The sequence below is a fragment of the Bos indicus x Bos taurus genome, chromosome 28, assembly GCF_003369695.1.
Source record: "Bos indicus x Bos taurus breed Angus x Brahman F1 hybrid chromosome 28, Bos_hybrid_MaternalHap_v2.0, whole genome shotgun sequence".
Lineage (NCBI taxonomy): Eukaryota > Metazoa > Chordata > Mammalia > Artiodactyla > Bovidae > Bos > Bos indicus x Bos taurus.
Genome location: NC_040103.1, coordinates 3567079 through 3855436, shown reverse-complemented (window position 1 = coordinate 3855436; position 288358 = coordinate 3567079). Strand labels below are relative to the sequence as shown.

Sequence of the window (288358 nt, the reverse complement as noted above, 5' to 3'; positions counted from 1 at the left end):
ATTCCTGTGTTCATGAGGTTGGATATTTTTATTCATATGCTTTTTCTATTTGAATGAAATTGTTAGTTCATTCTCTTTTCTGTATGAGATGACATTCATGGGATTTACTTGCTATTCAGGGATGGTGGAGAGAGCAGGAAAAGGATCTTTTTGTTTAAAGTGCTTTGCTAAATGCACAAGAACTTCATGCAAACACCATTACCCTCAATATACCCTAATGCCTATTTTCAGTGCTGGTTTTTTAGGTTATATTGCAGCAGCTGTTTTCCCCCCCAGAAATGACCATAAATAATTGTATTATGTTTTACTGAAATCATTACAAAAATAAAACCAATAAGAAAAACAAAATCTTTTATCAAGAAGTAGCTAGACCTTTATACTAAATGTTAAGAGAAAAAAGTAGAACACATGCTGTGTAAGTAATCAGGCCCACATTTCTGAAGCCCTGGTATCCAGGACCTATGGACGTGCCAGCAAATCCCTCACTGGCAGAATTAATCTTTCATGAAAGAGTGTTTTTCAGTTTGGGGGGAAAAAAAAATCTTTACTAGGCCTTTCAATTCTACAAACAGTGTTATTAAATCTGAGGGTAATTCGGAATTTTTTGAAAGAAAAAAAATGTACATACCCTTCCCCACTCCCCAGAGCTGATGTAAAGTATTTTTTTTTTCAGTACTATAAAAGGATATATTTAAAACAAGTTTTAAAATCTTGATCTTTGTGGCTGTTGTATAAGTGCAAAGCCAAAACAAGTTGTGATGTTTAATTTCATTTGTCAACTTGGTGAGGCTACAATGTCTACATATTTAGTCAAATTCCAGGCTTCATGTCCTGTGAAAGAATTTTTAGATGAGATTAGTACTTAGATCAGTAAGCTCTGAATACAGTAGATTACACTCCATAATCTGGGTGGGCCTCATCTAATCAATTGAAGGCCTTAGAAGACTGAGGTACCCTGAGGAAAAGGGAATTCTGCCTGCAGATAATCTCTGGGCTCAAACTGCAGCATCAACTCTTCCCTGAGTCTCCAGCATTCCAGCCCATCCTGCAGATTTTAGATGCCAGCTCCTATAACCTCATGAATTTATTACAATTTTCTCTCTGTTTCTATCTGTATTCTCCTCTCTCTCTCTCTTACTCTCTACATACACACACATACACATGTCCTGTTGGTTCTGTTTCTCTGGAGAACTTTAATACACAGATCCACAAATTAAGTAACTATAAAGCATTAAACCAATAAAAGTTGAAATTAACAACTCTAATATAATGTGACAGATATTGTCAGTTTACTAGTGTCTAATGTTGAATTTCATGGTGGAAATACAGTTTCTTGGAATTATTTCAATTTTTTCATCTGTTTCTATTTTGACTTTAAAAATATTAATGCCAAGAAACATTGTTTAAATAAATGCATTGTAGAAAATAACATAAATAACTTTGCTCAGTAGCTTCAGTCATGTCTGACTCTCTGCAACCCTATGAATCTTAGCCCATTTTAGCCTGCCAGGCTCCTCTGTCCATGGAACTTTCTCGGAAACAATACTGGAATGGGTTGCCTTCCTCCAGGGGGTCTTCCCAACCCAGGGAACAAACCTGCATCTCCTGCATTGCAGGCGGATTCTTTACCCCTGAACCACCAGGTTTTAAGATTTTATTTTTGCAAGTCCTGGAAAATTAGACCTTACATTTAATTAAAATTTTAACAATAATTTAACAATAACAATAACAATCTACAACTAATTCTATAAAGTTGCTTAATTCACTGGCATGCATGCATGCTCAGTCACTTCCAACTCTTTGCAATCCATGGACTGTAGCCCATCAGACTCCTCTGTCCATGAAATTTTCCAGGCAAGAATACTGGAGCAAGTTGCCATTTCCTATTCTAAGGTATCTTCCCAACCCAGGGATCAAACTTGTGTCTCTTGAATCTCTTGAATTGGCAGGTGAATTCTGTCCCACTGTACCACCTGGAAAGCCCTTAATTCATTGGAGGGTAACATAAAAACCCTCCTGAAAGTGGGCGTAGAGGGAACATAATAAAGGCCATATATGACAAACCCACAGATAACATCATATTCAACAATGCATAGCTGAAAGCATTTCCTCTGAGATCAGGAACACACAAGGATGTCCTCTCTTACCACTTTTATTCAACACAGCTTTGGAAGTCCTAGCCACAACAATCAAAGAAGAAGAAGAAATAAAAGGAATCTGAATTAGAAAATAACAAGTAAAACTGTGATGGTCTGCAGATGACAAGATATTACACATAGAAAACCCTTAAGATACTACCAGATGTCTACTAAATCTCAAATAAATAAATAAAAATAAAAAGCCAAATAAATAAAAATTTTAAAAATTGCCAAGAGGAATATCAACAACCTCAAATATACAGATGGTACTACTCTAATGGTAGAAAGTGAAGAGGAACTAAAGAGCCTCTTGATGAGGGTAGAAGAGGGGAGTGAAAAAGCTGACTTGAAACTCAACATTAGGGGCGCGACGGCGTCCTGCGTTGTTCCTTTTGAAACGAGTGGCGGGGAACTGCTCCGGAAGCCCCTGGCTTCGCTAATAAAAAAAAAAAAAAAGAAACTCAACATTAAAAAATTAAATAAAAAACTAAGATCATGGGATGGGAGCATCTGGTCCTATCACTTCGGCAAATAGAAGGGGAAAAAGTGGACACCGTGACAGATTTTACTTTCTTGGGTTCTAAAATCACTGTGGACAGTGAGTGCAGCCATGCAATTAAAGGACTCTTGTGTCTTGGAAGGAAAGCTATGACAAACCTAGAGAGAATATTAAAAAATAGAGACATTACTGACAAAGGTATGATTTTTCCAATAGTCATGTATGGATGTGAGAGTTGGACCATAAAGAAGGCTGAATGCCGAGGAAGTGATGCTTTTGAACCATGGTGTTGGAGAAGACTCTTGAGAGTCCCTTGGACAGCAAGGAGATCAAACCAGTCAATCCTAAAGGAAATCAACCCAGAATATTCATTGGAAGAACTTTGCTAAAACTCCAATACTTTGACCACCTGATGCAAAGAGCCAACTCATTGGAAAAGACCCTGATGCTGGGAAAGATCAAAGGCAAAAAGATAAGGGGTCAGCAGAGGATGAAATGGTTAGATAGTATCACCAACTCAATGAACTTGAATTTGAGCAACTCCAGGAGATAGTGAAGGACAGAAGAGCCTGACGTGCTGCAGTCCATGGGGTTGCAAAGAGGCAGATAGGACTGAATAACAACTATAAAAATTTCTTAAGTACAGTATTATCTAACTCAATGATTGATGGAACTGGGAAGAAAAAAAATTCTTCTTTGTAAATAAACTGCTTCTGTTGATGCATATAAATACTGGGCACCCAATGCAACTGCTTTTAAATATGAATGTGGAAGCAGGATCTTTGTAAGCAGCATGCTCGCATCATCATATGTACAAGCTGATTCTATTCTTCTAGCAATCTCTTCAAGCTGTTACAAAAATCCTTCATGGTACAGTGTGCCATGATAGCATGTGGGCTTCAGCTCACAAACTTCTCTAGTGCAAATGCAAGCACTAAACATTCTTGCCAGTCCTCATTTACAATCTAGTTCACCAGATAATCCAGAATATACTTTTATTATTTAGGTTATCATTGAGAGAAAGGTAAAATGTGTCTAAAATAATCATATCTCTTTATATGAAGAGCTCTGAAATATTAGCGAAGAAAGGTAAGTAATCTTATTGACAAATAGAGGGAGCATATGAATAACAGCAATGAAATTAAAATGGCATGTAACGAATGGAAAGACTTCTGCTTAAGCATGGCAAATTAAACATACGTATTTCCCCTTGCTTCCTTCTATACTCTGTTAAAATTGCAAAAAGTAATGAAAAAGCACAACTCACAGGGAAAGGCATGAAAGCAGATGAGTCACATGGATGTCATTTCGAAAACTGGGAAGCAGGTGGACGAGCAACACTTACTTAGCAGCCAGAATGGAACCTGAGACCACAAGAGTGGGGAGTAACGACAGCACAGGAGCAAGAAGAAGGAAGTCAGTGTACACTGCAATCCTCTGAGGGCACAGGGGTTGCTTATTAAAGCTTGGTTATAATGTTGTAGTTTTTAAGCCATACATGTGTGTGTTATTGATCCTTGCCCCTTGGTTTCATGGCCTTGTGTAGTCTCCCACACTAAATGAGGTGGAGAAGTAATAGGACATTGTGGAAAGGACAAAGTGTGACCTCAGAGGCTAGGTCACAAAGCTTCTGTCGTTCTGCTCTCCTTTCTGTCATGGAGAGCTGCTCTCGAATAACTCACATTATCAGGACATGGGAGTGGCCCTATGGAGAGGTCTGTGCGTGCTGACAGTCAGCCTTGCTAACCGTGAGAGCAAATGAGCCGTTTGGAAGCAGCTCCCCCAGCACAGGTCAAGCCTTCAGATGACTGCAGCCCCTGCCAACACCCTGGCTTCAATCTCACGAGAGACACTAAGCCAGAAACACCCACATAAGCTGCTCCAGAATGCCTGAAGCATAGAAACTGAAATGGTAAAATTTTTCTAGCCACTAAGTTTTGGTGAAATTTTGTTACACAGAACAGACAGCTACGGTAAGCAACCACAGACTAGAAACGCTGAAGAAGAAGGGGCAGGAGGTGACTGGAGAGCCTGGAGTCGCCGTAGGTCAGACTGAATGCGACTGGCCACCAGGACAGAAGACCCCAGCATGGGCATGTGAGACATAGACATCTCTTGGAAACTCCCAGAATTTTATGGAGTAAAGGCACCGTGAGACTAGTAGTGGGAAGGCTGTTTACTCCGTTACTCAGTCGTGTCTGATTATCTGTGATCCCATGGACTCTAGCCCAAAAGCTTCTCTGTCCATGGGATTCTCCAGGTAAGAATACTGGAGTGGGTTGCTGTGTCCTCTTCCAGGGAATCTTGCCGACCCAGGGATAAAATCTGTGTCTCTTGCATCTCCTGCATTGGCAGGTGGGTTCTTTACCACTGGGAAGCCCCATGGGAAGCCCAGTCTCCTGTTAATGGGGAATGGGAAGTTCAGGTTGTTCAGCAGTCTGGTAGCACTGCCCCAGGGCACGGTTGACTCTCTAAGCCAGCAGTGATGTACATATGTTGTTATGCAGTTACTAAGTCGTGTCCAACTCCTTGTGACCCCATGGACCGCAGCACACCAGGCTTCTCTGTCCTTCACTATCTCTCAGAGTTGGTTCAGATTCTTGTCCATTGAACAGATGATACTATCTAACCATCTCATCCTCTGCCAGGTTATGTATAAAATAGCTGGAAGGAAATTTCAATAATGAAGGTATCTGGATGGTGAGACTGTAAGTAAACATTTACCTGTTTCCTTAGTCTGTTTTAAACCTTCCACATTTTCTGCAGTGAGCATGTGTTGGGTTAAAATTTGTTTTAATTGTGGTAAAATACACATAACATAAATTTTATAATTTAAGTGTACAGTTCAGTAGTATCAACTCCATTCACATTGTTGTACAACCATCACTGCTATCCATCTCCAGAATTTCTTTTCATCTTGCAAAACTGAAACTCTGAACCCATGAAACAACTCTCCATTCCTGCCTCCCCAAACCCCTGTTAACCATGACTCTACTTTCTATCTCTATGGAGTTGACTATCCTGGGGATCTGTGTAACTATTGCATGGGATTCATGCAATAGTCCTTTAATGTCTGGTTTATTTCACTTAGCATAATGCCCTCAAGTTTCAACCATATTATATACCATATTATAGCATATGTCAAATTTTCCTCCTTTTTAGAGGCTGAATAATATTCCATTGCATGTACATACCACATTTCATTTATCCATTTATCTGTTGATGGGTGCTTGGGCTGTGCATTAGTCTGCTCAGGCAGCTAGAACAAAATACTCAGACTGGGTGGCTAAAACAACAAAAATTTGTTTCCTCACAGTTCTTCAGGCTGAAAGTCCTACATCAAAGTTTGGACTGATTCAGTTTCTGGTGAGGGCTCTCTTCCCAACTTGCAGGTGACTGCTTCCTTCCTGGGTCCTCATATGACCTCTCCTGTGTGTGTACACACGGGAGAGAGGGTGCTTTCTCTACTAGCTCTTCTTTTTTGTTGTTGTTTAGCCGCTCAGTTGTGTCTGACTCTTTGCGACCTCATGGATGGCAGCATGCCAGGCTTCCCTGTCCTTCAGTATCTCTCAGAGTTTGCTCAAACTCATGTCCATTGAGGCGATGATAATATCCAACTATCTCGTCGTCTCTTGGACCATAAATAAGGCTGAGCGCCAAAGAATTGATGCTTTTGAACTGTGGTGCTGGAGAAGACTTGAGAGTCCCTTAGACTGCAAGGAGATCAAACCGGTCCATCCTAAAGGAAATCAGTCCTGAATATTTGTTGGAAGGACTGATGCTGAAGCTCCAGTACTTTGGCTACCTGATGCAAAGAGCTGACTCAGTGGAAAATATTCTGATGCTGGGAAAGATTGAGGGCAGGAGGAGAAGAGGGCAACAGAGGATCTCTTCTTATAAGGGAACTAATCCTATTGGTTCCCTGGTGGCTCAGACGGTAAAGCATCTGTCTACAATGCAAGAGACCCAGGTTCGATCCCTGAGTTGGGAAGATCTCCTGGAGAAGGAAATGGCAATCCACTCCAGGACTATTGCCTGGAAAATCCCATGGACAGAGGATCCTGGTAGGCTACAGCCCATGGGGGTCACAAAGAGTCAGACACGACTGAGCGACTTCACTTTCACCTCTGGAATTAGGATGCCCTCCCCTGCAGGAGATCAGAAAACCTGCACTCTGACATTTTTCCTCCCCAGTTTCTCAGAGTCCGTGTGAAGATCACTTCTTGTGTTAACAGGTCTTGTGGTCAAATATGGGAAAAACAGAGATGTTAAGGGCACAGGTTAGAAGTCACTCCAGTCCTGAGGACGTGAGCTGCTCACCCTCTTGGTGGGGTGCATTTCAGTAATGCAGAAAACTTCTTCCAGAGTTTTGCATTGATGGGTTAGTTATCCACTCATTTCTCTCTCAAAAGAAACTTCGTCTAAGCCCCAAGAGTTGCTCCTTATGAGGTCAGCACCTGTGAGATCTGGTGCTAGGTAGGGCTGTGCAGAGCATGGCATCCTCAGTGGAGGAGAGTGCAAAGCATGGACATTAATAACATGGAACTCACAGCAGCCAGAAAGGTGTATGGGCTGGGGAAAGCCTGCCGCATGTCCTCACATCTTTCTTTTTTTAAATCTTTGTTTTATTTATGCTTTATTTATTTGGCTGTGCCAGGCCTCACCTGAGGCATGCATGATCTTTTAGTTGCATCATGTGGGATCTAGTTCCCTGACTAGGGATTGAACCCAGACCCCCTGTATTGGGAACCCAGAGTTCCAGCCACCGCATCACCAGGGAAGTCCCCCTCACGTCTTTCTTATTCCAAAAGAAACGCCAAAGTCCGATGTGAAAGGATATGATTAGACTACTCAGAACCATGTGCCTTTATAAGATAGAGTTTTATCTTTTATGAGTTTTAAAATTATGTAATCACCCCTGAAATACATTGGCTACACATTTTAAGACTGCATAAATTAGTAAGTTTGGTTAAATATTGTTTTACAATTACAAAGCTATGTATAGAATGGGAGTGGAGGTAGCATACTTGTGAATTGTGTAAAAATGTGTCCATAAACTTAAAGTACATTTCAAAGGTGATGTACTAAATATCTTATGTATGGTGAATTTTTTCTAGGTAAGAAGAATTGGATTTAACTAACAGCATTCTCTTTGTGATGTGCAAGATAGTTAGACATTTATAACTTTATGGGGCATTGTTTAGATACTGTGAAGACTTGAGGTGAACTTATGTCTTGTAAAAGCTTTGTGTAACCAGAATATCTTGGGAGTTATAGATGCACATTTAAGTCTATTAGTAATTACTCTAGAGAAATCTTAATTTTACCAGTAGAAAAAAAAATGACTATGTCTTTTTTTTTTTTTAAGTCCACAGGTCTAGCCTTTAACCATCCATTTAATAGAAAAGGGATAACTTTTGCATTAAGCTTTAAAACATTAAGGAAAATTTAAGTCAGCATCTTAGATATTTTTCTTTTCCATGTCACTGCAGTAACAAAAAGAAAGCTATAAAAAGTCAAAACATTGATAAATTTTAAAAATAGGCTGCTTTAGCATTACATTAGAACTGATATCAAGATTAGATATTGGAGCCAGGCCTGAGTCCCCATGTGAAAGCATGGGAACCTAGCGTTAAAGCTGTTCACTTAGCTCCAATCATAGCAGTCCTGTGGTTCCTTCACATTTACTTTGTGTCATTGTCCACAAATGAAATATTTGTAACTTCAGTGTTAGTTTCATGAAAAGATAGATAAATTTGCTCATTATTTGAAATAAGAAACATTTAAAATGAGTGTCACATATAAGTAGGTTATTGAATGTGAATGGCGATTTTTTCTCTTTAATTTAAAAAAGTAATATTTATTAAGAGGAGCCTTGGTAGAATGTTGTTTGTGGTATGTTCTTTAGTAAACCTTGCAAATATGTGTAGTAATAACTGAGATATTAAAATATGGTAGTATTCCCCATTTCTGTTTAGATTCTTGTGAGGTGTAGGGTAATTAAGGTGGGAGGTTTACCTCCATGTGTTCGTCCCACAAGTAGAATCAGTTTCACATGCTGTGTCATCTATTTTTTGAGAAAAAAGGACCTTTTTTTGCTGCACGAAATTTAAGGTTACTTTGGGGGAGAGGGTGGTGCTACTTCAACTAACTTTTTTTTTTAAATTATGATTGTAGCTTTAGTTTGTTGTGTTTCTTTTTCATCTTTTAATAACATTTTTCCCTTAACTGTTATCATAAGGAAAGTCCCTCCCTTTCCTGCAGGGCTGTAAATTAAAGGATGGGTAGAGTTTACATTTAAGTACGTCAGTGTCTGCCCAGTTTATTAATGTATGCATCTGTGTTCCTTTTTAGTTACTCTTTGATATAAATGCTAGACTAAAACATAGATCTTCCTAGTGCCTTTGAACTTCTACTGTAGTCTAATTTAAATCATCAGTAACTTCAATAGCATTACTACAATACTGTATACTGGCCAGAATTACAAATTGTATGATGAGTTTGTTGCATTAATTTCAAAAGCCACACTTTCACTGTATTTTATGTATAAATTGTATTTGTTCAAGTTGTATATATTAATATTGTATGTATACATACAGCACACTTAAGTAAGAAATAAAAATCTTTAGCCTAAAAAAAAAAAAAAAAAAAAACTCGCCTGGAGGTGAGTGAGCTTCTGAAGTTGGAAACACTCTGCGGCATCATAAAATTTTGCTAAACGTGCTTATTTTGAAACAGTATTTGATTCCCTGTAAAATTAAGAGTACCTTTAGCAAGTACTTTTGCCTAGAAAATCCCATGGATGGAGGAGCCTGGTAGGCTGCAGTCCATGGGGTTGCTAGAGTCAGATACGACTGAGCAACTTCACTTTCACTTTTCACTTTCATGCACTGGAGAAAGAAATGGCAACCCACTTCAGTGTTCTTGCCTGGAGAACCCCAGGGACAGGGAAGCCGTCTATGGGGTCGCACAGAGTCGGACACGACTGAAGCGACTTAGCAGCAGCAGCAAGCTTTAGGATGGAAAGACCTGGATCACCCCTCCATTAAAAGTCCAGAGAGGTGGAGTTTTCTTCTTTTCCTTTTAAGATTCCCAAAATGAATTCAGACTCAGTTCAGTTCAGTTCAGTCACTCAGTCATGTCCGACTCTTTGCGACCCCATGAATCGCAGCACGCCAGGCCTCCCTGTCCATCACCAACTCCCGGAGTTCACTCAGACTCCGTCCATCGAGTCAGTGATGCCATCCAGCCATCTCATCCTCTGTCGTCCCCTTCTCCTCCTTCGAATTCAATTAAATTCAATGGATATTGTACTTGGAGACTAATTTTTTTTAAAGAAACAGTACGATACTAGTGATGATACATGTATATACATACACATATGCACATACATGAGAAAAAGAATCTGGATAGATACACAGAATCAAACTCAATTCTTTTTTTAAAAAATAATTTTATTTTTGGCTGCACTGGATCTTCATCGCTGGGAAGATCTCTACTTGGGGCGAGCAGGAGCTACTGTTGAGTTGAGGCATGTGGGCTTCTCATTGCAGTGGCCTCTCTTGTCGTGGAGCACAGGCTTAGCTGCCCCACAGCATGTGGGATCTTCCCGGACCAGGGATCGAACCCGTGTTCCCTGCACTGGCAGGTGGATTCTTAACCACTAGACCACCAAGGAAGTTACCCACATGAACACATACACACAGCCAATGTGATTTTCCAAACTGCATTTCCAAAGGAAATCGAGTTTTAAAGGCTCTCATTCAGACTCACATTAATCAAAATGCCACAGAGCAACTGGGCCAGTTCAGCTGAGCACAACACTTCCCATGAGGTCCTATCTTCCGCTGGAGTCTATTGGGCATTTCTGCCTGAATGGGAGCCTGGGACAGGCAGCGTGAGGTCACCAGTCGCCTGGAGCAGCCCAGGAATACATGGAGCAGGCTCCATCTTCAGGAAGCCAGCAGACTCCTGGCGTAAAAAGGGCCAGAGAGAAGGGTGGGGGTTTGTAAAGCCAGGAGGCCCAGGAGAGTTCCTTGGGTTTTTTTCCTTCTAGAATGAAGTGCATTCCCTGTGTCTTCTTTATGACAGACCTAGAAGGCTGGTGGTGAAATCTGGGCTCCACGGTGAAACGCCCACCAGCATTGCTTTCCTGGGTGCCTTTTCCCCTGCTCTGGGGGTGAGAGCACCCAGTTAGGAGGTTTTCCGGGGAGAGAAGTAAAGGAAACCATGTGACGCTGTTAGTGGTTTTATTTCTGCAGCACTTGCCCCCAGGACGAGGCAACAGAGGTGAGGGACTGACCCCCTAGGGACTTGGGAGCAGAGCGCCTGCATGAATGGCAGTGTCCAGAACTTAACCTGTCAGGGGGTGCTTAGCTGCCTTTGTGTGGGCACTTCAGCTTCCGTCCTTTGGTAATATTCAGCTATTAATTCACACACTGTGATCAAATCAGCCTTTTTCGTTTTCTCTTCTTCTTGAGGAAACATGGGTAAGAGACAAAATGAGACTTCCCTAGTGGCACGGTGGTTAAGAATCTGCCTGCCAATACAGGGGACATGGGTTTGATCCCCGGTCCAGGAAGATTCCACATGCCTCAGGGAAGCCCATGTGCCGCACCTAGTGAGCCCCCGTGCCTACAGCCCGTGCTAGAAAAGTCACTGCAGCGAGACGCCCGCACACCGCAATGAAGAGGAGTCCCCAGGCTCCGCAGCTAGAACGCCCGAGTGCAGCAGTGAAGACCCAGCGCAGCCAAAAAGAAAGAAAGAAACTTTTTTAAAAGATTGAATAAACCCACACTGAAAAGGAAGGAAAGACAAAATGATTTCTGCCAAGCATCTTCTTTCCTTCATTTTGGCAGCTAAACTGGTTTTTAAACAATACGTACCTACGTTTCTGTCTCTAAAACCATATTTTGATGTTACAACTGTTCTGATAGTGATAACTATCGCTAATGGAGAGACTGCTGACCAACTGTGGCTGCATCCTCTCATGTAATTTCCACACCACAAATGACGCATTACTAGTTCCATTTTATATATGGTGATTTTATAGATGGCATTTTATAGAAAAGCAAGGTAATGAATGGGGAAATTCATTAATGAATGAAAGAATTATGAATTAATGAATGGAACAATTAACCAAGGAGCAATTAAATAACTTCCAGTTTATATAGCTAGTAACTGAGGAAGCCAGAGTTTGACCTCAGCAAATCCTCCTCCACCCACCATGCACCTTCCTTTTGGCCCACCATCTCCACAAAATCTGCAAGATTTATTTTCTGTATAACTGACTTCACTCATACCTGCACTCTGTTGCGTTTTGAATAAGATCCCTTCAAGATCCCAAATAGTCTGGGAAATATGTCCGTTGTAGGTTCAGCTCTCCAGCAAGTCCAAAGCAGTGTGGTACCTGTCGTTGAGGAAGGGGGATTTGTGCAAAATTTGGTTTTATGACCATAAGCTGGCTGTAGGGCTGACACGCCACCTTTCCAGGCCCCATGAAACTGCAGCAGAGGATGCTGACAAGCTTCTCCCTGTGCTTTGAGTCAGGATTTCACAGACAACGAACACAAAGACCTGTTACCCCTGCAGAAGGAAGAGCAATGCTCTCCTTCATCCTGGTTCATGCCAGCCAGGCCCCAGGCAGGCCCAGAGTGGGCCCTGTAGGGTAGTGGGCTGCCCACTGCCTGGACCACCCTCCTGGCCCCTCAGGTCACAAGGAGGCTGACGCTCAGACGACGCACTTCTGAGTCAGATCTTTCTCACGGAGTGGAATTTAAGCATGTTTTCCAATATTTCACACCCCCTGCCTCCCCCACGCTGCCTGCCTCATGGAGCTGACATGGCAGCTGCAGCAGTTAATGGGGTGTTAGTGCCTGGAAATCGGTAAGTACCCCACACCAAGAAACTGTTGTCATTGTTGTTTAGTTGCTAGATCGTGTCCAGTTCTTTGTGATTCCATGGACTATAACCCACTAGGCTCCTCTGTCCATGGGAGTTCCCAGGTAAGAATATTGGAGTGGGTTGCCATTTCCTTCTCCAGGGGATCTTCTTGACTCAGGGATTAAACCTGAATCTCCTGCATTGGCAGGTGATTTCTTTACCACTGAGCCACCAGGGAAGCCCAGACCAGCGAATAGCATTTTCAAAAATAAACATACAAAATCCTAAAGCGAGAAAGAAATGGATGATAAGCACAGGCTCACTGTATGTGCAGGTGATATTGGGTGAAATGTGGCTTAGAAAACAGTCCTCATCCCCAACCCCACTTCCCAAGCTCCACATCACTGTCCCAGCGATCCATGACCAATTCCAGGGTAACTGTGCCCATCTGAAGATGGCCTGAGAAGAGGCCTTTCTAACCTTCTAAATGATGTCACCTGTGTGTGAGATATAAATCATATACACATAAATCCCTCTGTTTCACAGGGGAGTGTTAAACACACTGCCCATACATAATAATGTCTGTCATTATTCAAGAAGCAGTTGTTGAGGATCTACTATTAATATGTGCCAGGCATTGGAAGAGACCAATATCTCAAAAAATGTAAGTGCTGTTTCTCATGGGGTATTGAAATTAGAAGATAATAGTGGATTATATACAAAGTAATACAGGATCCCATAAAGGAAGCAGATAAATCTGTCTGGGAGAGCTGAGGAACATGTCACAGAAGTTGAACTACGAGCTTTGTTTTAAAGGCACATAGGAATTCACAGGTAGAGAATTCGTAGGTTACGTTAGGCAAATATTGTTGTTGTTGTTTAGTCCCTAAGTCACATCCAACTCTTTTGTGACCCAATGAACTGTAGCCGCCAGGCTCCTCTGGCCATGGGATTCTCCAGGCAAGAATACAGGAGTGGGTTTCCATTTCCTCTTCCAGGAGATCTTCCTGGCCCAGAGATCAAACCCGTGTCTCCTGCATTGCAGGAGATTTCTTTACCCACTGAGCCATCGGAGAAATCCTTAAATATTCATTAATTGGGCTTCCCTGGTGACTCAGATGATAAAGAACTTGCCTGCAATGCAGGAGACCTGGATTCCATCCCTGGCTCGGGAAGACCCCCTGAAGAAGGGAAAGGCTACCAACTCTAGTATTCTGGTCTGGAGGATTCCATGGACTGTATACTCCATGGGGTCGCAAAGAGTCGGACACAACTGAGCGGCTTTCACTTTCCCTTTTTAGCTTTGCTAAGCAGCATGATGGGTTTGTGATTGCAAATTTGAGAGTGAAAAGCCAGAGAGAACTGAATTTGTATGATTTAGCATAACTTCTGGAGAAGGCAATGGCACCCCACTCCAGTACTCTTGCCTGGAAAATCCCATGGATGGAGGAGCCTGGTAGGCTACAGTCCATGGGGTCGCTAAGAGTCAGACACGACTGAGCGACTTCACTTTCACGCACTGGAGAAGGAAATGGCAACCCACTCCAGTGTTCTTGCCTGGAGAATCCCAGGGACAGGGGAGCCTAGTGGGCTGCCGTCTATAGGGTCACACAGAGTCGGACGCGACTGAAGCAACTTAGCAGCAGCAGCAGCAGCATAACTTTGAGAGCTAAGGTGGAATGTTGGTAGGAGAAAGAAAAGTCTAGGGCCTAGTTTGGGGGAGGATCACAAAGAACAAACATTATTTATTAATTCATTTATTCTGAAAATATATATTGAGCTCTTGTCATATCCAGAAATTGGAGCTAATAGTAGTGAATCTCAACAGGACTTAAGAACAGAAATATCTACTACCATGCAGATTTCTAATCCCTGTCATCCATCTCTCCTTCTAAATTTTCAGGAAAGTTTGTGTTCTTGTTAGTCTTTTTGTCTAGGGCAGGAAACTGGAGGCTGTATTTTCTAGTCCAAGGATGCAATGAATCATGGAGACCACTTCAGAGATGAAGATGCCAGGTGTCAAATGCAGCCAGAAGAGAATTAGTTCTTGGAATTTGCAGAATTTGTACAGGATGCAGGAATTTGGAGGTCCAAAGCAATTCTGTCTAGATCTCTAAGGCCAGGGAGTCTCAACCCCAAATCTGGTTTTTTCTTTGTTGCATCATCTTTTCCCACCACATCCTAAATACTGGTATTTAACAATGTTCTCATCTTACTCCCCTCTTTTCTCAGTCTGTATGTTTTTCCAAGGAATTGTCATCCAGGTCTGTAGCATCAGCAACCACTTCTATAATTATGACTCATAAATCTCTCTGGTTCCTGCCTCTCTTCTGAGCTCCAATCCCCTATTTTTTAGTTTGATACTGGACATCTCTTTTTGAACATCTCCATGTAGTCAAAAATGAAAAACCAAAAGCATCATCTTCATCTTTAGTTGTGTTTGCCTATGTTCCCTGTGTTGGTTAATGTCTCCACAAACTGCTGAGGATGTCTTTTAATACTTCTCCTTCCAGTCAGGCTCTGAGTCCCATTAATTCCTAAGCATTCCCTAAATTCATCTTGTTCTCTCTACCTGCTCTGTGATCGCTGTTGGAATTCATCATCTCTTACCCTGTCAGTTACAAAAGAGCCCTATTGGCCTCCCCTGTCTCCCTGATTGAATCCATCTTTCATACTTATAACAGAATGGAAAATACAATTACTGGTTTTCTACCCAAGATCTATTAGCTTATTTTTCCTTCCCGATGACTTAACTCACTTTTTCCTTCTTAACGGAACCTCAGTTTTGTTCGGGCATCCTCCCCTCCCCATATAACCTCTGTGCCTTGGGGGACGCTGACCCCAGTCCTAGTTCTAGGAATTAGTCCAGTTATATAGGAGGTATCCCCCTCATTGTCAGCAATGAGTTAAAAATTAGTATGAAATCAATTCTGCCAAATGAGACAGGAAGAGAGATTTGTTGGAAGCCACTAGGAAATTGCTTCTTAGTCTTCTTAGAGGGCGGAAGCCACTCAGCAGACGTGAACAAGGAAACATTTAGTCTCAGTTGCTACTGGCAGCTGTTCTCCAACCAGTGGAAGAGCCAGCTTTAAAATGACGCCAGCACTGTGGACAGCAGAATGGAGAGACAGATGGGCATCACCAGCTTCTGTAGTAACAGACCTCTATCACCTCGAGACTGATTAGGTGAGGCAATTGCCATTATGTCAGTTAATTTAGGGGCTTCCCCAGTGGCTCAGCACTAAAGAACCACCTGCAATGCAGGAGATGTGGGTTCGATCACTGGGTTGGGAAGATCCTCTGGAGGAGGAAATGGCAACCCACTCCAGTATTCTTGCTTGGGAACTCCCATAGACAGAGGAGCCTTGTGGGCTTCAGTCCATGGGGTCACAAAGAGTTAGACATGACTGAGTGACTAAGCATGTATGCAGTTAGTTTAAGCCTATTTTACTTGGCTCTTCTGTTCAGTTCAGTTCAGTTCAGTCGCTCAGTCATGTCCGACTCTTTGCGACCCCATGAATCACAGCATGCCAGGCCTCCCTGTCCATCACTAACTCCCGGAGTTCACTCAGACTCACGTCCATCGAGTCAGTGATGCCATCCAGTCATCTCATCCTCTGTCGTCCCCTTCTCCTCCTGCCCCCAATCCCTCCCAGCATCACAGTCTTTTCCAATGAGTCAACTCTTCACATGAGGTGGCCAAAGTACTGGAGTTTCAGCTTTAGCATCATTCCCTCCAAAGAAATCCCAGGGCTGATCTCCTTCAGAATGGACTGGTTGGATCTCCTTGCAGTCCAAGGGACTCTCAAGAGTCTTCTCCAACACCACAGTTCAAAAGCATCAATTCTTCGGCGCTCAGCCTTCTTCACAGTCCAACTCTCACATCCATACGTGACCACAGGAAAAACCATAGCCTTGACCAGACGAACCTTTGCTGGCAAAGTAATGTCTCTGCTTTTGAATATGCTATCCAGGTTGGTCATAACTTTCCTTCCAGGGAGTAAGCATCTTTTAATTTCATGGCTGCAGTCACCATCTGCAGTGATTTTGGAGCCCCCCCAAAAAAGTCTGACACTGTTTCCACTGTTTCCCTATCTATTTCCCATGAAGTGATGGAACCAGATGCCATGATCTTCGTTTTCTGAATGTTGAGTTTTAAGTCAACTTTTTCACTCTCCTCTTTCACCTTCATGAAGGGGCTTTTTAGTTCTTCTTCACTTTCTGCCATAAGGGTGGTGTCATCTGCATATCTGAGGTTATTGATATTTCTCCCGACAATCTTGATTCCAGCTTGTGATTCTTCCAGCCCAGTGTTTCTCATGATGTACACTGCATATGAGTTAAATAAGCAGGGTGACAATATACAGCCTTGACGTACTCCTTTTCCTATTTGGAACCCGTCTGTTGTTCCATGTCCAGTTCTAACTGTTGCTTCCTGACCTGCATACAAATTTCTCAAGAGGCAGGTCAGGTGGTCTGGTATTCCCATCTCTTTCAGAATTTTCCACAGTTTATTGTGATCCACACAGTCAAAGGCTTTGGCATAGTCACTAAAGCAGAAATAGATGTTTTTCTGGAACTCTTTTGCTTTTTCAATGATCCAGCGGATGTTGGCAATTTGGTCTCTGGTTCCTCTGCCTTTTCTAAAACCAGCTTGAACATCAGGAAGTTCACAGTTCACGTATTGCCGAAGCCTGGATTGGAGAATTTTGAGCATTACTTTACTAGCGTGTGAGATGAGTGCAATTGTGTGGTAGTTTGAGCATTCTTTGGCATTGCCTTTCTTTGGGATTGGAATGAAAACTGACCTTTTCCAGTCCTGGGGCCACTGCTGAGTTTTCCAAATTTGCTGGCATATTGAGTGCAGCACTTTCACAGCATCATCTTTCAGGATTTGGAATAGCTCAACTGGAATTCCATCACCTCCACTAGCTTTGTTTGTAGTGATGCTTTCTAAGGCCCACTTGACTTCACATTCCAGGATGTCTGGCTCTAGGTGAGTGATCACAGCATCGTGATTATCTGGGTTGTGAAGATCTTTTTTGTACAGTTCTTCTGTGTATTCTTGCCACCTCTTCTTAATGTCTTCTGCTTCTGTTAGGTCCATGCCATTTCTGTCCTTTATCGAGCCCATCTTTGCATGAAATGTTCCCTTGGTATCTCTAATTTTCTTACTTACAGCCAAATGTATTCTATCAGAGAACACAGAATGATTCTCAGAATCACAGAGTGATTTAACATAAAGATCATGTTATATAAATCTACTTGAAGGCTCTCCACTCCTAGAGACAAAATCCCTTCTCACTGCTTCAGGGCAGAATGCACTGGAGGCCGCCTGCATGACTTGCAAGAGCTGATGGCAAATATCCCTTCTCAGATCTGCATTTGGTGATGCCATGGTACACCTTGAAGTTGGCCACTGTAGGAGTATTTATACTCAGGAAGTTGGAAAATACTGCAAATCAGGGCTTTTTCTCCAGAGAGCTGGTTGTTAAGCATTTGCCAGCACAACACTGCCTTGGTATAACATTCCAGACCTTTCTTAGTTGGCTCAGGTCTGCCTCTTCAGCTTCTTCTCCTTCCCTTAGTGTCCCTGTAGCTCTAGCCGGATTGAACTTGTCATTTTGAGTTCTTACTTAGAATGCCTTTTCCTTCATCCTCAGGGCTGACTTCCCCACCAGGCACATGAGTTACTGTGCATGGAGTCCATGGAACTTTCAGGGACCCATAAAAATGTCTTAGCTTTTTTTAAAATCAAAAGAGAAAAATGAACTTTAGATAAAAGTGCTTTACAGAGGAGAAATATCATATGACAACCCTTATATGTGGAATTTAAAAAGAAATGATACAAATAAGCTTACTTGTAAAACAGAAACTCACAGACTTAGAAAATGAACCTATGGTTGCCTGAACTTAAAATGCGTAACCAAAAAGACTTACTGTGTAGCAGAGGGAACTCTGCTCAGTGTATGTGGCAGCCTGGATGGAAGGGGAGTTTGCAGGAGAATGGATACATGTGTATGTGTGGCTGAGTCCGCTGGCTACCTGAAACTGTCACAACATTGTTATTTATACCCCAATACAAAATAAAAAGTTTAAAACATGGAATTAAAAAAAGAAAGTGCTTTAATATGTAATATTATATATTTGTCTTCCACCTGTTCCATCAGTAAAATGTAATTTTAAGTTATTTCTTAGGAGGAGAAAGCTCGCAAGAGCAAGTGTCCAGATCTCATGAAAGTTACAGTGTGGCCCTAGCTCATCTATCTATCAAATTCATCCCAGTGAAGTTTTTCTTAACTCCTCCAAATTAATTATCCTACCCATCACAATACTGTTTATACTTTTGAAATAATTCTCAGAATAAGGTGTGATGTAAATATATAAAATTTCTGTATAATAACATATTATAATAACACTCATAGGTATGTAAATATCTACCCTCTTCACAAACCTACGAGTGTTTTTGAAAACAGCCATTCTATTTTATTCTACTCTGTAGCTTCAGGATCTTGAATAGGGCTTTCACAACAGGTGCTATACATCTTTTTTTTGAATGAATGAATGAGTGGATGAAAACCTATGTGTATTAGTTTGCTTAGTTCAGTTCAGTTCAGTTCAGTTGCTCAGTCGTGTCCGACTCTTTGCGACCCCATGAATCCCAGCATGCCAGGCCTCCCTGTCCATCACCAACTCCCGGAGTTCACTCAGACTCACGTCCATGGAGTCGGTGATGCCATCCAGTCATCTCATCCTCTGTCGTCCCCTTCTCCTCCTGCCCCCAATCCCTCCCAGCATCACAGTCTTTTCCAATGAGTCAACTCTTCGCATGAGGTGGCCAAAGTACTGGAGTTTCAGCTTTAGCATCATTCCTTCCAAAGAAATCCCAGGGTTGATCTCCTTCAGAATAGACTGCTTGGGTCTCCTTGCAGTCCAAGGGACTCTCAAGAGTCTTCCAACACCACAGTTCAAAAGCATCAATTCTTCAGCGCTCAGCCTTCTTCACAGTCCAACTCTCACATCCATACATGACCACAGGAAAAGGTGGTCTTGACTAGATGGACCTTTGTTGGCAAAGTAATGTCTCTGCTTTTGAATATGCTATCTAGGTTGGTCATAACTTTTCTTCCAAGGAGTAAGCGTCTTTTAATTTTGTAGCTTCGGTCACCATCTGCAGTGATTTTGGAGCCCAAAAAAATAAAGTCTGACACTGCTTCCACTGTTTCCCCATCTATTTCCCATGAAGTGATGGGACTGGAAAAAGTTAAGCCAACTTTTTCACTCTCCTCTTTCACTTTCATCAAGAGGCTTTTGAGTTCCTCTTCACTTTCTGCCATAAGGGTGGTGTCATCTGCATATCTGAGGTTATTGATATTTCTCCCAGCAATCTTGATTCCAGCTTGTGTTTCTTCCAGTCCAGCGTTTCTCATGACATACTCTGCATATAAGTTAAATAATATAATTAGTATAATAATAATATAATTGTGCCAAAGTACCACCCACCAGGGGCTTCAATAACAATTTATTTTTTACAGTTTTGGAGGCTGGAAATCCCAGACCAAGATGTTAGGGCATCCCTGGTGGCTCAGTGGTAAAGAATCTGGCTGCCAATGCAGGAGACACAGGTTTGATCCCCAATCTGGGAAGGTCCCACTTGCCGTGAAGTAACTAACCCCGTGTGCTACAGCCATGAGCCTCAGCTCTAGAGCCCAGGAACTGCAACTCTGGAGGCCATTGCCGAACCTGCTGAAACCCATGCACCCTAAAGCCCGTGCTCTGCAACCAGAGGAGCCACAGGAATGAGCAGTCCCCACACTGCAACTAGAGTAGCCCCCACTCTCCACAACTAGAGAAAAGCCCTCAGAGAAACGAAGACCCAGCACAGCCAAAGGTAAATAAAAAATTTGAAAAAATCACACTGGTTTAAAAAACATTACATGTCAGCAGGGTCGATTCTCCTGAGGCCTCGCTCCTTGACTGGCGGATGGCCACCTTCTCCCTGTGTCTCCACAGGGTCTTTCCTCTGTGTGTGTCTGCGGGGAGCGAGCTCCGTCCCTGGCAAAGGTCATGAGGAAGGAGGCTTGGCATACGCAAAGGCGGGATCAAGCCTCAGGAGTCTCCCTGGAAATTCTTGAGCAATCTACCCCCAAAACCAGAGTCTGCCTACTTTCTGCTTTGTGCTTTCACCTACACCTCTGACTTTACGGGGGGCTGTCCCCCACTACCTCTCTGAAAAAAGAGTTAGCTTACAGCTCCAGTTAATAATTCCTGGGTGTGACAGTGTTTCAACCTACAAACTCCTTTGGAAATCCTCTAGCCTGCCTGAATAGGTTTTTCCGGCCACATGTGATTGTTCAGAGCCTCCCAACTGTGAGAGGCAGGAGATGTTCTAAACTGTCTAAACACAGATTCTTTTGAGTAGTTAAAAGTTTGATTAGAAATTGTATTGGTGAAGGGATTTTCACTTGTTGGGCCAATGTTTGCTGCTAAGTTTCCATATCCCTTACCTGCTGTGTCCCTGGCAGTGTATTGATTAATATAATTGGTGTAAGTAGTAGCTTTAATGTTTGTAACCTGGGACCCTTGAGTTAATTCTTTTTCTTGTTATAGCCCACCACACCTTTGCTCTGTAGGAATGCAACTTTATCTAATGCTTTTGGAGGGTGGCTCCTGACCAATCACCTTTAGAGAAAAATAAGTTTTCTGAAGAGAAGGTCTTAAAGTGTTAACAGGCCTCCAGGCCAGAAGATGATGCAAATCACCTAAACTTTTGCATATGATAAGTTTTCAGGAAGAAAGCCTGGCTTGCTGCAAGACTCTACCCCTTCCCTCATTATCCTCTATGCATAACTTAAGGTATAAAAACTACTTTGAAAAATAAAGTGCGGGCCTTGTTCACCGAAACTTGGTCTCACCATGTCGTTCTTTCTCTTACCTTCTGGCTGAATTATTCAGCCTCTTTTCTCCACTGAATTTCCTCACTGAGCTATCCTTATTTCAGCCTCTTTCCTCCACTGAATTTCTTCACTGAGCTATCCTCATTCTATTACTCTTTATATCCTTAATTAACATTTAATTAAGCAGTTGTTTCCTGATCCTCGCCGACGCCGTCCCCGCTTCGAATACCCTGGATCAGCCGGGGCTGGTCCCCGGCATGTGTCTATGCCCTAATCTCTTCTTTTTAACTCGATTACTCCTTTAGACACTTTCCCCCAATACAGTCATGTTCTGAGCTACTAACAGGACTTTAGCATAGGAATTTGGGGAGACACAGTAGAGCCTGTAGCACTATGCTATAACATCTTATATTATTTGTTTTCATTTTGGCTTCCTCACTGGGCTAGACTGTGAAGTCATGAAGGGCAGAAACTCCTGAGTGCTTCCTGTCTCCGTTACCTAGTGGAGCGGTGCAGCCTCACCTGAGTGCATGGGTGGAAAGTATCAGGGGAATGTTGCGCGCGGCCAGGAAGGAGGCACACATCATGAGGCAAACCCTTTGGTCACAGGAGACTGCAGCGGCTTCTGGGAGCCAACAGCACTGGGAGAGTACTGAGAGCGGGAGCTTGACCATTCTGCCTTGAGCTGGAGTAGCTTGTGTTGCACTGCTTTACACTTGACTTTGATGGATGCTCTAGAGACAGGCCTTAAAAAGCAAACACAGACTTCCCTGGTGATCTAGCAGCTAAGAATCTGCCTGCCAGTGCAAGGGACACAAGTTCAATCCCTGGTCTGGGACGATCCCACATGCCAAGGGGCAACTAAGCCCATGTGCCACAAATTCTAAGCTGATGCTCTGCGACAAGAGAAGCCACCGCAATGAGACACCCCAGCATCCCAAGTAGAGAGCAGCCTTTTCTCCTGACTGGCGAAAGCCCCAGTGCGACAAAGAGGACCCAGTGCATCCAAAAAGAAAAAAGTGCTTCTGGGTTTTTATTTTTTGTTGTTCTTTTTTTTAATTTTATTTTTAAACTTTACAATATTGTATTGGTTTTGCCAAATATCGAAATGAGTCCGCCACAGGTATACATGTGTTCCCCATCCTGAACCCTCCTCCCTCCTCCCTCCCCATACCATCCCTCTGGGTCGTCCCAGTGCACCAGCCCCAAGCATCCAGTATCGTGCATCGAACCTGGACTGGCGACTCGTTTCATACATGATATTATACTTGTTTCAATGCCATTCTCCCAAATCTTCCCACCCTCTCCCTCTCCCACAGAGTCCATAAGACTGTTCTATACATCAGTGTCTCTTTTGCTGTCTTGTATACAGGGTTATTGTTACCATCTTTCTAGATTCCATATATATGCGTTAGTATACTGTATTGGTGTTTTGCTTCTGGGTTTTTAAAAGCTTATTTATTCACAGTGATTTGCATAAAATAGTTTTGTAAAACGGGGCGCTGTTTTCTTTTTTCCAACAGGTTTATTAGGACATCATGAATCACAGGAATACTCTCTGATTGTACCATCCCCCAAAGATGATGTATATACTGCTACTACTGCTAAGTCGCTTCAGTCGTGTCCGACTCTGTGTGACCCCAGAGACGGCAGCCCACCTGTCCCTGTGATTCTCCAGGCAAGAACACTGGAGTGGGTTGCCATTTCCTTCTCCAATGCATGAAAGTGAAAAATGAAAGTGAAGTCGCGCAGTCGTGTCCGACTCTTAGCGACCCCATGGACTGCAGCCTACCAGGCTCCTCGGTCCATGGGATTTTCCAGGCAGGAGTACTGGAGTGGGGTGCCAAGGTGAGGGTAATAAGAATGTTTTTGATGGGACGATGGGTTAAAGTCCCAAGCCATATCTTTCCACTCAAGCCATATCTTTCTACTGCATTTCTATCCTTCAGAAAACTGGAACCTATTCTAAGCTTCTAAGATGCCAAAAGGCCCTGCCATGTGATACATGTTCCTCGGGTTATGTCCCATTTTTCATTCTGGTCATTTTGGCTTCTCATCTCAGATCACTGAATGTTGGAGCTGAAAATCCATTTCCTTGTGTTCCAGCTGAGGAAACAGAAGGTCACGGAGTGGGTGAGGGGTTGAATGTGATCTGAGTTTCTACCTCACAGCCTAGGATTATTTCCACATGCTCTGTGTTGTCTACCACCCAGTTCTCAGGCTTTGCTTTCAATCCCTTCTGAAACAGAAGTGGACTTGGAGTATGTGAGTAAGAGGTCAAGTATCCAGTAGATGGATAAATGGTTGTGCATGCGTGTGAAGTGCTTCAGTCACGTCCAACTCTTTGTGACCTCATGGACTGTAGCCTGCCAGGCTGTTCTGTGCATGGGATTTCCCAGGCAAGAATACTGGAGTGGGTTGCCATTTCCTCCTCCAGGGGATCTTCTCAACCCAGGGATCAAACCCCAGTCTCTTGTGTCTCCTGCACTGGCAGGTAGATTCTTTACCACTGTGCCACCTGGGAAGCCTGAGGCCTGAGGGTTAGAAACAAACCTGGGGGACCTTCCCTGGTGGTCGAGTGATTAAGAATCCACCTGCCTAATGCAAGGGATGTGGGTTCAATCCCTGGTCAGGAAGCTAAGATCCCACGTGCCTTGGGGCCAAAAATCAAAACATAAAACAGAAGCAATGTTGTAACAAATTCAATAAAGAGTTTAACAATGGTCCACATCCAAAAAATCTTTAAAAAAGCAAACACAAACCAAACCTGGGTGGAGACAATCATGCGTGGAAAACAACATTGCTGTTCCACTGTTCACTCCTCAACACGCCACGAGCTCCTCCTGCATGCAGATGCTGCTGGGAGCAGCAGGCACACGTCCGCAAGTCACCCAGGATCCACAGCAATGGCTTGCAGAGACACTGCCACTGTTTGAATCATACTCTGTGTCAGTTTCTAGGTGTGCTGTGGAAAGTCACTTAGGGACCAGACTGTGGTTTTTCCGTCCCCGGTTCAGCGTGAGTTGTCATGCATTTGCACATCAGACTGTCTGCCACAACTGCCAGGCTTCCTAATATGTGCTCAAGAAGATTTTAACAATCACTGCAATTGAGGTTCCTAGACAAACCTGAATGGACCAGCAATGAATACTAAATGAGCCTAGAAATCAGGGAGTTCTCTAAGTGGAATTACAGCAGTTCCTCTCACTTCCAGAGAGATACAGAAGCACCATCCCCAGTTCCTGCCCAATGACAGGGTGCCTGGAGAGGCGTTTAATTGTTGTTGTTCAGTCATTCAGTCACGTCCTACTCTTTGTGACCCCATGCAGTGCAGCATGCTAGTCTTCCCTGTCCATCACTATCTCCCAGAGTGTTCAAACTCACATCCATTGAGCCATTGATGCCATTCAACCATCTCATCCTTTTTCATCCCCTTTTCCTTATTCCCTTATCTTTCCCAGCATCAGGATCTTTTCCGGTGAGTTGGCTCTTCGCATCAGGTGGCCAAAGCAGTGGAGCTTCAGCTTCAGCATCAGTCCTTTCAATGAATATTCAGGGTTGATTTTCTTTAGGAGGGACTGATTTGATCTCCTCGCTGTCCAAGGGACTCTCAAATCTTCTCCAGCACCACAGTTCCAAAGCATCAGTTCAGTGTTCAGGCTTCCTCATGGTCCAACTCTCACAACTGTACGTAACTACTGGGAAAACCATAGCTTTGACTATATTAATCTTTGCTGGCCAAATGATGTCTCTGCTTTTTAATATGCTCTCTAGGTTTGTCATAGTTTTCCTTCCAAAGAGCAAGCTCTTGGTAAAGTTTGGTTAAATGAGGGAACTTCCTGGCGGTCCAGCGGTTAAAATTCCACATTTCCTCTGCAGGGGGCTTGGATTTGATCCTTGGTGCTGCAGGTGTGACCATAAAAAGGAGGATTATTTCATTAAAATGAGGCAGATTCTGCTGAGAGCCTTGCAATCTTGTCTCTGGCCAGAGCTTACCCCGAGCCCACAGAATGCAGGCTGTGAAGCTTGCCTGGACACACCCCCTCCACTCTCCAGGTGTTTTAGCCACAGTTGGCTTCATCTTCACAGTGTTCTGGGTCTTTCCTGACTCTGTAGGGTGTCCATACACCTTCAGGGAAGCCAGAGTCATGCTTCAGCATTTGTCATGACACTTTCCGCAGTCGGTAATGACTCTGAAACAGGAGGGAAGGGGCAAAGGGGCAGGGCACAACCTTTGAAAGAATGACATAGCCTGAGGACACAACAAAAACAGATTAGAGTCAAATGGGTCCGAGATGGCAGACAAGTCCACTTCAACTAGACCTTGATCCTCATTATATGCTCCTTGTATCATATCCGCAAGCTGAATCACACACCCAAAGGATCCATAACAGTTCCAAAGCCGACCATCAAAGACCAAAAGGTGGTTGTTGTTATTGTTCAGTCATAAAGTTATGTCTGACTCTCTGCAACCCCATGGACAACAGCATGCCAGGCTCCTTTGACCCCCACTATTTCCTGGAGTTGCTCAAATTTATGCCCGTTGAGTTGGTGATGATACCTAACTATCTCATCTTCTGCCACTCCTTCTCGGTGGCCCTATTCCTGGAAATCTCTGCTCTTTCCCCCAAATAGTTGGAATAATCCTCCCACTCACTAGCCTATGAAATTACCCAGCCCATGAAAGCTAACCACACCACATTTTGAGGCTGCACTTGCCCTCTGTGATGGCTCAAGCACTTGTATATGGAGTGTGTTTCTCCCAAAGCCTCTATTGCCTTCTGAGATAGCCCACACTCTGTGTGTGGAGTGAGTTTCTTCTAAAAAAAATCCATTTCTTACCTACCATTTTGAATCTCACTGAATTCTTTCTGCAATGAGACATCAAGAACCTGAGCTTTATAGGTCCTGAAACCAGGTGTGTGATCTCAGCTAGAGTTTTAAAGAATAGTAAGGAGAGATAAGAAAGCCTTCTTAAGTGAACAATGCAAAGAAATAGAGGAAAACAATAGAATGGGAAAGACTAGAGATCTCTTCAAGAAAATTAGAGGTACCAAGGGAACATTTCATACAAAGATGGGCATGAAACAGAAAGATATTATGCTCTAACAGAAGCAGAAGATATTATGAAGAGGTGGCAAGAATACACAGAAGAGCTGTACAAAAAAGGCCTTAATGACCTGGAAAACCACAATGGTGTGATCTCTTGCCTAAAGCCAGATATCCTGGAGAGTGAAGTCAATGGACCTTAGGAAGCATTACTGTGAACAAAGCTAATGGATGTGATGGAATTCCAGCTGGGCTATTTCAAATCCTAAAAGACGATGTTGTTAAAGTGCTGCACTCAAGGAGGCATGCCTGGGGGAATGCCGGGAGGAATGCCTGGGGGCTTCCCTGGTGGTGGAGCTCCTCCCTCAGGTGGTGCCTCCTCTGGGCCCACCATTGAAGAGGTTGATTAAGCCAGCCTAGCATAGATTTAGCATTGTTCCACACAAAACATGGAAGGACCCAAATTGTAGCAAATCCCGTGGCAGTTACGAAGTTGAGCTGCTATAGTAAATAAACTGGGCATTCTTGATACTTGAACATGGAATGTGTGTGCACATGGAAAAACATTGCACTTTACAAGCACTGTATTGTAAGTGGAAAAATGCAATGTCTTAAATAAAATTGTATTTAAAATTGGCACCAAAAAAATAAAAAATAAAAAAATAAAGTGCTGCACTCAATATATCAACAAATTTGAAAAACTCAGCAGTGGCCACAGGACTGGAAAAGGGCAGTTTTTTCCCCAATCCCAAAGAAGGGCAATGCCAAAGAATGTTCAAACTACTGCACAATTGCACTCAATTCACATGCTAGCAAGATAATGCTCAAAATCCTTCAAGCTAGGCTTCAACAGTACAAGAACTAAGAAATTCCAGATGTACAAGCTGGATTTAGAAAAGGCAGAGGAGCCAGAGATCAAATTGCTAACATCCATTGGATCATAGAAAAAGCAAGAGAATTCCAGAAAAACATCTACTTCTGTTTCATTGACTATGCTAAAGCCTTTGACTGTGTGGATCACAACAAACTGTGGAAAATTCTTTAAGAGATAAGAATACCAGACCACCTTACCTGCCTCCTAAGAAATCTGTATGCAGGTCAAGAAGCAACAGTTAGAACCGGACACAGAAAAGCGAGCTGGTTCAAAATTGGGAAAGGAATACATCAAGGTTGTATATTGTCACCCTGCTTATTTAACTTATATGCAGAGTACATCATGCAAAATGCCGGGCTAGATGAGACACAAGCTGGAATCAAGATTGCTGGGAGAAATATTGATAACCTCAGATATGCAGATGACACCACCCTAATGGCAGAAAGCAAAGAGGAACTAAAGAGCCTCTTGATGAAGGTGTAAGAGGACAGTGAAAAAGTTGGCTAAAACTCAACATTCAGAAAACTAAGATATGGCATCTGGTCCCATCACTTCATGCCAACTAGATGTGGAAAGATTAGAAACAGTGACAGACTTTATTTTCTTGGGCTCCAAAACCACTGGAGATGGTGACTGCAGCCATGAAATCAAAAGATGCTTGCTCTGTGGAAGAAAAGCTATGACAAACCCAGTGTATGTGTGCATGCTAAGTCACTTCATTCATTTCTGACTCTTTGTGACCCTATGGACTGTAGCCCACCAGGCTCCTCTGTCTATGGAATTCTCCAGCCAAGAATACTGGAGTGGGTTGCCATTTCCTACTCCAGGGGATCTTCCTGACCCAGGGATTGAACCCACATGTGTTACGTCTCCTGCATTGGCAGGCTGTTTATTTACCACTAGTGCCACCTGGGAAGCCCCAACAAAACTAGACAGCATATTAAAAAGCAGAGCCATCACTTTGCTGACAAAAGTCCATATAGTCAAAGCTATGGTTTTTCCAGCAGTCATGTACAGATGTGCAAGTTGGACCATAAAGAAGGTTGAGCACCAAAGAATTGATGTTTTTGAACTGTGATGTTGGAGAAGACTCTTCAGAGTCCCTTGGACAGCAAGGAAATCAAACCAGTCAATCCTAAAGGAAATGAACCCTGTATATGCACTGGAAGGACTGATGCTGAAACTGAAGCTCCAACACTTTGGCCATCTGATACAAAGAACTGACTCATTGGAAAAGACCTTGATGATGGGAAAGATTGAAGGCAGGAGGAGAAGGGGACGACAGAGGATGAGATGGTTGGATGGCATCACCAACTCAATGGACACGAGTTTGAGCAAGCTCTGGGAGTTGGTGATGGACAGGGAAGCCTGACATTGTGGCAGTCCATGGGGTTGCAAAGAGTTGGACACGACTGAGCGACTGAACAACAACCTGCTACTCACAAGCATGTAGTCTGCAGATTTGTTGGATCCAGAAGTTCGGTGGTGTTGACTCCCAATTACCTCACTACCAACCAATAAGAAGAATGTCAATGAGCTGATCACACACCCCACAACTCCATTTCCTTACCATGTCCTTCCCTGAAAACCATTAGGGAGTTTGGGCCTTTTGAGCACCAGCTACTTGGACTCCTTGCTTGATGCCTGCAACAAATGCAGCATTTTTGTTTACCACTGTGGTAGGAAAAGACTCCTCCATCAAGGGGACTTGGGGTCCTAATCACTGAGGTCCTCCTAGCCTCTAAGGCCCAGAAATCAGACATGAAGCTACAAGTAAGGGCTATAACATCAGCTTCACTACAAGGGCAAAGAGAAGGTCTTTCTGTGGCTTTCAAATCTCATCATGCCCCTACCAGCCCACTCTGTGAAGAAGGATCCTAGGCCTGAAACCTCTGGTTTGGTTCAACAGCAAATAAGCTGAACAAGACCCCAAACTATGTTCTCTGTCTGTTGGGGAAGCCTTGATGGTGAGGAACTTGCTGCCACTGATGCCACACAAGGTCCTGTGTGCTCCTGGGCATGGAGGCTTTTTGTCTCCCATTTCTTATAGGCAAGACTCCAGCCTCTATGGCCTTCTCTGAATCCCAAAGGGCAGAACAGTTACTAATCAAAGGAAAAGGAGCCATGAAACCACCTGAGGTGAGATTTAAGGGATGAGAAATGTTCATCAAGATTAGAAGAGGACCACATGAGACCCTGCACATACCCATATCTTGTCAGCAACCCCACCCTTTTGAAACTTTGAAGAAGAAAGAATACAAGACTGTTACTGCCTTGATCCTTATCATCTCTCCCTACTCACCAGAGAGGGGCACAGTTCTTGAGGCACAACCCTAATGTGTTCCCCCTTCACCTGGCAAAGTTATAAAGCCACACTTTCCTTCTCCTCCATAACTCTGATCCGATATTTATGTCTGGCATTGGTGCACAGAAAGCCAAGATTTTGGCAACACCATCAGGGGTTCCAGCTTCTGTGCTGGGAGGTGGGCATCCTATTCAGCTCCAGCCTCTTCCTAACTCACCTGGGCAACTACCTTAGACATCCTGGTGTCCTCCCCTGCAAGCAGACCCGCCACTGCTCCTAGCTCTGTGTGCACACACGGCTGTACATGCTGCCACGCATGTCAGACAACCTGCCCTTGACAGCCCGGTGGAGAGAGGAGGCTCCTCTGTCCATGGGATTTCCCCAGCAAGAACACTGAAGTGGGCTGCCATTTCTTTCTCCAGAGGATCTTCCTGACCCGGGGATTGAACCGAAGTCTCCTGCAGTAGGAAATGGATTCTTTGCCATTGAGCCACCACTAAAGGCTGCTTTTGAAGCCCAGTTCCTCCAGGAAAACAGACCATAGCCCCTGAGAACTGCAACCCGCTCCCTCCCTCCCTCAGGAGCTGTTTTCTTTGTTCTCAGGCACAATGGGTGACCAACACCCTTTCCTCCGAGGTCCCCTCCCCACGTCTCCAGAGATTTTCTTTTATAACAAGGTTCACTTGTGTGTGCTTCAGGGAGCTTGGGGCGGGTGGTCCCTAGGGCTTTTTCTCTGCAACTGGCCCCTTGTCTTGTTAAAGGAATAGGGACTTCCCAACAATCTCTGGTGGTACTTCAGGGGAGCCTAGGATAGGCTGACATGCCTGGGTCCAAACAGAAGAATAGGTTGGTCTCAGAAATCATTTAAGAGCATTAGCCCAGATTAGCACAGAATACCACCTAGGACAGTAGCTGGTAAAGGATGTGAAGACACAGTAGTCAGAGCAGGAGAAAGGGGACCCTTGATAAATATTCCTTAGCAGCCGCCCTCTCCAGCTCCCTTGCTCCTTTACCAATCCATGGGTACATGATTTCTGTGACTTTGGCGGTGGGGGGGGGGGGGAACGGGACGGTGGCGGGGGGTGCCAGGACAACATCTTCCCTGGTGGTTCAGATGGTAAAGAATCTGTCTGCAATGCAGGAGACCTGGGTTCAATCCCTGGGTTGGGAAGATCCCCTGGAGAAGGGAATGGCTACCCATGCCAATATTCTTGCCTGGAGAATTCCATGGACAGAGGCGCCTGGTGGGCTACAGTCCATGGGATTGCAAAGAATCAGATACGACTGAGTAAGTGACTTTCACTTTACTTCACAGGATAACATCAGAGACCCCCACCTCCAGACAGAGTCTATGGGCAAAACTGGGATTAGCAGATGATGTGGCAAGATGCTGAGGGAGGTAGTATATCTTGTGTCTGTTGATAGGCATGTTAAAAAGAGCTCTGGCTTAAAGAGAAAGGAAGGAAGGGAAAGGGAGTAGGGGGGAGGGAGGAAGGAAGGGGAAAAACAAGAAAAAGGAAAAAAGAACTCAGTCCAAAATTACACACCGTGAAGAGGAGAAAATATATTACAATCCAGAGAACCACAATTGCATATGTCTTTTTTAAAAATCAGCTCACCAGATTTTTCTGTAAAAAAATTTTAAAAAAAGAGCAAGCAAATTAAAATTCCTTCCTGCTTACTTCTGAAAGAGTCTTAATCTCACAAGGGCAGACCATAAACAGAGCTCTCTTTCAGCAAACACTGATCCATTGATACAGAAATTGTCTCCTTTTCAAACAAAGGCAGATAGACAGGCCAGCAGTGATCCCTTATGTACCATCCTGTATGCCCCCTGCACCCGCCTGCCTTGGATACCTGCCTTGACCTGTTGCCAGCAATTGCTTACAAATGGCATAATGGGATTGTGCCAAGTTACTGAGCTTTGACCAAAGAAAATTCAGGCAGAAGGCAGGGTATGTTGTAGACACATCTGCTTTTATTTGTGGCCCTCGTACAGATGGAGTTTCAGGTTCCCATTCCTTGCCTTTCTCTGAAAGCAGCTTTGTCTTTTTCCTGGACTGAAGCATTGTATTTGCTGTAATCACTCCAACATGTAAAGCAGCCATTTCTAAGGTGGCATCCGCTTTTACGGCTCACACCATGAAAGCGTTGCAGGTCGGAACTCCCCACCCATATCTAGCTATGTGTTCGTTTATAGTCATGGGGAGAGAGAATGCTGGTTATTTGGTGTATTAGTATGCCAGCCCTACCAGAACCAAGTGTTGCAGACTGGTGGCTTAAACAACATTTATTTCTCCCAGTTCTAGAGGCTAAAAGTCTGAGATCAAGGGGTCAGGAGGTTTGGTTGCTCCTGAGGCCTCTTTTCTTGGCTTGCAGATAGCCACCTTCTCTCTGTGTTTTCATTAGGTCTTCTCCGTGTGTGTGTGGCAACGGTGGGGAGGGCGGGGCGGGGTGGGGTGTACTCAAATTTGCTCTTCTTATTGGATTTGGGCCCATCCCAATGACCTCATTTTACCTTAATTACCTATTTAAAAACCAATCTCCAACTACAGTTACATTCTGGGTTCCTTGGGGGTTCAGTCTTCCATATATGAATTTTAGTTTACACAATCCAGCCCATTCAGTTCAAATCAGTTCAGTGGCTCAGTCAAGTCTGACTCTTTGCAACCCCATGGACTGCCCTATGCCAGGCTTCCCTGTCCATCACCAACTTCCGGAGCTTGCTCAAACTCATGTCCATCAAGTCGATGATGGCATCAAACCATCTCATCCTCTATCGTCCCCTTCTCCTCCTGCCTTCAATATTTCCCAGCATCAAGGACTTTTCCAATGAGTCAGTTCTTCATATCAGGTGTTTGAAGTATTGGAGCATCAGCTTCAGCATCAGTCCTTCCAATGAATATTCAGGATTGATTTCCTTTAGGACTTCCTTTGATCTCCTTGCAGTCCAGGGAACTCTCAAGAGTCTTCTCCAATACCACAGTTCAAAAGCATCAATTCTTCAGCACTCAGCTTTCTTTATAGTCCAACTCTCACATCCATACATGACTACTGGAAAAACCATATCTTTGACTAGACAGACCTTTGTCGGCAAAGTAATGTCTCTGCTTTTTTAATATGTTGTCTAGGTTGGTCATAGCTTTTCTTCCAAGGAGCAAGAATCTTGTAATTTCATTGCTGTAGTCACCATCTGCAGTGATTTTGGAGCCCAAGAAAATAAAGTCTGTCACTGTTTCCATTGTTTCTCCATCTATTTGCCAAGGAGTGGTGGGACCAGACGCCATGATCTTAGTTTTCTGAATGTTGAGCTTTAAGCCAAACTTTTCACTCTGCTCTTTCACTTTCATCAAGAAGCTCTTTAGTTCTTGTTCGCTTTCTGCCATAAGGGTGGTGTCATCTGCATATCTGAGGTTATTGATATTTCTCCTGGCAATCTTAATTCCAGCTTGTGCTTCATCCAGCCCGGCATTTCACATATGTACTCTGCATATAAGTTAAATAAGCAGAGTGACAATATACAGCCTTGATGTACTCCTTTCCCAATTTGAAACCAGTCTGTTGTTCCATGTCCAGTTCTAACTGTTGCCTCTTGACCTGCATATAGATTTCTCAGGAGTCAGATTGAAATTGAAGACTTAAATTTAGACTTAAATTGAAGAAAGTAGAGAAAACCACTAGATCATTCAGGTATGACCTAAATAAAATCCCTTACAATTATATAGTGGAAGTGAGAAATAGATTCAAGGGATTAGATCTGATAGACAGAGTGCCTGAAGAACTATGCACAGAGGTTCGTGACATTGTACAGGAGGCAGGGATCAAAACCATCCCTAAGAAAAAGAAATGCAAAAAGGCAAATTGGTTGTCTGAGGAGTACTTACCAGTAGCTGTGAAAAGAAGAGAAGCAAAAGGCAAAGGAGAACAGGAAAGATATGCTTCTTTGAATGCAGAGTTCCAAAGAACAATAAGGAGAGATAAGAAAGCCTTCCTCAGTGATCAATGCAAAGAAACAGAGGAAAACAATAGAATAGGAAAGACTAGAGATCTCTTCAAGAGAATTAGAGATACATTTCATGCAAAGGGAACATTTCATGCAAAGATGGGCACAATAAAGGACGGAAATGGTATGGACCTAACAGAAGCAGAAGATATTATGAAGAGATGAGAAGAATACACAGAAGAACCATACAGAAAAGATCTTCATGACACAGATAACCACAATGGTGTGATCACCCACCTAGAGCCAGACATCCTGGAACGCAAGGTCAAGTGGGCCTTAGGAAGCATCACTACGAACAAAGTTAGTGGAGATGATGGAATTCCAGTTAAGCTATTTCAAATCCTGAAAGATGATGCTGTGAAAGTGCTGCACTCAACATGAAAGCAATTTGGAAACCTCAGCAGTGGCCACAGGACTGGAAAAGGTCACTTCTCATTCCAATCCCAAAGAAAGGCAATGCCAAAGAATGCTCAAACTACCACACGATTGCTAGCATCATCTCACATGCTAGCAAAGTAATGCTCAAAATTCTCCAAGCCAGGTTTCAATAGTACCTGAACCGTGAACTTCCAGATGTTCAAGCTGGATTTCGAAAAAGCAGAGGAACCAGAGATCAAATTGCCAACATCTGTTGGATCATACAAAAAGGAAGAGAGTTCCAGAAAAACATCTATTTCTGCTTTATTGATTATGCCAAAGCCTTTGTGTAGATCACAACAAACTGTGGAAAATTCTTCAAGAGATGGGAATCCAGCCCATAACATTTGGTAAAAATTATACTGTTATTTTGACTTTAACCCTTTCTCATATAGAGAACAGCCTAGAAACAAAAACAAAATAAAACAAAACTGCTGTTTGACCACATCTGCAGATGCCAGTTGAGGACTCTGGCCTATTCAAAGGGAACTTGCCATTTTAAGTATCATGTTGTGGGAAACTCTGTCTATGGTAAATCATGAGATGAGTTTTTTCATCTGATACTTATTTGGTGACCTCAGAGGACTTGATCAATTAATACACCAAAGTGATGCATAAATAGATCCCTTAAGCACGCAAGACTTCCATTAAGAGAAATGTATGGAGCAGACCATTTAATGGGCTTTTGGGCTCAGAACTTGCCACTTGTGAGTCTAAATCGAATGCCTGTCTTTGATCACCACATTTTCCCTTGTTGGGGGCTGTTAATTTTTTTTTTTTCTTTCTAGATGATATTGTTCCATTTAGGTTTATTAGGCCTTTCAAACAAAGGCTTTAAATCAGTCACATCATGTAATATTATGACATAAGAATTTCTTGTGTGATCAATCCTAGGAAAAAAGAAATTCTTAATTTTATTGAAGAAAAGACATGTGACTCACCTCTGCACATGCTAGATCAATTCCTTAGACTAGTGTCTAGGAAATCAATAACCCAAAACACTTCTGCTGCAATGACAGAGCCCATGTCATCATCAGCTTTCTCGTCTCAGTCTATCCTCCCACTTTCAAGCTTACATCTTCCACACCTAACTAATTCTCAGCTGGTATTGCTCTTGTGAACTTAGATCCCAGAGACTTCTGAGTACTGCACTTGCCCCCTTAATTCTCCCACAGACAATTTGAACTCAACATGATCCAAAGAGACACCATTATTTTACTCCCAAACCTGCTCCTCCTCCTGTATCATCCCTGTTTGGTCAAATGACACCACCATCCATCTGGCCTCCCCACTAGTCGGCTTGCCAATCCTGAAGACTCTACTTCGAAAGACCTCTTGGATGCACAATGTCTCTCTTTCCCTATTGCTGCTGTCCTAGACTCTGCCCTCAAGTGTTCTCCCACAGAGCACTGAAAATCTAACTGGTACAAGGCATATCACGGCTAACATCATGGTTAAGAGCTTTCCAACATCATGATTTGGACTCTGGCAGGTCTGGATTCAAATTCCAGTTCTACCGCTTAATAACTGTGTGACTTTGGGCAAGGTACTTCATCTCCACAAGCCTTGACTTCCTCATCTGTAAAATACAGAACATGTCTAATTTCACATGAGATATCATATGCAAAGTACTTATTACAGTGCCTGAAATATAGTTCTTGGATCTGATCATCAAATTCCTTTGGTTGTGATGTTCCAGGGACCTCAGATTTCCTGGGAAAGGCACACAAGGCCAGACCCATCACCTGTTTCTGTCTCTTGAACCCTTTTACCAACCTGCTGCATCGCTACCATGCTGAACTCTCTGAAGTTTCCAGAATGAGCCAGGTTTTCTCTACTGGCTGTAACTTTATGTAAGCCAGATGCTCCCATGACCTGACCACATGCCTTCTTTTTCCTACCTTCTCTATCTTCAAAATCCAGCTCAGGACTCACCCTTCTAGGAAACCTGCTCTGGTCCCTTCAGGTTGAGCCTCATACCTCTCCTCCTCATTCTAGTAGCTTCCTCCTATCATAGCACTGGTCACACTCAATTCTATTCCTATATGTGCTTATATCCCTCCCTTTTCTTACTAGACATTGCCTTATGCCTTGTATGGGTAATTCCTGTTACTGAGGCTCATATATTGAAGGAATGGTAATAGCCAACATTTATTTAGCACTTAGCATGTGTCAGGGTAATATGACCCTAATTTCTTTTTGTTGAGCCCCACCAATGTTGAGTTTGTTTTGTTTCCTAGGGGTGGGGGGAGTGGGGAACAAAACCCTTTTTAAAAGTGTTTTGGTTATCTGATCATATCTGGAAAACTTTAAGCTTGGCAGAAATCTGGTTTATCAACTAATAATGCTACTGTATGTCTCCATCTTCATGGGCTTCCCAGATGGTGCAGTGGTAAAGAATCTGCCTGCCAATGCAGGAAATACAGAAGACATAGCTTAAAACCAGGGTTCAATCCCTGGATCAGGAAGATCCTCTGGAGAAGGAAATGGCAACCTACTCCAGTGTTTTTGCCTAGGAAATCCCATGGACAGAGGAGCCTGGCAGGCTATAGTCCATGGTATCGCCAACGAGTCAGACATGACTGAACATGCACACACTACTCTCATATGTCTCTGTATTCATATTTGTTGCATATCTGTAAGAAGAAAGTTCATAGGGAGGAGGCTAAGCCAGGTCCCCAAAAATATGTTCCTCAAGCAGCCCTGAGTACTGAGAAGTCAGACGTTTTCTTCTTAGACCAGTGTCCTTTGGACTGTATTTGTCTTGGTTGTTGTCGCTTAGTCGCTAAGTCATGTCCGACTCTTTTGTGACCCCATGGACTGTAGCCCTCCAGTCTCCTCTGTCCATGGGATTTCTCAGGCCAAAATACTGAACTGAGTTGCCATTTCCTTCTCCAGGGGATCTTCCAAACCCAAGGATTGAACCTGCGTCTCTGGCATTGCAGGTGGATTCTTTACCACTGAGCCACCTGGGAAGCCCCTCTTTGATCCTGGGTCACTCAACAAAACCTTATGAAATAAAACTCAAGAACACAGTGCTAAACAGAAGAAGTCAGACACAGAAGATCGTACATTGTATGATCCATCTATATGGAGAGTCCACAATTGTCAAAGCCACAGAGACAGAAAGTAAATTGGTGGTAGCCTAGAGGTGAGAGTGGGAACAGAAACTGACTGAAAAGGGACAAGAAGTTGTTTTTTGGAGTGATGAAATGAACTAAGATTGGATTATGTTGCATAACCAATATAATCCTTGGTTGCACAACTGTGTAAATTTTCTAAAAAGAACTATCTAACTGTACATTTAAAATGGATTAACTTTATAATATATAATCTATACCTCAATAAAGTTATTTTTGTATTAGTTTCTTCTGAGAACTTTCCTTAGTCCTACCTTGACTCCATGAGAGTCTGCTTCTGGGGAGCTGTTTTTTTAATTCAGTCCCTAAGTCCTATCCAACTCTTTGCGACCCCATAAACTGCAGCATGTCGGGCTCCCCTGTCCTTCACTATCTCCCAGAGTTTGCTCAAACTCATGTCCACTGAGTCAGTGATGCCATCCAACCAGCTCATCCTTTGTTGCCCCCTGCTCCTCCCGCCTTTAATCATTCCCCACATCAGGGTTTTTTCCAATAAGTCAGCTCTTGGTATCAGGTGGCCAAAGTATTGGAGCTTCAACTTCAGCATCAGTCCTTCCAATGAAGAGATCTCTCCAAACATTCCACCCTCTGGGAACTGCAAGTAGGTTTGGTTTGTGGTTTTACAGCTCAGCCACTATCTTGGGGAAACTTACACAAAAGTGTAAGTGATACTTTAAACCAATTATTCCAAGACGTTATCTCAGTTTGTGAACACATACCCTCCAGGGCATAATCCCACCTCTCACCTATATTTATGCTGAAACTCAGATTCATGTACTTACCTTCCTAAATGGCATAATCTCACCAAAGATAATTTGGCTTTATTGTAGTCACCCTGCAGGAAATTTTGATAGAAATAAAATTATTTATTTAAGAGATATCTTAGAACAAAAAGGAAGCATTTCCAAATACCCAATGTTCTACATTTTTTGAATTGGTATGAGAAAGTGGGGAAATTCTAAATTCTAAAATTTGGCCTTAAGAGATTCTTTGGCCAAGGCAAATAAAAATGTGAGCAACATATAACTGTTTCTCCATTTTAATCCCTTGCTGTGCTGTGCGACTCTTGAGACACTACAGACTGGAGCCCACCAGGCTTCTCTGTCCATGGAGATTCTCTAGGCAAGAATACTGGAATGGATTGCCATGCCCTCCTTCAGGGGATCTTCCCAACCTAGGGATCAAACCCAGGTCTCCTGCATTGCAGGTGGAATCTTTACTGTCTGAGCCACCAGGGAAGCCCAAGAATACTAGAGTGGGTAGCCTGTCCCTTCTCCTGGGGATCTTCCTGACCCAGGAATCGAATTGGGGTCTCCAGCATTGCAAGCAGATTCTTTACCAGCTGAGCTACCAGGGAACCCCTTTAATCCCTTAAGCACAACTAAAATATGACAGCCTTCCTTCTCACTACTCCTCTTTCTCCACTCTGGGCTCCTCTATCTTTTCTGCCCCTGCCCTACCTCAATGGGCCCCTTTCCCTCCTGAAGAGCCAGAAACTTCAAAGTTCAATTATTTTTTCAATTTAAATCCTCCTCAGAACAGAGACAACCCTTTACAATTGATATTAAGCCCTCTTCTTGCTCTGAGCTGAGGGCCATTGTCAAAGTTTTTCCAAAGTCTTTGGAGAAATTTACAGAGGAGTTTACAATAGTTTTAGGGAGTCTTCCCTGGTGGTGCAGTGGTTCAGACTCTGCACTCCCAATACAGGTGGCCAGGTTCAATTCCTTGTCAGGGAACTAGATCCTACATGCTGCAACTAAGACCCAATACAACCAAATAAGTAAATGTTTTTTTTTTAATAAAATAGTCTTAGAACATGTAATCCAAAACTCACAGATCTATACCAGTTAGTTCATGCATTAGTAGGAACCTCAGATGCAAAATAAATAAATAAAGGTTGAAAAAGCAGAATGGGAAAATCTAAGGATGACTTAAAATGGCAGAGGAAGTCAGAGGAATTTAGAAAAGCTGCAGGTGTTGAACAAGATTTTTTGAAAGCTCCTCCCAGCTCTTCCCTATGAAAACAGATTGAGCTCTGATTCAGTCCTGCTGCTGCTGCTGCTGCTAAGTCGCTTCAGTCGTGTCCGACTCTGTGTGACCCCATAGATGGCAGCCCACCAGGCTCCCCCGTCCCTGGGATTCTCCAGGCAAGAACACTAGAGTGGGTTGCCATTTCCTTCTCCAATGCATGAAAGTGAAAAGTGAAAGTGAAGTCGCCTAGTCGAGTCCGACTCTAAGCGACCCCATGGACTGCAGCCCACCAGGCTCCTCCGTCCATAGGATTTTCCAGGCAAGAGTACTGGAGTGGGGTGCCACTGCCTTCTCCTACAAGCAAAAAAAAAAAAAAAAAAAAATCCATTGGAGAAACTAGAAACAGGCTCTTTCCCACCTATAGACAGCATTCCAAAGTAGATCCTTAAGCGATCGTGACCTCACTTTTTATAAATGGCTTTAATCCAGAAATAAGGGATTTAATATACAAGCAATAGCTAGAAAGGGAAAGAGCCCCACTGCCAGACCTGCAGCCCCGTGCTGAGCAATCCAAAAGGAAAAATAAGGCTCAGAATAAACTCATGATCTTAGAAAAGTTTCAGTAAACTACAGTCCATGGGCCAAGACCCTGACCTTCTGCCTGTTTTGCAAATAAAATTTTGATGGAACACAGTCACCCTGTGTTTACACAGTGTTTCTGGCTGCTTTCACAACCACAGAGTTAAAGACCGCAGCAGAGCTGTATGGCTTGCATAGTCCAGAATGTCACTATCTGCCTCTGGCAGGAAAAGGTGGCCAGTCCTTGGTATCACAAATAAAATAGTCATTAATCCCCAAAGGAGGGAATTTCTAGGCAAAGGCGCTTCTAGAAAGAACGAGATAAAAACAGCTGTTCTGCCTTAGCTGAGAAACTAAAGGGGGAAAAACTGAAGTGATTGACCCACTAAAACGCTCCAGTGGGAAAGTAAGCACTTAATTTTATATTTTATCCTTAAATCAGAAGGAGAAACCTCTTTAAATATTAACAGACAACACTGCCAAATTTTAATTAATTCATATGCTGTAGAATAAAAATAATAATGACATAATATATAAACTTTAAACCTGCCACTGTCTTAGAGTCAACAACAAGTCAGTTGGTGGGTATCTCTAATAACCTTCAAATGTTCCCAATGCCAAAACAGTCTCCCTCCAGACCTGTAACCAAGGTACAATCTTTCTTCCTCCTGAGTCATCAGCTTCAGATGTAACTTAACAGGTAGGGGTTACTGTGCAAATAAAATGCCGGATTAAATGTTCTCCAGGGGGCGTCTTCCTTGAAATCCCCCCAAACTCCCCTATCATATGAGATCATAGCTAATCTGGATGTTGATTTACTGTTACTCTAGTATCAGAATTAAGCCCAGATTGAAGATATCGAGAAGGTCCAACCATTTTTAGGAATAGGCAGGATTTAGGAGCTACAATGAAGTTTCAGATTGATTCCTCTAAATCTCTGTCCAAACTGTGCCATGGTAGGGGCCGTGCAAGCCAGTTGTGTCCGACATGTTGCAACCTTCTAGACTGTGGCAGGCTCCTGCCGGCTCCTCTGTCCATGGGATTTTTCAGGCAAGAATACTGGAGCGGGTTGCCGTTTCCTGCTCCAAGGAATCTTCTCAACCCAGAGACTGAACCCGTGTCTCCTGTGTCTCCTGCACTGGCAGGTGGATTCTTTACCACTGGGAAGCCAAACTACATAGCATCCTGTTAAACAAGAAGCTAAAGAAGGACTTTGGAAAAGATCCTGATTCTGGGAATGATTGCGGGCAGGAAGAGAAGGGGGTGACAGAGGATGAGATGGATGGATGGATGGATGGATGGCATCACTCACTCAATGGACGTGAGTTTGAGCAAACTCCAGGAGATAGTGAAGGACAGGGAAGCCTGGTGTGCCATAGTCCACGGGGTTGCAAAGAATCGGACACGACTTAGCGACTGAACGACAACAACAAAGAAGGACTAAAACCAATTATTCAAAGTCTTAAATAGGGCTTCCCTGGTGGTCCAGTGGTTAAAATCTGCCTGCCAGTGCAGGGAACATGGGTTCAGTCTCTGGGCTGGGAAGATCCCACCTGCCAAGGAGCACCTAAGCCCATGTGCCACCACTACTGAAGCCTGGGCACCTAGAGCCCATGCCTCACAACAAGAGAAGCCGCCACAAGAAGCCCTTGGACCTCAGCGAGGAGTGGCCCCCAGTCACTGCAACTGGAGAAAGCTCATGTGCTGCAACGAAGACGTAGTGCAGCCCCCAAAAATTAATATTGAAAAAAAAAGCATAACAGAGAAAAAGATTGTACCAATCCACACTCAGGGTTGTAAATAAAACAGACATTCCTTGCTTCCCTGTAGTACCAAACCCACATCTAATTTCATATTAGTGCCTCCTGAGGCTGCATATTTAACAGTTTGTAGATTTGCCTTCCAGAGAAGGCAATGGCACCCCACTCCAGTACTCTTGCCTGGAAAATCCCATGGACGGAGGAGCCTGGAAGGCTGCAGTCCATGGGGTGGCTAAGAGTCGGACACGACTGAGCGATGTCACTTTCACTTTTCACTTTCATGCATTGGAGGAGGAAATGGCAACCCACTCCAGTGTTCTTGCCTGGAGAATCCCAGGGACGGTGGGGCCTGGTGGGCTGCCGTCTATGGGGTCGCCCAGAGTCGGACACGACTGAAGCGACTTAGCAGCAGCAGCAGCAGATTTGCCTTCTGCTTACCTCAGCGTCAGGGCTTCCCTGGTGGCTCAGATGGTAAAGAATCTACCCACAATGTGGGAGACCTGGGCCCGATCCCTGGATTGGAAAGATTCCCTGAAGGAGGGCATGACAACCCACTCCAGTGTTCTTGCCTGGAGAATTCCCATGAACAGAGGAGTCTGGCAGGCTACAGTCCATGGGGCTGCAAAGAGTCAGACACAACTGAATGACTAAGTATAGCGTGTACCTCAGCATCACTATCGATTTATTGTTCATTGCCCAGGGGCAATGAGCAATATGCCAGGCCCACTGTACCCCAGGGGTTTAGAATCTCCCTCCTACTTTTCACAAGTCTTCAGCCATGGTCTCAAGGACCTTCATTTCCCTAGGACTCACTCTTTCCTAGGCTTCCTAGGTGGCACAGTGGTAAAGAATCTGCCTGCCAGCGCAGGAGGTGCAAGAGACTCAGGTCCTGACCCCTGGGTCGGGAAGATCTCCTGGAGTAGGAAATGGCAATGGGCTCCGGTATTCTTGCCTGGAAAATCCCATGGACTCAAGAGCCTGGTGGGCTACAGTCCATGGGGTTACTGTGAGAGGCACACAACTGAGCAAGTATGCACACACTACTTTTAACCACTATATAATGACTTTTGTGTTCTGTGTTCTGAAGAGGAGGGGAGCTCTGAGACTGTTTCCATCGATTTCAATGTTTTAGCTCAGAAAGGGGGAAGGTTTCCAAAGTTATAGTTTTGTCAAAGTAAAGTTCATTTCCTAGGACATATTTCATCCCAAGATATCCTGCAGGGGCCTGTAGCACAAGGCCTCTGTGCCCCCATCTCTTTGACCTCAGGAAACAGTATTCATTCAGCCTCCATGACCTTCCCTGAACTCCAATGGGCAGATTCAAGCAGTTAATTGAGGAAGGGAGGGATGTGAGACTAGGGAGAAACAAACAGTCAAGTAGGCTTCAGGCAAGGTCCTGCTTCCCCATCAAGGGATACACACAACATCTTTGAGCTATCTTGCAGACACTTAACCCCCTCTTCAGGTGGGGAAGTTAATAACTAATGACGGTATGCTGCCCACAAGCATGCAGGCCCCGGACCAGCTGGACTTGAAGGTTGATGATGCTGACTCCTACTTATCTCACCACCAACCCATCGGAAGAATGTCCACGAGCTGATCACACCCTCTTTGGAGAATTAATATGAAACTTCTCCCGATCTTCCCCAAATTTGGACACTTGGTTTGAGGGCATGAGCCCACTGGGTCCCCCTTTGCCTGGCAAAGCAATAAAGCTATTCTTTTCTGCTTCACCCAAAACTCTGTCTCTGAGATTTGATTTGGCACTGGTTCACAGAGAAGCTGAGCTTTCAGCATCACCAAGGAGGTGACCTTACCAAGTCCTTGGTAAGCAAATATCTTCCCTGGGACTCTAAGCATGAATGGGGCTTTAATGGGTTAAAATTAGCTCTTAACAGTCTCCCTCTCTGGCCTTCCTAGTTACCATAAGCCTTTCTACATATTTGTACATGAGACTCACCTTCATGAGGATCATCAGAGGCCAATAATCTACTACACTCTGTCTTGGCCCAGTGGCAAAGCTAAGCCACGTAAGTGCACTAACCACAGCAGCCCAACTAGCCAAACTTGGTTTGTCTGTGTGCATTATTTTTTAATTTTAATTAGCTTATTTATTCATTACTGCAAATGAGTCTTCTCTAGTTGGAGCAAGCAGGGACTATCCTCTAGCTGCAGAGCTTGGGCTGAGCATTGCGTTAATATCTCTTGTTGCAGAGCATGGGCTTGAGGGCAGGGGCTTTGGTAGTTACTGCTGCCTGTGGGCTCAGTAGCTGGGGCTCACAGGTTTAGTTGCTCTAGGCCATGTGGGATCTTCCCAGAACAGGGATCGAACTTATGTTTCCTGCATTGGCAGGCAGATTCTTCACCAGTGGACAACCAGGGAAGTCTGGTGTGTATGTTTTTAATTGTGTAAAATAAATGCATATAACCTGAAGTTTTCCATTTTAATTATTTTTAAATTCATTGGTATTAATTACAGTGGCTATGCTGTGCAACCATCACCACTATTTATTTCCAAGTGGAAAGGCAACCCACTCCAGCGTTCTTGCCTGGAGAATCCCAGGGACGAGGAGCCTGGTAGGCTGCCATCTACGGGGTCGCACAGAGTCAGACACGACTGAAGCGACTCAGCAGCAGCAGCAGCTCTTTCATCAACCTTTCATCTTTCCAAACAGAAACTGTAGCCATTAAGCAACAACTCACCATTCCTCTCCCCACATTCCCTGGCAACTTCTAATCTGCTTTCTGTCTCTATGATTTGGATAGTTTATGTAAGTGGAATCATACAACATTTGTCCTTTTGTGTTAGGCTTATTATACCTAGTATAATTTTTTCATGGTTCATCTCTGTTGTGGAATACATTAGAATCTCATTTCTTTTCATGACTGAATAATATACTGTTGCAAATACCACACTTTGTTTATTTATTCATCTACTGATAGATACATGTGTTGTTTCTATTTTTGGCTATTGTGAATAATGCTGCTATGAACTTTGATGTACAAGCTTGTGTACCGCTTAGGTCCCTGATTTCAATTCTTTGGGGTGTATACCTAGGAGTGGAATTGCTGGCTCATATGGTAATTCTATTTAACTTTCTGAGGAACTGCCGAACTTTTTTTCACAGAAGCTGCACAATTTTACCTTGCCTGGAAAATCCCATGGATGGAGGAGCCTGGTGGGCTGCAGTCCATGGGGTCGCTAAGAGTCGGACACGACTGAGTGACTTCACTTTCACTTTTCACTTTCATGCCTTGGAGAAGGAAATGGCAACCCACTCCAGTGTTCCTCCCTGGAGAATCCCAGGGACGGGGGAGCCTGGTGGGCTGCCGTCTATGGGGTCGCACAGAGTCGGACACGACTGAAGCGACTTAGCAGCGGCAGCAGCAGCACAATTTTACAACCTGATAGGCTTGTTCCAATTTCACCGCATCCTTGCTAACCCTTGCTATGTCTGTTTTTTAAATTATCACCGTCATAATTAGTGTGACATGGTAGCTCATTGTGGTTTAGATTTGCATTTCCCTTCATTCTCTGGGTCAGGAAGAGCGAAGAAGGAAATTGCAACCCACTCCAGTATTCTTGTCTGGGAATCTTCAGGACTGAGAAGTTTGGTGGGCTACAGACCATAGGATCGCAAAACAGTCAGACACGATTTCCTGACAAAACAACAACAGATTGACTAATGGTATCTAGCTTCTTTTCATCAGTTAATTTTTGACTTGTATAACTTCTTTGGAGAAAAGTTTACTGAAGTCCTTTGCCCATTTTAAAATTGAAATGTCTTCTTGTTGAAATGTAGCTCTTTAGATATTCTGAGTATTAAACCTTTTCATATATATGATTTGCAAATATTTTCTTCCATTCTTCAGGTTGTCTTTTAACTTTCTTGAGTGTCCTTTGGTGCACAAATGTTTTGGTTTTTTTTCTTTTTTAAAAATTTATTTATTTTTAATTGAAAGATAATTGCTTTATAATATTGTATTTTCATATATATGATTTGCAAATATTTTCTTCCATTCTTCAGGTTGTCTTTTAACTTTCTTGAGTGTCCTTTGGTGCACAAATGTTTTGGTTTTTTTTCTTTTTTAAAAATTTATTTATTTTTAATTGAAAGATAATTGCTTTATAATATTGTGTTGGTTTCTGCCAAACATCAACGTTGATTAGCCACAGGAATACATTTGTCCCCTCCCTCTTAAACCTCCTGCCCAAGTTTTAGTTTTGATGACGTCCAATTGATTTTTTTCTTTCATTGCTTGTGTTTTTGGCGTCAAACTTAAGAACACATCGCCAAATCCAAGGTCATGAAGATCTTCCCTGGAGCTTCCCTGGCAGTCCAGAGGTTAAGACTCTGCACTTCCAGTGCAGGGGGCTCAGGGTTAGTCCCTGGTTAGGAAAGTAAGATCCCACATGCCACTTGGCACAGAAAACAACAATTTTGCTCTTAAAGTCTGACCCATTTGTTATTTCCTTTGATCCATGTTGAGTTAATTTTTGTGACTGGTGTGAGGTAGGAGTCCAATTTCACTGTTTTATGTGAGGGTGTCCAGTTTTCTCAGTACCATTTGTTAAAGAGACTGTTCTGTCTTCATTGAATGGTCTTGGCACTCTTGTGGAAAATCAATTGACCGTGGATGTGACAGTCTATTTCTGGGCTCTCAAGTCTATCTAGTTCATTGGTCTGTGTGTCTGTCCTTCTGCCACTTCCACGGTGTTTTGATTACTGGAGCTTTGTAGATTTTAAAATTGGAAAGTGTGAGCCTTCCATGTTTGATCTATTTTAGGATCTCCTTTAAATCTGATGGTCCTTTCTGCTGAACAATCTTTGTTATTCATTGAAAATACACATTTCTCAGTATGTAGGTTTATCTCCTATGAAATCCTGTTTCTTCTCCCTTACTTATTTCCATTCATCATTACAATTCCTTGACCCTGGTATTCTTCTATTACTTAATGGGAAAACTCATAACCATCTAACTTCTGTACATGAATGAATAGATATATTGGAAATTTTAGCAAAATGCAGACTTAATCGTGTTGGTTGTTGGGCCATATCATTGGACTGAACCAAAAAAATACCCTGTAACACATTCACTTTATCTCTAAAACCTGGTCTTTTGGCAGTTGCAAAATCTGCCCAGATGGCAGAATTCACTGTGCTCACCAGGGCTTGCCAGATAGCTCCAGATAAGAAGGTTTAATATATGCACAGAGGTTGTCCGTGGTTTTGGAACGCTTTCGAAACAAAAAGGACTCTTACCCTCAGCAGAAAACCCAATTAGGAATGGGAGCATATCCAAGAAGACTAGAGTAAGGTGTGGGGCCCCTGAGCCAGAGTGGAGACCACCCCTCGTCCAGGTGTTTGTGATCCATCCCGTGTTCTTTTTCTAGATGTAAACACTGAACCTAGTGTAAAGCTGCTGGCGTATTATTTGTTTGCTTGTGTGTGTGTGTGTGTGTGTGTGTGTGTGTTTTAATTTAAGCAGAAAATTTCTCTTAAAATAGAGTTGGCAAAGGGGGTAAGAATGAGGCTGGAGACAAACCTTGCTGTCTCCTGTGCCTGGGACTTACTCTGCTCCTAACTCACTCTGGCTGTCAGGGCACTCTTACAATCCAAGAGAGGGTTTTGGACTCTAAGTACCTGAAAGGACAAGCCAAAGTCTGGGAAGCAGTTAGGCCGCCTGGAATCCCCCATGCTGCTTTCAAGGGCAAAAAAGACTGAAATACAACTGGAGGAAGGATTTTAAGAAGGATAGACTCACTGAGGAATCAGTTATTTTAAAATAGCAGATTTGAGAAAAGGGACAATTCTGTATTCAACTTTGATTTACAATATAACAATTTAAATTTCAGATGTTCCCCCCTCTTAGCTGCATCCTCAAATTATCTCAGTGTAATTCTTGATCTGGGTTACCTTGCTCTCTCATCTAGCCTGTGATGTATAAAACTAGGATGTCCTCTTCTCTCTCTTAAAATCTACTACCCCAAAGTAAAATGAAACCCACCCTCTTTCTTTGACTCAGGGGAAGATAGCTACTTCTAAATACATTTCTCTTTACTTTCCTAAAAGGTTTCCCTTAACTATTTAAGCTTAAAAAGTTTATTTTCTAGTTCAGTTCAGTTCAGGCACTCAGTCGTGTCCGACTCTTTGCGACCCCATGAATTGCAGCACGCCAGGCCTCCCTGTCCATCACCAACTCCCGGAGTTCACTCAAACTCACGTCCATTGAGTCAGTGATGCCATCCAGCCATCTCATCCTCTGTTGTCCCCTTCTCCTCCTGCCCACAATCCCTCCCAGCATCAGAGTCTTTTCCAATGAGTCAACTCTTCGCATGAGGTGGCCAAAGTATTGGAGTTTCAGCTTTAGCATCAGTCCTTCCAATGAACACCCAGGACTGATCTCCTTTAGGATGGACTGGTTGGATCTCCTTGCAGTCCAAGGTACTCTCAAGAGTCTTCTCCAACACCACAGTTCAAAAGCATCAATTCTTCGGTGCTCAGATGAACTATTTTCTTGGCCTCTTTTCTACCTTAATGGAAAAGCTAACTGAAGACTGGGGGACAGTTCCTTGGGAACCTCAGCTCCCAGAGACTGGAAACACCTACAGTCAGGCTATCTGAGCTCAGGTCTGATTTCCTGGTCTTTACACCAGTTGTTCTCAGGTAAGCCACTTAAATTTATCCATAAAATGTGGATAATAATATGCATTCCATCTGCTTAATCAGCTGTTGTGATGACCAAATGAGATAATGTCTGAGAATGTGCTCTTTAAAAGGGACACAGTACAAAACGTGGTTATCTGTTAGTGGTGGGATTATAGGCCATCTGATTTTCTTTGTGTTGTCTATAACTTATACTTTAAAATACAACATTTAATTGTACTAAATGTTCTATATTTTTAAAAGAAAGCATACGGTGCTATGCAAGTAAAAGTTATTAAAATCAATCTTCTTAGTGGTGTCAGGGTGTCTCTGTGGAATCTGGGAATACAGAAAATAGTTAAGCTATGTATATAAACATTAGATAGGGAAAAAGTGGAAACAATGACAGGTTTTCTTTTCTTGGGCTCCAAAATCACCATAGACAGTGACTACAGCAATGAAATTAAAAGACACTTGCTCCTTGGAAGAAAAGCTGTGACAAACCAGACAGCATATTAAAAAGGAGAGACATTGCTTTGCTGACAAAGATCCATCTGGTCAAAGCTATACTTTGTCCAGTAGTTATGTAGAGATGTGAGAGTTGGACCATAAAGAAAGCTGAGCACGGAAGAATTGATGCTTTCAAACTGGGGTGCTGGAGAAGACTGTTGAGAGTCCCTTGGATTGCAAGGAGATCAAACCGGTCAGTCCTAAAGGAAATCAACCCTGAATGTTCATTGGAAGGACTGATGCAGAAGCTGAAGCTCCAATACTTTGGCTACCTAATGTGAAGAGCTGAGTCAATGGAAAAGACTTTGATGCTGGGAAAGATTGAGGGCAGGAGGAAAAGGGGGCGACAGAGGATGAAATAGTTGGATGGCATCATCAACTCAATGGACATGAGTTTGAACAGACTCCAGGAGATAGTGAAAGACAGGGAAGCCTGGTGTGCTGCAGTTCATGGGTTTGCAAAGGGTTGGACACGATTTAGTGACTGAACAGCCACATAAACATTAAGCAAAATAGAAATAGGACTTCTGATAGTTCTAAGAAGTAAACCAATTCTTAGAAAATTGGTTTGTTTAGATACAACAAATGGCTTTACCTAGAGGTAGTAGAGTCCTATTACTGAGAAGTCAACCTCTAGTTTCTCCAATGCCTGCCAACACTGAGTGTTTACCTAGTATCTCTCCTCGGGTTGTCAGATCTCAGGATCTCCCAGCTCTGTGAGAGGTCTGACTTTTTTTTTTTTTGGTTGTACTGGATCTTCATTGCTGCTCATGAGCTTTCTCTAGTTCCAGCAAGCAGAAGCTACCCTTCATTGTGGGGCACAGGGCTCTCATTGCAGGGGCTCCTCTTGATGCAGAGCACAGGCTCTCAGCCCACAGGATTTAGTACTTGCAGCAGGTGGGTTCAGGAGTAGTGGTGCATGTGCTTAGTTGCTCTGAGGCATGTGGAATCTTCCCAGACCAGGGACTGAACCGTGTCCCCTGTACTGGCAGGGAGATTCCTATCCACTGTGCCACCAGGGAAGTCCTGACAACTGTTCTTTGTCATCACACCTCATGCCTGGGCAGCCAGGTGTTCATCAACAGCTTCAGGATGGCACCACACAAAATCCTGGACCGCTCTGCATAGCTCTCTCCTCTCCATGTTCTGCCTGATGAGTTTCAGCTGCCTCTGTTTCTCCATGGTTCCAGAATTGAACTCTCCCCACTCTGCTGGAATTCTGGAAGTGCCTCTGGATGGCAAGTCAGGGCAATCATATTTGTGACCGTCTTATTTGTGATCACTCTCTCAGGGACCATAGTCCCTTGTTGCCTGTTATCTAGTAAGCAAAAGCAGCTGTTTCCTAGGTTTTGTTCATTTTTCTAGTTGATTTGGGTGGGAGAGCAACATTGGTACCAGTGACCCCATATAGACAGAGTCAAAAGTCCTCAAACAAATTTTTGAAGTTAGGGCCTTCATCTCGTAAAGGAGATTGCTCGTATTCTGGATTAGAAACTTGATGAGTGCAGAACTTTACTGGGCCCAAAGAAGCAAGAAAAGAGCCTTCATGTGGGTAGGTTGGGCATCTAATATAGGCCAATGGCCTGAGGATCATGATAAATAGTAGCAGATTACCCAGAGGGCAGGCTCCAAGAATAAGGGAAGCACTGAGTGGTCTTCTTCTACTTCACACTTTGGCCTGGAGCCCACCTTGGGAAGGACAAGGGGCAATGACGGCTTTCCTGATCTCTAGGTCCATACATTTACCTGCCACTGGTCTTCCAAATGGAAGCTCCCCATATGCCTCAAAACTACGTGGACTTGTCTGGTAGTCCAGTGATTAAGAATCTGCCTGCCAGTGCAGGGGACATGGGTTCAGTCCCTGGTCCAGGAAGATCCCACATGCAGGGGGCAACTAAGCCTGTGTATCACCACCACTGAGCCCACAGTCTAGAGCCCATGCTCTGCAACCAGGGAAGCCAGCGCAATGAGAAGATCACTCTCTGAAGCCAGAGAAAGCCATGCACAGTAGAATCCAGTGCAGCCAAAGATAAAATAAATAACAAAAATTTAAAATATATGTATCCAACCAACTTCTTCATTGTTTCCTCCAAAGACTGCTCCTCCTCCTTACGTTCCTTCTTTTGGGAGAATCAGCAGCATTCACCTGCTGTCCTCCCTGAAATAGAAAGCTAGGCCACCCCTTGCCTTCTCTTTCCTCCCTCAGTCACTGATACCTGTCAGTCTGATGGCCTCCGTTTTGCCCACGATGAAGGCACCTTGTCCACCTGTGTTCTCCTATATGCCCCATATAATGGGTTTTCAAGAGACAGTTACTGATGGACTTCCCTGGTGGTACAGTGGGTAAGAATCCGCCTGCCAGTGCAGGGGACATGGGTTCGATCCCTGGTCCCAGAAGATTCCATATGCTGCGGAGCAACTAAAGCCCATGTGCCACAACTACTGAGTCTGTGTGCTGCAACCACTGAAGCCCGTGTGCCTAGAGCCTGTGCTCTGCAACAAGAGAAGCCACTGCCGTGAGAAGCCTGCACACCACAACAAAGAGTAGCGCCCACTCTCCACCGCTAGAGAAAGCCTGCTTGCAGCAACGAAGACCCAGTGCAAGCAGAAAGAAATAATAAATAAATAAGCAAATTATTGTTTAAAGAACGAGAGAGATAGTTACTGAGTGAAAGAATAAATAGACCCTCACTGAGGGCTAAGGCCTTCTTCTTTTCAGATGAACAGCTATGATAGTGTAAAAAGGACAGCAGGCAAGAAACCCTCCAATTCATTGACCACAACTCCGCCAAAGGGATTGTTCTAAAGTGTTCTCAGTTCTTGTTATTCACTGGAGTTATGTTCTATGAAGTTGCCACAAATACTGAATTAGCAAATACCGAACCATTGCTCCTAAGGAAAAATATAGGATTAGGTTCCTGAAAGCCTCTGGTCATAACATTTTCATCAGCTAATTAGTATATAATCTCGTCTTATGTGCATTTCTGTTCAAGGACACCTTACTTAATCTATCTCGCTGATTCATTAATATCGAAGTCACAGCCACAGCATGCCAAGGCACGCCTGGACAGTTTTATCTAACGCACAGTGTTTTCTCTATAACACACATTAGCGTGTTCATGCCCAGAGGAGCATGACAGCACTTCAGCATTTTAAAAAACAAAATTGCCAACAAAAAGTGTGAAAGTGCCCCCCCAAAAGAGGGGACACTAAATAGACTATAAACAGTCTATAAATAGTCTTTTAGGGTAGGAGTTGATGCAGGAAGGCAGAGATCCCCATGCTCCACCTCAGCTGGGGATGAGAGCTGGGAGATTCAGATTTTTCACTTCTCGGTCCAGGCCCATAGATGATCACAAAGTACTGCAAGTGTTAATTTTGAGCTTACAAATAAATTTCACCAAGTAGACAAATTGGCAAATCGAGAACCTGCAAATATAGAGCCTGTAAATGATGAAGATGGATCACAGAACTCCATCATGTCACTCCCTGCCTGAGCCCTCAGTGCCTTATTCTTGCCACCAAGAAACTGAGCTTTGTCCACCCCACCTCAATAATAGAACCAGGTCTGCATATTTAACTTCTGAGCTTACATGCTGATCTCCTGTGCTTATTGAAGGGAGAAACTGTGTTCCTATCACATAATGCAGTGGCTAGCACGTAGAAGTTATTTAATACATAGTAATTTTTAAAAAACAAGTTAATAAACCAATAAAGTGAAAAAAATAATGGTAGATCTCAGGGTATCTAGGATAGATGACAGAGAAGCAAATACTTTAAAACTGATTTCCAGTTTATTGTTAATAAATTGCCCGGGGTGAGTGCATAAATCTATTTAACTGATTAATTAAACTTTAGTACCAAACTTGCCACCAAAAAATTTGAAAAGGTAGTAATCTGTTGACCAGATCACACCACTCTTTGCCATACAGTTGGATTAGCTGGTCGAGCTGAATAAAGCACAATTCACTTTTACTCTGCTGTGTGGAACACTGATGACTTTGTCTAGATTAATTCTGTCTGATGCTCCTGATTCTATTTACATTCCAGTTTCCCTTTGCTGTTTGTGTGGATTCCTGGCCAATATGTGCTGAGAGCTTTTGGTCTTCTTCCACTTTCTGTCCCGTCAGTTTTAACCCCATTGTTTGATATTCATTTAAATAGTGAGTAGTGCCAAATGGGGAAACTCCATGATTTTCAGTTTCAGTTCAGCTGTTATCTAAATGGGATTTGCAAATAATTTTCCAACCAAAGGATTCTTGGAAATGCTGGCCATTATATAGAGGGCTTTTGAATGGTTTGTTTCAACTTGATTCACGTCAAATGAATGGCTTTTACTGTGTGTGACAGTCCCAGTGATCAGTGTAGTCATTCTCTCAACTCTCATTTTATTCAGGATAAAAAGGAAAGCATGTGTAGATATATAGTCTCTGAGGGTAATTCTCAAATCTCTATATACCACCAGTCATAAAATACTAGAGGCTTCCCTGGTGCCTCAGCGGTAAAGAATCCACCTGCAATGGAGATTTGGGTTCGATCCCTAAGTTGGATGCCCTGGAAGAGGGCATGGCAACCCACTCCAGTATTCTTGCCTGGTGAATCCCATGGACAGAAGAGCTTGGCAGCCTATATATAGTCCTAGGGTCACAAAGAGTCAGACCCTCTCTGAAGTGACTGCGCACCCACACGTCAAATACTACGTTGCTTTGTTAAAGGTATCTCTTGTACCTCTCCTCTCCATCCTTAGAGCCAAGTCCTCAGTCTGGGGCCTAGCTTTGACTCCCACATGGATAGAGGAAGACATTCACTTCTTAATTGTTCTTTCCTTCTTTCAGTGTGTCCACTTCTTCCCCTCCCCTACCACATCTGCCTTGAGCCCTGCCACGTTAATGCTCTAAAACGGATTTTGCTCTCTCTTTTGAGAGAGAGAGCTCTCACCAATGTGGTGTGTGTGGTTGACTCTGTTCTCATAGGTTACCTCTGGAGAGTTTCAGGATTAAATGATTCCTGGCCAAGAAACAAAAGCATAATCATCTCATTCCCCAGATGGATTTGGATGAACAGTGGTAAGAAAATCAGGTCTAACTCCAAGAGGAGACAGTAGAGAAGAGCCAGGCTGGGTCTTTAAGGAATCCCACATGAGATGACACCATACGTTAATGCTGTATCAAGGTCTCGGGCTACTTATCTCATCACCGCTATCTGGACAGTTGGACAGGTTCTATTGGGAAATTGAATTTTTTTTTCTTTGTTTCTATGCTTCTGCACTAGTAGGTTCAGTATTAAACATATGAGGCGTTTTGTTTGAAAAAATCAAGATGCAGATTTCATCATTCCTGCACTAAAAATATCTGTGCTCCCTCTCTGCTGAAGAGCAAACTCCCTGAGCTCTACCTGAACTTTATGGCTAATGAGCCCACCTGGTCTCTGTGGTGTTCCTCAGCCTCAATTACCTGCTTCATTCAGATTACCATCCTCATTCTTGCTCACAGCCCCCCTGTCCATCTCCATGCTGTGGAGCTCATGTGGGCCCCTGTCCTGGAAAGTGAAAGTGTTGGTCGCTCAGTCGTGTCCAACTCTTTGCGACCCTATGGACTGTAGCCCTCCAGGCTCCTCTGTCCTTTGAATTCTCCAGGCAAGAATACTGGAATGGGTTGCCATGCCCTCCTCCAGGGGATCTCCCCAACTCAGGGATTGAACCCGGGTCTCCTGCATCTCAAGTAGATTCTTTACCATCTGAGATACCAGGGAAGCCCTCCTATCCTGGGAGCCTCCCTAACTCCTTAAAGGCCCAGAGAAGTCCAGCCCCACTTCCAAGGCCTTTCTCTGTTGCTGGTCCCTATCTGTGAACTCCTGTAGTCTGTAGCATTCTATTTTGACGCTTATATTATTCAATAATACTTTTTATGTTCTTAACTCTTTCATAAATTTTTATCTGAACTGTAAGCTCCTGGGGATTCAGGACTTATTTTAAGCCAGGACTGTCTGATAGAAATACACAATGTGAGCCACAAATGCAAGCCTCAAATGTAATTACAAGTGTTCTAGAAGCCACATAAAAAAATAAACAGGTGAAATTAATTTTAATAGTATATTTATTTAACCAAATACATCCAAAATATTATTTTAAATGCAATCAATTATTAATATGATACCTTACCTTCTGTATTTCATACTAAGCCTTGGGAATCCAGTGCACAGCACATCTCAGTTTGGAGTGGCCACATTTTGGGTGCTCAGTGACTCTTTGGGGCTAGTGGGTACCATACTGAACAGCTTAGCCCTTGATAGCCCACATGGGTGGGTGATGGCATAACATACACAGAGAATGTGAGTAAACACCCTACTGTCACACTGGAGGAATGTCTCCGGCACAAGTTTCAGTCCTTGACCCTGCTCTGTTTATTGTTTTTACTGTTGGCTTGGGTTGTGCAGTGGTTAAGAACATTCACTCTGCTGCAATGTATATATAGTTAACAATACTTTAACATTTGAAAAGCAGGTAGACTTCATGTTATGTATTTATTACCACAATTTAAAAAAAAAAAAAGACAGAACATCTGCTCTGAGTCAAAGTGGCCTTAATTTCAAATCTCAGTACTACCAAACTACATATGTGAATGTGGGCAAGTTAATTTTCTTCTCTTATCTCTGGTTTCATCATCCATAAGTGGGGATAATTACACTAACCTCAAAGGAGTGTTGTGAAGACTCAGTGAGATACTGTCTGTAAAATGCCTTACCCCAGTACACAGAACACATCAAGCCCTTAAAAATACAGGGTTTTACCACTATCATTATCACCATAAATGGTGTATCTATTAATATGGCAGATGAGATAATTCTGGGAAAGACAGGTTAAGTTAAAGAATCAAAAAGCTTTTCCCAGATTGGATGTACTGGGTTGAATAAAGCAAGCTGAAATTTCTGTAGATAAGTGAAAGTGCTGCATTTAGGTTAAAAAAATCCAACTACACAAAAATAAGCTTGCAGCTGAATTGTAGTTCATGTGAAAAGAAACAATTATTTTATAAGTTGAAATTTAAGTTAATTCTATAAATTAAAATTTGTATTTGACTAAATATAGTTGGGATAAAATTATGCCTTTTTATTCCATTACATATTTAATGTAAAATGCAAATAGTAAAAAAGGGTATAAAGAAAAAGGTTAAAAAAAAATCTCCCTCTGAGAACTTCCCTTTCCTACTCCTTAGAAGTAAGGAGCCACCTTCTTACATGTCCTTCCAGGAATGCCTGATGCCTAAACAAACATATATCTGTTTACCCTTTAGAAGTTTTAACACTTATGGGGACAGACTGTTATTCTCTTGTGCAACTTACTTGAAAAGGGGTTAAAACTAAAGCCGGATTAAAGGTTAATATTATTCATAAATGGGATGTGTCAACTCCAAACTTTAATTTGATTTTAAGCTTCAAAAGAAGTAGGCTAATGGTAAAATGAAGTAAATAGTCCAGTGCTATTTAGAACTTGTCAAACACATCTGGGATTTTTCACTTTCATATGGACACTATCTTTTAAGAAAAACACTGACAAACTGTATGTGTCTGGTGGAGACTGATTAAGGGGACAAAGAATTCAAAACCACTGGTGAGCTGCAGGACGGCAGGATGTTTAACCGGAAGTAGGAAAATCCCAGAGGAATGTGCCAGCTGTTGCGGGGGGAGGAAAAGCAGTCCTAACCACCGCACAATTGCACTCATCTCACATGCTAGTAAAGTAATGCTCAAAATTCTCCAAGCCAGGCTTCAGCAATATGTGAACCATGAACTTCCTGATGTTCAAGCTGGTTTTAGAAAAGGCAGAGGAACCAGACATCAAATTGCCAACATCCCCTGGACCATGGAAAAAGCAAGAGAGTTCCAGAAAAACATCTATTTCTGCTTTATTGACTATGCCAAAGCCTTTGACTGTGTGGATCACAATAAACTGTGGAAAATTCTGAAAAAGATGGGAATACCAGACCACCTGACCTGTCTCTTGAGAAATCTGTATGCAGGTCAGGAAGCAACAGTTAGAACTGGACATGGAACAACAGACTGGTTCCAAATAGGAAAAGGAGTACGTCAAAGCTGTATATTGTCACCCTGCTTATTTAACTTATATGCAGAGTACATCATGAAAAACGCTGGACTGGAAGAAACACAAGCTGGAATCAAGATTGCCGGGAGAAATATCAGTAACCTCAGATACGCAGATGATACGCAGATGACACCACCCTTATAGCAGAAAGTGAAGAGGAACTCAAAAGCCTCTTGATGAAGGTGAAAGAGGAGAGTGAAAAAGTTGGCTTAAAGCTCAACATTCAGAAAACGAAGATCATGGCATCTGGTCCCATCACTTTACGGGAAATAGATGGGGAAACAGTGGAAACAGTGTCAGACTTTATTTTTTTGGGCTCCAAAATCTCTGCAGATGGTGACTGCAGCCATGAAATTAAAAGACGCTTCCTCCTTGGAAGGAAAGTTATGACCAACCTAGATAGCATATTCAAAAGCAGAGATATTACTTTGCCAACAAAGGTCCGTCTAGTCAAGACCACCTTTTCCTGTGGTCATGTATGGATGTGAGAGTTGGACTGTGAAGAAAGCTGAGCGCCGAAGAATTGATGCTTTTGAACTGTGGTGTTGGAGAAGACTCTTGAGAGTCCCTTGGGCTGCAAGGAGATCCAACCAGTCCATTCTGAAGGAGATCAGCCCTGGGATTTCTTTGGAAGGAATGATGCTAAAGCTGAAACTCCAGTACTTTGGCCACCTCATGCGAAGAGTTGACTCATTGGAAAAGACTGTGATGCTGGGAGGGATTGGGGGCAGGAGGAGAAGGGGACGACAGAGGATGAGATGGCTGGATGGCATCACTGACTCGATGGATGTGAGTCTGAGTGAACTCCGGGAGTTGGTGATGTGACAGGGAGGCCTGGCGTGCTGCGATTCATGGGGTCGCAAAGAGTCGGACATGACTGAGCGACTGAACTGAACTGAACCACCTCAAGGAGCACTGTTGGGACTCCCTGGGGCTTCAGTGGCTGAGACTCTGAAATCCCAGTGCAGACGGCCTAGATTCGATCCCTGATCAAAGAGCTAGATTCCACATGCCACAACTAAGACCCAGTGCAGACAAATAAATAAATTAAAAAAAAATTTTTTTTAAGGAGCAGTATTGGAGCAGAACCAAGTTTCTAATCCTAGTATTAGTTATTCAGTCATGTCTGACTCTTTGTGACACCATGGACTAAAGCCCACCAGGTTCCTCTGTCCATGGAATTCTCCAGGCAAGAATGCTGGAGTGGGTAGCCATTCCCTTCTCCAGGAGATCTTCCCAACCCAGGGATTGAACTTGGGTCTCCTGCATTGCAGGCAGATTCTTAACCATCTGAGCCACCAGGGAAGCCCCAAGTTTCTAATAGTTGAGGGCATATTTTTGAGTAAGTAAAGACTCTTGTGGAGATAAATGAGATAATGCATGTAAATGAGCTTTTAAAGTTGCCACCACTGAGGACAATTATTTCTAAAAATTCAAAAAGTCTGAAATCTGAATGGACAAATTTCACCCAGTTTGACCCCTGATTATTTCAGATGTTTACAGAGAGGGTGGTACCTCATTAGCAAAAAGAATTGCCATGTTCTTCAAAGCATTTCATTCCTTATCTCAGCAAGACTTATTTTTGCTTGGCACAAAGTAGATCAAAGTGCAAAGAAGAAAGGAAGGAAGAGGTGAGGGAGGTAGGAAGGAAGGGAGAAATGAATAAATGATATTAATGCAAGTATTATTCACTTTATGATTTTTTCCCTCCCACTCCCTTGCCCATCTATTTTTCATTCTCCTCCTGCCTGGATTCCTCACACACACTCCTCTAGTTCTCTACCCGCATCTCCCTCTTCTCTCCCACTAGATTTAAAGACGGTTCCTCTTCATCTCTGAAGGGCATGTTCTTGTCTGGTTAAACTCCTCAGCTAGGGCCTTCATCTTGCCCTTCAGAAAATCAAAGTGCAAGTGGTGGATTTTTCCCAAACATTCTAATTCATTTACTGCATTTTCTAGGTTTGTGTACTCTCTTTGGCTTTTTTTTTTTTTTTAAACTTCAAAGGCCTAGTGAATGAAGGTGTTTCCAAATACTGGTTGAAAGGCACTCTCACCGTGATCTCTTCCATTTCAAGTGTTTTAACCATCACCTCTAAGTGTCCACTCTGGTCCAGTCTTTCACAAGCAAACAGCTCCCCGGATTCTGTCTCTGGCATCTCCCCAGTAAAAAAAACAGTGGCCTTTGTCAAGATCCCATCGTTTACAAGATAAGCAAACCTAAGCAAACCAGCTACCTTATTCATCGGATGGAACTCTAATGCTCACCTCCCAGAAGTTGTGCAGGCTAAAGGAGAAAAATCTATGAGAAATCTATCAAGTGTTAGTTTTTTGTTTCCTATCCTTTGCTTCAGGCCTTCATTTCCTCTCAGTTCAAATATGCTTTAGCAAGGACTTCCCTGGCAGTTCAGGGGATAAGACAATGCAGGGAGGGTAGGTTCTATCTCTGGTCTGGGAGCTAAGATCCCACACGTCTGGAGGCCAAAAAACCAAAATACAAAACAGAAGCAATATGTAACAAATTCAATAAAAACTTTCAAAACAGTCCATATCAAAACAAACAAACAAAAATCTTTAAAAAATATAAGATCCATTTGCTGCTCAACTATTCTCCCTGGCTCTAATCTCTGCCTCTACCTGCAACCTACTGAATATGCAAGTGCCAGAATGATCTTCTAAGTCTCAGGCTATGTTGCTTTAAGGGGCTTCTCTGGTGGCTCAGACAGTAAAGAATCTGCCTGCAATGCAGGAGACCACGGTTCAATCCCTGGGTCAGGAAGATCCCTTTGAGAAGGGAATGGCTACCCACTCCAGTATTCTTGCCTGAAGAATTCCATGGACAGAGGAGCCTGGTGGGCTATACAGTCGGTGGACTCAAAAAGAGTTGGACACAACTGAATGACTAACACTTTCACTTTCATGTTGCATTTAAAATGCTTAATAGCTACCCCTGGCTAAGAAATAGAATCTAAACTTCCAAGCACTCATTCTGAAACCTTCCCTGGTCTGAGGTTAAGAGCTGTGACACCCTTTGTCTCCCAAATGTAACCCTCCTTCCAAACAACCAGGACTCTTCCTATCCCTCCCTGGTCTGGCTTCACTTACTGAAAGCCTACTTACCTTCGAGCCCAGTTTAAATGAACACGCTCCTAGCATACCTTTTCTAAACCCCTCGAAGAATCTTTCCCTGCTGGAACTGCCAGTGTTTGCTTTCTACTTCTATTACAAGGTCATCTCTCCTGATAGACTGTACATGACTTGAACTCATGGATTGAACCCCAGCCATCTTTATGTTCATCATAGAGCTTAGCACTGGGGTTTACATATAGTAGATACTCAATGTTACATCTAATGATACATTCTTGAATTTTCTGAAATATCACTAGGTGCCTAGCATCGTGTCAGTTGCTATGGCAGCTACAAAAAGCCTTGACCTTTTCCCTGACTAAATAAACAAAATATTGTTGAGCTCACAAAGCAACCATGTACGAGCAATGTGTAAGAATCTAGGAGACACTGCTTTGGGAAAGAATTGCAGTGTGCTTCCTTCATTCCTTCTCCTGGAAAGAAAAAAAAAGAAGAAAGGAATAAGAATCTATGATTACATGCTAAGTTCTTAGTTCACTTAGTGTCTACACAGTTGTATATAAAGTTCTTTGAAAGGCTTTGTGTATATTTTAAAATTTAAAATGCTTTAGAAATGACAGAAACATAAGAAATTTTATCTTGGAATAAATACATTTGCTAAAATTGAGGCCAAATACATTGCACAACTGATCTCAAAGTATTCTAATTTTAGGTCTGGCCACAAGAGAAAAATGTTTACCATGGACAAGAAAACATGGTTTTCTCTCTGGTTAGCAGAATTTAGGGCATCAACTCTAAAAAGACAGCTCAATCAACTTACAATGTATTTTTCAGGTTATTTCTATACTATCCACAACCTAAGTTATTAAACGTTTAGAATTACAAAAAAGCACAAAAGGACTCTGTGATGTTCCAGAAAGCACATGGGTAGGGATTAGAGATGGAATGAAGAAGTGGCTGGATTGGTGGAAGGAGAGGACAGAGGGAGATGAGGATGCACTCAGTGAGTCTTTGAAAGTTCACCCTGAGATCAAGTGCACAGCTGGCTGAAAAGGCTGGGAAACGAAGCTGAGATCCACTGAGTGTCATCAGATGTGAAGTCAGAGCTCTCAGGCCCAGGACCTAGACACTGATCTACAAACAAGTCTAAGAAGAGGTATGGGTTAATGACTACAGCACTGAAATAAAAGTCTGTATTTTCTGACTTCCAAGGGCTTGAGAACAACAAACAAAAGAGGGAAAAGACTGATTTAGCTGCATAGGAGATGGCTAGGGTTCACTCTGATTTGAGATCAGAAGGCTGGCATTTCAGACTTAGAGCAAAAACACATATTTTCAGAAGTTTTAAAAAATTACTTCATTCCTGACATAAGCATGAACCTTAAAGGGTACTTATATTTGCCTTGAAATAGATGGGGAAACAGTGGAAACAGTGTCAGACTTTATTTTTCTGGGCTCCAAAATCACTACAGATGGTGACTGCAGCCATGAAATTAAAAGACGCTTACTCCTTGGAAGGAAAGTTATGACCAACCTAGATAGCATATTCAAAAGCAGAGACATTACTTTGCCAACAAAGGTTCGTCTAGTCAAGGCTATGGTTTTTCCTGTGGTCATGTATGGATGTGAGAGTTGGACTGTGAAGAAAGCTGAGCGCCGAAGAATTGATGCTTTTGAACTGTGGTGTTGGAGAAGACTCTTGAGAGTCCCTTGGGCTGCAAGGACATCCAACCAGTCCATTCTGAAGGAGATCAGCCCTGGGATTTCTTTGGAAGGAATGATGCTAAAGCTGAAACTCCAGTCCTTTGGCCACCTCATACGAAGAGTTGACCCATTGGAAAAGACTGTGATGCTGGGAGGGATTGGGGGCAGGAGGAGAAGGGGACGACAGAGGATGAGATGGCTGGATGGCATCACTGACTCGATGGACGTGAGTCTGAGTGAACTCCGGGAGTTGGTGATGGACAGCGAGGCCTGGCGTGCTGCGATTCATGGGGTCGCAAAGAGTCGGACACAACTGAGCGACTGATCTGACCTGATCTGATCTGATATTTGCCTTTAAATAAGCACAAACTATTGAAGAAGGAAATGGCAACCCACTCCAGTATTGTTGCCTGAGAAATTCCATGGGCAGAGGAGCCTGGTAGGCTATGTACTCCAAGGGGTCACAGAGTCGGACACAGCTTAACTACTAAACAACAATAAAGCAGTACTCACATGCCCCATGGGTGCTAAAATATTTAATGGGCTCTTGCATAATTATCTTTTGAGTTTATACAAATAAAATCTTAATCAGTATCACAGACATTCTGCAGAAATTTCTCTTCACACTGGATGTTATTGTTTGTTAATATAAATGATTTCCCCTCATTGAGCATATACCTGAACACAGAACCTGCCTTGAAAATTGTAGGTTTTGCATCATGTAAACTGTCTCTCTTGTCCTGGCACCAGGGACCTCATTCTGCTATCCCACTGGCTCCAACCCTCTTTCCTTCTGGTCGTGTGTAATCCTTTCAAGTATATGCTTTCAGTGATTTAAGTGCCCACATACTTTGAAATTATTTCTTTTCTTATTGCGCCATCACATAACCTGCTACCACCTTACGTCAATGATTTCTGCTAATTATTGTAGGACAGACAGCAACTTGACACAGCAAATTAAAACAATCCATGCCAAGGTGTGAAGGAAAGATCAAATGTCCCATCCCTTCCTCTCCCCCGTCCCTTACTCTCTCACACAAGCAAATCTGTAACTCTCCCAGACACCCACTGTTTAAATAAGCAAATGAATGAATATCTGAAATCAGGAAATGTAACTAGGCAATTAGTGGAAGGTGAGGCGCAGAGATGAGGATGAAAATTCTGGGCATTGGGTGGGGTGAGAAGCCTTCATGACACCCTTGCATCACACTGCTTACACTGGGGCTTCTCCATGTTCCTCTCACCAGGTTGCAAGGGTGTATCAAGAACATCTGCCAATGTTGCAGATGGATGCTGGAGAGGAGTCTATGGGGAATGGTAGATAAAGGGGGGAAAATCCCCAAAAGTGCAGGGCTCTTTAATGTCTGAGAGTGTTCAGAACACTTTATACTTGTGATCCCATCGAATGCATTTAGAACAATTAAGTCCCTTTTATAACGAAAGCCAACAGTAGACATTATAATGTATCCATTCTCTATATACGCATTCGTTTTTAATCTGCAGTGAGGCTGTCTCTGCAAATCGGTCTTAACTTCTTATCTTTACTGTCTCTAATCTGGTTGTAACATCTGTCATTTTTATTCTTCCTCCAAAAGATAGAGCCTTCTTTCTTTTCTCTCCCTCTCTGAGATGTGAATGGTATTTGTTTTTGCCTCAGAGTTGAAGAATAGTTTCTGAGATATAATCCTTTTCTTCACTCTCCTAACATTTCCATTGAGAACTACTCTTGTGTTCAGAGTAGTTGTGTTCAGAGTAGCCAGGTTGAAGGACACGTTTGGTCGCATTTTGAGGTTTCCAAAGATGACTCTTGGCTCCTCTTGGCCAAGCTCTTCTTGACTCAGCGCTCCTTTTGGCTGCTGTCGGTACGGACAATGGTATGGACGTTGCCATTTACAGAGAAGGCCTGTGGGCCCTCGAGTGAACTAGTGACTAGCCCGAGCCTGGGGGCCCCAGATCTCCCGGCAGGAAGTCCCTCGCGGACAGGCGGGAGCGGGGGTGGGGTGCGGTAGGTTCTCGTGGCCAGAGCCCCGCCTCCTTCCCCGCGGTCTCCGCGGACCCCGTCGGCTGCGACCACGCCGCCTCTAAGGACCGTAACCGCGGGCGCGATCCCAGCACTACCAAACCTCCCCGACGTCCTGCCTGCCCCGAGGGGGAGCCTTTATACCCCGATTCGCCGCACCAACTGGCCTTGTCAGATCGCATCCGAGGTGACCCTCGCCTATCAGTAATTAGAAGCAGCTTTGGGGTCTGGTGGCGGAGCCCACCTTGCCGGGAGTGGGACAGCCAGGGCAGGGCTCGACTCCACGAGGAGGGCCGGCAGGCGAGAGTCCCAGGGGGTGCTAAAGGTGAGCCAGGGACCGGCCCGGGGATGGGCGCAGGGGTGGAGGGTGAGTGGGCGGAGCCGCAGGAAAGCCGGGGAGGTGGGGCGCCAAGAGGGCGCGGGCGCGGGACGGGGACGCAGGGACGGGGCACGGGGAGGGGGCGGGGCAGGGACGCAGGGAGGGGGGCCCGGGAGGGGACGGGGCGGGGCGCGGATGGGGGCGGGGCGCGGGGAGGGGACGCAGGGAGGGGGCGCTGAGAGGGGGCGGGGGCACGGAGAGGGGCGGGGCGGGGCCGCAGGGAGAGGCGTGGGGAGGGGCGGGGCTCGGGGCGGGGCAGCGAGGTGGGGAGGGGAAGTGGGCGGAGCGCCCCCGGGAATGGGGCGGGCTGGGGAGCAAGGGCCCCAGGCGGCGGTGGCGGCGGCTGCGGGCCGGAGAGCGTGCGGTCAGGCCGGACGGGATGAGCGGAGCCGGGGCTGCCGGCTCCGTGCGCGGGCTGCGGGTGGACGGGCTGCCTCCGCTGCCCAAGAGCCTGAGCGGGCTGCTGCACTCGGCGTCGGGCGGCGGCGCGTCGGGGGGTTGGAGGCACCTGGAGAGGTTGTACGCGCAGAAGTCGCGCATCCAGGACGAGCTGAGCCGCGGGAGCGCGGGAGGCGGCGGGGCTAGGGCGGCGGCGCTGCCCGCCAAGCCCCCCAACCTGGACGCCGCGCTGGCCCTGTTGCGCAAGGAGATGGTAAGGGAGGTCCGCGGGCCGGAGCGGGGGTCCTTTCCAGCCGGGCTCGCCGTTCTGGGAAAGTTCGCCGGAAGTCCCCGCGCCACCCGCCCGTCTCAGGCTCTTTGGCCCCAGGCGCCGACGCGTAAAGAGGGACACTGCCCTCTCAACTACCCCGTTTTGCTTGTCCTCTCTGTGCCCACTACTGGACCCTCGCCCAGGGAGGTACCCCCTTTCAAAAGGCAGTTTCTGGAGACCCGGCGCTCTTCGTCCGGCCCCAGCTGGCTCAGAGACCCATAAGGGGCTGCGTGGGGCTAGCGCTTGGCCTCGGGCCGGGGGCGGCTGATCACCCCTCCCCAGGGGGCAGTTCATCTCCCGGGGTCGGGGGGCGGCCTTCACTGCGCCCGCGGGCTTAAGAGCTGTGTGCAATTGTGTTTTCCTGCCCTGAAGAGAACAGCTTTTTGTCCTCGCGAGTGTAGACTGCGGATTGGAACAGCCCTCGCCCCCTCCCCCCCGCCCAGGGCGCGTGCAGAATCGGATTACAGCGGAGCGGCTCCTGCCCGCAGATGCCGGTGGCCGCTCACCCTGATAGTCTCCGCGTGGTGGCCGGTTCCCCAAGCCCGCTAGAGAGGATTGGGGCGGTGGAGTCCTCGCCGTGTGGGTGAAGTCCATGTGGGTTCTTCAGGTTGTGCCTGGGCTGCAAACAATGGGGCTTAGTTTTTCTCGGTCGTTGGGAAGTATGTTAGGTGTTCGTGGAGTAGGACTAATGAGTTAAAGTGAAGCCGAAAGCAGCTCAAGGGTCTCCAGCTTTCTCCAGGGTTAGGCCAGCTCAGAAGACAACAAAAACCGTCTAACGCTCCTGCAGGCCTCTGAACACCTTTCTTGGCCACTCTCTCTGTTTAGAATTTGCCCTTTCCTTTTACCTAATGCAGATTCCCCCCTACAGATAAGTACTTTATTAAGGAAATCTAATATATGAAAAAAATTTTTTGTCCCCCCAAATAAGTTGGCACCTAAATTTATAATAGGAATCCTTTAAATATGCTTTTAGTATATTACTATATTATTTAGAAAAATTCAATTTTGCATTTCTTTCGGGAAAATATCTGTCCAGAAAAGTAAGAATTAAATCTAGAAACAGCGTTAACACCTTTTAAGCAATTCAGTATTGTCTTCCCACTCTGTGGCTGCCACTGAAGTGATTTCCAGTTCTCCCTGAGAAGATTTTCTAAGCTTCTTACAGAATGACTTAAATTTCAAGCCAACTGTTTTTATTTATTAATCAGCATTAATCAACACCAGGATTGCACAGCTGGTAAGCTGTAATTTCATTAGATAAGCCTACACCCAGTATGTTTAGAGTCTGAACTTGGATGCAGCATAAATAAAGAGGGTGAAATAGGAAGACTCATCCTGGTTAATTTAAGAGACCAGAGACAGGAAAACCTCAGGCCACTCCCCCCTGTGAAGCTCTCTCTGGTTTATAAACATGCTCTAGAGTCTTGCACACTCCTCAGTGGTAACTTGGGAGTAACCATGCTGTTCCCAAAAGTGTTTTTCCAGGTCCCTCCTGGTGCAACTAAAGTACAGTCACGGCCTTCTAATTATGCCCTGGACCAGAGCTCTCTCTCAGCCTATCGGAAACACAAGAAAAAAACAGCCGTCTGATATTTAGCTGAGATAAAGACAAAACATGGCTACAGGCCTTGACAAGTCCCTTTCAAGGAATGTCACAAAGTCTTTAGGAGTACTCTGGGGTTTTTTGCCTTTTTGAGATTTACTAACTTAGGGCAGTGGGGTCTGAGTGGTCGCTGCAAACTGAGGCTCCCACAGGAGTGGGGGTGGGGGCTTGCAAGATTAGAATTGAGAGTTTGTGCTTGAATTATCTGCCCAGTAGTCTGTGTTGATCTATTTAATTTGAAGGCCTTAGGTCAAATCTATGCCCAGGGAACTAACAAGAAGTCCTGGCAGAATGTAGTTAGTTCCTTTTTAAAAATTATACGAGCACACAGGAGCAGTAGTGTGGAAGCCCTCTGAATGCGACTGCATTTTAAGAAGAGAATGGGTGGTAGAAAATGCAGACTGACGTGCACTCCCATTGGAATAGGGCAGGTGTGGACATTCCACCTGAGAGGACGGGTTGGGGCCAAGTGGGCTGAGGAAGGCCTCAAGAGTAGCAAAGGAACAGGTAAAGCGGGAGAACTGGCTTCGAAGAGTTAATGTGAAAGCAGGGTGCTTAGAGGGGTGAGCTGGCTGAGCTTGGGAGGTACTGGAGATGTGCTTGGAGAGATGAGAGCCTGCAGCAGCCTGGGGATCCCGGAATGTGAAACGAGAATCACGTGGGAGACACTTCATTGAAATAGAATCCACAGGCCTTGCTGGGTAAATATCAGAGTCAGGATGGTGATGATAAAGAGCCAGAGATGACTTTTTTTTTTAAATAATTTTATTTATGTTATTTATTTTTGACTGTGCTGGCTTTTCTCTAGTTGTGGTGAGCGTAGGCTACTGTCTAGCTGCAGTGAGAGGGCTTCTTACTATGGTGGCTTCTCTTGTAGAGCACAGGCTCTGAGGTGCTCAGGCTTCAGTAGTTGTGGCACGTGGGCTCAGTAGTTGCCGCTCCTGGGATCTAGAGCACAGGCTCAGTAGTTGTGGTGCACGGATTTAGTTGCTCTGTGGCATGTGGGATCTTCCTGGACCAGGGATTGAACCCGAGTCTCCTGCATTGGCAGGCAGATTCTTTACCACTGAGCCACCAGGGAAGCCCCCAGAAATAAGTTTTTTAAAGGAAAGTGCCCCTAAGCAAAACAATTAATAATTACAGTCGAGCTTCCCTGATGGCTCAGTTCAGTTCAGATAAGTCGTTCAATCAAGTCCAACTCTTTGCGACCCCATGGACTGCCTGCCCCATGCCGGGCTTCCCTATCCTTCATCAACTCCTGGAGCTTACTCAAACTCATGTCCATCGAGTTGGTGGTGCCATCCAGCCATCTCATCCTCTGTCATCCCCTTTTCCTCCTGCCTTCAATCTTTCCCAGCATCAGGGTCTTTTCCAATGAGTCAGTTCTTCACATCAGGTGGTCAAAGTATTGGAGTTTCAGCTTCAACATCAGTCCTTCCAATGAATGAATATTCAGTGATTTCCTTTAGGATTGACTGGTTGGATCTCCTTGCAGTCCAAGGGACTCTCAAGAATCTTCTCCAACACGCTTCTTCAAAAGCATCAGTTCTTCTGTGCTCAGCTTTCTTTATAGTCCAATCCTCATATCCAAACATAACTACTGGAAAAATCATAGCTTTGACCAGACAGACCTTTGTTGGCAAAGCGCTGTCTCTGCTTTTTAATATGCCGTCTAGGTTGGTCATAGCTTTTCTTCCAAGGAGCAAGCGTCTTGTAATTTCATGGCTGCAGTCACCATCTGCAGTGATTGTGGAGCCCAAAAAACGAAGTCTGTCTCTGTTTCTGTTGTTTCCCCATCTATTTGCCATGAAGTGATGGGACTGGATGCCATGATCTTAGTTTTATGAATGTTGATTTTTAAGCCAACTTTTTCACTCTTCTCTTTCATCAAGAGGCTCTTTAGTTCTTCTTCCCTTTCTGCTATAAGGGTGGTGTCATCTGCATATCTGAAGTTGTTGATATTTCTCCCAGCAATCTTGACCCAGCTTGTGCTTCATTCAGCCTAGCATTTCACATGATGTACTCTGAGTATAAGTTAAATAAGCACGGTGAAAATATGTAGCCTTGACGTACTCCTTTCCCAACTTGCAACCAGTCTGTTATTCCATGTCTAGTTCTAACTGTTACTTCTTGACCTGCATACAAATTTCTCAGGAGACAGGTAAGGTGGTCTGGTATTCCCATTTTTTTCAGAATTTTCCACAGTTTATTGTGATCCACACAGTCAAAGGCTTTGGCATAGTCAATAAAGCAGAAGTAGATGTTTTTCTGTAATTCTCTTGCTTTTTCAATGATCCAACGGATGTTGGCAATTTGATCTCTAGTTCCTCTGCCTTTTCTAAATCCAACTTGAACATTTGGAAGTTCACGATTCACATACTGTTGAAGCCAGGCTTGGAGAATTTTGAGCATTACTTTGCTAGCATGTGAGATGAGTGTAATTGTGCAGTAGTTTGAACATTCTTTGGCATTGCCTTTCTTTGGGATTGGAGTGAAAACTGAACTTTTCCAGTCCTGTGACCCAAATTTGCTGGCATATTGACTGCAGCACTTTTACAGCATCATCTTTTAGGATTTGAAATAGCTCAACTGGAGTTCCATCACCTCCACTAGCTTTGTTCGTAGTGATGCTTCCTAATGCCCCCTTGACTTCGAATTCCAGGATGTCTGGCTCTAGGTGAGTGATCACACCATCGTGGTTATCTGGGTCATTAAGATCTTTTTTGTATAATTCTTCTGTATATTGTTGCCACCTCTTCTTAATATCTTCTGCTTCTGTCTCCTAATGGCTCAGTAGTAAAAAATCTGCCTGCCAGTGCAGGAGACATAGGTTCAATCCCTGATCTGGGAAGATCCCACATGCTGTAGAGCAACTAAGCCCATGTGCCATGACTATTAAGCCTGTGCTCTAGACCCCGGGGGGCTGCACCTGCTGAGCCCACATGTCACAATTCCTGAAGCCCATATATGCTAGAGCCCGTGCCCAGCAACTAGAGCAGCCACTGCAGCGAGAAGCCCAAGCACCACAACTAGAGAGAAGTCCTCAAGGCAAACAAGATGTGTCACAGCCATAAATAAATAATATTTTAAAAATTACAGTCCTAGCACCTGATCACTTTACTATTTGGGGATATCTCCTGGTAGGCACAGGGTAAAGTTTTCCTTACATCATCTTATTTGATTTTTATAACTTCTCCATGAGATAGCTACTGAAAGCCTACATTTTAAAAAATAGGATTCAGAATTTAAGTAGCTCACCTAATGTGACAATCTCAGCCAGACGTGTCTGGCTCCAAGACCCTGTTAAATCATAGGGTTTTACTGCTATGGCGGGGGCGGGGGGCGGGGGGCATATGTTGCAAGTATTTTCTAGGTCAGTGTATATTAAAATGTCGAACTTCATGGAGTGCCATTAATGTGGCAGTAATAACTTTAGTCATTCATCATTGGGAAAGTGGGGGTCATCACAGCAATAAGGGAGTCAGGAGAAGTGGCTGCTTATGGGGGAAGGTGGTTTGCCGTCGCATCAGTGGAAGGGTATGTTAAACATTTCAGAACGTGGAGCTGGAGGCTGGCAGAGCCTGGCCTGCAGATAACTGATTGCCGGATGATCAGGGCATACACAGGGAGCTGGTGTTGAGGGGCGCCTGTGTGGGTGACGCCCTGCTCTGCTTTGAGAGTCCTGATGTCCGCTGGAGTTTCAGCACTTCCTGTGCTAGTAATGGGCTTACTCTGAAGTTCTGTGCCATTGTGAGCTTCCTTCCCCTCCCCAAGTGAGCCCATTTGGAGAGCTGTGAGGGTCAGACAGATGCTTTTTGCTCTTTAGACCTGAAAGCATCCTTTAAAACAAGAAGTTCAGATTGTTTCCCCCCACCCTCCCCAACATCAGAGAGTATATTTGGATTGTATCAGACAGATGTTTGCCATATGTCTGGTGGTTATAAAGTGCTGTAGAGGATACAGGGCTGAACTAGGATATAGGGCTGAACTCTCCAGGTGTTAAGGAGCTTATAACATCTAGCAGAGGTGGGCATCTTTACAGGAGTACGCTTGCTGTAGTTTAGACCATGTGCCACTTTTCATGTCTGAAGACTTTATTAATAATAGAGACTCAGTTTGAACAAGCTCTTGCAAAAGGAGAGCCTTGTAGGGCTGGATGTGTACAGAGGCAGACTAGAACCAGGGTTGGTGGGGAACCCAGGAAGGCTACTGTAATCTTCTTTACCCTCCTTTTCACCGCCCCCCCCCCCTACATTTTGGAATGTGACTGTCTACAGTGTCCACACTCCCAGTTTCAGCCATGCTTCTTACTGCCACTTTGGAAATACTGTGTGGAAGAATACCAGTGGGCCCAGCTTGGGGCGTCTGGACAGCTATTGGTGACTGAGGCCAAGATGGTGTTTTATTTACTAAGGTGGTGTGACTGTGCAGATGGGGTACAGGGCTGGGCATCCCTAAAAGAAAGATGAGTTTGCAGAAATGGAGCAGGGGGCTACTGCTGGACAGCCAAAATATAAGATATCTAGTATTTTTAAATATTTTTTCTTTTTTAACTTTTTATTTTATATTGGGGTATAGCCGATTAACAAAACAGTGTTGTGATAGTTTCAACTGAACAGTGAAGGGACTCAGCCATACATACACATGTATCCATCTCCCCCAAATTCCCCTCGCATCCAGGCTCCCACATAACGTTGACAGAGCTCCATCTGCCATACAGTAGGTCCTTGTTGGTTATCCATTTTAAATATAGCAGTGTACATGTCCATTCCAAACTCCCTCACTGTCCCTTCCCCTCATCCTCCCCACACCCCCACCCCACAGCCATAAGTTGGTTCTTTAAGGCTGTGAGTTTTTTTTTTCTGTTTTGTAAATAAGTTCATTTGTATCATGTTATATTTCACATAGAAGGGATGTTGGGTTTCCCTGGTGGCTCAGACAGTAAACAATCTGCCTGCAAAGCAGGAGACCTGGGTTCAGTCCTGGGTTGGGAAGATACCCTGGGAGAGGGTGTGGCAATCCACTCCAGTATTATTGCCTGGGAAGTCTCATGGACAGAGGAGCCTGGAGGGCTACAGTCCATAGGGTCACAAAGAGTCAGATATGACTGAGTGACCAACACTTCCACTTTCTTATAAGGGATGTCATACAATATTTGTCCTCTGTCTGCCTTCCTTCACTCAGTGTGACAATCCCTAGGTCTATCCATGTTGCTGAAAATGGCATTATTTTGTTCTTTTTAATGGCTGAGTAATATTCCATTGTGTATGTTCCATATTTTCTTAATCCATTCCTCTGTTGATGGACATCTAGGTTGCTTCCATGTCTTGACTATTGTAAACAGTGCTGCAGTGAACATTGGAGTGCATGTATCCTTTCAGATCATGTTTTTCTCCGGATATATGCCCAGGAGTGGGACTGCAGGGTGCTATGGTAGCTCTCTATTTAGCTTTTTAAGGAACCTCCATACTGTTCTGCATAGTGGCTATACCAATTTTATTCCCTGCAGACCTCTTTCTGGATAAATATACTATGGCCTCAAGGGCCCCACAATTTGAAAGATTTTTATCTGGTATGCTGACAGGCTAGCTTGGCTCAGAGGATCTTTGTTGGCATTTCAAATCCTTGCATGTGGTTGAAGCACACACGTGACTCTCAGAGTCCACAGGGATCCTGGCACACATCTTTCCTTGCAGGGTTCTTCAGAGACCACTGCCCAGCAGCCCTGTAAGTTTAGCTCATCAAGCTTATTAGGTCCTCAGAAGCGTCATATGAAAGTGTAGAGACAGAAGGAGAGCCTCAGACATGGAGACGGGAGATGGTAGATCTCTGAGGATTCTTGAGTTCCACTTCTCAAACCATCAGCAACACCTTTCTAAATAGTAACTTTGAAAACTCTCTGCCTCATATTTTCTTTTTTTCAAACTATCCAATAGTTGCTTTGGTCACCCACCTGTGAGTGGGAAGTTGTCCACACAGAACTTTTGAATTCCTGAACTGCAGTGGTTTGGGTGAAGAATTGAATCTGAGAAAAACGGTTTGATTCCTGAGAGCAGCAACACAACTTTCCCGCATTTTAGTTGTTTTTCAGTCGCTAAGTTGTATCCAACTTTTTGCCACCCCGTGGACTGCAGCTCGCCAGGCTTCCTTAGCCTTCACCATCTCCTGGGCCTCACTCAAACTCATGTCCATCTAGTCGGTGCTGCCATCCTGTTATCTCATATTCTGTTGCCCCCTTATCCTCCCGCCTTCAATCTTTCCCAGCACCAGGGTCTTTTCCAGTGAGTTGGCTCTTCCCATCAGGTAGCCAAAGTATTGGAGCTTCAACTTCAGCATCAGTCCTTCCAATGAAAATTCAGAGTAGATTTCCTTTAGGATTGACTGGTTTGATCTCCTTGCGGTCCAAGGGACTCTGAATAGTCTTCTGCAGAACCACAATTTGAAAGCATCAGTTCTTCAGCATTCAGCCTTCTTTATGGTCTAACTCTCATATCCGTACATGACTACTAGAAAAACCATAGTTTTGACTGTATGGACCTTTGTTTGTTGGCAAAGGGATGTCTCTGCTCTTTAATATACTGTCTAGGTTCGTCATAGCTTTTCTTCCTAGGAGTAAGGGTCTTTTAATTTTAGTTGAGACAACACCTAAATGCCTGACAGCCTTGTGTGGTGAACTAGAAACTAGGAGATGGCCATGAACTTGAATAGCCCAGATCCCCGCAGAGTTCAGTCTTCACCCTATACAAGACAACAGGGTCTCAGAGAGGGGGTTTGAGTCTTTAAATGGGCTTATGGTTGGAGGCCAGTCTCAAGTCAAGCCCATGCAGTGCCATCTGGAATAAGAGTGTTAGCTCTTAATGTAGGATTCTTGGTTGGCCTTGGTCAAAGGAGACTGGGGATGGCCACTGGCCTTTAATATCGTGTGGACACCAACCCTTTCTCTTGCTTTTTATGTCAGTTGTCTAAAAACACTAGACACTGACATAAAGTTTTCTGTTTATTGTCCAAGAACTTGGTTTCCTGATTTTTAGCTTCAGATTTTCTTCCTTTACTGAATCTACTCTCACAGAGAGGCAATTTCAATTAGTTATCATTCAAGAAAATGACAAAATGCAAACTAACCTTCAAATGGGTGTTGAATTCCCATGTGTCATTAGTTAAGTCATGCTTTTTCCTCTAGTCCCACTTGATTTTTAGAATCAACTGCATTCATGTGTGCATTCATCATCTTAAGTAATGAACTTTCAGGCCTTTGACACATCCTTGATGAATAGTCCACTGTTTGTGATCCCAGAATTGAGGGAGTGGAAGGAAAGTATCCCATTTCCCTTCTCTGCCTTCTCCCCTGCAATTTCATTTTCATAATTTTAAAAACTTTTCTTACAGAAATAGTCACCCAAGGGAATAACAGTACTTATGTAGGAATATCTTTTGCAGTGATATATAGTAGTATTCTATAATAATAATATATAACAGTGATAGAATATTATACAATTGTTGAAAAGAATGTGGTAACTATGTAAATGAACATAGGTGTTCAAGGTTTGGAAAAGTAAATTACAAAACAGTATATATATACATTTGTATGTGCATTGTGTCTTGAGGGAGGTATGCTAAACAGCTAAAAGTGGATGTGTTTGGAATAGTAGTTCTTAAATTATGGTCTGAGGACACCTATGGGTTCCCAAATCCTTTTGTGGGAGTGTCCATAATTAGGTGGTGATCGTATGGGCAAATATGACTTTCCAAAATAGTACCTAAGGAAATATATCAATATTTGGAAGGTCTACATTGAGTGAATCAATTTTCCACATTTTTCATATAACTAATGCTTGGTGCATGGTTAAAAGATCCATTCAAAATGCAAGACTGGTGGATTTTAATGAAACAGTGTTAAAAGCTCATTGGCATAGTTTCAAATTCCACACTGGAGCCAGCTTAAGGATGGTGCCAAACAATAATATCCACTGTTAACTTGAAAGGTGGTTTAAATACTCCTTTTTCCAAAGTACATATCTATGTGAGGCCAGGTTTATTTAAACCAAAAGAGCATGTTATGAGAGATCAAGTACAGAAGAAGATAAGCCAGACATTAAAAAGATTTCTTACACAATCTCATTTATAAAAATGTGATATATGTTAGCAGTGGGTGTCGTGTTTTTGAATGGCTTTATATGACAGTTTCTCAATTTTCATTTCTAATAAGGTAACTATTGATAGGTATAATTTACATAAATAGGAGCTCTTTGGGACCTTTAGTAATTTTAAGAGTCTCAAGGGGTCCCAACCAAGACCAAAACACTTTAAGACTGCTGCATTAGGATGTGAAATTAGGGAAGACTGTATAATTATGAGCCATTGAATTTTTAATACAGTTAGAATATTTTATTTTTGTAATTGGGAAAGAAAGTAAAGGAATGTGCAAAGACATGTCTTAGACAGTGGTCAATTGCTTTTTTTCTTTTTCCTTCTCTGCGTAGGGCAGAATGAGAGGAAATGGGCTTCATTGGTACATCCATTGTTGTAGGTTAGAGATGGACAAGGATGTCTTCACTTGCACTGCTGAGCTGCAGAATGGGCTCCATCCATCGGCGTGGGCGCCTTCAGGTGTAGGTCTGGTCTGCTTGCTCTCTCTGAATCACCAGGGCTCTTTTGAGGCAGTCCTCAGCTCGGTGGGGCTGCAGCGTTAACAGGAGATGAGGTTGACACACGCATACCCCCTGGGGAGGAGCCGAGTGACTGATGGAAGCCTGCTTAGGGAGCCCAGAATCACAGTTCACCTGGGAGCTTGGGGTCCTGCAGGAGTATCTCCAGCCAGCTCAGGCAGCTGAGTTCATAGCTCTTTCTCTGTTAGATCAACACTGATGAAGCTTTTCTCTTTGGTCTTCTTTTTTTAAACAGTATGCAGGTCAGCGTTCTGTCAACACATCCTTTATTCAGAAATAAGGTTATGATCCATTAAGTCACTGCGATCTTTAATTACATTCCAGTCCTGCGGATGCATACTAGACACTCATTAAATTTGGGGCATTTACTAATAGTATTGTCTAAAATAAATTTACAAGCCATTTATTATGTTTTTAAAGGTTCATTATGAGTTAATACATATTCATAGTAGAAAATCTGGAAAACTCAGAAAGGTGAAAGTCAAAGTGTTATAGTCACTCAGTCATGTCTAACTCTTGTGACCCCATGGACTGTAGCCCACCAGGATCCTCTGTCTATGGGATTCTCCAGGCAAGAATACTGGAGTGGGTTGCCATTCCCTTCTCCAGGGGATCTTCCCAACCCAGGGATCGAACCCAGGTCTCCTGCATTACAGGCAGGTCCTTTATCATCTGAGCCACCAGAGAAAATTCATAAAAGCTAATAAGAAGAGTTGCTTGTGATCTCAACAGCTTGCTGCCCCCAGCTGACATGGTGCCCTCTCCCAGCGTAGTCTGTGTGGGCAGTGCAGGCTGATGGTCGGGCACGCATGCTGGAGCCCTACCACCCGGCTGCAGCCCCTGCTCTCAGTGAAGGGCCTGCATCTTTCAGGGCTCAGTTTCCTCATGGTAACAGAATCCACACCTACTTCACAAAACAAGGGTGAGGATTACCTATTTGTGTATAGCTGAGATTTTCTACTCCAGAGTCACTAGCGATGAACTGGTTAGCTGGTTAAAAGTTACATGATATTTTAAGGCTTTTGATAGATATTGCCAGTGAGTCTTGCTGAGAGGTTTTACAAGTGTGCAGCCCTACTAGCAATGCACATAAGTTATATACTTTATTATAACTAGTTTTTAAAATTAAGAGTAACATGCTTGTTGGAAAAAAAGTTTTTTAGCAGTACAGAAGGCTGTAAATATCCAGTCCCACTTTGCAGAAGTGAATTCTGCTCACAGACATTTTCTCTTCTAGTCAAAAGCTTGCATGTGTGTATGGATAATGTGTAAAGTGAGGTCCTACTCAGCGTACTATTCTGTACCTTGAACTTTTGTGCCTAATGGTGTGCGTTGGTCAATGTCCTACTCTTGTACTTAGACAGCTGCTCTTTTAAGTAACTGCCTGGTTTTTATTGTATGTGTGTGTGTGTTCAGTTGCTAAGTCATGTCTGACTCTTGCAACCCCATGGACTGTTGCCCACGAGGCTCGTCTGTCCATGGGATTTCCCAGGCAAGAATACTGGAATGGGTTGCCATTTCCTTCTCCAGGGGATCTTCCCAACCCAGGGATCAAACCTGGGTCTCCTTCATTGCAGGCAGATTCTTTACCACTGAGCCACTACAGAAACCCTTTTATTGTATGACTATAATTTTTTCAGTCAAGTTTCTATCATCCATTACGTTTCAAACTAAATGTTCACCCACCAGACTTTTTTTGCATCTGTCTCCATATTTTGGGGCCCCCTGTTCCTGATTCTGTAGCTTAACTTCAGACCTATGCATCCCTTGTACCATGTGAGGTGGGGTATCTTTCATCTTATGGTTGAGGAATCACAGGAGGAGGAAATAGTGGACTGGCACGGGAGAAGCTCATTGCAGAGTGTCCCCAGTGTGACCCCAGTGTGACCCCAGTGTGACCACTGGGACTAGACTGTGCTGGCACCAGATTTACTCCCCTCCCCTCATCCTGGGCCCAATTTCCTATATGGACCTGGGTAAGTAAGACCATCTCCTCGTATGTTTATCTTGTTTTCTACTCATTGCTATATTTCAGAAAAAGTTGCTTTTATGTCTCTTGAAAAAGAGAGACATAAAAGAGCTTCGTACAAGCACGAGAATTACCCCCAACTTTTGTTTTTGGGCTTCCCTGGTGGCTTTTAGCTTCTTAAATAAAACAGACTATTTTTCTTAAGTATATTTTTTACTCCTAAAAACTTCCTAAAATTTTTCATGATGCTTTGTTTTCAATCAGTTAATTTCCCACCACAGTTCTCTTTCATCTCCTAAGCCTCGTATCCTAATGGTAACATTTCTATTATCATCTAAAAGTCAGGAAGAACTTCCTCCTTAACATCACCTTCCAGGGATATTCAGAGACTTGGTGACCCGAAACCCAGCTGGGAACCACCATCCTGTCTGAGGTGTATACATGTGGCCAGCCCATTGTGAGTTTTGAAACTGTTTTGAGGGTGGTTCAGGATTGTTTGGCCCTATTGTTGGAGATGCTGGGAATGAGTAAGCCACCTGTGTGTACAGCAAGCGGGGTTCAGGGAGCTCTGTTTGTGGGACGATCAGGAAGGAAGCAGGAAGCCTGAACAGAGAGAGGAAGGAGTCAGGCCAGCAGTTTAAAGCTTGGAGATGAGTGGCTTGTTCTTGATTGTCTCAGAAGTCTACAGCAAGGGGCTACAAATTACAGGGTCTAAGAATTCTGTACTTTTCTAAAATGAGGCTGTCTGAATTTTTCAACTGGGTTTTCAGGAAAGAGCTGTGTTTTCTGAATGCAGCTGTGACTCAGCGCCTGTCCTTTAGGGAACACATCACTAAGGTGACGGGCTTCTGCAGCGGGATGAGGACAGAGGTGAGGGTTAGTGGGCTTGCTGAGGGTGTGCGCCCCTGCCTCTGCCCACTTTTTTCCCGGAAAGATGAGAAGTTCTTGTTTGTGGGTGATTTAATCATGTCCTAAAATGTAACTGCAGTTTAGTTCTGTGGCCAGGCCTTCTTTCTGCTTCCCACACCCCCGAGCCTCATGCCCTCCTGTTGAGAGCCTGCTGTCTGTCCCTGCCTCCCAGCTGTTGGCTCTGCAGTGAGCACTCAGGAAGGAATCTTCGTTTGTCTCTTCTCCTGTCAGGCAAGAGGTGAGTGCTTTTCTGATGACATGGCAAGAACCATGTGGCCTGTGGCTTTCCTCAGGGGCACGTTGGGGTGGAGCCAGGAGCCTGTGGATCCCAAACCCACTGCCAGGCCACTTCACCACCAGACGTAATCTGGGAGGGCATCGGGGTCTCTATAGCTTTCCCTTGCTCACCAGTGTCTGAGTTTCCTCCACAAGGGTCTGCACTGGGTGCTGAGGGACCCAAGGGGGAGATGGGTCCATGCCTTCTGGGCATGTCCTCAAGTAGAAGGAAGACCATGTGCACCCACAGCAAAGGTAGAGAGTGGTCATCGCCATGAGACAGGCAGAGACGGTGAGGGAAGGTGAGGAGCACTGGTGACTGAGTCCATCCAAGTCAGAAGAGGAGGTGTTGCACTTTAAAAAATAGATACACTTATTTATTTGTTGCTGCGCTGGGTCTTCATTGCCACATGCGGACTTTCTCTAGTTGCGGTGTGCGGGCTTCTTGCTGCACTGGCTTCTCTCATTGTGGAGCGTGGGCGCTAGGGCGCTAGGGTTTCAGTAGTTGAGGCTTGCAGCCTCTACAGCACAAGCTCAGAAGTTGTGGCGCATGGGCTTAGTTGCTCCATGGTGTGTGGAATCTTCCTGGATCAGGGATCGAGCCGACTCTCCTGCATTGGCAGGCGGATTCTTAACCACTGGGCCACCTGGGAAGCCCGGGATGCAGTGGGAAGCAATTATCTTCCAATTTAAAAAAATTTAAAAAGGTAAGGAAAAAACTTGGAGAATTAAATAAAATGAATCTGATGCTATTTAAAAAAAAAAAAAAAAACAGAGCCAGGGGACAATCAGGATGAAGGGACCTCACTGACCGGTGGAGGAGGCACAGGGAGAATTGTTCCAGGTCAGATTATGGGATGCCGCCTAGGGATTTTCAATTTACCTCTAGAAAATTCAGGTGAAAATGTTTAAACTACCTCAGCAGGGGAAGAGGTGTCCTGGGTGGGAAGCTAGATTGCTCCTGTATGTTCTTAACTCCTGTCCTCCTGGCTAATCTGGAGGGTTGCTGGTGAACCAGAGGAAGCTGAATCTCATGTCTGAAGAAGGAGGCCCTGAGAAGCCAGGCTGTGGGCGTGCACATGTGCTGTGTTTAAATCCCTGTCAAATTAGTCCAAACCCTTGGCATCTGTTGCCTTGTGTAACAGGTGTGTATAGGGCTCTGCTGTATTCCTAGGTGGGTCAGACTTGGTTTCTAGGCCAGCGTTCCGCCCGATGACAAGGCAGCTTTGTGAGTCACCGGCCGCCACAGTGCAGAAAGGTCCAGGTTATGATCCAACTCCCAGCCTGTGCGTCTCCCACATAGGCCTGGGAATGCCTCGGACACTTGAGCACCTAAGGAGAACAACCCTTAGCCGCAGTCGGGGCAGCACGGCGTTGAGGGAAGTCCGGGCTTCTGCAGTCACCTGTGCCCACCTCCAGTGGTCCAGAAGAGTGGCAGACCTGGGCCGATAGCACATCGCTCTACTACTTTTTCCTTTACAGTTTTGGGTTCGCTAGAGGTAAAGAACCCACCTGCCATTGCAGGAGACATAAGAGATTCGGGTTTGATCTCTGGGTCAGGAAGATCCCCTGGAGGAGGGCAGGGCAACCCACTCCAGTATTCTTGCCTGGAGAATCCCATGGACAGAGGAGGCTGGTGGGCTGCTGTTCTTGGGGTCACAAAGAGTCGGACAAGGCTTAGCAACTTAACAACAACAAAATAGCCAATTAACTTTTGAGAGTAGGATGCCTTGGGGCGGAGCGTGCCTGGAGGCCACGCCCCCAGCGTGCCGGAAGTCTCTTCCTGGGAACAGCTTCTTTAGAAGTTCTACCATAGAAGCAATTCTGGAACGACAGGAATCACGCCAGAAACAACAGGATCTGCCTCTCTGCCTGTCTGGGTCTTCTTTTGAGTGTCTTGGCTAACACGCCAGATCAGTGTGAACGGCTCGTTTCCGTGGTCTGTTCAGCTGTACCAGAGAGGTCGCTGGTGAATAAGAGTGGTTGACGGTGTGAAGAGTGACCTGGAATTTAGTCTTGTCACCGGATAGCTTCTCTTGTGTAGAAAATATCATTGCTGGGTAATTATAAAGACTAGATCCTTTGACATGTTCTGTGTTTCTTTTAAAAATATATTTATTAATATTAATATTTAATTTATTTTTAATAATTTTTAAAATATATTTTAATTTTTATTTTTTAAATTATTAAAGTGTGATAACACATTTACAGGATACTTGGAAAATACAGAACAAGGTTACATATAGTTCCACTATCAGTTCAGTTGCTCAGTCGTGTCCAACTCTTTGCAACCCCATGAACCACAGCACCCAGGCCTCCCTGTCCATCACCAACTCCCAGAGTCCACCCAAACCCATGTCCATTGAGTCGGTGATGCCATCCAACAATCTTGTCTTCTGTCATCCCCTTCTCCTCCTGCCCTCAATATTTCCCAGCATCAGGGTATTTTCAAATGAGTCAGTTCTTTGCATCAAGTGGCCAAAGTATTGGAGTTTCAGCTTCAGTATCAGTCCTTCCAATGAACACCCAGGACTGATCTCCTTTAGGATGGACAGGTTGGATCTCCTTGCAGTCCAAGGGACTCTCAGGAGTCTTAATACCACAGTTCAAAAGCATCAGTTCTTCTGCGCTCAGCTTTCTTTATAGTCCAACTCTCACATCCATACAAGACTACTGGAAAAACCATAGCCTTGACTAGACAGATCTTCGTTGACAAAGTAATGTCTCTGCTTATTAATATGCTGTCTAGGTTGGTCAGAAATTTCCTTCCAAGGAGTAAGTGTCTTTTAATTTCATTGCTGCAAGCATGATTTTGGAGCTGCAGTGATTTTGGAGCCCAGAAAAATAAAGTCAGCCACTGTTTCCACTGTTTCCCCATCTATTTGCCATGAAGTGATGGGACTGATTGCCATGATCTTAGTTTTCTGAATGTGAGCTTTAAGCCAACTTTTTCAGTCTCCTCTTTCACTTTCATCACACACCACTATATATTACAATTATTTTTTTAAGTAGATAAATTAAGCTTTTTAGTTGGAGTTTTAATATCAAACTCTCAAAAATTAATGGAATAAATATACAGAGAAGCAGAGGGATATAGTAGACCAGAAAAAACACTGTGAACCAATTCAACATAATTAAGATTTATACAATTTTCACACAACAGTAGGATACAAATTCTATTCAAGTTCTCATACAGTGTAAACTAGGAGACACTGAAACATATCCGGGGACATAAAACAAGGTGCAAAGATTTCATGGTCTAAAGGTATTGAAATCATACAGTCTGTTCTCATATCACTGTAGAATTATGTTAGACATCTGTATCAAAAGATATGTGAAAATAGCCCACATATTTTCAAGTGCACTGTGACATTTACCGAGAGAGATCTTCAGCTTAGCCATTGAAAGCCTCAATAAAGTTAGACTGAAAAAAACACCTGTTCCCTGTGTGTGTGCGTGTTCTTTTCCGTGCTTCTTGAGTGCTTTAGTGCAGTGCTTGGTATGTGGGAGACATGTGATTGCTGTTTATTAAAATAGTTGATAGTTCATTTAATCCTCCCAATAAATTCAGAGAAATTATTTCCTTTTGTCCTCAAGGCATAGAGATGATAAATAACTTGCTCGAGAGCCCAGAAGCAGAAGGGTGCAGGGCAGGTCTCCTGGCATCTGTTTAGTTTCCCATCTTGAGAGTCCCTGAGGTTGACTGCTCAGCAGCTTGCTCGGCGTCCCCATTCCCAGTGGCCCTGGACCTGGGTCGGAGTCAGAGTCTGCAGGCTTCACAAGAGTGGTTCTCACGCACTGGAGAGAGTAGTAGATGCGCTGGTCTGCGCTGCATTTCTAGATGAATTAACCCTTCTCTCTCTGGGATTGATGCATTTTCCTGTCCTGACTGTTCTCTTTTCCCTGGGATGGGCCCCTGGGGGAGGGAGGAACTTAAAGATGAATTGTGACTTTGAAATGTTCTTTGTTCTGTTATCACTTGGGGAAATAGTTCCCAGGGGAATCTGTAGAGGCCCAGGTCTTACTAAGGCTTATTCGGTGGTTCTCTCTGGGGAGTGACCCCACAGCCATCTTAGGAGAAGATGTCCTCTTCTCCAAAGGAGAGGGAGTCTGACTCCTTGTGAGTCTGGAGACCCAGCTGATTGGAGGGTGGGTGCTCCAGGGGGCAGCGTATGACCCTAACTGCTGAGCTGCTGGTTCTATTAAAGAGACTGTTGCTCCAGGAAGCAGAGAGCACGTGGGGGTCTTCTTTGAATCTGATCGTAGCAGGAAGAGATGACACCCTTGCATCTTAGTGTCCAAAGTGAAGCTGGCTGGGGCTTTCAAAATGTGCAAGGCTGTTGCTCTGCAGGGCAGGCCAGATCACCAGGCGATGTTCTGCAGGCCAGGCTCGCTGCCCCACACATGTGGTCGTTCCCTGACGTGTTGGGTCACGTCTGAGGTGTGGGCATTGCATAATTAAGGTTTTCTCAAAACTGAAGAGCCAGAGCATTCAAGTGATGCTCTGAGTCACTGGCCATGTGGAAAGAACATGCTGGCACGGGCAGATTGCTGACTGAGAGCACCGCTAAGATTCCACTCTGTTGCTGACTTCTTGCTTTTACCTCCCTGCCCCTTCCCTCAAGGTTGGCCTCCGACAGCTGGACATGTCCTTGCTCTGCCAGTTGTACAGCCTCTATGAGTCCATCCAGGAATACAAGGGAGCCTGCCAGGCAGCGGCCAGCCCAGACAGCACTTACGCTCTGGAGAACGGCTTCTTTGATGAGGAGGACGAATATTTCCAGGAGCAGAACTCCCTCCAGGATGGGAAGGAGCGAGGCCCCCCAAGGGACCTGATGCTGCCCGTCTCCCCACTCCCCAGCGGCGACTGGATCCTGGAGTCCATCTAAAGGATGCAGGAGGCAGGCCACTGTCAGCACGGGCTTCTCTTCTGTGGGCCGTCCTCGAGCCTGTGGGACCAGCACTGCCAGCTTAATTTGCAGGCGGGGAGATGTGCCTGGGCGTGGGGACCGCGGTCTGTTTGGAGGGCCACTTTCTGCTGAGTGATCTGGAGGTGCTCAGCAGTCTCCTCACACCCCGGTCCTGAGACCCTGTGGCCAAGGGTTTATACTGAGAGAATAATGAGAGGATCCCTGGAGAAGACCTCTCGTATTCTGGGCAAGGTGAAACAACTTGTATATAACTAGTTACTTTCTGCTGGTGGGGTTTGCTTCGGGTTTGCAGTGTGTGAGAGCTCACATTTCACTACTGGCCTTCCTCAGGACCTTCTGCTGCCTTTCTTGCTGTTTCATGAGCTTCAAAGCCACTTGGTTGAGCTTTATTTATTTGTAAGCTGCATTACTAATTGTCCAGGGGACTCAGTAAAAAAAGTGTACTAAGAAAGTAAACCTTTCAGGCCACACCAATCAAGAGACTTGCATTCTCTGAACCTGTCCAGATATTTTGTGTCCTTCTCTGTGCATCAGAGATGGGTGGAAGACAGTGCAGAGATACCTCGAGCTGGGAGACAAAACAGGCAAGCGATGTGTATCATTCACTGTAAGGTGGTGAACATTTTTGGTTTTAAAGATTCTGGGTATCAGCTGTAGTATGTTAGAAAGCAAACTCTTCCACTCAATACGGTGATCACCTGAAGCCTTACTATATTTATTAAAATCTTTTATGAACACTTTACACTTTGTAGGTTAAAAGTAAAGATAAAAGGCTAAACTATCTGTGGTTGTATATTATTTTGGTCTGACTTTCATAACTCGAACGCATTGAATCCAATCAATGACTGAAAGAAAACTGCAGTTTGCTCACTTGCCATTAAGAATTTTGAAAGAAGCTCTGTTCCTCTGTTGGCCCATCCTTAATGTTGTTTTATCAGTAGACTGCAACATACTTAGGGCTCAGTGCTGTTCAGTCATTGCATACTCTGGACCCCTTGCTCCTCTTCTCTTTGGTGCAATAATTGCTTTATTAGCACCTTTTTTGGGTCAGAGTGAGGAAGGAAAACTCACCATTGTTAATCAGCCTATTAACAGCCTGTTATGCACACAACTCTGTGTCGGGAGCTGGGGTGAGGGGCAGAGGAGGAAGAGTTCTGCTCATTTTCTATGTTGCAAATGGTCACTGAAATGAGGGGTGGCAGTAGATTGCCTTTAGCATGTGGCCTGACTGGTGGGGAAAATTGAAAGCGGTAAAACCCGGTGAAGGAGAAGGGGGTGACAGAGGATGAGATGGTTGGATGGCATCACTGATTCAGTGGTCACAGTTTGAACAAACCCTGGGAGATGACGAAGAACAGGGAGGCCTGGTGTGCTGCAGTCCATGGGGTTGCAAAGAGTTGGACACAAGTTAGTGACTGAACAACAGCAACAAAACCAGGTGACGACTGGTTGTCTGCTGGGACCTCTTTCTTTGAGGCTGGCCCCTGCTTCACATGAGTTGAACCCAAGACCAGCTGACCTCAACCTTGACCACACTAAAATGCTTGGGGGAACTTTTGGAACAATATTGTTTGTTGTCGTTGTTTAGTTGCTGAGTCGTGTCCGACTCTTTTGTGACCCCATGGACTGTAGCCCACCAGGCTCCTCTGTCCATAGGATTTCCCAGGCAAGAATACTGGAACAGGTTGCCATTTCCTTCTCCAGGGGATCTTCCCAACCCAGAGATAGAACCCGTGTCTCCTGCGTTGATAGGCAGATTCTTTACCACTGAGCTACCAGGGAAGCCCAGGACAGTACTGAGCCTGGATTAGGACTCCCCCCTGCCCTTGTCCCCTCTCCAGCATCATTTTGATTTAATTTGTAAGGAGTGAGGCCTGGGCATCCCTGTGTTTCTAAAAGTCACCCAGGTGATTCTCATGTAGATCTAGTTATGGTCTAGAGTTCAAAGTGTAGTCCAGGGAGCAGGCATCACCAGCAATGTGGTACAAAGTCTCACCCTACCCGGCCTTCTGCCCCAGGTCCTGCATGCACCTTGACAAGATTCCTCCTGTGTAGACGATTCTTCTTCACAGAGTTCCAGAAGAATGCTGCTTTAAGTTAGCCTAGCACCAACAGAGCTGCTCCGAGAGGGCTGTGGTGCTCCCCCTGCAGCACTAAAGAATTGCCTGGCCTGCCCCAAACCCCAGCCACTGTCCTCTCAGAGAGCCAGGCTTGCAGGGCTGGGAGCCCTCTGATTCAGAGTGCAGGCATTCCCTTGTCTGCTGCCTCTGGCTCCTTCTAGACCTGTGGTGACTCATGGTGCCTGTGAGTCTCTGAAGGCAGGAAGTATGTCAGAGTGTAAGGTGGGATGAATCAAGGTGAGCAAGGGACCCTTCCCTTCCTGTTGGGCTGACACGTTCCTTGCTCCTGTAGTGAAGTGGTGTATACATGTAAACCACTGTGGTGGCTAATGCTCCGCTTGAAATATATTAATATATAAACCACCCCAAACTTTCTCTTACTCCACAGGTAGTGTACTGCTGTAAGTATTGCTTAGCAAGGAGTATTAAAATGCCCCAGATTGTAAAATGTTTTCTAATAGACCCTTCTACAAAGGTGCCTTAGATGATTAGAAAATAAATTCCATCAGTGTCCTTTTTTGCTACCTGGCATAAATCATTACCTAAGTTCAGAATTGGTCTGTCTTGGTACTCGGTGACCAGCAGAGAAATGTAGGTGATAAAGCCATCCAATGTTACCTGATGAAAGCTGAAGAAATTGTGAATTACTTTGAAGGCAACATCCATAGTAGTTAAACACTTTCAGCTTTCTAGGCATAAGTGCAATGAACTCAGAATTGTTGCTAGTTTAAGTCTTGGAATTCACAGATGGTACTGTTCTTGTTATATGCCCAGTGGAAGTCACAGTTAACCAACCTGGCTCCTTGCTTTCATTTCTCTGTAACCTAGGGTGATGTCATTCATTCACCGAACATTTGTCTAGCATTTTTCTGGATCACATTGATCCAGGCAGCAAGAACAGGTGAATAATGAAGAGTGTCTGGCAGATGTTGCACTTCCACAAATAGCCTCGTACGTGACGGCAAGTATTATGACGGGGCAAGTATCATGGACCACTGAGTCCTAGAAGACTCAGCCACTACTTGAGAATGTTGGTGAAGATATCATCTAAGCTGGCTTTGGAGAGTGAGTGAGTTCTTCAGGAGACAGGGTAAGAAGGAATGGTGTAAACAAATTCTCCAAAATCATTTATGTGCAGTACTGTGTGTGTTCATAAGACGCTTTCATTTCTATAAATGGATTCAGCCACTTACTTAAGACCATGGCTAAATAACAGCAGAGCCGCAGTTCTCAGATGCAGTTTGTGCTTTATGTTTAAGGCACAAGTGGGTGCAGGTATAACGTGAAACCTAAGGAGACTGTCTGGTCCCTTCACTTTCATCACAGAGTTTTAGTATTTAATGATTTGTTGTGTAGTGCATTCTGCAGGGTCTTGGTCTAACTTCTACACGCACAGGCCATATTTCTTTCAGAGTCTGTGGTAATAAGTATATGCCGAGTGTATGTGTGACTGAAAGCAACCAGCTTCACTTCACTGTAGGCAAGTTGGCAGTTGAGTCCCATCTTTTTTTTGCAAATTAGAATTCTTCATACGTGTGTGTGTGTTATAAAACAAGGACAAATGCTACTTCAGTGTTTGTAACCTTGTGTGTGTGTATGTGTGTGTGCTCAGTCATATCTGACTCTTTTCGGCCCCCTGGACGGTAGCCTGTCAGGCTCTTCTGTCTAGAATTTTTCAGGCAAGAATACTGGAGTGGGGTGCTGTTTCTTCCTTTAGGGGATCTTCCCGACTCAGGGAGTCTGCGTCTCTTGAGTCTCCTGCATTGGCAGGCAGATTCTTTACCACTGAGCCATCTGGGAAGCCCATATGTGTGTAAAATACACTAAAATATATTTTATTTATAGCATTTTACTAAAATACTATATACTAGAACACCCAGGTGATTCTGCCGTGTTATTTGCTCTCAAGAAAGGGGCAAAGTGAAGACTCCCAGTGCAGCTCGGTGGGCCCAAATTGGACCTTCCCACAGTCTAGGCCGTGCTTGCCCCCACCCCCAGACCACTATCCCTTTTGCTGTTCCCAACTCCCAGTTCCTGCAGCAGGAAACCCAGTGGTCTGGCCTGGGCACTGGGGGAGTCGAAGGTACCTGAAGGGCTGGCTGGGTGAAGGAGGACACGTGACCTTTAAAACAACCCTGCAGTGTGGGGAGTGGGCCGTGTGGCTCGGGCAGCGGCCAGGGCCCTGTCTTCTTCGGTACAAATGCATGTGGGACGGCCACTCCTCCAGCAGAGAGTATTCCAACAGAGTACTTCTCAGTGTTGTTTTTGGTACAAAATAAATGCAAAGGAGATGGCGGGGTAGGGAGTGGCACAGGCTGAGCCAGCACATTCTGCAGACCTCAGATCATGGCAGCACTCTCGGGGCTCAGTTGAGCGGGGTGGAGGTGCTGATGCTCCAGAGGATTTGCAGGCCCAGCAAGTAAAAGCCCAAGCCTGTCCCACCTTGTCCTCATGGACTGTACTTTCAGTTCACAGACATGTATCCGAGCCTGTTACATATGGAGGTAGCAGAACTCACGTTGGAAGATAGCATCTGGAGGTTACGCCTGAAGAACAGCTGACACCTGCTGCATCGATGTCACGGGTGAAAATGCTTTGGGGCTGTGTGGGCCTGCCGAGCACCTAGTGGGGGCTTTGGAGAGGTGTCAATAGCCTGCCCGATGCCTTTGTTCTAATCAACTGTGATGAGGATGCCTGACTTTCCACCCCACTTCTCTGGCCTCCAGTTAACTGAAAAACAGGTCCCTGGATACCCAGCTTCCAGCCTGATTCTCTTGACTCCTTGAAGAACTTGCACAAGCCAGTTGAGTATCTATGGAATGCTGAGCAAAAACCCTTATTAAATACATGACCAAAGCAAAATTAGCAAAATAAAAGCAGAAAGCAGTCATAGGTAAGGAAGAGTTATGACCCTAGAGAGGCAGGTGCCTGTACGAGGAGAGGGCAAGGAGACGAGAGAATTACACACTGCCAGCCTCAGGTGGAAGCTCAGAGACCCCTCTCCCTGCTCTCCATTCCATCTCCAAGAAGGAAGCACTAATGAAAGTCAATGACCATTGAGGTCCCAGGAACACAGAAACCGCTGATAATGGGAAGGCCGATTTTGGTGGGAGGAGTACTTGTGTGAGACATACACATGGTTGTACAGGCTCTTAAAGCCTGTTGTACACAGTGAAGTAAGTCAGAAATAGAAAAATATTGTATATTAACACATATATATGGAATCTAGAAAAATGGTGCTGATGAGCCTATTTGCACGGCAGAAATAGAGATGCAGACATAGAGAACAGACTTGTGGATGCAAAGAGGAAAGGAGAGAGTGGGACAAGTGGAAAGAGTAGTACTGAAACATGTATATTACCACATGAAAAACAGATAGCTAGTGGGAAGCTGCTGTATAACGGGGAGATTATACTCTGACAACGAAGAGGGGTAGGATAGTGTTGGGGGTGGAAGGGAGGTTCAAGGTGGAGGGGATGTGTGTATGCTTATGGCTGGCTCACAGTGTTGTATGGCAGAAAGCAACACAGCATTGTAAAGCAATTATGCTCCAATTTAAAATAAAGAGAGAAAGAAATAGACACGGTTAAAGCACAGTCACCATATGACCTGAGAGCACTTCCCTGTCTTACAAGGGCACAGAATCAGAGAAGAAGAGTTAGGACTTAGCTCTGCTCTGTTTTGGGATTTAGGGGAGAGAGCAGCTTACCTTTCATTCTGTCTGTCCTGTCCTCAGGGTGATAAGATGCCAGGGTGGGCTCAGGGAGAAAGGGCAAAAGAGGAGACTACTTAAGATGGCCTCTAGAACATCATCTGTGTTAGAGACAAGTGAAGTGAAGTGAAGTCGCTCAGTCGTGTCTGACTCTTTGCGACCCCATGGACAGTAGCCTACCAGGCTCTGCCATCCATGGGATTTTCCAGGCAAGAATACTGGAGTGGGCTGCCATTTCCTTCTCCAGGGGATCTTCCCAGCCCAGCAATCAAACCCGGGTCTCCTGCATTGCAGACAGACGCTTTACTGTCTGAGCCACCAGGGAAGCCCTTAGACAAGAGCACTCTGAAATCCCCAAGTCCAGCACAATGGTAAGAAAACCATGGGGATCTGAGGTTGGAGGGCGGGCTGGGAAGAGCACTCATTCATCTGATGTGTCATGTGCAGGGATGCCCCAGGAATCTAGATGGAGGTGAGTTTGCAGAATGAGGAGGGTACTCGCTCACCAGACTCCACCTGCAGCTACTGTGTGTCCCTAGCGTGCCCACTGAGCGCTTGTACTCTGGGCTGATCCCCCTCTGCCTTCCTGGCAGAAATACTGGGTTGGCCAAAAGGTTCGTTATCAATTCCCCCCATAGGCTGTTGTGGGGGAAACCGAAGGAACTTTATGGCAAATCCAGTACTAGCAAAGATGTATTCAACTCATTTTCCCCTGGGGTCATACACCATGTGACTTTTCTCAACAAGCTAGTATCAAGACACATCCTGAATGACCATGTCATTGAGCAGTAATTTACACCAGCTCAAGCACCCGGGCTGAAGCACTTCCAGTGTGCTGGGACCTTGAGTTGGAAGGAGCCCAGTAGAAGATGTGCAACTTGAACGTCTCTCCCCCAACTGTGGAAGGAGGAGAGGGAACATGCCCCCAGGGCAGAAGGCACACTCCAGTGCAGATACGTGCCTGGTCACACACATTGATCATTTTCAATGGATTGATATGATTTATGTATCACCTTCGTTGAAAGAACTCCTCTTAAGGTCTTCCCTGGTGGCTCAGTGGTACAGAGTCCACCTTTTGATGCAGGAGATAGGAGTTCGATCCCTGATCTGGGAAGATCCCACAGGCCACAGAGTGACTAAGCCCGTGCACCACAACTATTGAGCCTATGTTCTAGAACCTGGGAGCCGCAACTACTGAAGCTCAGCATGAAGCCCATGCTGAGCCAGTGCTCAGCAACAAGAGAAGCCCAGGCACCCACCACACCAAAGAGTAGCCCCTGCTTGCTGCAACTAGAGGAAAGCCCTTGTGAAATGAAGACCCGGTGCAACCAAAAATGTGTGCATGCTAAGTTGCTTCAGTCATGTCCAACTGTTTGTGACCCTGTGGATTGTAGCCCACCAGGCTCCTCTGTCCATGGGATTCTCCAGACAAGAATACTGGAGTGCAGGCAAGAATACTGCAGTAGGTTGCCATTTCTTACTCCAGGGGATCTTGACCCAGGGATCAAACCCATGTCTCTTGTGTTTCCTGCTGGGCAGGTGGATTCTTTACCACTGGCACCATCTGGGAAGCCCAACCAAAAATAAAATAAGTAAAATTATATTAAAAAAAAAAACTCTTTAAGACTGCTTTATAAAAATTCACACAACACAATGCAGGCAATTTTTTTGAAAAGTGGGTTTAGAAATCAGCACAAGGGCAGGGAAGAGAAGATGAAGCCAGGGGTAGAATCAGCACAATAAGCACCCACTGTGAGACAGACACACTGTTCTATTCGCCTGCAGCATGTAAATGCAGGATTTTCTGACCTTGAATTCAAATCCAGGCCATGGATCCATGGTGAACGTGCAACTCCAGAGCAGGTGTTTGCCTGGGTATTTCCTGCCAAATGTGTTCGAGCAAGGTGACTTCTGGAAAATACAGGGAGGAGTTAGAAGACATTCTCTATATGTCATGAGAGAACTTCAGAGCTGCATGGAGTCCACTCCCAGCCAATGCAGAAAGTCCCTTGTAATGCCCCGAAGACATGGGTTTGATCCCTGTGTCTGAAAGTTCCTCTGGAGGAGGGCATGGCAACCCACTCCAGTATTCTTTTCCTTTTCTTTATTATTTTTAATTGAAGGATAATTGCTTTACAGAATTTTGTTGTTTTGGACAGAGGAGCCTGGCAGTCCATAGGGTAACAAAGAGTTGGACATGACTGAAATGACTTAGCACATACATGTGTGAGTATGTGTGTTGTGTGTAGGGCTGTTATTAGCCAGATAATTTTGTGGTAGGCTGAAAAATGACCCCCCCCCTCAAAGATATCTGGGCTAAAGATATAGTCTCTGGAACTTATAAATGTTACCTTATTTGGACAAAAAGTTCTTTACAGATGTGCTTAAAGATCTTGAGATGACCAGATCATTCTGCATCACGCAAGTGAGTCCTCAGAAGACAGAGGCAGAGGGATGACTTCCCTGGTGGTGTGGTGGATGGGAGTCTGCCTGCCAATGCAGGAGACACGGGTTTGATCCCTGGTCCGGGAAGATTCCACATCCTGCTGGGCAACTAAACCCGTGTGCCACAACTACTGAGCCCGTGCTCTAGAGTCCAAGAGCCACAACTACCGAGCCCCTGCGCCCAGAGCCTGTGCTCCACAGCAAGAGCAGCCACTGCGATGAGAAGCCCGCACACGGCAGTGAAGAGTAGCCCCTGCACCACAGTGGAGACCCAACACAATCAAAAGTAAATAAAATCAAAAAATGATCCTATTTAAAAAGAGGTAGTGGGGAATTTGACTCATGGAGGAGGAGGTGATGTGAAGATGGAGGATGGACTGTAGTGACATGCCCACAGGCCAAGAACTGGCAGAGCCAACAAAAGCTGGAAGTGGGGGCGGGGTGCATTCTCCCTTAGAGCTTCGGGGGGGAGGCGGGTGGCTGTCCACCCTTGATTTGGCCCAGTGAGACTGACTCTGATTGAGCGCGGGCTTCGTAGTTGCAGTGCACAGACTTAGTTGCCCGGCAGGATGTGGAATCTTCCCAGACCAGGGATCAAACCCCTGTCCCCTGCATTGGCAGGCAGACTCCCATCCACTGCACCACCAGGGAAGTCGCCCCTCTGCCTCTGTGTTCTGAGGACATTTGTGATAGCATTTAGGACTCACTCGCGTAACACAAAATGATCTGGTCACCTCAAGATCCTTAATCACATCTGCAAAGAACTTTTTATCCAAATAAGGTAACATTTACAAGTTCTGGGCTTCCCAGGTGGCGCGAGTGGTAAAGAACCTGCTTACCGGTGCAGGAGACATAAGAGACTCATGGTCAATCCCTAGGTCAGGAAGGTACCATGGAGGATGGCATGGCAGCCTACTCCAGTATTCTCGCCTGGAGAATCCCATGGACAGAGGAACATGGTGGTCCATAAGGTCACAAAGACACGACTGAAGCAGCTTAACATACATGTAAGTTCCAGAGACTATCTTTGGCCTTCCTGCCTCGAGAATTGTGAGAGAATAAATTTAAGCCACAAGCTTGCTGCAAGTGTTACAGCAGCCACAGGAAACTGACACAGATTTTCTGGGCACTCTTGTGTTCCTCCTATTTAGTTATTCATCTGTGTTGCAACAGGGCAGCAGCATTTGACCTGCCGGCCAATGCCCTGCGCCCTCTTCCCTTTCAAAACACCCAGAATGCATTTCCTGGTGGGCTCCAAGAGGCAGCTCCTACGGTTATCATGAGGGTTAAGTGAGTTAACGATTATAAAACCCCTGAAATAGTGCCTGGCACAAGATAAATAATAAGTCTATATAATACTTCTTAAATAGGAATGAATGAATGAATATAATCCTCTTTTGGGTACCGAGGTTCCTGCTTTTGCAGTGTGTTTCCTCTACTGGCTTCTCAGCCAGAGAACATTTTAATTTCATCTTGGGTTACTAACTTTCCCTTCAGAATGAGTCACCAACTTTGTATTGTAAATAAGGTTATGGTTCAGTTCAGTTCAGTTCCTCAATCGTGTCCGACTCTTTGCGACCCCATGAACCACAGCACGCCAGGCCTCCCTGCCCATCACCAACTACCAGAGTCCACCCAAACTCAAGTCCATTGAGTTGGTGATGCCATCCAACCATCTCATCCTCAGTTGTCCCTTCTCCTCCTGCCCTCAATCTTTCCCAGCATCAGGGTCTTTTCCAATCAGTCAGCTCTTCGCATCAGGTGGCCAAAGTATTGGAGTTTCAGCTTCAACATCAGTCCTTCCAATGAACACCCAGGACTGATTTCCTTTAGGAAGGACTGGTTGGATCTCTTTGCAGTCCAAGGGATTCTCAAGAGTCTTCTCCAACACCACAGTTCAAAAGCATCAATTCTTCAGCGCTCAGCTTTTTTTATAGTCCAACTCTCACATCCACACAGGACTACTGTAAAAACCATAGCTTTGACTAGATGGACCTTTGTTGACAAAACAATGTCTCTGCTTTTTAATATGCTGTCTAGGTTGGTCATAACTTTCCTTCCAAGGAGTAACCTTCTTTTAATTTCATGGCTGAAATCACCATCTGCAGTGATTTTGGAGCCCCAAAAAATAAAATCTGACACTGTTTCCACTGTTTCCCTATCTATTTGCCATGAAGTGATGGGACTGGATGCCATGATCTTCGTTTTCTGAATGTTGAGCTTTAAGCCAACTTTTTCACTCTCCTCTTTCACTTTCATCAAGAGGCTCTTTAGTTCTTCTTCACTTTCTGCCATAAAAGTGGTGTCATCTGCATATCTGAAGTTACTGGTATTTCTCCCAGCAATCTTGATTCTATCTTGTACTTCTTCCAGCCCAGGGTTTCTCATGATGTACTCTGCATAGAAGTTAAATAAGCAGGGTGACAATATACAGCCTTGACGTACTCCTTTTCCTATTTGGAACCAGTCTGTTGTTCCATGTCCAGTTCCAACTGTTGCTTCTTGACCTGCATACAGGTTTCCAAAGAGGCAGGTCAGGTGATCTGCTATTCCCATCTCTTTCAGAAGTGTCCACAGTTTGCTGTGATCCACACAGTCAAAGGCTTTGGCATAGTCAATAAAACAGAAATAGATGTTTTTCTGGAACTCTCTTGCTTTTTCGATGATCCAGCAGATGTTGGCAATTTGATCTCTGGTTCCTCTGCCTTTTCTAGAACCAGCTTGAACATCTGGAAGTTCACGGTTCACATATTGCTGAAGACCTGGCTTGGAGAATTTTGAGCATTACTTTACTAGTGTGTGAGATGAGTGCAATTGTGTGGTAGTTTGAGCATTCTTTGGCATTGCCTTTCTTTGGGGTTGGAATGAAAATGGACCTTTTCCAGTCCTGTGGCCACTGCTGAGTTTTCCAAATTTGCTGGCATATTGAGTGCAGTATTTTCATAGCATCATCTTTTAAGGTTAGGGTTAGATGTGTTTGGTATCAGAAAGTAATGACCCAACTCTTAAGGATCACAGCAATTCTGAGGAAAGAATACAATAAAATGCTCATCTTCTTCAACAGCTTCTTCCTTGTAGCCACAGGACTAATATTTAATCTGGTCCTAGGCATTTGAGTTCCGTATTTAAAACTCTCTTTTCTCTGTCCCTAACTGTGTTTGAAGTACATTACCTTTTTTCTTATCAAAGAATGATGTGGTTAACCACCCCAGTCCCCACCATTAGATGAGGGATGGAGACTAATATAGATCCAGGGACCCACCATTAGACTAAAAGTGGAAACTAATATATATACCCAGGAATCCTTCATTAGACTATGTAACAGAGACCAAGACAGACCCAAGGATCCCCCAGGGATCCTCCACTAGACTACAAGTGGAGGCCAAGAGAGACCCAGGGATCCTCTATTAAACTAGAAGTAGAGACCTAGGTTTTAGTCCCAGTTGTATCACTATATGCTTGTGTGACCATGAGCATATCCCTGAACCATTCTAAGCTCCAATTCCTTCATCTAAGACTGATTTCTAAAGTATCTTCCACTTTTCGATTGATGTTTGCCTTGTCTTGTTGTAAACAGCTAAAAACATGCTTTCTTTGGCTCTCATGGACACTATGATGTTTTCTTCCTAATTTAGTTCGAAGGGCTTCAAACACTTTGATAGAAAATCTTTTAACAGAAGACCACTTGTCTATTTTCTTTGTGCCTTATTCATCTACATTGTGCTCTCATAAACTGAGTATTTTTTTCTTCTCTGGTACTTGGTGTGTTGAAAACTCGTCATCAACAGGCTGGGTAGCCACTGTGACCATAACTGATCCACGATTGTGGCTATAAGGTAATTTTCTAGAATGGCTTGGGGGATGCATATGCTTTTTCAATAAAATTATGGATATCTGAAAGTAATTTAAGTTTTATACCTTCAAGAAAATGTTCACATAAATACGTTTTTTGTTGTTGTCAGACCATGTTTCAGTGACTGGGAGAGAGGAATGGCTTGGAAAACAAACATCATTCTAAAGCACCAAGCACCACCCCTACCTCATCTTCCCAGCATAATTCTAAGTTCTGCTGTCTCAGAAATCATAGGGCAAAATTTAACAACTGTAAAATCTAAGTGGTGAACAGATGTTTTCACTGTACAATTCTTTCAACGTTTTTGTGAAAAAAAGCATAAAGAGAAGATGAATTCCTGGGCTGGGCAGTGGGGCCTAGCCTGGGCATGGGAGATCACTCTCAACGTGACCTGGAAGACAGCCTCTCTGCCTTCTTCCTGGAGACTTGCCCTTTCTCACTCCAACAAGTGATGTGATAAATACACTGAACGGAGTCTAAGATCATAGCTGATGAGATGGGTTTCCCTGGCTGTCCCTCCCACCCACCCATTCTGCTGCACTTAGCTACCTACTGCTCAGGGACACCTCACCGGCACCCAGGAAAAGGGTTTTGAACACCTGTCTTTAAAACTTAACAAATACCTTTATGGTGATCAAGACAGACTGGGATGTAGACAATATAAATTTATAAATAGATGATGCAGTTTATTTATCTTAGCCAAAGATTTGAAAAGCTATGATCAGTGTATTTTTTAAGTCATTTTCCCCTCATACTTGTTTTTTAAATGATTTTTTTCCCTTTGGTTGTGTCTTTGAACCACGTTTTCTCCTCTCCTTAAACTGACAGGCTCCATCTGGTGCTCAACAGTCCTCTCCATTCTATGAGTACTCCGTGATGTTATTCCAATGGGTTTTGTCCTGTTTTTTTTTACTTTGCTGAGCTGTGTGTGCTAAGTCGCTTTAGTCGTGTCTGACTCTTTGTGACTCTATGGACTGTAGCCCGCTGTCAGGCTCCTCTGTCCATGGAATTCTCCAGGCACGAATACTGGAGTGGGTTGCCATACCCTCTTTAGATTTTCCCGACCCAGTGATCAAACGTGTCTCCTGCATTGGCAGGCAGGTTCTTTACCACTAGCACCACCTGGGAAGCCCGTTTTTTTACTTTGGATTCTTCAGCTTTCTGTATTGGTTTCATCATCCTTGGGATAAATTGCAACTCATGAGGCCCTTCATAATCCAAACCATATACGTCCTCCATGTATCATCTGTGGAACTCCCACGGCTCACACTCTACCCAGCTGGACCATTTGCTTTCGCCCCAGCCTGTGCCCACTGGCACTCTGCCCTCCACGAGTGTGTGCATTGTCCTCTCTTCCAGGCTACTGGAAAGCTCTGTCCTTTCCCCTTCCCTTGGAAGACATTTTTGACTTCTGTCTGGAACAGGTGTTCCCACCCTGCCCTTCCCGAATAGCCTATGCTCACCGCTTGATAAAAAGACAGTCACCTACAGTTACCTCCTCCTATTTCTAAATCCATCACTATTCGGTAAGTGTCAAGAGCCCAGGTGCCGTCTTCTATGGATACTGCTGCATCCATACTGTCTGACCCTAACAGACTAGGCGCTCAGTATCTGGGGAATGAATACGTGACCCTAACAGACTAGGCGCTCAGTACCTGGGGAATGAATACGTGAAAGAACAAAGAGGGAAGCAGGCAGACAGAAAAGGAGAGGCGGTGTTTGTTTATTTAGTAACAGCTCTACTGAGATATAATTCACTCGTTAGATGTACAATTCAGTTGTTTTTAGTTATTTATTTCTGAATCAGCTGACTTTAAGAGTAACTTAGTTACAGGGGAAGATTCTGAATTAAAAATTCACAAAAGCTCAGTTTACTGTGAGTTTATTGAGAAAAAAGTATTTCTCTTGTAAGAATACAAAGTATTATTTTAACCATTAACATTTAAATTAAAAAGATATAAATATGTCAAAGCCATGAACAAAGATCTTTTCTTCTGTGTGACTCATGAATTCATGTTCCTTCAGTTCCAGCGCTTACCTGAACCGTCCATAATGTATAATCTTCACTCGTTGCATACATTAGTTCCCGCAGCAACATTCCTTGTGTTTGTGTGAGTGTTTCCGTACGTGGTTTAGTTGTTTTGACATGGGTTAGCACTTCCCAATGCCATAACCGTCGCTTTCTTTTTTAGGAAGTATATCCAAAGCTTTGCTTCATTTTACACAACAATAATGAGAAGACTGGTTTGTATTTTTACGTCTTCTATTTTACAGATGCAACCAGTCATGCCACAGACAGTAAAAAACGAAACTGTGGATAATAAAAACAGTATTTAGAGTGGCACATTCCGCAAAAAATCAAATCAACAAATACTTATTAGGGCAGGCTCTGTACTACAGGAGACACCGTTACCTCAGGCCTGGTCTGTCCAGGCACCAAACCAGGTTGAGGGAGGTAGACATAAATACACGGCATTTTAATGTAAAGTGTAAACAAGTATAAAACATGAGATAACCTAAAAAGGAAAATGGCTTTCAAACGGCTGCTCAAGACAGGGAACCTTCTCCTCACAGAAATTATACTGGATAGCTCAAAAGGCAGAAGCACAAAAAAAGTGGGGGCAAGGCCTTCAGCACTGGGACAGTCTCAGGAGCTCTGGGAATGTGACTGGGCGGGGCCCTAGGAGCTCACTGGAAGGAGCAGGCGTGACAGACTCAAAGTTTTGGACAGTCTTCATTCCTCAGAGAGGCAGAGGTGACTGAATCTGGTTAGTGGAGAGGAGTGTGATCTGTCTGGCGATGAGGAAAGGGTAGTGGAGAAACCTGCCCGCAGAGGAGGAATGAGCACTAACACTCACAGAAAACTGAAAGCAGTTGCTCAGGAAGGGACCGAAACTCTGGCCAACAGGAAGAAGGGGTGGAGAATCCAGAGAGGCGCCAGAAGTGGTGCTCTGTGAAGATGGACTGAAGGTCGGTAAGGAGGTTGTTACAAACTTTGAAATAGGAGATGATGAGGGTTGAGCTGGGGGCTGAGTGACAAGATGAAAAGCTCACAGGGGACTTCCCTGGTGGCGCAGTGGATAAGAATCTGTCTACCAACGCAGAGGACACAGGTTCGATCCCTAGTCCAGGAAGATTCCACATGCTACGGGGCAACTGAGCCCGTGTGCCACTACTTCTGAGCCCGACTGCTACAACTACTGAAGCCCATGCACCTAGATAGAGCCTGTGCTCTCAACAAGAGAAGCCGCCGCAGTGAGCGGCTCAAGCACTGCAACCATGAGAAGGCCCTCCTCGCTGCAATTAGAGAAAGCTGTATGCACTGCAGAAGACCCAGGGCAACCAAAAATAAATAAATATTAAAAAAAAACAAAACTAAGAATAACAAGAAAGGCTATCAGGAAGATTCTGTTTTGGTGAAGGCTGGGGATACTGAGTTAAATTTTAGAGGTAATAGCGAGGCTGTCCTGGAATTATCTTGAAGGCAGTGGAAGGGCATGAGTGACCTGGCAGAGGGCGGGTACTGGAGGTATCGGGTCTGGAAAGATCTGGAAGCAACCTGCCCTAGATGGGTCAAGCCATGTTGCTGCCAAAGCCAAGTGTCTGCAAGGCAGGAGAGAAAAGTGGAGGGCTGAGGCAAGACATGGGAGACAGACAGGGGTAGGGAAAAGGAAGGTCGGATGCCAGGAGGGGCGCAGGCGGCCTGTCTGGGATGGCAGCAGCTTCTGGAGCAGAGCAGTGAGCAGGGCCCTGGCAGAGCTGGGGGCTGGCTGCTTTCTGTTATCAGAGCACTGACTCGGGAAACTGGGGAGAAAGTGTGTTTTACAAAGAGGAGAGGCAGTGGAGAAATAGGGTCAGAGCAGCCTGTCTAAAGTAAAGAGCTGCACACGTCTGCTGGCAGAGGGGAAGGAGTCACTGCGGAGGAGAGAGGGTGAAGAAGGAGCAGTGTCTCTGAGGACCCGGAGAGGAAGCGGGTGAGCTGAGCGTGGAGGGCGGGAGGGCTGCTGAGGAGAGGCAGAGAAGGCTCAGAGCTGCGCCTGTGGGGTGAGGGGGGTGCCCGAGAGCTGCTTCAGCTTACCCTGCCTGCTCCCTCCCTTCCTCACCACCTGCCACTCCTTTATGTCTACCCGATCAGCCACCCCAACACAGACTGTGGGGGGCTGGCGGTGGTCCAGAGGCTGACAGTGACCAGAGGCAGGAGGATACCTTCAGGCTGTACTCAGCTCTGGAGAGGAAGACAAGCTGAGCATAGTGCCGGAACAGGAGGGACGGAAGGAAGAAAGAGGACAGATGACCAAGCAAGTGCTGAAGGGAAAAGGAAACTCGGGAAGTCCGTGGTAAGTTTCCACTCTCAGCAAAGTGAGAGCAGACACGAGGGTACGTAAGGCGGGGAAGACTTCAGGACAACTGCTCCAAGGCCACTGTGTGTGTGGTGGGGGCGGGGGAGGGAAAGGGGTCCGTAGAGGTGACCTCAAGACAGAGGAGCACACCCAGCCGCGCTCTGTGCAGACGCAGGGGCGACCTGCCAAGCTCAGCAGAGAAAAGGGCTGATGGACTCACCCCAAGAGCTCTAAGGAGGACGCTGATAGGAGGGCAGGGAACCGGCTGTTTCAAGGGACTAATGGAGGATGATGCAAGCTGCCTATAGGTTCCAGGCAGTTAAGAGAGAGGCAAATGGGACAAAGGTAAAGGAAAGTAAGAGGTTTGGGGGAGAGAGGTAAAAAAGGCAGCAGAAGGCAGGGGTGGTGGGAGGGAGGGAGCAGAATGGTTGGAAAGGGTGGGAGACAGCTGTCAGCGGGACAGACTTCAGCGTCTGACGTTTTGGTGGGAGTGAGCTGGAAGGGAGGTGTTAGAGAGCTGTGAGAACAGGGACCCGGAAATAAAAACATAGCTGCTGATGCCACTCAGGGTGACAACAGAACTGGAGTGCAGAACCCTAGCGTCCCCCAGGGAGACAGAGGTGACCTCGAGGTACCCAGGTGCTGGGGTCGGGAGGGGGGTTATGTGTTCTGCAATGACATCTGTCTAGTTTGAGAAGGACACCTGTCTGGCTGCAAGAACACTGAGAGATGCTCTGTACCTCTTCAAAAGTCTTGAGATTTATAGATGGCACAGTCACTTCCGACAGCCCATTCCATCCTCTGGAAGAAATAGACCATGGTGCTCTCCACCAGTAAGCCACTCAAGATGGCCAGGAAGGCGAGCTTGCGGTTGATGTTTAGGGTCACTGAAAAAGAAAAGGCAACTGATAAGTTCTTAAGAGTTTAAATGAAATTGGCATGTAAATTGTGTGGCAGTGTGAATGGAATGGTTTCGTAAAACTGTTTCTTAGAAAATCTCTATTTGTTCTTATTAATCTATATTGTTACCTTTCCATCTGCAAAGCTTTTGGGAGAACCAAAGCATCTGCTGATAACAAAAACACCAAGCTTCTCCTGCTCTCATCAAGACAGAGTCGCATGAATATTAAACAGGAAACTAAAAGCTAGATTTTAAGGTTATAAAGAGAATAGCAGGAAAAAAATGGATACTCTTGGTTTTATAGTTTACAAGATGCTAAGCATTATAAGAAATATCATATTAATATACTCATTTACAATAGCACTTCTCACAATGTATGGGATAAAAGATGACACGCAGGGCTGCTTTACCCTTCCTCAGTGTAGTAAGAATTCTCCTGAGTTGTGAGGCAGATACCTGGCATTCTAGCCTGGCTTGACAACTGCCTGGCCATGTAACTTTGGACAAGTCACTAAGAGCTCATTCATAAAGTAGAGGTAATAATAGTTGCCCTACTGACTCGGAGAAGGCAATGGCACCCCACTCCAGTACTCTTGCCTGGAGAATCCCATGGATGGAGGAGCCTGGTAGGCTGCAGTCCATGGGGTCGCTAGGAGTCGGACATGACTTCACTTTCACTTTCACTTCACTTTCATGCATTGGAGAAGGAAATGGCAACCCACTCCAGTGTTCTTGCCTGGAGAATCCCAGGGACGGGGGAGCCTGGTGCGCTGCCGTCTATGGGGTCGCACAGAGTCAGACACGACTGAAGCGACTTAGCAGCAGCAGCACTGACTCCACGGGACTTGCCTGAACCTGCCAATGCATGAGACACAGGTGCGATCCCTTGATCAAGCAGATCCCTGGAGAAGGAAATGGCAACCCACTCCAGTATTCTTGCCTGGGAAATCCCAAGGACAGAGGAGCCTGGTGGGCTACAGTCCATGGGGTTGCAAGAGCTGGATATGACTGAGTGACTGAACAACAACAATAGCTGACCCCACAGGATGGATGCAATGCATAAGGGAGCATTCTGAAAACTAAAAAGTACCATGTGATTAAACTGAACTAATTCTGAATATGTGCCATGGATAAGATACTATGAAAATGTTAGGCACTGTTATTATTCTACAAAGAGTTCCAGTGTTTAATAGGTTATATAAAAACTGTACTCTAGAAACAAGGCTTTATAGATTGTATATGGGTTGAAAGCTGAGAAAAAAGAGTAAGATGTAAACATACCTCTGATTGCCTGAAAGTTTGACGTAAGGACAAACACTTTAATGAGTCTGAGGCACAGGGGTGTGTAATCATGTTCCCAAATCACAGCTGGGATCAGCAAGAGTTTTCCGTAGCTAGATAACAATAATGCCTTCAGCAGCAAAGTGAAGTTGAGTTTTTCTTTCGCTCTTATGGGTCGTTCTACCCACAGGAAAGCGAAAATGCCAATAAAATAGGCAGTCTGTTCTAAGGAAGAAATGGAAAATAAAGATACAAATGTCTCGATCCAAACCAGAGCCCCCTAAAAACAAATAAACCACAATTCCAAAATACAGCCTATCAGCTGATGACAAAAGAAATGTTTATCAAGATCAAATTTTATGGACTTCCCTGGCGGTACAGTGGATAAAAATCCACCTGCCAAGGCAGGGGACATGGCTTCGATCCCTTGTCTGAGAAGATCCCACCTACCATGGATCAGCTAAGCCTGTGTGTGATGACCACTGAGGCTGGGCACCTAGAGTTTGTGCCCCACAACATGACAAGCCACAGCAGTAGGAAGCCCACGTGCAGCAACAAAGGGCGGCCCTCGCTTGCCGCAGCTAGAGACAGCCCGACAAGTACAGCAACGGAGACCCAGTGCAACCAAATAATAAATACTACTATTAATAATAATGGCTTCCCCGGTGGCTTACGGGTAAAGAATCTGCCTGCCAATGCAGCAGACATGGGTCTGATCCCTGGTCCAGGAAGATCCCGCATGCCACGGAGCAACTAAGGCCAGGTGCCACAACTACTGAGCCCACATGCTGCAACTGCTGAAGCCCTTGTGCCCTAGAGCACATGTGCAGGAACAAGAGCAGCCACTGCAACGAGAAGCCCACACTGCAACCAGAGAGCAGACCCCGGTCACTGCAACTAGAGAAAAGCCTGCACAGCAGTGAGGGCCCAGCACAGCCAAAAATTAATTAATTAAATTTTAAAGAACCAGTCATTACAAAAATTAATAATAAAAAAATAAAATTTTCTTTCTTTCTCGTTATTATTTTTTAAATAACCCCTGTCTTTTGTGTCAAATCCTGCTGGTATTAATTCCGACACATTTTGATAATTCTTTCATGAAGTATTTCGCTCTCTGGAGAAAAAGTAATTCTGGAAGAATTGTAATCATCAACTTTCCGAAGTTCCTTTTAGGAAATCAGGTTGTTTAAGCATTTTTACTCCTAGAGATCTCCACAGAGAAACAGAGAGGAGAATGGAAGCTTTTAAATCTGGAAGATGGGACATAGCCTAGGAATTACATATGAAGATGTTTTTTGTTGTTGATTCACCTACTCTTTATGGAGTGCCTCTTAGCCATAAGACCTTGAATGGTCTGTTACCTAAATTAAAAACATTCCGTATTCATCTTAACAAACTTTTTGAGTGTTAATTCCATATCCTTCCAGAAAGCATGAAGAGACAGAGTCCAGACTAGAAGAAGCAATAGTTCCCCTGGTATCCCACAGTCAGAACAGAGTGCAATCTGTTCTGTTCCCAATTAGGAATTTAACAATATCTTTTAACTGCTTTATTTTATTAAGATTGTTATTAATAAGATTGTTAGTGCTCTGACTACCCAGCTGCATACATTTTGATTGGTCTGTCCCTAATTCTATTTTCTCCTATGCTGTTGTTCAGTCGCTCAGTCATCTCTGATTCTTTGCAACCCCATGGACTGCAGCACACCAGGCTTCCCTGTCCTTCACCATCTTCCGGAACTTGCTCAAACTCATGTCCATTGAGTTGGTGATGCCATCTAACCATCTCATCCTCTGTTGTCCCCTTCTCCTCCTGCCTTCAGTCTTTCCCAGCATCAGGGTCTTTTCCAGAATCAACTCTTCGCACCAGGTGTCCAAAGTATTGGAGCTTCAGCTTCAGCATCAGTCCCTCCAATGAATATTCAGGATTGATTTCCTTTAGGACTGACTGGTTTGATCTCCTTGCAGTCCAAGAGACTCTCAAAAGTTTTCTCCAACACTACAGTTCAAAAGTATCAAACTGGACAAAACATGGTCCACTGGAAAAGGAAATGGTGAGCCACTTCAGCATTCTTGCCTTGAGAACCCCATGAACATATTATGAAAAGGCAAAAAGATTTTCTCCTATAAGCTGTGTTATTTAGGTTTCTACAGGATCACGGTTTTGTTTTTTTTTTTTTTTTTCTGGAACACGTGTATTACATAGTAGGAGAAATAACTGTATTCCTTCTAAAATGTTCTATAACTGAATCTAGCCAAAATAAAGAGGTTCCAAATATAGGTGATTAGGAGCCGTAGTCCGTAATTAGGATTCATATGGGTCAATGCTATTATTGGGCTTTCCTGGTGGCTCAAACAGTAAAAAATCTGCCTGCAATGCAAGAGACTTGGGTCTTGATCCCTGAGTCGGGAAGATCCTCTGGAGAAGGGAATGGCAACCCACTCCAGCATTCCTGCCTGAAGAATTCCATGGACAGAGGAGCCTGTCAGGCTATACAGTCTCTGGGGGTGCAAAGAGTCAGACATGACTGACTGACTTTCATCCATACACACACATTCTATTATTGTCCTGAAGATAGATGTTTCCAGTCATTAAGTGAAATGTTTTTAGAGGTTTTACTGTTTGTTTTTTCATAGTAATATGTGATGGATATGTCAACAAGAATCGAAATAAGTGTGTTCAGTTCAGTTCAGTCACTCAGTCCTGTCCAACTCTTTGCAACCCCATGGACTGCAGCACGCAAGGCTATCCTGTCCATCACCAACTCCCGGAGTCCACCCAAACCCATGTCCATTGAGTTGGTGATGCCATCCAACCATTTCATCCTCGGTCGTCCCCTTCTCCTCCTGCCTTCAATCTTTCCCAGCATCAGGGTCTTTTCAAGTGAATCAGTTTTTTTGCATCAGGTGGCCAAAGTGTTGGAGTTTCAGCTTCAGCATCAGTCCTTCCAATGAATATTCAGGACTGATTTCCTTTAGGATAGTCTGGTTGGATCTCCTTGCAGTCCAAGGGCCTCTCAAGGGTCTTCTCCAACACCACAGTTCAGAAAAATCAATTCTTCAGCGCTCAGCTTTCTTTAGAGTCCAACTCTCACATCCATACATGACTACTGGAAAAACCAGAGTCTTGACGAGACGGACCTTTGTTGACAAAGTAATGTCTCTGCTTTTTAATACGCTGTCTGCTACTGCTAAGTCACTTCAGTCGTGCGACCCCATAGACAGCGGCCCACCAGGCTCCCCCGTCCCTGGGATTCTCCAGGCAAGAACACTGGAGTGGGTTGTCATTTCCTTCTCCAATGCATGAAAGTGAAAAGTGAAAGTGAAGTCGCTCAGTCGACACAGAAGTCTTCAAATTTTTAAACTGGCTGATGCTTTACAGACTCATTTATAAACTGATGATGGTTGCAGCGTGTCTCTTCAGTGTTTCTGCTTTTCTTGGGTTTGAGTTTTGCTACCCTTTATAGATCTAGCATTAGATCTTTCTCCCCTTTAATGTTTTCTATTTCGCAAGCCAAAATTATTTCATTTCAAACACCTGTAAATCTTCTTGCAAGTCATTAATTTAAAAAAACATTAAATAATTAAGTGTCTAACAATTTATCTTGATGGTCTGCCATGGAGCAGCCCACTCTCTCTGTTTAGCCCTTTCTGCTCCATTTTCCATTTTCCACCCACATTCTTCCAGAAGTTGCCATTTATCAAAAATTATTACCTAGAAATCCGTCAGCCTATGTTTGATCCATACATTTATATTTTGAAAGAATATAAATGATTTTGAAATTGAAAAATTGAAGCTGAAAAATTGATGCCTTTGAACTGTGGTTCTGGACAAGACTCTTGAGAGTCCCTTGGACAGCAAGGAGATCAAACCAGTCAGTCCTAAAGGAAATCAACCCTGAAATTTCATTGAAAGGACTGATGCTGAAGTTCCAATACTTTGGTCACTTGATGCAAAGAGCCAACTCATTGGAAAGACCCTGATGCTGGGAAAGATTGAAGGCAAAGGAGAGGATGACAACAGAGGATGAGATGGTTGGATGGCATCACCAACTCAATGGACATGAATTTGCACAAAATCCGGGAAATAGTTAAGGACAGGGAAGCCTGGTGTGCTGCAGTCCGTGGGGTCGCAAAGAGTTGGACTTGACTGAGTGACTGAACAACAGCAACAAAGCAGAACAATACCAGAGCTCAAACAAGGATGAGAGACATCTGAATTCCAATCAGCAGAAGCGGGGCATGCAGTAATAGGATAAAACTAAAGCCTCTGCCTGTAATGCGGGAGACTGGGGTTCGATCCCTGGGTTGAAAAGATCTGTAGAAGGAAATGGCAACCCACTCCAGTGGTCCTGCCTGGAGAGTCCCAGGGATGGAGGAGCCTGGTAGGCTACAGTCCATGGGGTCACAAAGAGTAGGACACGACTGAGCGACTTCACTTCACTTCTGGGTCAATTAGGATCCATAATTAGGATTGCAACTCGGTGGGACCTTCCTGATTGTTTGCTTCCTGATTGTTTGCTCAGTTGGTAAAGAATCCACCTGCAATGTGGGAGACCTGGATTCCATCCATGGGTTGGGAGATCCTCTGAAGAAGGGAAAGGCTACCCACTCCAGTATTCTGGCCTGGAGAATTTCAAGGACTGTATGGGATCACAAAGAGCTGGACATGACTGAGAGACTTTCACTTTCAGGATCCATAAATGTAATTTAGGATGGTTAGCCCCCATGCAATTTGATATAGTCTTCAGGGGAAACACACCATCTCCCTTCAAAACGACTTAAGGGCTCGTCCACTGCAAGGATCTGTTCAAATAGGCAGATTATATATCCTGGGTTTTTAACTGATAATAATGAAAATAATCAAAATACACAACTTCCTCACAAGAACCATCTAATAACAATGGTGGGTGGTCTCCTGTCACTGGAGACACAGTCTTGCAGGAATCAAAAGAAAAGGGTTTCCTGCACTGGAGGGAACGGCAGACTGCATCACGCCTTTCTAGCTTAGAACTTGGGAGACTGAGGAAGCTGCCCCCGCCCTTGGGCTGCACACAGTCTTTCACAGGCAGGTATTAGAGAGCCCTAGCCCTTAGAGCTTTCACACATCAGATGGGTTCAGGAGGAGCAGCGGTGGAGAAAGAACTGCAGCGGGGAAAACAAGAGACGGGGCACCGGGAGACCTTCCCCGGCTCTGCACTGACGCTAACCTGCTGGGGGAACTTCAGGGAGACCACTGGCCCTTCCTGTTTTTGTACTTTGACAACTGCAGATAGGGAAGGCAACCCAACCCAGCTACCAAAGAGGATGGTTGTGAAAACTGAGTTGATGATACTGTAGAAACAGTTTTTAAGTTATAAAATGCTAGATTTGTGTAAGACATTCTTTATAAGCTGTTTTAGGGATCTGCAACCTAACTAGGGATTAGATTAAGACACATATAAATGTAATAGGAGAAAAAATTTCTGTTCAAGTGTCAAAACAGCCACTATAGAGTAAGTGCTACAGAAATTCCAAACTATTTGAAAACAAGCTTGGTTAGTTTGTTGTTTTGTTTTGCTTTTTAATTACAGACATAAAGCAGCTCATCTATAGCAATTCTAAGAGGCTTTGCTTTAAAGCTTAAAATTATATTAGGTTATAGCTCTTGGTTTAGGTGATTTGTTCAAGGAAGTTTTTAATATTATGATGTACATTTGGGAATCCTCAGCAGATAGATGAATTTTAAAGCCACTGGGACTGGATGAGAGGGCCAAGGGAGTGAGGGCAGCCCGAGAACAAGGAATGAAGGACACAGAGTCCAGAAATACGACGCTGCAGTGGTGCGCAGGCGGCACTGTGGTGAAGAATCTGCTGATGCAAGAGGCCCCTGGAGGAGGGCACGGCAGCCCACTCCAGGATTCTTGCCTGGAGAATCCCATGGGCAGAGGAGCCTGGCGGGCTACAGTCCATAGGGTCACAAAGAGTCAGACGTGATTGAAGCGACTTAGCATGCAGGCATGGAGACTTAATAGTACTAAAATAATATTTCAGTATAAGGAAAAAGGTTTTAGAAGTAGAAAGGCATAGAAACCAGTCAGTAATAACATAGTCACAGGAATGAATTCAACCCAATTCTGACCTAAGTCACAAATTTCAAATTCTGTAGAAAAGCAATTTCAGAACTCAAAGAATTCTGGGGAGTAGCCCTTTCCCTGCACATAGTATATGAGTAGGTAATTAGTATAGTAATTAGTAACTATTGTAATTAGTAATAATAGTAATTAGTACAATACACTGAATAATGTCTGGCAGTTATTAATCTGTTTTAATAAAGATGAGATTCAAGTAATCTTCAGATTAGATAATCATAACTTAAACTGAAGAATTGTACCTAAGATACTGTGTCTCAAAATACTTTATGAAACACGTGTATCTGATAAGCATAATTATTTCCATGACCTATGCGTGGTAACAAAAGTTAAAAAGCAGGTAATTTAGACAAACTCACCTAGCAGATTAGTGGCAGAGCTGAAATTTAGTCTCAAGTCCTCTAGCTAGCTCCTCTTACCAATGATTAAAACCATGCACCTTAATTTTAAAATCAAAATAGTCGGTCAAATAATAGTAGAAAGCATGGCTTCTTCCTACCTAGAGAAGCAATTGCAAACATTCTATAGAAATCCCACTCCTTAGCGTATCGGATAAAATCATCAGGATCAATGCTTCGGCTGGAATCTTGAAGCTGCCACCATCTCAGGTATGCTTCACAAAGCAGACAAAATACGCAGAGTTTTCCGTGCATCTGTCAAAAAGACATTGCCATTCAAGCAGGTAAAGAAACAACTACTTAATATTGACCAGCACAGACACAGCTAACTTTTATCGGTTCTGAAGAATGTCCGATCTAGTAGCTTTTCAAATTCAGAAACTGCCCAGTTAAATGCAAATTGTATTCAGTATGTAACCACTAGGTTTTAATCAGCAATGTTCAGCAGAAGCATCACATGGAGAGATTTTTCAAAATACAAATGTCTAGGCCCCAGTCCTGATTCAGAATCTGCAGAAGGATACCCCAGGCAGCCTGAGTGTGTGAAACACTCAGGCAGAGGGTGAACGCTAATGTGCACCCCTCCTTAAGAATCACTGCTTTAAATAGCAGTTCACTTCATCCTTTGTTATATTCTCAACATTTGTCTGATACATAGAATCAAGCAAAAATTTATGTGACTCAGGATGGGTGGAAGCAGCAATAAACACATTTAATCTTAAGATTTCATGACACCTCATAAGAAACTATTAGTCTGAACATGAATTTTTAAAAAAATGCCTCTAGGTTGGATGAGTATAAACTAAAATAGTGAAAGACAGCAATTAAAAGTGGCAAATCAGTTGAAAGTTTTAGAGTCTGAAATTTTGGCAAAAACAGAAAATGCTAGGCAACAAAAACTGGCTTTTTTCTATACATTTCTCCTACTTGTTGAAATTTATCTGTGTAAAGTGGGTAAGAGAAAGTGTGTGTGCAAAGCTGATGTGGTCCAGGGATAAGCATGGGTGTGAGCTTCTAGGGCTGCCCCATGAGCACACTGCTTCTCCTGGCTGCACTTTGGCATCCACTAGGGAGATTCAGCAGAGAAGGCAATGGCGACCCACTCCAGTACTCTTGCCTGGAAAATCCCGTGGATGGAGGAGCCTGGAAGGCTGCAGTCCATGGGGTCGATAAGAGTCGGACACGACTGAGCAACTTCACTTTCACTTTTCACTTTCATGCATTGGAGAAGGAAATGGCAACCCACTCCAGTGTTCTTGCCTGGAGAATCCCAGGGACGGGGGAGCCCGGTGGGCTGCTGTCTCTAGGGTCGCACAGAGTCGGACACGACTAAAGTGACTTAGCAGAGCAGCAGGGAGATTCAAGGAATACTCATGCCTGGATCCCATTGCCAAAGATTCTGATTTAACTGGTTCTGGGTGAGGCCTCGGCTTGGAATAATTAACTGGTGCCCCCACCCACTCCCCCAGGTGTTTCTAATGTATAGGCAAGTCTGAGACTTCAATTATATTACAAAACAGCTTGGGTTATTTAACTTGGGGGAAGGAGGACAGGCGGAGAAGGCAATGGCACCCCACTCCAGTACTCTTGCCTGTAAAATCCCATGGACGGAGGAGCCTGGTGGGCTGCAGTCCATGGGGTCGATGAGGGTCGGGCACGACTGAGCGACTTCACTTTCACTTTTCACTTTCATGCATTGGAGAAGGAAATGGCAACCCACTCCAGTGTTTTTGCCTGGAGAATCCCAGGGACGGCGAAGCCTGGTGGGCTGTCGTCTATGGGGTCATAGAGTCGGACACGACTGAAGTGACTTAGCAGCAGCAGCAAGGAGGACAGGGATAATAAATTGCACTGTTACTGTCCCTGTTAGCCCAAAATTAGGGTTGCCAGATTTGGCAAATAAAAATGCAGGACATCCAGTTAAATATGCACTTCAAATAAACAACAAATACTTTTTTCATGTATGTATGTTCTGTGCAATATTTAGAACATATGCTAAAAAATTAGTTTATCTGACTTCCAAGTTTAATTAAGTGTCCTGTATTTTATCTGTCAATCCTAGCCAAACTATTAAGAATATTCAAGTCAATTCATTAAATTGTACATTTGAAAAAAAAAAATTTCAACTGTATCTATTAGGACTTTTCTGATTTTTCATCTCATATATTCCCTCAACAGGCTTCTCTGGTGGCTCAATGGTAAAGAATCCACCTGCAATGCAGGAGATGTGGGTTGGATGCCTGGGTCAGGAAGATGCCTAGAAAAGGAAATGGCAACCCACTCCAGTACTCTTGCCTGGGAAATGCCATGGGCAGAGGAGCCTGGTGGGCTACAGTCCGTGGGGTCACGAAGAGTCAGACACAACTTAGCAACTAAACCAATCAGCCATTCCCTTAATAGCAGAGTATACCGTGCAATGTTACATTTAAAAAATATTTTTCTTTTAGTGTTTGCTTAGTTTTAGGGATAATTCTCTCCCTACCAGGTTATATTTAATTTTATTCTGTTCAAAATTATTGACATCTGTTTCAAAAGGTAACCTACTAAAAAGGCAAGCCAGATGATGGTTTGTCAACTTCCTGCCAGCGACCGTGTTCTTAAATACACACTAGACATTGCACACCTTTTTAAAAAGCAATGCCTGCTACTTCCAGAAATTTCCAAACATTGCCTATGAAAGACTCACTCTTGTTAGAATTTCTTTCTTTAAATAATGTTCTTTAATTCTGTTCAAAAGTATTATTATTTCAAAACGCAAAATCATCAAGCAAAATTAGAAAAAAAAATTATCACAACTTACGTTTATTTTGGTATTGAAAAGAATATGCCTGTAGGCCTGGGCTTTGCATAAAATAGCATTAATCAAGATGATTACAGGATCATACTCGATGTATTTGTCTACAGGTTTCTGGCAGGATTTCTGAAATAATGCAAGACAATATTAGAAAAAATATATTCATACATTCTTAAATCTTAGAGGATTTCAAAGCAGCAGATTCTATTTTGGATCTGTATAGCAATAATGGCACCCCACTCCAGTACTCTTGCCTGGAAAATCCCATGGACGGAGGAGCCTGGTAGGCTGCAGTCCATGGGGTCGCTAAGAGTTGGACATGACTGAGCGATTTCACTTTCATTTTTCACTTTTATACATTGGAGAAGGAAATGGCAGCCCACTCCAGTGTTCTTGCCTGGAGAATCACAGGGATGGCAGAACCTGGTGGGCTGCAGTCTATGGGGGTCGTACAGAGTCGGAAACGACTGAAGCGACTTAGCAGCAAGGTTGTAACAGCATTTATTTAAAGATGGCTTCCCAGGTGGTGCTAGTGGTAACAGAATCTGCCTACCAATACAGGAGACGTAAGAGACGCAGGTTCGATCCCTGGTTGGGGAAGATTCCCAAAGGAGAAGGAAACGGCACTCCACTCCAGTATTCTTGCCTGGAAAATTCCATGGGTAGAGGAGCCTGGCAGGCTCCAGTCCATGGCGTCGCAAAGAGTCAGATACTACTGAGCAACCCAGCACGAGCATTTATTGAAACTTCCATTCAGATATAAAATGTTCATCTATACAAGCCTTGGTTTCAAATGAGTAAATATAATCTTCTAGGGTAAAAATATTAATCTTTTAACCTCATATTAAAAAGCTAAAAAAGATATTTGATTTAAAGACATTTCAGGCAGGAAAATATTTCAGAAAATGCTACTTTCAGTCTGTAGGAACTGTTACAAAATAAACAAGCTCAGAATGTACAGTAAGTTCATTGCCTGTTGACTAGATGGCTCCAACTTTGTGGCTCTTGAAATATGATTTTGAGAAAGGGGTTCAGAAAAGTAACCCTACACCCAGAACTTCTGAGAGATACAGGCGGGCAGGAATCCTGGGGTGGCCCTACCAAAAAGAGCCTTTTTCTTTTTCTCCATTGAGAAAATGGCAAGAAAATGGTCTTTCTCTGCTATAGTAGACCCTGGAGACCGCTGGCTGTATGTAAGGAACTGGGTTGTGCTGCCTGGTTCTGAGTTGCCCAAATTAAGGCCCTTGGGCCCTCAGTAATTCCTATTAAATGGCTTTTTTTTTTTTCCTTTTGGCCAGGTAATTACAATGTTATGAAACCCCAATGCCATTAGAACATACAAAATGCAAGTACAGGAACAAGCTCATTAGAATTGCAACATCTGAATCAGTATTAGCTACAAAGTTGCAGGGCTATTAGTCCCTGCATAAACTAATGGCTACAGTTAAAAAATAGAACAATTTCAAAACTCTGAGAGGATAAAGTAGAAATACAAGAAATGATGGATATGCAAACATACTAGGAAGACCTTTTGATTACATCAAAGTGCTAGAAGAAAAATGGAGTGCCTTGAAGAACAGTAACCCTGCATTCCCAATGTCATAAAGAGTTAGATTCAATTCCAAGTTTCTCCATTTCACTCACGTCATTACAAGAAGTGTGTGTTTGTCTAGTCATCAGGTGAACCAATGAAGGGAGATGTGCTATTACCCTGAATTTGCTGCTACTGCTGCTAAGTCACTTCAGTTGTGTCCGACTCTGTGTGACCCCATGGATGGCAGCCCACCAGGCTCCCCCATCCCTGGGATCCTCCAGACAAGAACACTGGAGTGGGTTGCCATTTCCTTCTCCAATGCCTGAAAGTGAAAAGTGAAAGTGAAGTCGCTCAGTCGTTCCCGACTCTGAGCGACCCCATGGACTGCAGCCTACTAGACTCCTCCGTCCATGGGATTTTCCAGGCAAGAGTACTGGAGTGGGGTGCCATTGCCTTCTCTGTACCCTGAATTTAAATCCACCTAAATGAGTGCTGAAGAATTGATGCTTTTGAACTGTAGTGTTGGAGAAGACTCTTGAGAGTCTTGAGACTCTTGAGAGTCCCTTGGACTGCAAGGAGATCCAACCAGTCCATCCTAAAGGAGATCAGCCCTGGGTGTTCTTTAGAAGGAATGATGCTAAAGCTGAAACTCCAGTACTTTGGCCACCTCATGCAAAGAGTTGACTCATTGGAAAAGACTGTGATGCTGGGAGGGATTGGGGGCAGGAGGAGAAGGGGACGACAGAGGATGAGATGGCTGGATGGTATCACTGACTCGATGGACATGAGTCTGAGTGAACTCTGGGAGATGGTGATGGACAGGGAAGCCTGGTGTGCTGCGATTCATGGGGTCGCAAAGAGTCGGACATGACTGAGTGACTGGACTGAACTGAACTGAATAGATCTGAGGTGTAACAGGTTAGGTTTTTTAGCTGAGCAAAGAGAAAGCCAGTGTCTAAACAGAAGCCACAGAATCAGAAATTATATATACACAACACAGCAGTTTTCTGGATCTTCTCCCTGTGCTACTCACGTGGAGAATACTTCCTGTCTTTATATAAATAAGAATGGAAGGCCAGAGATGCTACTTCATTTTAAGATGAAGAAACCAGAGACTGGTCAGGGATCTTCTCTCTGTCCTTTAAAAATTCTTTGAAAGCCATCTCCTGACAGCATGAAAAGTCTAAGATGGGATTTGGACATATTTCAGAAGGAGGGAGGCAGAAGCCAGCAGCAGGAGACAGGGCAGCATAGCTATTCCTTTTGCAATCACTTACCTGACAAATGTGTCTGGAATGACTACTACACTCAGAGCAATAGCCTCTCTTTACTTGGCCATTTCTGTGGACCAGGCATATCCACAGTGCTGGATACCTACCCTGAGACATAAGCTCTAATCTCAAGGACCTTACAGTTTAGAAAGTGAAAGTGAAAGCCGCCCCGTCGACCAACTCTATGAGACTCCATGGACTACAGCCCACCAGGCTCCTCTGTCCATGGAATTCTCCAGGCAAGAACACTGAAGCGGGTCTCCATCTCCTTCTCTAGGGGATCTTCCTAACCTAGGGATTGAACCCAGGTCTCCCACACTGCAGGCAGATTCTTTACCCTTTGAGCTACCCAGGAAGCACTGCCCTGGTGGCTCAGACAGTTTAGAAGGGGAAGGGAAATAAACATGCTACTAAAAGTGCTACAATGGAATAAGCACAGGGTGACACAAACCGAACAGAAGAGGCGCTCCTGGTGTCACGTGACATGCTATGTGCTGTGCTCAGCTTCCCTTCCTAGCGTGCTGCGGATTTTAGAAATACTGAGAGTTCATTAAAGTCTGCTGTTCCCTCCCTATCAGTTTAGGCTGAATTTTTCCCTTGTTCTGCCTCTATTATTTGCTTTTCATTTGAGTGCTTCCTTCACCTTGAATGTAATGAGTAAAACCATGCACACACACACACACAAACACACACACACCACAAATATAGTAAAGCATCCTGTGGCGAGATAGCTAAATTGAGTAAGTAAGGTTTCTTATTTCTGGAAGAAAAGCTATGACCAACCTAGACAGCATATTAAAAAGCAGAGACATTACTTTGCCGACGATTGTCCATCTAGTCAAAGGTATGGTTTTTCCAGCAGTTGTGTATGGATGTCAGAGTTGGACTATAAAGAAAGCTTGAGCACTGAAAAATTGATGCTTTTGAACTGTGGTGTTGGAGAAGACTCCAAGGAGATCCAACCAATCCATCCTAAAGGAAATCAGTCCTGAATATTCATTGGAAGGACTAATAATGAAACTGAAACTCTGGTCCTTTGGCCATCTGATGTGAAGAACTGACTCATTGGAAAAGACCCTGATGCTGGGAAAGATTGAAGGCAGGAGGAGAAGGGGATGACAGAGGATGAGATGGTTGGATGGCATCACCGACTCAATGGACATGAGTTTGGGTAAACTCTGGGAGTTGGTGAAGGACAGGGAAGCCTGGTGTGCTGCAGTCCATGGGGTTGCAAAGAGTTGGACACGACTGAGTGATTGAAATGAACTGAATGAGTCTGGCAAAACTGCTCCATTCTATATAATTTACTATTAATAGTCAAGTATCCTGAAAGAGAAGTTTGTCTTCCAAGAAATCCCTACAGGACAGGGACCATGAACACCCAGTAAACTCAAATACTGCTTCCACCAGCTCAGTCTTAACATGGATATGACTTAGTTTCTGCTGCTATGTTCTCTAATTCTACAATGCATCACATCTCTTTCAGAATATGAATTGGTCATTTTTTTTTTCATGAATATTCTTGCTGCTTCTTCCTTCCCATCATCTCCAGGACAATTCCCTTCCCCACTCATTCTCAAATCTCTTTAACTTCAACTCCACAATAAGCAAGCACATATCTGAAAAGTGAAACCCATGAAACTTTCCATTCCTGCGAGGGTAGTGCTGTCTTATTCATCTTTGCACCCAGCAACCAGAGATGAAAGCTGCCTCCTGTTGTCCCGAACAGAACTAAAACTTGGGACAATCTCAAAGGAGTCTTGTTTTGTTACCATAATGGATTTAACAAATATCTGAGCAGTTAAAACAGGTCAGGCTCTACAGGATATTAAAAGTACAATATCTTTAACATAACTATAATAAATTGTGAAATGCTGAAGTAGAGAGAGTGACTGAAAACAAGGGACATGCTTCCATTAGAAAATAATGAAAGAAATAGAGATAGGCAAGCTGGAAGGAATGGCAAGAGAAAAGCAAGAAGAGCAAAGGGATGGGAGATTAGAATAAAAAAATACTGTGAGGAGATCAAGTTGAGTATACTGCTGACTCCAAATACAGCAGAGAAGAGACCAAAGTACATATAAGTTACTGACTGTAACCACCTAGAAACTTGATATTTTTCCCACAACAAATAGCATTATGTCAGACTTCTCTGGTGGCAGAGTGGATGAGAATCTGCCTGTCAATGCAGGGGACACAGGTTCAATCCCTGGTCTGGGAAGATTCCACATGCTTCAGGGCAACTGAGCCTGCACACCCGAACTACTGAAGCCCAATCGCCCAAGAGCCTGTGCTCCACAAGAAGAGAAGCTGCCGCTATGAGAAGTCCACTCACTGTAATGAATTGCCCCCATTCACCGCAAATAAGCCCTCATGCAGCAATGAAGATCAAGCGTAGCCACAAGTAAGTAAAGAATAATAATTTTTAAAAAAATCTGTAGCTTCATCATATATAAAAAACAACATGATATCTAAAACTCTTTTACTTTTAATCACAGGACTTTTGGACAGCCTTTAAAAAATTAATTATTTTATGGTTTAATTTTCAGAGTCTGGCACCAAATGAATGATTTTTCTGAGTAATGGAATTATGCATATTACTAAGCATTAGTATAATATAAACAAGGTTAGTACAAACTCCATCTCATTATGGAATGATTGTGTACAATAATTCAAAATGTATAGTACCACCATTCAATATTCCAAATATTACTCTAAAATCTGTCTCCTGGGTGAGAAGGTGTAATGCTGGGAGTCTGGGGGTGAAGGGAAGTGGGTGATAGTATAGCTGTTGACCTAAATAGCTATCCAGTAATTATCTTTACATAAATAAAGGTATAGAGAAACCAGCGTCTGATGGTTTGAGAGGGATTTTGTTGTTGTTAGCCTAATGCCAGTAATTTTTAAAAATATAAATTATTTTATACTAATAATGATTGCTAACTAAAATGCATGGGCATTTACTAGCTTTTCTTTGGACAAACAATATTCATAGTTATGTGACTGTCATCTTTCAGATGGGCTATTTAATTGGACTAGCCCAAAGTCATTAAGTTCAGACCACATATAACTTACTTTTCTCTCCCTCAGACCAGGATGGCTAAGGATATGATCATCTAAAAAGTTAGAAATGGTTCATTCATTCAACAAATACTTATTTAATAACCATGTATCAGACACTGTCCTGGGTGATCCAACCACATTAATGAATAAAATATACACAATCTCTGCCCTTATGTAGCTTACATTCCAGTGGAAGGAGACAGACAATAATAAGGTCAATTACAGACAATATTAGAAGACAATAGATACTATGGAGAAAGATAAAGCAGGGAAAGGTGATAAAAGTTTACCAGACTTGAAAGGGAGATCATCATTTTTAATAGGGTGGTTAGAGTAAGCCTCTGTGATAAGATATTTGAGAAAAGTCCTTGAGGAGGTGAGGGAATTAGCCATGCAGCACAAGAGAGAAAAGTGTTCCAGGCAGAGTGCAAAGTCTCTGGGCAAGGAACTCTCCTGGTTTACGAAATATGAGGCAGCCAATGGGAGTGCAGGACAAAAAAGGGGGCCTTAAACCAGTGCAAGGATTTTGGCCTTAACTCTGAGTGAGATGAAAGTCACTGGACGGTTTGATCAAAGGAATAACAGAATCTAACTTAATTTTAAAAGGATCAGTCTGGCTGCCGTGTCATGAGGTGCAAAGAGACATAGGGAGGCCACCTGGGAATTGTGACAATAACCCAGATGAGACACAGTGGCATGTGGACCACATTTGTAGCTGTAGAGGTGATGAGAAGTAGACGATTCTGAACGTAATTTGAAGATAGAGTTAACAGGACTTGCTGAGCAACTGAATAAGGAACGTGAAAGAGAAGTATCATGGGTGACTATATTTTTTGGCCTTAGGAATGAAAATGATAGAATTGCCATTAACTGTTTGAAAGTTTGAGATGATTGCTGCTCCTGCTGCTGCTAAGTCGCGTCAGTCGTGTCTGACTCTGTGCGACCCCATAGACGGCAGCCCACCAGGCTCCCCCATCCCTGGGATTCTCCAGGCAACAACACTGGAGTGGGTTGCCATTTCCTTCTCCAATGCATGAAAGTGAAAACTGAAAGTGAAGTCGCTCAGTTGAGTCCGACTCTTCGCGACCCCATGGACTGTAGCCTACCAGGCTCCTCCATCCATGGGATTTCCCAGGCAAGACTACTGGAGTGGGGTGCCATTGCCTTCTCCTTGATTAGTTACGTCCAAATGGAGAAGTCAAGTATGTAGCTGGATATTTGAGTCTGGAGTTCAAGGGAGTTAAGGCTGAAGGTATAAATTTGGGAATTTTCTACATTTAGATGGTATCTACAGCCATGAGCAAGAATGAATTCTTCAAAGGAGAGTATACAGACAGAAACAAGAACCAAGCATCACGGTACTCCATGGTTAAGAGATAGGAAGGGAGGTGAGGCAGAATCAGAAAGGAGATTGAGAGAAAAAAGCCAGCAAGATTAAGAAGAAATCTAGAGATTATGGTGTCCTGGCAAGTGATCATAGCATTTATGGGGAGGAGGAAGCAAGGGGGGCACATGCTGCTGACAGTTAACTGGGAATGACTAGCAAAGTGGAAGTCAATGATGATCTTAACAAGGTCAGTTTCTAGTGGAGGGCAGGGATGAGCCTGGAGTGGAGAAGAAAGCCTGTCTCAAGTAGATTCAAGAGAAAGTAGGAGAGGAAATAAAGAGAACAAGTGAAAACATCTTTTAAAGAATTTCTGCTGTCAAACGGAGAAGAAAGAACAGGAGCTAAAGAAGGAAGTGGGGTCAAGATTTTTTTTCTTTTTTTTTTTTTATGGAAGAAATGATAGTACTTATGTTAATGAAATGATCAGCAGAGAGCAGAAGAGTACTGTTATAGGGGTGTCCTGAAGTAAATGGAAGAGGGTGGTGCATGAGTGGAGGCATTGGCCTTGGACATGTTTATGAATAGTTCATTCTTAGTAACAGAAGGGAAGATTGAGCAGATGCATTTTGAACACTAGTACTGGGTTTATGTGTTGCATAGTTTGTGGAAGTTCTCTTAGCGAAGCAGGAGAGGATATATGTGAAACTTGAGGAGAGACAGGGTATTGTTCAAAGGAGTGGGAACATGAATGGACTAGTGAAGTGTTCCATGATGGACAGATGGTATCAAGGCATACCTGAGGTTAGTGGTCATGAATTTAAGGTGTTTTCTCCCCAGCAAAGCTCAGTAGCAAGGGAGTAGGGTCAGATCAGGGAATACGTTTCAATTTTGCCAAATGAGAGAAACAATTTCAAAGAAGAACAGGAAATTGAGAGTGCAGGCACAAGAATGATTATTAATATGATGGCTGACAAGAAACAGGTGCACCTTCACCCTGTTGACTCCCTTGCATATTACTCTTGCCATGTTTTTGAAATAAGAATTATTAAAAAGTCATCAGGAGATCAGAAAGGGGACAAAAATGTATTGACTGCCTATATTGTGAGAGATTCTTCGCTAATGTCCCCCAAAGAACCTCCAATTTTGTGTTTTTTTTAAAACATAAAGTTATTCTCTGTAAACAGACTATGGAACACCTCGAAAACAGTATTTTTACTTCCTCGTTTTTGGTTTTAATATCATCAACGTCCAGCATAGTGCTTCGTACATAATAGTGTATGTTCATGAAACCTGAAAAAATAATCTAGGAGAATTTACTGTAGGTTATGAAGTGTTAAGACGGTAACATTTGTCTAATCAAAGGGAGAATAAGAATGAAATAGTTTTGACGGGAGCCCAAATGCCAGCCTAATCAGATCTTTAAATTTCTCTGCACAACGCATGCATCCATCTCCGTCCGAGGATTTGTTCGCCCGGGTCAGCAAACACGAGCCGTATGGGAAAAGTGCTGTAGGCAGCACTTCCCTACCGCTACAGGTATTCATGCAAAGGTTCGACTGAGCCGGAACGGAAATGTCAAGCCTCGAACTGGAGTCTGTATTAGAGCACTCTGAAACTCGTTGATTTTTGATCACCCTAAAAAGCTGGCAAAGATTCCACGGTCTCTCACGGTCCCCAAATCTCGCTGCGCCATTTTTTCCCCCAAGGACACCCCACCCCTGACAACTCACACAGATTGTTATCTTCAACACGCCGTGGTTATAGTCTCGGTACAATTCCTTGGCCTCTTGGTTGCATTCGATGCACCTGTACTGGCAGGAAGCCGAGGCATCAGTATTCGAAGTCACTGTCACCTCATCCGTCTTCCCCTTTCCCGCTGTAACCCCTTCGGTGTTCCCTTTGCCAGGCCGAAGACCATTCTGCCCACCAGTGCCCATTTCCACGCAACTGCCAGCCAGAACTTCCGATTCAGTGGCGGGGGAAGACGTCAGACGGCAGACCGGAAGTCTTGCGCCCGGCGGTGCTTGCTGGGACTCGCAGTCCCAGCACCGAAGCGGGGCGCTCCGGCTAGGCTGAGCTGGGACTACAACTCCCAGCAGGCAGTGCTATGACCACCCCTTCTTCGGCCCCCTTGCCACAGCCCACCTGCCCGCCGCGGGTTAAGGCTGGGAGGGCGCAGCGTGCTGCGAGGGCCGCCGCACATGCGCCTTGAGGGAAGATGGCACCTGCCGGCTGCTGCTGCGGCGGCTGCTGGGGCGGCGCTGTGGCCGCCGCGGACGCCGCCCGGAGCGTCTTGGTGCTGCTGCTGCTGGGGGTTCTGTCTGCCGGGCCAGGACCCGGCGCCTTAGCCACCGAGCACTACTCGCCGCTGTCCCTGCTCAAGCAGGAGCTGCAGCACCGGCAGCAGCAGGAGGCCCCGGCGGGCGGCGGTTGCAGCCCGCAGTCCGGGGACTGGGGGGACCAGTACTCTGCCGAGTGCGGCGGTGAGTGGGGGGCGGCGGGCGGGCGTCAGGGTTGCGGCGGAGTGCCGGCGCGGCTGGGCCGTAGGGGCTGCGGGCCTCGGCGCCGGTGCCGTCCGCCCTGGCCTCGCTGCAGCCGGCCGCGGCGTGTATCCCTGCGGGAGCCGGCTTCTCGAAATGTTGCACCAGGGCCGCTTCCCGCCGCTCGTACCCACGCAGCTGCGCGCCCTCCTCCTGAGGCCGCCTTGGGGAGGGCGGTGAATAGTGAAAAAAGCTGGCAGCATTCTCCCGAGGCCAGGGCGGGCTCTCTGCAGCCCTAGCAACTTTCCAAAGGGTGGAGGAGTAGATGGCAGGTGGCCGGTGGCAGCCTCAGTCTCTGCTCCGGCCCCCTGCGGGTGCTGTGTGAGCGAGAGAAGGAGCAAAAAGGACCAGACCCGTGCCCGGAGCAGGGATGTCTGGCTCATCTTAGATCTGGAAATAAGATTTCCTGACGTCCCTATTGAGGTTTTGTATTATACATAGCCTCCGAGAATTTGATCCCTGGGAAAAAGGAGGGAACAGAAGAGTAACCTCATTTTATCTGTTCACTGACAGATGTTTAAGACTGACCTGTGATCTGTCAGGTGTCCCCAGAGAGTAAAAATAGCCCTGTGGGCTCCCATGTATGTCAGACATAGTGTGTGTGTCTTGGCACTGGGTCAGCTCATTCATTTAGGTTGGGCACTACTGGTCTCAGTAGAGGCAGGGTACGTATGTCCATTTTTTTCCCTGGTGCCTATAATGCAGGAGACCTGGGTTCAATCCCTGGGTTGGGCAGATACCCTGGAGAAGGGAATGGCTACCCACTCCAGTATTCTTGCCTGGAGAATCCCATGAACAGATGAGCCTGGTGGGCAACAGTTGTCCATGGGGTCGCAAAGAGTCAGACACAAGTGAAGCAACTAACACTTTCACTAAGTGGGTATTTTTACCTTTCAATCCCCTCCCTTCTCCTTCCTCTTTCCTCTTGGCCTGTGTGAGTTCCCTTGAGGTTTGCTTTTGAAACATCGGGGTCTGCTTGACTCATAGGAGCTGGCTGGTTGGTTTTATGGCCTGACAGCAGTCTAGCATTGTTTACCTAGGAAGACGATAAGTATTTTTGGTTGAGATGAAATGTCGAGATTAGCACAGTGTGATTTCCTTTCACCACAATCTGACTTCCTTGAGGGAGTCTCACTCACTGAGGGTTATGTGACTTCTGTATTTTGTAGTAGGCCGTGGCCAGTAACAGCATAAATGCACAGTGGAAAGAGAATAGCTTTTACCTCTGTCACTTTCTGTGACTCTGATCAGGTTAATTGCCTGTCTTTGCATAATTGCCTCCTCTGTAAATTGGAGACTGTTCCCTAATGACAGGGTTTCCTTTTCTTCACAAGGATGTTGTGAGGAAAATGAGAAATAGCTCATTTTGCAGTGCTTGCTGTGTGCCAGGTGCTGTTTTAAGAACTTTAAGTTGGTGAGGCAATTCTCTTAGCCTGTTAGAGCCCTGGTTACTATGTCATTGGATGGTAGCTCCTTTTCTAGGAGGAGAAAACGGAGGCACAGTGAAATCATCACTTTCCTGAGGGCCCACAGTTGGACAGGGAGGAGCCCAGGTAGTCAGACTCCTGACAAAATTTGTCTGAAACACTCAGTGGTTATAATTAGGAAAACACATTTGTAATATTTATAGGCATATAGAAAGTAGTGCATAAACCTTCCCTTCCTTTCCCTCCTATATTCATATGGTGCTCACTGGCTAAAGGAGACCCTGATTCTAGGCAATGAAAGAGACAAATCAGTTTAATTATGAAATCAGTTGATTTTGTTGATCTAGGTGACACATTTCATTTTGTAGCATCAGGCTTATGCCAATGGCTAAGAGTCGTCATTGGAGCCAACTCTGACTTGCATTATGCTTTTCCCCCAAATGATAAATGTCAGTTTTCAGAACCAGGGCATTTGGAAGAATCCTGTTCATCCTCCATGCCTTCACATACAGAGCCTAATGGTCTCTGCTTCAGAGGATGAACAGAGGCTTTAAGCATTATTTAAATGTTTCTCTGTATCGCCTCCACGTAGTACTTATTTTCTCAGTCTTCCAGATAGCCTCCCCTGGGCTGACGTGAATGTTCCAGTAGCAGCCGAAGTGGCTTGGCTGCTGCTGTTGTCACCTGGGAAGTAATTGCCAGGGTCAACTGCTTATGCTCTATGGGTCCCCAGGTGTTCCGGTTGGCGTTACTAGTGTTGTGTGTGACAGAAGCCCTCTCTTTTGTCATAGAAACTTGCCCAAATGTTTCTCATGTCTCCATCCTTGTCCAAGACAACCAGGTAGAAGCAAGTGAAACCTACCTTGATCCCTCTCTGTTCCAAGAAGAACAGATGTAGCAACAAATTCAGGATTTAGAGCGAGCCAGATCATAGCCTGAGGGGCTCATGCTCTGCATCCGAAGCTCCTAGATGATCAGTATCAGGTTTAAGCAAGTGTCAGGATCCAGAACTAATCAGTTATTCAAAATCAAGACGTGACCTCACCAACTATTAATCATGTCACTGGACTGTCCAGCCCCAAATTAAGCCAGCCCCTTTTCAGAGGCTTTACAGTGGCTTTTCAGAAGCCTTCCCACTACTGCTAGATATAAATAACTGAGTTGATGCCTGCATGAGCCTGAATCTGCACACCTTTGGATGAGCTGTGTATGTATTCTCTAAAGACAGAAACTTCAGTGACTGTAGGGCTGAGGAGAATGGCTGGTGGGAGCTGTCGGTCTGGAGAGGACAGTGGCCGGAATCCAGGCCTCAGGGAGCAGCCTCGGGGAGCCCAGTTGCCCAGACGACAAGCTTGGATGGTCTCAGTGCCATGGGGCTCAGCCTGGCTTTCCTGTTCCCTAGCCCCCCTTCAACTTTTTCTCCTCTAGCACGTTTTTACATTTTGCATTTTGTTTGAATAGCATGTATAGCCTCAAACTTCTGATACTCTGTTTTCCTATGGTGAAAATCATCCTACTCTTTTAAAAAATGAATGCTGTAATGTACATATTTTTTTAAATAAAAGTAAATGCTCCTCCCCTTCCTTGTTATCTTTGCCCCGTTTGTAGTTTGGAATTGTGGGAAGAAAGGAACCGAAGTTTACTCCTAATTCTTTCCTCTGGTTTTATACTTGTCAACACTGCATCCTTCTTTAACACAGTGCTTGACACTGAAGTAGGAATTATTTTTGTCTCCATTTTACATGGGGAAACTGAGGCAAAGAGAATGGTTACTCAGTAGAGAGTCAAGCCAGGGTTTGAACCTAGCCTATCTGTGAACTACTTGTCAGTAATATTTGCATATTAGTATAATTTGTGTGGGTTGCTTCAGTAGTGTCTGACTGTTTGCAACCCCATGGTCTATAGCCTGGCAGTCTCCTCTGTCCATGGGATTCCCCAGGCAAGAGTACTGGAATGGGTTGCCATTTCCTTTTGCAGGGGATCTTCCCAACCCAGGGATTGAACCTGTGTCTCCTATGTCTCCTGCATGGGCAGAAGTATTCTTTACCCCTAGTGCCACCTTCTTACTAATATTATTGATAAAGTCCTATGCCCTTTAGGTTTGTTTGTTGAGAGTTATACTCTTAGGTGGCTTGTCCTAGAATTTTATGTTTATGTATGTGCAGGATTGTTCCATTGAATCTGACATTTTGGACTGTAGAGGGGACTGGTCTGTTATTTAACTGAAAACCTGTCTGTATGCCTCCTGGATGCTCCTTAGTGTTGGAGGCGCTGGGGTCACAGCACAGTTGGCTGAGCTCCTCCCTGGAGCCTGTGTTCTGCTGGAATAAGGAATCAGCACGCACTAGGCCTGGGGAAAAGTACCTCCAGAAACAGAGTGCTGTGGGGATGCTTCTTTGAGAAGCCCTGGGAAGGCCTCTGCTAAGGTGATATGAGCAGAGACTCGGATGGAGTGAGACTTGGAGAAATCTTAAAAGTGTGTTAGTCGCTCAGTCCTGTCTGACTCTTTGTGACCCCATGAACTGTAGCCTTGCCAGGCTTCTTTTGCCTGGCATGGATTCTCCAGGCAAGAATTCTAGAGTGGGTAGCCATTCCCTTCTCCAGGGGATCTTCCAGGGATCAAATCCGGAAGATTCTTTACCATCTGAGTCATCGGAACCGCGGTATCCTTAACCTGACGCCCTGAAGTCACAGATCCGGTAAAGTAAGGTTTAGTTAAATTGTCACTTGTCCACTGATTCAAGAAATCAGGTTTTCATTTCTGCTCTTCAGCCAAAGTTAAGCTGCATCTCATTCCAGTGCGGCGTTCATCTGTATTAAATATGTCTTTACGTGTTCTTTATAGAAGGTCCAGCTGTATTTTAGTTAAAACGTATGCTCTTATAGTACTTGATTCAAAAATACTTTTGTTTTCCTTATTTGAAAATGTATTAATAGAACAGTAAATTTATGTGAGTTGGTTTCTTGCTACTGTCTTCTTGAGAGTTTTTGTCTACTTCTAGGTGAGGTGTTTTAGTCCTTGATGTCTTTATGGTCATTTTCAGATAGCCACCTTCATCCAGCTGGTGGTGTTAGCAACTGTCCATGCTTAATGCCTCAGTCAAGTACAATAATTACTTCACAACCTGAAGTAATTTTCTTTAGTTTGTTGAAATTAATAATCCCAGATTTGAGTTCTATTTTCTCACTGTTCTTTATGGAGAACCAAATATTAGTGTCTGTCTGATTTGGGAGTTTTAACTGCCAGATAAACAAGGAAGTGGTTGTGAATGTAGCTCTGTGTTTTTGACAATCAGACAGACTTAAAGATTGTCAGTATTTATGATCTCTCTCTTAATTGAGGAACTGGTTTTTTAAATACATGAAATTGATCTTATTGCTCACAGCCTTAAATTATGGCTGTGTCTTCAAGGTGGTAAGGAATCAATAGAGGGAAGCTTCTGTAATGAGAGCCATTTCCTCTTTTGTTCTGGCGGCGGGGAAGCTGAGAGCCAAGTTTTATGCCCAGTCATGGCAGCTGTAAGTAACCCTTTCAGCTGCAGTGTTTCCTTGACCCCTTCTTCCCTTGGCCCCGATTTTCGGTGTTATCATACACAGTTTTGTGGCTGATCTCTTCTGATCTTTTTAAAGCACACAAACAAATTTGCCAGTGTAAAGGAGTTAGCTTATTTCAAGCACAGAGGTTCAGGCTTGGAATGATGAAGAGATCCGTGTATTGTTACCTCCGCCAGCCCAGGCCACTGATCACTGGGAGGGTGAGCAGCATTTTTCAGAAAATCATCTGATTTAGGGGTGGTTCTTTGTAGTGAGCACCCAGTGAAGCTGATACCCTATGGTATCTGCATTTGTTGTTCAGTTGCTCAGTTGTGTCCAACTCTTTGTGACCCCATGAACTGCAGCTCTCCAGGCTTCCCTGTCCTTCACAATCTCCCAGAGTTTGCTCAGACTCCTGACTATTGAGTTGGTGATGACATCCAACCATCTCATCCTCTGTCGTCCCCTTCTCCTGCCTTCAGTCTTTCCCAGCATCAGGGTCTTTTCCAGTGAGTTGGCTCTTTGCATCATGTGGCCAAATTATTGGAGCTTCAGCATCAGTCCTTCCAATGAATATTCAGAATTGATTTCCTTTAGGTTTAATCTCCTTGCTGTCCAAGAGCCTCTCAAGAGTGTTCTCCAGCACCACGGTTCAAAAGCATCAATTCTTCAGAGCTCAGCCTTCTTTATGGTCCAACTCTACATCCATACATTACTACTAGAAAAACCATAGCTTTGACTAGATGGACCTTTGTCTGCAAAGTATTGTCGGCAAAGTAATGTCTCTGCTTTTTAATATGCTGTTTAGGTTTGTCATTGCCTTTCTTCCAAGGAGCAAGTGTCTTTTAATTTCATGGCTACAATCACCATGGTATTTGCAAATGGTATTTCCATACTCACTAGCTTTTTCCTGTAGAGCTGTTGTCATTAAGAATTACTTTTATCTTTTACAAGTTTCTGTATGCTGGTAGATGTGTTCTGCTTTGGGTGACCTGGTGGCTCAAACAGTAAACAATCTGCCCTCATTGCTAGAGACCCGGATTCAATCCATGGGTTGGGAAGATCCCCTGGAGGAGGGCATGGCAGCCTACTTCAGTATTCTTGCCTAAAAAATCCCGTGGACAGAGGAGTGTGGCGGGCTACAGTCCATGGAGTCACAGAGTCAGACACAACTGAGTGACTTAACACTTTCACACTTTCACTTTTGGATGACAAGGGTTATTTTTTTCCCCTCTGGATGCTGGCAAAAAATACATGGCCTGGGTTTTAAAATCTAACTGCATGGAGCATGACTACGGGAAGTGGCAGAGCACTTTCTCTATAAAAACTTTTCAAAAAGTGTCTTTTACAGTGTGTAGATACAGCTTGGCTTTTTTGCACTTGGTAAGTATTTGGCTGACTGACCAACTTATACAGCATCTCCTTTTCATAATGTAGTGTCTCAAAGAGGACATCTTTTCTTTTTGTTTAAGCTTGTTATCTTGCAGACAGAATAAGTACAAAATTTATTAAAGCAGAATTTTAATACTTTTCACTTTGGGTTAATGCTTTCCAACATTTTCCATCTGCTGTCGTTTTTTTTTCACTTTTTATTGAAATATGACATATGCAGAAAAATGCTTGTATCACAAGTGTAAAGCTCCCTAAGTTTTCACAAACTGAGTAATGGATGTAACCAGACAGAACCCCAAACCAATAACTGCTATCTGTTCTTAAGCGAGTTGATAGTCTTATTCTGTGTCACCCTTGTTTCACTGGGAAATACTTGCTGTAGCTTCATCTCTGATTCAGGAACTGGCACAGTGCATGGGCTCTGCTCGGGTGCCCGTGTTCTTCACATGGACACCCGGGGGTCCTGTGTCAGGAGGTCTGCCCTCTACTTGGCGCCACTTCCGCACAGGAGACCAGTTGACTTCTTTTGTGACTTTTTTCTGCCTGTGTTTGGGATGTTCTAAGTGACACCATGTTTCCTTGCCAATAATGGTTCCACATTACTGCCTAGATCTGCTTCAGCTTCCCAGTAGAGATGATGATGTTTGACAGTAGGTGTGGGCTTATGAACAAGTCTTCAGCTTGTAAAAGTACACCTTGAGCATCAGATGCGTTTTCAGTCCAGCTTAAACTCCAGGCTAAATGATCAGCCTTTGTGGATAAGGCCCGCTGCCCTGTTGGTTGCCTGCAGCACCTGCCACGCTATTCTGTTTTTGAATTGGTGCTGCGTAATTTGCTTCCATGCTTCTTTTTCCATTCTGTGCAACTGACCAGCTCCTTTACATTCTGTACCTGTGTTAATACTTTCATGTGAGTTAATATGTGAGCTTCAATCAGATTATATTCATGTTTTGCTAAAAAGCCATTCTCTCTTTAAGATGGCTTTTGCAGATCCTTGTTCTAGAGGATTAATTATGTTGACTTTATAATCTTAATTCTCAGTGGGCAGCCTCTATTTTCAATTTGTTTTATGATAACTTACACATCTCAGGTAAGTAATCTCAGTAATTACACATTACTGATGAATAATATTAGAATAAAAGAAATATATAAATTCTTGAGAATTTCCCCAGTTACTACTTTTCCTGTTATTACAGTTTGAAAGAAAATACCACTTGGGGCCCTCCAGGAAGTTAATATACAGCACCTCTGTTACCGAACCGAACTTGAGTCTGTTTGCCCATAGCACAGCAAAGCTGATCTGCTGATACTGGATTGTCATGAAGGAAAGCTCAGTGTTTATTTGCAGGGCACCAAGCCAGGAAGAATGGCAGCTTATGCTCAAAAAACCCAAACTCTCCATAAGCTTTCAGGGAAGGGTCTTAAAGGCAACCTTTGGGATGAGAGTTATAGGCTGTAGATTTTCTTCTGATTGGTTGATGGTGAGGTAATTAGGTGATGTTTTGAAAATCTTAATCATCAGCCTTCTGGTCCAGCCAGCCTGGGGCTACAGGCTTGTGGTCAGCAAGCAGTCACCATCCTCCACCTGGGTGGGCTCTCTGCTTCTGCAGAACATCTCCAAGATATGCATCAGATTGTTATATATATCCCTTCAGGAGGAACTGGGACTTTTATTGCTGAACTATTATTTAAGCTACTTTTCTTGCTTTGAATTGACGCTTTTGAATTATGGTGCTGGAGAAGACTCTTGAGGATCCTTTGGACAGCAAGGAGATAAACCAGTCAATCCTAAAGGAAATCAGTCCTGAATATTCATTGGAAGGACTGATGCTGAGGGTACAGTACTTTGGCCATTGATGTGAAAAGCCAACACATTGGAAAAGACCCTGATGCTGGGAAAGATTGAGGGCAAGATGAGAAGGGGGCCTCAGAAGATGAGATGGTTGGATGGCATCACTGACTCAGTGGACATGAGTTTGAGCAAACTTAGGGAGATAGTGGAGAACAGAGAAACCAGTTGCTATAGTCCATGGGGTTGCAGAAAGTTGGACACAACTTAGCAACTGAATAACAACAACTTTCCTTGCTTGACTGCTTTTCCTTAGTTTCTGTATTCCCTCACTTCCCTAAATGGTTACTGCTCGAATCTGCTCTTTGAAACTCAGGGAACACCTGGGGAACTAAAGCCTTTTTTCTACAAACAAGAAAAAGGGTATATGGAGGGGCTTTTGTACCTGGTTTTATACTTGGTTTCAACAACTCCCACTTTTCTTTGATGCTCCTCAGTCTTGAGGGGAACAGGGGCAGAATGAGAAAGAGAATAAAGTTTTGAATAGAAAGGTTAATCATAAACTGGCAGGACAATTCGGTGTTAGGGGGACCCAATTTCATCATCACCAGTGGTTGTCTTACAAATGTGGAAATTGATCAAAGCAAAGGTACTATAACTTAAAGCCATGTAGCACCTGCTTGGCCTTCAGGTAGCTGCTCCAACCACAGGTTATCCTACGGTTGGGACTACAATTGTCAATAAATGTCTGGCACTTGACTTCCAAGTTCTAGCTCCTCCATGGGAAAAGCCCAGTCATCCTTGTGTTCAGATGAACCAGGCCCACCATCTTTCATACCTAGAATGAAGTGGTCAAATGATGAGCACAGCAGCAGCTCTGGAATTCCTTATAAAACACTTTCCTTCAGGGATTGGCCATAGGGTTTGCTGTTGGCAAGCTTTCCGTCAGTTTTACTTGCAGGACGGGAATGTGTGTCACATGCCCTCTCCTTCTAGCGACACGTCTCTCCTCAGCAGGAGGTAATGCTCTCCTCTTACTTGATTGAGAAGGAAGCAATCAGGAGAGAACTTCCACGCTTTCCCACCTAGCTGTGGTCCGGTTGCCTTGGAGGCTGCTTCAGCCTAGTGCAGCATTCTCCTTGTGCCCAGAGTCCTTCCTTCACATCTTCCATCAGCATACAAATGGTTATAATAGTTTCCATCTTGCAGCATAGACAGGACCACCGAGTCCTTGCAGCCACCACCTCATCTCTCTGTTTACTTTTACCGCAGAATTCCTCAAAGAAGATGTTTGTGTACACTGTCTCCATGTCCTACAGTCAGGTCCCATATCTTCACCGGAGACACTCTTCTTAAAGTCGGCTGTGTATACGGCTTAGGAGAAAAAAGAAGTTGGATGGCATTGCTGCAGTAAATGATTACTAGGACCCTGCAATGGTGTGATGAGTGATGACAGATGTGCTGTGTACTTCTGTCCATGGAGTATCCTGGAGCATAGCTGTGGCAAACCTTCATCTCACTGTTTCTCTGTTTTGTGACCTTGAACATGTCCATTAACATTGATCGTCATTCCCCTTGGGTACAATGAGCCCAAAATATGTTCTACCAGTTTCAGAGAGTGGAGCATCAAAAAAAAAAAAATGTTTGTGAAATTATTTTGAAAGTTGTAAAGTACTGTGGAGGCCAAAATAAACTTCAAGAAAGCAGGAGGAAGAAATTTTCAGGAAAGAACCAGCAGTTTTAGCCTAGATGTATATACTAACATTTCACAGTCATTCTGTGAACTGTATACATTATGTCCATTCCTCACAATTGCCCTATGAGGGTGTGTGGTGGTACTCATTGCTGTTTCACAAATGAGGAAACTGAGGCTAAGAGAAATTCAAGAGAAATCCTGCACAAAGTCAGACAGCCAGTTAGGCATCTAATCTGAGTCATCCTGTGCTCTGAACCACTCTATTACTTTGCTGCCAAACTAATCACATTTGAAGCCAGGGAAAGAGTAGATTTAAATATTAAAAGAAGAGCTGGTTCTTTGAAAATACAGACATTAATTAGGCACTAATTTAGCAAGGCTAGTCAAGAAAAATGAGAAGAAACCAGTGCAGCCGGCCCTTGAACAACATGGGTGTGAACTGTGCAGGTTCACTTACACGTGGATTTTTTTTCAGTAGGAGATGCTACAGTGCTACATGATCTGTGGGGTAAATGCGATTGTGGAACTGCGGATTCGGAGGGCTAACTATAAGTTATACACAAATTTTTAACTGCGTGGAGAATCAGTACCCCTAACCTCTGTGTTGTTCAAGGATCGACTGTATTTCCCTTTAGGAATCATTGTAACTCCATGTACCTTTATGACAAAGATGTAGAACAATTGTAAGAAACAATTATAAAATCCCTCCTCAGAAAAAGGTAAATTACCAAGTTTATTTTCCCTCTGCCTCTTAAATATCTTGTCTCCATCAGGGTCAGCTCTTTCCTTCTCATTGAACTTAAGCTTCCTAAGCTTTCTTAGAGATCCTACCTGCTTAATCATCCACCACTTATGATTATCAAATTTATATCTGTAGCTCTCTCTTTCTCTGAAATCCCCTACTACACACAAGACAGCTCCTGCATCTCACGAACACTTGCTTAAGCTCAGAGGTAGCGCTTTACTCCCTCTAAAAGCACTCTTCCTCCTAAACTCCCAACTTCAGTTCCTGGCACAGCTCCGAATCTCGAGCTGCACAGACTGGGAATAATGCCTCTTTCCTCCCCCCGTGCCCAGTTTTACTCAAAAAGCCTTGTCCTTTTTACTTCATATCTCTTTAGACCATGACCCTCTTTTAACTCAGTGGCCTCTACGTATGTTGGGACTTTGCTGCTTTTTAACTGGTCACAGCCTCCACCTGGCCTTCCCGCTCCAGTCTCCAATCCTCCTGTCACCACCATCAGTGATCTTCCTGCTGAAGCTTTCTGTAGCATCTTAGTATTAAAGAGGAAAGGAAATAAATGAACTGGATACTAAACTTGAGAAACTAGAAGAGGAAATAAGGGAAATTGCAGGACTAAAAAAAAACATAGCCAGAATAAATGAATTAGAGCAACACTGAAATTGGTCAATAGATCCAAGAGCTGCATCTTCAAACAATAAAGTAGATCAATCTGAGAAGGCTAACATGTAAATAGGGAGCAGATGCAACTGTGTGTAATGAATGAGGGATATGTGCACCACTGGAGAAGCCATTAGATTTAAGAGACAACTGCATAGAAATCTCTGCTAATAGGTTAAAAATATGAAGCAATAGAGAAATATCCAGAAAAATGTAGAAGAAAAAAATGAGATTGTGTAATGTGTTTTGAGAATATTTCTGCAGTAATCACAATTCAATTACTTGTATGACCTAAACAATGAGGAAAACAGACATTTCCTAATTTCATGGAAATCTATAGCATTTAAATACAACTAGGTTATTATTCCACTCCAGTACTCTTGCTTGGAAAATCCCATGGATGGAGGAGCCTGGTAGGCTGTAGTCCATGGGGTCACTGAGGGTCGGACACGACTGAGCGACTTCTTTCACTTTCCACTTTGATGCATTGGAGAAGGAAATGGCAACCCACTCCAGTGTTGTTGCCTGGAGAATCCCAGGGACGGGGGAGCCTGGTGGGCTGCTGTCTATGGGATCGCACAGAGTCGGACACGACTGAAGTGACTTAGCAGCAGCAGGGTTATTACTAGAAGATAGTTGACTCCATAGTGAATTAAATATTTTTAGATTAAAGAACAAATTTAACCTCCTAGGCCAGACAACTCTAGTTACAACTAGAACAAACTATTTTCCTATCACAGACCTTACCAAACCACCAAAACCACTGATGCCAGAATCCGATAAAGTTGGGGAGTGGGGGAAGGAAAGAAAGCTGTTAACATAGTTATAAAAATCCTAAGTGAAATATTAGTAAACTAAAGCCAGCAAATAAAAGAATAATCTGCCTTGATCAATTAGTTTATTCTAGAATTACAGAAGAGTGTTCAACTTTGATCACTTGATAGATCAAAGGAGAAAAATCATACGATTAGCATAGAGAAATATCCAAAAATCACCCGATAAATTTCAGTCAGCTTTCCAGATTTAAAATTTTTGGTGAAGCGGAGAATTCTTCCTTTATATGGTAAAATATATCAATCTCAAAATAGCTACATAGAGCAGCTTCCCCCTGGATGTTTAAAAATGTTAAATGAAAAAGAATTATTGTCAGAAGTTGAGGAAATTCTGGGTCATCAAATGACATGTTAACGTCAAGAATAATCTGGGGTGCCTTTTATCACTAGTGTTGAGCACTTTGGGGAGGTTTTATCCAGTACAATAAGATGCTAAGTGAGTAAATAGTAAAAAGACTTTGATATAATTATGTGTAGTTGATATAGTGATCCACTGTAAGACATTAATAGAGCAGTTAAAATTTCAATAATGTGGAGGTAAAATATTCACCTCTAGTCAATTAAGAAGACAAAAGATTGACAGCAGGCTGTGTCTCTGCCTGGACCGCTCTCCCAGTCCTGCCAGTCTCCCATGGGCCTTCACCTGTCAATGCTTAACTTTGTTCAGATCTGCCTTCACTGTCAAGCTTCGGGAGTTGGTGATAGACAGGGAAGTCTGGCGTGCTGCAGCCCGTGGGGTCGCAAAGAGTCAGACACAACTGAGTGACTTTCACTTTCACATAAATCATCTCAAAGATTTTTTTAAAAAAGAAGTCTAGAAATATATCCCTGGAGAAGGAAATGGCAACCCACTCCAGTATTCTTGCCTAGAGAATCCTGTGGACAGAGGAGCCTGGTGGGCTGCCATCTATGGGGTTGCATAGAGTCGGACACGATTGAAGTGACTTAGCATGCGTGATGCATTGGAGAAGGAAATGGCAACCCAGTCCAGTATCTTGCCTGGAGAATCCCAGGCACAGGGGAACCTGGTGGGCTGCCGTCTATGGTGTCACACAGAGTTGGACACAACTGAAGTGACTTAGCAGCAGCAGAAATAGGTTCCAGTGTCTAAATGTCTTATAAAGGTGGCATTCAACTAAAATGATAATTTCATAAGTGGCCCTGAAGCAACTCGCTAACCATTTGGAAAATAGATAATTAGAAATTATTCCCTATATCTTAGACCAGAATAGATCACATGACTTACAAATTAGCAAAGGACATACGCAATTTGGACTTCCCTGGTGGCTCAGTGGTACAGAACACACCTACGAATGTAGGAGGTGTGGGTTCGATTCCTGGGTAAGGAAGATCCCCTGGAGAAGGAAATGGCAACCCACTCCAGTATTCTTGCCTGGGAAATCCCATGGACTTTGTGCCTGGCAGGCTACAATCCATGGGGTTGCAAAGAGTCAGACATGACTTAGCGACTAAACAACAACAACAAAATCAATTTACAAAGAGATACAAATGGCCAATAAATCAAAAGGTTACTCTTACTAGTACTGTGTTCAGTTTGGGAAAGGTGAAAATAATGGCAATACTCTAGAGAGAGATAGTGATGCTATACACTGCAAACAGGAATGAAATTACTTTTAAGTATTGGGATGGAAATGGAGCGATATAATGGAAAGTGTTAGAATTTTTGCCTCAGCAATTACATGTGTTATACTTTAATTGCCCAGTTGGGTAAATTTGCAAAAAATATAGCCCAAGGATACTCGCTGAAACAGTATCTATATTAAGGAAATAAGAAAGGACATCTTAAGTATTCAATGTGAGGAGTGTGGTTAAATTCTATGCAATGGAATGCTGTATAGCTGTTTTAAATTATATAGATGTTTATTTGTTGAAACTGAAAAGAATCCCACAGAGTGGAGGGATTGTTAGAATACAGCCAATGTCTGTGCAGTGCTTTAGCACAGTGCTCAGTGGGTGGTAAGTTCGCAAATTGTACCTTTTTTAAAAGGTAGGAGAGAGAGGTTATAAATTAACGCATACTCAACTACTGATTAACAAGCATTACTGCTTCTTCATTCTTGTCAGCCTAAAGTCTTTCTCTGGGTCCATTACTTACCCTAGTCTGACCACTTACCTTTTAAACTCATATTTTTTAATTTTCCAGCAGCAGCTCCCTCCTAGCTAGGGTTGTCAGCCCACTGCCCCTTTGCATTTGCTTGCCATTGTCTTTTTGTATACCACTCCTCCTGCCTGGAATACTCCTCCCCTTTCTGCACCCTAGTCTGAACCCATCCAGCCTTGAAACCCCTCTGTGCTTTGTGAGACTTAACATTCCGGCTTCAGTCTGTGCTCTCCACCAGGGCTCAAGTGAGAATTCAGCTAAATTGGCTCATGTGGTTCCTTGAACATGACTGCTGAATTAGAGCACATTTAAAAAAATAATTTATTGAAGCAAAATTCACATAACAAAAAGTTAACCATTCTCTAGTGGACAAGCTCGGGGTGTTTAGTATGCTGGTTAGTGCAGTTACCCTAAGACATGTCCCATCATTCCAAGGTAAACTCCTACGGCATTCCCCTCCAAGGCACAGGCTGTGTCTGTGGATTTTCCTATTCTGGGTATTTCATATAAACGAATCATACTCTACGTGACCTTTTGTGTCGAGTTCCTTTCACTTAGGTTTTGCTTTGGAGGTTCTTACATGTTGTAATACGTATCAGGACTTCATTCATTTTTAAGGCTGAATAATATTCCGTTGTATATATGTATCCCAGTTTGTTTATCCATTATCTGTTGATGGACATTTAGGCTGTTTCCACCTTTTGGTTACTGTAAGTAGTGCTGCTATGAATATGTGCGTATGTGTACTTGTTAGAGGCCCAGTAGTCACTTTGGGGTATGCTCCTAGGAGTGCAGTAGTGGGACCAGATGGTAATTCTGTGTTTAACTTTCTGAGGAACCACCCAACTCTACAGTGATCACACCATTTTACATCCCCATCAACATTGCACAAGGATTCATTTCTCTATCTTTGTCAGCACTTGTGATCTCCCATTTTAAAAAATTGTACCTATCCCAGTGGGTGTGCAGTGGTACCTCACTGATTCGTATTCACTAATTAGTAATGATGTAGAGCATCTTTTCATGTACTCACTGCTTGTATATCTTTGGAGAGTTGCCAATTCAAGTCCTTTGCTCATTTTTAAATAGGATTGTCCTTTTTTTGTTGAATTTTACAAATTTTTTTATATTCTAGATACTAGACCCTGGGTACATATCTTTTAAAAATTTAAAATTTATGTATTTAGTTTTTCTGTTGTGCGGAGTCTTCATTTCTACACGTGGGCTTTCTCCAGTTGTGGTGAGTGGGGGCTCCTTTCTGGTTGTGATGTATGGGCTCCCGGGCAAGGGCTTCAGTGGTTGCAGTACATAAGCTCAGTGGTTGTGGCTCCCAGGCTCAACAGTGTGGGCTCAGTTGTGGCAAATGGGCTTAGTTGCCCTGTGGCCTGTGGAATCCTTCTGGACCAGGGGTAGAACCTCTGTCCCCTGCACTGGCAGGCAGATTCTTAACCTCTGGAATACTGTGAAATTTCCTTAGCACATACCTTTCAACATCAGGTCTTCCTGGCTTAACTTTGCTCTTCTCTTGGTGACTTTTTTTTAACCTCTCGTTCAGTTCCGTTCAGTTCAGTCACTCAGTCATGGCCGACTCTTTGCGACCCCATGATCCGCAGCACGCCAGGCCTCCCTGTCCATCACCAACTCCCAGAGTCCACCCAAACTCACGTCCATTGAGTTGGTGATGCCATCTAACCATCTCATCCTCTGTCATCCCCTTCTCCTCCTGCCCTCAGTCTTTCGCAGCATCAGGGTCTTTCCCAATGAGTCAGCTCTTCCCATCAGGTGGCCAAAGTATTGGAGTTTCAGCTTCAACATCAGTCCTTCCAATGAATACCCAGGACTGATCTCCTTTAGGATGGACTGGTTGGATCTCCTTGCAGTCCAAGGGACTCTCAAGAGTCTTCTCCAACACCACAGTTCAAAAGCATCAATTCTTCATGCTCAGCTTTCTTCACAGTCCAACTCTCACATCCATATATAACTACTGGAATAACCATATCCTTGACTAGACGAACCTTTGTTGGCAAAGTAATGTCTCTGCTTTTTAATATGCTATCTAGGTTGGTCATGACTTTCCTTCCAAGGAGTAAGCTTCTTTTAATTTCATGGCTGCAATCACCATCTGCAGTGATTGTGGAACCCCCAAAAATAAATTCAGCCACTGTTTCCCACTCTATTTGCCATGAAGTGATGGGACCAGATCCCATGATCTTAGTTTTCTGAATGTTGAGCTTTAAACCAACTTTTTTACTCTCCTCTTTCACTTTCATCAAGAGGCTCTTTAGTTCTTCACTTTCTGCCATAAGGGTGGTGTCATCTGCATATCTGAGGTTATTGATATTTCTCCCGGCAATCTTGGTTCCAGCTTGTGCCTTTTCCAGCCCAGTGTTTCTCATGATGTACTCTGCATATAAGTTAAATAAGCAGGGTGACAGTATACAGCCTTGACGTACCCCTTTTCCTATTTGGAACTAGTTTGTTGTTCCATGTCCAGTGCTAACCATTGCTTCCTGACCTGCATACAGGTTTCTCAAGAGGGAGGTCAGATGGTCTGGTATTCCCATCTCCTGAAGAATTTTCCACAGTTTATTGTCATCCACATAGTCAAAGGCTTACCATAGTCAATAAAACATAAATATATGTTTTTCTGGAATTCTCTTGCTTTTTCGATGATCCCACAGATGCTGGCAATTTGATCTCTGGTTCCTCTGCCTTTTCTAAAACCAGCTTGAACATCTGGAAGTTCATGGTTCACATGAAGCCTGGCTTGGAGAATTTTGAGCATTACTTTACTAGTATGTGAGATGAGTGCAATTGTGCGGTAGTTAGAACATTCTTTGGCATTGTCTTTCTTTGGGATTGGAATGAAAACTGACCTTTTCCAGTCCTGTGGCCACTGCTGAGTTTTCCAAATTTGCTGGCATATTGAGTGCAGCACTTTCACAGCATCATATTTTAGGATTTGAAATAGCTCAACTGGAATTCCATGACCTCAAGTAGCTTTGTTCTTAGTGATGCTTCCTGAGGCCCACTTGACTTCACATTCCAGGATGTCTGGCTCTAGGTAAATGCTGCTAAATAGTAGGTGTCCCATGTTAAAATCTTAACCACTGTGTGTGTTGTTGCAAGGACAATCACTGGTGGGTGTGTAAGATTCTGGGAAACTATAAAATGTTACCCACTTGTAAAGATTTTGAAAGATGGGATGCTCCTTTTAATGTTGTTTATGTTTATCATTTTTTTTTTTGTTTTGTGGATTCTTCACATTGCAGTGCATAGTTAAGTGCTTAAGAGCCATAAGTCTAAAGTGAGGAGAATAACAAGGACTGTTTGCTTTTCAGAGTCATCCTTTTTGAATTTCCATGACTCCGACTGTGAACCCAAAGGATCACCACCCTGTGACTCTCTGCTTTCCCTTAACACTGAAAAGATTCTGGTATGTATCTTTTGTGCCTCCTGTTTTGGAAACACAGTGATACTAGTTCTATAAGGCAGAGATGGCCTCTGTTTATCAACCAGGTGTTGAATTGAGTTGCATAAAATAAAGATAGGTCATCTGTTGTTTATTCACACTGAATCATTATGTCTTATGACTTGGACCTAGGACTTTTTACTTTTAAGTTCCAAGGAATAAAAAATAAATAACTTTATTTCTAGGCGCCTTATGATTTGCAGGTGTAGTATAATCTTATTTTTCTAGCCTTGCCTGTGTATCTTTTATGTCTGTTTTTTATCAGTACCAACTAAACGGTACAAGAGACCGCTCCATTCCGGAGATGAGCGCCTGGCACTGTATCCCTGTCTGTGCGTGTGTGTCCCCCTGCAGCCCAGCTGCCTCAAGGCGCAAGGGTTATTTGGTCACACTTAATTCTGTGAGGCTGTTCTCCTTGCAGTGCCCAAGGTTAACATTTTTCCTCCAGACCTTTTCCTTCAACATCCACATAGATTGTTTGCTTCTTTTGCTTCAGAATTTCCCTTTAGTATACTCTTTATTTTCCAGACAAAGCTCTGTCTTTTTATGGAAGAACTGCAGAATATGGGTAGAAATTGCAAGCTAGTGAATGGTCAACTGATTATACCTAAATCATTGCATAGCCATCAACTTGATATAGAAAAAAACATGTCCAAAACCGGAGCTGGCTAACTTGTGAAGTAGTGAGTAACCATCACTGAAGACATTTGAGTAGAAACTGGTTAATCCCCGTCTTGGAGAAGCAATTAGATTATAAGTTATTAGGGACCTTCTCACTGACTCAAATATTAGCTACTAGTTGCATTTCAGTTTAAGATGGCACTAGCTAGAAACCTATGGGAGAAAACTTATTAATCTAGGCCTTTTGTTTTCCCTAGGTTGAAAATATGGGAGTTAAACTATTCATTTATCTGTTAATTTTTCAGGTATTTATTTTGTACCTGTTTGTGCCAAGTGTTGTGCTAAATAAGTACTTAGCCAGAGAATGGTAAGCCCAATAACCTTGGCCCCAGGACTTAGGGCTCCTTTAGCTACTAATCAAATAATTATACAAATAAATATAGAAGTACAGTTGTGCAAATATATGAAGGAAAAATAAAGGGTCAGTATTCCTGAAGATATCAGGGAAACCAGGCAAGACAGCTTTCAGGATTTGAAAGATAAGCAGGGACCTGAAAGGTGGATTAAAATTAACCTACTAGCAGTGTGGGGCTTTGTGTTTAAACTACTCTGATAATAGCTGCCCACTTTGTCCACAGGAGATATCTATAGGTGTGATATTAGAAGTGGGAGAGATTCTTTTTTGATCAGGAAGATAATTTGTCCATATTACACTTTTCTTGCCCACTTCTGTTATAGAGTAAAATAAAAACACTTTAAACTCAGATCTGCTCTTCAGTATGAATATATATATATTTTAAATTCCCGTCCGCGCAGTGCGTGCCACTGTGCGGCTGTGCGCGCCCCCGCCCGGCTGTGCGCGCCCCCATCGCGGCTCCGCTGTGCGCACTTCAGTATATTCAAGAGGTTTCTTGGTAAATAATTTATTTTCATGAGATTTCATTTCTGTTTTCATCCCATCTTTTTCATGAAGGCTTGGCAAATGGTAGACCCTCATTGAATACTGGATGAAATAATAAGGTTTTTAAAGTATTAAAAAGCCTTGTTCATGGCCTGGAAAATCCCATGGATGGAGGAGTCTGGTAGGCTGTAGTCCATGGGGTCGCTAAGAGTCGGACACGACTGAGTGACTTCCCTTTCACTTTTCACTTTCATGCATTGGAGAAGGAAATTGCAACCCACTCCAGTGTTCTTGCCTGGAGAATCCCAGGGACGGGGGAGCCTGGTGGGCTGCCGTCTATGGGGTCGCACAGAGTCGGACACGACTGAAGTGACTTAGCAGCAGCAGCATAGACTGCTTTCCTTGACTCTACACAATTCATTTATTAGAGAAATGTTTTACACCTGTGTGTTTGTCTGTGAGCAGGTGGTAAGGAGGAAGGACTTGTGTCTGGTCCCGGCTGGCCGTGCATGCAGCGCTGTGCTGTCCTCACGCGTTGTCCAATCTGTTGCTTCAAAAGAAACGGAACCTGGTTCCCTTGTATGGAAGCTCCCAGCTGTGGAGCAAAGCAAGAAGGAGCTGACAGAGTTCCTCTCTAGCCATCAAGGTTTTACTGAAGAAATAAAGTGTAAATGTTCCCAAAGGAGTAGAGTTCTTTTTCATTTTGTTTGGGGTCCTGAATGGAATGAAGTCCCAAGTCCTCTGAGGTGGGATGCTTTTCTGAGCTGTATCTTCTAACTTATGTTCTAACCAGAGGTAGCTTATTCTTGGCCTGTTTTGTAGGCAAACCAAAAACCACTCTGTATCTGAACATCAGTCTGGACTTCAAGAGTATAGGGAAAATAGGTGGAAATGCCTGTTATTCTGTAGAGTCAGTGAAGCCCAAGAGATTGCGGCTAATGAGAGCCAATCATTAGCTAAAGAGCATACCCATCAGTCAGAAGAGTCACCCATGGGGAAATATTTGACTGTCATACCTGCCTGTAGGCATTGATATGGTAGATTTAAAACAAAAAAAAAAAAGAGGAATTCAAATAATTGAGATGTCACTGAGTTCTGATCCTGAAGTTTTGCCAAAAGCAACATCTTTATAGTTTCATCCTAGCTTTTCCTGTCTATATTGTGTTCAAGTTTTAATCGTATCTTAGACGAATCTGATATGAAGTTATCATTGTAATCTGTATCCTGTAGGCTAAGCATATCATACCATAGCATCGACAGTAAAACCTTCTGACAAAGTGACGGCTGTTTGCATCATGAGATATGATTTGTCTCCAGAGCACAACAGAGCCATCATTTTGTATGTTGGACCATTACTGCCTGTAAAATCACTCCACTTACTAAATTAACTCTACTTTGTTTTCCCCTAGTTTCCACTTTTACTTTAGCTGTTATGCCAAGTGTGCATATGTGTGTCTGTGTGATTTCTTGTACTGTGTCAGGCAGGATGGTTATGTTCATTGCCTGCTATGCATTGTTTTAAGCGCATCTTGCTTCTTGGTCAGGTTTTACTGGCCCTATTATGGTGTCATCCCTGTACAACCTGTGTCTCTTACTTCTAAAGAGTTCTTTACAGTTTACAAAGCAATGTTCTGTTATCAAGCCACTTTGGAGACCAGTCACTAGAATCTGATCTTTGTAATGTGATCGACGTCATTGAATAGTCTGTGGAGGGAGCTTTGAAACAGCCAGGAAGATGAATCCTCATGAAAGTAAAAAGATAGATGTTCCTGGAAATCGAAAACCACTCAGTCGGTCACAGCACAAAATGTGTCTTAAAGTACATCATTGATATGACTGAATGTCAGTGTTTTCTTGCTTCCATATAAATTAAATGTAACTTTAATTGTTTTAAATACAGGTTTCACTGTAAGTTTCTCTTCATTTAAGATAAGCTAAAATGTATGTTTGTCTTTATTTCAGAGCCAGGCCAAGTCTATTGCTGAACAAAAGAGATTCCCATTTGCTACTGATAATGACAGCACAAATGAAGAATTAGGTGAGGCTTGACTTGGGGACTTTTCTTGGGACATTTGCCTAGAATTTATGATTAGATGTAGAGTGGGTAGGCAGGGTGGTGAGGCAGAAAGGACACAGAGCCTGGCTCTGCCAGCATGAGCTGTTTGATCTTGGGTAGGGCATTCAGCCTTTGTCAGGGTTTGATGTTTATTATGTCATAAAATAAAAGGTCTGGATGGAATCAGTGTTTCTATGGAAATTAATTATGGTATGAGTTCTAACGAGCTATTAGCATCCCTTAAAAGATTATTTGTATACTGTCATCAAATATGAACAACATAGAAGTGAAAGCAGAAGAGAACCACACCTCATTTAGTCTTCTGTGTCATAACGTAGCTAGGCTTGATTAGTCTTACTCATAGGGCCAGTCAGTTATTGTTGGTCCAGACTCGTGGGTATAGAAGATTGAGCTCATTCTGATCTGCAAATGGGTCATGCTGTTTGGCTTGTTCAAGGCGTGTCTTGAAACAGCCTGGTTTCGCCAGTGTCTGATATGCTTTGGGTGTGTCTCCATCATTGCCTAATCAGCTCACACTTGAAGGAGTGGAAGCAAATTGAATATAGGACTGAAGAGTGCAGTTGGACAGATTTCACAGAAGGGTGTGCTCCTGGTAGCCCAAAGCACCTGAAGAAATTTTTCTGTCTGATTTACACATAATTATTTTTATCCTTTCTGCTGCCATATCCATTTTATGTTAAGGTTGAGCACTATTTTGAAAATATTAACCACCTTTTATTTATATTCTTTGAGTAAGCTTTGAGAATTACCCTTTAAGGCATCACAAATTTGGTCTCCTTTGTAATCCTTGAATTTGATTCAATCTTATATTCATTTATTAAATAATGAATTAAGAGTGTAAAATGTGCCAGGCCTGTCCTATGCTCTAAGAGTAATCCTAGTACATCCTGGGATAGTATAGGCTCCAAGCTGGTTTAGGATCTTCTGAACGTCAGTATTTATTTTTTTTTGGACAAATGACCTCTGTAAGCATACATGTTGCAAGGAGATGTGGAATTGCTGGTTAATAACAATTTCTGGGAGATTCCATTTATCCTAGTTTTCTCTTTATGTCTTTGAGCTCCCATAACTAAATTTAGATCCTAGTAGTAATTTTTTTGTACAAGATTTAGATTACTTTTCAATGCATATATATGTGCTAGTCATGTCCAACTCTTGTGACCCCATGAGCTGTAGCCCACTGGGCTTCTCTGTCCATGGAATTTTACAGACAAGAATACTGGAGTGGATTGCCGTTTCCTCCTCCAGGGGATCTTTCCAGCCCTGGGATCGAACCTATGTCTCTTTATGTCTCCTGCATTGGCAGGCAGATTCTTTATCACTGGGCTACCTGAGGGTTTTCTCAAAAAAAAAACATCTACTTTTAGATGGAAAGATTTGAGAGCTGCATTTGATTTTATTTGAAAGGAGTTCAACACCTTGGCCATGAATAGCAATTTAAGCAAGTTCCTAAATGTAATATTTATCTGCTAAAGCTGTATTTGTTTTTATGGGTCACATTCATTTGTTCATTCAATAGATACTCACTGATTATGAGAAAGTAGAGAGGAAATTCTGAAATTTTTAGATCTGAAAGAATGTAAGAAAATTTTCCACAGGCTTGTTAAGCAAGACCCAGAGAGAACAATTTCCCCGTGGTAACACAGCCGGTGAGTTGCAGGGTGAGAGTCTGAGCCCAAATCTTGGCTTTCTAAAGTATCTTCCTTCACTCAAAAAAAAAATAGTTTTATGTTTTAGTCCCTGTTCATCCAGTCATCAAGGGATTCACACCATCTTTCAGTCCAGCCCAGTGTGCAGTAGTTTCCATGCAGCCTTGATTTTTCTCGGGGTAGCATGTTGGTTAGGATGGTGGGTCCTAGAGCCAGGCAGCCTGCTTCCTGGTCTCACTGCGTGTTGTCTTTCAGCAGTTTAAATGCTTCACTTCCTTGTCTGCCCATGAGGATGACAGTTGTACCTAGCTCACTGCAATTAAACAGTAATTGAGTTCCAATACGTGTAAATGGTTAGGATTGTGCCTGGCACCTAGTAAGAATATAGTGCATGTTACTATTATTGTTATTGTTATTTTTACTATTAATGCTCCTGATTCCCACCAAAGAGGTCTCTGGCTAGCCCATTATCTGCTACAACTATCTGAATAGTATCCACTCCTGTTATTCTGAATATGAGTTTGACTTTAATTATCTTTTCAAAGAAATTAGGATGAAAACAGACCTCTTTTCATGTTGAAGAATGCATCCCAGAGCTCTTGTATTATTATGATGCTCAGTGTTTTGAACTTTACTTTTCTGAGGTTAGTTATAAAATCTCTTTCTGCATTTAATGTATTTACTACTTTTTACTGTCAGGGAATTTAAACTGAATGACATTAAAAGTTTCAGTTGCCCATCTTCTTGAACACTTGTGTCCTTAAACTAGAGGGTCACAATAAAGCTTTTTTTTTTTTTTTGCAAAGAAATAGATCAAATAAGATCAAATATTGAATTAAGAATGTAATTTTTCAGAAATATTTGGGGCTTTAGGGAATTAGGGCAAATATTGCAGGTGGAAATATATTCTAGAATATTAAAATTTATTGGGTTTTTTTTTTGGACAAGTGAAGTTTAGTCAAAATACTGCCATGTTTTAACAGGTTGTCCTGACTCTAACTTCAAAATACCACTGACATAAGCAGTTTGATTAAAAACTGTTATGATCTTTAGAGTATATTTTGAGTAATGTTTTGACTGTGTTTTGAATAGAAGAGCTAGGGAAAAGACTGCAACTGCATACTGCAGTGGTGTGAATTATACCTACAGTTAAGCATTGTGTTAATGCTTATATAATACTATGGTAATTGGAACCTCTCTTTTTGTTCTTAGTAGGTAATTGGCAGTAAATTGAGCACCTGCAGATATTGAGATATGTGATGCTCTTTGTTTATTTCTTCTAATGTTCATAGTAAAGTCACATTGCCATGTTATCTGGATATTATGCAGGCTTATTACTAGCTCTTTTGAAATATAGATAGGAAATACCATAAAGATTATTTGGTATTTGAAACCGAGTGATGGGCTTAGACAAAGATAATTGCTTTTTGCAGGCAGATGTTTTATAGATGGCTTTAATAATTTAAACCTAGATAGAACTAGACTGACTAGCAAATACCAAATGGCAGGAGAATTCAATTACATCTCATTAACTCTAAGTTTCCTTTAACTGCTTCTAGTCCTTGGAGCTGCCTTTTAAGATTTGGTAGAGAATTTAGTTGCCTATTTCGGTCTGAAATCCTTTATTCATTCCTTTAATGTTTCTGTCTTCTTTATCCCAGCTATTGCATATGTGCTGATTGGCAGTGGTCTCTATGATGAAGCAATAAGACATTTTCAACAATGCTTCAGGTAATTTTTCTTCTTAATCATATAATTGCAAGTTTGTAGTAATGACAAAAATATGGACTTATGTGTAACTAAATTGCTGCAATAAATCATAGATTTTAAGATTTTACAAGAAAGTAAAGGAAATCAGCCCTGACTGAGCCCTTTCTTGGTGGTGCAGGCCTCATAACATGCTCTCATTGAATCTTTGCAGCGTTACTTCATTTTAAAGGAGATCAGGCAATTTGCTTGTAGTCTCCCCACCATCAACAGGCAGAGATGAGATTCAAATGCAAGTTTCAGAAAGATAAACATTAGCTTCAGTTCATTTTACTGTCTACCTTGGTATCTCTCATGAGATGCAGACACTGGAAATTCTTGGAATTATGGATGTTTATTCTCTGTGCAGGTGCTGATCTGCATGGTTAAGTCCACTCATGGATTTGTTTCTCACCGTAAAGTATAAGACCCTTCAGTAGGAGCATTGGACCTCTGCTTACCGATGGCTGTGTTAAAGTCTGGTTCAGACCAAGTGCTTAAATACCTCAGTATAAGAGCTGCATAGGAGACCTGTAAAATGCAGCCTGACATTATTGTCCATATATCTTGGGTCATTATTTAACTGTATTCTGGTAGATGCTTGGCCATTATCCATTATCTGTTCAGGACGGTCAAGTAAGATTAGAAATACCTGAGTTCTAATCTATCTCTGCTGCTCACTAGAAAGTTATTTAACCTCCTGGATTATGGGCACAATAATAACTACCTCCAAAAACATTCTAGTTCAGTTTAAATGAAGTATCTTTAAAAAGTACTTTACTAGATGCCTGGCACATATAGTAAGTGCTCAGTTAATTTCAGCCACTCAAAGTACCATTCTGGCTTATTCGTCTGTGCTAATACAATAAGAGCCAGTAGACAGTTTAAAATTCAGCAGGCTGATTACATTTTAAAATTTCAGTTTTGAAAATTTTGCTCTTCTTTTCTCTTTTCAAACATAGAATTAATTATGTTGATAACTTAGTCTTCACTCTCAAATAATCAATAAGATGTTTTTATAGTTATTACTTTAAACTCCTTGCATCTAACCGGCTGTGTGTTTGAGTGGTCATATGGGATAATATTCTTCAGTGGAGTTTAAAGTACAATGGGTAGATTATAAAGTTTTAAAAATCATCCTTTTGTTTAGCATTGCAATATTTAAAAAGGTAAGAAAGCACTGGTTTGAAAGGGGAGCTTTGATACATTTATAAGAGCACATACCAGTTAATTTATGATAGCAACCAGGAGATAGCAGTTTGAGCTTGCAGATGTCTTACCAGTTCATTCAGCTTTTTGAAAAATATTATCTGTCTAGTTGAAGGTAACACAACAATGTTAAATAAAATAAGTAATAAAAAATTTCTTAATTCTGCCACTCTAACATTATTTAAGTTTTTTGTTTATGACCTTTTCAAAGTATGTGTTTGTTTTTTTATAGACTGAATATATATATATTATTTTGTATTACTTTTTCACTTAATTTTATAGTTTTTCAGTGTTTCTCTACAGTTATTATTTTAATGACTCTATAGTATCTCTGGTGTCCATTTATTATTGTAAAACTTCTCTTGCAGTTGTGTTCAGAAAGTAGATCAGAATTTTTCTGTTTGTGCTAAGAAAAGATATTAATATACTGAAGTTTGATATAGTATTTTCATCAGTCTACATTGGGTTGCTTTCAGCTGATAGAGTTTTCTTTGAGAATGTGTGGAGTATAAATTAGACTGCAGCTTCTGGTGATCCAGACTACTGATGGGGCAGGAGTGGCAGTCAGGGGAGCAGTAGGAAGTTCAGATGCTCCAGGCCCATGGAAGACAGGCCTGTGTCCTCATTCATAGCACGTCTTCACACGGAACTCAGTGCCTTGGCTTTCCTGCTGGTGCTCTTCCTGGTGATGTCTCTCTTCCCTTTTGTTTTGGTTCTTCCCAGCCTTTTCTGCATCATAAGACATGTGGAAAATTGTATTTTCACGACACATTGGAATAATAAGCAGGAGCAAGTTTAGAGGCATCCATATAGAGCTTGGTGAAAATCTGTCACGTTTTCTTTATGTTATATGACTGCAATAAATATATAATACAAAGATTTGATACTAAATGATAAAATTCTTTTTTAAATTTTAATAAGACTTGATCCTGCTTTTCTGGATGTAGTTTTTCTATATTAGGCTTTATGAAATTGGTGCACATAATTCCTACGAAAGAGGAATTTGATTTCTTCAAATTCTTGATAGCCAATCTCATCAAGGAACTCTACAACCAGGTGGGAGTGAATGTCCAAAGAACAGTTATTGCTACTTCTCTAACTCTTCTAACCAAAACTCTTTTTCTTATCGTGAATCAGAATTTACATGTCAGTCTCTTTAATTGTATTTTCACAGTATGACCATTCTTTAAGTGCTCTTCCTTTTCTCTCTTTGGCAAAGGTAACAATGCTTTGTCTTGCAGTAATGAAATTGGTTTTTAGCCCAGAAATACTTTTTATTTTTATTGTCCAGTATTCAGAAGAGTGATAAAGTATTTCTCCAAGCATGGAGAGTTGCCTCATTAGGACTCAGCCCAGGATCACTGGAGGATCATTTCTGTCAGTGCATTGTGTCAACTGTTAGACACCCATCTGCTCCTTGCAGGGCCTCCTACATGTGCAAAAACCCCGTGTTTTTTTTTGGCTGTGCCATGTTTTAGTTGCAGCATGTGGGATCTAGTTCCCTGACCAGGGACTGAACCCAGGTCCCCAGTGTTGGGAGCATTAACCCAGTAATCATACCTTAGCAAATCTTCAGTGATAACTATTCACAGACAAACTTTTCCAGTTTTTTTAGTTTGTTGTTGTTGTTGTTTCGCAGTGAAGTCTGGTCTGACTCTTTGCTAAACCATGGACTGTAGCCGGCCCAGCTCCTCTGTCTATGGGATTTCCCAGGCAAGAATACTGGAGTCGGTTGCCATTTCCTTTTTAGCTCGTTAACTCTTGACCAAATATTTCTCTTGGACAGACTGCAAGCTCCAGCATGAAGCAACAACGCATGGAATCAGATTCCATTCATAGAAAGCTGAAGACAAATGGCGCCATGGGTGCTGGGATTTTATTATAGTTACTGTATATATAAGATCATGTAATGTGAAATTTGGATCTATGCACGAGGACACTTATATTCCAGAATGACCTTTTGATGTTAAGCTTTTGTACCTTCTCATTGGCTTAGTTGCAGGATCAAGAAGAAACTTATGAGATATTTCTATAATCTTTGTTGTTTCAATGTGTTCATTTTAATATTTATCCAAATATGGGTTGTTTGGCACATCTTTAAAGGAAGACAGTATTCCCTGAGCATCACAGTTTCCAACTGAACACAATTGCGAGATTTATTAGCTCTGTCCATCTTGGTTGGAAACTCCTGATTTTAAAAGCTTGTCAATCGGTGTTGTCTCCATATCCATGTCTTTGTGTCCTTTCCACACGTGTTGGTGCCTCCATCGTAGTGTTCTGGAAAGCAGGAACCTCTCCTGATTTCTGTGCTGCTTCGATGCTCATGCAGGGCTGGGTGACCCAAGTACTGTGATGATGTTCAATGAGGCAGTTGACCTTTGCTGTTAGTTGTGTGACTTTGAACTCATCTGATTCTGATCTGATTGTAATGGAACTGAATTCATGAGAGAACTTTGGGTTTTTTTAACATTAGCAGAGAAAATGTAAAACATCCCTCTGCTCGTGATCTTGTAGTCTTGCTTATGTACATACGTATGTGCACCTGCCACTCACACAGAGCTCAGTCCTCCGTACATTGCTGTGCAGTGTCATTTTTTACTTCTTTGTCTTTGATCCAGTGACTTGCAGGTTTAAACAAAAAGCCAACCTTGTGGTGGAAAAATGAATATTTGTAAATTTTAAAATCACTATGTAAATAATATAATCAGTATGGTAAATTAGACATTTATGGGTTTAAAAAAATTTTTTTTTTTTTGATTTGAGACATCTAAGTGGACCTGACTCCAGTAAGCTATCTTATTATATCATGATTTTGTATTTGCATAAGGTGAATAATATTGGACAATTGAAATATTAGTTTAATTCATTTAAAATTCTGAAAATGTTATAAAGTGTAAATATTATTAAACTCATGTATTTAAAAATACTTCAAAATGATATTCTGAGCTCAATTTGTTTTTAGAAATAAACATTTTTTATTTGAAAAAATAGTTCATTGTAACATTTCATAAAGAAAGAATTGTATCTTATTGTTAACATCCAAAGCCCGTGATAAAATAATAAAGTTGTATCAATCAAAAAAAGTAATGAAACCTACCAATTAAATTTAGGAACCTGTTATACTAGACTGTATTGTGGTATGATAGCAACCGCAATAATTATATGAGGCTTCCCAGGTGGCGCTAGTGATAAAGAACCCGCCTGCCATGCAGGAGACATAAGAGATGTGGGTTAGATCCTTGGGTTGGGAAGATCCTCTGGAGGAGGGCATGCAACCCACTCCAGTATTCTTGCCTGGAGAATCCCCATGGACAGAGGAGCCTGGAGGGCTAGAGTCCATCGGGTCGCAAAGATTCAGACACGACTGAAGCAACTTAGCACACATACACAATAATTGTATATTCTTTTATGTTGTTGGAAAAGAATTCTAAAAAAAAAATAAGTTGAATAATAGAGGAAACTTGAATAACATGCATCTGTAAAGTATTTAGGTTTTGTCCATTCAATTTACAACAACGTTCTTGTCTTGAGAATCCCAGGGATGGGGGAGCCTGGTGGGCTGCCGTCTATGGGGTCGCACAGAGTCGGACACGACTGAAGCGACTTAGCAGCAGCAGCAGCAGCAAAGGATGTTTAGTTATTGTGATTGTTATCATGGGTATAGTCTAGTATTACGGGTTCCAGCTCAACGGCATACTCTCCCCTGAACCTGCCACATTCCCCCACCCACCACTGAAAAAGAATCTCTAGTCATACCTTCGTGTCACCAAGCTCAGTGAGTGGCCCCCCTCCATAGGGTTACAACATGTTTCACACATATGTGTGTCTCTTACTTCATCACAGCTCTGTCTGTATATCTCCTAAGTATCTCCTTCATCCATCTGCTGCTCCCAGCTGTGTTCAAACCATGGCCAGCCACTTTGGTCTGCCAGATGACAGATGGGGCCATCGTTTCCTGGCTTCTCTCCTCACACCCTCCACACACATGCACATGTGCACACCATACAAACATGTACTTTAAACACTCATATACTTTGCTGTTGGTTTTAGGTTAAAGATAAAAATCTTTAATATGGTTCCTACCTGCTTCTCCAACCTCAGCTTGGAGATGCCGTATTCCTTGCTTCCCTCAGAGTCTTTGCACCATCTGGTCCAGTCATTCTGGGATTCCCCCACCCCCTAAGATCTCAGTCCAGGTATTTAAGTCTTTATACATCTTATAAAGCACCATTGATCTCTCTCACACTTACTGAGGGTGTAACATTTATATTTTTGGTTCTTTGGCTGTGCTCCAAGAAAGCAAGAATCTTTTGCCATCTGTGTTGGTTTTTCTTCCTGTGGTATTTGTAGCACATGGGATGGGGCATGCTCATAGCTGGCCCTGAGTAAATATTTACTGAAAGAATGACTAACATCCATATGACATATAGTGAAACAGAGGAGAGGAGCATACCTATTTTCCAGGGGCATCTGTAAGGAGTTAGAGAAGAGGGGATGTTTGAGCTGAGACTTGGAGGATGGAAAGATTTTCCTGGGCATAGAGACAATGGGTGAGTGTTTCAGGCAGATGAGAGCATTTGCAAATTCACCCAACTTGGGAGCCCATGTTGCATCTAGGGAACTACTGCTGCTGCTAAGTCACTTCAGTTGTGTCCAACTCTGTGCCACCCCATAGATGGCAGCCCACCAGGCTCCCCCATCCCTGGGATTCTCCAGGCAAGAACACTGGAGTGGGTTGCCATTTCCTTCTCCAATGCATGAAAGTGAAAAGTGAAAGTGAAGTTGCTCAGTCATGTCTGACCCTGAGTGACCCCATGGACTGCGGAGCCTTCCAGGCTCCTCCGTCCGTGGGATTTTCCAGGCAAGAGTACTGGAGTGGGTTGTCATTGCCTTTTCCAGGGAACTACTAAGTAATGCCAATTTTTAGAGTATTAATTGGGAGTGGGGGAGTGAAAGGAGGTGAATGGTGATGTAGAAAAGTGATCAGTGATTTTTGCAAAGGCATTTAGATGTCACCTCACTGTTTTTCAAATTCTGAGGACCCTTTAGTAGGTGCTGAAATTAATTGATGAGTCAAGACTAACACTTTTTAAATGAAATATAGCTGATAAGGAAATATCAGATAACATTGTGTACAGCAAGGCTTGATGAGACTTAGTGAAACTTTTGTTTCTGATGTGTTTGTGTGTATATTTATGTATATATGTATGAATGTTCTGCGTTACAGTGTAAAATGTACTTCTTAAAGTGAAAAATGTTTGACTTTTGCTGTTGTAGGTGTTGGGAAGCCAATGAATAGTTTCAGCCAGGGAAGTGTCATGATCAGACTTAGTGTTAGTTAACTCTTAATATGGGCCTGGAGACTGGATGGGAAGAAACAGGAAGTGGTTGAGGCCATTGCAGTAGCCACATGAGAGGAAGTGGCTGCTGGATCAGGAGATGAAACTGCCAGGATTTCTTGAGAAGGTGTGTTGGCTGGGGAGATGAGGGTGACTCCCAGAGTGGCTGGTGTGGCCACAGGGTATATGAAAATGTCAGTCAAACAAGAATAACTCTATTTATTTTTAATTTTTTTCTATTGGAGGGTAATTGCTTCACGATGTTGTATTGGTTTCTGCTGTACAATATGAATCAGCCATGTGTGCTGTGCTGTGCTTGGTCACTCAGTTGTGTCCAGCTCTTTATGACCCCATGGACTGTAGCCCACCAGGCTCCTCTGTCCATGGGGATTCTCCAGGCAGGAATACTGGAGTGGGTTGCCATGCCCTCCTCCAGGGGATCTTCCCAACCCAGGCATCGAACCCACGGTTCCCGCATTGCAGGTGGGGAAGTCCAGGAATACTGGCGTGGGTAGCCTATCCCTTCTCTAGCAGATATTCCTGACCCAGGAATCAAACTGGGGCCTCCTGCATTGCAGGTGGATTCTTTACCAGCTGAGCTACCAGGGAAGCCCAAATCAGTCATAAATATACATATATCCCCTCCCTCTTGAGCCTCCCGCCCACTCCCCATCCCACCTGCAGGTCATCACAGGGCACCAAGCTGAGCTCCCTGTGCTATACGGCAGCTGCCTGCTAGCTGCCTGTTTTACACATGGTAATATAGATACGTCCGGAGAAGGCAATGGCCACCCACTCCAGTACTCTTGCCTGGAAAATCCCATGGGCGGAGGAGCCTGGTGGGCTGCCGTCTGTGGGGTCGCACAGAGTCGAACATGACTGAAGCGACTTAGCAGCAGCAGCAGTGTAGATACGTCAGTGCTACTCTCTCGATTCATCCCACCCGCTCCGTCCCCTCCTGCGTCCACACGTGCACCTTCTATGTCTTCATCTCTATTCCTGCCCCACAGAAGGTTCATCAGTACCATAACTCTTTATTAAATATACTTTTTTTTCTAATTTACCTCTTGTCATTTGTTATAAAAATTTTCTCAGTTGAGGAGAAAAGCTTCTTGGATAGTGTGTTTGGAGACACATCTGAAAGTGGGGTTTGCTTTCACCAGAGCCCGTCCTCAGCAGGCATGAGCAGCATGGGATCTCCAGCTGCCCCGCTCTGCCCAGCCTGGACGAGGTGCTGCTGTCACTGTGCTGTCTTCCGGCAGGTGCCTGTCCTAGGGAAACACGTGAAGACTGTCTTAGTTTGATTCCTCAATGGGGAGCTCTCTTTCCTGCTTTTCCTTACCCTCTGGCCCTGGATCCCACTCCCAGACTACTTGCTCTGCCTTTCTTTCAGCCAGGAAGAATATTTAAATGTTGAAGTTTTATCTCCAGGTGATAGAATTATAGGGTGCCCTTTACCTTCTTTTTTTTTTTGCTTTTCTTCATTTTCTAAATCTTCTATAATTTATAATAAGTTTTGTATTTAATTTATTTAAATACAATATTTTCAATTGATAGTAAAGTTTTCTATTACTTTCTGTAATATGTTTTACTTAACATTTTTTTTTTCCTGATTATAAACGTATGTGTGTGTTAAACAATTAAAAGGAATGCATCAGTGTATTAAGCAGAATAGGAAGATATCTAGTAATCCCACTTTCCAGAGAAGATTACCGTTAGTGTTTTGGGGAGCATTTTTCTGTGCACATATTGACCCATATAATCGTACACAAGCCTTATTTATAGGAGGTGACTGCCATTCTTCTGTCATTCTCCAGTTAGCAAATAGCGTGGGCAGCCTTTCATGTCAGATACACACATGTTGTAAATCAGAGATCCAAGACTATATGGGAGCCAGAGAAGCAAATTAAATGAGCAAAGTGAATTGATGTGCTGTAGAGGCTCATGGTGAGCTGGTGAATGCATATCCTTCTAAATAGGCATCCAGTACTTCGCTCTAGTTGGGTTTTGTTGTTGTCGTCATGTTCTCACATTCTCATGCCCAAATGTGAGTCTGTCATTGTTGGATTTTTTATTTTCCAAGAGAAGCTCGAAATCTGTAATTGTTTACTTATTTCAACTTTCAATATACCATGAGGCCCGTCTGCTGGCTGGGTTGTAACCACTGATGCCTTGTTGTGTGTTAGTCACTCAGTGGTGTCTGACTCTTTGCGGCCCCATGGGGTGTAGCCCACCAGGCTCTTCCATCCATGGGGTGTCCCAGGCAAGAATCCTGGAGTGGGTTGCCATTTCCTTCTCCAGGGATCTTCCTGACCCAGGGATTGAACCTGAGTCCCGTGCATTGCAGGCAAACTCTTTACTGTCTGATCTACCAGGGAAGCCCCAACCAGTGATGTACCAACTTACTACTTGATGTGGTGTACCTGATTCTGTTTATGGTAGCCTTTTTTGGGGGGGGCATTGTTTTTTAGTGAATAGCATCTTATCCTTTGTTTTTTTCCATTTACTTATCATTTAAGTTGATATGTCTTTTTCTACAATACTGGCAGACAGTCGCAGATTTGAAACTGATTATAGATTGGTCTGCAAGATACATCATCTGATGTAGTCCTGTTAAATTCTTCACTCAGGATCTGATAGCCAGAAGCTATGTACTCTTCTTTCTCCAATGTATAGGGAAGGGTTCAAAGAAGAGGGTAAGAGTTGCACAGGTTACCTGCTGACAAGTGGTGTTTCACTCTGCAAGTGAGGCAGTTCATACCGCTGGCCGGTGTATGGGACTTGATGGAGGGGCAGCAGACTCTGTCCTTGGGCTCGAGAGGCGTTTTATCCAGGGCACATGGGAGCAGGTTGCTAGAAAGGTTTGGTTCTTATTCTGACCTATTAGAGAATTGTATTATATTAATACCTGATAGATTGTGGAGCCAACTCATCTCTTGTTCCTCATTGAGCTGGCTGTGATGGGTTCTTTCCTTCTCAGATTATTTCATGACTATCTGAAAACAGATGAACCAGGAAGAGGCATCACCCAGTCCACTACCCCTGTCTCTGCTTCTCTGAGCACCCGTTTTCTCTCTGTGCTGTGACTGCTGGTGCTGCCAATATAGAGTTGTTGAGAGGATTACAATTTAAATAAGATGACTGTGTGAAAGAAGCTAGCACAAAGCGCAGTAATATTGGTTTTATTTTTTTAGTGTTTTAAAATGTAAATCTCTTATTCGTGTCTCATTCAAATGAGTTTTAAAAATGTAGACTCTTTTGGTCGGGGACTGTGTATTGATTGACAGGAGTGATGGCAGCATAACATAGAGCTGTCATTTGCAGCATTAACGTGCTTTAAGCAGAAACTGATTCGTTTTGTTTTGTTTATAGTTTTTGACGTGTTTCTGTTTTGGTCTGACTAGGAGGAGCCTGATCTGGTTAGTGCAATTTATGGCCGAGGGATAGCCTATGGAAAGAAGGGACTACATGTGAGTATGGAATAGTCACGCTTACCATAGTGTCTACATGGCTGGACTCAGACCAGGGTTTCCATGGAGCCCCTCCCTGCTCTCTGAGCTCTGATTGGACAGCGGTGGTAGTGTCCCAGTTCACAGATGAGACAGTGGCCACAGGGGACTTCCTCAAGGTCAAGTGGCTGGAAAGTAGAGGGCTGGCAATTTCTGCCCAGGTCTTCTGAGGTCAGTTTCACCTCACTTTCTATTCTAAAAGGACAGCCTTTGCCAGCCTAAACTTTAGTTCATGATGAACTGAACATAAGCCAAGAAAAGCACGAGACCTTGACAGAATCCCTGAGAAACACTCATCGGTGTAAGAGAGAGACTGGGTATCAACAGTTTACAGTACTTAGAACCCTTCAATTTTTAAAGGTTGAATAGAAGAACAGAAGTTTTTTTGTAAAATATTATGAAAAATAAATTATTTTAAATTTGTTATATGTTATTCTTAGATAGATATATCTTTGGAGCCTTATTTCACTTATTTCTCTGAGGAGTGTGGGAAGAAGGTTATAATAAGTATATTTTTTGGTCAAACAAAGGCACTTTGGTGTAAAAATGAAGACCTTCCTGAGATTATATAGTAAATAATGCAGTGGTCTAGGTCAGATGTCCAAATTTTCAGTCTTGAACATTATACATGAGCTTTTTTCTTTTATATTAAAAATATTCAAATGAAATTATGCTTTGAGGGAGAAATGTCACTTTGTATTTTTGTGAATTATAAAGCAATTGTCCTAATTGCCTGCTGGCATATTGCAGAAATCTTGTATAATATTGTATGCTTCTGGGACATGAGAAAGCAGACTGCACAGGAACTCAGGTTTGGAAATGATGAAGATGTTTAGGAAGGGAGCATCAGTAAGTAGCCCTACTTAGTTTCAGGGCATCAGTAAATGATCAGAGTTGCCCTAGTAAAGGTCAGAGATAAGCTGCTTCTTCCTTATTCTCATCTCTCTTCATTTTATATCTTGATGTGAAATTTGCTTATATCTTTAATGTACTTTTAATGTAAAAGTAACATCCTCATGTATTTTTGATATGAAAGTAATGTGTAAATTTTAAAGAGAACAGGCTTACCTAGGCTCCTCTAGGAGTAGGTGTATAGGCCCAGAGGGGTTTTGACTGACACTAACTTGGCTCCTCTGTTCCCACATTGCCACTGGTCAGCATCATTTTGCACACTGGTGTCCACATGCTCATCCCTTGAAATCGGCTGATGTACTGTTTAAATAGGTTAAATTGAGAAAACCTCTTGCCACCTGTGCTAGACGTAGCCAAGAATCTGTGCTAGGAAGCCAAGTCCAACGTGGGTAGGTAGACTTGAGCAAGTTAAACAATTACAGCTTATTTAACTTGGCAGATCTCTTACACAGAAGCTAAGTTCCTGTTTATTTCTAAATAAATAGTTATGTCATTACTAAATTATTAGTTTTTTCAGAAGTCTGTTCAAGCTGGCTTTGCGTAACAGTGCATCTCACACTGAGCTAATGCCTTTTCAAGGACATTAAGAACGCTGAGCTTGCTCTGTTCGAACTGAGCCGAGTAATTACCTTGGAACCAGATCGTCCAGAGGTATTTGAGCAGCGAGCAGAAGTGAGTGTGGTTTTCTTTTTCCCTCTGTTATTATTGGATTTTAAAATTTTTCAGATTTTTTTTTCCTTTTATTTTATTGCTGATAAATTTTAAGCCTCCTGTATACCTATTGTGTTTTCCTCCATAGGTACATAATGCATTTAAACAGTTGAAATTACTAGAAAACTATGGGCTGAGTGATACTCTTTCCTGATTTACCATGTTAAATCTTTGCTGATTTAACATGTATTAGTAACATTTAGTATTAAAATACAGTTATGATGTGAACCACCACTGTCCATGTTCACTGAAAAATATGACATATGTGTTTACTGTGTATATGACATACTTTATTTGGCAAAACAGTATGGCAGTGTGATCAAATGAGGTCTATTGCCTTTTGAAGCGCGCGCGTGCGTGTGTGTGTGTGCGCGCTCACTTGTATCTAATTCTTAGGAGATACACCATCTACATGGAGATGTAGACTAGGTAAGGGTGACCATAACCGGAACTTAGGACTCAAGGTGGAGACAGTTCCAGGTAATACGTGTAACAGCGGACACCACGGAGTGGGCGCTTGTTCAGGGGCAGAAAAACATGGTCTGCTGGATCCCTGGGACAGACTGGCAAGGGGACAGGCATTGGCAGTATCTGCAGAGGTCTCGCTGAGGAGGTGATGCTGGAGCTGGGTAGGAACCATGTCCTGGGGAACAAGGTGGAGAAGGGTGTTCAGGCCAGAGAAAGGACTCTGCAAGGCACCCCTTTTAATGTTTTTAAATGAAACATGTCCATTTTACCATTTTCATTAAACAATAGTAAACTATCCAAGTTTCCTATTGTATTTATTTTATTGCACATTTAACCATATTAAGAGCTGTAGAATTTATGTTAATGTTTTCAATCTGACTAGGACTTAACTTTTAATGATCTGTTCTGGTGGGATTTCGTAGCTGGACTAAAGGGACAATGACTTTTCCTCCCTCTTTTGAGGGCAAAAGCTTAACAAGCAAGGGAAGGCGAAATGTTTTAGTATTTTTAAAACTGCATTTGTGGTGTTTTTGTTCTCAAAATTATAGTGTGTTAAATTACAGTTCAGTTTCTTAAAATGAGTTTTTTTGCTTTATTGGGGATTTGGCTTTCTGAAAGAAATTCTTTCTCAAATAATGAACGAATTCATTACCTCTCGTCTGTTTTGGATTGCTACCCTAAGGGTTGAGTGACTATAATCTGTTCGCTGCTGCATGAGAGGCCTGTTGGTTTTTAGGGTGAGCACTGGGCAGCTCACTTGGTGACGCTCTGCTCCAGGGAGTGGGTGCTGGGTTCTTCCCTGCCATCACACTGATGCTCTGCTAAAATGTTACGGTAAAGCATGAATTTAATTAAGTGCACTTAGAAGACTGATTTGGCAGCTTTGAAAAATTTGTATAACTAATAAAAAGCTAATTGTATACCCAGAATGATATTGGTAATCAGAAAAGTGATTTCCAATGATCTTAAAAATATATAGTAATATCCCCCTTTTCTGGCATTGTCAGGCAATAATATCATGATATAGTGAATTTTCCAGCTAAATTACAATATACTATTTGTTTATGTCAGAAATTGTTTTATGAGAAACTTTTCACTTTTATACTTTCTGAAATTGTCTATATTTAGTGAATGTAATTTAACCTTTTTTAGTTACTCTGGTCATTATTATGCATATTGATTTTGTGCTAGGGTGCAATCATTCAGTTACGTTAATACTAATATACTAGGTTGGGATATTTTTCCTTCCAAAATATAACCCTAGACCTCTATGTTTCTTGAATTCTAAGGGCACATATTCCATCCCTTTCCTCTCTCTGAGCTGTCTCTCTTGCTACTGGTGGTGTGCCTGCCTCAATCTTCTCTCTCGCTGGTTTTTAAGTTCCTTCAGAGGAGGAAACCAGTTAGTAAAACTTGATGGAAATGACCTGTGATAAGAACAGATTTAACCCTAATTTAAGAACATTTGTTCCAGATGAATTGCTTGAGCTTGACTGCATGAATACTGGTACCCATCTTGGATTATCTTACGTCTTTGGGTGGACTTGTGCATTCTGAGCTGTCTTCTGTGTTGCCACTGTTGCCTGAACACAGCTGACTGCTGGATCAAAAGAGCGTTCAGAACAGGCCTGCAGATGTTTTTTCATTACCTTGCAGATCATAACTGATGAGTTGAGAGTTGTTCACATCAGAGGGCTTCCACAACACCTGGAATCCCAGAAATTGCCATTTAGCACTTAATACCACAGATGGCGTAGCTAGATACCATGGGGACTCCAATCTGTGTTTATCAGTTCCTCTGTTTTAATGGTTTAGAGTTAACTTTCAGATTAATTTGACATGCCAAATTTTGTTCTGTAAGGTAAATGAGAGGTTGGGGAAAAATGGTTGCACTTCAAGAAAAGCAACATCCGTTATGAGACAGAACATGAAACAGGGACAGGGCAGTTGCCATGATCGTAGTTCTTCAGCATCGCCTTGACTGGATAAGGTCGGCAGCCCCTCAGCTGTTGACTTTGAATCTCACTGCACAGTACGTGGAGTCAAGGGTTCTAGGCTGCTGAGACAGTTGCATTGTAAGTGTGGGGTGGTAAAGCAGACTTGAAAAGTCAAAAGCGTTGGCAGTTGTAGGGGCAGTCACTGGGACTTTTCTCCCCTAATTACATTTTTGGGTTTATAGATTCTGTCCCCGCTGGGACGAATTAATGAAGCAGTGAATGATCTCACTAAAGCTATTCAACTTCAGCCCTCAGCACGGCTGTACAGACATCGCGGGACCCTGTACTTCATATCAGAGGTGAATTATTTTTGCCTTGAAATGTGTCCTTTCATGATGGTAAAAATTTCAGCTCTCCTTCTACTTCAGAAAGTTACTATTTGGTAGATTTGGGTTTGGGGCTGTAGATTAATAGTTTGCGATATAAGACAATTATGAAAGCATTTTCTGTACCTGAAATTGAACTCAGTGGAGAAATATTAAGTACCAGAAACACATTTTCTTGCTTGAATTGTCAGCAGTAACTAATTCTGGGCTAGGGGAAAAAAGAAAGAGTGGGAAACAGAAAAAGAGAAATTTGGTTTACAGATTATACCTTAACTTTTCTTGGAAATGTCAGCATAGAGAAGCAGGTGTGCATGTTATCAATGTGATCATTAAACTTAAGGGTTTGAATTTCTTTGGGTATCACAGCCCGAGAATCATCACCTGAACTAATGTGGCTTCCTAGACTGTAGCTTCTCAACCTAGCAAGATTACCTTTTATCATGAGTGGTATTTATAATTGCCATAGCTATTTTTGTTGGTTTACAGTCATTTCAATAATAATTTTCTATTGCAAAAGGAAATAGATTTAAAAAAACCTCAGTATAACACATTTTAAGGTTGATCTATATCATAATTATTTTAGACATCAAAATAATGGAATTATTTTGTAATAATACTAATTTGTAAAGTATCTATAGCAGATTATGACTTTAATAGTATTTAAAATAATATTCTTTTGTGGTTGAGACAGTATGCTTAAATTAGACCTTTGTGAGTTTCTCTCATCAATTAAAATCAGCTCTTTCAACAGTGTAAGCATGCTTCTAATATTTGTAGTCATGAAATGTTTCCTTTAAAGCCAGAAAGGAAAAAAAAAAAATAAAGCCAGAAAGGGCACAGAATAAATTGGGAATTTTTTTTTTCCTCTATCAATCAAAAGTAGGACATGTCCAATATCTAACGAATACTACTTTATTTTTTTTTCGTTCTCCTTTTTGTAGGACTATGCAACAGCCCATGAAGACTTTCAGCAGTCCTTAGAACTGAACAAAAACCAGCCCATAGCTATGCTATACAAAGGTTTAACTTTCTTTCACAGAGGACTTCTGAAGGTGAAAGTGCTGTGCGATACGTGTACCTGCAGGGATGCTAGATCTCCCCCGTGGAGGGAGGGACTGAGCGGGGTTTAGTCTGGCAGGTTTTGAAATGACATTTCACATGTCCAGTTGGTTTATTTTAGAAAGTAGTTTGAATCAACAAATTCATTGAGCTCCTACTGTCTGATACGTACTTGGAGGAAGGTGCGAAAGGGAGAGGATGAAAGGTTATAAGGGAGGAATAATGCTTTACGCTTAGGACAGATGCAGTTTACAAAGCCTTTCTCCACATATGATTTATCACGTGGTGAATAAACCAAAGAAAGTAATATCAGCAGCGTGCTTTGGAAGCCATGGTGAGAAGCTCTCATTTGAACTCAGGAGTTAGGAAGGTCCAGAGAATAAGTGGACATCATCTTGACTCGGAAAGCAGAGCATGGTTGGGAAGGACTCTGAGGCTGAGAGGAAGGTGTGAGTAATGACCTGGGAGACACACCCACGCTTGGGAAGGGAGTCCTGGAAGGTCAAGAGCACTCTGCTGAGCATTTTGACTTTAGCTGGTAGGCCCGGAGGAGCTCTAAAGTCTAGATTTAGGGGAAATAGAGAGTTGAGATTCAATCTGTACTAAGGAAATGGTTGCTGATGTGGCGGTGGCTGAAGAGGGTAAGGATAGGGGCTGACCAGGAGATGCTGCCTCATTCAGGTCAGGAGTGGTCAGATGGCCTGGGGGGGCTCTGGGGGCTGCAGGAGGGGTCCCCGCACTGTTGCTTGAAGACTCTGTCAGGAGGAGGGGTCGAGGGACAAAGGAGATGCTCTGTCTTAGCTGAGTGGGGCTGAAAGTCACCACCAGCTGCCCACCCCTCCTCTGCTGGGACTCTGCCTTCTCCAAGCCTGTTCCAGGAGCCTCTCCTGCAGTAGCTTCACTTTTGCCAGGGCGAGGGGCAGAAACACAGCTGAGGGTGGAGCTCTGGCTCTCACCCCAGGCCTGGCACGTTCAAACTGCCTGATTGAAGACAGGCTGGCCTGAGAGCCACAGACAGTCCACCCGGCTAGGTGAAGACACTCATTCTGACCAGGAGGCGGAGAATTCAGAGTAGGTTGCACTTAACCTGAACTTTGGAAGGTGGGAAGAGCTTCAGTAGCACGTAGCAGAGAAGAATACATGGATGTTATCATTGAAAATAACTCTGAGGATCTGATATACACATAAACACACTCACTTGGAGGATGGGGAGAAGGTTTACCTTTTAAAAGGCCACGAGTTATAAATCCTCCATGTTACAGATGGTGCCTGTCACATAGTAGGTGCTCAATAAGTATCAGTGGGGTAAATTTCAAGGGCAGAGCGTTGAATTGGAAGGTTGTGCTCTGAGCTCTTGCTCTGAATCTTATTATCTGCACTGCTGGACATGCTGCTTCAATTCTTTCAGCCTTTCCTTCCACATTTATCAGGTAGAGATGATGCTACCCTGTGTCTCTCGAAGTGGGAGTGAGAATTACATGAAATAAAATGTGTGAAAGTCCTTTATAAACTGTAAACATAAATCTGGTATTATAGATTATTTTCCATGTGAGAATTTAATCTTAAGTCTTATAGACTCTAAAAAAAAATTAACTCCCATCCATTAAAAACCAAACTAGAAGGAATTAATTTTGCAAATCTTATTTCATATACTTCATCTCCATTTTTGCAAGTGTGCAGAGGTGGTCCTAATAAGGACCCTTTCTGTCCCCCTCAGGATTCAGACAGGCAGTAAGCTTTGAGTTATTTAAAATGTGCTTTGAGCAGCTTCCAGATGATTTCTTCCGGTTTATTTTGTCTCTGCCCTCTATTCCTCTCATATTCTCTTTACCTTCAAGTCACCTTCAATTAAAAAATTCAGAATTACAATACTGTGTTCAGAATCTATCCCTTGAGTATCACATGAAGGAGAGAGAAATTTGAAATAGAAAAAAATGCCAATTATTAGTACCGAGAGGGTAAAAATATTTTTTTAAAGTAAACAAATGTAAACAGTTGATTTCACTTTTAAGCCACATTGAGGAATGTAGGCAAGAAGGGCCCTTTGTGTTATTTCAAAAAGAATTTTGTCAGAAAAGAGTGGTAATAGAGACACTGAATAGAAACCGAACATGGACTAAAATTCAGTTTGGTTTATTTCACATCTACCTGATGAAAACCTAGAAACAATGCTTTCATCCTCTGAGTGTTAGAAGCCCCTCAATGAACCAGTCTCACCAAGCGATTTGGGCTTTCTTCCTTTTCACCACGCTCACCAACACAGCAGTGATGTGTGTAATAGACGGGAACTTTCTTTTTGCATTTTGTAGATCTGCTGTCCAAGGAAGTCAGAGTGTTTACGTATTGTCTCATTCATCCCAGCGGCATCACCATGATGTATAGAAGGAGCAGAGGGTGTCCCCGTTACAGAGATTGGAAAACTGAGTGGTGAAATGCCTTAATTAAATTAATGAACCTAGTTTAGATATCTGTCTTTTTCTTGTTAAATGTAGAGACAAAGTATTAAATGGACCAACGAGTCTGAGCTATCTTTGTATCCTAAGGGTGGTCTCTCCAGGTCAATAGTCCTGAAATTAAGTGGACGGTTGCTTATTTAATTTATGATATAATACATTAGAAATATATTAGGGTATATTACATGACAAATTTCACAGTTGTCCAATTCAGTAGATACATCAGACATTTTGGATATTCCTAGGTAATAAAAACAGCAGAAACTTTTCTGTTGAATTCTACTCATTTTGTAAGGATGTTTCAAAAATGGTATATTCTGAACACTCATTTTTATAAGCCTTTACTTTGAGGGTTACCTGTTATGGTTCTGTTCACTTATGCTGAACAGTCCCAGGGTGATGGCCGCCTCCCAGCTAGTAAGGAAGATGGCGACTTAAATGGTGATGATTGCATTTGCTATGCAGACGACTTCAGAGCCAGTTCATGTGCTTAGAGATAGGTTCAACAAACGTAGTTTCTTTGTTCCCAATGGCTTAAAATCTTGATTCTGCTATGTCCCCTCTTTGGCAGAATGAGGTAGAGAGCTGTGCAGTGATTAGACAGGAACCCCGAAACCAAAGACTCTTAAAAGCTGAAGAGAAATCAGACTTTGAAGAACTGTGGCGTCCAAGCATGCTGTAAGTGCAGTGGGCAGCAGATGTCCCCTGGGCATCTCCAGCAGACGTCCACAAATGCTCCAGACTTCACACGTCCCGGTGGACTCACACCCTCCCCTGCCCCATGGCTGTCCGTCTTCCTATACTTCTTCACGATGGTTAAGCCCTGCCTTCCACCCAGGCTCCCAGCCTCAGCTCTTCCTGCCCACTCCTCTCCCTCATCCCAATAGCCACCACATTCTGTCTTAGTGTGCCTTTTAAAAATCTCTCCTGAATTCGACCCTTCTTTTCTCTCCTCAGAGACACTGTCTCAGTCTGAGCTTTGATTATCTCTTGCCTGGACCAGTACAGCCACCTCTCACCTGGGTTCCATCCTTCCCCCTCTCCAGTGTGTCTTTTCTGTTTTTGCCAGCAGTTATCATCTCTCTGAAGAGGAAACTTTGTGAGGTGTCCCCCTCCTCACAGCCCTCAGTCCTTGTTGCTTCAGGGCAGCACCCAGACTGTGGGGCACAGAGAGGCCCTCGCTTCTGGCCTCCGCTCTCCCTTTCCCCCGCTCCTACCCATGCACCCTGCACCCCTGCTCCTCTGACTTTCCCTGCGTCAGCGAGCGCTCTGTGCCCCTGTGTGGTACCACCTCTCCTGTCCACGATGCCGTCTTTCTTTACCAGACTCCTTGTGCTTTAAGACCCAGCTCGGTTGTCACCTCCTCCCTGTAGCCTCTTCTGCTCTCCTGGCTCAGTCAGTCGTTTCTTTCTCTTTTTTTTCCCAGAGACTTTTACTCATATCTCTGTTGTAGCTCTTAGTTTGTATTCTAGTAACCTGGTTACGTAATTGGCTTTCTAATGATACTGCGAGTGCTTAGAGGGCAGAGATGATGACCTGCCCCTCTTCATGTCCCCTTACCTCCTGCTGTCCCTGGCACATAGTGGGCACTCAATACATGTTTGTTGAATTAAAAATGCAGTTGTAAAAATCCTGAAAGATCAAGACTGTCTCGCAGCAGGTAGTCTAATTAAGAGTGGTCTTTAACATTTCTTCAGTGTTAAAAAGTTATCCGTTTTCATCTGTCTCCCAAACAGTAGCTATTCAGTGAGATTCCTTAATGAGGAGGTTTTGTCCCCAGTATTGCCTTTGAAGAGTTTCAAAGCCAGCCTCTCTTGGCCTGCTGGCCTCCCCTGAGGAAATCAAGAAGCAGGGGATGAATGACTTTCTGAAAAGACTCAATATTGTTAACTTTTGCAAAACGATTTTGTGTGTCTACCAGGGCATTAAATATTTATTGAGTGCCTACCATGCGCAAGGCATTTGATATCTCTAATGATTTTCTCCTATGAACTATCTAATCAAGTTGAAATGATCTATGCCAGAGTTTAAGTTTTTTCTCAATTAAAGCTCTTAGAAGTTGTGATATTTTACAGCCATTAAGTAAGATATGTCTTTTCCTCAGGAAATGTGTGAAATATCTGTGTTATTTTTTATTACAATAAATAACATCATAATGAAAAGAACATTGAATACCCAGTGTAAGCCTGGGATGTTTACTCTGAAACAGTGGCATGTTTTATCACCGGTTTCCACAGAGAGTCCCTTTGCAGCCAGGGCTCCCCCCAAGAGCATAGATTGTGCAGTTCTGGAACCTTAGTGCCTCCTGGAGCTGTGCTGGCAGGAGCCATGCACCACCCCCCACCCCCTCAACTTGAAGGTTTCTCTTCTATTTTTATGCTTTCTTTTCCCTTGTAGATCATGGGAATCCTTTAGTAGCTGTCCTAGGAGCCTTTTTTCTTGTCTTACCAGTAATTTCATGTTGGGCTTGCTTTTTTGTCTCTCCTGTTGGTTTAATTTCAAATGCTGCCAGTTGTGATCATTTTAGATTATTTCATGCAGCTGTTAGGCTTACTTTTGTTCCATAGAGTTTTCATTAAGTAAATGATATTAAAATGAAGTTGTTATTGGTAGTCAAAGTCCTAGTGAAAAACAGAAGCTGTTTTCCCACTTTGAAAGGAGAAACTTAAGGCTCTGTTGTTGTTCATAGTAATGTATTTGTTTACTATTGAAATTAAATCCCCATAGTTTATTGTAGTTTCTACCTCCCTTTAAGTCCTCCTATTTTGAAAAAATCACTCAGAGACCATGTATTTTATGTATACTGTTTTGGTCCTTTAGTAATTTGAGAGAAACTCAATTTTAACAGTTAAGCAAATGAAATAATTTTCTGTGTTCTTTTTATAGGAAGCTATTGAATCCTTCAAAGAAGCTCTGAAGCAGAAAGTTGATTTTATTGATGCATATAAAAGCCTGGGACAGGCCTACAGGTGAGTAAAGCACCAATACTCGGGGTAGGAGGGAGGGTGTGTAGTGGCACAGCCTCTCGTAATAGGGATCTGGTTTTTAAAAATGCGTTTCTTAGCCTGAAGAGATGGTCATTCTAAATCACATAGGTGTTCACATACTTGTTGAGATCTTCTCTGGGCATAGAGAAAACCATGGGTAAGAGGTAGATACCATAATGCATGTTGCTGCTGCTGCTGTGCCCTAAAGTAACCTTAGTCTGTATATACTGGCCGAGAAAACAGTAGTCCTTCAAACGTACGTGCTTTGAATAGTGGCATTCTAAGGTGTTGAGTTATGGATGATACTGCCCTTTTTAGGCAGTAGCTAAGGTTAATACCCACATCACAAGGCTCTGTTTAAAGATCCTAGAATTGCGAGATGGAAATGTTACAAGTGTGTTGCATCTCTATCAGGAACAAGCAGCAATGCTTGGCTTCCTTATTACATGCATTACTCTGACCATCAAAGCTATCCTGACTTCCGATTCAAAAAAATTTTTTAGCACTCTGACCTGTATGCTGCTGCTACTAAGTCACTTCAGTCGTGTCTGACTCTGTGTGACCCCATAGACGGCAGCCCACCAGGCTCCGCTGTCCCTGGGATTCTCCAGGCAAGAACACTGGAGTGGGTTGCCATTTCCTTCTCCAGTGCATGATAGTGAAAAAGTGAAAGTGAAGTCGCTCAGTTGTGACCGACTTTTAGCGACCCCATGGACTACAGCCTACCAGGCTCCTCCGTCCATGAGATTTTCCAGGCAAGAGTACTGGAGTGGGGTGCCATTGCCTTCTCCGTCTGACCTGTATAAAGGTACTATAAATGTTAGGAAAGAGAAAGATAGTGACAGAAATCTCCTGTGAAACTGTTAGGTGCCTTACTCAAAAAGGATCTAATTCAAGAGCTTATTTATCTGACTCCATAGTTAGAAACCCACTCCAGTGTTCTTGCCTGGAGAATCCCAGGGATGGGGGAGCATGGTGGGCTGCCATCTATGGGGTCGCACAGAGTCGGACACGACTGAAGCGACTTAGCAGCAGCAGCAGCAGCATAGTTAGAAAAAGTCTTTTATACTGACTTGGAGAAAGTGTGTTTGGATTCATTCTAGGTTTAAGGGATGGTATTTATCTGTCCTGTCCCATGGAATTGTGGGAAAACAGATCTGGAAACACCTATTAAATAGTAAAGTGCTGTATAAATGTAAGTGGGTGTTATATATATATATATATTATGTATTTATTGTTTATATAAAATTGACATGAGATATTTTAAAGTTTCTATTATTTATAAAATTTTTAATATACAAAATAAGGCAAGGCTGGTCAGTAATAACCATTTTCACTCTGAAATGACCACAAATCTAAAATACACTTCTTATTTCAAAATTTAAATTAGATAATGATTTATTAGATTTTAATTGAAGTAACTTAAACAACAGAAAAAATAAATTTTAAACCTATGAATTTGGTAAAATAAATAAGCAAACACCCACATTAAAGTATCTTACTTATAGATTGGATCATAATTTTGAGGGTAACTTAATTCTGTATGTTGACTAAAACGCCTGTATTATGTTCATCACTGTTGTTAAATACCTAGGGAACTGGGCAATTTTGAAGCAGCCACCGAGAGCTTTCAGAAGGCTCTGTTGCTCAACCAAAATCACGTGCAGACCCTCCAGCTCCGCGGAATGATGCTTTATCACCATGGCAGCTTACATGAAGCCCTTAAGAACTTCAAGGTGAGCATCCGTAAGAGAGAAGCACTGGAACTGCAATTTTATATTATTATTCTACAAGGTTTCGTGAAATGAATGGAGTCATTGGGGGTGGGCAAGAATAGTGCTTCAGTTCAGTTCAGTCGCTCAGTCATGTCCGGCTCTTTGCGACCCCATGAATCGCAGCACGCCAGGCCTCCCTGTCCATCACCATCTCCTGCGACCCCATGAATCGCAGCACGCCAGGCTTCCAGTCGCTCAGTCGTATCCGACTCTTTGCGACCCCATGAATCGCAGCACGCCAGGCCTCCCTGTCCATCACCATCTCCCGGAGTTCACTCAGACTTATGTCCATTAAGTCAGTGATGCCATGCAGCCATCTCATCCTCTGTCGTCCCCTTTTCCTCCTGCCCCCAATCCCTCCCAGCATCAGAGTTTTTTCCAATGAGTCAACTCTTCGTATGCGGTGGCCAAAGTACTGGAGTTTCAGCTTTAGCATCATTCCTTCCAAAGAACACCCAGGACTGATCTCCTTTAGAATGGACTGGTTGGATCTCCTTGCAGCCCAAGGGACTCTCAAGAGTCTTCTCCAACACCACAGTTCAAAACCATCAATTCTTTGGTGCTCAGCTTTCTTCACAGTCCAACTCTCGCATCCATACATGATCACTGGAAAAACCATAGCCTTGACTAGACGGACCTTTGTTGGCAAAGTAATGTCTCTGCTTTTCAATATGGTATCTAGGTTGGTCATATCTTTCCTTCCAAGGAGTAAGTGTCTTTTAATTTCATGGCTGCAGTCACCATCTTCAGTGATTTTGGAGCCCCCAAAAATAAAGTCTGATACTGTTTCCACTGTTTCCCCATCTATTTCCCATGAAGTGATAGGACTTAGACTTCAACAAAAAGAAAGAGGAAAGAACCATTGTCTTGACCAACAGACTGATTTACAGAGTATGTATTTGGTCTGATTTAACCTGGAGGGAAAACTTTCCTAATTTCAGTTTATAATTCCAGATTAAAGAGTAGAGCACTTTAAAGGTTTCTAAACTGTATGGATTCTAATACAGCCTTTTTTCCTTCAATGCCTCAGCGATGTCTGCAGCTGGAGCCATATAACGAGGTGTGCCAGTACATGAAAGGACTCAGCCACGTGGCAATGGGACAGTTTTATGAAGGGATAAAAGCGCAAACTAAAGTTATGCTAAATGACCCTCTTCCTGGCCAAAAGGCCAGCCCAGAGTACCTTAAAGTGAAGTATCTCCGAGGTAAGTCCGACAGCTGCAGAATCATTGACTCTGTGAGTGCTTAGAGTTGCAGGAATCATACTGCTCGTCTCTGAGGTTACCTGTTAGGCAGTTGAGTCTCAGGGAAGCTGGGTGACTTGCCCCCAGCCACCCTCTGGTCAGTGGTGGTAACTGGACTAGAGAGAGCTCATATCTCCTAAAGGCCAGTCTTGGTTTGTTTGTTTTTTTTGGCCTCTTCCTCACATTTTTTCTTTCTAAAATTAAAAAATTTTACTTATGCAGAAACAATGTATTTTGAACTAAATATGACAATCATCTGGGTATCCTTGTCTTGTCACATCACATCCAAAAATATAGGAATGACAAGAAAGTAATCTTAAGTTTTCACTGTTAAATAAGAACTTAGTATCTTTGATCTGTCAACTCCTCCATATCAGAATTCTTGCATATTTTGGAGAATTTAAATTGAGATGAAAAAGAAAGCAAATCTTTGAGTTATCCTTTTATTAGTCAGTCTTACCCTTTCTATGCTATACATAGACATTTTTATTTTTCATATAAAGCCCAGATATTTACTTTTATTTTTTCTCTTTCCTTTTTCATTAACCCTCTATTATAGTACTGTCCAGTGAAAAAATTGCAAACCATGTATGTAATTTTAAATTTCTAGTAGCCATGTTAAAAAAGTAAAAACAAACAGGTGGAATTCATTTTACTAATTCATCTTATTTAACTCAGTACCTCTACAATATCAGTTCAGCATATTATTATTATTATGAAAACACTATTTATTGGCTGTTTTATATTTCTTTGTACTAGTCTTTGAATATGGTATATATTATAGTTCATCTCAATTTGGATGCTAAATTTTCATTGGAAATACTTGGTCTGAATTTAGATTTAATAAAATTTAAAATTAGAAAAATAGACTGACAGATGCAAGTTGTTCCAAACATACTGCAGTTTTCTAATAATTGAATAAAACATCAGTTTTAAGTTTAAATTTCTAATTAAATAAAATTTAAAGTTCAGTTTCTCATCCACATCTCAAGTTCTCAATAGCCAGCTACTAGGGACTACCTTCTCCAGTACTCTTGCCTGGAAAATCCCATGGATGGAGGAGCCTGGTAGGCTGCAGTCCATGGGGTTGCTAAGAGTCGGACATGACTGAGCGACTTCACTTTCACTTTTCACTTTCATGCGTTGGAGGAGGAAATGGAAACCCACTCCAGTGTTCTTGCCTGGAGAATCCCAGGGATGGCGGGCCTGGTGGGCTGCCGTCTATGGGATTGCACAGAGTCGGACACGACTGAAGCGACTTAGCAGCAGCAGCAGCAGGGACTACCTTTTGGATAGCACAGCTCTTTACTCTAAGTTGTAATTCCCTCTTTTTTCCTCATTCAGAAGAACTTGGACTTGTGAGCTATAGACTGAAGATGGGGGCGCTGCATATCCTGGTTCTTTCTACACTGCTTCCCTAGAGATAAGCAGCAGTTGGTCAGTCAGTTGATGAAATTGCATACATAGTCAGTACATCTATCAGTTGACAAGGAACCAGGCTCTGTCTAACACTGAACTTGCATTCCCAGACTCTGGAATTGAATAGTGAGATCTTTCGTATTGCTTATCGAAAGGTGGTTAAAATTTAGGCAAGGTGGACCCAGATGGACTGGTTTGTATTTGCCCCTGGTAATAAGTCAGCAGCAGGCTACCTCCATTATCATATAATAGTGACTTGCTAAAATTTGGAGTTTCCACATAGAATTCTTGTAATTAAATAACAGTTTGTTATGAAGTAATTGTACTTTGTACAGATTGGCTATAAAAAATTATAATTAGCTGTAAAAACTGTTTCAGCATATTTGGGTGTGTCAGATCTCGTTTCCTATCTGCAGAGTATTCTCGATATCTTCATGCACATCTTGATACTCCCCTAACGGAATATAACATTGACGTGGATCTGCCTGGAAGCTTTAAAGACCACTGGGCTAAGAATCTGCCTTTCCTCATAGAAGACTATGAAGAGCAGCCAGGGCTGCAACCCCACATAAAGTGAGTTATTTAAATGAAGACCTTTTTTTTTTTTTAACACTAAGCTGTCAAGTTCATCATAATATCTCTTGCCTGATAATAGCTTTCTGTCCACGTTTCTGATGAATTTATTTTTGAATTTGACATGTCTGGAAATAACTTCTTTCAGTTTACCTTTGGATATATGATTTCCTTTTTTAAAAAATTTTTAATTGGAAGATAATTGCTTTATAATGTTGTATTGATTTCTGCTATACAACAATGTGAATCAGCTGATATATACATGTATCCCCTCCCTTTTGAGCCTCCCTTGCACCCCCTATCCCACCCTTCTAGGTTATCACAGAGCACCAAGATGAGCTCCCTACGCTGTAATAGCAACTTCCCACTAGCTATCTGTTTTACACATTATAATGTATACATGTCAGTGCTACTCTCAATTCATCCCACCCTCTTCTCCCCACCGCACTGTGTCCAGAAGTCCTTTCTCTACGTCTCTGTCTCTGTTCCTGCCCTACAGATATGATTTCTTTTAGCCCAGCATTCCATGGTAATTTAGGGTACTTTCAGACTTCAAATGTACTTAACAATTCTTGGTAGCCTTTGATATGCATTATTTTTTTTTACCGTATCACTTTAAAACAAATTTCTTAACATATTAAAAGTTTGAAATTAGAGTGCTGGCCAATACTGCTGCAGTTTGGCAGAATAGATCTGCTAAAAGGCTATCTCATTATAGAACAATTAGATTTAGAATAGAAATTAATTCCTGGGAGTCTAGCTGCCTTAAAAATTAGGAAAAATCTGTGAAGATCAGCCCCCTAATTCTTAAAAAAAAAGAAAGATATTCGACCAGAGTGATGGGTGGTAAACACATATTAAAGGAAAAGATATCCTACCCAGTGGAGTGCCTTGAAGCATGAGCAGGATGGGTTTGCTGACCTTCCAGGGGCTAAAGTGATCCAGTATTGGAGGCATTCCCAGGATCTCAATGGAAGCAGATACAAATCCTTCCTGGGAAGAAATTGGTGCCAATTTGTGCCCTCAAGTATTCCCACAGCTTAAGATCATTAGCATCAGAATCAAAACCAAGATGACCAGAGCCATTTGTGAGAGTCAACAGAAGCAACAAACAATAGACTTTAACCCTTATGGACTTCACATATTGAAACTGTTGAATATAAACTCTACAATAACTCCAGATGAAGTGCTTAAAGAAGTTATGAAATCATAAACATGAGCAAGAAACATGAGATTATAAAAGACCAGATTAAAAAAATAATTAGATGCTCTAAGAATAGAAAATACAGTCATTGAAATGTAGAACTCAGTATACAGACTAAAAAGCAGATTAGCTATAGCTGAGAAGAAATTGCAGGATTGGAAGATAGAGCCTTAGGAAGTATCCAGAGTGGGGCACAGAGTTCAGGAGTTGGAAAACCTGCAAGAGAGAAGATGTGTAAAATGTAAGAAGGGCTAACATGTAACTAATTGAAACTTCAGAAGGAGAAAATAGAAGAGAGGCACTTTTGAAGAAATAATAGCCAAGAACTTTTCAAGAAAAAGGAAACGTATTAATAAATCTATAGTTTTTTTTTTCATTTTATTTTTTAACTTTACAATATTGTATTGGTTTTGCCATATATCAAAATGAATCCACCACAGGTATACATGTTTTCCCCATCCTGAACCCTCCTCCCTCCCCATACCATCCCTCTGGGTCGTCCCAGTGCACCAGCCCCAAGCATCCAGTATTGTGCATCGAACCTGGACTGGCGACTCATTTCATATATGATATTATACATATATCAGTGCCATTCTCCCAAATCTTCCCACCCTCTCCCTCTCCCACAGAGTCCAAAAGACTGTTCTATACATCAGTGTACCAATACAGTATTCTAGCGCATATATATGGAATTTAGAAAGATGGTAACAATAACCCTGTATACAAGACAGCAAAAAAATCTATAGTTTTTTTTTAAAACGTGGGGTAAATACAAAGAAATCCATTCAGATACACCATAAGTAACTCAAAAAAACCTAGGGTAAAGAGAAAAACCTTAAAAAATAGGGAAGTCATATCACCTAGGGTCAATTATTAGATTGTAAACCTCTCAACACCAACAGTTTATACAAGTTAAAAAGTAAAAGTCAAACAACCCATTCCAATTTAAAAAAGTGCAAAAGACATGAACAGGTAGGAGGGAGTCAAGATGGTGGAATAGAAGGACATGAAATTTGTTGCTCCTGACAAGTGCGTCAAGAATACATCTACAAACGGAACAGTTCTCACAGAGCACCTGCTGAATGTTAGTGGAAGACTTTGGACACCTAAAAGAACAGGAAAAATGCCCTTACAACCAACTAGGATGAAAGATCAAAGGAAAAAAAAAGAGGAATCAAAAAAAGGACTGGCAACCCTGGTGGGAAGCTGAAGGTGAGGGGAAGTCCCCACACTCAGATAAATTCCCTCATGGTGGGGAAATCAGCTGGGAATAGGAGACCTTTAGGGGATCAAGGGGGAACACAACAGATGGTCTGTCGATGGTAGGACAAAGTAAGAACTTCGTGCATGGTCTGTGCTGCAGCTCTGCACAGCCCAGCCTGAGTTGTGAGTCATGCATGCTGGAAAGTGGGGTTTGGAATGCAGACCCAGGGAGGGGACAGCTGTTGTCTTTGAAAAGACAGCCTGTAGGGAAAGGAGTAATGGGCTCCAAAACTGGGAAGGTTTGTGGAAAATGTCCAAGACACCATAGAAGTAAGGCTTCATTGTTGAGTGGCATTGCAAGGGGCAAGGCTGCCATTACAACCCGCTTCCATACCTGCTGGCTTATGCCTCCACAGGCACTGGAAGGGGCAGCCATCTGAGCAGGCTTGCCCACCCCTTAAGCCAAGGCCTCCTCTGCCCAGGCAGGCTCTGGGGTCTGAAGCAGTGCCCTTGTCAAAGCCTTCCTGGGCACTCCTGCCTGAGACAAAAATCCACCAATGCTGGCAGAGGCTGAGTGCTAAAGCATGGAGTTAAAAAGAGAGCATATCTGGGGAAAGGAATACTATTGCCTGAACAGATACAACGGGGGACAGAAGTGAAGGGCTCTATTGCTGGAAATTGCCCTAGCGGAAGCATGGTGTGCCTAGGAAACGAGGCATCATTGTTGAGAGGCATGGAAGAAGTGGGCCTGCTACATCCCCCCACATGCCAGCCCCTGCCTCCACCAGCACTGGGAGAGACTCCCACCAGAGTGACTGCAGCCTAGTCTGTTGCAACTGCCTTCTGGTCCCTACCACTGCAGGCAACACATGCAAACCCTAGTTGTGGATGCTATACTCCTCACCAGCCTGAGGGAGTGTGTCTCCATCAGCCACTGTTTTCATTCCTTCTCACCTAGGCGGGAAACAGATGCGAGAGGGTGGTGCACGTTCAGAGTTGGGGCCAAAACCAAAACTGAGCCCCAGGGGCGGGGCAACTAAGGAAAAGGAACAGAAATCTATCTGTGCAGATGCCCAAGCCACAAATTAAATTCCTGAGATCAGCTTGGTAAATCCTGTGTCTGGGGAGCCCCTGAGTAGACACCTATTCCCACGAATGAGGTCAGTCAGCAGTGGACTTTGAGGGTAAGTACATGTGGGAGTCAGGCCAGGTCAGAGTCTGAGCTAGCCCCACAGTGCCCACAGCAGGTCCAGAGACCTACCTAGAGGTATTGGAGGGCCCCCTGGGGAGACAGGGACTGGATCTGGCCCACCGTGAGAGTAAGGATACTGACAGGGGAGGCCCCAGGAAAATACTCTTATTACTATTATTCTATGTTTGTTTCATTTTGTTCAGTTGGTACTGTTTTATTTTTATTTACCAGTTTTTCTAATATATACTTTTATTTTCCGTTTTTACTTTTTTGATATTTTGTAGTTTTTTTTTCTGTTTGTTCTTTGGTTCTTTGTTAATCCCTTTATTTTTTCCTCTTTCTTTTTGATCGTTTTTATAGGTTTCTTTTATGTTGTCTTCACTTTTTTGTTTATTTCCTTTCTATATTTGTTTTCTTTTTCTGTTTTTATTAGTTGAGTCCTTATTGATTGTTCTCATTTTTTAATTCTTTGTTCTCTTTTTTTTTCCTTTTATTCTTTTCTGTCTGCTTCTTTGTTTCTGTTTGGTTTTGTTGTTATCATTTGTCTTGGATTTGTTGTGTCTGTTTAATTGTTTTCTTCTGTTTTTCCTTCTGTATTTGTGTTGTTGGTACTGTGTGTTTGGTTTGGTTTTTGCTGTTTGTCTTGGGTTTTATTTGTTTTCTTCTTTTTTCTTTCTATTTTCTCTGGCTGCAGTGCATGGCTTGCAGGCTCTTGGTCTACTGGTCAGGGTTCAAGCTTAGGCCTCCGGAGTGGGAGTACTGAGTCCTGGATGCTGGACCGCCAGAGAATTCCTGACCCCAGGGAATAGTAATTGGCATGTGCTCTCCAGGAGGTATCCATCTCAATGCCGAGACTTGTCTTCACCCAACTGCCTTCAGGCTCCAATGCTGGACATGCCAAACAACCGGCAGGACAGGAACACAGCCCCACCTATCAGCAGACAGGCTGCCTAAGCTGTACTAAGCTCACAGATACCCCAAAACACACCGTCTGACATGGCCCTGCCCATCAGGGGGAAAAAGCTCAGCTCTACCCACCAGCACACAGGCTTCAGTCCCTCCCACCAGGAGGCCTGCATAAGCCCCTGGGCCAGCCTCACTCATCAGGGGGCAGCCAGCAGAAGCAGAAGGAGCAACCACCTTGCACAGTAGGTTAGACAAAATAAAATGACAGAGAAATACGTTGCAAAGGAGCAAGGTAAAATCCCAACAGACCAAATAAATAGGAAGAGGAAATAGACAACTTACCTGGAAAAGAATTCAGTGTAATGATAGTAAGATGATTCAAGATCTTGGAGAGTGGAAGCACTAATTGATAAGATACAAAAATGTTTAACAATGATCTATGAAAAATAAAGAATAGTCAGTGATGAACAACACAATAACTAAAACGAAAAATACAGTAGAAGGAAACAATAGCAGACTACTTGAGGCAGAAGAATGCATAAGTAAGTTGGAAGATAGAGTGGTAGAAATAACTGCCAGGGAGCAGAATAAAGAAAAAAGAATGAAAAGAAATAGAAACAGTCTCAGAGACCTCTGGGACAACTTAAACACACTAACGTTTGAATTATAAGGGTCCAAGAAGAAGAGAAAGGGAAGGGCCTGAGAAAATATTTGAAGAGACTGTGGACAAAAACTTCCCTAAAATGGGAAAGGAAATAGTCACCCAAGTCCAGGAAGTAAGAGAGTGTCATATAGCATAAACCCTAGGAGAAGCACACTAAGACACATGTTGATCAAACTAACAAAAATTAAATACAAAGAAAAAATATTAGAAACAGGAAGAGAAAAGCAAAAAACAACATACAAGGGAATCCCCATAAGGTTATCAGCTGATTTTTCAGCAGAAACTCTGCAGGCCAGACAGGAGTGGCAGAACATATTTAAAGTAATGAAAAAATATGCAATCAAGATTACTGTACCTACTAAGGATCTCATTCAGATTTGACAGAGAAATCAAATCTTTACAGATTAGCCAAAGCTAAGAGAATTCAGCTCCACCAGATCAACTTTACAACAAATGCTAAAGGAACTTTTCTAGGTGGGAAACACAAGAATAGAAAACCTATAAAAACAAACCCAAAACATTATGAAAATGTTAAAAGGAACATATATATCAATGAATACCTTAAATGAGAATGGATTAAATGCTCCAACCAAGAGACGCAGACTGGCTGAAGGGATACAAAACAAGACCTGCATGTATGCACTCTACAGGAGACTCACTTCAGACCTAGGGCACATACAGACTGAAAGTGAGGGGATGGAAAAGATATTCCATGAAAATAGAAACCAAAAGAAAACTAGAGTAGCAATACCCATATCATAGTCTTTAAATAGTCTTTAAAATAAAGACTACTGCAAGAGACAAAGGAGGACACTGCATAATGATCAAGGGATCAATCCAAGAAGGTGTAACAATTGGAAATATTTTTGCACCCAACATAGGAGCACCTCAGTATATAAGGCAAATACTAACAGCCATAAAAGGGGAAATCTACATGATAATAGTAACATGGTAATAGTGGGGCACTTTTAATATTCCACTTATACCAATGGAAAGATCATTCAGATAGAAAATTAATAAGGAAACGCAAGCATTAAGTGACACATTAGACCAGATAGACTTGATATTTCTAGGATACTCCCCCTGAAAGCAGCATACGCTGCCTTCTCAAGTGCACAGGAAGCATTCTACAGGGTAGATCACATCTTGAGTGACACATCAAGCCTCAGTAAATTTAAGAAAATTGACATCATATCAAGCATCTTTTCCAACCACGACACTATGAGATTAGAAATTAATTACAGGAAAAACCTGTAAAAAACACAAACACATGGAAGCTAAACAGTAGCTTCCTACTAAACAACCAAGAGATCACTGAGACATCAAAAAGGAAATAAAGAAATACCTAGAAACAAATGATGATGGAAACACCACTGCCCAAAACGTATGGGATGTGGCAAAAGCAGTTCTAAGGGGAAGTTTATAGCAATACAGTCCCACCTGATGAAAGAAAAATCTCAAATAGACTACCTGACCTTACATCTAAAACAACTAGAGAAAGAAGAAGAAGTAAAACCCAAGGATAGTAGAAGTGAAGAAATCATAAAAATCAGAGCAGAAATAAATAGAAATGAAAAAAATAGCAAAGATAATAAAACTAAGAGCTGGTTCTTTGAGAAGAAAAACAAAATTGTTAAACCTTTAGCCAGACTCATCAAGAAAAGGCGAGGACTCAAATCAATAAAATTAGAAGTGAAAGAGGAGAACTTAAAACTGACATCACAGATATACAAAGGATTAAAGGGACTACGATAGGCAACTGTATGCCAATAAAATGGACAGCCTGGGAGAAATGGACAAGTTCTTAGAAACATACAACCTTCTAAGAGTGAGCCAGGAAGAAATCAGAAAATTATAAACAGGCCAATCACAAGTAATGAAATTAAAACTGGGATTAAAAGCCTTCCAACAAACAAAATCCAGGATCACATGGCTTTACTGGCAAATTCTAGCAAACATTAAGAGAAGAGCTAACACCTATCCTTACTCTTCAAAAAAATTGCAGAGAGAGGAACATTCCCATACTCATTCTACAAGGCCGCTATCACCGTGATACCAAAACCAGACAAAGAGGTCACACACAAAAAGAATGCTATGTGTCAGTATCACTGATGAACATAGATGCAAAAATCCTCGACAAAATACCACCAAGCCACATCCAGCGACACATTAAAATGATCATACACCGTGATCAAGTGGGATTTATCCTAGGGATGTAAATCAATGTGAGACACCAAATTGAAGAATAAAAGCCACATGATTATCTCAATAGATGCAGAAAAAGCTTTCGACAAAGTTCAGTAGTCGTTTATGATAAAAAACCTCTCTAGAAAGTGGGCATAGAGGGCACCTATCTCAACATAATAAAGGCCATATATGACAAACCCAGAGCAAGCATTATTCTCAATGGTGAAAAGCTGAAAGTATTTCGTCTAAGATCAGGAACAAGACAAGGGTGTCCAGTCTTGCCTCTGTTTTTCAACATAATTTTGAAAGTCCTAGCCGTGACAGTGAGAGAAAAAAAATAAAAGAAGTCCAAGTTGAAAAAGAAGTAAAACTGCCACTGTTTGAGATGACATGATAGTATACACAGAAAAGCCTCAAGAAGCCACCAAAAAACTACCAGAGCCCATCAGTGAATCTAGAAAAGTAACAGGGTACAAAATTAATACACAGAAATCTCTTGAATTTCTTGTACACTAGCAATGAGAGATCAGAAATTATGGAAACAATCCCATTTACCATTACAATGAAAAGAATAAAATACCTAGGAATAAATCTACCTAAGGAGGCAAAGGATCTAGATGTAGAAAGTTATAAGATATTGATGGAAGAAATCAAAGATGATACAGAGAGATATACTATGTTCTTGGATTGGAAGAATCAGTGTTGTGAAAATAACTGTACTGCTCAAAGCAATCTCTATCACATTACCGATGCCATCTTTCACAGAACTAGGAAAAAATTTGCAATTTGTATGGAAATACAAAAGATCCCAAATAGCCAAAGCAATCTTGAGAAAGAAGAATGGAGCTGGAGGAATCAACCTTCCTGACTTCAGACTATACTATCGTAATCAAGACAGTATGGTACTGGCCCCAAAACAGAAATATACATTCAGTGGAACAGAACTGAAGGCCCAGAGATAAACCCATGCACTATGGGCACCTTATCTTTGACAAAGGAGGCAAGGATATACAATGGAGAAAAAATAGCCTCTTCAGTAAAAAGATAGCCTGTTCAATAAATCATACTGGGAAGACTGGACAGCTACATGTAAAAGAATGGAATTAGAACACTCACTAGCATCATACACAAAAATAAACTCAAGATGGATTGAAGACCTAAATGGAAGGCCAGACGCTATAAAACTTTTAGAGGAAAGCATAAGCAGAAAAAACTCCTGGACATAAGTTGCAGCAAGATCTTTTTTGATCCACCTCCTATAGTAATAAGAATAAAAACAAAAATAAGCAAGTGGGACCTAATTAAACTTAAAAACTTTTGCACAGCAAAGAAAACCATAAACGAGTTGAAAAGACAACCCTCAGAATGGGAGAAAATATTTGCAAGTGAAGCAACTGACAAGGGATTAATCTCCAAAAGATACAGACAGCTCATGCGGCTAAATTTCAAAACAACAAACACCCCCAATAAAAAATGGGTGGAAGACCTAAATAGACATTTCTCCAAAGAAGACATACAGATGGCCAACAAATACATGTAAGGATGTTCAACATCACTTATTATTAGAAAAATGCAAATCAAAATTATAATGAGATACCACCTCACACTGGTCAGAATGGCCATCATCAGAAAAATCTACAAACAACAAATGCTAGAGAGGGCGTGCACTGCTGGTGGGAGTGTAAATTAATATAGCCACTACCGAGAACAGTATGGAGGTTCCTTAGAAAATTGAAAATAGAACTGCCATATGAACCAGCAATCGCATTATTCTGTATATACCCAGAGAAAACCATAATTTAAAAAGACATATGCGCTCTGATGTTCACTATACCACTACATGTTCATCAAGAGAGCAATGGACGAAGATGTACGTATATACAGTGGAATGTTGCTCAGCCATAAAAGGGATGAAATTGATTCATTTGTAGAGATTCATACAGAGTGAAGTCAGGAAGAGAAAAACAAATATCATATATTAACACATATATGTGGAATCTAGAAAAATGTAGAGATGGTCTTATTTGCAAAGCAGAAGTAGAGACACAGATGTGGAGTACGGATACCGAGGGGAAAGGAGGATGGGATGAATTGGGAAATTGGGATTGACACACACATGCTATTGATATTATGTATAAAATGGATAACTAATGAGAACCTACTGTGTACCACAAGGAACTCTACTTAATTAATGCTCTGTGGTGACCTGAATGGGAAGGAAATCCAAAAAAGAGGGGATATATGTGTACATATAGCTGATTCATTTTGCTGTACAGTAGAAGCTAACACAACATTGTAAAACAACTAATAAATCCAATAAAATTAAAAATTAAAAATTAAAAAAAAGACATGAATAGGTATAATCTTACCAAGGGGAAAACATGAATGGCAAGCATAAGGCCACATGAGATGTTTCACCCACTTAGGTAAACAAATGTTGGAAAGTTCGATAATAGTAATATTGACCAGAAGCGGGATCAAGGGGAAATTTTATATACTTGGCTATAGATTACTCCGTTCACTTTGGCCAGCAGCACTTTTCATTGTCACGTAAAATGGAACATTTGCATGTCCTACAGTCTTTCTGTCCTGCTCCTGTGCATATTCAGGACAGAACCAGCTGCTTGCGCACATAACTACCTGGAGACCTGTTGAGAGCAGTATTTGTTCACAATTGGAAACAAAATCATCCCAGATGTTTATGAGCAGAAAAATGGGCACATGTGACCACACAGTGTGGTATTCTACAGCAGTATAAACAAATGACCCAAGTCAGAGTGTGGACCAATTTTGCAATATAATGTTGAGGAAGAACAGCAAGTTGGTACATTGCAGTGTCACATCATTTTTTACATAAAGCTCGTAAGCAAAACTATAGAATAAAGATATACATATGTAACCTATTTTTTTTTTAAAGATAAAGGTAAGGAAATTGTGAACAGAAAATTCACGGTAAGTAGCCTCTTGCTGGGGGGCAGGAGAATAGGATAGTAGAGTGACATACACATATAGGTGGAGCTACATAATCATGTTGGTTCTTCAGTTGAGTGATAAGGTCGTATGCTTTTGTAAGTTTCAATAATCAAGATAATAAAAACAAAATAGATTGCTGAAAGGGCTATATATGTTCTCCAGCACCCCCTTTTAGAGAAATACATGGTGCAGGAAAGCAGGGGGTATGAAAGCCAGTCACCAGGCTGGCCCCAGGCTGGTGTCTGGAAACAGGGATTTCAGAATCTCCTCCCACCTGAAGTGCCCAGAGCTAAGAGTGGCTCCTCAGTGCCTGCGCCCTGTGTGTGTGAACAGTGTGGTTCACACTGAACATGTGCTCTCCTCTGGGGACTTGGGGTACCTGCCAGGCAGGTGTGTTCACATGATCGGTGCCTGGTACAAAGTATCTCATGAGCCTTTCACTCGGGGAATTGGTGCCACCTGTCTCCCCAGGGTCCTGAAAGTGTGCCTGGTTTCCTCTAGACTTCATTCCCTGTGCTCCCTCTCCATGCCTTTTCCCTCTGACAGCTGTGCTGTGTTCTCACAGCGCCCAGGAGTCCTAATGAATTACTGAACCCAGGGGGATCTTGGAGACCCCAACACAGCCTGTAACTTAAAATTGCAGGCTTTGTTAGAAAACTTTTAGCAGGTTGACAGTTAAACAATAGTAGTCATATACACACTCAAGTACTCTTGGCATAATATAACTTGGAGCCCAAGTAGGGGATGGACTTACTGTTGGGGTTGATTGGTTACTTGTCAGAAGAGCCAGTCCATGCAGGTTATGTGTTCTGGAGCGGTTTACCAAGTAATTAATTGATTGCAAACTAGTTACCAGCATTACTAACAAGCATGTGACAGTCATTGTGCACACACTGTCAGAAAAAGTCCTTTTAACTTGTGTCTGGTTGGGTACTGAGCACTGAAATAAAGATGATATGGTCAGAATTTTCTCAATTATGGTTCCACTGGAGGAAATGACTGCTTTTCAAATGAAGTTGGATAACCGCTATCTGTTGTAAAAGTCTTCATCGTGTACGTAACGTTTCTTCCAGAGATGTGTTACATCAGAATTTTGAGAGTTACAAGCCTGAGGTCCAGGAGTTGATTTGTGTGGCTGATCGTTTGGGATCCCTGATGCAATACGAAACACCTGGTTTCCTGCCAAACAAGAGAATACACAGAGGTATTTTAAAACGATCTGAAAATGGAGCAAGGATTGTTAAACTGTGTTGTACTTTTGCAAAGAATCATTTGTTGTGCTTACTCAAAATCTCCATGTGATAAGACCAGAAATGAGTAGATTCATTCATACTGAGTTCTGAGAGAAGAATGCTTCTGGCTTTGGCTCTTACGCTGTTGCTTTGGGGTAGGTGTAGAATGTAGGTCATCAGTTATTGCTTTAAGTCAGACAGCTCATCCACCAGAGCCATCCCCTTCCTATAGGGTGAGGAGGGATTTGAACCTCAGTTCCTTCAGGATTGAGAGGAGACAAGGCTGCAGTTGTCTCCAGTTTCCTCTAATAGAGCTGAGTTTTAGTCAGGCTGTCATGATGGTAATGCATCTCTGGTCTTGTTGAATTTCCAATACTTGTGATTCTCTTTCAATATAATGATTCCTAAATTGTTTATTGAGTTGTTGGTGAAGATCATTCCCTCTAAAGGGTACTTACAAACTCTGTTTCCCCCATATTTCCTTCTTTTAGCCATGGGTTTGGCAGCATTAGAAGTCATGCAAGCTGTACAGCGTACCTGGACGAATTCAAAGGTTCGAATGAATGGGAAAACACGGCTGATGCAGTGGAGAGACATGTTTGACATCGCAGTAAAATGGAGACGGTAACTGGCATTTAAATGAAAATAAACCAGAAGTCGAATCAATGTAATATAATGTTAAGTCTCCTCTAGTTAGCAGATTCTGAATCCGTTTTATTAACTAATGTGTGTGCATGTGCATTCAGTCACGTCTGACTCTTTGTGACCCCCACGGACTGTAGCCTGCTAGATTCCTCTGTCCATGGGATTTTCCGGGCAAGAATACTAGAGTGGGTTGCCATTTCCTTCTCCTTTATTAACTAATAATAGATCTTATAAGTTATGTTTCCTGCTGTTATTCATTTTCATGAGAAAAACACTGCTCTGCTGGTAAACCTGCACTGACTTCTTACTTGGTCTAGTTGGAATATCTTTGGAATTTGCAGGTTTGTGTTTCATGTTTTTAGATGTAATGGACCGAGAAGTTGTTTTCTCCCCGCTTTCACAAAGACTTGTACATGTTTTATTTTAATGCTTTTGAACATTTCTAGGTTTTATAAGGTCTTCATTTTTAATAAGCCCTGTTTTATAGGATTGCTGACCCAGACCAACCAGTGCTGTGGTTGGATCAAATGCCAGCACGAAGTCTCAGCAGAGGTTTTAACAATCACATCAATTTAATCAGGTATGAACATTCTGTTTATCTTTCCTGTTTTCGTAGCAGTTTTTTTTCTATTAGTTTAGCGGCTGGGTCTTTGCTGCTACGTGCAGACTGTCTCGAGTTGTGCTGCGTGGGCTTCTCGTTGTAGTGAGAAGCGGCTTCTCGTTGCAGAGCACAGGCTCTAGGTGCGCGGACTTCAGTCGTCGCGGCGTGAGGGCTCAGTAGCTGTGGCTCTTGGACTTAGTTGCCCTGAGGCGTGTGGGATCTTCCCAGACCAGAGATCAAACCCCGTTCCCGCATCTGCAGGCTGATTCTTAACAACTGGACCACCCGGGAAGTCCAAGGAGATTATCTTAAATGATCAATTTACAGAGACTGCAAGCAACCCGTTTCTCCTTTCTTGGTGACTTTTGGACACAAATTAGCCCTGTACCTGCAGGGTCCTGCCTGCGTTCTTTTGAGCTGGCCTGGTTGCAAAAAGAAATGTTGTACCCTTTTCCAATCTCTTTGATGCAGAGCTCAGTTGAAGGGTAGAACGCCAGATTTTTGCCTAAACGTCCATCTTTGAATGGTCCTAAATTATCATAGAAAGTACTTAGATGAACGACATTACGTTACCATTATATTATATACTTATAATATTGTGGCTCAAAGAATTCTTGTAGTGAGGGAAAGGCTTCCCCCTTGAGCCACCCTGCAACACACAAAGGGTTTGGTTTAAAGACACTGGGCGCTAAGCTGCCTTCCTGGGAGGTTGAGCAGGTTAACTGGAGAGCTTTTGTTTTGTCCAGAGGCTTCTGAAAAGTCAGGGGTATGGGTGAAGTGCTCACCCTGTTATTCCACCCTCTTAATAAATGATGAGCAAATATTAAAGAGCAACAGCTCCAAGCGGACCCACTGGATTTAATTTTAGCTAAATTTTACAAATATGGTAGTTTTGTCACATTTAAAATGCTTCTAATTCCAGAAGCCTGAATCAAGAAAATATTCTACTATACAACTTCAACATTTGAGTTTAATGGAAATGTTATTAGGATATTTATTGTTTTAATTTCTAGAAAATACATTTCCTTTCCCCTGTGACTTGTATATTCATGTTTCTTACAGAATAATCTGTGACATTTACAAGTCGACTCAACTAGCTTTAACTGAAGGCCACTCTCCACGTGCTGAGCTGCATGGTGGTGAAGTACAGCTCCTGACTTCAGAAGACTCCTAGCTTAGTGAGGGAGGCAGACCAGTGAGCTGCCATGTAATGCTGCTCTTGTGTACAGGATGCCAGGCGTCCCAGTCCAGCCTCAGGTGATGCTGTTTGGATAGATGGAAAACAGAGGTGGATGAGGCATGAACAACTGCCCTCCCCCTCAACCCCGACACCAGTGAGTTAGGCATGGTCAGGGAAGTACAACTGTGATTAGTTTATGGTTAAGGGACTGTCAGAAATCAACCCTAAAAAGATAGGCAGTAGCCAAAACATAAATAGCTTTTTTTCCTCAACAAATAACTAACATACCCATGCTAAGTCATTTTCTGTCTGGAAATGATAGCCATTCAGAGCTCAGAAGCAGAGATGTGACCTGAACAGATTTGTACATCTGGATGATCACTTCGGCCACAGATGGCAAAGGCAGCGACTTCCCTTGGAGGGATAGGGAGTGGTTAGAAAGTTGTGTAACGTTCGGGTGCACTGATGCAGAGGTCTGGAAAGCTCTGTTAAAGTGAGCCAAAGGGGACGAGTGGACACGAGAAGGCAGGGTCGGAGCACTGGTGGTGGGTTAGAAGTGGGGGTGAGTGTGCAGCTGCGGGGATGTGGTTGCCCCAGGAGGCCAGGAAGCCCCAGGGCAAAAAGCAGGTGAACACGTTTGGGAGCTGGAGTGAATTCCTTAACTCATGTTTGACACGCCAGTGGGGAGCCCAGGGAGCTGTTTCAGGGAGTAGTTGACTCTGTGTGCTCTTGGACACATGTGTCAGTGTGTTGGCTATACATGAGGTTCTGGGAGGGTTTGTTGCTGTTGTTTTTAAAATAATTTATTTATTTATTTTTGGGGCTGCACTGGGTCTTCATTGCTACAGGCTGGCTTTCTCTAGTTGCAGCGAGTGAGAGCTACTCTTGTTGCAATGCACGGAGTTTCATTGCAGTGACTTCTCTCGTTGTGGAGCACAGGCTCAGTAGTTGTGGCACACAGGCTTAGTCGGTCCGCAGCATGTGGAATCTTCCCAGACCGGGAATCAAACTTGTGTCCCCGTCATTGGCAGGTGGATTCTTATCCACTGTACCACCAGGGGAGTCTTGGGATAGTTTTGAAAATGGAGGTTGGGGTAGAAAATGGGAGGAAAATACTATTTAGAGTGGTGGAGGGGATGAAGACAGCGAGTAAATTACACAGTCAGAAGGAGTATTAGCAGCTAACGCTGTCAGGAACACAGAACGGGAGGGGGTATGTTGCTGGGAAAGGGAAGGGATTCTTAACGATAAAGTGGCAAATAAGTCTGGGCCTCATTTCAGCACTTGAGAACTTTTCTCCCTGCTTTGGCATCTCTGGACTGAGTTTGGTACCTTTCCTCCAGAGTGCTCTCCGTTGCTGACCATCAGTTTTGCTAAGACAGGCATTTGTATCTCCCGTTCTCTGACTGCAAACAAACCAATGCCCCAAACCTCTTGGCTGCATTATTCTCACAGCTCTCTTACTGTCCTTTTGAATTAATGTTGAAATTAGATACTATGGAACATATCTCACTGTGAAAACATTCTCAACATATATTTTTTTCTTAACAGGGGTCAGGTGATCAACATGAGATACCTGGAATATTTTGAGAAAATTCTTCATTTTATTAAAGATAGAATTCTAGTTTATCATGGGTAATCTTTCAATTTTCTTTTTCATGGTAATGGATAGATTTTATATATTTTTCATTAGTTATATTTATGAAACTTGAAAACCACGCCTGTTGACAGACTGAACAGAATATATAACATTTTTACATAGTGTTTGGAATCATAAAGCCTTTCAAATCATTTATCAACCTTTTTAAAATAGCTTTACAAACTCCATGGACCTCAACTGAGTGTTTTTAATCTTACAGCCCTGTGGCTTTTCTAGCCTCTCTCCTGTCTTTAAATTCAGTGAAAGCAGGATATTTCTTTAAATTTCTTAATTAGGGATTAAATGATGGATTTCAGCCTTAATACTCATTCTCCCTCAACTGAGAGGCTGTGCCGTGTAGATAGGACAGTGGTCAAAAGCCCGGGGAAAAAGAATTCTGAAGGTTAGTTGTCACCAAGTAAATATAAAATTGGTATAAAAGCCTAGTAGTATACTTCCATTTGAGCAACTTTAGGAATAAAAAACATATACTTCTAATTTCATAGTTGAAATAGGAGAATCAAAAGTTTTCTGACCAAGCCCAGACCCATGCATGTCCACATAGACACTGGCTGTCCATCCGTTCTGGTTTTCCCTATTTCACATCTGGACAGACTGCTGTTTCCCTCATTCTCATCTGTAGCCCAATACTTATTAGATTGAACTATTCCCTTATTTTGATACTTCGGTTGTGGTCCATCATTTTGAATATTGAGCCACTTGTAATTAAGGATTTATCTAAATTAAAGGTAATAGTGTAACTAATTACTGATTTCTGTGTTAATTTTAGTTGCTTTCTCTCTGTTTCCCCTTTAAAGAGCTAATAATCCTAAAGGATTGTTGGAAGTTAGAGAAGCTCTGGAAAAGGTCCACAAAGTGGAAGACCTCCTTCCAATTATGAAGGTAAATTTATCATCAAAATCACAGCAATTGTTTTTAGGGGAAAAAATTAGTACTCTTTGAAAGAAGAGCTTATTATCATTAGATGCATATTTGTTAATGTTATTAGTATTTTAAGTTTTATAAAGTGTGCCACTTAAAAACACTGATAAAAACACATTCTGAATAATAACCAAAATTAAAGCAGACCCTAGAAGGTAAGAAAATGCAATAAAGAAAGCAAAGTCAGTTCAACTAAAGGTTTACAGAAAGAGAAGGGGGAACATTAAGATCAGGAGGGAATGTGTATAATGGGTGATATGTCGTGAGTGATTGATTCCCTCCCTGAGAGAACAAGCATCTCAGATCGGTGTTTTAAAGCCCAGCTGTGCTCTGTTCACTGGAAACACCTGTGACAAGATGATAGTCAAAGCGTTCAAGGCTGAAAGGTAGGCCAAGCAAATGCTCCTGGAGAAAAGCAGGTGTGGCAACGTCAGTATCAGAAGGATTTGAATTCAAGATAAAGGGCCCATCAGGGGGAAATAATTATATTGTTTTAAAAGTATAATCCATTAAGAAATTAGAACTTTATGAACCTTTTCTCCAAACTACCCAAAATGTGCCCACAACAGGTACATTTGATTTTTTTCAATTAACAGTTTGACCTATAACATAAAACTTGAATAAATATTCTCCTTGTAGCTATAGTAGATAAGACTGATGTACATCAAGTAAATGATAAGACATTTCTGTGTATGACAAAGCTCACACATTTCTAAAGCATAACCAGGAGGCATCTTGTCATGGGCAAAGCCACGAGCTGGCCCCGCGCCCCAGGCCCATCTGCTCACTGGGCTGGGCCGTCGCTCCTGGCTCTCCTCCAGGCTCTGTGTGCTGATGAGCCTTGTTTCTGGCCAACCTGGTTATTTTGAGGGTCTCGTGAACTGAGGTGTGGTTCTCAGTCTTCTCAAACCCGTCTTAACTCAGCAAACATGTTCAGATGGCTCTTTTACTACACTAAAATCAAATCCATAAGAATGCACATACTCAAAAAACCCCTTAGAAGGTCACCATAGTGCTCTAAAGGAGCTCTAAAAGCTAAGTCATTTATAGGCAAGAAACAGTAGGTTAGCATTCAGGCATATCTTCATGAGAAGCCACAAAGAAGTAGCCGGTTGCTTGCACACGTGTGTAAAGTCTTGGTGAATGTGACGGCTCCAGAGGCAGCCCTGCAGCGATCTGTCATTTGGTGACTCAAGTATCATGAGCTATGACTTTGGTGATATGGTTTTCCATAATGGTAAACCACACTTAATAAAGTTCTGTACAATGTACAGATATACTCTTTCCTCAGTTTATATGCTGTTTGCATTTCTAGAAAAGTCAGTGGGTATTTCAACTGTAACAGATATTTAGCGTGTGAGGGTAAAATGGAGTCTGATTCCAGGCCTAGGTAATTATTACATTACAAACAGCTTCTTCATCCATGTGCAGATCCAGTGGGAGTCATGCCTGTGTGACTGTCCCTCGCACCTCATCCTTGCAGCCACACGCTCCCCTGAATTCCCCAAATGTCCTCCAGGGGGCAGAATGGCCCCACCAAGGACTGCTGGATGCACCAGACAGAAGGAAACTGGAGCCTGACTCAGATTTTAGTCTTCAGCTTTCCAGTGGGTGTTTTCGGCATTTAAATTTACTATATTAGGCAGAATAGGGAAGCAGCTGAGGGATATTGTAACACATATATATGAAAGTGAAAAGTGAGAGTGTTAGTCACTCAGTCATGTCCCACTCTTTGTGACCCCATGGACTGTAGCCTACCAGGCTCCTCTGTCCATGGAATTCTCCAGGCAAGAATACTGGGGTGGGTTGCCATTCCCTTCACCAGGGGATCTTCCCAACCCAGGGATTGAACCCAGGTCTGCTGCATTGCAGGCAAATTCCTTACTGTCTGAGCCACCAGGGAAGCCCATAGTATGTGTGTATGTCTGTGTGTGTATTAAGAAAAGCATAATGCACAAAAGGCTGCAGTTGCGTGGAGAGCTGCTAAGGGGCCCAGCATCACCCTGCCACCCACCCAGTGTCTGACTTCGAATGCAAAGTCATTGCCTGTTTGGCTATATCTGGGAATGGCCATCTCACTGTGGCCTTGTACACCGTGCCTCCACGCAGGCTGGGTGTGTACTGGTGTTTCTAAAGGCACACATAGAAGTAAATAAAAATATGCCTTTGCGTTTAAAGTGCTTGTTGAATGTGATGCCCTGACAGGTTCTTCTACACGATGTCCTTCTGCCAGGTTCAGAGGTACCTCAGTTCCCCTCTGGGCAGATGGCTAGTGAATTAAGGGACTGGGTGTCATGAGGGCCTGGGTCCCTGTTTCCATGTGCAGCTCAGGCAGGACCTCACCTTGCCGCATCTCACCAACTGGGTTTCCTCACTTGTGAGATCGAGGTTGTGGCCTATCTTATAGGCATGCAGGGAGCATTAAAGAGAATTGACGCATACCCTTAAGTGTTAGCACATTCTGCCCCTAAAAGTCCTTGTCCTCATACAAAGACATCTCTTGTCTCAGCCCCTGCTGCCAGCCTTCCTGCCCACATCCACACATGTTCACCCTTTCCTGGACCTTAGTGAATGCCCACTGGTCGCTGTTTTTAGACAACCTTTTCCTCCAGTGTGTTTTGTGAAGCACAACCTCTTTCTATTTTACCTTCGATTCTCTTATTCATGTCTGCCAATCCTAAACAATATTGGCTACACTCAATAACCAAATTTGGGGAGAATGTTTCTGGAGCAATGACAACACCTATTTATTGGCTTTTCAGTTTGTCAGAAGTGTTTTAAACAGAAAGCTGTGTTCATACTCATCACCCTTAAGAGCCATTCTTACCTCTAACTCCTTTAGAATACTCTGCTTTGTTACTCTATGGTCTGCACAGTTAGGGTATGTGCGTGTGTGTGTATAAAATTCTCAGTTGACAAAATTCTGAGTACTTTTCAGACAGATAAGAGTCTACTTTGAAGAAGCACTAGCAAAAATGCATAGTGCTATTTTGAGTTGTAGGATTGAATACAGCTATCCTGCTAAGTGTCAAAGTTCCTGCCAATTAAGATGAACAAGAGAAAAGACCCAAGTGGAGCTCTTCGGAGTGAGAGTTGCCACTGAAGAAAGGCTGTGTGCATTTTGCGCTGAGGTTCTCTTCTGGCCTCTGGCAGGGGCCATGGGGAGTGTGACTTGGGCTGAGAGAGTGGATGGGGGCCTAGGGACAGGCACAGGCGTCCTGGACACTAACCGCCAGGGCAGAGGACACCATGTCTTGCGTTCTCTGAGCCTTCTAGAAACATCAAAGTCAGAGTTGGCGCCGCAGATTGGGAATTTACAATGAATCTCACTAGTAATGTGAATTTTCTTTTTCCTTGAAAGCAGTTTAATACTAAAACAAAGGATGGGTTCACTGTGAACACCAAAGTTCCCAGCCTCAAAGACCAAGGGAAGGAATATGATGGCTTCACGATTACGATTACGGGAGACAAGTACGTGCGCTTCCTAAGTGTGGGTGTACAGAGGGGGGCAGGTGTCAGAAAGTGTGCAGACACCTGGTATTGCCAGAGGAGGGTGGACATTCCGGGCTTTTGCTGTCTCCTGAAATGGAGATTATCAAGGTCCAGTGTACCACTAGAACCAGCTTTTTTGAAGCTTGTTGTGAGGAAGACTTTTACCAATTAAGTGAAAAAAAGATGAGAGATTGACAGATTGAAGGCTGTTATTGGAATTTTAAATATAGTTTTAATTCATTGTGGGAGTACAAGTACGTCTCATTGAAAATTTAGAATATAGATAAGCAAAGATAAAAAATTTTAAATCATTGTTTCCTTAAAAACTGAGATTATACTGTACATATTGTTTTATAACCTGTTTCTTTTCTACTCTTGCTCTGAACATTTTCCCATACCTTATTCTTAAAAGCATTTCTAAAAATTGCCTAGTATTCTATTTTTGGAATATTATAGAGTTACTCCTACTAGTTTTTACTTGTCATTGATCATTTAGGATGTTTTCCACTTTTTCAGCTTATATAATAGCACCAAATGAAAATTTGTGGTCATAATCATTTTATGTCCATCTGAAATCCAAACTTCACCTCGGAGCCTCCACATCCTTGAGCTTTGGTGGCATGATCTTGACCCTCCCCAGTTACTGTCCTCCCCACAACACGCATTCCTCGGTTGCTGCCCTGAGCTCCACCACATCTGCATCAAGGGTGTCTGGCAGCTCAGCGTTGGGCCCCACATCCTCTCAGCCCTTCTGCCTCCTGGTCTCTTGCTTCCATGTCAGAACTCACACCAGCCTTCCGGAAGAAACACCATTTAGCAAAGATTCTGTGACTTTTCCTTTGAGGTCTCCATCTCTACCCCAAGCCACTTATCAAAGTACCTTCCCAATAAAGATGGTTCTCCTCGCATAAAAGGAATTCCAGGGTTTTCTATTGATGTAAAATTATTGTCTCCTTCCTCTTCACCCACCCATGATTCAGTTCCCAGCAGAAATGAACTACTAAGTAAGAGTACATAAATCCTTCCCCCAAACACAGCATCTTCCTCAGCTGTCTCTTTTCATCCCATTTGTTGTCAGCCTTGCTTGGGGCCTCTGACCCCCACGAGGACTCATGACTCGTATCTCCATCTCCGGTCTCCTGGGGCCTGACCAGTGCTTCAGTGGGCTCCACCCCACTGGGTATTCCCCTGGATCCAAAAATCCCTCCCTAGTCCATACCCTGCCACTGCCTGCTGACTCCAAAATCATCTCCCCTGCCAGACAGGCAAGGCCTTTTGTAACAATGGCCTCAAACAGTGCTTCCTGCTTTACCTGAAGCACTTTGCTGCCAGAACCAGGCCTGCCGCTTCAGCTGGATGACTTGTTCCCTGAGGTCACCTCCTACCTCTTGGATCTGTTTCACTCACAGCCTCATCTTGAAGACCCAACCAAGTTCTGGCCCCTTCTCCCACAAAGCATTTTCTGTTTTCTTCCACATCTTCCAAATTAGATCAACTTTCTCCTCTGAACCTCTGATCAACTGGTACCGCCCTACGCATGGACTCATAATAATCTGTGACCTTGTTTCCCCCTCCTTTCCTTGATAAAGACAGCTGCTTTGCCTTGTTGTTCTTCATAGGATCTAAGGACTATTTGCAGCATTTTGGTACTGGTGTTATACAGTAAATACCTGTTGCATGGAACTTTTATCCTGCCCCGGGCCTCACATGGAGCTGCACATGCAGCAGAGTTTTAAAAAATGAAACTGTGGAGGCCCAGAACTTGTTTTCTGTGCACAGCCCCAGCTCCTGCTCTTCTGATGTAAAAGAGTGATTGTCTGATAAAACTGAAACACATTGAAATATGTTGTACTCTGTGAAGTTATTTCCTCCTCTGTTGGCTTAAGCTCATAAAAGACGTACATATGAATCTAGAGCCTATTATACAGATTGAAGTTAAGTCAAAAGGAGAAAAACAGCTACTGTGTTTTAACACATATATATATGGAATCTAAAAAGATAGCACTGATAAACCTATTCTCAGGGCAGGAATAGGGACACAGACATAGGGAAAGGACTTGTAGACACAGCAGGGGGAGGAAGGGGTGGGACAAACTGAGAGAGCAGCACTGACATATGTACATTACCGTGTGTAAAACAGACAGCTAGGGAGAAGCTGCCGCACAGCACAGGGAGCTCAGCTCAGTGCTCTCTGGTGACCTAGGGGAGTGGGATGGGGGTGGGAGGGAGGGAGGTTCAGGATGTATGTATACTTACGGCTGACTCATGTTGTTGTATGGCAGAAGCCAGCACAACATGGTAAAGCTATTATCCTCCAATTAAAAATTAAAATTAAAAAACAAGTTTTTTTAAAAAAGTACGTACGGTTAAACTGAGCAAAATCTATTTGTGACAAAACCGCCTGCTACGAGACACGCCTCGGCAGTCTGCTCAGAAACGCGTGGACACTCCTCGCATGTCCTGCCACATCAGCGAGTGCCGCCTGCTGCTGCCCCACACCCCTGTCCCCGTGTTTAGCTCTGTGAATTGTATAATACATGCCTCTGACATACATTCTTGTATTTCTAGGGTTGGCAATATACTATTTTCTGTGGAAACTCAAACCACAGAAGAGAGAACACAATTATATCATGCCGAAATAGATGCACTTTATAAAGATCTAACAGCAAAAGGAAAAGTACTGATTCTCTCATCAGAATTTGGGGTAGGTTTCTGTTTGTCTTCATTTTATCCATGCTGCTATGATTCTTTTGTCCTCTTTCACTGAGATCGTACATTTATGCTTGAAATCAGCCTTAAATAACCAGGAAATACTTCTTTTAATATTCTTACAGAGACAGTTCCGTATTTAATAACTACAGAAACTGAGAGAGGGGAATGTATGTAGTTACTGTGTTATGCTATGCTATGCTAAGTCACTTCAGTCGTGTCCGACTCTGTGTGACCCCATAGACGACAGCCCACCAGGCTCCCCCGTCCCTGGGATTCTCCAGGCAAGAACACTGGAGTGGGTTGCCATTTCCTTCTCCAGTGCATGAAAGTGAAAAGTGAAAGGGAAGTCGCTCAGTCGTGTCTGACTCCCAGCGACCCCATGGACTGGAGCCTACTAGGCTCCTCCATCCATGGGATTTTCCAGGCAAGAGTACTGGAGTGGGGTGCCATTGCCTTCTCTGAGTTACTGTGTTATATTATCATAAATTGGAGCTTTGTCAGTATTTAAGTGTATAGGTTGTCCATGATGGACGTGACTGTTTCCTGGACTGCAGGCTCCTCCACCATTGCTTTCTGATTCAACGGGGAGCTACATCCTGCTCCCCAGGAGCTACAATGTCACCTGCATGATTGTAGCTGTTACTGTGTGGAGAGTATAGGGGGTGCTCCATCCACGTTCTGGAATGGATACCCATGGCTTTTGGAAAGTTCCTTTATATAATTGGAGGAGGGCATGGCAACCCACTCCAGTTTTCTTGCCTGGAGAATCCCATGGACAGAGGAGCCTGGCGGGCTACAGTTCATGGGGTCACAAAGAGTCAGACCCAACTGAAGAGATTTAGCATGCACACACATATATAATTAAGTGTATCGATCACCTAAATCTCAGTGGCGGGGGTAGGGGGAGGGGTGATGCTAATCAGAATCTTGGAGTAGAGAGGCCTGTAGTCTGAGAAAGTGTATTCAATATTAATAAGCACTTTGTTTTATTTTAATCCTAATGTTTTTTTTTGACTTGGCAAAATCCTAATTTTGACTTTGCAAATAATGTTATAGACCAAAACAGATATCTACGTTTATCAGAAAAAGTTTGCTGTTTTGAAGGCAGCTGGGAGCATACTGCTTAAAACTAAATTGTACATATACCCTTTCATTAGAAAAAAATGATGTGAGAGTATAATATATTCAGGGATATGAAAAGTAGGTCCTTGTAGGAGAAGAATGAAATAATCCTCTTCCTAGTAAAAGATTCTGCTGTGTCTTGTCACCTCATAAAAATGAGTTTATAATCTATTATTTAAGTTCATGAGCACATATCTTTTTTTTCCTAGGAGGCTGATGCTGTTTGCAACTTAATCTTATCCTTAGTTTATTATTTTTATAATTTAATGCCGCTCTCTCGTGGATCCAGGTGGGTGATATCCTATAATCTGACAGTTTTGTGGTGAAGAACACACGCCTTTTGCTTGCATTTGCTGTGTGGGTATGAGTACAGGTATCCTAGCAATGGCGAGAAGCCCACTTTGATTTTCCAAAGTCCACCCGAAAGTGATGTCCTTGATCTACTGCGTCATCAAGGATTCTGGAAGGTAGTTCTAGTAGAAGGCTCTTGGTGTTTACAGTCTGGAGCTCATTCATTCACAAAAATGTATCCAAATCTCACTCTGTGCACACATGCTCTCACTGTGCTTTAATTCCTGGTGTTTGCCCAGACTGTTACCCTGCTGCCCCCAAATTTTGGCCATTAATTGACCTTTAGCCCTTAAGTTTAATACTTTTGCATCAGCAACCATCCCAAAGTATTATTACTGTTATAAATGAATTCTACTTCGCGAATTCATCAGGAGTCTTTCAAGTGTCGTTCAAACAAGGGTGTGTCTGTAGAGCTTTGTTTTTATTCCCTTTTGTATGGTACCATGTACAGCGAATCAGGTGAATGGTGTATGCTGTTGTTAGCACATGTTTGAATTTCAGATGTTTTGGTTAAAATCATATACTTAAGTGTCTTGATCTCTGATTAATACTTTAGAAAGTAAAACTCTCCTAAATGTGGTAGTAAGTTTTCTTGTACTATTAAAAAAGCACTGGGAGTTGGGCATAATGGGCGCAGGGCGTCCACTGGTGGTGATGGATGGAAACTGGGCTGGTGGTGATCACTCTGTGGTGTAGACATGTGTGCACCTGGAACTTACGAGGTAAAAATGGCCTTGAAGTAAAATAGGAACAGAAATGTTGTACCTTAGGCACAACTGTTATAGGAATGCTAACTAGATCTGTAACATGCAGGGGGCCTCCATGTGCCTGTTCATCCACCGCTTGCAGGCACTGTGCACGCGTGTGTTCACGCAGCAGCTCTGTGGGCTTCTGTGTCACTTGAGAAGGAGGTCCAACTCCAGTCACCCCCGGCTCCCCCTCAGCCCCTGCACCTGTCCAGTCCCTGACTGAGTCTTGTTGACTCTGCCTCCTAAACCTCTCCTCTCCTCATGCTCCTTGCACATGCCATAGCTCAGATTGGCTCATCTCTTGCACTGACCTTTCTTTTTTAAAAAAATGTTCATTTAATTCTCTATTTTTGGCTGCACTGGGTCTTTATTGCTGTGTGGGGGCTTTCTCTAGTTGCAGTGAGCTGGAGGTACTCTGTGTTGAGAGGGCATGGGCTTCTCATTGCAGTGGCTTCTCCTGTTATGCAGCACTGGCTCTAGGCACTCAGGCTTCAGTAGCTGCAGCTCTCCAGCTTAGCTGCCTCGAGGCATATGGGATCCTTTCAAACCAGGAATCAGACCTGTGTCCCCTGTAATTCACAGGCAGATTCTTAACCACTGGACCACCAGGGAAGTCCCCCTGCTTATCTCTTGCACTGACCTTTCTAACTGGTCTCTCCGTTTCCAGGCTTTTCTTTTTCCCTCTTTGTGCGCCAGTTCTTTATATCTGTTGGCTCAGGTGCCAACTCAGTGGCGTGATGCACAGTGCCAGCTCCTCCCTGCCCTGGTTTACCATGGCCTCATCACCTTTCCTGTCATCTACCCTCTCTCCATCCTCACTCTGGTCTCTCCACCACACCCCCTGCTTGTCCAAACACCTTCCTGTCCTGCCCAGCCAGCCATTTCCCTGCCTTCTCCTCTCCATTGCCCTGCCCATGGCCTTCAAAGATAAAGCACATGTGTCCATGGCCTCTGTGAGGGCTTCCCTATTAGGTGACTGCAGGGCTGACTCCCTTTCTCTGGTGTCCATTTGCAGAGGCAAGAGCTCTGTCTTAGCTGTCTTCATCCTGGGGTGCCTCTCACAAAGCACACAGATGGCATCATAATACAAATGTCAGAGCCCAGAGTGAGTCTGGACATGGCAGGAAGGAAGTGCACATAACCCAGCCTTCAGACCAGTCTGTTAGTACTTTCTGAGATGCGTTCTTTTTCTTCTTTGGGGCCAAAGTTTTTATTGTTAAACTCTAATAATATGTTTGCATTTACAAAGTATAATATATATATATATATATATATATATATATATATATATGCATTTTAAAGCCAAGCCTCATGCAGTTAAAAATGTAAGCAAGCAAGGTCTTCCCTGGCAGTCCAGCTGTTTAGACCCCATGCTTCCAATGCAGGGGGCTTAGACTCAGTCCCTGCTTGGGGAACTAAGATCCCACATGCCATGTGATGTGGCCAATAATGAATTTTTTAAAATAATAGAAAGCAGGCACATTTTCTAATTCAGTGTTTTCCTATAAGAATAGGAAAACCAATTGAAAAGAAAACTCCTAATTAAAAGAAACTTTGTCTCAGAAAAATATTATTGTTACACATTTACCCCTAAATTAGTAAACCAGTAAATATTTTTCTTAGTAAATTAGCAAATATTTTTAGAACAAATGAAAATATTCTTTTAATGTCCAAAGAAGTGTTAAAAGAAATACAATGTCATCTTTTAGGATGGGAAGTCCATAGTGTGGTAACCGTCTGTGGCCTGGACTGACTGGTAATTGTTCTCTATCTGAATAGTGTGATCGCTTACTCAGTGATTGTGGGAGCGCTGATGGCAAGTGGGAAAGAAGTAGCAGGAAAAATTCCCAAAGGAAAGGTATGTTGGAGCTGGAGCCAGAAGGGAAAAGGTTTCAATTCCAGTCTGTGGAGTTTTATGTTAAGACACATAAATGAACCGAATCCCAAAGGGAGCCTCCCCTCCATCTTTAACCACATTCTTAAATCTCTTTCTCTTTCAGTTGGTTGACTTTGAAGCTATGACTGCCCCTGGTTCAGAGGCCTTTAGCAAAATAGCTAAAAGCTGGATGAACTTGAAAAGGTAACTTCTTGATAGGGGTCGACAAAAGGATGTGAAACTGGAATTGTACTAATTTTTTATGGGTTATGATTATATAATGAATTTAATCTGCTTTTCGAAGTTACTATGTTTTTGTTGTCATTTATGACCCCTTAACAGGTGAGTGTATGGATAAAAATGAATAATGAATAAAATAAGGAAGCCAGTTTGTGAAGGAAGGGTTACAGGTGTCTTATTTATATAGTCAGATATTCCTGTCTCTTGGCTCATCGATCCTTTGTCCCAGACTCGCAGAGTCAGTTTTCAGGAGGGATTTTGAAAACTGAGCTGGACCTGACTCAGACTTCTCTGGGTGGTGGCACCTGCCTTTCAGCTGCATTTTTCCTTTCCTCTTTGTTTGGGGAAGGTGATGCTTTACTGTAATTTAGGCACAAAATACATAGGAGTCAGGGAAAGCTGCGAGAAATTACTCCTGACGGTTACTGTGGGAGGGCCCAGTACTATGATCTTCCCTGGCTCTTGTTTTCAAAAGCACCACAGGAGCACATAAATAAATATATATATATGGGCTGAAATTAAACTCACAGGTGGTTTCATAGTTAATTTTGTTGTTGTTGTTGTTCAATCCTAAGTCATGTCCAGCTCTTTGCAACTTCATGGGCTACAACACGCTAAGCTCCTCTGTCCTCCACTGTCTCCCAGAGTTTGCTCAAATTCACGTCCATCGAGTCTATGATGCCGTCCAACCATCTCATCCTCTGCTGCTGCCTTCTCCTTTTGCTCTTAATCTTTAAGCACATCTCACTATTTAACCTTATTGACTCTTGCTCCTTCTCCATGGTTTTTTTTTAATATCATAGAAACTTCCAGTTTTGCCTTTCCATATCTGTTCAACATAGCAACCACTCTAAAAATTGCTGGATAATCCGTGCTCTGTTTAAAACGGAAGTTTGTCTCTGTAAGATACTTTGGTCCCATTTGTAAGTATTCCATTAGCTTTGTAATGAAAACTCCTAACAGTTACACTGCCTTCTGGTATATTTTTGTCTCAGGTTTACTAGTTTACATGTATTTTAGTAACATGATCATAAGGTCAAAGGCCTTGCCTCTGTTTCCTGCATAATTTTACAGTGTTGATCTTTTAATTTTAAGGAAAAAATAGAAACGCCACCTTATGTTGTGCAGCTACAGGTTTACAATGTAATTGAGACCCATTCTACACTCCTTCAGAGAAGGCAATGGCACCCACTCCAGTACTCTTGCCTGGAAAATCCATGGACAGAGTAGCCTGGTAGGCTGCAGTCCATGGGGTCGCTCAGAGTCGGGAACGACTGAGCGACTTCACTTTCACTTTTCACTTTCATGCGTTGGAGAAGGAAATGGCAACCCACTCCAGTGTTCTTGCCTGGAGAATCCCAGGGACGGGGAAGCCTGGTGGGCTGCCATCTCTGGGGTCGCACAGAGTCAGACACGACTGAAGCCACTTAGCAGCAGCCACACTCCTTACCAGGAGTAAGTAACTCTGGGAGTTAGGAATACCGTCCTTCTTGCTGCAAATACAGGGAAGTGGGTCTGAGAGGAACCACTAAAGCTGATAAGGATCAAGGCTGGACCCAAATCATGTGTCTTCAGGTTCCACGTCTAGCATGTGCCTCGGAGGGATGTGTTTGCGTTGAATTCAACCGAAGGCTGGTTGAATTTACCCGCATCTCATGATGGGAGCCTGCTGATACCCCATTCATTGCTACAACAGGATCTGCTCTGCTCACAGGTCCCCCTGCGATGTGATGTTGTCTGATGTCACGCATGTGGAGTACTGTAAAGTGAATATTGTAATAGGAATTGGTGTAATATAAGCTTTGCCTTTTTTGGTAAAATTGTGTTGATTTTCACACCCTTTCTTTGCATTTTTCTCTTTCAGTATTTCACCTTCTTATAAGACTCTTCCGTCTGTGTCAGAAACGTTCCCAACATTAAGATCAATGATCGAGGTGCTAAACACAGACTCCTCTCCACGTTGTCTTAAGAAACTCTAGTTACGCTGTGGTATTTATACAAGTAAAGGGCCGGACCTCTTGCTTCTTAAGTTATTTTTTAAAACATGGAATTATAAAGAAATTAGGTCCTTTATTACTTTTGATACCAATTTTTGATAGGAATTGAATACTTGAAATCATTTTATTTACCTTTCTGAACCATAACAGAAATCATGAAAGAGGGTTTTGAGGGGACAGAAGAGCTCTGTGTCTGGGATGGGAGGCATTTGCATTAGCCAGTGGCCACTTGGTTTCCACTTACAAAGTCATACGACTCCTTCCTCATGGCGAAAAATGTTTACTCCGAAAACCAAAAATTAACAATTAAAGGGAACAAAAGCTACAACAAAACAGGAGTGTTTTCATTCCTTTAAAAATCTGGATGTTTTTCAAAGACCTTCTTTTTATGCATACTGTGATAATGCATCTTGTTTTCAACTGACATCGTCCTCACGTGTGGGTTCTCCATTTCGTTTGAACCGTGGAAGATTTGTGGCCATCAGCATGCCTGGAGCTCATGACCTGGGACACTTTTGTTGAATGATACAGACAGTATTTGCCAGTGACTCAAACACTGAATTATTGAAACATGTTTTATTTGTTTTTTTCCTCTTTATTGGAAAAAATAAACGGGGTGATTTCTATAAATCACCAGTTTTTGACACTGGATTACGTATGTTTTTATTTTGTGAGCCAGTTTCACTTTCAGGTATAAGAACAGTCAGAAAATTGCTAACTTTCTTTTGCAGACAGGGTGAATGACAGTGCATAAATGGGTTCAGTTAAACACCATTTCCAGTCATTTTCATTTTTCTTTGTTCTCTGTTAAAGAGTTAAGCTAGTCACTGCTTTCTGTTATTCTCTTTCTGTCTCGCAGACTCTGTGAGCAGGACACAGCAGTGTCTGCATGTCTGCAAGCGTCCATGCTCGGCAGAGACGCTACCCTGGCACTTGCTGCGTGGTCTGGCACTTGCAGCATGATCAGCAGAAGACCGTTCTTTGGACAGATAGGACCTGCCCTTTGGATAGGTGCTGTTCTGGGCACTGACGTGTGTTTCAAAACACCAGGATGTGGCTCGTGTTCTCATCTCATCTGGATGGTGATACAAATCATTAGGCACACCTCATTTTATAAAGAGAGGTCACACCCACAGTCAGCTTTCCCCAGAGTCTTTGTTTTCATTTTATAGATAAGAGGGTTGAGGCTTTGGGAGCTTGATGACTCTCCCAGGTGCCTCCAAAGCCAAGGTGCTAGGATCCAGCCAGGCCTTTCTGGCCCCAAGGCCTGTCCTGCCCCACCATGGTCTCAGGGCACCAAGGATTCATTCCCAGGTTCTCAAGATTCAGCATACTTAACTCTGTTCCATGCAAAATCTCCATCGATCCGTTACATTGCTCTGCACTCTCAACTTGCTGCTGTTTGACCTGCATCCAGATATAGCCTACAGGATTGCAAAGTGAGAGGGGGATTGTAGAGACTAAGCAAAGGAGAAATGAGTAAGTTTTTAAACTTTTCCCTCTTTTTGCCTATCATCCCAAAGTCAAAATCTTTCAATTTCTTCAAGGATTTTTCTTCACTTTATCACCAACTCTTCAAAATTTTTAATTGTGAGACACACATTTTTCAGTTAGGGAAATGGTCCAAATAAATTAACTGACTTTTCTAAAATATCAGAATATGTCCACACCCCAAAGTTAGAATGTAATTTTTCCTTAAAACTTAGTTTACCAAGTCCAAATTGCTACGTTTCAGTTTTTATTTAAATATTTTATTTTCTCCTCATGCAAGTATTATAACTCTCATATGGGGCTTCTCGGGTGGCTCAGTGGTAAAGAATCCACCTACCAGTGCAGGAGGCGCAAGAGATGTGGGTTCAGTCTCTGGGTTGAGAAGATCCCTTGGGGTAGGAGTGGCAACCCACTGCAGTATTCTTGCCTGGAAAATTCCATGGACAGAGGAGTCCAGCGGGCTGCAGTTTATGGGGTTGCAAAGAATCAAACACGACTGAGCATGCACGCATCATTAGACATACTGAAATGCTAAATTCTGTGATTGCAGGATGATCTGGGAAAACCTCCCATCTTCTGCCTGAGTCCCAGAATACTTGAGCCAACTTGACTATGGTCTGAACAGAACATTATGAGCAGGTTTGTTTGGTGGCTGAGAAGATACTGTCTATTGGGCTCCTCTTCCATCGTTGAGGGTTTTTGTCTCAAGAAAGCCATGAAGTTTTGGCATGCATTTTTATATCATAATATTTAAAATTCTCTTATCTTCTGTTAAATTGCACCTAGAAATCTGAGTTCCATCATGCAAGTTGTCCTCTGTATTTATTTTATTTTACTTTATTGTTTTGGCTGTGCGGGCTCTTCATTGCCTCTCAGGCTTTCTCTAGTTGTGGCCTACAGGCTTCTCTTGTTGTGGAGCATGGGATCTAGAACACGCAGGCTTTAGTCGTTACAATGTGTGGGCTCAGTAGTGGTGTGAGAGCTCAGTTGCCGAGTGGCATGTGGGATTCTAGTTCCCGAAACAGAGATTGAATCCATGTCTCCTGCACTGGAAGGCAGATTCTTAACCACTGGACCACCAGGGGAGTCCCTGTCCTCTTGTTTAAAACTAAAAAAAATAAAAAAAACAGTTTTTAAAATTAGAATCAGGTTTGCCTTTATCCTTAAAACTTCATATTGAAAACGTTTGATCACACTGAAGAAACAAAACTGCTCTTTGTCTTTTTGTCTGTGTTTGGTTTTTATCTCATCAGATACCCTGATCCTTTTGATCTCATGGTGCGAAAAATCAGGTGCTCTCCTGCTAGACTTGTGGTACCTGAGCCCTTAGCTTGGATGGCAACCGGAAACACCAGATTTGAGGGGCTTCCCTGCCCCAGGTCAGATTTGAGTGTGAGAGGCTGGGTTCCCAGTGTTTTGTGGGTTGATCTAATTGTGTCCCTGAATTTTAGTTCTCTGATATTACAACTATTACCATTAGAAATTCTTCACATATTAAGAATTCATTTGCCTACTAGTTGTCGATCTTAGTATCCCTTTACCCCCAGATGACTTGAAGTGTGTGTTAGAGGGAACTGTGGATTGGTCCAGAAATGTCATCCAGGATACAGTCCATTAACAAGCCAGCTCTTCTCTCCCTCTTACAAAACACCCTCCCCTCATCACTCCACTTCCCCCCTCAGCTCCCCTGCTAACTTTTCTTCCTGCTGCTGGTCTGATTAAACCCCTCACAGCATCTCACTGCCCTGAAATAAAACCCAGTCTCCTACAGTAATGCCACCCCCCACCCTCACCCCCAGTGGCCTCTGTTTCTCCAGCCTCACCTCTCTCTGCTCTTCCCCTCGTCTGCACACTTCAGCCAACTCCCCTTGTGTGCCATCCGCTCTCTGAGGCATTTCCTTCTGCGAGGACCTCACAGTTAACTCAGCGCTGCCCAATGGGGCTATCTGCAATGACGAGGATGTTCAGTATTTGCCCAGTCCAGGATGGCAGCCACCAGCCACATGTGACTGCTGAACACTTGACTGGGGCCAGTATGACTGAGCAACTGTTTAATTTAGTTTTAATGAATTTAAATTTATGTAGCCATACATCATTAAGAACTACTACATGGGACAGTACAGCTAAAGAGTTCTTAATTCAATTTTAGAATAAGCTTTTTCACAGGAATAATCCCAAACGATTTTCTCTGGTGACAGTTAACTGTATCATGAACTGAACATGGAACAACAGACTGGTTCCAAATAGGAAAAGGAGGACATCAAGGCTGTATATTGTCACCCTGCTTATTTAACTTATATGCAGAGTACATCATGAGAAACGCTGGGCTGGATGAAGCACAAGCTAGAATCAAGATTGCTCTGAGAAATATCAATAACCTCATATATACAGATGACACTACCCTTGTGGCAGAAAGTGAAGAACTAAAGAGCCTCTTGATGAAAGTGAAAGAGCCGGTCCCATTACTTCATGGCAAACAGATGGGGAAACAGTGGCAGACTTTATTTTTTTGGGCTCCAAAATTGCTGCAGATGGTGACTGCAGCCATGAAATTAAAAGAAGCTTATTCCTTGGAAGGAAAGTTATGACCAACCTAGATAGCATATTGAAAAGCAGAGACATTACTTTGCCAACAAAGGTCCGTCTAGTCAAGGTTATGGTTTTTCCAGTGGTCATTCATGGATGTGAGGGTTGGACTGTAAAGAAAGCTGAGTGCTGAAGAATTGATGCTTTTGAACTGTGGTGTTGGAGAAGACTCTTGAGAGTCCCTTGGGCTGCAAGGAGATCCAACCAGTCCATTCTGAAGGAGATCAGCCCTGGGATTTCTTTGGAAGGAATGATGCTAAAGCTGAAACTTTGGCCACCTCATGCGAAGAGTTGACTCATTGGAAAAGACTCTAATGCTGGGAGGGATTGGGGGCAGGAGGAGAAGGGGACAACAGAGGATGAGATGGCTGGATGGCATCACTGACTCGATGGACGTGAGTCTGAGTGAACTCTGGGAGTTGGTGATGGACAGGGAGGCCTGGCGTGCTGCGATTCATGGGGTCTCAAAAGAGTCGGACATGACTGAGCGACTGAACTGAACTGAACTGAGGGAGGCCTGGCCTTCTGCAGTCCATGAGGTTGCAAAGAGTCAGACACGACTGAGCTACTGAACTGAACTAAACTTGTTATAGACTTTTCTGAATATCTCAGGTCTATTTGTAAAATTGCTCCTATTAATAACATGCTTAATCTTTAAACGACTTTTATCTCTAGGTAAAACCTGTTAGCAAACTAGGAATTTTTTGTGGAACATTTCCAGTGAGTTAAGTGTGCTGCTACTGCTAAGTCGCTTTCAGTCGTTGTCTGACTCTGTGCGACCCCATAGACGGCAGCCCACCAGGCTCCCCTGTCCCTGGGATTCTCCAGGCAAGAACACTGGAGTGGGTTGTCATTTCGTTCTCCAATGCATGAGAGTGAAAGGCGAAAGTGAAGTCGCTCAGTTGTGTCCAACTCTTCGCGACCCCGTGGATTGCAGCCTACCAGGCTCCTCCGTCCATGGGATTTTCCAGGCAAGAGTACTGGAGTGGGTTGCCATTGCTTTCTCTTAAGTGTGAGGGACAGGAAATAACCTCCAGCTCACTAGTGCTTGCCTTCCAAGCAAGATGTATAGAGAGAGCAGAGATCAGCAAAATCCCCTAAAGAAACCTGTCGTGTCCCAGACCACCAAGACTTGGCTATATTCATGAGCATTCTTATGTCTGGCCTGTCCAGTCAAGTTCACATCTAAAATGTATCAGATGTGCTCTTGTCCAGCCATTATCACTGTCACACCAAAATCTAAAGTGGTTGAATAAATGAAGGTCCACACTTGCATCTAAGTCACACTTGCACCATCCCAAGTGCTCAGAAGCAGCTGGTGGCTGCCATATTTGACTGGACTGATATGGCCGTCATCACAGGAAGTTGTACCTGGATGGTGCTGCTACCCTGAAAACAGACTGCCGCTCCACACCTGTGCGTCAGGCAATAATTAGAATGGGAGTCCGTGTGGTTTTAAGCAAGAGTACAGGTTTTGAGATGTTTCAGGTAAAGACCACAGAGTTTAATTGCAGTGCAGGGAGATAAATGGGAGAGAGGAGAAAGGAAATCACCAGCACCAGCTTGAAAAATCCACTGATGAGTGCCTCTCGGGGCTGGGGAGAGGCCTGAAGTCAGTGTCCTCCCCCATGAGATTCACACACTGGTGGTCCAGGAACCATACATGAGAAACAAGCTAGGACATGAAAACCCATTTTGCTGCCTTGGAATATTTTTGTCCCCTTTATGAAACCCCATAGAACCAAGTATCTTCTTGAATAATACTGCAATTGTGATGAGAATTATGGTAGGTCTTTTGTTCTTCAAGCCATGTTGCCACAAATATAAAATCACTTTCATTCTACAATTTGTAAGCTTAAACTTTACCAGTATTGTGTAATTGGTAGTCCATGAAGGTTGGGTATGCAAATATATACGTAAATAATTGAACACAACTCCATTCACAGGCTTCAATTTCTACCAGTAATGAAAATTATCAGTTCAATTCAGTTCAGTCACTCAGTTGTATCTGACTCTGCGACCCCATGAATTGTAGCATGCCAGGCCTCCCTGTCCATCAGCAACTCCCGAAGTTCACTCACACTCAGGTCCATTGAGTTGGTGATGCCATCCAACCATCTCATTGTCTGTTGTCCCCTTCTCCTCCTGCCCCCAATCTTTTCCAATGAGTCAACTCTTCACATGAGGTGGCCAAAGTACTGGAGTTTCAGCTTTAGCATCATTCCCTCCAAAGAAATCCCAGGGCTGATCTTCAGAATTGACTGGTTGGATCTCCTAGCAGTCCAAGGGACTCTCAAGAGTCTTCTCCAACACCACAGTTCAAAAACATCAATTCTTTGGTGCTCAGCTTTCTTCACAGTCCAAATTTCACATCCATACATGACCACTGGAAAAACCATAGCCTTGACCAGATGGACCTTTGTTGGCAAAGTAATGTCTCTGCTTTTGAATATGCTATCTAGGTTGGTCATAACTTTCCTTCCAAGGAGTAAGCATCTTTTAATTTCATGGCTGCAGTCACCATCTGTAGTGATTTTGGAGCCCCCCAAAATAAAGTCTGACACTGTTTCCACTGTTTCCCCATCTATTTCCCATGAAGTGATGGGACCGGATGCCATGATCTTCGTTTTCTGAATGTTAAGCTTCAAGCCAACTTTTTCACTCTCCTCTTTCACTTTCATCAAGAGGCTTTTTAGTTCCTCTTCACCTTCTGCCATAAGGGTGGTGTCATCTGCATATCTGAGGTTATTGGTATTTCTCCCTGCAGTCTTGATTCCAGCTTGTGCTTCTTCCAGCCCAGCGTTTCTCATGATGTACCCTTCATATAAGTTAAATAAGCAAGGTGACAATATACAGCCTTGACATACTCCTTTACCTATTTGGAACCAGTCTGTTGTTCCATGTCCAGTTCTAACTGTTGCTTCCTGACCTGCATACAGGTTTCTCAAGAGGCAGGTCAGGTGGTCTGGTATTCCCATCTCTTACAGAATTTTCCACAGTTTATTGGGATCCACACAGTCAAAGGCTTTGGCATAGTCAATAAAGCAAAAATAGATGTTTTTCTGGAACTCTCGTGCTTTTTCGATGATCCAGCGGATGTTGGCAATTTGATCTCTGGTTCCTCTGCCTTTTCTAAAACCAGCTTGAACATCTGGAAATTCACGGTTCATGTATTGCTGAAGCCTGGATTGGAGAATTTTGAGCATTACTTTACTAGTATGTGAGATGAGTGAAATTGTGTGGTAGTTTGAGCATTCTTTGGGATTGCTTTTCTTTGGGATTGGAATGAAAACACCTTTTCCAGCCCTGTGGCCACTGCTGAGTTTTCCAAATTTGCTGGCATACTGAGTGCAGCATTTTCACAGCATCATCTTCCAGGATTTGAAATAGCTCAACTGGAATTCCGTTACCTCCCTAGCTTTGTTCGTAGTGATGCTTTCTAAGGCCCACTTGACTTCACATTCCAGGATGTTTGGCTCTAGGTGTGTGATCACACCATTGTGATTACCTTGGTCGTGAAGATCTTTTTTGTACTGTTCTTCTGTGTATTCTTGCCACCTCTTAATATCTTCTGCTTCTGTTAGGTCCATACCATTTCTGTCCTTTATCGAGCCCATCTTTGCATGAAATGTTTCCTTGGTATCTCTTATTTTCTTGAAGAGATCTCTAGTCTTTCCCATTCTGTTGTTTTCCTCTATTTCTTTGCATTGATTGCTGAGGAAGGCTTTCTTATCTGTCCTTGCTATTCTTTGGAACTCTGCATTCAGATGCTTATATCTTTCCTTTTCTCCTTTGGTTTTTGCTTCTCTTCTTTTCACAGCTATTTGTAAGGCTTCCCCAGACAGCCATTTTGGTTTTTTGCATTTCTCTTCCATGGGTATGGTCTTGATCCCTATCTTCTGTACAATGTCACGAACCTCCATACATAGTTCATCAGGCACTCTATCTATCAGATCTAGTCCCTTAAATCTATTTCTCAACCTCCACTGTATAAACCGTCTCACATCACGGTGACTGGGCATTTCCAGGTTCAAATTGCCTTGTTGCGCTGGTGGCTCAGCTGCTGCACTGTGGGCAGTTCTTCCTGGGTGCAGGGGGCCCTGGGCTCTGGGGCAGCGGCTGCATCTGCAGTCACTGCTCTGGCCGGCACTGGCTCACATCCTGGGCTCTGTCCCCACTCTCCTTGTCTTCGGTGGCCACTGGAGACTGTGCTGAGCATGCCAGATAGGCTGACCTGTGCACTCAGTCTGGAAGCTCCCCTGTGGGCTGTGGCTCCTCTGCTCTCCAGCCGTGCTGCGTGGGGCCTTCTCCTTGGGTCCGGGAGCATCTTCTGTGGGGGAGGAACCTGTTGAAGCTAACACATCTTGAGCACTTACTATGGTTGACATATTTCTAAGCGTTGTACTTAGCTCATTTAATAGCGTTAAGAGTGCTAGGATGTAAGCACCGGTGTTACCTCCACTTTGATGGCTCAGATGGGGGAGTGACTTACCCTATACAGCTCCTGAATTCTGCTCAAGTGCTTGCCACTTACTTGGGGAGTGGGGCAGTGGGGATGGGTTCCACCCATCCCTTAACCTTAACCCCTAAATATATGTCCAGTTATTAAGTCGATCAGATAAGGAAAAATAGGGTTACTATATGATGCATCAATCCCACTCCTGGGCATATATCTGTAAAAGATAGAAACTCTACTTGAAAAAGATACATGCACCCCAGTGTTCATAGCAGCACTATTTGCAATAGCCAAGATATGGAAACAACTTAAGTGTCCATGGACAGACTAATGGAAAAAGAAGATGTGGTACACAGTACTTAAGAGAATGTCATGAGCACTTTGTACCTTAAAAAAATTTGGTGCTTAGCTAGAAAAGGAGAACTTGTCTGCCTAACTAGTTCTCTGGAAATTTATGTGTTAGCTGGCCAGCTGTTCGCAATCAGCTGGTTAGCATGTTCAGAGTATTTGTATTTTATCATAAAGGAAAGAAAGCTTAATTTTTTAAATAATGGGACAAATAATGATTGTCAGCCAAAATATACTACAAAGAATTCCCTTCTGTTTCCATTTTACTTCTAGTTTAATTGCAAATGAAAGTTAACTTTTATTGAATACTCTGCCATATCTATTAAAAATAATCAGATGATTTACTGATATAGTAAAGTATGTTTCACATTTCTTGCTATGGATTGTCTTTAAATTCCTAAAATAAAAATATTTTATCAAAATGTAAAAAAAAAGTGTGATACCCGTACACTGTGGAATATTACTCAGCTCCAAAGAAGAATGAAAGAATGCCGTTTGGCTCATCACAGATGGACTAGAAATGATCACTAAGGAAAATCCGTTACAGACAAGTATCGTAGTCACTTACATACACAATCTAAAGCGTGACGCAAATGGACTTATTCACAAAACAGAAACAGACACAGAAATAGAAAACAAGCTTACGGTTACCAAAGGGGAAAGTAGAGGGAGGCACACATTAGGAATTTGGGATTAACAGATACACACTCCTGTATGTCAAATAGCTAAACAAGGGCCTAGTGCATAGCACAGGTACTATATTCAATATCTTATAATAACCTAAAATTGAAGACTCCAAAAAAGCACATACACACACACATATATATACACACAGTGTGTGTGTGTGTGTGTGTGTGTGTGTGTGTGTGGTTGAATCACTTTGCTCTGTACCTGAAACATTGTAAACCAACTGTACTTCAATTTTGGCAAAAGTATTAAAAGGAAATTAAAAATGTGAAAAATACCATGCTTCACTGAAAAATAAAATTAAACTGACTTGAGCATAGCAGGCCCAGGGATGAAGTGATTTGACCTGGGTGGAAGAAAGGAAGGGAGGGAGGGAGGAAGAAAGAGAAAGTTGTAAAGTGCACCAATTGCTTCCAACCATATACCAGGTAGAAATTTCACTGTGTTTTTTTGAGAATCTCAATGGTTAAGAATCCACACTACCAATGGAGGGGCACTGGTTCGATCCCTGGTCAGAGAACTAAGACCCCACATGCTGCACAATGTGGCCAGAAATATAGATATAAATAGAAACTACGTTCCTATCTGTTTTTTGTTGAGTCACTTGGTTGTATCCGACTCTTTACTACCCCATGGATGGCAGAACATCAGGGTACCCTGTCCTTCACTATCTCCCAGAGCTTGCTCAAACTCATGTCCATCAAGTCGGTGATGCCCTCGAACCATCTCATCCTCTGTCGTCCCCTTCTCTTCCTGCCCTCAATCTTTCCAAGCATCAGGGTCTTTTCAAATGAGTCAGCTCTTCGCATCAGGTGACCAAAATATTGGAGCTTCAGCTTCAGCATCAGTCCTTCCAATGAATATTCAGGACTGATTTCCTTTAGGATTGACTGGTTTGATCTCCTTGCTGTGCAAGGGACTTCTCCAGCACCACATCTTCTCCAGCACAGTTCTTCTGTGCTCAGCCTTCTTTATGGTCCAACTCACATCCGTACATGATTACTGGGAAAACCACAGCTTTGACTATGTGGACCTTTGTCAGCAAAGTGATGTCTCTGCTTTTTAATATGCTGTTTAGGTTTGTCATACTTTTTCTTCCAAGGAACAAGTGTCTTTGAATTTCATGGCTGCAGTCACCATCTGCAGTGATTTTGGAGCCCAAGAAAATAAAGTCTGTCACTGTTTCCATTGTTTCCCCAGCTATTTGCCATGAAGTTGATGGGATCGGATGCCATGATTTTAGTCTTTTGAATGATGAGTTTTAAGCCAGATTTTTCACTCTTCTCTTTCACCTTCATCAAGAGGCTCTTTAGCTCCTCTACACTTTCTGCCATTAGGGTGGGTCATCTGCATATCTGAGGTTATTGATACTTCTCCTGGCAATCTTGATTCCAGCTTGTGCTTCATCCAGCCTGGCATTTCACATGATGTCCTCTGCATGTAATTAAATAAGCAGAGTGACAATATACAGCCTTGACATACTCCTTTCCCAATTTTGAACCATGTCCTGTTCCAACTGTTGCTTCTTGACCTGCATAAAGACAAGTAAGGTGGTTTGATAGTCCCATCTCTTTTAAGAATTTTCAAAAAAAAAAAAAGAATTTTCCAGTTTGTTGTGATCCACAAAGTCAAAGGCTTTAGTGTACTCAGTAAAGGAGAAGTAGATGTTTTTCTGGAATTCCTTTGCTTCTTCTATGATTCAGCATATGTTGGGCATTTGATCTCTGGTTCCTCTGCCTTTTCTAAATCCAGCTTGTACATCTGGAAGTTCTCGGTTCACATACTGTTGAAGCCTGGCTTGGGGAATTTTGAGCATTACTTTGCTAGCATGTGAGATGAGTGCAATTGTGTGGTAGTTTGAACATTCTTTGGCATTGCCCTTCTTTGGGATTGGGAAAAAAACTGACCTTTTCCAGTCCTGTGGCCACTACTGAGTTTTCCAAATTTGTTGGTATATTGATTGCAGCACTTTCACAGCATCATCTTTTAGGATTTAAGAAATAGCTCAGCTGGAATTCCATCACCTCTACTAGTTTTGTTCATAGTGATGCTTCCTCAGGCCTACGTGACTTCACACTCCAGCATGTCTGGTTCTAGGTGAGTGATCGTACCATCATGGTTATCTGGATCATTAAGATTTTTTTGTACAGTTCTGTGTATTCTTGCCACCTTTTCTTAATATCTTCTGCTTCTGTTAGGTCCTTACCATTTCTGTCCTTTATGGAGCCCATCTTTGCATGAAATGTTCCCTTGGTGTCTCTGATTTTCTTGAAGAGATTGCTCATCTTTCCCATTCTGTTGCTTTCCTCTATTTCTTTGCGTTGTTCAATTTAAGAAAGCTTTCTCGTCTCTCCTTGCTGTTCTTTGGAACTCTACATTCAGGTGGGCAAATCTTTCCTTTTCTCCTTTGCCTTTCGCTTCTCTTTTTTCTCAGCGAGGCAAACATTTTGCCTTTTTGTATTTCTTCTTCTTGGGGACAGTTTTGGTCACCACCTCTTGTACAGTGTTATGAACCTCCATCCATAGTTCTTCTGGCACTCTATCAAATCTAATCCCTTGAATTATTTGTCACTTCCACAAGGGAATTTGATTTAGGTCATACCTGGTTGACTTAGTGGTTTTCCCTACTTTCTTCAATATAAGTATGAATTTTGCAATAAGGAGTTTATGAACTGAGCCACAGTCAGCTCCCAGTCTTGCTTTTGCTGACTACATAGAGTTGCTGTATCTTTGGCTGCAAAGAATATAATCAGTCTGATTTCGTTATTGACCATCTGGTAATGTCCATGTATAAAGTCATGTCTTGTGTTGTTGGAAGAGGATGTTTGCTATGACCAGTGTGTTCTCTTGGCAAAATCCTGTTAGCCTTTGCTCTGCTTCATTTTGTACTCCAAGGCCAAACTTGCCTGTTACTCCAGGTATCTCTTGACTTCCTACTTTTGCATTCCAATGCCTTATGATGAAAAGGACATCTTTTTTTTTTTTTTTTTGGTGCTAGTTCTAGAAGGTCTTGTAGGTCATCATAGAACCATTCAACTTCAGCTTCTTCCGGCATGAGTGGTTGGGGCATAGACTTGGATTACTGTGGTATTGAATGGTTTGCCTTGGAAACAAAGCAGGATCATTCTATTATTTGTAAGATTGTATCCAAGTATTGCATTTTGGAGTCTTTTGTTGTCAGTGAGGGCTGCTCCATTTCTTCTAAGGGATTCTTGCCCACAGTAATAGATATAATGGTCATCTGAATTAAATTCTACCATTCCCGTCTACTTTAGTTCACTGATTCCTAAAATGTCAGTGTTCACTCTTTCCATCTCATGTTTGACCACTTCCAATTTACCTTAATTTATGAACCTAGCATTCCAGGTTCCTATGCAATATTATTCTTTACAGCATCGGACTTTACTTTCACCTCCAGACACACCTGGGCATTATTTCTGCTTTGACTCAGCCTCTTCATTCCTCCTGGAGCTATTTCTCTACCCTTCTCCAGTAGCACGTTGGACACCTACTAACCTGGGGTTAGCAGGTTGTCTTTCAGTGTCGTATCTTTTTGCCTTTTCATTTTCTTCATCTCCTATCTGCTAGGAGCCCACAGATGTGCAATGATGTCTGAGGGGTCTCAGAAGGCATCTGCAGAGTCATTGTGTTAACAGGGTTTCTCCCCTGCCAGAATTCATTCACTAGAATCTAATAAGCTGTGACTCTTTGTGGAAGGATATGCCACCTTCACTGTTTCTGTCTTGCATGTGTCCTCTTGTGTTTAACCAGGCACGGCATGTGGGAGAAAGCTTTCCTACACTCATTCCATCTGTAGGGTTTCTCTTCCATGTGAGTTCTTCAATGAGAGTTGTCTTCGTAGTGAGTGTTTTCCCACAATCACTGCATACACTGGGTTTCTCTCCTGTGTGAATTCTCTGTTTCATGAGTCCTGATGTCTTCAAACAAGATTTTCCACAGTCAGTACTTACATGTACTTATATGTTGACTGTATGAAATCATGGATGTGCCATGAGGCATGCCTTCTGGGGGAAGCTTTACCACATTCATTGCATCCATAGGACTTCTCTTCAATGTGAGTTCATTGATATATAATAAGATTGCCCTTCTGTATGAAACCTTTTCCACATTCGCACTACATATATAAGATTTCTCACCTGTATGTACTTTCTAATGCAAAACTAGTGCAATTTTCTGGAGAAATCTTTCCCATGCTCACTGCACACATGGGGTTTTTCTCCTCTTTTGTTTGGCAAATGTATCATAGCTTTGCCTTCTCGCAGAAGGCTTTGCACATTCAGTTCGTTCATAGGGCTTCTCTCCTGTATGAGTTCTCTGGTATTCAGTTAGCTTGAACTTTCTGAAGAATACTTTACTACATATACTGTGTACATGAGGTTTATTTCCCAGAGGAGTCTTTTGTTCAGTTAGCTTTAATTTCCTGAAAAAGGCTTTTCCATACTCACTGCACACATGGGGTTTCTCTTCTTTGTGAGTTCGCTGGTGTTTGGTGAGCTTGAACTTCTTGGAGGTTTTCCCACACACACTACATCCATGGTGTTTCTTTTCTGTATGAATTCTCTTATGTTCACTGAGCAAGACTTCTTGAGGAAGGCTTTTCCACATTTAGTACATTCATGGGCTCTATTTTGTGTATTTGCTGACATTTAATTTCAGTATGAATTTGCTCATGATTAGCAAGGAGAAAGGATCTCCCATTTCCAATAAACTCAGCAGGCTCATTTTTGTTACAGCTTCTACTCTGGTTGACTACATTTAAGTATGATTTCAAAGTTTTCCTGTGTAAATGAAATACATCATGATTTGGCCTTAAAGGAAAATAACTTTTGCTCTGATGAATAATATTCCCAAATGCAGTCTGTCCATATATTTGAACAGAATATATCCTCTTCAGCATATTTTGGATTTTCCAGTGTGACTGCACATGATCATCAACTTTCTCAGTTTCTGGATTAGGGTGTCTTCATCTTCTAAGGTCCATGGTGATTCTCTTTGTTCCAGATTTGCTAACTTGATACTCCACTGATACCAGGTAGTTTTCCCTTCTAAGCAGGGGCCAAGAGCTGCCACTCCTCCCAGGTAGTCAACCCCACATCCTCCAGAGTCAGTCCTCCCTGAAGTCCTCTTGATCCCACTGATTTCCTAATGGCTATACTTAACTTGTTAATTCTTTCATTTCTGGTTCCCTTTAATAAGTGACTTCTTATTAGGATTAATCCAATGATTGCTGGAAGAAATATCAATAACCTCAGATATGCAGATGACATTACTCTTATGGCAGAAAGTGAAGAGGAACTAAAGAGCCTCTTGATGAAAGTGAAAGAGGAGAGTGAAAAGCTGGCTTAAAACTCAACATTCAAAAAACTAAAATTATGGCATCTGGTTCCATCACTTCATGGCAAATAGATGGGGAAACGACGAAAACAGTGACAGATTTTGTTTTCTTGGGCTCCAAAATCACTGCAGATGGTGACTGCCGCCATGAAATTAAAAGATGCTTGCTACTTGGAAGAAAAGCTATGACCAACCTAGACAGTATATTAAAAAGCAGAGACATTACTTTGCCTACAAAGGTCCATATAAGTCAAAGCTAGGTTTTTTCAGTAGTCATTTGTGGATGGGAGAGTTGGATCATAAAGAAAGCTGAGTGCCAAAGAAGAAAGCTGAGAACTTTTGAACTGTGATGTTGGAGACTTTTGAGAGGCCCTTGAACTGAAAGAAGATCAAACTAGTCAATCCTAAAGAAAATCAGTCCTGTATATTCATTGGAGGGACTAATGCTGAAGTTGAAACTCCAATACTTTGGCTATCTGATATGAAGAACTGATTCATTGGAAAAGACCCTGATGCTGGGAAAGATTGAAGGCAGGAGGAGAAGGGGATGACAGAGGATGAGATGGTTGGCTGGCATCACCAACTCGATGGACATGTGTTTGAGAAAGCTCTGAGAGTTGGTGATGAACAGGGAAGCCTGGCATGTGGTCGTAAAGAGTCAGACACGACTGAGTTACTAAACTGAACTGAACTGAATGAGAAGAACTATATACCTCAAGGTTATTCTAGGCTTCATGCTGCCAATTTTTAAATTCTGTCATAATAATTGGCATTATATATCTACTTGTAATTTTGAAAATATTTGATCTTTGAATATTTGCATCTTAAGTGCCTTTCAGTTCAGTTCAGTTCAGTTGCTCAGTCATGTCCAACTCTTTGCGACCCCATGAACTGCAGCATGCCAAGCTTCCCTGTCCATCACTAACTCCCGGAGCCTACCCAAACTCATGTCCACTGAGTCGGTGATGCCATCCAACCATCTCATCCTCTGTCGTCCCCTTCTCTTCCTGCCCTCAATGTTTCCCAGCATCAGGGTCTTTTCAAATGAGTCAGCTCTTCACATCAGGTGGCCAAAGTATTGGAGCTTCAGCTTCAACATCAGTCCTTCCAATGAACACCCAGGAAGTGCCTTTATTGACTAGTAAAATCATGACTTCTGCGATTCATTCCATATCAAGAATGTCTTCATTAAAGCTATCTTCATCAATCCCCATGTTACTTTCTTCTCCATTCTCCCTTTATATATCTTCTTCCTCTCTACCTTTGGATCAACTAACATGTATTCTAACACTGGTGATGCACATGTGTGGTAGCCCAGCCCCAGCTTCTCTGGTGAAACCCAGACTGGTCCAGCCTGAGCAGTCCCAAGCTTCCCAAGACCCTGGTGGCACAGGATGAGACCAGAAAGCATTGAGATCACACAATGCTACATTTCTTCATAACTTTTATTTATTTTGTCTGCACAGGATCTTCCTTGCTTTGCATGGGCTTTCTGTAGTTGCAGCGAGTAGAGGTTACTCTTTGTTGCAGTAACAACTGAGGTCAAAAGATGATTTTCAGGCCATCACACAGTAGACAAGGGACATGATGTCCACCAAATGGCTTGTCATTGTGGGAGCTTCTTTTTTTGAAGAGCACAGGCTCTAGGCATGTGGGCCTCAGGAGTTGAGGTGTGCAGGCCCTAGAGGTGCAGGTCTCACACATCACAGGTGGATTTTTTACCAGCTGAGCCACCAGGGAAGCCCAAGAATACTGGAGTGGGTAGCTTATCCCTTCTCCAGCAGATCTTCCCAACTGAGGAATTGAAACAGGGTCTCCCAACCCAGGAATCAAACTGGGGTCTCCTGCATTGCAGGTGGAATCTTCGCCACTGAGCCACCAGGGAAGCCCCGTAGAGGGTGCGGGCTTCATTAATCGTGGCACACTGGGCTCAGTAGTTGCAGCTCCCGGGCTTATTTGCCCCACAGTATGTGAAATGTTCCCGGATCAGGGGTTGAACCCATATCCCCTTTATTGACAAGTGAATTCTTATCCACTGAGCCACCAGAAGAGTCCTCTCCTCAACTGTTCTGAACAATCGAAATGCCTTATATAAAAGAGAGAAACGGTCTTGTCAAATCTTTCCTTCAAACAGTATGAATGCAATGAATTCTTAGGTGAGATGTTTTTTTCCCAGTAGCGCTGAGCATCTTTTTATTTGTTTTGTGTCCTGATTTCAGATGTTCTCACCATCAGTATAGTGTATGTGAGTCGACATGCTAACTGCTGGGAACCAGATATGAGGAGCAGGATGCCAGTTCTTTATACTGGCAACCAAATGGATATTGAATACAAGTATTGCAAATACTTGTATAATGCAAATACTTTACATTTAAATTTGAACTTATATTTTAAAACTGAATGAAAAATTCTGCTTTTTTTTAAAGACATTTGATTTTAAGTTTGATTTTAATTTTTATTTATAAATTATAATTGGTATAGTTTTTAATTTTATTAGCTAATCTTGAACATTTTAGAAGAAAAACTTAGAAACAAAGTTTAAAACATTTTTACATTAACTTTCAGTTTAGTTCCGTTCAGTCGCTCAGTCGTGTCTGACTCTTTGCAACCCCGTGAATCACAGCAAGCCAGGCCTCCCTGTCCATCATCAACTCCCGGAGTTCACTCAGACTCATGTCCATCCAGTGAGTGATGCCATCCAGCCATCGCATACTCTGTCATCCCCTTCTCCTCCTGCCCCCAATCCCTCCCAGCATCACAGTCTTTTCCAATGAGTCAACTCTTCACATGAGCTGGCCAAAGTACTGGAGTTTCAGCTTTAGCATCATTCCTTCCAAAGAAATCCCAGGGCTGATCTCCTTCAGAATGGACTGGTTGAATCTCCTTGCAGTCCAAGGGACTCTCAAGAGTCTTCTCCAACATCACAGTTCAAGAGCATCAATTCTTTGGCCCTCAGCCTTCTTCACAGTCCAACTCTCACATCCATACATGACCACTGGAAAAACCATAGCCTTGACTAGATGGACCTTTGTTGGCAAAGTAATGTCTCTGCTTTTCAATATGCTATCTAGGTTAGTCATAACTTTTCTTCCAAAGAGTAAGCATCTTTTAATTTCATGGCTGCATTAACTTTAATTTATAATAAAATTATAATTTATTAATTATAAAATAAATTATAATTTATTAATTATAAAATATATCCAAATTTTGCATACATTGACTATAATTACATCTTATTTTTTAGTCCTTTAGATTATTGTTGTTTATTTGCTAAGTCATGTCTGACTCTTTTGTGACTGCAAGAACTGTAGCCTGCCAGGTTCCACCATCCATGTGGTTTCCCAGGCAAGAATACTGGAGTGGGTTGTCATTTCCTTCTCTAGGGGACCTTCCCAACCCAGGAATCGAACTCATGTCTCCTACATTAGCAGGTGGATTCTTTTCCACCGAGCAATGAGAGAATCCTTTTAGATTATTACTAGAGCACAAATTATTGTGAATCCTGGCTATAAAAACATAATGACTTTGATGAATTGAAGTCAAGAAGGATAATTTGTGGATTTAATGTGATTTATAAGTCATGTTTATCTTTCTTACTCAGGCAGACTTCACAGCCTATGGAGAACACCCAGACATGTAATAATGATTAAACTCAGCTATCATTGGTATTTCGCCAACTTTGAAGTATATAAAACCTGTACCCTTAACATATATTTATTCTTTTTTGTTGTTGAAATGTACTAAAATAAAAGGATACAATGTAACTTATTTGACAATAATTTTATAATTTCCAAATATTTAGTCATATGAAATGTGGGCTTCTGTCTATAGCCTTGTTTCAGGCCCTCAGAATATTAGGGCTGGACCGGAAGGTGGTGTCCTCCTTCTCTTCTTCAGTAGCTGTCTGCAAACCCTTGTTCCCCACATGGTAGGCTTGGGGCTACTGCAAACACTAGACTTTGTGTCAGGGACCCAAAGACAGTCCATGACTCTCAGTACTACCTGAGGATGGTGTCAGGGAAAGGACTCTGCTGTGCCAGGTGACTACCGATAGAGGAACTATCATCGGTGGCCACAGGGTAGAGTCCTGTGATGACCATGTAGTAACAACAAAAAAGGGGATGGGCATTGCTGGGCTGAAAATCTGCAACTTGTCCAAGATGCTTTGAGAAAATGTAGTTGTTTAATTTCGTTCAGCAGACCTTTCTTCTTAGTGGTTTCAAGTCATACCTTTATCTGTATTTAGAATAATGGATCTTTCCTAACTGAGCATTATTTTCAGAGGTGAAACTTTCCAAACCTAAGCTACAAGTTGGATGGCCATACACCCTAGTTTGCCTGAGTAAGAAACCCTTTCCTGAAGGAGCCCGTGGCTCTATTAGGAGAGAGAACACAGATGAGGTCACAGCCTATGAAACGTGGTGCCAACAGAGCCTGAGAGAAGTTCTGCTGGGGAAACTGGGACAGACCTAGAAAGGATAAAACCTGACCCCATGAAGAACGGACCACTAACGTGAACCTCAAGATTGCAGACTCTGCCATATTGGGATATACCTCTTCTTTTTACCAACTGCCTTATCCAAAGCTGAGAAGTTCATCATCATGCAGATAACAGCTGATGGGAGAGTTGCATCAGGATGCCTTTCTGATGGTGAATCTGGGCCACCTCATGGGCTTCCCTGGTGGCTCACATGGTAAAGAATCCACCTGAAATATGGGAGACCTGGGTTTGATCCCTGGGTTGGGAAGATCCCCTGGAGGAGGCCATGGCACCCACTCCAGTATTCTCGCCTGGAGAATCCCCGTGGACAGAGGAGCCTGGTGGGCTACAGTCCATGGGGTCACAAAGAGTCAGACATGACCGAGTGACTAGGTGTGGCACAGCACATCCAAGGTCAGTCTTTGAGTGAGTGTCTCAGAGTCTGCAGTTCGGGGGGCGCACAGGGACATGCTGTGCCTTGTGTAGGGGACCCCAGCATGTGCTCAGAGCCCTGGAAGAGGACCCTGTGAGATTTCACAGTCAGCAATCCTGAGAGACAGTGCTTAGACCAAGGCAGGCACATGAGCTGTGCGCAGCCTCCAGTCAGGAGACCTGGGTTCCTGAACCAGCCCTGCTGCCTACCACCAAGCAAATCACTTAATTCTTCCGGTGTTAATTTATATAAAAAGTGAAAATATGAACCTAAACAACCCACAGTGTTTCCTATGGCCTTAAAATTTTATTGCATAGTGGTCCAACTACAAATCATTAAATCAAATGATCTCTAATTAGCTAACTTGAAAAGATTCAGAAAAATCAGAGCTAATTTAAAATAGTTTCTCCTTTTTATATGCTTTTGATATAACTAAAAAAAACTTTATAAAGGTTTTTTTCTTTGTAGTTCATGTGTTGTTGTTGTTCAGTCACTCAGTCATGTCCGACTCTTTGTGACCCCATGGACTGCAGCACTCGAGGCTTCCCTGTTCTTTACTATCTCTCAGAGTTACCTCAAACTCATGTCTGCTGTTTGCCTTCAGGTTTTCCCAGTATCAGGGTCTTTTCCAATGAGTCAGCTCTTCACATCAGGTGGCCAAAGTTTTGGAGTTTCAGCTTCAGCATCAGTCCTTCCAATGAATATTCAGGGTTGATTTCCTTTAGGATTGTCTGGTTTGATCTCCTTGCAGTCCAAGGGACTCTCAAGAGTCTTATCCAGCACCACAGTTCAAATGCATCTATTCTTCAGCACTCAGCTTTCTTTATGGTCCAACTCTCACATCCATACATGACTACTGGAAAAATCATCGCTCTGACTATATGGACCTTTGTTGGTAAATAATGTCTCTGCTTTTTAATATGCTATCTAGGTGGGTCATAGGTTTTCTTCGAAGGAGCAAGCTCATGGCTATATCTGCAGCTATTTACATCATGAAAAAACAGATCCTGTAGAACCATGTTTCTGATGAGGTAGCTAACCTGTAGTTCTTATCTGTTCAAACTTCTTGCTCATAAGTATAGGTAATTAGTTTTTGTCTGGGCAAAACTGTTGGTGACTGTGATGAAAAGATGATTTTCAGGCCATCACATGGTAGACAAGGTACACGATGTCCACCAAATAAGGATGAGGAGGAACATATGCTAGGAAACCTCTTCCTATTCTGGCTCTCAGTGTTACAGGTGTCTTTCCAATACAAAAAAAGGGAACAAGATGGGACACAGGACGCTGCTTGCAAAAGCCTCTCTGTCAAGACTTCAAACATTCTTTCATTCATCCCAGCCATTCAACTAACAGATGTTTACTGAGAACCCATCATAAGTGCTAGACACTGAGTTAAATGCTGGGGAACAGAAATGAGAAAGACACAACCTCTGCCCACTTACAGTAGAGTTAAGGAAATAGACAAGCAACCATAATAATCACAGGTGACTCATTGAGCATTTACTGTTGTCCAGGCACTGTGCTAAGCACTCACTTGTATTGTCCCATTTAGTTCTCACGTGCGACATGTAGAGGGCGAAATGAAATAACATGCATGGAAAAATGCAAGTGGAGAAAACGTAAGAAAGTGGAGACTTCTCTTGTGGTGGTCCAGTGGTTAAGAATCCATCTTGCAAAAAAAAAAAAAAAAGAATCCACCTTACAATGCAGGGGGTGCAGGTTCGATCGATCCCTGGTTTGGGAACGAAGATCCCACGTGCTGTGGAACAAATATGACCATGCACCAGGACTAGAGAGCCCAGGTGCCACTGAGCCACACCGCAGTTAGAGTCTGCATGCTGCACACGATGCAATGAAGATCCTGTGGCTACAACTAAGATTGTGCACCTAAATCGCCTCAGTCATGTCCAACTCTTTGCAACCCTATGGACTGCAGCCCACCAGGCCCCTGTGACCATAGCATTCTCCAGACAAGAATTCCAGAGTGGGTTGCCATGCCCTCCTCAACCCATGTCTCATCTCTCCTGTGTTGGCAGGCAGGTTCTTTACCGCTAGCGCCACCCTGCAAGTAACATTGAAAGGGAAAGGGAAGTTGCTCAGTCGTGTCCAACTCTTCGCGACCCCATGGACTGCAGCCTACCAAGCTCCTCCGTCCATCGGATTTTCCAGGCAAGAGTACTGGAGTGGGGTGCCATCACCTCCGATGAATGAGTCTACCTACTTGTAAAAATGTGACTGATGAAAACAGTGCGATCACTAGGTTATCACACTGTGCAAGTAAGATTGGATGGAGCCAAATAAATAAACTTTTTTTTAAAAAAGAAAGTCACCCAAGATTACACAGCCAGCAGGTGATTGGAGCTGGGATTTGAGCCTTGGCCCTGTGATCCAGAGCCCATGTCTTCTTCAGATTCAGCAGGTGGCAGGTGTCTCCACAGGAAATCAGTAATTATGGCCAAGAGAGAGAAGGGCTGCAACAGAACAGGGGAATATTGACATCTTAAATGCAAAGTTGAAAAGGGCTGGGGACTGAGGCCCAACGAGATTGCTGTAGAGAAAAGGGCAGGTCTTCTCTCCATGCAGACAAGTGATTCTGTCCACACCTGACAGATACTTCCGGTTTCACTTTACTTTCATTAATTTGGTATTGGGACTTTATAAATAAGTTAGTTTTGAGGGCTGGGGAAAAGGCATCCCCTGACTTGCTAACTTTGGGCAATAGATTATGTTCTTAAAATAATTTTTATTTGGAGTACAATTGCTTTGCAATGTTATGTTAGTTTCTACTGTACAGCAAAGTGAACCAGCTACACGTATACATATAATTAGTCCTTCTTTAGCAATGAAGTGAAACCCACTGCGTCGTGTCTGACTTTTTGCGACCTCAAGGACTACACAGTCCATGGAATTCTCCAGGCCAGAATACTGGAGGAGGTAGCAGTTCCCTTCTCCAGGGGATCTTCCCAACCCAGGGATTGAACCCAGTTTTCCCACATTGTAGGCGGATTCTTTACAGCTGAGCCATCAGGGAAACCCTCTTTAGGAATCACTATCATTTTTCCAGTTCATCCTAAAACAAATCCCCATCCCTTATTTACTCTAGTGCAACAATACAAGTTGTAAAAACAAACTATCACCATCACTTTTAAAGATCTTTATACATTGTCATATCATTTATTAAAAAAATTTTTTTTAATCTTTATTTGTAAAATGGGACATGGCTCTTAGCAGCTGTCAGTTGACTGATACTCGAGGGCCTAAGAGCTGCAGGGGAATTTCTCCTTTGAAAAGGAGGTCAGGAAAGCAGGCTGAGCTGTGTGGTCCAGCCAGTCTCCCATGAGGCACGTGAGGCTCTTTCCATCACCTTTCTCCACTATGCCTTGGTTTGAAGTCAGAGTGTCGCATCACTAAGCAAATAGTGGGGTTAGAAATCACGAGAAGCAAGAGGTGGCAAGCCAGTAAAAGAGCAAGTCATGGAAGTTTTGAGTATGAAGACTCACAAACAACAGGGTGATGACATCCATGGGCTGTTCCGTTGGTACGGCCAGTAGAGGCTGCCTTGCCTTTCCTGGGCTTCATTCCTCCTCTGGAGAGACCCCCCTCACCAGAGAATGAGGATTTAACCTTTAGTTGCTAAAATGAGCTTAGATGACAGCTCCGGCCCCTCAGTCTGCAATGGGCTTTGATTACTGCAATTCACAGGAACCGTTCTCAGATTCAAGTGATTCAAGAAAATTACCCCAGCTTCAGCCTCTCACAAGGAAAATTCCACTTGTACTCTGGGTCCTGTGCCTATGCATGTCCACTATGGTGATAGCATGTATCCCTGTAAATGCAGTTGAGGCTCTGTTGACTTCTTGCAAATGGATAAGCTTCCTGCTCTTCCTTTGGTAGCACTTAATATTCAACAGTGGACTTGCTTCCTAGCAAGAACTATATCCAGTAAAGATCCTCTGTACCAGAATTCAATAAACATACAACATAACTTTTCTGGGGGAAAGCTTGACAATGTGTACCATATCCTTAAAAACTTTTATTCTTATATCATTATGTAGATCCCTTTGAGTGGCAAGAAACAGAAACTTTGGGGTGGGAGGTGGGAAGGAGGTTCAATAGGGAGGGGACATATGTATACTTATGGCTGATTTGTGTTGATACATGGTAGAAACCCCGGTGGCTCAGATGGTAAAGAATCCACCTGCAGTGCGGGAGACCTGGGTTCAATCCCTGGGTTAGGAAGATCCCCTGAAGGAGGGCATGCAACCCACTCCAGTATTCTTACCTAGAGAATCCCCCCATGGACAGAGGAGCCTGGTGGGCTGCAGTCCATGGGGTTGCAAAGAGTCCGACAAGACTGAGCAACTACGCACAGCACAACACAGCATGGCAGAAACCAGCACAACATTGTAAAACAATTATCCTCCAATTAAGAATAAACAAAGTAATAAAAATAGAAAAAAGAAGCAGAAATCTCTTTAAGATAACCGTAGGTGAAAGGGGAGAGTTTCCTACAAGGGCAGAAGCCCATCCTTGTGCTTCCTACCACTAGGCCTTAGGAAAGGCCCCAAAGAAAGGGGATGGCTGCAGAGAAGGCCAGATGTTTACGTTCTCTTTCTCAAAATCATATTTTGAAAGAATAGGATCCCGCTCTCTCTCAGAGATTGACCTGTCTCTGACTCCCAGTTTCAGGTTCCTAAAAGCAGTCGTCTGAATGGCCCTGCCCTGCTGCCAATCCAAAAGACAGGATCACAGGTACAAAACCCAGCTACCCACAGGGGGAGCAGGGGGTAAGGTTTAGGAAAGTGAGTTTTACTGAGGACCTTCCTTCTGGCATTTATAAAAGTCCCAACATATGGGTTTGATTGGATAAATTATGTGTTCCCTAATTTAGAAATACTATTAAATCATTTTTCAAAATATTTAGCAAAATTAGAAAAACGTTCCTAATATTGTTCAGTGAAAGGGGCAAGTTACAGAGTAACATTTGTTTTTCATTATATAATAAAAATAACTATTACATAATGGAAATAGTTTTACTATTGTTTTTAGTATGTACACAGATGCATGGAGAAGAGATTACAAAAGAAAATGTTCATATATACATGGTGTGTGTTTTCTCTATTTTCAAATATTTTGTGTTGATATTTATGACTTTTATAATCAAAGTAAATTTATTAAATTATTTGACAAATTAAATTAATAAACTTACTTGAGATGGAAATTTTAAAAATTCAACTTATATTCTGAATCAGATATTTACAATTTCTAGAATCATATAAGTAAATGCAATGCAAGGTTACCTAAAAAGAATAAGTAACAGTTTGGGGAAATAATTAACTGCTTTAAAATTTTGCAATGTTCTATTTAAACGCTTCTTTAAATTCAGTGGCTGAGCTGGTTAAGAATCTGCCCTCAGTGTGGGAGACCTGGGTTTGATGCCTGGGTTAGGAAGATCCCCTGGAGAAAGGAAAGGCTACCCACTCCAGTATTCTGGCCTAGAGAATTCCATGAAGTGTGTAGTCCATGGGTTGCAAAAAGTCGGACACAACTGAGAGAATTTCACTTGAAGTCAGTGTTTTGAAAAAGTTCCTGGTCTGAAGTCACATTGTTTTAGAAGCCAGATTTTTAAACATCTTTTTAAATGTATAATTTAAATACTGTGTGCAATTTAGGAATAACAATAACTCTACTATTAAGTATGATTGGAAAATGTGGACAAGTCAGAGAGAGAGAAACATTCAGTGGGAAAAGGATGATTATATTGTTCCATACACATCACTGGTGCTTCTTTCTTTTCAGTGAAGTGAGAGAATTGCTACTCTGATTTATAATATTTAGCTGTTTAGACATAGGGCATATGACCCTCTGCCTGCTCTCCTGCTCCAGCCCTTGAACGTCAGGGTGGCTGGCTGCATACTCAGCACCTTCTCCTGAACCAGAGGGAGGGGCAGCAGTAGTGGGGGCCTTGCCATCTGCGAATCATGGTTGGAACACTCTGAGGCTATTCTCAACCATCTCTTCCACATACCTTCCCAGCTCCTCCATCCCCTTCTTTTTTTTTTTAAATTATTTAATTATTTATTTATTTTTGGCCATGCTAGGTCGTCATTGCTGTGCTTGGACTTTCTCTTCTTGAGGTGAGTGGGGGTTACTCTCTAGCTGCATTGCACAGGCTTCTGCTTGCGATGGCTTCTCATGTTGTAGAGTGTAGGCTCTAGGGCTCATGGGCTTCAGTAGGTGCAGCACTTGGGCTCAGTAGCCATGGCTTGTGGGCTTACCTGCTCTTCAGCATATGGGATCTTCCCAGATGAGGAGTCAAACCTATGTCCCCTTCATTGGTAGGAGGATTCTTATCCACTGAACCACCAGGGAAGTTCTGGTTTCCTCTCTTAGAAGATGCTACAAGGAAGCCCCAGTGCTCATTACATCATTTGGTGGGGACTTTAGATTTCTACAGGGCACTTTGCCTTTTAGACCTTTGCTACTCAAAGTGTAGTCCACAGGTCCCCAGCCTCCTCCCTGGAAGTGGGGTGGAGATGCAGATTTCCAACTGCCTGAGGGGCAGCATTGACTCACTATTGCTTGGAATCCTAACGAACACATTCGGGAAGGGCTGGAAAAGAGGCAGTCAGTGCTACAGGTAATCCTCAGGCAGGGAAGATGAGAACAGAAGGCCTGGACTTGGGCCTTGGAGAAGAATAAGAACAGAGAAGGAACGGTGAGAAGTCCAGGACAGCAGCACAGTAGTGGAAACCCAAGAGACGAGTTTCCCACCATGTCCAGAGCCACCAGGCCCAGCCGTCTCATCCAGCAGGAGGACCCTGAGGCTTGGCATTTAGGCGACAGAGTACAAGGTGTGTGTGTGGCTGGGGGTGGGGGGCCCTGCCTTATAGAGACAGAGGGCGGGGGAAAGATGACAAAAATCTGAAAGGGGTGAGAAAGAGGAATGAAGTAAATAAAGAAATAGAGAGGAATTGAGTCCACTTTCAAGAGATGAAACAGCTAGGAGATATTCCGCACACATTTGAATGATAAAGGGACCACAGAGGCAGCATTGCAGACCCTGTGCTTTTTGGGGACGCACAGAAGGACCTTGGGCAGAGGGTGAGAACAAAGCCTAGGTCAAAGGAAAACCAGAGCAGGACAGCAGTCAAAGCAATAGAAACATATTTCATTTGGGACTAGCACCATAGGTTGTCAAGTTGTGGTGCTGGAGAAGGCTCTTGAGAGTCCCTTGGACAGCAAGGAGATCAAACCAGACAATCTTAAAGGAAATCCATCCTGAACATTCATTGGAAGGACTGATGCTGAAGCTTCAATGCTTTGGCCACCTGATGCAAAGAGCTGACTCATTGGAAAAGACCCTGATGCTAGGAAAGATTGAAGGCAAGAGTTGAAGGGGATGACAGAGGATGAGGTGGTTAGATAGCATCACCGACTCAATGGACATGAATTTGAGCAAACTCTGGGAGACAGTCAAGGACAGAGGAGCCTGGCATGCTGCAGTCCATGAGATCACAAAGACTCGGACCTGACTTAGCAATTGAACATTTCAACCTTAAGTAAGTTCAGTTGCTCAGTTGTGTCCCATTCTGTGACCCCATGGACTGCAGCACACCAGGCTTCCCTGTCCATCACCAATTTCAACATTGCTATCGACTAAACTGAACTGAACTGATAGGAGAAAAGATACCTCAATATAGAACAGGCCTCAACTCCGAATAAGACATGGGCAAGTGGGAGTTCATATCTGAGGAGCCGAATGGGGACCAGGGGATGGTAAATTACTAGGAGGAGACATCAGGGTAAGTTGGGGAGAGTGTGTCTAGCCAAAGAGATCTAACAGAATTCTAGCTGAAGGCAGCTCAGGGTGGTCAGAGGTTATCTGTGGAACATGGGGTGGGGGTGGTGAGAAACCCTATCAGATTGAGGATGGGGTTCTCATTAAACTGACTTAGCAAGGTTCTTGCTGAAACTGAATTTTGCAAAGAAGTACACAGATGGGCCTAGGAGAAGATTCAGGAGTCTGCCTGACTGAAGTTTGGCCAACAAAAAATCTTTGTCCCTGGAGATGGAGAGGCAGCTTTGGTCTCTCATAAGGTGAAAATACTCAACCCTCCTGGAATAATCTTGTGTACCCCACACCCCTCCCCATGGCAGGCTACCACGGCCATCAGTTCTCTTCCATCACCCTGGGCTCAGCTCCCAGGCCTCAGAGGTGCTGCTGGCTAAGCCAAAGAGGGCCTCCTCCTTTTCAGCCTCCTGGGTTAAGTAAGGACATTCCTGGTCTGGATATAACAGGAGGGGCTCCATGGTAGGAGTCTGCACTGCCTGAAGACCCATCTGGTCAAGACCCTTGCCTACGGTTCTGAGATCATGGGAATCCTGGCAGTAGTGGCTCTTCCCGGGCAAGCTGGGATCTCCCCTTGGACCGCCGAGGCCCCTGCGCGCCATGTCTCCTCCCCACATCTAGCTCCTCCAGCCACCCAGATTCTGCTCCCCACTCCCTCCCTGTGACGGCAGTCCTCCTCATTGGCTGGTTTCCACCCTCCCACAGTCACCCTCCCTTCTTTCCCACTCCTTACCCCATGATCCCAATCTTTTCCTGCTCCTTTCTCCACCCTTCACAGCTGCTTTGTATTTCAGATATCTCTGAAATCTTCCCACTCCTAGAGTGTCCTCTCTGGACCCCAAGGGGGGAAGAAGTCTCTCCATACCACATACCTCATGAACACGTGCCATCCAGCCACCTCCCACTCGCTCTGGTGATGGAATTTAATTTTGAGGTCCTAATAGTTTTGAGATCCTAATCTATTCCTGGCGCTCTTTTAAGTACTCTGTGTGCTGTGCATAGTCGCTCAGTCTTGTCCGACTCTTTGTGATCCTGTGAACTGTAACCCACCAGGCTCCTCTGTCCACGGGGATTCTCCTGGCAAGAATACTGGAGTGGGTTGCCATGCTTCTTCCCAGGATCTTCCCAATCCAGGGATCAAACCCAGGTATCCCATATTGCAAGCGGATTCTTTACTGTCTGAGCCACCAGTGAAGCCCCTTAAGTACTCTATACTCCTTCATCCCAGGGCCATGCCTGTGGAATGAGGAGAGGGGTCTAGGCATTACTGACACTCTATGTATGTGGAAATGTGTCCACATCACACCACATGAACAATGGTCAGCAATCCCGGAATGTGGGCAGTCTGGCTCCAGACTCCACACCCTGCCTCTGTGAAACCACGCTTTCCCTTCCCAGTCCATCCCTCTCTCCTTGGGGGAGACACAACCTTCTGGCTGGGGACAATTTAGCCCCATGAACTTGTTGTCCAGTCCCTCAGTCGTGTCCAAGTCTTTGTGGCCCCATGGACTGCAGCACACCAGGCTTCCCTGTCCTTCACTGTCTTCCGGAGTTTGCTCAAGCTCATGTCCATTGAGTCAATGATGCGGGGAACATGCAAAAGCACCCAGAAGAATGAAGGGCCAATCATCTTTTGTCAACACGTTAAAAAAATTATTTATTTTGGCCTCTCTGGGTCTTCATTACTGGGTGAGGGTTTTCTCTAGTTGTGCGGCGAGTGGGAGCTGCCCTCTTGCTGCGGACCATGGGTTCTAGGTGAGTGGGCTTCCGTGGTTGCTGCACAGGGGCTCAGTAGTTGTGGCTTGCAGGCTACGGAGTGCAGGCTTGGTACTTGTGGCATGCAAGCTTAGTTGCCCTGCAGCATGTGGGATCTTCCCAGACCAGGGATCAAACCCATTTCCCCTGCATTGCAGTGCAGATGCTTAACCACTGAACCACCAGGGAAGCCCTGTCGTTTTCTTAATAGGGGTGCTATCAGGACCTAGGTGGTGCTAATGTGCCTATAGCACTCAGAGCTTCTTAGATGAAAGTTTCTATTAAACAGATGAGATCACCTTCAGAAAATCCTTTGACTTTGCCCCCAAATATGTGATAGACAGCAAGCCTAGTTTTTGCTTCTCTAACTCTAGAGGTGAATGCAGAGCTTGTGCAATATTTTGTCCCATCTAGCTCTTGGCTATTGATATAAAAGCATAACTAGTATTTCTGTGATGTACTTTTCTTGACATCTCTGGTCTCTGTTTTCTGAAGTTTTCAAAACAGTTTAATCAAAACTGTCTATATTACTGGGGTTTTAGCCTAACAATCTAGTGGAGGTGATGGAATTCCAGTTGAGCTATTTCAAATCCTGAAAGATGATGCTGTGAAAGTGCTGCACTCAATATGCCAGCAAATTTGGAAAACTCAGCAGTGGCCACAGGACTGGAAAAGGTCAGTTTTCATTCTGATCCCAAAGAAAGGAAATGCCAAAGAATGCTCAAACTACTGCACAGTTGCCCTCATCTCACACACGAGTAAAGTAATGCTCAAAATTCTCCAAGCCAGGCTTCAGCAATACGTGAACCGTGAACTACCTGACATTCAAGCTGGTTTTAGAAAAGGCAGAGGAACCAGAGATCAAATTGCCAACATCTGCTGGATCATGGAAAAGGCAAGAGAGTTCCAGAAAAACATCTATTTCTGCTTTATTGACTATGCCAAAGCCTTTGACTGTGTGGATCACAATAAACTGTGGAAAATTCTGAAAGAGATGGGAATACCAGACCACCTGACCTGCCTCTTGAGAAATCTGTATGCAGGTCAGGAAGCAACAGTTAGAACTGGACATGTTCCAAATAGGAAAAGGAGTATGTCAAGGCTGTATATTATCACCCTGCTAATTTAACTTATATGCAGAGTACATCATGAGAAACACTGGACTGGAAGAAACACAAGCTGGAATCAAGATTGCTGGCAGAAATATCAGTAACCACAGATATGCAGATGACACCACCCTTATGGCAGAAAGTGAAGAGGAACTAAAAAGCCTCTTGATGAAAGTGAAAGTGGAGAGTGAAAAAGTTGGCTTAAAGCTCAACATTCAGAAAACAAAGATCATGGCATCCGGTCCCATCACTTCATGGGAAATAGATGGGGAAACAGTGGAAACAGTGTCAGGCTTGATTTTTTTGGGCTCCAAAATCACTGCAGATGGTGACTGCAGCCATGAAATTAAAAGACACTTACTCCTTGGAAGAAAAGTTATGTCCAACCTAGACAGCATAGTAAAGAGCAGAGACATCACTTTGCCAACAAAGGTCCGTCTAGTCAAGGCTATGATTTTTCCTGTGGTCATGTATGGATGTGAGAGTTGGACTGTGAAGAAGGCTGAGCACTGAAGAATTGATGCTTTTGAACTGTGGTGTTGGAGAAGACTCTTGAGGGTCCCTTGGACTGCAAGGAGATCCAACCAGTCCATTCTGAAGGAGATCAGCCCTGGGATTTCTTTGGAAGGAATGATGCTAAAGCTCACCTCATGGCAAGAGTTGACTCGTTGGAAAAGACTTTGATGCTGGGAGGGATTGGGGGCAGGAGGAGAAGGGGATGACAGAGGATGAGATGGCTGGATGGCATCACTGACTCGATGGACGTGAGTCTGAGTGAACTCCGGGAGTTGGTGATGGACAGGGAGGCCTGGCGTGCTGCGATTCATGGGGTCGTGAAGAGTCGGACACGACTGAGGGACTGAACTGAACTGAACTGAGCCTAACAATCAGAGAAGGCAATGGCACCCCACTCCAGTACTCTTGCCCAGAAAATCCCATGGACGGAGGGCCTGGTGGGCTGCAGTCCATGGGGTCGCGAAGAGTTGGACACAACTGAGTGACTTCACTTTGACTTTTCACTTTCATGCATTGGAGAAGGAAATGGCAACCCACTCCAATGTTCTTGCCTGGAGAATCCCAGGCATGGGGGAGCCTGGTGGGCTGCCGTCTATGGGGTCGCACAGAGTCAGACACGACTGAAGTGACTTAGCAGCAGCAGCAGCAGCCTAACAATTCTTCTAGGGACTGAGGGGGTTCACTGAACAGTGACAGCTATAGGTGCTGCACCAGAGGGAGAGGGGTCAGCAGGCGAGGTGGACAGGGAGGCTCCCAGTGGATGGCTTGTCCATAGGTGGGCATGTAGCCACCTGGGTAACCACTCTGGCCTCCTTGGAGTGACTCAGGTCAATAACTATGATGTGCTTTCTACTGTGCTGGTGGCATAGATGCTACACCACCAGAGTACAGTGAGAGGGGACACAGTGAGGTCGGTGAGATGGCATTTAAACCAAACTTTCAACAGTAGGTAGAATTTGGACAGGTGATCACGAGGAATAAAGACTTTGTAACCAACTAGATTGCTGGGCACAGAGCTAGGAATGAGGATGATGGTGATGTGCTGGGAAGGAGGAAGGCCAGGGAAGACCAGAGAGAGTTTGGGCCTAAAGTCGTAACAGAAAGGGAGATACCCAGCTGGAGGCTTTGTGAGGGAGGAGAAGGCTGGCAGAGTCACACAGGGCAGTTTGGAGGGCGTGGCTTGGAGTTGGGAAAGCCAGGCATGCCAGGGTTGATGATGAGACCTGGAGTATGGAGGGAACAATGGAATAAGGACAAAGTGATATTTTGAAGATCATTACAAATATGATACACCTTGTTTACTGAGTAGACCTCTAGGATGAAGTTGTGAACTCTATCACAACATGATGAGGATCAAATTACTAGGGAGGTTTCCTCTTCCATCCACTTCTCATCCATTTGAAAAGTGTTTATGAAAGGCACCCTTGGGCACAGGCCAGTGACTGCCATTTACTCAAAGGCGGGAGCTGCTTTCCTTCGCTTCCTGTCTTGCAGGTTAGACGGGGTCAGGTTCACTGACAACAGAACACGTTTCATATTTTCAGTGTTCAACAGCATCTCTCTCGCTGTTTGGAAATGAGAATGACTCATAGTACTTGACAATTTTAATGTATCTATTACACTAAACAATATTTCACAGAAATTAAAAAGTAAAATACAATCACAGAAACTTAATAGACAACGGTTTTCATTTTTCCATATTCATTTCCATTCTTCATAGCATCTTGGTATGGCATCACCAACCCAATGGACATGAGCAAACTCAAGGAGATGGTGAAGAACAGGGAAGCCTGGAATGCTGCAGTCCATGGGGTTGCAAAGAACTGGACATGACTTAGCAACTGGACAACAAGTTTTGAAAATATTTTAAGTTAAAAAAGATTCAAGGACATAGATCAAATTCAAGCAGTCACGGTAGAGTAAAAATGCCATGGTTCCTGAAAGTCAGTGTTTTTAGCTTCATAAAGATTTAGCCAAGTGCCTGCAGTCTGGCAAATGATGAAAGAAGCAAGGAGCAAGCTGGCTCATGTCTCCTGTTGAGCAGAGAGCTCCAGCGGGTTCCATTGAACTCTACCAGGGAGCTTGGATGACCATCTGCAGATCTCAAAGGGGTGACATTCACAATGCAAGAGCCAGGGGCCCATTAAACAAATGTCAGGGCAGCATGAAGAGAACAACAGAAGGAAGAAAAATGCATTCCACATCTGGGAGTGTGTGGAAGTTGAGAACAGATTGTTTAGAGGAAGACAGAGGAATTCCCTTCGCTTCTCAATCATTGCCACATACTTTGAAATTTTATTTATTTGCGTATTTTGGTTGCGCTGGGTCTTTGTTGCTGTGTGCAGGCTTCCTGCAGTTGTGGAGAGTGGGAGCTACTCCTCGTTGTGGTGCCTGGGCTTCCAGGGGGTGACCTCTCCTGGGTGGCTTCTCTTGTTGCGGAGCACAGGCCCTCGGGCACATGGGCTTCAGTAGTTGAGGCTCACAGGCTCTAGAGCTCCGGCTTAGGAGTTGTGGTGCATGAGCTAGTTGCTCCCCAGCATGTGGAATCTTCCCAGGCCAGGGATCGAACCTGTGTCCCCTGCATTAGCAGGCAGATTCTCATGCACTGCGTCACCAGGGAAGTCCCATTGCCACACTTTCATCTCTCCTCTCCATCAGCCATTTTTATCTCCTTCATCCTCTCTTTAACTACATTTATACACTCTCATTAAGGCAATAATTTTATATGAATTTGAAGCCATTTCACATTATCTGAGTTTAGGCTGCTGTAATAATGATACCACAGACTGGGCACCTTAAACAACAAACAAGTATTTCTCATAATTCTGGAAACTGAGAAATGCAAGATGTAGGTGCCAGCAGATTCGGTGTCTGCCTGCCTCCTGGTTTGCAGATGGCCACCTTGTCATGGTGTCCTCACAGGGTGGGGGTGGTGAGACAGGCGAGCTCTCTTGTATCTTCTTATCAGGGCACTATTCTATCACAAGGACTCCACCCTCAGGGCCTAACCAGCCCCCAAAGACCCGTCTCTAAATACCACTCCACTGGGGATTAGAGTTTCCACATATGGATTTGAACTACCACCCATAACACACATGGATAGTGCCAAAAACGCTGGCACTGTTCTTCCCAGGACACCAATGTCTACCTGAAGTCAAATTACAAAGGAGACTCTGTCTCTTTTGTGCCTACCTGCCTTCTGTTTGTCGTGATCATGAGGATTTCATTTGGGCGAGGTCTCTTTTTAGAAAATCCTATTTACTTGTTTATTTTTGGCTGCAATGGGTCTTCGTTGCTTCACATGGGGTTTCTCTGGTTGCGGCAATCGGGTTACTCTCTAGTTCTGGCGTGTGGGCTTCTCAATGTGATGGCTTCTCTTGTTGCAGAGCATGGGCTCTGGGCTTTTGGGCTTCAGTGGTTGGGGTGTGTGGGCTGCAGAGCCTGGGCCAGCAGCTGTGGCAAATGGGCTTAGCTGCCCCGCAGCATGTGGGTCTTCCTGAATCAGGGATCAAACCCACGTCCCTTGCACTGGCAGGTGGATTCTTAGCCACCAGACCACCAGGGAAGTCCCTGGTCTTAAGGGATCAAATTTCTATAGTTGGAGATAATGGGATGGGAATTTCAGATGAAGGGGGAAAAAGTGAACAACTGCTTCTAGATCTATATTCTTACAAAGGACTAAAAATCTCAGAGGCTTTTCTAAATGTAAAAATTCACACAGATTCTTCTTGTTGTTTTCAAGAGGGCTTTTAGCATTTTCCACAGAGCACATGAGCCGGTTGTCTTCGTTATGTGAAGTGTGGTGTTGACAGGGAAGGGCCCAGTTTGGAGCCCCATGTGAGTCCTGTGGCTTTACCCAGAGAAGGTGATTCTGTTCTTACAGGCACAGGGAGTGCCTCACACCTGCCTGGACTTGGTGACAGACTGTGGTTGTTTCCATGAAAACCTGCCTCCAACTGGAAAAATAACCCACCCCCTTAAAATAGTCAAAGCACATTTCCTGCCAAAAAGTAGATCTGTGAAACCACCTCCTTGTCGTTTCTTTCTTGCCTCATCCTTTTTTTGTCTTGATCATGAACACTGCCCTCCAATCACACAGGGAGTCGGTCTTCTAAATACACCATGAAGACTGTCTTCCATCTCCTGTTCTTTCTGGGTGTGGGAGTGAAGAGCAGAGAACTGTCCTCTTTCAGGGTAGCATCTGGAATAACCAGTAACAGATGCAGGAATGAATCATCATCCTCAGGGAGCCTGCCTGCCTCCAAGCTGAGAGTGTCAGTCAGGAGGGCTGGCTGGGTCTACCAGCTGACTGCCTGCTATGTCGCCAATAGAGTTCCTTCCCCAAATTGTCAGCTGTTTGCCACGGTGCCTGGAATTTCACCATGAGCTTCAACAACTGGCTTGCGAGAGCTGGTTACTTGACTTTTAGCAGGGCTAGAATGCTTGCCCTGTGGTTTTCCATGAGCTGGCAGGGTCTTCATGGAGGGGAGTGGGCCAACAGATTATTTATTTGGGACAACAAATTCATTCAACAGACATCCGAACTAACAGCATACTTGAGAGTCAGCTGTGAAGAAGGCACTTTGTGGTGGTTGAGAGAAAGAAGAGGAAGGAGCCCAGCCCTTGTCTTTGGCTACAAAGACCTCATTGTTGAAACACCAAACATAAAGGGGCCTGATTTGTCCAGAAGCGTAACAGATACAGGCCAGGTGGGTGCAATATCAAAGGGCTGGCTTCACTGGCATGGTGGAGAGAGGGCCTTTCACATGAGTCACCCTCCCTCTCTTGACACGCTACCCCTGAAGGCTGGTATAGTTTCCCCCTTACCAAAAGTGAAGGAATTTAGGCTTCAACAGGTTTTGAGCACTTCTGTGGTGGCCAGGTATCTGACCACAGCGCCCCAGTTCAGGTGCACCCAATTTCAGAGCCTCTGGACTTTTCCCAAAGCCACTGGGTCTTGGCAGCCCCCAGGTGTCTCAGAAGTGCCCCCAGGGCAACCTTGAACCTTGGGGGATAGCCTTGCTGTTTGTATCTCTGTTAATAGTTTATTTATTTTAGTTGGAGGCTATTTACTTTACAATATTTTATTGGTTTTGCCATACATTGACATGAATCAGCCACGGGTGTACATGTGTTCCCCATTCTGAACCCCCCTCCTACCTCCCTCCCCATCCCATCCCTCTGGGTCATCCCAGTGCACTGGCCCTGAGCACCCTGTCTCATACATCGAATCTGGACTGGTGATCTGTTTCACATATGATAATATACATGTTTAAATGCCATTCTCTCAGATCATCCCACCCTCGCCTTCTCCCACAGAGTCCAAAAGACTGTTCTAGACATCTGTGTCTCTTTTGCTGTCTTGCATATAGGGTTATTGTTACCATCTTTCTAAATTCCATATATATGTGTTAGTATACTGTATTGGTGTTATTCTTTCTGGCTTACTTCACTCTGTATAATAGGCTCCAGTTTCATCCACCTCATTAGAACTGATTCAAATGCATTCTTTTTAATGGCTGAGTAATACTCCATTGTGTATATGTACCACAGCTTTCTTATCCATTCGTCTGTTGATGGGCATCTAGGTTGCTTCCATGTCCTGGCTATTATAAACAGTGCTGCAATGAACATTGGGGTACACGTGTCTCTTTAAATTCTGGTTTCCTCAGCGTGTATGCCCAGCAGTGGGATTGCTGGGTCATATGGCAGTTCTATTTCCAGTTTTTTAAGGAATCTCCACACTGTTCCCCATAGTGGCTGTACTAGTTTGCATTCCCACCATCTGTTAATAGTTTTTAAAGGAAGGTATTGACCTGGGGAGAGGCGCTCCAGGACAGCAACTATTAGCCAAGGTGTCAGCTGTGTAATGGAAGTGTTGGTGATCATCTTGGGTATTCAATTATTATACTGAAAATATTAATGCTGTGTTTTACTAGCAAGTAATTTAGAAGATTTAATAAATTATAGCCATAAACCCAATTTATTATCAATAACCCAGTGATTAACCTTAGACACATTAATCAAATGTTAAGAGATTTTAAAAAAGGCAAAGGGACCACTGTTCTGTGTCTCTTCATTTCATCCCATGAGGGGTGATGGGGGATAATCTCAGGCAAGTTTTTTTCCTTTGATGCCCCTGTATCTTTATCTGTAAAGAGGGTAACATTGATTCATTTCTTCATTCATAATTCATTCAAAAAGTAGTCACTTGAAGCCTTACTCTGAATCAGGAGGCATTATTGTTCCCAAGACTAAACAAGACAGATAAGGATCTCCCTATTGTGGAGTTTACATTCTGGTAGGGACTCAAGAACCCTTCTGAGAAAAACAGTTGAAATGGCACTTGCCAAGAACTGTTTAATCCTTAGGTAAAGCAGTTTTTGGTATGTGTCTCTATATAGTCTCTAAGAAAAGTATTCTGGGAAGAAACAGCAAATACCTCAATAAGATGATGAATAAAGAAATGCTGTTTGGAACAGCGCAAGGTTTTAAAGCATTTCAGAGGGTCAGTGACCACATGATAGTCTCTTCATTTTGTAAAGAGCCCACTGGCTAAGTGAAATCCACAAAGAACAAGGCAGGCTGCCTCTATCCAAATTCTTGCCTAAGAAAGACGCTTAGTACTAGAATCATCCCACTATTTTACTTTATTACATATTTGGAGTTTAGCTATCTTTACTTCTCTGAATCTATTTATCTTGGAGAAGGAGATGGCACCCCACTCCAGTACTCTTGCCTGGAAAATCCCATAGACAGAGGAGCCTGGTAGGCTGCAGTCCATGGGGTTGCGAACAGTTGGACTTGACTGAGCGACTTCACTTTCACTTTTCACTTTCACGCATTGGAGAAAGAAATGGCAACCTACTCCAGTGTTCTTGCCTGGAGAATCCCAGGGACGGGGGAGCCTATTGGGCTGCCATCTATGGGGTCGCACAGAGTCGGACACGACTGAAGCGACTTAGCAGCAGCAGCAGCAGTATTACCCAGATCATGGATTTTACGTAGCTTGGCTGATGTCCCTGATTCGTTTCACATTGCATTTATATTATGACTTCTCTGGTAATAAATTATATTTGATCTAAACACTTAATTGGGTTATGCTTTTTTGCAAAGACGATTTATTTTTGCAACTGCTGTGAAAACCACGTGGGACCAAGTTTCTAACAGCACTGAACTCTTTCTATATGAATTTCAAAGCAACTTTGAAGGTGTTAATTTCAAGAATACATCTTTAAACATCACCCACCTTATTAAACAAGTGTTCGAGTTGAGAAAGAAGGATTCAGATTGGACCTATATAGCATAGACTTATCTAGAAATAGACTAATACCAAAAAACTCAACCTCCTGGCTTGATAAGTAGTCCTTCAAATACTGGGCAACCCCAGCTATTATTTGGTAGTTTTTTCCACTGCTTTTCAACATGGTATGCTAATAACACTTGATAGCAATATCTTTTATTGTAGAGCTTGTCACATTCATGACATTCTAAAAATATTTTCTAAGGAATTTTGAGCCAGAAGATAAAGCTATCACGTTTAAAATAGAACTTTGCAATTTATTGCTACAACTGTGTTCAGAATTATCCAAGAGTTTTATTATTATTATTTGAGGTAACATTGATATTTATAACACTATGTAAGTTTCAGAATTATCCAAGTGTTACTTCAGAGGCATGACCCTAAGTAACAGCTGAAATTCAGGTTTTTTTTTTTTAAACATGGACATTTAATTCTCATCTGAGCCCTATTACAGTCTTGTTCAAACCAGCCAGACAGTAAAGCAGATGAGGACTCTGTATAATTTTAATGGCTGTGCTCTGAGACATACTTCAAAATGGCACACCTGACCCCCGCCTCCCCACCCCCCCAAACACTATTGGGATGTCGCTTCTCTGCCTATGAAAACTTCCTGCTGCTCTTCAGTTTGTTTGCAAACATCAAGCTGCCTAGAGTTCTTGTGATTTGTGAGACTCCAAAACGAAATCTTGGAGAAAGCAAAGACCAAACGACAGATTTGGGGAAGAAGTCTTCACTTGCAAAAGCAAAACGAAGTACAGGTGTGCACTAGCCCGCGGGCCCCAGATGCCTACCCGGCAGTTCCTAACTCCTTTTTAGCGAAAGGCATTATGAGCTACCTGACACTTCACTTAACTCCTCTCTTTTGGAGCCGCGGAAATTGATATTCTTTCAACACTCTAGACACTAGTCCAGTCTCCCCAGCTCGTATCTTCAGGGTCCTCGCTGCCCCGAGCCCAACCCTTCTGACAGCTCACCGCGCCAAGACCCTGGTCCAGGTTTGGGGACAGTTCAAAGAAAGAGGAAAAAGATGGCTCAGCTGGGAAAGGCATAAGAATAAGGTGGCCTGTGGCTCGGTCCAGAAATGCCGGTTTGTCTTTTGGGAGGGAGAAAAGTTTCCTTTGTCAAACTAGTGACCACGTGGCGCTATGGCGGTCACCAGCAGCAATCCCATCAGACTGCCAGGCGCGGACCTGGGGACGTGCCAGTCACCTCCTGCGCTGGTCAAGGGGAGCCCCGAAAAGTGGGGGCACCGCGGGAACACACGAGAGAGCCGATCTGGAGGACGCAACGAGGCATAAGAGGGTAGCTCGGGGAGCTGCGCGTAGGGCGGGGTTCCCGGCGGTGGGTGGATGCGGGATGCCGGACGCGGGGTTCCCGGGGTGGGGGCGCCAAGACAGGAGTGCCGCGGTGGGAGTGCGGAGGGCAGGTTCCGGAAGCAGTGGGGTACAGACCGCGGCCTTCCCAGGGTGGGGGCGCGGAGGGCGGAGCCCCGGGAGTCGGGGGGAGGGGCGGGGCTTCGGGAGCTGGGCGGGCTTGGAGGCGGGGTTCCTGGGGCGGCGGGGCCCGGGCTCCTGGGGGCGGAAGGGCGCTGTTCGGGGGGCGGGGCGGGGCGGGGGCGGCGCTCGGGCCTCCCGGCTGGGGCCGGGGCCGGGGGCCGGGCCGGGGCGGGGGCGGAGAGCTGCGGGCAGGCAGGGCATGGCGTCCATGGCGGCGGCGATTGCGGCCTCGCGCACGGCCGTCATGAGCGCGAACCGGCCTCTGGACGACCGGGAGCGGAAGCGCTTCACGTACTTCTCGTCGCTAAGCCCCATGGCTAGGAAGATCATGCAGGACAAGGAGAAGATCCGGGAGAAGTACGGGCCCGAGTGGGCGCGGCTGCCGCCGGCGCAGCAGGACGAGATCATCGACCGGTGCCTGGTGGGGCCGAGCGCCTCGGCGCCCGGCGACCCCGAGGAGCTCGCCCGCTTCCCCGGCTTGCGCGGGCCCACGGGCCAGAAGGTGGTGCGCTTCGGGGACGAGGTAGGTGCAGACGGGCCGGCGTCCCCTCCACCCCTCCCCGGCTACACGAGGCGCCCGCGGCCGGGCAGACACCTGCCGGCTAGCAGCCGTCCCCTCCAGACGCGCGGGCAGGGGCTGGAGAGAAGGCGCAGGAAGCCGGGTGGGTGAAAGGGGCGGTCTGGAGCCGGAGGTCGGGGGCTGGGGGGCTCCCCGGGGGAGTCTGTGGGGCTCCCCGGGGGAGTCTGTGGAGAACCGCCGAGAGAAGGAAAGAGGTCATTCAAGACCCCTCCATCTAGACCTGCCCCGGAGGGCAGCACGGGACCTGAGACTTCTCCCAGAGCTGGAGGCAGTTGCTGGTAGCGAGGCAGACCAAATTGGCAGCAGCAGGGGATTTTAAGCCAGGCCAGCCTAGGTTCTAATCTATTCTGGCATTTAGCTGTCTGGCCGTGGGTGACCTAACATTTTAGAGCCTCAGGTACCCCCAAGAATAATAATACCCACCCCAACCCTGCTAGGGAAGGTAGTCAGCATTTTATATGTAATAATATTATTAATATTTGTAATGAGTTGTGCGGGGAGACTGAAATTGTCAAGCAAGATAACAAGAATAAAGAGGTGCCTTCCAGGATTTCCCAAAGCCTAGAAGTTTCCGAGTGAGCCCCATGAGCAGCTTTGTTTTGGGAGTGAGAGTGGTGGCCCCTCTTTTCCATTGAAAACCACTGGATACGTTTAAATGAGCCGTTGCAAACCTTTGGTACATATAAGGGCATGTCTGGGCCTCTGACCTAGACACTCTGCTGGGGCTTCTAGAGGGGTAGTCACTGGAGGAAGAAACCCTGAAGCTAGAAAAAACTCAGGGATGACCCATGGAAAGTCACAAAGGCCTGAGTGTTCTGTGCTGCTCAGAAAGTTGGCTTTTTCCTGGAAATGTGTTTAACTAAAACCTGTTTGGTGCCAAATTTGTGTCTCTTGGGCTTTTCAAACTCAACTTTTGGTCTAAGTCGAAAACAGCAAGCAGTATACAATGAAATCCGCATGCTTTGAGGCTGCAAGGATGAGGGGCCAAGCTTGGAGAGATTTTCTGAGGAAGTTGTGGACTGCGGAAGGAAGTGGAGAATGAGGTTTTAATCTGATTTTCAGGCATGGGTGTGCGAAACGTTGATTAATACAAAATGTTTGTGGTCATAAACCCACTTTAATGTGAGGGATGTGTGAGAGGCAGAAATATGCTGCCCACATGGCTTTATTCTGACAGGATGAAAAGTCTTCATTGGATTTTAAACTCTAAAGGCTTTGCCAGTAAAAACGAGGGTGTGGTAACGGAAGGGATGAGAATATACGTTTAAAGTGTAATCCCAGAGCTGAAACATGTTTAATGTGAAAATAAGCATCTCTAAAGATGTTTGCAGTGTTGGTGCTCAGATTTGGGTGATGGAAAAGCAGGCAGCCCCTTTTGGAAACGTCATGAGTAAATAAACTGAGAGGAAATAAACCTGCAAGTACTTACAGATGTTGGAGAGTCACTGTCATTTTCCCTTTCTGCCTGGCTAAGAATATCCACATGCCTGTTCATCATCAAAAGGCCTGTGCCATATTGCTGATAAGATGTGACCAAGTGAATTGTGTACTCTGATTCCTTAACTGGGTACCGGACTGAGCCATTTGTGAATTTGTAAACCCAAAGCAATTTAACAGCCAATAGAACTTTTTGTTGTGGTACTTTCATATTCTTCCAGGAGCACAAGAGCCCTGTTTTTCAGAACTGAACTCAGCTTTGCAAAAGCTGCCTAGGAGCATGATCTGCAAACCTCCTGCCAGGCTCCCAGCAAGAATGGCAGAGACACAGTGAGTTTGAAGAAAGATACAGAGGAACATTGCCCAGAGCTTTTTTGTCTTTTTGGCTACAGTGATTTAATCCCACTAGGGAGTTTAAAGTGTGTTACATCGACTTGGCACCAGAGTAGAGTTGGTGTTCTCATGCCCAGGAGTACAGTTGTTCTTGGAGGAGAGTTGGCTCCTGGGCACAAGGGGTGATGATGGGGACAGGGTGGGGTGCCCCCTCTGTAGGCTGCTGGACGGAGTAGCCTGAATAGGTGGCCCCAGGCTTACCCAAAAGGGCCCTGAACCAGACTGAGTCAGCCGCTCTGTCCCTTCCTGTTTGATCTGCCTTCAGATGTAGTGTCTGTGGCCTCCACAGCCAGTCTTGAAACAGAGAATACTCCTTGGACTCCGCCACTGCCAGCATCCCCAGTTGGCTCATTGAAGGACAGGTGCTCAGGTGAGCCCCAGCTCTTGCTTTAGCCAGTGTCTGATCTTGGACGACAGGCAGGGTGGGCCTCGTAGATACTTGGGAAAGACCATCTGGGATACTGGGTTCCCAGGGCCTTTTCTAAGGCTATAATAGGAGGCACCTGGGCTTGGTTGTGAGTCTTGGGTTTGCTTTGGCTCCGCATCAGTTAACTTTTTGACTGTGGTAATTCATTAATGTCTCTGAACTCCTACAGTGGGAAGAACAGTAACAGGATGATGGTGGAGCTTATATGTAGGGAAGGCGTATGGGATTAAAAATGGCTGCTGCTGCCAGTGGCGAAAACGTCAACATTAAGGTTGTTAGCTGTAGTCTGTCTGTGTCCACTTTTGAAAATCACTGTCATGAAATAAATTCCTTCCATTGCTAAGCTTAGAGTTGGCTGTGTAGAGTCCCACATGAGAAGGAGCTCTGCTCTGATGAGCTCTGGGGATTCACCTTGGGGCACATATCCAAAGCTGGGCTTGCTCTGTCCACGGTGTGGACTCCTGATCAGCCATCATTCCAGCCTCAGATTGTGCCCCCCTTTCAGCTATCGTGAAGGACCAGGACATCGCCAGTTTCTTTGAATACCCTCTACTCTGTCGCCAGTTACATTTTTGCATCCCAGTCAGCCACATTTTACGTCAGATCATGCGAATACAGCCTTCAACTGTGACGGTCATCCAGTCATTGTTATGTGTTGCAGGAACAAGCAAGTGGAACTTGCTTGTGTATTGATGGTCATGGATCTTGGTGGCAGGGAGTGTGGACAGGGCTCGACTCACACGTCCAGTTGGCACACGTCGGGCTGCTCTGTGTAGGAGAGGTGTGGCAGCATGCCATCTGTGTGTTCATTTTTACGTTTGCTGTCTGTAAAGCAAGAGGACCAGTGTCCAGGCCCAGATCCACACTTGCTGGGAGGACGAGCCTGACGCCGAGAGGGAGGCTGGCTGCCTGCCTTTGAGCATGGAAGCTGTGAAGGGTTCTATCAGTTTTTTGGTTCTTACTACCTTGGCAGTCAACTGAGTGACTATTTCCCTAAGCCTAGTATGTTAGACCGTAGAGCCATTCATGCTTTAGGGATGCTTAGCCTTCCTAGGTGGCTCAGTGGTAAACAATCTGCCTGTCAGTGCAGGAGACGCAAGAGATGCAGGTTCAATCCCTGGGACGGGAAGATCCCCTGGAGGAGGAAATGGCAACCTGCTCCAACATTCTTGCCTGGAAAATTCCATGGACAGAGGAGCCTGGAGGGCTGCAGTCCATGGGGTTGCAAAGAATTGGACATGACTAAGTGACTGAGCATCCCCAGCTCACCGGACCTTTCGGGCTTATAGGCCTTGCTTGGAGCAGACAGGGACATTGGGCTTGCCCTTTGCATCACATGTTTGGTCTGAACGTTAAGGCATGTTTGCAAATAGGTGCTTTCAGCAGTTTGACTTGCCCTGTGCTTCTCAATTCCTGCCTTCTTCCTATAGCAGTAAAAGTCTGGGGAACGGCTTATTTTGGGAGATGAAGAGCTTTCATCTAGGGAGATTTAGGTATCACTCCAGTCTGCCTCCATAGCTTCCTGTTATCAAATAGCAAAAACAGAAAACAAAACCCTGACTTTCTAGGCATGCTTAGCTCTCTGCTCCCTGCCCTTACTCCCAGATTCTTGCCACCAGTCTAGCAGGATCTGAGAATTCAGGGTTCTGAGCTCTGTGCCACAGCTAGGCTCCAGATAAGCCATAAGCAGGTGAACTCAGAAACTTGGGCAGCCGGAGTGTTGCTTCTCACGGACCTACTTGCCTGTTTTACCTCTTTATAAAGTAAGTGGGGCTGGGCAGGAAGGGTGTTTCCATGTGCCAACCCCAGGGACCTGGATCTGGATTTTGAGTGCTGGAGAATGTGGGTTGTAAGCCCTGGAGCCAGACAGCTCCACCTCCTGTTCAGCACCTTAGTGACCAGCTGCTGTCGGAAGGAGGTGTTCCCCCGGCCCGTGTGTCCCTCCCGCTCCTGCAGGAACCGGAGGACTGGCTGGCTGCTCTTCACCCCACTTGGCCTTCACCTCCTTTCCTGGGGCTTCCTGACTCCTGCAGGCCTCTGAAGGCCCCTCAGTTTTCCATGGCCCTGCTGCCTGTCCAGCTCCTGCTCCCCCATGGCTGGTGAAGCACCCTTCCCTGAAATGCTCGGGAGGAGGGGGTCAGTATGGAGCCCCCAGTCAGCAGACTTGGATGAGCTGCTGGCATCCAGGCCCTCTCTCCTTAGGGTCTAGGCTGGACAGCCTAGATGTTTGTGTTTTCAAATAAACTAATTAAATAAGTATACAATTTCTAAACTGACATACCTGTGTGTGCGTGCGTGCTAAGCTGCTTCACTCGTGTCCATCTATTTGTGACACCATGTACTGTAGCCCGCCACGCTTCTCTGTCTGTGGGATTCTACAGGCAAGAATACTGGAGTGGGTTGCCATGACCTCCTCCAGGGGATCTTCCCGACCCAGGGATCGAACCCGCGTCCCCTGCATCTCCTGCATTTCAGGTGGATTCTTTACCGCTTCCCCACCAGGGAAGCCCAGTGTACCTGTATGTTACTGTTAAGAGTTTTAAACAGTGCAGAGGCAGCATTATGAAGCATGTGGTAGTCCTTCCAGAATGCTGCTCAGTGATTAAATCTTCGTCAGGTGTGAGTTTGGTTGGCTCTGTGGCTTCCTGATGCAGGACTTGTGATATGTGAGATCACCTCCTCCCCTTTCGCTTCAGCAGCTTGGCTTTTTATTTTTCAGCCTCTGGCCCCCAAATGAGACATTTGAGAGTGACTTTTTCAGCATTTGGACTTTTTTTTTTAAGAAGGGTGGAATGTGTAATTATGAATCCCACACTTCTGTCTGGCAGATGCATATAGTTCTTTAGAAAAGACGACAGGGTGGATGTGCTTTACCATGTCCTGGTGCCTGTGCCCCGGCTCCGAGCAGGAGTTGAGAACGTGGCCGTGGGTCCGTGTCCACCTCCACAGGCTGTGAGGAGGAGGCTCTGGGTCTCTTCCACAGGCTTCCCTTTGCGGACAGATAGTTCTCTGTCTAGAGAAGCACCTGGCCTGGGACCCTGCATAGCTGGTGCCTCTGGAGGAGGAAGGGCATTGAAAGCTTCACCCTGGGAGCCGAGGCAGCCACACTGGCTCCCCCTGGCGCCCCCCGCCCCCCAGCGTGCGTGTGTGGCCCAGTAATTACCAGGGAACAGGTTTTGCAAAAAAGTGAAATAACTTGCTCCTTGTCTCCCAGGGTGAGGGGCAGAGCTGGGAAGCCTCCTGGCACATCTGAAGTCATCTTGTAATTGACGGTAGTTACTTTGACATTCTAAAGGAAGAACAAAAAATCCATTTCTCAGAAAAATAAATCAAGGCCAGACCTGTCTTCAACTTCCGACTCCGTTCTCCTGTTTGTTTCCTTTGACCTCTCCCCCACCCACCTTCCCGTCACCACCTTGGCCTCGAGTTTTTGTTTTTGGTAAGGTCTGGGAAGGCCTGAGTTTCTGTACTTGTGTTTATGATGGAACCTGCCCAATAGTTAAATTGTAACTCTTTTTCTGTTGTCAGAACTGCAATTTCCTACTTCCACTGATGGAAACCATCTTACTTCAGCAGAATTAAATGTATGCAATCAGTTCAGTTCAGTTCAGTCGCTCAGTCATGTCTGACTCTTTGCGACCCCATGAATTGCAGCACACCAAGCCTCCCTGTCCATCACCAACTCCCGGAGTTCACTCAGACTCACGTCCATCGAGTCCGTGATGCCATCCAGCCATCTCATCCTCTGTTGTCCCCTTCTCCTGCCCCCAATCCCTCCCAGCATCAGAGTCTTTTCCAGTGAGTCAACTCTTCGCATGAGGTGGCCAAAGTATTGGAGTTTCAGCTTGCAGGTCAAAGGGGAAAGCATGGATTCCATAAATATATAAACAATAGTCCCTAAGAATAAGCAGTTGGTTAAAAAAAAGACCATATTCTTCTCCCTTACTCCTTCCCTTTTTGTGTGTGTGTGTGGACTTTATTTGTCAGAGCATTGTTAGGTTCACAGCAGAACTGAGCAGAAAGTACAGAGGTTTCCATATGTCCACCTCCTGTACACGCACAGCCCCTCCCCCTCACGGAACCACAGCCCCCATCACAGCGGTGCATTTACTATAATCAGTGAACCTACGCGCCGTCACCCAGTTCATAGTTTACATTCAGTTCACTCTTTTTTTAAAATTTGTATTTTCCACTCTTTTTTAATAATCTGTTTAATTAATTTTTGGCTGTGCTGGATTTTGGTTGCTGGGCACGGGCTTTCTCGTTGCAGTGCGCAGAGCTGGGGGATTCTTTGCTGTGGCGTGTGGGCTTCTCATCGCCGTGCCCTCTCTCGTTGCAGAGCACAGGCTGTAGGCGCTGGGCTTCCCTAGTTGTGGTGCACGGGCTTAGTTGCCCCGCAGCATGTGGGATCTTCCCGGATCAGGGATCGAACCCGTGTCTCCTGCATTGGCAGGCGGATTCTTATCCGTTGCGCCACCAGGGAAGCCCTATAGTTCACTCTTGATATTGGACATTCAGTAGTTTGGACTAATGTTTGAGGACACAATTCCATCATTATATAGATAGTACCATACAGAGTATTTCACTGTCCTAAAAACCCTGGATGCTTTTCCTGCTCCTCCGTTCCTCCCCTCCAGTCCCTAGCAACTGCTTATCTTTTTACTATCACCATAGTTGTGCCCTTTCCAGATGACATATGGTTGGAATCATGGAGTATGCAGCCTTTTCTGATTGACTTCTGTCACTTAGTAATATGCATTAAGTTTCCTCTGTGTCTTTTGATGGCTTGATAGCCCATTCTTCCTAGCACTGAATAATAGTCTACAGCCTGAATGTACCACAGTTTTCTTAGCCATTCATAGCCATTCACCCATGAAAGGACATCTTACTTGTTTCTAAGTATTAGCATTTCTGACTGAAGCTGCTATAAGCGGCCATGTGTAGGTGTTTCTGGGGACCTAAGGAGATCAAACCAGTCCATCCTAAAGGAAATCAGTCTTGAATATTCATTGGAAGGACTGATGCTGAAGCTGAAGTTCCAATACTTTGCCTGATCTGTCAGTCGCATCCTGACTGATGCGACTCATTTGAAAACTGACTCATTTGAAAAGACCCTGATGCTGGGAAAGATTGAAGGCCGGAGAAGGAGACGACAGAGGATGAGATGCTTGGATGGCATCACGGACTTGATGAACATGAGTCTAAGCAAGCTCTGGGAGTTGGTGATGGACAGGGAAGCCTGGTGTGCTGCAGTCCATGGGGTCACAAAGAGTTCGACACAACTGAGCAACTGAACTGAAGTTTTCGATCCATTTGGCTAAATACCAGGGAGTATGATTACCTCCCTTCTGTTTTTAACATGCTCCTGTGAATATGAGGTACAGACTAACACTAAGCAGATCATCAGGAAGAAGGTGCTTGGTGAAGGATGTACCAAGAGGCCCAGGGCAGCCAACATCCCTGAAGGGATGAGACAGAAACACAGGGAGTGTCTTTCCCACTCCTGCAGGCTCTACCATCTGAGCGTCATTTCTCTAGTTTGGAGTATTTCACAGTTTAAACTTCTTAACTTTAAGCCAAAATGCAACCGTCTATCAATCAACTGGAAACTCCCCCAATTTATGGACTTAGGAGGACAATGCTAATGTATGGTTCCGGTGAGCACTACTTCTGAACCACTCAAGAAAAATTAGATGTATTTCTGGGGAGCTTGATGGTTGGGGATTCTAAGTTTAAGAGAGCCATCTAGGTGGCAGGAGAAATTTAACAAACAGCACACCATATTTTGACTCTATGACATCAGAGTATTTATGATTACATACTTACTGTAGTTATGCAGAGGCATTATTAGAAATGCTGTTGCAGTAGTTGTATGTAACCTTTGAACTCTGGAAAGAATGAAATGAAAGCGGCCTTTTAGTTCAGTTCAGTTCAGTTGCTCGGTCGTGTCTAATTCTTTGCGACCCCATGGACTGCAGCACACCAGGCTTCCCTATCCATCACCAGCTCCTGGAGCTTGCTCAAACTCATGTGCATCAAGTCAGTGATGCCATCCAACCATCTCATCCTCTGTCGTCCTCTTCTTCTCTCGCCTTCAGTTTTTCCCAGCATCAGTGAGTCAGTTCTTTGCATCAGGTGGCCAAAGTATTGGAGTTTCAGCTTCAACATCAGTCCTTCCAATGAACACCCAGGACTGATTTCCTTTAGGATGAACTGGTTGGATCTCCTTGCAGTCCAAGGGACTCAAGACTCTTCAACACCACAGTTCAAAAGCATCAGTTCCTCGGTGCTCAGCTCTCTTTATAGTCTAGCTCTCACATCCATACATGACCACTGGAAAAACCATAGCATTGCATAGATGGAACGTTTGGAGAAGGCAATGGCACCCACTCCGGCACTCTTGCCTGGAAACTCCCATGGACGGAGGAGCCTGGTGGGCTGCAGTCCCTGGGGTCGCTAAAGGTCAGACACGACTGAGCGACTTCATTTTCACTTTTCACTTTCATGCATTGGAGAAGGAAATGGCAGCCCACTCCAGTGTTCTTGCCTGGAGAATCCCAGGGACGGGGGAGCCTGGTGGGCTGCCGTCTGTGGGGTCGCACAGAGTCGGACACGACTGAAGCGACTTAGCAGCAGCAGCAGCAGCAGCAGCAGATGGAACTTTCTTGGCAAAGTAATGTCTCTGCTCTTTACTATGCTGTCTAGGTTGGTCATAGCTTTTCTTCCAAGGAGCAAGTGTCTTTTAATTTCATGGCTGCAGTCACCATCTGCAGTGATTTTGGAGCCCCCCCAAAATAAAGTCAGCCACTGTTTCCACTGTTTCTCCATCTATTTGCCATGAAGTGATGGGACCGGATGTGTGATCTTAGTCTTCTGAATGTTGGGTTGTAAGCCAGCTTTTTCACTCTCCTCTTTCACTTTCATCAAGAGGCTCTTGAGCTCCTCTTTGCTTTCTGCCATAAGGGTAGTGTCATCTGTGTATCTGAGGTTATTGATATTTCTTCCAGCAATCTTGATTCCAGCTTGTATTTTATCTAGCCCAGCATTTCTCATGATGTACTCTGCATATAAGTTAAATAAGCTGGGTGACAATATACAGCTTTGACGTACTCCTTTCCCTATATGGAACTAATCTATTGTTCCGTGTCTGGTTCTAACTGTTGCTTCTTGACCTGCATACAGATTTCTCAGGAGACAGGTAAGGTGGTCTGGTATTCCCATTTCTTTAAGAATTTTCCAGTTTGTTGTGATTCACATAGTCAGAGGCTTTGGCATAGTCAATAACACAGAAGTAGATGTTTTACTGGAACTCTCTTGCTTTTTTGATGATCCAGCAGATGTTGGCAATTTGATCTCTGGTTCCTCTGCCTTTTCTAAATTCAGTTTGTACATCTGGAAGTTCATGTACTGTTGAAGCCTGGCTTGGAGAATTTTTGAGCATTATACTGCTAGCATGTGAGATGAGTGCAATTGTGCGGTAGTTTGAACATTCTTTGGCATTGCCTTTCTTAGGGATTGGATGGAAAACTGACCTTTTCCAGTCCTGTGGCCATTGTTGAATTTTCCAAATTTGCTGGCATATTGAGTGGAGTACTTCAACAGCATCATCTTTTAGAATTTGAAATAGCTCAGCTTGAATTCCATCACCCCCTCTAGCTTTGTTTGTAGCGATGCTTCCTAAGGCCCACTTGACTTTGCATTCCAGGATGTCTGGCTCTAGGTGAGTGACTACACCGTCATGGATATCTGGGTCGTGAAGATCTCTTTTGTACAGTTCTTCTGTGTATTGTTGCCACCTCTTCTTAATGTCTTTTGCTTCTGTTAGGTCCATACCATTTATGTCCTTTATTGTGCCCATCTTTGCATGAAATGTTTGTTTGGTATCTCTGATTTTCTTGAAGAGATCTCTAGACTTTCCCATTCTATTGCTTTCCTCTATTTCTTTGCATTGATCATTGAGGGAGGCTTTCTTATCTCTAAAGCAGCCTTTAGACATGATTTGCTGAGGCCTTTAGAGGTGATTTGCTTTCTGCCATTAGGGTGGTGTCATCTGCATATCTGAGGTTATTGATATTTCTTTAGCAGCGTTTAGACGTGATTTGCTGAGGCCTTGCAGTGTTTAGGAGACTGTTTGCTTTGGTTAGTATACTGATGACACAGAGCATGGTTTTGCCTGCTTCAAAGTGGGGTAGGTGAGAGCCAGCCCAGAAAACTGCAGGCCTCTTGTGAGAGCAGCCGGCATCCAGGTTGGTTTACTAAAAATCCTTACTTGGGAATGGTGAGAGCCATGTAGCAGTATTGATTGAGGCCACCTCTACAGGTGGAGTGGCCTGGGCAGAGAGGTGGGCGCCTGAGCCTTGGAGGTCAGCACTTGCAGCCTGTGTGCCAGGTGCCTCTATGAGAAGCGGGAGTCAGGTGTCCTGTGGAGGACTGAAGTAGGTGAGCTGCCCATGGGAACAGCTGCATTAGAATGACTTAGGGAGTTGTTGGATCATAGCCAGGTGGCACTAGTGGTCAAGAATCCACTTGCCAATGCAGAAGATGCAGGAAATACAAGTTCAGTCCCTGGGTCGGGAAGATAACCCTGGAGGAGGGCATGGCAACCCACTCCAGTATTCTTGCCTGGAGAATCCCCATGGACAGAGGAGCCTGGCGGGCTACAGTCCATGAGGTTGCAGAGAGTCAGACATGACTGAGCACACACACACAGGGAGCTGTTGGTTTTTCTATAACTATGTCGGGTGGGACCCACAGCTTCTGCCTGTTCAAACAGCACCCTGGGTGATTCTGATTTACAGCTAGATCTGAAAACTTTAAGCTAAGAGTGCTCTTTAGAGAGCCTTGAATCTGGTGTCTGTGAATGGCACAAGCATGGCCCCAAGACCGACAAGGACCTAGGAAGTGGCCATCCCCTCAGGCTGCCTGGGACAGGTGTGCCAGAAAGAGGGCATCTGCAGGAAGGTGCGGTTTTTTCAGGTTACAGAGTAGTCCCCAGCCTGTCCCTCAGTGAGGCCTGGAGAGGAAGCAAGACTCTCAGAGTGCTTCAGGGTCTCTGAAGCGCTTCTTTTGACTGTTGTAGGAAAGGCATGTCTCCCTGTCTGCCAGCTGCTAGTGACCTGGTTTTGTGGAGGGGAAGCTCAGAGTTGGTTTGTAATGCCCGCGCTCCTGACCCCGCTTCCTCAGGCTGGCCTCTGGGCCCAGCCAAGGGTCATCCACTGTGGATGCGGCCACCCACAGGTGCTGTCCCCCCAACACTGGAGATGAGATGAAGTTCACTGGCTCTGAAGTGGGGAAGGAAGTTACAAAAGAAGAAATGACTCATTAGTATCCAGTCATAGAGGAAAGGCTAATATTTATAACATTTCACCTTTGAAGTGAATTTTAAGTCCAGAATTTCTCACTTTAGAATAGTTTTGGAATAGTCATGACTTTTACAGAGAAACCAACCCATTCTAGATGAGTTACTGTCGCCAAATAATTTCAAAGTTAAGATGACCAAAATCCTTAAAAATTTTAATAGTGAAAATTGCATTTAGTGTAGAATGTAGTGAATTTCGGGATGTCTGGTATTGGTTGCAGCTTGTGCTGTGTTGGGAAATGTTCAGCATCTGGCGTCAGGGCAGTGAGGGGAGCAGCCCAGCTGTGGAGCACCCACTGGTTGCCATGGAGATGCTCCCCTAGGTGCTGTCTAAGCCCCAAGGTGGCTCACGGAATCAGAGCCAGTCAGGGAGGTGCAGCAACCCCACTGTGTTGTTACAGATGCACTTTCTATCTTGCAGGTACAAGGGATATAAGTAATGTCAGGAGCATAGATAATAGGAAGACAGACTAAAGTAATTAGGAAATGATGTTTTTAGTATTTGTTACCCTTGTCAGGTTTTTTTTTTTTTTTGGAGTGGGGAGGGGTCACTTTGTTTTTGAAAAATAAATTAATTTTCAGAGCATTGTAAGGTTCCCAGCAAAAGTGAGTAGAAAGTATAGATTTCTGACACACTCCCTACCATCACACACATGTGCAGCCTCTTCCAATACCAATGTGCCCCACCAGAGTGGGACATTTGTCACAATGGATGAACCTACATATCATTATTGCCCTAAGTCCATAGTCTACACTGCAGTTTACTCTTGCTGCTGTAGCTTCTGGGTTTTGAGAAAAGTATCCACCATTACAGTATGTTCAGAGTAGTTTCACTGTCCTAAAAATCTTCTGTGCTTTCTCATCCCTCCTTCCATTTAACCCTGGCAACCACTGATCTTCTTACTGTCTCTATAATTTTACCTGTTCCAGAATGTCGTATAGTCAGAGTCATATAATACATTCAGTTTTTTTTATTGTGGTAAAATATTCATAACATAAAGTTGACCATTCTCACCATTGTTTTCAGTGTACAGTTGCTACACTCACGATGTTGTACAGCTGCCACCACCACTGTCCATTTCTAGAACCTTGCGGTTCTGACGCTGCTGTGCGCCCAGCAACCGGAGAGCCGCGCCCGCTGCCAGTGCTGCTTGTGGCTGGGGTCTGCAGCCGGCCAGGGGCTGACGTCAGAGCTTCAATCGCATTTTTGTTTGGCGTGTTTATTTTTGTTAAGTGCTTTATTATTTTTTTATGAGCTTGGAACTGCAGAAATCTAAGGAATTTGCCCCTTGACTCAGTTTCTTGCTGGAGCAAACAAAAGATTATTGACTTGACATCAAGTTGTGGAGAAATCACAGGATGCCCGTCTGTCTGCAGCCCTTTTGGAATTTCAGCCAATATGGGCTGCAGCCACTGGAGCCTGCTGGCTTACCGTGCTCCAGGCTACGTCTTTGCTCTTAAGAGTCTTTTTCTTTTTTAAACAATAACTAATTCTTTATTACTCAATGAGTACATGTACAAATTTTAGACATATTATCCATGTCAATCAGAGATGACTACCAATAACACTTTCCTTTCATGTTTGTTTATCAGGTTTTATAAAATATATTTACTGTTTACCAAATTCTTCACCAAGGAATTATGAGGAATAATTCTTTTAAAAGTATACAATATGAACAAGAATGATCAAATATAGCTCAAATGAAGCATTGTTATAGAAAGCGTATTTCATTGGTTCCCTCTTTTACTCCTGTTCAGTTTTTTATTTCATGTAATATTGTTTTTTCATCTTCATTTTTTCTTTCATTCACAAAATTGCCGAAGGAGGAATACATTTATAACTTGTATATGTATATTGGTAGGGAAGAAGATAGGCCAGGATTCCTGTAGAAAAAAGCTGGAAAAATAGAAAAGAACATTGTTCCTAAGAGTCTTGGACTCATTCACCTTCCAAACCCCCAAACCTTCTTACTCTGTTCTTTGTAGATTTCAAAGGGACTCAAGCTGCATAATTAATATGCAGAGGATTGATCATATCACATGAGAAGGAGTGTGTCCTGCTTTTACCAGTGATCCTGCTCCCTGCTCTGTCTCTGCCTGCCCACTGAATCTCCACGCACCTCCTCTGTCCCCTGGGGTGGCCACTGGGTTGTCCTTCCCCCGGACAGAGGGAACACACTTGCCAGTTGGTTTCCCTTTGTCCTTTTTTCACTGGTCCAAATCTAGAATAAAGGGGACTTACATCCCATCAGCCTCCTTTATTTTTCCCATCTGACAAACTCTTGTATTGCTTCTAAGAGGAACTTAGAGGGTCCTGAGATCATAGAATTTTAAGGACTCTCAGGTCATTTAGCTCAACTACACTTTTCTCCCACTTCCTGACCACACATACCTGGACTCAGGGCCCCCTTAGCTGAGACTTGTTAGCTCACGTTTCTACTTTTGGAGGGACACAGTTTGTAAATTGAGGCATAAACTGGGCTTAACTGCACAATGGGAGCACAGTGGCCCATGCTGCCTCACGTTTTAGAAGTTTTGCCTGAGAGTCAGGAGTGATAGGAGACATGGCTTAGAGATTGAGCCTGGGGATGGAGTTTGTACTGAAAAAAGTGGGCCCTTTGCAGAACTGGGCCGCCTCCTGGAGGAGGGGAAGCCGGGTGACCTACCTCTAGGGGCAAGGAGTGCTTCTGGGTGGTAAGACACTATGTACCTGGGGTGCTTTATGAAGGACAGTCAATTCAATTATCTAATCCCATTTTCAGTCTGGATCACCCAAGATATCCCAGTTTTTGGTTCAGAAAATATGATCCCCAATAGAAGCTGGACGCAGATGAGACATTTGCTAGTATAGGAATACAGGTGGAAGGGTGGAGAAGTAGCCGAGGGAAGGAGATTTTTGTTCAGGCTGGTGGATGCAAGGTCAAATTCTTGTGACTATTTTGAAGGGCTCCTTTTATCCTGTTCTGCTTGTGAGGGTCAGAATGATTCTGAGTTTTCATTATAATTGCATTTTCTTCATTGATTTGCTGATCGTTGCCTTTCACATTTCTGGGAGGCACCTATTAGGAGTGGGGATGGGGTTCAATTTAAAAATTGGGTACTGGTATTGACTGCAAATAATTTTCTGACATTCTTTTCACTGTTGTTCAGCTACAAAGTCATGTCTGACTCTTTGAGACCTCAGGGACTGCAGCAGGGCCAGGCTTCCCTGTCCTTCACCATCTCCCAGAATTTGCTTAAACTCATGTCCATTGAGTCAATGATGCCATCCAACTTTCTCATCCTCTGTTGTCCCCTTCTCCTGCTCTCAATCTTTCCCAGTATCAGGGTCTATTCCAATGTGTTCGAAAGCATTCCTTTCGTATATGACCTCATTTAATCCTCACAACAACCCAGCAAGGCAAGTGTGATTCTCCTTTTACAGATGAGGAAACTGAGGCTCAAAAGGCTAAGTCATCATGCCCTGGCCACATGGCTAATCGCTGGTAGGGCTGAGACCTGAGCCCAGAAGCTGTGTTCCCTTTCTGCTCAGCTTCCCTGTCACCAAGTTTGTCCTGGGACTCCCAGGCATCCATCTAATATCGCTTGGCAGGGGACAGGCATGCCTGGCAGCCTCGGTCTGAAGAGTGAGGGGAAGCCAGACCCAGAAGGTCAACACATTCTCTGCAGAGTGTGATGATGTCAGGCTTGTTCAGAGCCAGGAGTTGGGATTCTTCCTAAATTTTGTTCCCCTATGGCCTTGGGTGGTTGTTTGCACAGGGTATGTTTGGGTTTGGACTTCAGATTTATTCTTGAATTTTTATTTCAGGACATAACTTGGCAAGATGAGCACTCTGCCCCTTTCTCCTGGGAAACAAGGGTAAGTTGGATTAAATTTAGATTTGTTTATCTTTTGTAAAAAGTGATGTGGTTAGGTATTTTCCTTTCAGCACTTAGGAGATCAGATGCACCCCCTGCTGGTAGGAAAGGAGAGGAGGTGGGGCGGGGCCTGTGCTAGGTTAGGTGCTAGGTTTGGTGATGGATTTAAAGTGAGGGGGTTGGTGGCACAAGGGTCCATATTGACAAGGCCTTGAGGGAAGCTTTTGGTGGGGGTGGGATAAAAGCAGCTTTTATTAAAATGAAATCAGAAGGGCAACAGAGACAGCAAGTTGGGTGGATGTGGGGGCAAGAGTGCAGATCCATCAGAATTGCCTAGAAGAATCAGCTCTAAGGCAGAGACTCCTGAGTGTGGAAGAGAGGAGGGAGAGACTGTTCTTTGTACCTTGTGAAGCTGGAATAGCCAGTGAATACACATGGACAACCCAGCCTGGACCCCTGAATGCTGGTGTCCAGTCATTCATTCATTGCTATCAGTGTTATTGTTGCCGAAGTTGCTTAAGAGTATCAAGCTTCACTGGGTTGATCCATTTCCCCATTCTCCCTAGTTGTCCCAGAACAAGTGCATTAATAAGTAGCAAAATGACCAAAAGGTAGCTTTTTCAAATCCAAGGAAAAAGACCAGGATTCTCTGAATTCTAGAACACTTGCTGCTGTGTATTGGAGGGTCCTTTGCACGATGGAGGTGACCATGAAGGGGCTTGTTCTTGCCCCTACAGTTGCTCATCCCAGTGTTCAGTGGCCTCCACGGGGCTGTAGGAAGGGTGGGTCAGAGTGGGATGAAGCAACGAGAGGGCCTACAAGTGACTCAAGTCTGAGCGGCCCTCACATGGGGGTCTGTGTCTAAGAATAAATGACGGACTTGACAAGGGCCTCGGCGGACCCGGACAGCTGGCGTCCTTGCCCACAGGTGGCATGGTAACCAGCACTGACTGGCCCAAGTGATGCGATGCCCCAGGATGAGGAAGCCTGCGAAAGCCAAGGTGGCTCTCATGTGAGAGTTAGGAGGCGGCTTTTGAGAATACTTAGCATTAATGCAGATGAACATGTTCATTCAGCAAGCACAGACTCCTGCCTTCAGGGAACCAGAACGATGGGTCCTAAATGTCCTAAAAATAAAGATGCAAACATCTGCATCCTGTGTGTCTTTTTATTTTTTTTTAATTTCTGAAGCAGATGAATAGCCTAAGTCTAAACAGAGGGCAGGGCGAGCAACAGAGTTGTGCCTGGAAGCTGAATCCTTCAGGATATGGACACTGGTTAAGGCGTGGCTGAGGGCGGGTGAGAGGGAGCCAGGGATATGGAGGAGCAGCCTGGAATTGCAGTTTCGGAGCTCTGAAATCCAACAACAAATCCCTTGTCCGGTAATGGCAGAGGAAGTTGGAGACGGGTGGAAAGTACGTCACTGCATTGGCATTCATCAGGGCCACCGCTGTTCCTTTTCTGTGGGTCCCCAGATGGGGACCTGAGAAGCACTAATCCTGTAGATGACGTGTAGTAACAGGCAGATGGGCAGTCTGCAGGTCGGAGTGGACAGGGGCAAAGAAGGCAGCACAGATGTTCCAGGACTGGGCCATAGGTTTCATGATGACTCAGTGATGAAGACCGAGAAATCTAATTAGTTAAAATGCCCCAAGCCTTACGTGCATTGTGCTCCCCTGAGGATATCTGCTCTCATAAGAATTTAGCTTGTTAAATGTTCCTGAGTCAGCCCTTTGTGGGATGGGCTGTTTCTTATGTTACTAACACAATGCAGATGACGTTCTGGGACAAGGAGCAGGCAGCGCCTAGGGCAGCTGCTGTGAATGAGGCTCAGTGTGGAAACAGGTGCCTGGAAAAGGTCTCTAGAACAAAGTGTGCTGACATAATCCAGCATGGGTTACACTTGTGCTGGTGGTAATTGTCACAGATGGCATCCAGGTCTCCTGGGAACCTGCATAAATTGAGAAGGCTTGGTAGAATCACGTTGATTTGTTTTGCTCATTTTAACTTGTATCTTTTCAGTAAAAGGTATAGTCTTTGTGGCTCAGAATTCCATTTCATGTTCCCTTCCAATGAGAGAACCAGCTTATTTCATGAACTGGTAGGCTATCTGTGTCCTTACCTGTCTGTCTGAGCTCTCAAAATCAAACTTATGTGGTTTAAAGTCAGGACTTTGTAGAAGTAAGTGTTCCAAGTGTTCCAGAAAGTGTTCCAAGGAGCAAAGGACCACACCCCTACCCTGTCCTTACCAGTCAGCATTCCACATTCACCTCTCCCCAGCCAAAAGTCAAGTGCCTGCCTCCCTGAGTTGTCACACTCTTCCTTAGGACTTAAGGACTCATGAGACCTTCTTTAGAGAGCTGCTTGCAGGAGGCAGGTTAGCCAGGGCAGGGTGGCCCTGACCTCCAACTGCAGGGCTGGTGGCCCTTCGTCATTTGAAATCTTTGATACATGACAGACACCCCACTGTTTCATGGCTTGAAACGTTTATTTCTTTGCTCCTGATTCTGTGGGCCAGTGGTCTGGGCAGGGCTCAGCCAGACTGTTTTTCTGCTGGCCTTTCCATGGACCTGTTACCAGACAGCAGCTGGGAACCTGCTGCTTGAGGATAGCCTCTCTTCCATTTTTGGTTGGGGCCACATGTATCCAGTGAGCTACATGATAGCTGAAGAGTTCCCCTGGGTGAGAGTGCAAGCCGACAAGGCCCTCCTAGGTTTAGGCTTAGGTATCGAAAGTGTATCAAAGTGTCCCCCCTGCTTTGTTCTGCTGGTCTAATTGAGGCCTAGTCCAACTCAGGTTTGGGGTTTGAGGACATATATTGCAGCTTCTGATGGAGAGTTGCAGAGAATTTGTGTCGTTTTGAATCTAAGACTCCATGTTCTGACAGCCCTAACACTAGATCATTTCATTTGATTGTCAATCATCCACTGATTTTTAAAATTTTTATTTTTAAATTTTAATTGTTATAAAATATACCATATACACAATGGAGTATTACTCAGCCATTAAAAAGAATTCATTTGAATCAGTTCTAATGAGATGGATGAAACTGGAGCCTATTATACAGAGTGAAGTAAGCCAGAAAGAAAAACACCAATACAGTATACTAACACATATATATGGAATTTAGAAAGATGGTAACAATAACCCTGCATACGAGACAGCAAAAGAGACATTGATGTATAGAACAATCTTATGGACTCTGGGAGAGGGAGAGGGTGGGAAGATTTGGGAGAATGGCATTGAAACATGTATAATATCATGTATGAAACGAGTTGCCAGTCCAGGTTTGATGCACGATACTGGATGCTTGGGGCTGGTGCACTGGGACGACCCAGAGGGATGGTATGGGGAGGGAGGAGGGTTCAGGATGGGGAACACATGTATACCTGTGGTGGATTCATTTCGATATTTGGCAAAACCAATACAATGTTGTAAAGTTTAAAAATAAAATAAAATTAAAAAATAAAAAATAAAGTGGGGCTCAGATGGGAGTCGTGAGCTCTGAACACATGTGACGTGGTGCTTAAATATGTTGGCTTTGGAGATGGGGGTCCAGGTTTGAACCCAGCCTCTGTAACCCACTAGCTATGTGACCTGAGCATACACTTAACCTCCTGAGGCCTCATTTATAAAACAAGCATGTTAATATTAGCTATATCAGTGAACATTTGTGCCTTGAAGTAATAAGCACTCAATAAATGGTTACTGCTGTTGTTGCTATTAATTAAAAAAAAAATACACCTAACATGAAACGTACCATCTTAACCATTTGTGAGTGTGCACTGTTGTGCAGCCATTGCCACAGTCCGTCTCCAGAAGTCTGTCATCTTCTTAAACTGAAACTCTATTCCCTATAAAGAGAAACCCCCTTCCCCCTCCTCCAGCGCCTGGTAACCATCCTTCTACTTCCTGTCTCTATGACACCATTCATTGATTTTTCAAAAATTCAGTAGACATTGATTATACATCTACTTTGGGTCAGACATTATGCTTAAACTCAGAGATGAGTAATCACTTGCTCTCAGAAAACAGCCCAGTGAGGGGATGAGTGCATTTGGGGACAGGAGGACAGCTTTAGGCACACAATCACTCCTTCAGTTATTTTCCCTCATGCAGTTAACACATATCTACATGCACATTGGTAGATATGATCTCATGCCTTCTGCAGCTGTTCACTTCAGCAGACGTTTTTTCCCCATTTTCTTTTTTTGGCCATGCCACACGGCATGTGGGATCTTAACTCCCTGACCAGGGGTCCAACCCATGCCCCCTGCATTGAAAGCGCAAAGTCTTAACCATTAGATCGCCACTTCTGCAGACATTTAGTGACTGCCACTCAGGGCCTAGCTCTTTCTCGGCTCTGACTGCAGAAAGGGGGACTTCCCTGGTGGCCCAGTGTCTAAGACTCTACTTTCAATTCAGGGGGCACAGGTTGGATCCCTGGTCAGCAGCCACCAAGAGATTAGCTGAGGCTGGGGTCCGCCTGACCCGAGGTCATGACTGTCCGGCACAGAGTTAATCTCAGGGATTTGGGATTTCTTCCCAATTTTTGCACCTCTGCCTAGGCTCCTTCCTTGAGGCCAGCTTGTGGCAGAGGACTCTGCAGAGACCTGCCGAGGATGGACAAGCTAGTGTCATCTATCCCTGAGAGGCAGCTCTGATCAGGAGAGGCCTTAATGCTGGGCAAGCACAGTTGATCTTCTGAAAGGTTGTTGCTGAACCACAGAAAAGACACTGGATTCTTGGCCTCCGGAGGAGAAGAATTCAATCCGGGGCCAGAGATGAGGCTTGATCACTCAGAGCTTTTGTGTAATGAAGTTTTATTAAAGTATAAAGGAGATAGAGAGAGCTTCTGACATAGGCATCAGAAGGGGGCAGAAAGAGTACCCCCCTGCTAGTGTTAGCCATGGAGTTATATCCTCTCTAATAGTTATTACAGTATATCAAAAGAATGTCTGGAGGTTATAAAGACCTCACTAGACCTACTCCCACAATTTACACCTTAAGATAACAGGATTAGCCAGAAGGTTTTTTCCAGAGACTGTCCTCAAACAGGATACATTATTGTTATATAATCCTAAGGAATATAGAGGGACAAAAAAGTTTGTCCTTTCTTCCTCCTTGAGAATTCCAGACCCCTGTCTCCTTGGGGACCCCTAGACTTCTTATCAACCTGCCTGGGAAATGACTCTCTCACTTCCTTGGCTCCTGCTCAGTCTTCTAGCCAGCCCTCCCCTCCTGGGTCGCTTCCTTCATAGACTGTGCCAGGCCTGGGGTCTCTGTTGCTCTGACATCTTCCCCATGGAAAGGAGAGGCTCAGAGGCAGAAGTGCCTGTCGCAGCCGGTGAGGTGCTCTTGGTCGTCATGTTCCCCCTCATCTGTCAGCCTCGCAGGTGTGGTGGCGCAGAGGGGGCCTGGAGGGCCTCACGGTGGATTCCTGTCTCATGCTCCTGAGGTTTCAAGAGGAAAACACTCAGCCTTGGAATGTTCCACAGAGGGGAGGAGAGGATTCTTGGCATTCCTAGTCCCTCTGGGCTGGGGAGTTTAGAGGAGACTCCTACAGCAGCAGGTCAGGCCCTGGCGCTGGGGAGCTGGACTCTGGGGACCCCACCCCCACCGTGCTTTCCTCCCCCAGGCTGTCTGGAATTTTCCTCTGTCTGCCCGAGTTCTTCCCCTGAGGTTCAGCTGCCTCACTGGGGACAGTAAGTAAGCTGGGTGGGAATCAGCTCCTTGATCTCTAACAGTCAGCACAGACCATGCCCACAGTAGGGAGGCCTCCTAGCCCCTCTTCAGGAGGAGAAGTAAATGTCCGGGCACAAAAGCATCTCCATACACCGAGGTCGGGGAATTGCAGGCACGTTCAAGTCTTCCACCCCGGGAGGTCAGTGTCACTGCTCCTGGTGTGGGCCAGGACAGTGGGGCTCAGAGAAGGCCGTAACTGGCAGGCAGGGGGAATCAATGAAGAGAGATTGGAGCTTGGATCTGCCTGTGGCTTGCAGGCATCTCCTGCCCACGGGGGACAGAAGGGTGTTCCATCAGGTTATCCGTACGTGGACGGTTCCCTGGATTCCCAATTATGACTCTGCCTGGCTCTTCCTTTTCACTGCCAGCCCTAAGTTTCTGAGAAACAGGGGGCCATGGAGCCGTACCATCCCCCCATAACAGCAACACTCCTGCTTGCAGCCCCTTTCTGAGACCCCCGTCTCTTCCCTGCAGTGAAGTCTCCTTCCCTGATGTCCCTGCCTCTCACTTACCTTCCTAAGATCCAGAGCGGACCTGTGGTCCCCTGCTCTTGACCTTTCCATTCTCTCATGGGTGCAGTAACCTGTCAGCCCCTTCAACCCAGGGCCCAGCCTGCTTCTTTGATCCCAAGGGTCCTTCTTGCTGGTCTCTCCTGCAGCCCTGAGCCCCGCTCCACAGACCCGATGTCTCCTGCCTCCTTGCCTGGTCCACCCCGCCTCTGCCCTCAGCCTGCCCAGCCCCACTACCTTCCCCATGCAGGTCCAACCCGCCCGCAGGCCCAGAGCAGATCCTGTTCCTTATGGTTTGCCCAGTCATCTCAGCAGCCTGGCATCTCCCACAGGCCCCTGATCTGTGGTGAGCACCTTGGAGGCATTTCCTTGACAAATCCCTACAATGCACCCTTTTACCAATGAGGAAACTGAAGGCTGAGTGAGGTGTGTGGGCTGGACGTCCGAGCCCAGACCGTACCCTTCACCCTGAGCTGTGGCCATCCCCCTCCTTTGTCCCCTCTGAGGAGCACCGCACTGGACGGGCACACATTCGTGCTGTTGGTACTGGTCTTTGCTGGGGCATCTTATCCCTGTGAGGCGACAAGGCCTGGAGGGCAGAGGCTGCTCTTCCCATGACCTGATGACTACAGCTCCTCACACTCGCCTCCTCTTGGGCATCTGTGGGGTTTTCTCCAAGCTCTCGTTGCCATGGAGCCCAACAGCTGGGTGGAATGGAGCTGAACTCCCTATTGTCTGCCTGGCTCCCTGGGGAAAACACCCAGGGTCTCGGGATCAGGGGTGAGTGGTCCCAGGCTCTATCCGCCAGGCCCCACTTGCCTGAAGGGTCTGACACCCCCAGTCTCAGTGGCTAGGCCTTGCTGTCTCTTCTCCAGGTTGTCATTCTGCTAATTTTGAGATTCTAAGTTTTTAGTATCTTCCCCTCTTCTTCCTCTTCCTTCTTTGGAGGGGGAGGTAGGGAGGATAAATGTTAAATGGTTTGTGAATTTATGAGGATTTGCTCTAGTAAACTATTATATTTTCTAACAATGTTTCTACAGCCTTTGTCTCAACAGTTTAGATCTGCTGCAGGCTGCCAAGCCAAACAGTTAGTTTTGGCTGCCTGCATCCTCCTTTACTGAAATATTACACATTCCTCTCCAGTGAGTGGGACGTAAAAATAGAGCCTGGGCTCGGTTGTGGTCTTTCTGTTTTTAGAATAGACGTGGCCAGCTGAGACCCAGGTCCCCCATGGGCGGCTGACACCCAGGCTTGGCCCAGCTGGCCTGAGCCCCCCGGGTGCACAGCCCTGGGCTCTCGCCATCACCTGGGCGGTTGCAGGTGGGGTCCTCAGCATCAGTGTGAGGGGAGGGGGCTTCCTGGGTACTCCCACCTCTCCCGTCTCAGCCCTCTGTGTGAGACTGTGGGCTTGAGTACCCCCATGGGGTACTTGCTGTCTGAGTTGGGATCTGTTGACCTTGGGCTGCTTTTTACATGAGGCACCCCATTGCTGGACCCAGTTCAATGTGGCTACCGGGTTCCTGAGAGCTCTTCCTCTGCACCTGGAGAAACTGACTTTTTTCCAGGATGGAGAACATCGCACGAGAGCTCCCTGACTTTCTAGCATTCATCCCAGGCCCTGGAGGTGGTCCCCCTGCTGGCCTGCCAGGTCCGAGGCTGGGCTGTCCCCTCCTTCTCACTGATCGGCTCCAGTGTCAGAAGACCCCCTTTCCTAGCCTCAGGGGTGTGGGGAAAGATGAGGTCAGAGATCTCGCGGGGAGCCTACGGGACAGCACAGTGGCTACACCATGTCCCTGCAGGGAGTGTTATACTCAGACTGCACGCCTGATAGTGGGCCAGGATGGGGCTCCAGAGTCTCACTCACTTCTGGGCACAGACACTGCCTGCGTGTCCCAGCTGCAGGCACTTGGTTTATGCCCCTGGTGGCCAGAGGAAGGCGGGGGGGCGCCAGTGCCCAGAGGGCGATACTGACCTCCCCCAGGGAGCTGAGATACCTCTGACCAGGCAGAAGAGGAGCAGAGCCCAGTAGCCTGCATTTATTGAGCACTTACTATGTGCCAAGTCTGGTTCTAAAACAACAGTCTAGGGAGGTAAGGATAATCATTACTCCGTTTTTACTGGAGAAGAAAAGAGCCCAGTTTTGGGTTGGGTCATTTGTGTGTTTGCCCTTTACTGAGAGGAGCAGGTTCCGGGAAGAAGGTGGTTGTGGCTCTGGTTTTGAGCCGGTGAGCAGAAGGCTCTTCTAAAGTGGACCCAGGGCCTGGGGCTCGTCCCAGGAGAAAGCGCAGGAGACAGGCCAGGCTGAGTCCTGGTCTGGGAGGGAAGGACTGCCCAGGGCGCTGGAGTCATGGAGCAAAAGCAAGGACGCCTCCTCTAAAGCACAAAGGGAGCTGCAGTGCAGATACTGCTTCTGTGTGACCCGGACAACAGTGTCTTTGAAAATGACCAGGAGCCATTTTTCACTGTGTCCTGGTCCAGTTTTGCTGGTATTCTGGGGTCTTGGAGCCTAGCAAGATGAACTGTAGTTAGGGAAAAAAGGCCCTCCGTCCCTCTTCTTTTTCCTTCCCCGCCCCTTCCCAACAGGCACGTGTTACTTTGTTTTTTATCTTACTGTTACTTTTGTCTGCGCTGAGTGCTCTTTTCTGCACCAGCTTTCTCTAGCTGTGGCGGGTCGTGGGCTACCCTTTGTTGTGGTGTGCCAGCCTGCATGGCAGTGGCTTCTCTCGTGGAGCACAGGCTCGAGGCACCTGGACTTGAGTAGTTGTGGTGCACAGGCTCAGTTGCCCTGTGGCATGTGGAATCTTCCCCGACCAGGGATTGAACCCATGTTCCCTGCATTGGCAGGCGGATTCTTATCGACTACACCACCAGGAAGTCCCCAGGCATGTGTTTTCAACACAAACCACAAACCTTTGCCTTCTGGGGCGAGAAGTAGGAAAGAAAGAGACCCTTACCGTGTAGCTGATCGAGGAAGACTGTTTCTTAAAAGGGGGCTATAGAATCATAATTCTCTTTGCAGAATGGAAAACAACAAATGCCTGGTTAAAAAAAAAAAAGACTTAGAAGCTGAATTATATTAGAACTTTATTTCTTCTGTAAGTTCTTATTTTTCCCATTTTTACCTTAGAGTGCCCCAAACCAGGTAGCCACCCCAATTCAGCATGGCCCCCTCTTCTACCCAGATGTCACCATCCCCAGAGGAGCTGTCACGAGGGCTCTGGTGGCCCAAGGAGCCATGAAAGCCTCCGTGGTTGTGTTGCAGTTTGTCACTTTGAGCTCAGTGCTGCTTGGTTGTCCTGATGGAGGGCCTGAAGCGGCCCTAGAGCCACTGCAACTCTCCCCAGGGTCCTTGGCTTCCCTCCCCAGGGTCCTTGCCTTGGCCTACTGCTGCCCTCTGTATAAACTTGTGTTCAGCCCAGGATTCTGGGGGCTTCTTCCCACTGGAGAAATGTTGATCCTAAAAAAGCCTAAAGTTTGATGAACTGCTCAGTATAAGTACTTTTCTTACCCAACAATTTCCAGATCAATCTCAACTCAGTTCTCTCAGTCTCAATTCCAAGTAAAAATTTTTTTTTAGCACTTTGCATATTTAAAGAACTCATCATCTCTATGTCCACATTCTCCCTATATTTTATTGTGGAATTTGGAAACATGTGGGCTTCCCAAGTGGTTCAGCGGTAAAGAATCTGCCTGCGATGTAGGAGACACACGTTCACTCCCTGGGTTGAGAAGATTCCCTGGAGAAGGAAATGACAACCCACTCCAGTATTCTTGCCTGGAAAATCCCATGAACAGAGGAGCCTGGTGGGCTACAGTCCATGGGGTCTCAAAAAGTTGGACATGACTGAGCAACTGAGCACGCACACATGGAAATGTGGAGTATTTGAGAATGATTCCCTCAGAAACCTAAAAATCAGATTAGGTTGCTGACATACAGAAATCCAGCTGTATATGAGGATCTCTGGTGTTTATAAAGACATTGTCCATGGCAGCCACTGGCTTTTTATACATGATGTGATGCCCAGCATAGCTGCAAGCCTAGAATCACTTGCTCCAGATTGGAAACCCAGCCACACAATCTCTTAATGGACTATCTCTTAATCTCTTATGTGACCTACGACAATTCACTCGTTTGCTCCAAACCTCCATTTTTCTCCTTTGTAGAATAAAAACTTTTTAGATGAAAAACCCATCAAGAAAGGAAGCTGTGTCTGGTGCGCTGAGTGCACTCAGAATCTGCATTTGTTCGGAGCCCCAGTACCTGAGCTTTGATGTCGTTCCTTGGGTTTTATATCTTATAACCCTGAGCTTCAGTGCAGCCTGTGCTTGTAGCTAGAGTTCCTTGTGGCCTCATCATCTCAAAGGGTGTCCCTCTAGCTATCAGAATCTGGGGTTTGAGGAAAAGTCTCAGCCAAATAGAACATATGCAGCTCCCTGGGCTCAGGTCTCCAGCTTCTGTGGGAAAAGCAGTATTTCCATCCTTGTCCTGACAAACATGTTGCAGTGGTGAGACTCCTGGGAGAGTGCTGTTTATAAAAACTAGATTGGAATCACCATTTATTAAGTGAAGGTGTATGTATTAAAGTGACAGAGAACCATGTTTTAATAGGGAACTGGTGGCTGCAATAGCTACCCTGATATATAGTGAACAGCATTAAAAATTGGGGCAGCCCCTGGCAAACATTTGGTATGCACCCAAAATCATGATAGAAGAAAGGTTTAAACCTGCTGTAGTCTGATATTTCACTTCTGGAAATCTGTCTGACTAAATGAACTCCAAATGGGGAGCGCTATATACAAGAAGATGTTCATGGCAGCCTTAATTATAACAACAAAAATTAGAAGTAGCCAATTGTCTGATAAGAAGAAAGTGGGAAAGTAGATGGTGGGACAGCCACTGAATGAAATATCTTATGCCCTTTAAAACGAATGGTTACAAAGCCCACACCCCACCATTGATGATGGTGCTAAGTGAAAAAACAATACCCAAATTATATGCATAGCAGAACTGCAATGTCATGAAACACATATCTGAAGAAGATTACATGAAAATACGAAAAGAAATAGAGATTATGGGAAGAGGGAAAGTTTATGAATGTTTTTTTCTAACTCCCCAAATTTTAGCGTATAGTTTTAATACTTTTATTATTTTTCTTTTATTTATTTGGCTGAGACGGGTCTTAGTTGCGGCATGTGGAGTCTTTTTAGTTGTAGCTTGTGGGATCTAGTTCCCTGACCAGGGATTGAATCCAGACACTGGGAACTTGGTGTCCTGGCCACTAGACCGTCAGGGAAGTCCTGATACCTTTATTTTAAAAAGAAGAAGAAGAAGGGAATGTATTCGAGAGTAGCAGTAGAGAGGAAGGGGGGAATGTTCCAGATGGATTTTAGAGCCATTGAGGCAGCAGATTGCTTGCTCTGTAGGACTTGGGAACAGCCTCCAGGGTGCACTACTGTCAGAGGGGTAAGGTTTCCACCCAGTGATTTGTTGGTCATACAGCTCAACCTTGGCCTTCCCAGGTGGTGTGGTGGTAAAGAATCCACCTGCCAATGCAGGAAACTCAAGAGATGTGGGTTCTGTCCCTGGGTTGGGAAGATCCCCTGGAGGAGGAAATGGCAACCCACTCCAGTATTCCTGCCTGGGAAATCCCACAGACAGAGGAGCCTGGTGGGCTAGAGTCCATGGGGTTGCAAAGAGCTGGACGCAACTAATTATGCCCAGCTCAGTCCTACTGCTTTTAGTGGTTAGCAATATCAGAATAAGGCAGTGTCTGGGGGGCACTTGGATGTGGGGTATGGCCTTGCCCTCGGGCGTTCCCCACCTAACAGGACCAGGATCGGCTGAGAGCAGCAGGGCAACGCTGAGGAGAGCACACCTGTCTTGTCAGCAGATGCCGCAGGCTGGGGGCCTCCAGTAACAGATGTTCACTCCCCACAGTTCTGGGGCTAGGGGTCCAAGGTCACAGTGCCAGCAGGTTGATCCTGGAGGGACTCCTCTTCCTGATTTGCAGACGGCTGTCTTCTCGCTGTGTCCTTAGGCGGTAGAGAGCGAGCATCTCTGTCTCTTCTTATAAGGGCACTAATCCTGTCATGAAGGCTCTACCCTCATGACCTCACCGAAACCTCTTAAAGGCTTTGTCTCCAAATACTAACTTTGAAAGTTAGGCCTTCAACTTAGGAATTTGAGGCACACAAACATGCAGTCCTTAGCAGGCATGAAGGCAGAGTGTGGGACGGAGGGGCGTGGGGGGTGGTGAAATCTTTGTAGCTGTGCTGAGGCCTGCCTTTGACTTTCTTGGTTTAGTCCAGGAAAGCAGGGTCTGACTGCTGGATTTTTTTTCACCCTTGCCGGCTGTCATCGATCAGGAAGGAAGAGGCCTGTGAGGTGGGGACTTGGTTTTGGGTCTGGATCCTCACTGCAGTGCTCTTATGCTGACAGTGTGCCCTTCCTTGTTGCCAAGGGGACAGTCACCCTCCTCAGGAAGGTGTGGGAATCTCTCTTGACGAGCCAGGTGGGTGATGCGCTCACCAAGCAGAGGCCTTAGTCGTCAGTCAGAGGCAGGAGTCTCAGATGTTTGTAGCATCCAGAGTGAAGGGCCTTGCTCTCAAAGCTTCTGCCGTGTCTCAGGGATGTGATAGCAGTCCTGGAAATCACTACTGAGGACAGACAGACGGTTCCAGCAGAGGGACAGCAGATGGTCGGTTGCTCCTGGAGAGATGTTTGGGCTGGCACATCCGTTCTGTTGACTGAAGGTGTTGCTGTACTTCTCCCCTCCCCCCATCCCTCTAGAGTCAGATGGAGTTCAGCATCTCCTCCTTATCCATCCAAGAGCCGAGCTGCAGCACCGCCGGTGAGCCCAGGCCACCATCCAAAGCTCCTCAGGGTTCGCAGGCCCTCAGGGCCCCACAGGGCGGCAAGTCCTCCAGCCTGGATGCCCTGGGTCCTGCCTGGAAGGAAGAGGAGGCGTCCTTCTGGAAGATCAACGCAGAGCGGTCCCGCGGGGAGGGCCCTGAGGCCGAGTTCCAGTCGCTGACCCCCAGCCAGATCAAATCTATGGAGAAAGGGGAGAAGGTCCTGCCAGGCTGTTACCGGCAGGAGCCCGCGCCAAGGGCCAGGGAGGCGAAGGCGGAGAAGCCTAGCCCCCTCCGCCAGGAGCAGCGGGCAGCTCCCAGTGTCAGCACGGAGTGCGAGAGGCCCCAGCCCGCCCAGGCCTGCGCCAGCCCCCCAAGCGAAGCCGGCCCCTCTGGGCCCATGGGAAAGCCCGTCTCTCCCGAGGTCATGGAGGCTGTGGAGGACATGGAGGATGCTCTGTTCCTGGAACCCGTGCCTGTACAGGTGGGTGTCTGGCTTCAGCCAGGGTCTCCTTGCTGAAGGGATGAGGGCTGCCTCACAGGGGTGGGCGGGTGGGCCACAGATGTCCATACCTCCTCCTTCCTCTGCCATCCCTCGGCGGCCTGCTGGGTTGTCACTCAGCTCTGCAATCAACAGACATGCAGGAAACGTGTTCAGTGAGCCTGTCTGGGTGCCGTGACTTGTCTGCCTGCTGTGTGGTTGTGTCTGAGATGCCCCCTGCCCTTCCCTGCTTGTGTGAGGGCAGGTGATGAAAGATCATGGGGGCAGTGAGCAGAGGACTCAAGGGGGAAGCTGGCAATGTGGGTGGGGTTTGAATGCCAGCTCCACGCAGGGGCCTGGGAGGCTGGGCTGCTCTGTGGGTGAGGAAGGGAGCTGCAGGTGTCCTGAGGGCACATGGGGAAGCAGGCAGGACCCCCAAACCTCCACCAGGAGCAGCTGTGCTTGTTTGCAGATCACAGGAGACTGGCTTCGGTAGTGATGGGCAGCTTCTCGTTTCCAAGCAAAACAGAGTTAGGTGTCCCAAATGGAGTCCTAAGGAAAGGACTTCTTTCTGGGGATGCAGGAGAAGGAAAAGAAAGATCTGAGAGGCTCACTGCCGAGGTGCAGTGAGTTGTGAAGAAAGGGCCGTGCAAGAGAACAGGCAGTGCCAGTGGCTTCTCCATGTTTTCCCAGTGTTGTGGAGCACAGACGTCTAAGCTGCTCTTCATTACTTGAGAAAATTCAGGAAAGAGAAAAGGAAGTATTTGGTTAGGACTTTAAACAGAGCTAGTGCTGAAGGATCACACTAAAATCCAAAATAAATAAGTGTGTGTGTGCGCACGCGTGCCCATGTGCGCACGGTAAGTCGCTTCAGTCGTGTCTGACTCTTTGCAACCTCATGGACTGTAGCCCGCCAGGCTCCTCTGTCCATGGGATTCTCCAGGCAAGAATACTGGAGTGGGTTGCCATGCCCTCCTCCAGGGGATCTTTCCGACCCAAGGACTGAACCCACGTCTCCTGTGGCTCCTGCATTGCAGGCGGATTCTTTACTGCTGAGCCACCAGGGAAGCCCAAATAAACAGGTAGTGGTATTTCAGAAGGAGGCTGTGGTTTTGAGACATTGTTTTATAATGAACAAAGAGATACTCGGACAAGGCATGTCTGAGAACCATGTCTGGGGGAAGATGGTGGCCTACTCGTGGACCTGGGTGAGGCGATGAGCAAGGCTTTGTTCATGGAGATGGATGGCACTTCCCAGAGCTTTACTGCTTCCTGACCTTCAGAGCTTTTCTGGATGCGCTGCAGTGCTTGCTTAGCTCTAGGGAGGCGCAGGGAGGACAGCCATGGGGTGATGTGGGCCCCCGGGTCCCTGAGGAGCACCGCCTTGTGATGCTGGCCCTGAGGCTGGCTTCCTGCCCAGTGGCTCCCTCTCACAGACTCAGGCAGCCCACTGCTCTCTTGAGTCTGCAGTGGGGTCTTCCTCTGAGGGAAGCATTTATATAAGATATGTGAGAATCTTAATTGTAAAGAGATGCAGGAAAGTGTTTGTGTAGGGGCTGGGGTGGAATGTGGGACAGAGCCCATGAAATCCTCTGAAAGAACTGATTTGTGAGTGCAGAGCAGAGTGAAATGCTGCTGCACTGAGAACACTGGTAGGAAACCAGGAAAAGGAACGTATGCCTGAGCCCCTTTGGCTTTTCAAGCTCTGGCTCAGTCTGAGGGGCAGCAAAGGCCTGAGATGTGCCTCAGGGGGGCTGCTTAGCCCATTGTCTTCGTTGCCTCTGTGGAGGGGCCTTCCATCGGCAGCATGTGGAGGGCACAGACTCAAGGCTCCCTTGCCCAGGAAGGCTGCAGCCACCAGGTAAACATGTACTTGTGTTAGACCCAGCAGGAGGGCCTCTCAGGTGGCTGGCGGAAGGCTGTGGAAGTGTGTCTGAGTCAGCTCACAGATGGCCCTTTAAACCAACCCCATGTCCTGTAAGTGGGCAGTCTGTGACCTGAGGAATGGTCCTGGGTCGGGGAAAATCACTCCAGAACCTGCCACATAATCTGAAAGAAAGAAGTTTTATATCCTTTCTCTGTATTTTTCACTCCCTCAACTTGGCGATTTGCTTTGTCTGTCACCATGTATGTGTGTTTCATATTAGAAAGACTATCTTCCTAACTTGTTCTCTTACTCCACGGGTGACTAAATTAAACATGCTCCTCATTCAGAAATAGAAAAGATACATTTTCTCCTTTTCTCTCCAGGTGGGGACTACAGGCTGCCCTCAGGCGTGCCTGGGGACAGAAAGGGATATGTGTTGGATCCTGGCAGAGTTTGGCTTGCACTGAGCTTTATTTAATTTTCTGGTTCCCAGCAATGAGGCAAATTGAGGTCAGGGAGCCTCTGAGACCAAGCACTGTATTTCATTTGGGTCATTTTAAATGAGATGCTGTTTTTAGATTGTGCTGACTTTAAAAAAGCCTCATGCCTTACTTTGGTGTTTTTATCCCTTCTACAGGTCAGCTCAAGTAATGTCATCTTGAAGACAGGATTTGATTTTCTGGACAACTGGTAAAGTGGATTAGACAGAATAAACAAACCAAGAATCCCCAAGTCTTTTCCAAAGTGGTGTGGTGAAGGGGGAGATTAAACAAAAGGGCAGCATTCCCACTCTTTCCAGAATCATTTGGAAGCTGGTTAATGTTGCCTTGGCCAGCTCTCCAGATTTTTCCCTTTTTGGTAAGACCAGATATCTGTGCTATTTTCAACAATTTGATAACAGTTTTACATCTGGAATTTTTAAAAACTCATAGGAATTCAGTAAATCTTAAAAATAAAATCTGTGCTCTAGCTCTACCCAATTTCCCCCCTCGTTCGAGAAAGTTTTCTCAACCATGTCACAAAAGTCAGAGAGTGATTCCCACCTCCTCTCTGTCCCCACCCTTTTAAAAATGCACGGGGCTCCTTTTGACGAGTGGCTGTTGAGGATGTCCTCAGTAGTCATGGCGCTCGGCGCCCACTGTGACCACGGGGAGACCTGCCTGCCCCTGAAGTCCACACCCGCAGCCCAGCTGTCCGGCTTCCGCGTGCGGAAGCCAGGCCTCTTCCTCTGCGGAAGCCACGCCTCTGTATCACGTGCCACCCTTCCTTCACATCACTTCCAGGAGACAGATCATGGGCACGTGGCAGAAGTCATCTTTAAACTGCCTGCCATGCTACTTACTCAGACTCTTCATCTTTGTTTAACAAGTTGCATGTTTTAAAGTTTTGTATTAACTTTACATGATTTTGTATCTAGATTTAGCAGTTATAGGGCTGCCGCTTTTCTTGGGTTTGTACCAGTTTCCCCTTGGAAGTTCTTTGCTACTTTCCTGACCTTTTAGGTGTTTTCTGTCCTGGGCATCTGCAGGAGTCAGGGCAGATGACAGGCATTGCTGGAAGACCAGGCTATTCTGATTAGTTGCGTTGGAACCTTCTGGTGTGAAGCTGGCAGGGGTAGCGTATGTCCTTCATCCCAAGAACGGGTCAAGCTGTGTCACGATGGACCCTCCCTCAATCCTGACCACCGACGGAAGTGGAGTCGTTTGTGCATGGCCCCAGCGGCGCCCCCTGGAGGCCTTCGTGGTCATGGCAACAGCATCTCCTGGAGGTGGACTTGGCTGCCTGCTGTGGTCTCTGCTGCTGGGGAGGTAGAGAGGGGGGCGGGTTAGGGCAGCTCTGAGCCTACGCAGAAGGGCAAGGTGTCCTCCACCCAAGATGGGATGGCGTAAGGTCAGAGGAGAGCCCCTGCCCAGTGACCCCCAAGTGGTGTGAGCCTGTGATCCATGCCCTGGCGTGATCTCCACGTTGCCTCTCACTGTGTTCTCACCTGATGCCTTAATCCCTGCAAATCCTGCCAGTGAGCACCTGGTTTCAGTATCAAAGTGTGTCTTTTTAAAATGCCTTTCTGTTTCATATGACATTCTGAAATGATTTCTAGAATATTTTATCTGGCTCCAAGGTAAAGCACGTGGCAACTTGTTTTTTTCCCAGAACACAGAACACAGAAGTCGCTCAGTTGTGTCCGACTCTTTGCGACCCCATGGATTGTAGCCTACCAGGCTCCTCAGTCCATGGGATTTTCCAGGCATGAATACTGGAGTGGGTTGCCATTTCCTTCTCCAGAAAGTTTCTGCCAAAACTGTGGCCTAGCCAGCTTTTGGTTTGGTTTCTGCCAATTGCATTATGTCCCTAAACCTCATTTGGCTCCTTGGGGTCTTGAGTTTGACCTTCCTCCTCTGGTGACTGACTGTACTGTGGTGAACACAAGTTCTTTCTGCCCTGTTTAAGTAGAGTTGAAACATTCAAGGGAAAAAGATTCCTAGCATGGTGATGAGGGGGAAAGAATCATAGAAATCCCAGATGGAATTGCACAGCTGGGTACCAGCTCCGCAGGTCAGCCACTGAGCTTCAGAGCTGGGCTTGCCAGCTGTCTCCACTTCCATCTTTGAGCACAGTGGACTGTCTTAGAACCCATGCTTGAAAGCAGGGTCTGCTTAAGGAAAAAAGATGTCGAGAAGTTGCATTCCTTAGTGTTGGCATATCAAGAAAGAAGGATCTGTGTCCTGGGACAGTTAGCCAAGGTGATCTATCTGTTCTTTTAAGAGAGAACTCTTAATTTCTTTTCCACTTTCTCATAAAACCCAATATTCCCATCCAATTCTCCTGGTAGCTGAGGGGATTTGGGGATTATTGAAAGGTTCTGCCTCTTTTATCATCATCTGGGTATTCAGATGGTATTCAGGTCTCTGTAACAATATCTAAAGTTTCATAAATGTACAGCCTCCTGAGATTAAATGTAAAATCACAGTTTGGGAAATCCTAGAGGGAGTTCTGCAATTGTATTGCTTTGCAAAGTAATAAAACTTGAGAGGGAGCGTTGATGGCCTGGAAGACGCATGTGCATGTGTCACTGTCCTGCCTGAACTGTGATTCTCCCCTTAACCCTGGGCAATCCATGTTAAGATGATGCCTTTCACCACCCTCCTGGAACTCTATGTTTGGTATGTCCAAGTAAGGGAAAATTAAACTCACGTTTGCCACCTTTTTTTTTTTTTTTTTGCCACATATCAAGATGGCATTTCTAAAACCAGATGTTTATATTATTTTTAAAATTCACACTTTTCAGTTGAAGCCTAATGTGGTTTTGCATTCTTCCTCCTTTATCCTGGCCACTCTGTTGTCTGCTCCTGAGTTTTAGCTCAAGGATTCGGTGTCTTGCTTTGGGTGACTGTAACTGCAAATTCTCCACCAGGAAGTTAGAAACCAGTCTCAGTTCTTTCACTTGGGATCCCTTCCTACTTCTACCCTTTAGGTTTAGGGGTGCCACCTGCTTTGGGAACAGTGGGGCATGGCCCCCAGCCCCATTGCACCCCCGTGGGTGTCAGAACAGCCTCTTCTTTGATACACATTTTCAAAAACGAAAAATTCTTACTGACTACTTGTAACTTGGTTGTATTTTGTATTAACAGCCTTTAATAAAGCCATTTAAAATTTGTTCAATGTGTCTCTTTGGGACCTCTGCTGGAGTTAGAAAGCCTGCTAGGATGATTGCTGTTGAACCCAGAGGTGAATAAAAGGATTCATACTAGTTAAAACCAGCTTGAAACCTTGCTTCAGCAGGCCCCCTTTGCACAGTCCTGCCTTGGCCCTGCAGGTTAGTGGGAAGCAGTAGCCAAGGTGCACAGCCCCCAGCAGAAGAGATGGGCTGTACCCCAGAGAGCTCTCATACAGCCCTCCAGTGACATGGAACCCAGGGCATGTCTTTCTAAGACAAGCTGATGGCATCAAGTGGGTGAGTCAGAAGGGCAGATGCCATCTCCCCAAAAGCTTTCACCTTGAATGTGATTGAACCTGATTTTTCTTGAAAGAAATATAAACTTGGCTCATGAATTCTATTTTGTTCGTTAAGGTGCAGGTGGTAGGTTACCAGTTGTAGATTGACAGAATGCTTAGATGTCAGTTTTTAAAACTAATACCCTCTTGATTAGTACCATTTTTCTAGATACCGTGCTGCTGCTGCTAAGTCACTTCAGTTGTGTCCGACTCTGTGCGACCCCATAGACGGCAGCCCACCAGGCTCCCCCATCCCTGGGATTCTCCAGGCAAGAACACTGGAGTAGGTTTCCATTTCCTTATCCAATGCATGAAAGTGAAAAGTGAAAGTGAATTCTCTCAGTCATGTCCGATTCTAGTGACCCCATGGACTGCAGCCAACCAGGCTCCTCTGTCCATGGGATTTTCTAGGCAAAAGTACTGGAGTGGGGTGCCATTGCCTTCTCTGCTAGATACCATATATATGTGTTAATGTATGATATTTGTTTTTCTCTTGACTAACTCTGTATAACAGGCTATAAGTTCATCCACCTCCTATTTGCAGGGCAGGAGTAGAGAAGCAGACATAGAGAACAGATTTGTGGACATTGCAGGCTAAGGAGAGGGTGGAACGAATTGACTGAGTAGCATTGAAACATATACATTACCATATGTAAAGTAGATAGCTAGTGGGAAGTTGTTGTATATCATAGGGATCTCAACCCAGTCCTCTGTAACAGCCTAGAGGGGTGAGATGGTGTGTGGGGTGGGAGGGACCTTCAAAAGGGAGGGGACATATATGTACTTATGGCTGACTCACATTCCTGTATGGCAGAAACCAACACAACATTGTAAAACAAGTATTCTCCAATTAAAAATAAAAAAAGCTAATACCCCCTCAAGAAAATGGGGGTTCCAGGTGTCAGACTTCTAAGGTAGCATGCACGGTGGGGCCTTGCTGACCACAGATTTTTGGGAGAGCAAGTGATTGTACTTGCTGGCTCTTTGGTATTACAGTGATTTGATGAAGTGTGTGGACCAGCAAGTGTATGTATATGTATGAGAAGAGGCAAAGTAGGTTTCCCCTAGGTTTGGCAACCTTTATGGTAGCTCAGTATGTGGAAACCACATAGCTACCAAAAGAAATAAAAGTCTTTCTATGCAAGAGGGAGCCATCAGCATAGACACAAAATATATCTGGGTATATTCAACACTTTGCAGCCCGGAGGAAAGATGTTGAATCTGGGGGACAAGAACGCTCTCGGTTGTTGGGTGGGGGTATTCATAGGGGCTTGTCTAGAAATTTTCATTGGTCTGATCATATGCTTATATGTAATCTAATAAACTTATAGGTGCCTTGATCCCAAAGGTGGGGGGGCACCATAGGAGGGAGTCAGTGATTCTGAATCCCACCAAAACTCAGGTAGAAAGCAAGTGAGCAATTCTGAATATAAAATTAAAAGTTAACAGCAGCAATACCAACTAGAAACACAAATAAAAGAAAATCAACTCATAATGAGAATTGAAAATATAAGGTATCCAGGAATCAACTTTAACAGTGTACAAAGACTTTTTTTTTTTTTTTTAACAAAGAAAACTATAAAAGGAAAATAGAAGGTGTAGAAGAAGAGCTGAATAATCCTAGGTGGAATAACAATATTATAAAACTTCATTTTCTTCCAGTCATTTTATAAAGTTAGTGTAACCTCAACAAAAATTGCAGTTGGGCATTTGAGGAAATTGGATAGATTTACATTAGACTGTAGGTGAAAAATAATAGTTCACTGAAAAATGAGAGAAGCCTTGTCTGTCAGTTATGAAACATGTTTATGGGTCTTGGTGCAGGAATAGATTATTAGATCAATGCAGAGCTTGGGGACAAATGCAGCTGTTAAAGGAAACTTAATTTACAATTAAAGTGACACCAGAAATTGGCAGGGGAAAGGAGGATTCACTATAGGAGATCTCAACATGGATTCTTACACAATTCTACATAGAAGGTAGACTCCATAAAGATTAAAGACCAATTTATAAAAGATAAATGGGTAAAGCTAATAGAGCAAAGTGTTTTGTGACCTAGGGCAAGAGCAATGAAGGACTTCTTTAGTAAAAGTTCAAAAGCACAAACCATAAAGCAAAATACTAATGAATCTCATACATGAAAATTAAGGATTTCTGTCAATGAAGTACTATTTCAGTAGAGTTAGTGGAAAGGATGGGAGAAGATAATGTGCTATGTCAATGCCAATAGTACTAAGTACTATTGGAATTGTACAAAGTACTAAGGACAAGTACTAAGAATACATAGGGGACTTCCCTGGTGGTCCAGTGGTTAAGAATCCGCCTGCCAAAGCAAGGGACATAGGTTCGATCCCTGGTCCAAGGAGATCCCACATGCTGCAGAGCAACTAAACCCATGTTCCACAACTACTAAAGTCCACACACCTAGAGCCTGTGCTCCACAAAGAGAGAGGCCACCGCGATGAGAACCCTGAGCACTGCAAGTAGAGAGTAGCCCCCACTTGCTGCAGCCAGAGAAACCCATATGCAGCAGTGAAGATGCCGTGCAGCCAAAAATAGACAAAGTACAGAAGGGACTCTTGCAAATCAACAAAAAGAGTCCAGCAACCTTAACAGAATTAACATTACAGAAAATCCTTAAAAACTGTCAAGCATATGAGAAGTTGCTTAAAATAGTTGATAATCAGAGGGAGAAAACTGCTCCATAATGCCAAGTGTTGGCAGAAATGGGATAGAGCACTGGTTCTCAACCTTGGGTGATTTTGCACTCCCTGGGGACCTTTGGTAGTGTGGGAAGACATTTTTTTCATCACCACAACTGAGGGTGAGGCTACTGTTGGCATCTAGTTGGTAGAAGCCAGAGATGCTGCCAGACATCCCAGAGTGCACAGGACAGCCCCATGACAAAGGATACCATGCTGTGCCATGCTAAGTTGCTTCAGTCAAGTCTGACTCTGTGCAACCCTATGGACTGTAGCTTGCCAGGCTCCTCTGTGCGTGGGATTCTCTAGGCAAGAACACTGGACTGGGTTACCATGCCCTCCTCCAGGGGATCTTCCCCACCCAGGCACTGAACCTGCATCCCTTAAGTCGCCTGCGTTGGCAGGCATATTCTTTACTAGGGCCACCTTTGGAAGCCTAAAACAAAGGATAAGCTAGTCCAAAATGTCAGTACTGCTGAGGCTGAGAAAGTCTAAGATAGAGGAACTGTACAGACATTTGTCAAGAATAATCTGGTACTATTCCACCAAACCGAGTGTCCCCTATTCTGGGACTCTGCTGTTCCCCTCCAGAACATGTCTTAAGGAAATTCTCAATCGGGTACTTAAGGAAATATGTACAGGGCTATTCATTACAGTGCTGTATGTGGGAGACAGAGGCAAGCTAGATGTCATTGTGAAGATGATTAGATAAAATGTGATGGACCATCAAAACAAAATTAATAAGGAAACACATGTCTTAAAAGATACATTAGATGAGCTGGATCTCATTGATATCTTCAGGACATTCCATCCAAATGTAGAAGAATACACCTTCTCAAAGGCACATGGAACATTCTCCAGGGTAGACCACATCTTGGGTCACAAATCAAACCTCAGTAAATTTAAGAAAATTGAAATCATATCAAGCATCTTCTCGGACCACAATGCTATAAGACTAGATATCAATTATAAGAAAAAAACCTTTTAAAAAACACAGACACATGGAGATTGAACAATACATTTCTAAATAACCAACAGATTAATTACTGAAGAAATCAAAAGGGAAATAAAAAATTTTCTAGAAACAAATGACAATAAAAACACAACTCAAAACCTATCAGTTCAGTTCAGTTCAGTTCAGTCGCCCAGTCGTGTCCGACTCTTTGTGACCCCATGAATTGCAGCACGCCAGGCCTCCCTGTCCATCACCAACTCCCGGAGTTCACTCAAACTCACGTCCATTGAGTCAGTGATGCCATCCAGCCATCTCATCCTCTGTCATCCCCTTCTCCTGCCCCCAATCCCTGCAGCATCAGAGTCTTTTCCAATGAGTCAACTCTTCACACGAGGTGGCCAAAGTACTGGAGTTTCAGCTTTAGCATCATTCCTTCCAAAGAAATCCCAGGGCTGATCTCCTTCAGAATGGACTGGTTGGATCTCCTATGGGATGCAGCAAAAGCAGATTTAAGAGGGAAGTTTATAGCAATACAATCCTAAAGAAACAAGAAAAACATTGAATAGACAACTAACTTTACACCTAATACAACTGGAAAAACAAGAACACCTCCCCCCCTCCCCCCCTCGCCAAATTAGCAGAAGGAAAGATATCATAAAGATCCAAGCAGAAATAAATGGAAAAGAAATGAAAGAACAATAGTAAAGATTAATAAAACTAAAAGCTGGTTCTTTGAGGAGATAAACAAAATTGACAAACCTTCAGCCAGACTCATCAAGAAAAAAAGAAGTATCAAATCAACAAAATTAGAAGTGAAACAGGAGAGGTTACAACAGACAATGCAGAAATACAAAGGATTATAAGAGAGTATTATGAACAACTATATGGCAATAAAATAAATAACCTGGAAGAAATGGACAGATGCTTAGAAAAGTTCAATCTTCCAAGACTGAACCAGGAAGACAGAAATTATGAACAACTCAATTACAAGCACTGAAATTGTAATCAAAGATCTCCCCCAAAACAAAAGCCCAGGACCAGATGGCTTCACAGGAAAATTCTATCAAACATTTAGAGAAGAGCTAATGTCTATCGTTCTAAAACTTTCAAAAAATTGCAGAGAAAGGAACACTTGCAAATTCATTCTACGAGGCCACCATCACCCTGATACAAAAACCAGACAAAGACAACACAAAAAGAAGATTACAGGCCAATATCACTGATGAACATAGATGCAAAAATCCTCAACAAAATTTTAGCAAACAGAATTCAGCAACACATCAAAAAGCTCATACACCATGATCAAATAGAGTTTATTCCAGGGATGCAAAGATTCTTTGATATATGGAAGTCAATCAATGTGATACACCATATTAAAAAACTGAAAGATAAAAGCCATATGATAATCTCAATAGATGCAGAAAAAGCCTTTGACAAAATTCAGCACCATTTATGATTAAAACTCTTCAAAAAATGGGCATAGAAGGAACCTACCTCAACATAGTAAAGGTCATATATGATAAGCCTACAACAAACATTATTCTCAATGATGAAAAACTGAAAGCACTCCCCCTAAGATCAGGAACAAGACAAGGGTGTCCACTTTCACCACTATTATTCAACATAGTTCTGGAAATCCTAGCTACAGCAATCAGAGAAGAAAAAGAAATAAAAGGAATCTAGATCAGAAAAGAAGTAAAACTCTCACTGTTTGCAGGTGACGTGATACTGTACATAAAAAACCCTAAAGATAGTATCAGAAAATTACTAGAGCTAACCAGTGAGTTTAGCAAAGTTGCAGGATACAAAATCAATACACAGAAATCACTTGTATTTCTATATTCTAACAATGGAAAATCAGAAAGAGAAATAAAAGCATCAATCCTATTCACCATTGCAGCAAAAAGAATTAAATATCTAGGAATAAACTTACCTAAGGAGACAAAATAACTGTACACAGAAAATTGTAAGACACGGATGAAAAAAATCAAAGATAACATAAACAGATGGGGAGATATTCCATGCTTCTGGGTAGGGAGAATCAATGTTGTGAAAATGACTATACTACCAAATGCAATCTACGTATTCAATGTAATCCCTATCAAATTACCAATGGCATTTTTCACAGAACTAGAACAAAAATTTTCACAATTCACATGGAAGCACAAAAGACCCAGAATAGCCAATGCAGTCTTGAGAAAGAAGAATGGAACTGGAGGAATCAACCTTCCTGACTTCAGATTATACTACAAAGCTACAGTCATCAAGACAGTATGGTACTGGCACAAAAACAGTAATATAGGCCAATGGAACAAGATAGAAAGCCCAGAAATAAACCCGTTCACCTATGGGTACCTTATTTTTGACAAAGGAGGGAAGAATACATAATGGTGCAAAGACAGGCTCTTCAATAAATGGTGCTGGGAAAACTAGACAGCTACATGTAAAAGAATGAAATTAGAACACTTCCTAGCACCATATACAAAGATAAACTCAAAATGGATTAAAGGCCTAAATGTAAGACTGAAAACTATAAAACTCTCAGAGGAAAACATAGGCAGAACATAAATGCCTATGACATAAACCAAATGACATCAAATTATGACATCAATAAATTGATGACATAAATTAAAGGTAGATCCTCTATGACCCACCTCCTAGAATAATGGAAATAAAAGCGAAAGTAAACAAGTGGTACCTGATTAAACTTAAAAACTTTTGCAGAGCAAAGGAAACTATAAGAAAGGTGAAAAGACAACCCTCAGGATGGGAGAAAATAATAGCAAATGAAACAACTGACAAAGGATTAATTTCCAAAATATAAAAGCAGCTCATACAACCCAGTGAAAAACTGGGAAAAAGACCTAAACAGACATTTCTCCAAAGAAGACATATAGATAGCTAATAAACACATGAAAAGATACTCAACATCGCTCATTATCAGAGAAATGCAAACCAAAACTACAACACCTCACACCAGTCAGAATGGACACAATCAAAGAGTCTACAAACAGTAAATGCTGGAGAGGGTGTGGAGAAAAGGGAACGCTCTTGCACTGTTGGTAGGAATGTAAATTGATACAGCCCCTATGGAAGACGGTATGGAGATTCCTTAAAAAACTAGGAATAAAAGCACCATAGCACCATATGACCCAGCAATCCTGCTCCTAGGCATATACCCTGAGGCAACCAAAATTGAAAAAGACACATGCACCCCATTGTTCATTTTGGCACTATTTACAATAGCTAGAACATGGAGACAACCTAGATGTCCATTGACAGATGAATGGATAAAGAAGCTGTGGTACATATGCACAATGGAATATTATTCAGCCATTGAAAGGAACACATTTGAGTCAGTTCTAATGAGGTGGATGAACCTGGAGCATATTATACAAAGTGAAGTAAGTCAAAAAGAGAAAGATAAATATTGTATTCTAACACATATATATGGAACCTAGAAAAAAGGTACTGAAGAATTTATATACAGGGCAGCAATGGAGAAACAAACATTAGAGAATAGACTCATGGGAGAGGGGAGCAGAGGTTGAGATGTATGGAGAGAGTAGCATGGAAACTTACATTACCATATTCACAATAGATAGCCAATGGGAATTTCCTGAGCCAATGGCTCAGGAAACTCAAGTAGGGGCTCTGTATCAACCTAGCGGCATGGGATGGGGCAGGAGATGGGAGGGAGGTTACCTAGGGCTGATTCATGTTGAGGTTTGACAGAAAACAACAAAATTCTGCAAAGGGATTATCCTTCAATTGAAAAATAAATAAAATTTTAAAAAATTTGATGGACCCATACCATGGATTATTATGTAGCACTTAAAAGCAACAAATTAGATGTACACATGGCTACATGGATGAATCTGAATAACTATGTTACTGAAACAAAGCAAGAACAATGGGATACAAAATAACACCATTTGTATAAATTAAAAATGTAAGATATTTGACAATAGAATGATTGCCTATGGGAGGAGGAGAGGTAGAAATAAGGGTTCAGTTCAGTTCAGTCACTCAGTTGTGTCCGACTTTGCGACCCCATGGACTGCTGCACGTCAGGATTCCCTGTCCATCACCAACTCCCGGAGATTAGTCAAACTCATGTCCATTGAGTCAGTGATGCCATCCAATCATCTCATCCTCTTTCATCCCCTCCTCCTTTCCCAGCATCAGGGTCTTTTCAAATGAGTCAGTTCTTTGCATCTGGCGGCCAAAGTATTGGAGCTTCAGCTTCAGCATCAATCTTTCCAATGAATATTCAGGGTTGATTTCCTTTAGGATTGACTGGTTTGATCTCCTTGCAGTCCAAGGGAGTCTCAAGAGTCTTCTCCAACACCACAGTTCTAAAGCATCGATTCTTTAGTGCTCAGCTTTCTTTATGGTCCAACTCTTACATCCATACGTGACTGCTGGAAAAACCATAGCTTTGACTAGATGGATCTTTGCCTGCAAATTAATGTCTCTGCTTTTTAACGTGCTGTCTAGGTAGGTAATAACTTTTCTTCCAAGGAGCAAATGTCGTTTAATTTCATGGCTGCAGTCACCATCTGCAGCAATTTTGGAGTCCAAGAAAATAAAGTCTCTCATTGTTTGCCCATCTATTTGCCATGAAGTGATAGGATCAGATGCCATGATCTTAGTTTTTTGAATGTTGAGTTTTAACCCAGCTTTTTCAGTCTCTTCTTTCACTTTCATCAAGAGGCTCTTCAGTTCCTCTATGCTTTCTGCCATTAGGGTGGTGTCATCTGCATATCTGAGGTTATTGATAAGGGTAGCAAGGAAGAAATATGGCAGAGAGCTCTAGAATAGACTGATGCTCATGTTTCATTGGAGAAGGAAATGGCTACCCACTCCAGTGTTCTTGCCTGGAGAATCCCAGGGATGGGGGAGCCTGGTGGGCTGCCGTCTCTGGGGTCGCACAGAGTCGGACACGACTGAAGCGACTTAGCAGCATATTTCATTGGATGCCTATTGGCAAAGAGGCTTGCCATCTCTTGTCATCTAGGTCTGTTATTAATCTGTCACATTAAACAGGACACTTTAATTGGTGTGTTATGTTGGAGGTGCCCCCTGGCCAGCAATGGTTAGGTCTTTTGTGGCCTGGCTCTGTTTCATCTTAATTTGTGTGACTCTATAGTTGCACAGCGGCCAACATCTGTAAAGCCTGAGTCAATCCAGGCACTTCTGTAATAGCTGGTGGGACAACTATGCACATTGGGAAGAGAATGAGGGAGGAATTATTGACAGCTGATGCCATGTGCCTTGGGGACAGAAATGACACACTGTGTGAAATTGGGCAGGGCACTGTGCAGAGGAGCAGATGATTTCATCGGCTGGCCAGTGCCTTACCAATGCAGCCTGCAGTTACCCTAAGAATTTGCAATAAAATCATACACAGTGATATGTGTGAGGATCTTTAAAATTTATTCTAAGTGTCCTAACTACAGTACAGAAAGTGTGGAAAACATACTTCACTGCTTTAACACAATACTAGCATCTTGAAGCATTCACTGCCTTTTTTTTTTTTTTTTTTAATTTTGCTGCAGTGGGTCTTAGTTGTATACCTGGGTTCTTCGTTGTGGCGTGTGGGCTTAGTTGCCTCACAGCATGTGGGATCTTAGTTCCCTGACCCGAAATCAAACCTATGTCCCCTGCACTGTACGGTGGATTCTTAACCACTGAACCACCAGGGAAGTCCCTACTGCCAGCCTTTTATTGTGAACGGGTCCAAGCCCAAGCATGGAACGGTTGTGTCAAAGGGACTTCCCAGACTGGAAATGAGGTCCAAATGCAGGTTTGGCAACCACGTGGGTCCTGGTTTTTCCCTTTGTGCCATATTCTCCATTTCTCTTGCTCCATCCCCTTATCTTGCCTCCCCCCATGGATTCGTTGCAACATCTAGCCCCAGGACTGCAATAACATGTATTTTCTTCATAGCTTTTTACTGTGTTGCAGCCTGGCACTGGGCACTGGGAAGTTCATAGTGTATCATATGGACAGAGTTGCTACCCTCATGCAGCTTAAATTCTATTAGAAGATGTAGACTATAGATACGACCACACAAACAATTTTATAGCTGGAAATTTCAAAGTAAACAAGATTTCTGCTTCTGGCAATGATAGACTAATAAGGACTGGATTCAGCCCTCTTGCCATAAACAACTAGAAAATTGGAGAAAATATAGGTAACAGCAACTTATATAAAATTTGGACAACAGTCAATGCAAGACTGTGATCCCAAGAGAAGGGAAGTAAGTGAAGTAAGTCTTATAATTATTTTGGTTTTCTGACTTAAGGCATTTTTTAGACTGTGTTGCAGAAAGTTTCACTGAGTTGAGGAGAATGAGCTTTGGAATGAAAAGATACTTGGAATTTGCAAGGGATGGGAGTTGGGTAGAGAAAGAGCTTCAGAAATACACACAAGCTTCCCCTTGAGTACATTGGGGAGAGTTTCTAGACTGCAGCATGGGGGAGGGCGGCATGGAATCCAAACAGAACCCAGCAGTCTTCCTGAGGTGAAGAGAATGAATTTGGAGTTGGGGAGGCAAAAGGGACTAGAATTAAAATAGCAGAGTTCCAGAAATGAAGATCTCTAGAAACTTGCATAGGGATTCTTTATATCTTTGGCCAAAGATCAGTCTGTACATGTGTTGAGTGAACTCATAATGGGTTGGGCAAAAGAAACCTCCAAGGAAATAGCAGTTGTCAGAGAACTGTAAGATAATTCTCAGAGTTCACACAAGGCAGGAATCATTCAAATTCTTTCCAGTAAGGGTGAATGTTGAACATGTGGGCTTTCATCAGAGACTATAGATGGGCCATGCACTAGATGTGGAGTTTAATTAGTCTAGAAACAAAGAGAACTCTAGATCTGCCCTAAAATAGTTTTTAAGCAAGACATGAAAAGATCAAACCAATTCACAAATAACTTTGCTGCCTGCCAGAATATGTCCAACATTCTTTATAGAAATACTACACAATCAAACATTAAACATGAAAGTCAAAATGTTCAGCAACCAATCAAAAATTATTAGACATACACATGAGGAAAGAAATGTGACTTAGATGAGAGAAAATAAACTAATTTAGAAGCGACAGAAAAGAGTTGGAAGATAGGAATTTTAAAGCAGCTATTATAAATAAGGTACATATGCTCAAAGATGTAAAGTAAAATGGAAACAGAGAAAGGGAACTTATAGAGATAAAACATCTTAAAAATTTTATCAGAGATTAAAATTAAATGATACACTACAGAAATAAGTGAGTGTGAAGGTAGCAATAGAATCTATCCAACGTGAAGCAAAAAGATCAGGGGAAAAAAAGAAGAACAGAGCCTCAGTGTTGTGTGGGAAAATATTAACTGCTTCAGTAATTAAAATCCTAAAGAGCAAAAATAGAGGGATGGAAAAAAGTATTTGAAGAAATAATGGCCAAATTTCCCCAAGTTTTATAAAAATTATAGACCCACAGATACAAGAGTTCAGTGAATTCCAAGGAAGGTAAACATACAACTCAGAGATGTCCTAAGCCATGCTGCAGATGGCTGAAAATCAGCAATAGAGAGGAAACTACAAAACAGCCAGAGGAGAAGAGACATTTTAAGTACAGATAAGGGAATAAAAAAGAATTACTACAGAATTATCATCCCAAAATATGCCAGATTGAAGTAAATGGAACCACATCTTTTAAAAATAGAACTATCAAGCTAAAATGTAATATACAACAATAAAAAAATCATTCAAAATCAAAAGCAAAAATTAAAACACACACATGAGACACATATATAATAGCCACATAATACATGACTTTTTCAAGTGTACATGAAAAATTCACCAAGATACAATATGTGCTGGGCCATAGGGGAAGTCCCAGTAAAATGAGAAGAACTGAAATCAACCAGAGTGTGGTCTGATACCAGTCACTGTTGGAATGGTGGTGAGGATGGCTGCCTCCAAGAGTATGATTGCAATGCAATTAAATCAAGGATTAATAATGGAAGATATCTGGAAAATCCTAACATATTTAAATATTAAAATTACATTTAAAAGTAGCTTATTGGTCATAAAAGGATCACAAGAAAAATTGGAAGTTACTTTGAACTGAAAATACAGCATATCAAAATTATTGATATGCAAGTAAAGCAGTGTTTAGAGGGGCATTGATAGCTTTAAATGTTTATATTAGAAAAGAAAAGAGATCTGAAAAAACCACTTATCTAAACTTCCACCATAAGAAACTAGAAGAACAAATTAAGCAGAAGGAAGGAAATAATAAATAGTGGAAATCAATTAAACAGAAAATGGGTCAACAATAGTAAAATAGATGATGTTTTAAAAGTTAGAACTTTGAAAAGATCAACAAAATTGATAACTTGCTAGCTAGGCTAATGAAAAACAACGATACATCATTTACACACACACACGCACACACACACACACACAAAGAAACACAAATTACTAATACAAGGAATGAAATAGGGACATAACTACAGATATTTCATATATAAAAATGATAATAAAAGATTATTATAAGCAATTTTACTCCAAATAGTATAAATTAGATAGAATGAACCAACTTCATTGAAAGATAAAGCCTACTAAAAGTGACTCAAAATAAATGGAAATCCTGAATTTCCATACAAATTTATCATTATTTGAATTCTTCCTCCCCTCAAACTCTAGGTTCAGATGATCTCACTGGTGAGTTCTACTAAATGGATACCAATCTTACATGAACTTTTGAAACAAGAGAAAGGAAGAATTCTACCCATCTCATGTTATGAGGGCTGCATTACCCTGGCCCCATACTTAGACACAGACATGACAAAAACAGAAAAG

At 43.8% G+C, this 288358-nt stretch overlaps 4 protein-coding genes across 5 annotated transcripts; 3 read left to right on the top strand and 1 right to left on the bottom strand.

Moving 5' to 3' along the window:
- Positions 1-64264: 64264 nt before the first annotated feature.
- Positions 64265-83805, top strand: FAM89A (family with sequence similarity 89 member A). Its single transcript, XM_027530749.1, has 2 exons — positions 64265-64611; positions 82717-83805. Exons 1-2 carry the CDS (start codon positions 64339-64341, stop codon positions 82978-82980), a joined length of 537 nt encoding a protein of 178 aa, XP_027386550.1. The 5' UTR covers positions 64265-64338; the 3' UTR covers positions 82981-83805.
- A 13048-nt stretch (positions 83806-96853) lies between these two features.
- Positions 96854-120185, bottom strand: ARV1 (ARV1 homolog, fatty acid homeostasis modulator). 2 transcript variants are annotated; one of them, XM_027531117.1, is made up of 6 exons: positions 119922-120184; positions 111003-111122; positions 108304-108457; positions 101675-101899; positions 100233-100379; positions 96854-97463 (listed from the first exon to the last, which is right to left on the bottom strand). In XM_027531117.1, exons 1-5 carry the CDS (start codon positions 120126-120128, stop codon positions 100237-100239), a joined length of 849 nt encoding a protein of 282 aa, XP_027386918.1. In that variant the 5' UTR covers positions 120129-120184; the 3' UTR covers positions 96854-97463; positions 100233-100236. The 2 variants fall into 2 exon arrangements, with proteins under 2 accessions (XP_027386918.1, XP_027386919.1); XM_027531118.1 differs by lacking the exon at positions 111003-111122 and having other exon boundaries at positions 119922-120185.
- Positions 120186-120368: 183 nt separating this feature from the next.
- Positions 120369-201131, top strand: TTC13 (tetratricopeptide repeat domain 13). The gene is given in 24 exon segments (XM_027531116.1): positions 120369-120674; positions 138268-138362; positions 141883-141958; positions 145308-145361; positions 145364-145377; positions 155345-155410; positions 156941-157033; positions 159720-159836; positions 160805-160915; positions 166262-166344; positions 167957-168098; positions 169168-169342; positions 171217-171373; positions 182776-182906; positions 183426-183558; positions 184067-184159; positions 186912-186995; positions 187818-187902; positions 191303-191412; positions 194002-194137; positions 195477-195556; positions 198147-198225; positions 198368-198447; positions 200348-201131. Coding segments are annotated over 24 exon segments (2574 nt in total). The 5' UTR covers positions 120369-120409; the 3' UTR covers positions 200463-201131.
- Positions 201132-240462: 39331 nt separating this feature from the next.
- On the top strand, positions 240463-275512 carry C28H1orf198 (chromosome 28 C1orf198 homolog). Its single transcript, XM_027530349.1, has 4 exons — positions 240463-240873; positions 256354-256404; positions 269448-269993; positions 272495-275512. Exons 1-4 carry the CDS (start codon positions 240550-240552, stop codon positions 272549-272551), a joined length of 978 nt encoding a protein of 325 aa, XP_027386150.1. The 5' UTR covers positions 240463-240549; the 3' UTR covers positions 272552-275512.
- Positions 275513-288358: the final 12846 nt, after the last annotated feature.

What these genes read in the sequence shown, in the direction of transcription:
- ARV1 (XM_027531117.1), bottom strand. Translation starts at nt 120,128, where the DNA reads ATGGGCACTGGTGGGCAGAATGGTCTTCGGCCTGGCAAAGGGAACACC. An exon ending in TGTTGAAGATAACAATCTGT is followed by an intron (nt 111,123 to 119,921) that starts GTGAGTTGTCAG and finishes GCATTATTTCAG; the next exon opens with AAATCCTGCCAGAAACCTGT. An exon ending in GTTTGCAATTGCTTCTCTAG is followed by an intron (nt 101,900 to 108,303) that starts GTAGGAAGAAGC and finishes TTTCTTCCTTAG; the next exon opens with AACAGACTGCCTATTTTATT.
- FAM89A (XM_027530749.1), top strand. Translation starts at nt 64,339, where the DNA reads ATGAGCGGAGCCGGGGCTGCCGGCTCCGTGCGCGGGCTGCGGGTGGAC. An exon ending in CCCTGTTGCGCAAGGAGATG is followed by an intron (nt 64,612 to 82,716) that starts GTAAGGGAGGTC and finishes CCTTCCCTCAAG; the next exon opens with GTTGGCCTCCGACAGCTGGA.
- C28H1orf198 (XM_027530349.1), top strand. Translation starts at nt 240,550, where the DNA reads ATGGCGTCCATGGCGGCGGCGATTGCGGCCTCGCGCACGGCCGTCATG. An exon ending in TGGTGCGCTTCGGGGACGAG is followed by an intron (nt 240,874 to 256,353) that starts GTAGGTGCAGAC and finishes TTTTTATTTCAG; the next exon opens with GACATAACTTGGCAAGATGA. An exon ending in TGGAACCCGTGCCTGTACAG is followed by an intron (nt 269,994 to 272,494) that starts GTGGGTGTCTGG and finishes TCCCTTCTACAG; the next exon opens with GTCAGCTCAAGTAATGTCAT.